Raw genomic sequence first — 243056 nt, forward strand, 5'->3', positions numbered from 1 at the left:
GCAAAGAATTCATTTGGCAAGACCAAAATCTGTTACTGAATAGGTTTTAGAATCTGTTGGCTTTAGGCTTTAAATCTGTTACTGATTTTGTCTTCAGAAAATATCAGTACCACCAAAATCTGAAATCCTGCAGATCTTTGCCAAAGAAAAAGAGTAGGGTGGTGGGGAAAGCGCAGACAGCTCCTTTGATCTACTCTTTCTTATCTGACAGGGCACGAGCCTAATCTTATAGGTGACTTGTGACTAAATCCTGCAATGAGATGTGTCCTTTAGGCAAGCTCACCTCAAGGGACGAGGGACATGACTTCAGTTTACAGCAGAAGTGGGCGAAGAACTGTGCCCAGCTGGTACTTCCACAATCTGTAATTACCAGGTATGTAAAGACACGAGTTCCTGAAAGCCATAGATCACTACCAGAGTGTAGCTGGTCCTAGCTAGTTAGGCTTATCTGCAAGGCTAATTAGCTCATAAGTAATGCCAAACAATCGAGGCTACAATGTTTTCAGCTCTGAGGCAGGCTCAGCTGACAGCAGGCTGGAGCTGCCTTTGCTATGCAGGTGTGCAAATACATGCTAAGCTGCCTACTCCCTGAAGGAAGGAGGACCTCGATTCTTACACAAGAGTGTTAAATAAAGCCATCAGCCATAGGTTCACCTTCTTTCTCTGGCCTAGTACTTCTTTGTCTAAGCAACAGGGAGCAACTTCAATGCAACTGCTTGAGAGACACCCAGGGGACCAAATGTCCCCTTGCAGCTGTGGTTGGAATGTTTATAGCAGGTAAAGGCAGCCTCAGCCTCCTCGGGCATTCAGTGAGGGCTTCCGGCTGCTCGTGACTAGCAGTGTATGCTGCATTTTTACATATTTATTTCTCAGGTTTCTATGAGTGCTCCAGTTAGTTCTCTAAAGCTAGAAAAAGTTCAAAGTATTCTGGACTTGCTAAGTTCAGCAAGGACTAGGCCATGTGAACTGTGTTTCAGATACATCTGTCTCTGGAGAACTGTGTGATTAAGAAGAGAGGAAAAACTAGCTAGACTGGGATTGAAGACCCGAATTTGAATATGGGAGGGGAAGTTAAAAAGGAATCCTAAAATAGTTGAGATAAGCTTTAGTATCCTTATATCTGTATTTGAACTAGACTCTTGAACATTCATAGCCTATCTCATATCTGTGCCCCTTGAGATATGCCTTGTATAATTCATCTCTTAGGGAGTAATATATTTGTAAGAGATCATGTTGATGTTGATGCAGGTCTATCCTTCCTGGGCTAGCTAATATCAAACAGTGACTCTCCTCCTGTATATGGGAAAGAGTCTTTGCAGGAGTGCACTTAACACATTCCATTTTGTCTCAAGACTCTCAAAAAACTGCTAGTATGATTCTCTTTCTGTGGTAGTCTAGCAGTTCCTGCTTGCTAGGTAGTGGTGTGTGGAGTTTATTATACTACCAGATCTATCAGACTAACACAACAGTTTTTTTATTCCTTCTGTTATCTCTGCCTCTTTACCCATTCCCCTAGGGAAAATTTTCATTGAGTTACTGCAACAATTATGGAAGGGTTGGTTATAGAGGACAAACTGAGGGGAGTATGAACCTCAGCTAAATCTTTATGAGTATAAACCTCTTTAACTTAATGTATCTTGCAAAAGACAGGAAGAGGGACTTCTTACTGATGAGACTTCAGATACAATGGACAGCAGAGAAACTACAGATTCTCTTGCTAGTTCTCATATCTATTTGTAAATCACTGAATTTGCTCTCATATCATGTATCTTTGAAATCTCAGATGACTCAGACATAGATAATTTCTTGTAAATTCAGTGCAAGTTGGCTGAAACTTTAACATCTGAAGGAGCCTTAATAGCTTTCCAGATCTGACTTGTTCAATAAGCTGTTCAGGCACGACCTGCTTAATTCTTCCAACACTTCAGTAAAATATCTAGACAATATAAGTAATGTTTTAGAGGTGAATAACTCATAATGTATTTATTGCCAGTTGTAGTTCTGCGAACGAAATGTTTGTGAACACATTGCAAATATTTTAGACATGCACTACTCTGAAGAATCTGATAAATTCATGGACAAATGTTTTCTTTATCAATGAAGCACAAATTATTGAAAAAGGAGTATTCAGGAACCAAAAGATGATATGGAGTTGCTTAGCAATGGTGATCATGTCATACTGTGTAATTTGATGATTATTGTTTTTATATATTACCAGCATAGTGCAAATTTTGTAATGTACAATTGCATAAAACATTGAATTTCTTTTCTGTATAGAATTTCTGTCTGGCTAATATCTCTTGCTGATAGATCCTGTCAAACATCCCTCAAAAGGTAACCCAAAAGGACTGCAACTGAATGCAAGCACATTTTCAAAATCATATTGAAAGTAATAGTTTTTATTGAATTGTTAGCTATTGTCACTCAATATTACTAAAGAAAAGACAAAGCAAATAAGCCAAATTTTGGCCAGTAAGAAAGGCACATTTTCAAACACAGCTGTGTTGTTTTAGGTAATTTCTCTCTAATGAAAGAAATTTAATCCATAATTGAACTTTTACCAACTATGTAATAATATCCCAAATGAGTGTTTATTTTTAGTTTCTAAAATGTTGGCTTTCATTGCTACTTAAGCCAAGTTGTTAAGTAGGCAATGGATGTGCAGTCTAGTGTGACAATTCCCAGTTCCAAGAAAAACTCATTGTCTTGTAATAGCACTCAGCTCCTCCCTTACCTATTTCTATAGCAGAAATTCAGGCACAAGGAGATGTGCAAAACCAGAGCTTCTGTCTCACTAATTTTGTGAATTCTATTTTCTGTGCCTCTGTCCCGGCCTCACACAAAACTCCAGCCTTCAGTCACCCAGAATTACCTTCTTTTGCTTGTTTACACTACAGAGAAGGGAACTTGCCTCAGAAGTGGTAGGTTTTTCTACTTGGCAATTCCAACATACATTATGTAGAGCTCAGAAATAAGGCTCCAAGGGGAAAAACTGGGAGGGTTTTCCTGCCTTATGCATTCTCCATCCATGGAGGGGCACTTAGTGCCACCAGGATGTGAGACACCTCCTCAGGCTCCGTGTTTTCCAGCTGAGCTCAGGGTTGAGCACAGCAGTTCTGGCTTTGTCTGGGTATACCCAGATGGAAAAGATCAAACCTTAGGAAACAAGCTGCTGCTGTTGCACCAATTCATTGATTCCTGGCTATGTTTAACCTCCAGAACGTACAGGGTTTGAGGGGAATGCTGTTTGCTGCAGATGTCTGCGCATCCAGCAAGGCAAAAGGATTGCCCATTTGAGGAAGAAGATGCTACTGCTGTAGCAATGCTTTCCTTAAAAACATATAAGAGTGGTGGTCTGCTCTGTATGTATTTTACCCACTGAGTTCAGCATTTCAAAACCTAGCACTGCTGTGCCTGTCAGCCTCCTCATCCTGTTCGTTGCATGATGTGTGCACACCTGCACCTTCCCTCCTAGAGCCCTGCTGGAAACAGCTGGAACCCTTGCCTCTGAAAACAAACATGCTTATTATGGTCTAAAATTAGGATGCTTTTCCTTCCCTTCCACCTTTCAAAGGGATCATAAGACTGACTAACAGGGAGACTACTGAAATTTAGTAAGTTTCTGTTTATATACAGACAGGGTCTGTTTTTAGTGCTCTTTGTAACTGAAAAAGATAGGCTTAGCTGCTCATTCCCACACTGCTATGTTTAAGACACAGTCTAAATGTGGATATGTTGGATGTGGCTATGGCAAGACTGGCACCAATGAATCTGGTGTGAACAGAAATTGTTCCAGCTAAAATTCGGGGTTTACTTTTGTTAGATAGGAAAATATTTTATCAGTGGCTATAAATCTGATGTAACCCCTGTATCCTCTTAGATTTTATAGATAGAAAGATAGATATATACATATACAGGGGAAACACATAATGCAGTAAGCAGAATTATCATAATACCCATACTGGGACTGAACTAAACACTGTTTGCAGCTGCCTTGATTCAAAATTCCTCCAAATAAGTGGAAAACCTCCCTTGACTTTGAATGGCTCTGGTCAGGTCTGTATTAGGCACAAGGGCCTCTAAGTATTTATCTATATGTAACAGTTAACAGTTTGGTTATGCAAATATGAAGTGTTTCCAGAGTTTCCTGAATGTTTGCCTTTTGTAAATCTCACCTGCTCTTCTGGGGCTTTAAATATTTGATTTAATAATTCCAATATGCTGCATGGAAGAGAGAACGTGTGAGAAAGAATGGGGGCTAAGAAAAAGGAGAGATTAGTGGAGATGACAGGGAGAAGTCAAGGTAAAAGTCATGAAGCAAAATCAAAAGGAAGAAAATTGAAAGACAGTGGGGAGGAAAGAGTACATCCAGGAAATGACTTAGTATGAGCTTGGTTCACCTATTGTATACTGCCAACAAAAGAAATGAAAGTGGGAATACAGAATGCTGAGCACAAAGAGAGCAGCTCATGCTCAGCATTCTGTATACCTACTTTCTTTTGCTGTAGCAGCTCCAGGGACTTCTTTCATGGTCTGTGTGTTGGGAAGGCCAGCCAGGGGAAGGAGGGGCAGAGACAGACAGAAATCACCTACAGAGAAGGTTCTCCCCTCAGGTTCCCTTGTATTCCCCCACCCCCAGCCCTGCACAGCTGCTGGTGACTCAGTCACTAATGCATTCTGTGTCTCTGCTGCGGGCTGGGACAGCTGGTGGCCCTGCTGATGGGCAGGTTTCCAGCTCCATCTCCAACAACAACTTAGTTACTGAGGGGGGAATAGTGGTGTTAGAGCTGTCCGTGGGGACTGGGAGCATGATTTGCTGCCTGGGCACTGCTGGCACATGAGGGTCAGCCAGGGACTACGTGCACGGCGGTGGTGCTGGGAACAAGAAAAACGCTGGGGCCACATGGTGTGACATAGAATTCCTTAAAGCCAGCTTGAGCCATTCCGGCTGTGAAGGTTTCTGCCAGTGTTGGATTAGTGAGTTGTTTAGGGATCTGGGGCAAACCAGTAAAACAGGCTGATGAATCCACACGTAGGTGCCAATCTGGGTTGCTGCCTTTTTCAGGAGTAAACAACTAGGAGCCATTGTTCATCTCCCTAGCTCTCTGCAGGACACAGGCTGTAAATTACATCTAGGAACAAAAGCTTGATGGGAGTAGAACCGGGCGCTCAACTTCCCAAGGGAGTGCTTTGCCCTCCAGCCAAAAGAGCAGCTTTTCTTGCTTAAACCAGCACAGGCTCTTCTTGTGCCTTCCCATCAGCACTCTGAGCCCAAGAAAAGTGTGCAGTTCAAGATGCCACACTGGAGCGCTTACAACCGTTGCCATTACAAAACCTGTTTTCGGGATTGATAATGAAAATTAAATCTACTCTGAAATTGAATCCAGTCTGAAACGCAGGAAACTAGATTGCAGTCTAGGGACATGGAGGAAATCTTATTAAAAATAGCATATTTTATTGATGTTACAGATAAGTGGGTATGAAATCCTCCCTGCTCCCCCAAATCTGATTTTCAGCCAGTCTCACAGATCACCCGTAGTCTACGGAAAATATACACAGCCATGACCAGAATTACCTAATGACATTTGTGCTTTTTATATTCACTAAGACCAGTTGCTGTTCAACTCCCTATAACAAGCTTGAAGTATTCACCAAATTATGCTCAGAAAATGATTTTTTTAATTTTTAAAAAATAGTATTCTGCTGATAAAAGAAAAAAATTAAAATTAGGAGCTTTAGTTTTTAGAAATTTCAGCATTTCGAAGACAAATGCCAGCTATTTTCACTGAAACAAAATTCCATTCTACCCTTCTTTCAATTTCTCCCATAGTGAAATCAATCTCCACTGATACCTTTTTTTCCATCATAAGTACAGGTTCATTCAGGTACATCCATTTTCTTGTCTGTCCACAATATAAAATCTAAATATTCATTCTCAGGAGAGACTGCCCCACTGAGTTTAGTGGAATTTTGGTCTTTCAATTAAGCTAGACCAGAATTTTGTCCTCTATGTGAATTCTTGCCAGAAAACTATCATCTTTTTATATCACTGGTAAGCCATGCTTGTTCCTTTTCTATGGCTCCAACATATGAATTCCCTGTTAGGATTTTATAAAAATTAATTAGTGCTGGCTGCAGTTCACATGTGTGATAAAATCACAAATGAGTTATTTTGCTGTTCCTGTACTATATTTTACCATCACAGAATTCACTGCGTTAAAGGCATCAAAGAAAAACACTCTTTTAAATGCTGGGGCTTTATCCTTTTTCAGTCTTATTGCTTCATTCTCTTTTGAAAACTTAATTCATTAATCATTTTACAAATTTTTGGTGCCGGTAATTTAGCTGCTTGTGGCCAAGAAAGTAAGCAAATTCCAAATCTCAAATATTTAACTGTACTGACAGGCTCAAAAGGGATGCTCTGCTGCATTTCTTCAGCTGAAGATTTGCTTCAGGATTTTTCTGTTCCTATGTACTAAGATTTTCCCAAACTAAAGGAGAAGCTATGTATTTCTCACAAAGAAATCCCCAAAACAAAACCAAAAACAAACCCCATACCCAACTGTTTTTTCCAGAGTTGTACATCTGCTTTGACTAAGTTCTCTGGGCAGCTTTATGCCCTGCAGCCAGGGTAAATTTGGACTGCTGTGTACCTGAGACCAACATATGCTGACCATGTTTGTGTGGGAAGGAAGGAAACATTTTTGTGTCATTTTTTCGTTGGAATGCACCTGTGTGTCGTGGGCTGACAGGTAAGCAGGTGGATGGCAGGAGGAATGGCCAAACTCAATGTCACATACAAACAGCCCATTAACTATTTTTGTCATTTATCACGTGAAAAGACATGATAATGTGATCAATTCTTTTTCTTGCATAGATCTGCCTTTTTCTTTTGCATTAGGCACCAGCACCTCCATGTACCTGGTCTATATGTGTCTAATCTTAGCCCAATTTTTTAGGGCAACAAGCAAGAGAGAGTCTTTCCGAAGTGGAATACCACCCACCCCTGCCAAACATACGCAGAAGTGCTGAAAACACTGAGATGAATAACAAGTAACATTTTGGTATCTAGAAAACAACCTACTCATAATCAGGTGTCAGAAGGGCTAGAATTAGAAATTTCAGACCATGAAGAGACTAGGAATTTCCACTCCTGGTAAAATAAGACTCTGCCTCTGTCCCTAAAATGGACATTTTTCTCCCTTTACCTGTGCCAAAGAAAACTTATGTTTGTTTTTTTTTTTTTAATTCTGTATAACTATGTATAAAGGATATTAATGGAAAGGCAATTTATGTTCTTCAAAAATAAGACTCAAAATTTCCTGAGTTTTAATTAAATGTTTAATTATTCTGTTTCATCCGTAGGATGTGAATTTTAAAAGTAATTTAGCAATTGAAGAAAAATATACACTTAGTAAATTTAAAACATTCATTAATTGTGCACCGGCATTTTGAAATAAACTTTATTAATGTATTTTGATACCAAAACATTTATAGAGATAAATGTACAGGATTTTACAGAACTATTTCTCTTTCCACTTTAGACAATAAGGTATATAGGAGATTGCTTTTTAATTGCTTTTAAAGCGGTTTCTTTAAAAAAAAAAAAAAGCATATTCACTAAAGAAAATGTCTTTTATCTGTAATTTCAAAGTTTCTAGCTTCTTAATAAAAAGATTCCCTGTGTTTAAAGGAAAGATTTTCACTTTAACTTTGTCCCATCAGATATTTTAGACCTGTAGGAAAAGCCTGTTGGAACCTGTTGCTAAAAATTTGGCTGGTTGAGGAAAGGATAGCCAGCCATCTCTAAGCCAAAAGGCAAACAAAAGGCAAAGTCCTGAAAACCTCTGTGTGACCTTCTTGTGCCTGTGACTGGAGAGACCTATCTGTATTTTTCCATTGTTTTGTGTTAACAGAGATTAAATGAATGAGAAAATTCTTTGAAGTGGGGAAATCGACAAAATGGTAACCTGATATAGGACTATTCATTCCAGATTTGGCAAGGGAAACTGAAATCAGGGCATTTCTGGCTGTCAGTCATTGCCACATGCTGGTTGTTAAAGGTGAGATGTACTGGCTTGGGTGACCCCTCATCCCATGGCACATGTGACCCCTCATCACATGGCACATCTCCAGCTCTAAAGAGAAGCCAGTGCATGGAGACACCACAGGCAAGCGCTAAGGCACACAAGAGACAAGGCTTTTGCTTATCTTCAGAGGCCTTGAGGTTTTCACCAGGGGTTTCATGAAGAGCCAAACAAAACCACACACTGCAGTGAACATATGTCCCTCAGGAACTGAGTGAGACCTTGTCTGAACCTCAGCGATCTCATGCCTTTTCCTCCAGTTTCTCTGCTTTCTGAATCGGGACTAGGAGGAAAAATTCCTTCCGTACCTCATGCCATTAATACAATAAAATATCAGCCTTAGTCCTCAGTATCACTGGCATTGTGCTGGCACTGGCATTATTCACTGCTCTTGCTGGAGCAGCCTGTGCTGAGAACGGACTGTGGGAAACTGAACCACCTTGACTTACCTTCTGCATGATGTTATCCTCCAGCAATGAACAAAAACATTGCAGAAAGCTTCATTGCAGAGCAGGCATTTTAGTTGCTCTTAATTGAACTGCAAAAAGAGAAAATGATGAGATAGGAATAAATAAGCAAAATATATTTTGGGAAACATCCAGGCTGTTATAGATGCTTTACCAGGGTTCAGAAACTCTAGTGCTTTATGTTCACTTGGTTTGCAATAATGAAGAGATTTTAAATGCAGGAGGGAAAGCTTATAACAAACAGTGCATTTCTGAGCTGAATCAGGAGAGATTACACAAATTTTCCTACAAGCACAGTAAGTATAACTTTTGACTGGACTTGTGTAAGAAGAGAAGATTTAGTGGCTCTTTAAAACTCAATTGTGCCTGCTTAGTCAGTACTAGCTCTCCTTCCACTCCCCCTTCTTCTGCTTCTGGGTAACTTTAGTTGCAATATGGGTGTGACTTTTGATGGAGCTTCCCCCTCCCAGTTATGTCATTACTTAGTTCCTTTGAATCAGAATAAAAAGTGCAGCAAACTTCAGACTCATTGACTGCAGGCTTAACAAGCGTCGGGGCTTTTCTTCTTTCTGCAGCTTGCAAGGATCTTTGGATTTTGCAAAACAGTTCCAAGAAAAAAATGGCCAACTTCTCCTTATGGGCAACTTTTGGATTATGTTTGCTGAAGCTCTGTCTAACAGAAACAGGTAAGATTTTTATGAATGAAAACACTTCTGATTGTTAAGTTAATGCTTCAGACAGCAAGTGCTCTTCTGCTAGATAGCTAACAGCTTTCTTGCACCTACATACTTTTTTATTTTAAGTGTTATCAGAGATGTTTTAGAAATGTAATCTCAGTTGTGCTGGTCTGTACAATCACAGAAAGCTGTATATTGCTTGTAAAGGGTAATTCCAGATCTATAAAACCTGAATTGCAGAAGATTAAAGAATGAAGTTTAAACTCAGACCAGGACTCCATTAGGGAATTCAGAACGGCTCTGGTGAAGCTCAGTTCCACAATGTGACTGCTGTTACAAACGCAGTTTGCTCTCCCAGCTCCGTTTCGGACTGCAGCGAAAGGGGGGGCGGGGGAAGGGGCTGAGCCCCCCCCAGCTTACAGCTGCATTCTGGAGTTCACACGAGCTGAACCAACAGCTGGAACATACTGCATTTGGGCACAGCCCTGCTGAACGGGAGAAAAACTCGGGGGCTCTCCTGTGATTTGGAGAGCTTTTATGCCAAGCACACTTGCTTCTGACTTTCTAAGGTCTCTTTGGGGCTGACTGATGAGCTTTTGGAACAAAGGGGGTTAGAAGTGACAAAATTCAGTTGTTTACCAATTGCCTTCCTGCAGTGTGGTTATCTGCTTCAAATATTGGTATTTAAAAATGTAGGGTAAATACAGAGAGAGAGAAAAAAAAAAATTATGTCCAAAGTGACAAAAAGCTTTTGAAATTTCATATGGTGCAGGCTCAACCATGTTTTAGGGAAATGACCATACTTTCAACAGACTCTCACTGTGACTGCAACTGCCTCGAGGCATTTTGTGGTTTGGGATAACAGTTGTGCTTCTATATTGTTTTTGTGCTCGTCAGTTCCAGGAGTCTAACAAAATGCATTTTTCATGGCCCTTGTCACCCAAGGGCTGTGTCTGTGTGTATAGTGAATATATATCTCGCTTGCTTGAGCAGCAGGGGATACTTCTGTAATGGTTGCAGCGCTGCCAGGCTGTGAATGGGTGTGTCAGAGGGAACAAGTTCCTCGTGCATCTGTGGTAGCTGAAGCAGCCTCATTGCTTTTCTTTCTAAAATTGTGTGTCCATCGTACCTAAATGCTCTTGCTAAGATCAGGTAAACAGACAAAGCCTTAAGAGAAAGGACAGGGCTACTGTAGGCAAATAAGGTATGTGTTTAAAGATGTGTTTAAAGATGTGTTTAAATATTTGGCTTGGTCCAAATCTGTGCACTATATAAATATTATAACTCCTCGACTGATTTTTAGTTCTATGAGCTGCCTGGAGTGTCCTAGAGAGCAGGGTCTGAACTGACTCCGGGATTTTTACAATGCTTTACAGTGAGACAGAAAGTCCCATAATCGAACCTTCAGCATAGCTACAAAAAGTATGTCAAACTTCACATATGCCCCCCAGGGAAGTTTCTTTACTGGCTTAGTAAGGTATTGCACTATAGCTACAGTATATTTGAGTTGGTGTAAAATACATTCCAGCGTGACTTTGTAGTCAGTAATCATTTCAAAACAGCAGTTGATGCTGGTGTTTTCTTTTTTTAGCCAGTGATTTTGCTGTGCATCACAGACTAATAGCTATTGCTGTTGGGAAACTCCTGAACTGGAATTTTGATTCCTTTAGTACAGAGTTTTACAGAATTAAAGAGGACTTGGAATTACTCTTAATTGATTTCAAAAGGAAAAATGAGATACAGAGAAAGCTGAAAAACTTATTTCTGTGGTGTTGTGGCTATACTGTCATTGATATGTGAACATGGTTTACTCATGGTGTTGACATGACTTGTCTAAGCAGTCTGGATCCTGGAGAATATAGATGCTGACATCTTGGTTAACAATGTTTTTGTAGCAGATTATCTCCTGTGAGCATTATGTATTTGTAGAAATATTTTTCTCAAAGTTTTCCTTAATTAACACAAAGCAAATCCTAGAATTTTGACCCCCAAACTGGAAGAAACTGGAACAGAAGTAGTAGTGGTACAGATGAAATGGAAGGAGGGAGAGTGAGTCTGCCCGTGGGAGGAGAGAGCTTGGCTGTTAGCACAAGGTAAGGCTCTGAGACAGGGCTACTGCAGCTGCTTATCAGTCACAAAGGAAGAGACCTGCCTGCCCCTTGGTTTACATATCTATCATGTAAATTTGTAAATAAAGCAGTTTGAAGAAGCTCTTTGTGCTAGTTTATTTTCACTCTAGTCCTTACAGTGTGTATCTTGGCTGTTTTCCCAAAGCTACAAAGTAACTAGGCTTTATTAAGCATTCACTTGAACTTTCCATCATTGTTTAGTGGAAGGGTTACGTAGCTGCCCTTGAAAGATGCGCACACAGAGCCAACAAACCATGGCAGGGGATTGTCTTACAGTCTTTGGAGAAATGTTTGAAGATTCTTTAGGTACTGGTGTTCACCGCAATGAAGAGCCATTACCTTGAAAACGGGAAGTAAGAGAAAGGCTTAATGAGGACAGATAGCATCATACAATTGAGGATGAACTTTTTTAAGTAAATGCTTTTAAAACCACTGGTGGCTCTAGCCAAGGTTAAACAAAATCTTCATCCATGTGTGGTATATCTTTCTTTCCAGAAGAGTTCCCCAGACTTTTATAGACCTGACTTTAAGATACTGTGAATATTGCAGTTATTCATCTTTCACCTAAACGTGCGTGAGGTTCGACACTGTCAAGAATGTGCCAGCAGTAGGAGATATCATGACACGCTGATAGACAAATAAACACCGGAGAGAGAATCCTGACGTCATTACTGCTAAAATACTTGTTGAAAAGATGTGATAATATTTGATACTATTGAGTTCTGAATGTAGTTGACTGGTAGAAAAATACATTTTAGAGAAGCAGAGAAAGAACAGTGTAGAGTTCTTTTATAAGGAGAGGGTAAATCAGTCAAAGAACTTATAAGTTTTTGACATTCCAAATGCTGTAAAAAGGCTTCTCCATCTGCTGTCTAGTCTTCTTGCATCACATTTTTGTTCCAGAACTAAGGCATAAGTGTTTGAAAATACAGTCAATATGGAAGATGATAATTCTCCTCTTCACATGATATGTATTCTGTTATTTATATATCACTGTTTGGTTTTGGTCTCTTTTTTTTCAAGAGAATGCTGTGTGAGAGAGCAAAGGAAGGAGTTCTGCAAAACTCTCCTCTAAAATTGTTTTTTCCAGGACCAAGAATAAATGTACGTGGTTGCCTGTGAAATACAACTTCACAAATGATAATTGTGAAACAAACATGACCCACCACAATAATCTTACCTACTTTGAGAACAATGCAACATTGCACAGGAACAACTAATGCTGTTCAAAACACATCGTGTTTTAGTGTCAGCTGGCATCTGGGAGCATGCTGATTCAATCTGTCAGCATTAAACTGAATTCTTAGAATAGAGAAATGCAGCCTTCCAAGTTGGTACAAAGTAAAACACATGCACAATCTATTTTGTTGTTTGCCTTTTCCTGTCAGGGTTTCTCTGTGACAAACCTCGTGGTTTGGACCGTTCCCTGTGTGTTATCCACGACTGTAGGCGTGAAGCCGGTTTGGTGTAGCTGCTGGTCATTTTCCAGGAGTCCATCATCTCTTAACATACAGTCATCTCTCCCTCCCAGAGAGGCAATAATGATTTCAAAGCTATCAGACACTGTAATTATCAGTGACCATTATGGGTGCTAATAGTTGTGGCAGGGAGGATTGAGTCAGTGCTGTGAGTTTATCAGCTTCCTCCCCGCTCAATCACAAGGCTCCCCAAAGTGCCTCAGCAGTAATATCAGTAGCAGCTGGCTGTGATTTCCCTCCCTTGCCGCGGCTGCCGGAGCTGCCCCCGCCCAAGGGACGGCACAGCAGCTCATCACATGAATGAGTTTGCATGCAGCAATGCGAAGTGGCAGGTGAGAAAAAGAGGGGTTTTCCTTGGAGAATCTTTCCAGTCAGACAGAAAGTTCAGCTAATTGCAATTTAAAGTTCAAACCTCCATGACTGTTTCCTGCCTAACGAATCCTACAGTCATTTTTTGAGTCTGTGCTTTCAATTAAGAACATAATTGAACTTTCTTTTGTAAGCAATGGCTTTGGGACTTTCCAGTTCCTCTATACGACAGCACTGGCAGCTTTATGTAATGCAGCAGTCTTATTTTGGCACAATAACCTTCGATTCTCAGATTGTGAAACATTAAAAAAACCCACCCAAAACAATACAAAAGGCCAGAAGAAGCAAAAGGAGTTGAAGAATAATCTACAGCTTTAGCAGTTAAAAACATGAAAGCACAGGCAGGGTATGCTAATTCAAAGTAAAAATCACACAGAAGACCTGAATTCTACTTATATTTGGAGTTTGAAAAATACATTGCTTCCCTTTGTTTTCTCTTTTCTCTTGATGATTGATGCAGCTTAATAGCTGGAAGCTCTAAGAGACTGTGTTGTGTCTTAAAAGAAAAAAACCAGAAAAAAAAAGCCAGACATGCAGCAGCTGTGTTAAAACTTCCGTCTCTCTTTCTGCTAATGATACTGTTCCAAAAGCATGTGAGAGGGTTATAGAAGAGATTGCCAGGGTGCAAACTGACAGCTGCCTAGGAAAAGGGCATTAGCCTGCAATCCTCGACTTCACAGTTAATGTCTGTTTTACAAAATACCTGCTTTCGTAAATAAGATGCTGCCTCTGACAGAATATATAATAGTAAAAAAAAAACTGCCATGGCATAGCTTTTGTTAATTATGTATGTCTCACAGTGACAGCATGTTAGCAAAACAGGTTCTCAGAAGTACATTTCCCTAGGGGGCTTTTTTATTGTTATTTTTGTTAATGGATAGGTGTCTGTAAAGAAGCAGGGTGTGGTGTGTGTGGGTAGCTGTAATGAATAGTTTCTTGCAGGTTTCCCATACAGAAGTGAGAGGTTAACTGAAGCTCGGTGGTTGTTCTGTGGGCACCCAGACCCCTGGGAGCAGATGTAAACAAGTGCCCAGAAAGCAAGCAAGCTGCTGGCCAAACTGGGGTCTAAAAGTCGAGCACCAGCCTTAAGCTGGCAGCCTCTCAGAGAGAGCACAGCTTGCCACCAGGGAGGCATATCAGCAAGGGGTTGGTATCATGCGTGCCAGGGCAGCACGGCTGCGGCTGTTTGCAGGGAGCGCTCTGAGCCCTCATGCCCACTCAAAACAGACTGAACAGGCTGGAATACGCTCTTCCTGCAGCATGTAAATGCAATAGTTCAGCAGTGCTGTAGGGGTGGTTGTGATGGGAATGATTTACCTACCCTTTGCCATCGGCCAACAAGGTGGAGTGTCCATATCACAGAATGAGGAGACGAGGGAGTGACACAATATGTCACTGCTGAGGATAGCCAGGTGTTCCCAGCTCCATCCTGGTGCTCTGGATAAAGCTTCTGCACAAGGAATATGGAATAGTTAACCAGTCATGTTCAAGGGAAAGTAGTATTTGCCAATTCTAAAGAAACATGATTCATTAATAATGAAGACACTGAGGGTGCGGCCTGAACGCATCTTTCACTCACTTCCTTATTTTCCCTCCTCCTGCTTGATTAGGTGTCCTTCATTATTTACATGTCCTTTCCCTTTCCATCATTTACACAGGTGTGTAAGTGCAGAAAAAAGAGCTTCTTTCGCTAATGAGTCTTCATTTTTATAAATGTAGTGTTTTGTTCTCTGTTCCTGTATATTGTTTATGCATATATTTGACATATTGGAATACTTATGTAAAATTTATTCCATTTCACTTGGAAGTGAAATAACACATATTTTGTTTAAATCAATTTGGCCAGTAGCAGTGCTATAAAAATCAGATAAGACTTCATTGCTCTGACAGTTTTATCCTGTTTACTTGTGGGTTTGCTATCTCTATACACACTGAGGACCAGCAGCTATTTTCAGTTCAATAGCAATTGTTTCCTGTTAGACAACAGCAAATGCAAAGTAGAACTTCCTTAAAGAGTTCTTATTCCATGCTTATATTTTATGATTGGGGATGTTTAAAGCAGTTTGCCAAGTGAGAACTGACTTACATCTTTTGCTCTACTGTCAGACAATGCTTCTTCAGGTTCAAGAACTTTAAAATTTATTTAATCATTAACTGAAGAAGGGTGTCTTAAATTTAGTCAAGTTGCACTCCTGTTTGCACCAATACTTCCTAGTTATAAATATCAACTGTCTTCTTGAAGTTTTGGAGGTATTTGTTCATAAAGGCTTGATCCTCTGGGAAAGGCTGTAGGGCTGGAGTGTCTGGTGACTTCGTAAAATTGTATTAACAAAATACCGCTCTTCCATTGCACTAGTCAGAGTAACTTTGTCTTCTCGTGAGGAGCAAAATGTCTCCTAGCACGGAAAATAAGTGTCCTTCTTGAGGTTGCATATTGAACTCTAAATTTTTAAACTCCTCTTTTCCAGAATGTAGCAAAATCATTTTATAGCCTACTGAGAAGAGATAACTTGGTGGTTCCAGTTCATCACTGAGTGGGCACAGCTAAGGCTTTAGACAAGCACTTATCCCATTAACAATTCTTGTATTAAAAGTAGTAACTGCCAGACATTTTGAGCATGTGAGACACATTCCCATGGTGACTGCCTAGAGAGAAGTTTCTTTCCTGCTTTTGTGGCTTGCTTCAGTAAAACCCTGGACCCATTTGCTCCCTATTGTGGTATAAACTGCTGCAGAGCTCTTCTAAGAGTGTCTGATGATTTTTGTGTCTTGTGACATTTCTACAAGATCAGTTCTATTAATTCCTTTTTTTTTTTTTTTTCTTCTCCTTTTATTCTTATGGCTTAATTTCCTGGCTGCTTTTTGGGTGGGAAAAGATTTAGAGTAGTTTTGCTTTATTTTCTCAACATATTCTTGTCCTGCCAAGTCTCACACGTTATCTAGTAGTGATATTGTTTGTGTTCACACTGAACAGAGCACAGCATTAACTGTTTTTTTAAAACAGTGAAGCAGGGGCAATCTTAGAGCATCATGGAAGGGTAAGATCAGCACAGTTTTTCAGGTGATTTTTCAGGGCATCTCTAGGCATACACACTAGATAGTGTTTTCTGACTCTGTGGGTTCATGTGGACTAGAGAAAAGCCCAGTTGTCCAGCTTTCCAGAAGGAGACATATCCTATGAGTAGGAGATTGTTAAGACCAGTGACTAAATTTGAATTTTCTTTCTGATAATGCTTTGATGACAGTTTATTTTAATGCAGGTAGTACATATAACAAATAGTCTGGGTTTCTTTCTGGTGCTGGAGATAATTTTTCTTCTTTTATATTTCTTAACAACTCCTATTACTTATATGTATGCCAGTGGGGACCAGACCTATCATAAATTAGTGCAGCATAAACAATATATTGCATAAAGAACAGTGCAAGACTGGTAAGATGTTGCAGTAGTGACCTTACAGATCAGTAGAATTTCTATCCAAAATTTTGCATTCGCAAATGAATAAACTCGTTAATTAATTTCTTCTGCTGAGCAAAGGAGGAAAAATTAAAAAATCTCTCTCTGCCTGACTAGTCTACTCTTCAAAATAAAATACAGACAATGTTATTTTCTTCAATTGCTTCTGTGTTGTCACAAACCCATTTAAAAAATATAGCGTAACCACAGCTTCGAAAGTCTTGGGCCCAGCAAGGCTTGGGCCCATTAATAACCTAATAAAGTATTTATTGATAACATTTACTTGATACACATCCACTTCTTCAAAGCTCAGTGTGGGCATTCATAACAAAAACAAGTGATCTTTCCTCAATATATCCTCCAGTACCTTAAACATTCAAACATTTCAACACCAGCATGTCTGAGATGTATTCCTTCTGTTTGTCAGCTTCTGGATTCTTCTGACTTTTGTAGAAGAGCTTGAATTCTTGAAACAGATTTGACATCTTAGGCTTTCTCAATGTATCACTTCAGAAATAGTTGGTGTCTCTGTTGAAATTTTGTTGTTTTTTTCTTTCCTTGCATTGCATGGAGTTCATGTAAATATTACAACATTTAGTTAAGAGGGAGTTACTTTATCTGATAGGTTTCACCAACACATCTAGCAGACCTTGAGTCTGAATGTATTTAAATTACCCTAGAACTTAAAATTTCAAGTCTAGATATAGTAGTGTTTAAGAGAGAAAGAATATTCCCAACTAGTGAGAAAGAAGTGAACTGACAACCATGCTGCCAGCAGAAAATAATGATTAGTGATTTTTATATAGCCCATGGGAAGTCAGTGTTTTTATCCCCACCTCACAGGTAGGACAACAGAGAGAAAGCAGTGTAGCTGTAAATAGAACATCTTCTCCAAAGTTCTAGCCTCTTGTCCCATCAACAAGATTAGTGCCTCTTTTTCTTCAGTTTCAGAAAGCAGGTATGAGTTCACATACAGGGCTGTTTCAGCTGAAAGAAGCATTATGATTAATTGTAAGAAAAATGTTCTTGTGCAAATATTATTCTACTGGATGGGAAGTGAACAAGAGCACAGAGGACCAGAGCATTCTCTGAAAACTGTAACCGTAAAAACAGGAAACTCTCTTCAGTTGCTGTTTGGCAATCCATCACTGTGTCTGCCTGTGCAATCCTTCCTTCAGCTGAACAATCCATGTGAGAAAATACTCCTTATGAGTAAGAGTAGGGATTTTCGTAATTTATGAAACCCACAAAACCAATTTTTGCAGACCTAGACTGAATTTCTTAACAGTATCAGTCTTCTGTCTGACTTTATTACTCATGGTGCTCAGGTCATGCCATTTTGTCAACACAGTCACAATCATATTACTGTTGACCCACAGCAATTGCAAGGCAATGTATTAACACCTTTTTTCCACCCCTGATGTGATACAAATATATCCACAGTGATAGTCATGACAGCATAACTAATTGAAACCTCTCTTTTTCTTTTTAATTTACTGGTTTGGTATCTTGAATTGATTTCTCTATTGGGAAGTAGCCCAATACTTCCCACCCTCCCAGAGAAAGTAGTTTTATGAGTCAGATGAATTAGCAGTGTGTTATAGCAAGGTGTGTCTAAGACATGTTTTTAGACTGTTCAAGGAAGATAGTAGGATCTATGCACAATGATTGGTAGCAAATCACCTGGAAAAGTGGTTTCTCACTGTATCAGCTACTTCTGCTGTTTCTAAGAGACATCACAGAATCGCAGGATGGCTTGGGCTGGGAGGGGCTTCAAAGACCATTTTGTTCCAACCCCCTGCCATGGGCAGAGATGCCACCCTCTAAATGAGGTTGCTCAGGGTTCCAACTAAACTGGTCTTGAACACGCACAGGGGTGAAGCTTCTCTGGGCAGCCTGTTCCAGTGTCTCCTACCCTCACAGTAAAGAACTTGTTGCTAACATCTTAATCTAAATCTTTTCTCTTTTAGTTTAAAACTGTCTCGCCTTGTCCTATCACTATCTGCCTGTGTAAAAAAGTCTTCCTCTTTAAAAAAAACTCTTTTAAGTCCTGCAAGGCTGCAGAGGGGCCTCCTTGGTGCCTTCTCTTCTCCAGGCTGAAGAACCCCAGCTCTCTCAGCCTCTCTTTGTAGGAGAGGTGCTCCAGCCCTCTAGTCATTTTCATGGCCCCCATCTGTACTTGCTCCAACAGGTCCATGTCCTTATGTTGGGGACCCCAGAGCCGGATGCAGCACTTCAGGTTGGGTCTTACGAGGGCAGAGTAGAGGGAAAGGATCATGTCCTTGCTCTGCTGGCCATGTTCCTTTGGATGTTAAGGATGCTGTTGGCTTTGTGGGCTGGGAGCACACACAGGTGCCTCATGGCCAGCTTTTCATCCATGACAAACCCCAAGTCCTTCTCATCGGGGCTGCTCTGAATGAGTTCTTCTCCCGGCCTGTACTCCTATCTCCTGGATGGATGCTTTGTCTAGTGCACTTGATAAACAACCTGATGAGTTTTGCTTCCAGTAATATCCTTGGTGAGGGAAAAAAATATTCTGGTGCTTTATTAATTAGTAACTGTCTCAAATTTTGTATTTATTAAGATAGCATATTCTCAAACTGCTATTTGAATTGACTCTTGCTCAGAATGAATCCAGTGTCGTCAAGCTCACTGTACCTGAACTGAGGTCTGCCACTGTATCATTTACCATTCAAGCATGGGTTTAGCTCTGGATCTTTTTGTAAAATCCAGCTTTATCTCATTAAAACAGATTACTAGAATATATGAACATCACAACAAAATCACTGGCTTCACAATGGTTCCAACACATGATGCTTTGCTATTTAAGAATGATTGCTTGCAAGCAATAGTGCATTGTCTTTACATATCTCCACTGCCTAAATATATGTAGGATTTAATGTAGTATTTGAAATCACAGAATATCAAGGCCACACTGCCACTTCCTCCTTCCCATTCTTCCCTTAAGCAAGAGAATATTCACTGCCTGTCATAAATTTTAAAGTTTAAATACACCTATTTTTTAATAGGAAAAATATCTTTATTCCCACCATATTAGTGATAGCAACAGCATTGTGTACCATACTAATGTTTATTGTAAAATCTAGTTATTAAATGTGCCTTTTACTAAACCAGTACCAGAAGATTCATAACTCAGATTGTACGAATTACTAAAGAAATTCAACAGCACATGTAGCTTAGTGTATGAATAACCTGTATACATCTTAGGAAAGTTACTTGCTAGTCAGCGTTTTCAGTATAAATCTCAAGATTCTTGAAACCATTTTATGGATGGATAGAGTCACACAGGGTCCAGAAAATGGAAATACTTTGCCACCAAAAATTGCAGGAGAGGTTGCCTGCTGGCCTAGCCAATCTGGTTATAGGCTGTGCGATCCCTGCCCTTCTTGTACTGGGGAAAAACCTAAGGGAGTGGTGGATGTGACAATATTCTCTTCCGTCATCAGAGGCTTGCATAAGAACTTTCCCTTTGATTTCTATAGATCATATCCTACATTGTGAGGCATATTCTGAGCAGCCTGCCTCTTTCAGTATGTCTACCAGAGTAATGTTATCTTTGTTTTAACTGCCTGGCTGTCAGAGCTTTTGAAAAGATTCCTGAGGTTTCTTTCTTTCATTGGCTAAGTGACAGAGCAGGGAATAGGAATAAGGCCCTTTAGGCTCCAGGCTGGGGATCTGTCTTCTGAGCAACTCCATGCGTCAACTGCTTTTATCCCAAATAACTAAATCGATCAAACAGTGAAAATCAGGCCCCAACTCTTATTCTCCAGCTTTGTTTCGAGTGTTTCTTCACCTGGATTGCATGGAACTGATCCCAACTGATTCTCCTCACAGCCCTTGTTACTCAGCCTTTGGGGTTAGACTGCTCACTGTACAGCCTGGAGCTCTCCTCGTATCGGCAATGATGATTATGTTTTCATCATTTCGAGGGGGACATATCAGATAACTAATTGCAGACTATGATATCACTGCCTGCAGTTTTTCCCCCGAGGTGCTGTGCAGCTGTACCACATTCTACTGTAGTCTGAAAACTTTCAGCTCCCTATTGGGTGAGACTATTACAAAAGGACTAATATTAATTTCAGCAGCAAGGAGGTTTATCATTAGTGATGACACAGTATGGGCTCACTCAGGATGTTTACCAGAGCAACAGTTGCCAGGCAGATAAAGATTGGAAGATGCATTAGCCGATTCTTTTCTTCCTACAGCAGCTGCTGAGGACTGAAGCATATTTCTTGTACTTACTTGCATTTTGAGTGACTCTGTGAATTCTTGATTTATTAATAGCACTACCCCCACACCCATTGTTTTAAAGCAGTAGCCAGGAGAGCTGTCAGTTAAGAGACTGGAAATTTTTGTTCATCAGTAAACAGATACTTTGATGATCAGTCGGCAGATTCATTAGGAACAACAATTCAGAAGAAAGTTAGCGGCTTGAGCTTTGTCCTGCATCCCATTTCCAGTGTGCATTTCCTGGAGTAATACAGAAATTCAAGGAATACTTGGTAATTTTTGTTGGAGAAAGGAGAACCTCCTAGTGCAGTGTACCCTCTCTGGCCTCTGTGCATACCTCCAGCCGCATCTCTTGTTCCCTGCAGAGATCCACGTCAGCCCACTTGGACCTCAAGGTTAGCATGGCTGTCTCATGACTTTTCAGGCAGTTAGCAGCACACAGGAAAGTGAGAAAGCTACACTCTTGTTTGCTTTTTCAGACTGAATTACTAGGTACCCAAATACAACTGGGTAGTAGGCACAACTTCAAAGAAAGTTCTGACTTTACACCTTTGGATCTGTGGAGAGTCATCTTCACTTTCTTGTCACCACACCCAAGTACTAAGAATAAGTTGTCTTTATTTGTAGCAGGAACTCCTTGCAAACATGCAGGTAAATCCCTTTTAAAGTTTTTTCCTGGACGTTGCTGTCTTTAAAAAGCCAGGTGTGCGGAGAATTTTTTTCCCACTGAATATCAGCTATCTATTAGGGATATAATTGTGTGGGCTTTTTCTCTCCCATTAAAATTTTCAAGACTTAGAATATTTTCTATTCCAAACTGAAATGAAAATATGACGTTTAAAAAAATTCTTGAGGGAAACTTTGGTCTGGGTTCCTCAAACCATTTGCGTGTATCCCAGCCATGTAAACATTTAAACCTAGCTTTCTTAAGTGATTTTATTTTATGCTATTTTATTTTATTTTGTGCAAACTAATTATTTTAATTTCAGAATTAAAGGCAGTTTCAAATTGAAAGACAAACCCCTTATTCTTCTTCATTTAAGTATCCACAAGGGATACTTTGAAAACCAAAACTATGGCTTATTGCCACTAAATCTGGAAATGTATTTCCTATAAATCATTGTAGGTTTCACAACCTGGCAATACTCCAAGGAAAGTATTTCATCGGACAGCTCCCAAGAATCTGTAAAGACTTACTTTCACTGTTACTATGTGGAAAAGCCTTGCTTATGGTGTAGGTGGTCTGCTTCTAGATTTGTTTCTCTACTTTCTTTGGAGAATGGTGGTTAGCAGAACAAGAATATCATAACAGGGAGAACACAAAACCAGGCACACTTAATGATTATACATGTGGCTTGACCCTTTGCGCTTTTGTGTTGGGATGGTAAAGGACTGCTTGCTTCATTCACATGGATCTTGCAAATTTGGCTTCTGAATTTTGATCAGTATGTAGTCATCCCAGTTTTGAGTCCTATTTTCCCAGCACAGTTTTCCTTTCCTCATCAAGCCCCGAGGGATTTGAGTATAGGTGTGTTTTAATGATGTTGACACGTGTCTATTAGTGACTGTGGCTGGGATTAATGAATCATTTTTCATGACCTAGCAAACAGCTATCCAGTGGTTTTCATCACTGAATTGGGCTTTAGTCCAACTTCTGACATAAAGGTAAAAGCCTATGTATCCTGTTACAGTTGCCTGTACTGTGAGCTGCTTGGGTGAAGTTTTTTACTAATAGACTCTAAAAAAAAAGGTGGAATACTCAGCAAATAATGCCTTCCAGGCCCATATGTGTTGTAGTGTATTAGGTAATCACTGAATTGTATTTTTTTGTACACTTAAGTTCTCGCAGATGTCAAAATGGCAGTAATCGGGCTAACTTAATATATACACTGACAAAATGTTTTGGATCCTGAAATGTTTCATTAATCCATTCCATATGAAATTTTTTATTCAGAGGCCGTTTTCTCAAGTCAGAAGTAAAATATGCATTCTTATTTAGCCGTGAAGTAGTTTTCTTGAGAACCAAGTAAAAAACTAGGCATAACTAGTGATAGGTCTGAACTGAGAGACAAGATCTGGACTGTCCAGACTTCCTCAGATTTTAGGACTCATATGGCCTAATTTATAGATTTGCCTGAAGAGGAATCGTAGTTGCTAGGATTTTCTTTTAAACATATTTTAATCTGTTTCCAATATGTTACTTTTTGCTACTTCATTACTAGCATGCACTTGAAGCAGGTGATAATATTCAAAATGTAGGTAGCAGTGCTAAGCTGGTGGTTGTTCCTGTTCAGAAGTGTCAGTACAAGATTCAATAGTCTGTGATTATAAGGAAACATTTACCCATGTGTATCTGCCTAGAGCTAGTTTAATAAATTTGAACTAAGTTCTTACAGTAAATGTAAATCCTATATTCCATTAAAACAAAGAGAATGAAAACTATACGCACTGTGAAACCTCTAGTTCTGTCCCTGTTGTCAGCCCCAGTTTAGCACATCCTGGTGACCTATCAATCATCTTGAACCGCAAACTGAAAGGGAAAATCCCCACGAAAACATCCCCGTAACGTTTCCTGGTTGCTATGCAATTCAGCGTGTGGTTTTACCAAGAACTCTGTTAACAACGTACAAGTTTTACACATGCTCCCGTTCAAGTGGGCAGGGTGTTTGCAAATCTTCCGCTTTGATGTATCTCTGCAGTTGCTGAAAGAACTGCTATTTTTTTTTTTCCTCTCAAAGACAAGACAGCATCCACCTTGAGAATGAAACCCCCAGGTGGTGTCTTGAAAACAATGAAAAGCAGGGAGTAGTGCATGAGACATCCGTATGTTGCACCAAAAATCTTAATGGAAAATCAATTCCAGTGGGAAGAGTTAGCGTGAGTCAGAGTTACTCATTATACATAAAGGTTGCAGAATCAGGGTGGAAATGGAAATTGCACCTGGTTTCTTACAGTGACAGTTTCTAACAAGCCTCGTATTAATTATCAGGGTGTAACTCAACTTCTCTGACAGGACAATGCTCTTTAGCCTGTGTGAGGCGATTCTATCCCACCAGTGGGCTCTTAACTAGCATATTGTCTGGGGAACTGAAGTTAGTGATTTTGGTTGACAAGTATTAATTGAACCTGGTTTAGATTTGTGAATGGTGATAGCAGAGAAAGGTTTGCATGGAGCTGTTTGAGAGAGAGCACCAGAAATCCTGGGAAAGATGGGGAGAAATGGCCTGTGTGGAAGTTTACATTTTCCGTGCTCATAAAATTCTGCACAGACTTAGGAACATTCCATGTCTTTGGTTTGTGTCACCCAATCTCATAGTCTGGCTGAGATTAATGATTATGACAATTCAGACATATTTCGTACTGTTTGCCTTCTTAAAGGCAATTAAACAGCTGTAGCAGATCATGTGGATGAAAGAAGAAAGGAAAGATTGTGTCCTGTCAGGCCCCAAAGCCAGACAGCTCTAAGAGGGGGAAGGAGGGAAGATTTGCGTGCTGTTGGTGATTTCACTGTGAGTCCACTCTGAGTCAGCCCCTTCGATACTTCAGAAATGTTAAAAGGATCAGTTTAGAGTGCAATAGTTTGTTACACAGTATGAGTTTTGCATTGCCTTGTCTCTTGGAAGAGAGCAAAAATCCATCTTTTGCATAACTGTGTTAAAGCCAGCTAAGTAACATCAACATAAAATTAATGGATTTGACCTTCCTGCCCTATGGGAAAAGGTGAAATATGTCTTTTGATTTAAATTTGACAGTCATGTTTCGTCCTTAACTCAAAATTACTCTATACTCTTAACTCAAAATTACTCTACTCAGCATGGAAAAAAAAATTAAGGTATTAATTGAGTTTCGATCCCATCATTTATTTTTGATATGGTATTTATTGGTGTGATCAGAAATTTTTCCATTAATTCAGTTAAGGGTCCCCATTGTGTAGGCATTAAAATACAAGACTATAAAGTAAAAATGCTCTGTTCCCTGACAGCTCTGGGTTTGTATGTTGTCATTTTTAAAATGTGGTAATTACTATCTTCAAAGAGTAGATGCTGAATTTACACAGTTTGCTTAGACTGTGAAATACCATGTGAGTTTTGGGTACTGCTTTGGTCCTTTTCCCATACTCAGTTCTTCATGAACAGAGTGTCTCTGCTACAGCAGTGGTACACTTGGAATAGTAGGCGTAGAAGATACCATCAAAGTAAAAACAAAGGTGCTGTCTCAGCATTACTTTAGGGCACAGTGCCAACGAATTGGATGGCCTCAAACCCAGTTTTGACAACTGGATTGCCACATTTGCCTGGGGTTTCCTGGACACCCACATGATCTCTCTCGCTGCACGAGCAAGGCTTCCTGGGAGCTTTGCTTTGCTCCTGTGTGTGTATGCAGTGCAGTTGGGCAGCACACGTGCAGTAAGCCTGGTACCTCTCAGCAGTGTCCTGGTGGGCAGGGTATACTCAGGCTGAGCGTTTCCATGGAAAATGTACACATGTGTAGGCATGTGTTCCACATAGTTCCATTAAGCCTATTTCTGTTAGGAAGCCTACTTTTTAAACAGCAGAAGTCTAAGTAATTTACTCTCTACATAGAATTCTGTGACTGAGTCTCAGAGTGGTAATGGAGCATAAATTGTGGTGTTTAAAACCAGGAATGGGCTGAGGTTTAATGGCGGCTATATCAACTCACTCTAAACAAAAGTGAACTTCTTTATAATTCAGTGAATCTAGGATTAACTGCGATCAAATGGAACCCAAAACAAGTGTATGTGGTACGTCCTTTCACAGCAAAAGCTTTTCAGAAATCAGCCTAAAGTTATCAGAAAAGATTTTGATGCTCCAAGAAAATTTAGCTCCGAAATCACTAAGCTTGTTACTTTAAAGTAATCAAATAGAATTTCATGGTCTGATCCCCATATTTAACATTAAGTCTTGGGCTTCATAGAGTATGTTTTAGGAAGACAGGATCAAGAAGGGAAAACTAAAGAGAAGCCTTTTTCGTGTCCAGGTCATTTCAGCTTAATACAGCTACTGACTGGACAACTTCCAAGGCAATGTCAGGCTTTGAATATGAAATATTTGGAGCCAAAGTAGAAGTCACTTGCATGGCAGCTGTGAGAGCAGCTCCATCCCATAGCAGTAGTCAAGGAGTGGCAGAAGGGCCATGTGTTTTTTTAATAATGTATGATAATAAAAATTTTAAAAATATTAGGAACTGTAGTCAGCAAGACTGTTAAACAGGTCTGCAATACAAATTGATTTTTTTGTCAGCCAAAATACTGGGGGAGGGGAAATGGTGGGACAAGAGGTATTTTTTCTGTTCTTTTTGTGGAAGGGCTATCCCAAGTAACAATATGATTAATTCTGTTGCCTGTGGTACAAGTATTCAAGATTGGCTACACAGCTTTTGAGCTCCTTTGGACAAGCAAGAATCAATGCTATTGGACTCCTACCTATGCTGTGAATAGTGGTCATCCTCTCATGCATCATACAGGCTGGGTCTAATCTGGTATTTTATCTCCTTGAGTGTTTCCTGTGAACTATGGAAAGGAATGTTCCTTGCAGTTTACGCTGAGTAGATACCCTGTACACAGAATAACATCAGTTTATCAATGGACAAAAGTAACTGAAGAAAGAGTGGATGCCTTGATTCCTATCATTTGCTTTCACATCTGTGAAACAGACTGTCAAGCAAAATAGACTGTCAAGCAAAAAATTACATTAGGAGCATTGGTTATTATTTATATGGAATGTGTCAATGCAAATATGCATGAATTACATTTTGTGTCTTTTAGTAAAACAGTTATAATATGTAATTTTTTTTCAAATAGACAGTACAGACACGCCCTTTTAATATTGGAGAAGACTGGTCTATTTTTCCCTTTCTTCCATATGGAACTTCCATTAAAATTAAGATAAAAATGAGTCATGCTCCTCTCTGCACTGGAAATAATAGCTACTCCTATGAAGTGAGCTTTGCAGTTGTCATTCTAGTCTGGAGTTGCAACTGCTTTTTTTCTCTTGAGGGAGAGGTGGGACAGAAGCAAACTTAATTCACATTGCTTTGAAGTGTCCTGATGTTTCCCCATTTTCCTCTACGCACGTGATTATTCTTATTTGTATTGACATTATTATTGTTAACTCCTTCTTCTGCACATTAGTGTTAATGGTATGTTAAAAGTCCTAGATACCTCACAAAAGCATGTATGGCTATTTTTGGGGAGGCTGGAGATTTGGCTCATGCCTCAGCCCAAAGGGGAAGTATGAGGAAAGTGATTGAAAGTGGCAGTGCTTTTTTGTTCTGAATGAATTGGTAGCTGTTACTTGTTGCTGGTTTGCTTTGAAAGCATTATACTTGAAAATAAATGATTTCCAGGTCTTTACTGAAGGTCTAAATTCTTAGGTCTAAATTTTTAACATTTTTTTTTCTTTTGCTTTGATAACAGAATTCAGTGTAAGTTGCAGATACAGAGGAGTTTTTCATGTTGAAAAAAATGGTCGCTACAGTCTCACACGATCTGAGGCAGTCAAACTCTGCAGAGCTCTCAACAGCACCTTGGCAACACTAGAGCAGCTGAAGGAAGCTCACGAGTCTGGATTTGAAACTTGCAGGTAAAGAAATTCTTGAAAACATAGGATATCATGACACTACTGGTGTAATAATTACATTAATTACTTACTGTAGTCATTAAGATTAGTTAAATATGTTATATTCTGTAATGAACAAAACATCTCTGTGCATGTGTATGTTTGCTCTGGGTCCAGTAATAAGTAAGTCCTTCATGCATATAGTTTTTTACCATTTATCTTTTAGAAAAAAATCGTAACCCCTCACAGATAAAATCTAAAGATAACAAAAGATGACAGGATAATAAACTAATTAGGAAGATGTTCAGATCATACTGTGTCACTAAATGAGTGGTAAGATAAGTATGTGAAAAGTAAGGACCTAATGTGAGCACAGGCTGAGGATAGTGTATGCCATGTATGGAACTCGGTCTTGCCAAGGAACAGTAAAAAGCAGCAGGTGGTACTGTGAGGGATGAACTCTTGACATCCCAGTGAAAAATGGCCACAGTATTCGTGCATTCCTGTAATCTGTAAATGGAGATTTTTCAGAGGACAGTTACAGTAGTTATTAAAAAACTCAAAACCATGTTGTCAATTGACCTAATTACATGCTGTAATTAATGATGTATAGGACAACAAATGTGGATAATACAGACTCTAGTTTCTCAAAAAATAACTAGCCCAAGAGCCTAGAAGTTACGGAAAACATTTAATTCAAAAAAATTGAGTGAATACTAATATAACAATCCCAATTCTCTCCGTGTTTCCTGAGCAGAGGTGCTTTGTCCCTTTCATCATCTTCATGACCCTCCTCTGGACTTGCTCCAACATGTCCATGTCCTTCTTGCGCTGGGGACCCCAGAGCTGAACACAGTGGAGTCTCAGCCGAGCAGGGCAGAGAGGGAACATCTCCGCTCTTGACCTGCTGCCCACGCTGCTTTGGATGCAGCCCAGAATGCGTTTGGCTCTCTGGGCTGCAAGCAGGCACTGCAGGCTCGTGTCCAGCCTCTCATCCAGCAGTACCCCCAGGTTTTTCTGGGCAGGCTGCTCTCAGTGTGTTTATACCCCAGCAGGTATTGATACCCTGCTTCCACTGCCTGTGCATTTCCTTCCTGTCCTTTAATCCCAACAAAGCCATGCAGGTCTCTTGGCTTGCTTTCCTCATTTCTTAAACTGGTATCGAGCTCTTGCGCTCTATGGAAGGAGTCCTTCAATACCTGCCACCTCTGTTCTGCACCCTTGTTCCTCAGGGCAGTTTCTCAGGAGGGCCTGTTGAAAACCTCCTTGAAGTGCTGGCAGGTTACTTCCCTAAAATTCAGGGTCTTGACTTTACTCTTCTCCTCACCCATTTCCCCCAGGACTGCAAACTCCACCAGTGCATGATCACTGCAGCCCAGGAGATGCATGTTGGCAAACCATTATGGAGTTTAAATAAATGATAGCAGATTTTCAACTTCATTGCAGTCTAACTTAGACAGGAAATAGGCAGAAATGGAATTCATCTTCTAACTGGCATAGAAAAACTAAGTGGACATTTCTTCAAAATTTTAAGGCTTTCACTCTGGTACCATGAGAAATAGTACTGACATCAATACTGCTTGCAAATATTTCCTGTTCTGGCATGCTCATTTTCACAAGTATTGTGGTGGTGAAATATGTGAACAGAATTCTTTGAGGATTCTTCTCTAAGAAGTGGGAATGCAATTTAAAATTGTACCACATAAAAACTAGAAACAGTTCTTTACTCTGAGGGGAAAGTCCTTTATAACAAAGTAGGCATGTTCTTTTTCTGACATTAGCATGTTCTTTTTCTGACATTAACATGTTCTTTTTCTGGCATTAGCACATGAATATACACAGCATTCTGAATTGCCCAGCACTACATAACATTTAGAGATCAAATCCTAAATAATGCCCATGGGCAGAGATTTCTATGCCACCAATAATGAGTACTCTAAAATATGGAAAGTATTTTCTAAAGCTAAATATAAAGGTAATTGAAAGAAGAAGAGGGATTTTTTTTTCCCCCCAGTGGTAAGCTGTAATTTTTCATTAATTTTACATTTTTCCCTAATTCACAATTGACCAGAGGACAGATTTGGACATGAAAGCCATGTAGATAGGATTTCTTCCTCCCTTCCTTCTGGCCAACTCTCCCACCCTATTACTTTCATTTGTTGATCCTGTGCTAGAAGTAATCCTAGTCAGTAAAACTTAGCTCTTATTAAAGTAGAGTAGGAGAGGGAAAATACGCTGCATATAACCATGAAAATGCATGTGAATAAGATGAATCAACAGAACATAACACAAGTAGGTCATAATGGCTTGTAAAGTGTCAGCATTGTAAGCTCAGTTGGGAGTGTGGTTAAAGTACTTTATAATTCCACCTACAAGAGAATTTCAGAATTGCAAGTATCTGCACATTAGACATGAAACTGGAATGATGTTCATAGATAAAAAACTGCAAAGCTGTGACATTTACTCCTCCCTGATAAATCATTCCTCTCGAGAAGTAAAGCAAAACCCAAACCAAACCCGTTCTTGTTTCCATTCTATCACGTCTCCAGTTAAATACATTGGAATCAATCAGGTGTTACAGGATTGCAAAATGGTAATAATGTATTGTACATTATGTAATCACAGTCTTCACTGAATTATGTGAGCTCTGTGCACAATAATCACATTGTTCAACTGAAAGATACAGTAAGGATTTGTGGATGAATGAGTCTTGTATTTGAATATTTTAGTAGGCTGTCAGTTTTTGCAGAAAATGTTGCAAGCATTCTTTAAACTTGCTCAGGTACCATTAATTGAGCCCTCAACTCTTCTGAGTGAAGTGTCACTGAGCAGTGTGTTATGTCAAAGCAATGAAAATGTGAATCCCTAAAGAAAGGGAGTTTAGTGTCAGGTAATACAAGCTCAGACTGAACAAAAAATGCACTCTCCTCCCTCACTTTGACTCCCTTGCTCTGATCACCCTGGGGAACTGATCAACCTAGCTTAGTAACAACCTTGGTAAGATGCTTATTTAGTTTAAATGGGTTTAGCTCTAGAAATTAAACATAAAATGATGTTGAGTGACAGGAGACTGATGTGAGAAGGGAGCAACCAAATGAACGAGGAACAGAAAGGTAACAAAACTGTATGAATAAATTTCATGCACTTTTAAAAAATAATGGCTTCTTTGTAGCTTCTTGATGTTTGAGGTGACATCTGCTATAGTAAGTAATATGCTTTGTTTACCTCTGTTCTTCACAGGTATGGTTTTGTGGTGGGGCATATTGTTATCCCACGGATCAACCCCTATCCTCTTTGTGCAGCAAATACCACTGGCATTTACAAACTTTCGGCAAATACAACTGATCGGTACGATGCATACTGTTACAATGCATCAGGTGAGGAGATGATTTTATGGTGTATTTTAGAAACAGATTAACTAAAAATCACATATGTAATCTCCTATTTAAGGTACTGGAATGAGGGCTTATATAATAAACATAACCTGGTTTTTAGCTGAGGAGAAATACATTTTGCCAGTCTCTAGAAGTGTATCTGTCATGTCAGCAATGACCATTTTGTTATCAGTGTGTTTTGAATTAAATCATATTTCTGGCCTTGGGACGAACTTAGCAGCTTCAAAACAGTTCATTATAGTGGCTTAGTGAAGTGAAACACTGCAGCAGTGAATCTGAAAGACTTGACTGTTGTCAGCCATGGCACTCAGCTCTTCTGTTCATGCACACATGAGCTTTGCAGCCAAGAGCAGTGTTTTGTGTTATGAGGAATACCAGGAGTGGCTGCCACCTGCAGCAGCTCCAAAGCCTGTAGTGGCCATCCCAGGCCCACAGACATGGCTGCTGCTCTCCTATTTGCAGCTCATTCAGTATTTGCTCAGGCAAATCTCTATTTAGACATGATGCAGCTGGACAGCAATCAATGCCAGTGGGTCAGAAGCAGACTGCTTTCATCTAAAGTTTTGAACTTCCTAATAATTGAAAATATTTTAGCGAATTATTAGGAAAGTGTATATAGTCCATGACAGATGCTGAGCATAATATTTGAAAATAAAATCTAAACTAGCTTTGAGTATCTTAAATTTCAGTAGATTGTGACATTTATAGTGGAAGCAGAAAGTTCTTACAGAAAGCTATAGGGAAAGTTTATTGATGATTTGAATGGCAGTGATATTTTTTTGATTTTGTTCTTGGTGGTGATATAATTAAAAATCTTTGCATTGGTGTGGTATCATGTGAGTTGCCATCATCTGTCATTCACAGATGACTACTGCAGTGATGTCCATCCCCTCCAGAGCTTTATAACTCCTCCCAAGTGTTAATCCCTTCCAGCAGTATGAGCAGGTAGCTCGTACACCAGCCCCAAGTGGGGCACTTCAGCCCACAGGAGCCAGCAGTGCTCACTGGAGCAGGGCACACGCTGCCTGTGCAGAGCCCTCCATGGAGAGGACGGAGTCTTGCCAGCTAAAAAGGATTAGAGTTGCCTCTGCCACTCTGACAGTGGGTCTGCCTGCATTGAAACTGGGTCATAAGGCTGTTTTAACTGGCATTGATTGCAAGCATTTTCTGGAATGGTTATGGAAATGGAGAATCTCATTGTTAGCTGACAGAACAATCTCGAGGTGCCCCACCTGGGAAGGTGGTACATCAGTGAATAACGTTTGTTTGGAAATTTGTTTTCAAATGTCCTCATCTGAAGCTGATGTTTTGTGATTATGTACAGTTGTTGCGTGTATACATGTGATTTTTTGTCCATTTTTTCAAATTAATATTTTCTATTTTCCTTTCTTCACAGAAACAGAGGAAAAATCATGTGAGCCAATTAAAACAATAGATACTTCTTTACTCAGTAATCAGGATGAAACAGGTATTGTACTGATTAGAAAGACATGGACTTGCTTAGTTTTTAGTAACTGGTTACCTTATTTCTACATAAACAATCACTAATATTAAAAAAGCCAGCCAAACATAAGAAAAGCAAGTTAAGAGATGTTCAATAGAAATTAAAGAAACTAGTCACTTGTCTTCCCCTAAATCCTGTGGAGCTTGGATTGTCTCAGGGTACCAAACATTTTTTATATAGGTATTTGACCTTTTTTAGCACTTCAGAGCTGTAATATCTCTGACATATAGGAATTTGCTTAAGACAGCAACCTTCCTCCATTTGATTTGAGCTGTTTGTTAGAAAAGTGGCGGGAAGTGGAAAAAACGCTCATAATAAATTATTGCTTCCAATTCTAAAATTCTCATTGACTTTCCAAATGCCAAGATTTTATGTTAAAATGGAGCAGTTTAATCAAAATAAGTGATGCCATGTAGGCCCTACAAATGTGACAAATATATAAATGAGCGTGTATGCATTAGACATATTCTAGTGGTGTATTACCTAGGTTACCCAGGAGGGCAAAAATGGCTGAACAGGTATTAATCTGCAAGTGTTACTGTTTATTACAGCTGTGTAGCTCCTTGACATGAACTGTTTAATTCCCTGTTTCCACAGTCATTGACAACGCAGATGGCTCCCATTTCAATGCAGATGGCTCACGTCATACCAGTGGGGAGTCCTCAACCTCAGGGGTGGATGATGAAAATGCAGGTAGTGGATCCACTCATGAGACAACTCCCATGGATACCTCCATCAGGAGATCCAGCCCCTCATACTATGGAAGTCCTACTCCAGTCTCACAGCTGCCAGATCATACTTTTGGAGGAGGTGAAAAAGGAATTCCTGGAAAAGCTTATGGTAAGGACAGTAGGTTGCCATTAATTTCATGGGGCCCTGCCAAATACAAATGCCATATTCTTTTCTACATATTTTATTTAATCTTATATGTTGCTTGTGTGGCTGAAATTATCAGAAGTCTGAAAGACTTACTCCACTGAACATTAGGGATACAGGTGCAAGTCATCTTCTAAGTACAGTAAAGTTAACTGTGTGACTACAGGCTTTTTGTCAAATCACCAGTAACTTACCAGTGAAGGATACCAGTATTTTACATCACTATCCTTAATATATACTGAAATTAAAAAAAAAAAAAAAAAGCACAAGCATTAGGATTATAAAATTACTTTTTGCTGTTGATAAACTCATGGCATATTATGCTTGTTTTGACATGTAGCTAGCACCACGAAAGGTAAATCCTACCATTCTCTTGCTAAGGAACTAGGATCAGAAACATTCCCCACATTCCCCAAGGTGTGTGCTGTGTATTTCTGTTGATTGCCATTACAACTGTTACCAGCTGTGCTTGCATGCATAATCTAGATGTTTTGACTAAATCTCAGAGTATATCTCAGTAGAGGGGAATACAAACAGCTTGACTCATTGCTCTAGGATCCCTGTCCTCATGGCATACATGTACAATGAGGTCTTGTATCACATGAACAGATCATTGCCAGAATGTTCATTATCACTGTAATACATTCTCCTCTTCAAATAATCTGTTTGGGTGATAGCTTTACTATGTCAGTAAGGTAAGCTTATGTAGGGTCTGTGTCTTTCTCCTCTCTTGGACCAGTACATGAAGGAATGAAGCTTGCAGGGTAGGAAAGTATTGCAGCTGAGCTAATGAAATAGTAATGATTTATCCATCACCACACAGGTGATGAATTTACATCTATATCACCTCACATCTCTTTGGGAACGGTGGCTGGTGATTTCCCTGAAGAAGATGACAGACAGCATCCTGCGAGTACCAGTAAGATTTATGTTTCATAATAACTACATTACAAATAGATCATATTAACACTGTTTTCTTCTTCCAGAAGGGCATTCTGGTAAGTGATGAAGTATACAACAGCTGAAAAATTGGAAAGACATTGAAAGGCTGGTTAAGACAGAAATGAACTTGACTCTCTGAGACAAGGGGAGAAAAATAATTTACAGTATGTTTCCTTCAACGCTTGTACCTGAGCTCAGAAAGATTGCTGTTTTGGGTTTCCCACGACTGTTTTATCACACCTATTTACTCTATGAGGCAGCACAAATTAGTACAGTCAATTATCACTTGAAGTCAATTTATTTCTGAAGTAGAAAAGGGTATTTTTGTAGATTCATGATGAAAGTGTCTGTTATTCTAATATATTTATGGTTGTGAATGTAGGTAATCCATGTCAAAACCATGGCCTTGCTAACCAAGGCAGTGCTTTATATGGCAGTTCCAATGGCCAAGCCATTTGTACACTGTAAAAACTAATTTCATCCTTGCTGTTGGCAATATGCGTGTGAAAAAAATTGGGGACTGTGGTGGCTCCACGGTCTTTGAGGACCCAAAAGAACAGTATCCATTTTCTCTTCTTTGTCCTTAAGTAGCTTTACTGAGTTGGAAAAACTGCTTGTGATGTTTTTATCAAATATGTAGTGCACAGCAGCTACAATAAATAAAAGCTTTTGAAGTTCTCTTCCATGTTTTAAAGTGGAAATAATGTACATATGTTCACACTAGTTCTTATGGTTAGAGTGATAAAGATCTTTGCCTCAGAAAATAAAGTGAACCTAAAGGGAGAACATTTTAATTATGCAGAGGAAATCTACAGAGGCATGTTGTAGTAAAGATCAAACTGATAGAACTGAAAGTTCATTTCCCCTGGCTCTTTTCTTTTTTTTCCCCACCATGGGAATCCATGAGGAATTTGCTTGATTGTTGGTTGCTGATAGCTGGTCAGATGGTCTGTGTGACTTGGAGAGGTGGTGCCCTCATCACTGTATTTAGAAATCACAGGATAGAGGAAGAATGATTGTATGCATTACACAGTTAGCAAAAGTTTTGCTGAAAGACATAAATTATTAAACCCAAGCATCTTGGTTAGTAGCACCTTATAAGTATGTAGATGGAAAAAGAAATAGGTTGATTTTACCCCAAACCTTGAAAAAAGAGTAGAGAATTTTCTGGTGCTTGTTTCCAGTGAAAGCCTTTGTTACAAAATAATGCCTGTAAGGAGGTCGAGGGTGGAGAAAATCCCACCTGGTAATAGTGGGGAGTTTGTTTGACTCTGATGATGATTTTTCCTTCATATATATTTGCTTTTGCGTGCATGTGTGTCTTAGTGTTTCCTTGTACAGGTGTTTCTGTACCCACTGCAAAAACCTGTGCATTGTTTCCCTATGGGAAAGCTCCCTGTTTTCCTTTTAACACTTGATTATCAAATGTGTTGATACTAAATATGTATGTGCCTTCCTGTTGCTAGCAATTCTCTCATGGGCACGACTGTTTTACAGAGGGACAACTAGAGGTATTTAAGATTTGCAAAGATAAAAACCCGTAGCGCGATGTGATAAAATGCGTCAATACTGATAAATGGGTATCGCAGAAGTGATAGCGTTGGCATGTTTGTTTACGGGGTTAGGATTGATAAACTGGTTCTCTTGCGAAAAAAAAAAAAAAAAAAAAAAAGATTATGAAAGTAAGGCTCCTGGGTTTTTCTGATAGCTTTGGCTATTACCCAGCAGCATCACTCTAACACCGGGGAGTTTAACTCATTTAGTTTAATTTTACTGGATTACAAATGAATCAGTAACCTAGCACTTGTTTTAGAAAGAAGTAAAGTATAAGCTGTGCATCTCTCTGAGAAGTCATCAAATATTCAGTAGCACCAGAGAAAGTGACATGGGTAACAGTCAAAAAAAGAAGATAAAGCCACGCCCCAGTATCTGTTAGTTAGCTTGCCTAGCAGTGCAGGCTCATTGGAATATGCTGGCCAGAATTCATTTTCCCAGAGAAAAATGCCACATCAAGAAAATTAAGTAAAGAAAAGTATTTGTCATATATCTTCAGATGAATGGCTGAAAATCCCTCTCTCTAATTCTATAATGTGTTAAAGTGAGGAACAAAATGAGTGGCTCTCCATCCATCTGTAATACAATTCATTTGTAAAGTTAAATTTTTTTGAAAACATACCTAGCTTAATCTAAAGATTTCTTTGCTATGGGTTTGAAATGAGCAATTGGCACAGGTGCTGGTTGTTCAGATGATACCCATTCATTATTTCTCTGGATTTGGACATTATTGGTGGTGTTCTCCATCAAGTTAATCGTCCAGATTAATACACCGTCAGCACTTTACCATTGACTTTCTCGCCTTGCCAAAAGAAGTTTTACTCTTTCTTATTAAGAAATTATGATTCATCTCTAGGTGTACCATGAATCAGATGTAGGAATCTTATTGATGAATGAGCTACCTACTTGAAAAGTAACTCTGACTGGATGTTTTCATCCATATGTGATAGACACATTTATTTCTATTTGCATGCCAATACATATTTGGATCCACAGTGGATGAAAAGGCTGTAGATTCCTGTAATTTTTCTAAGCAGAAACCTCTTTCCTTTCATAAATGTATATCACAAACCTGTAGAACTTACTATTTGATATGCTGTGTTCTGAGAAAATGTTGTGGATTGGTAATGTGATAGTAAAGCTGGGCTTCTCTCCCATGCTATACTGATGCCTACTCTGAAAGGTGTTTCGGGTGTGCATTTAGCTGGCAGCATCAGCTCAAGGCGAGTGCATGTGTCTTCTGAGTGGAATGGCCTCAGTTCTGAGCTCACGTTCTTAGCAGCATTGGCTTCGTGGATACTTCTTACATCTTTTGTACATGATTTTATGTCATCTTGGTGGATGTTCCTCATTCTGAACTCTGTTTCAAAGACTATCAACTCTCTGCTGCTGACAAAGCCTGTGAGGAGCTCATTAACCTTATGGAATGTGGAGGGTTGAAAAGTCCCACAGGGCTTTTTGGGGGCTGCTCTCAAGGGAGCATGTTCTTTCCTGGGACTGCATCTGGCTACATGTTAGAGGAATGTAATGACACCTTGGGTTCATACATTCGCCCTGCTCTCACATGCATCTCTGGGGCATGCGTGTGCTCAAGGTGCTGTTGCTGGTGGACTTGACTTTGCTGGAGGAAAAGCTGCTTCTCAAGAAATAATCACAAGATCTTGGTTAAATGAGCCATGTCCTAACAGCTCCAGGGCCTCATCATGACAACCTGGAGAAAACCACCACCCAGACTTGGTGGAACCCGTTCCCAGACCACTGGTGGTGGTCAAATCCTGGAGAGAAGACGCAAGAGCCCACGCCAGCAACCAAGGGTAAAGAATGCCATGCTAAGAGGGTGCTTTGATTAGGTGCTGAATTACCAGAGACCAGGGCAGCAAGGTCCACAAACTTTAAGTGGAACAGGGGGTGAATGTGTGGCATTTGTCACTGCTGTTCATTGCCACATGCTCCAAGTGGGGAAAGCAAAGTCCTGGGCTCTCTCTCACGGACTGTGCATGTGGTAGCAATAGAGCAGTTGTCCACACTGTCCGTGTTCCATGGAGGCATTCTGCCTGCCTGAAAGGGATGAGCATGGGAGTCATTATGCAAAGCATGTATTTGGGTCTTTCTTTTTCCTGTTTGGAAGCAGTTTAGGAGCAGACTGTTCCAATGAGAAGGACTTGTAGCAGAGAGGAAGGAAACGTTTTCAAGCCAGTACGCTCTGCTCTCCCTGCTAGAAGAGGACAGGGCATGGTTAGTGCTGTGAGCATGCAAAGGGTCCTGAAATGTATCTAAGAGTTGCAGTGGGGCAGCTTCAGTAGGGCCATGGCAGAGTGGTGAACCCCTTGTGAGTGAAAAGGCCAGAAGGAGATACAGCTCCTGGGAAGCACGGGGCTGTAAATTCTCCTCTGTGATTGTAAGGCTGAGTAGAGGAGATAGGAGAGCTGAACTGGTGCCAGCAGAAGGCCTTGTTGCTTAGGGCTTCATGGCAGATTTAACATCATCACAGCAGATGTGACCTCCAGTGGCAGTGATTCAGATGATGAAGACTCTTCCGAGGAGGTGATGTACTCCACAGTGTTTCCAGTCTGGGGCAGGAGTGTTGGCAAGGACGAGACTGCTCTGAGTACGAGTAAGGAACTTCCACTGTCTTTGGATGGTTTCTTTCTGCTTTTTCCTGTCCTACCTGATGTTCCTCCTCCTTTGCTGCACATATATTGTTTGAAAATTGGATGATCTCATCAACTTTTTTTCAAACACATCTCCCATGCCACAAAAAATCGCCATTTAGATCATGTGGGCTCCCTATTGCTAAATGCACCACCTTTTATTGCTTCTTGAATTGTTGTCTTCATTTTCATTTGATTCGTGAACTTTCCTTGTGACTTGCTGGGTCTCAAGGACTGATTTCTCTTTGGAGGGAATTTCCAGCCTCCTACAAGTGGCGCAATTATTTCCCTTTGCCTGCCAAGTTGGCTTGCCTGTCACGGTGGATGAAAAGGCTGTAGATTCCTGTAATTTTTCTAAGCAGAAATCTCTTTCCATCTGTAAATGCCTGGCATCAATCTATGGATCCTGCTATTTGATACACTGTGTTCTGAGAAAAGACTGTGCATTGGTAATGTGATATAAGTTAAGCTGTACCTCTCTCTCCATGCTGTGATGATGCCTGCTCTGAAAGGTGCTCGGGTGTGCATTTAGCTGGCAGCATCAGCTCAAGGCGAGTGCATGTGTCTTCTGAGTGGAATGGCGTCAGTTCTGAGCTCATGTTCATGGCAGCATTGGCTTCGTGGGGTTGTCAGTAGAAGACCAGTTTGTTTCTCTGGGTGTGCTTATTTCTGGGTGTCCTTTTTGCCTATCATGGATACTTCTTACATCTTTTGTACATGATTTTATGTCATCTTGGTGGATGTTCCTCATTCTGAACTCTGTTTCAAAGACTATCAACTCTCTGCTGCTGACAAAGCCTGTGAGGAGCTCATTAACCTTATGGAATGTGGAGGGTTGAAAAGTCCCACAGGGCTTTTTGGGGGCTGCTCTCAAGGGAGCATGTTCTTTCCTGGGACTGCATCTGGCTACATGTTAGAGGAATGTAATGACACCTTGGGTTCATACATTCGCCCTGCTCTCACATGCATCTCTGGGGCATGCGTGTGCTCAAGGTGCTGTTGCTGGTGGACTTGACTTTGCTGGAGGAAAAGCTGCTTCTCAAGAAATAATCACAAGATCTTGGTTAAATGAGCCATGTCCTAACAGCTCCAGGGCCTCATCATGACAACCTGGAGAAAACCACCACCCAGACTTGGTGGAATCCGTTCCCAGACCACTGGTGGTGGTCAAATCCTGGAGAGAAGACGCAAGAGCCCACGCCAGCAACCAAGGGTAAAGAATGCCATGCTAAGAGGGTGCTTTGATTAGGTGCTGAATTACCAGAGACCAGGGCAGCAAGGTCCACAAACTTTAAGTGGAACAGGGGGTGAATGTGTGGCATTTGTCACTGCTGTTCATTGCCACATGCTCCAAGTGGGGAAAGCAAAGTCCTGGGCTCTCTCTCACGGACTGTGCATGTGGTAGCAATAGAGCAGTTGTCCACACTGTCCGTGTTCCATGGAGGCATTCTGCCTGCCTGAAAGGGATGAGCATGGGAGTCATTATGCAAAGCATGTATTTGGGTCTTTCTTTTTCCTGTTTGGAAGCAGTTTAGGAGCAGACTGTTCCAATGAGAAGGACTTGTAGCAGAGAGGAAGGAAACGTTTTCAAGCCAGTACGCTCTGCTCTCCCTGCTAGAAGAGGACAGGGCATGGTTAGTGCTGTGAGCATGCAAAGGGTCCTGAAATGTATCTAAGAGTTGCAGTGGGGCAGCTTCAGTAGGGCCATGGCAGAGTGGTGAACCCCTTGTGAGTGAAAAGGCCAGAAGGAGATACGGCTCCTGGGAAGCACGGGGCTGTAAATTCTCCTCTGTGATTGTAAGGCTGTGAGTAGAGGAGATAGGAGAGCTGAACTGGTGCCAGCAGAAGGCCTTGTTGCTTAGGGCTTCATGGCAGATTTAACATCATCACAGCAGATGTGACCTCCAGTGGCAGTGATTCAGATGATGAAGACTCTTCCGAGGAGGTGATGTACTCCACAGTGTTTCCAGTCTGGGGCAGGAGTGTTGGCAAGGATGAGACTGCTCTGAGTACGAGTAAGGAACTTCCACTGTCTTTGGATGGTTTCTTTCTGCTTTTTCCTGTCCTACCTGATGTTCCTCCTCCTTTGCTGCACATATATTGTTTGAAAATTGGATGGCCTTCTCATCTGCTGTTCCCTTCAGAAATACGTCTTTTGTGACTGGAAAATTGTCTGAGGTCCATATGATTAAAAATAATGTCTCTTCTTTTACTACTTAAAATTAGTGTCTCAGTTTTATGCTTATTCAAATATTTGCATTTACTCATGATTTTCCAAGAATAAAAAGTTTATCTTTCATCATATCAATTTTTTTAAAGTGTTAAAATAATTGCAGTTCATGTTATATATAACCTACAGCTATTCACTAGCAAACTTCCTGTCTGTGGAAGATGTTCAGGTACTATTTGGGAACACCAAAGCCCAAGTACCTTTTTCATAGGGAAGTGTCCACAAAACAGTCTCATATTTGCTACCTTCTACACTCTTCCCATGCAGTCTTTTAACATCATCTCATTTGCTTTGTGACCTCAGGTGTCTAGGCATGATCCAGTTATTACATAGCCTTATTTTCCTGATATGAATAATCCCACAGTGATCATCTGATAACTCTTTTTTAATTCAAAAGCCATCCATACCTGAAATAATTTTGTCTGGAAACCAAAAAAAGGCCACATATGAAGGTCAAAACTAAATGCTGTGTGTCACTGAAGTACACAGTCTGCTCCTTGGCTTTATGACCAGGGAATGGCCCCAGCCCTGGGGTTTTTTTAGCATAGATGTTGCTATTAATGACTATATTCTAATGCTCTTATTTGTACAGAGATATTAATCTGATCTATTTCTGTGATTTTATTTAACTTAAGTACATCTTAATATGTCTGTTGTCTGTGCTCTTATTTACTCAGCAGTCACTCTTCATGAGCGTTTTATTTTTCTGAAGATAGTGCAGTATTTACATTTTTTCAGCAGTGTTTTCCATTTTTAGTAGAAAATGCAAAATCAGCAATTCATCTTGCTTTGGCACATTTGTGACTTTTTATTTTTCTTCCTCTGCTTTGGATAGTTCTGGTGTTTATTTATCTTTAAGACTCTGCATTTGTAACTTGTCCCACAGGTGTACTGCATTCCATACCTTTGATGGCCTAGTGGTGTCTGCATGTTCCATGGGTGAAAGTGTATTCAGTCTCTGGTCGTAGACTCTTGTGGAAGTTCTGTTTTATCTTTTTAATCGTGTTATAACTTTCTTGACTAATATTGGCTACTTGGTGGTTGTCAAGGTGCTCTCATTTTTTTGCTGACCATCGCTTTTTTGCTCAGTTGTGGGTATTCTAACACGGTACTTCGTGGGTACTTCTCGAGTACTTAGCAAACATGTTTAACATGTATTGGGACATCTGCCATATTCCTTAGGCTCAGCATATTCTTAAAATGTGAGTTTAAATGTCTTCAGCTGCTCTAATGGTTTTGCATTACTTCTACGATACATTATTCTTCTGATGCTTGTTTTCCCCATTTTTCTTGGGAAACTTTGCATCTGTCCAATGCAAAGAAAAGAACTGGTTTGATCTGAAGGGATTTGATAAGAAGAGAGACTATATCTAGGCTATGCAAGAACTCCCATTTCCCATCATCTTTATGGCACACACGGACAGTAGATTTAGAGCATAGTCAGCATTGAATCCTCCATTGTCCCAACAGCTGTGGACTCACAACACGAAACACTTCTGGAAATCACCACACAAGATCGTTGGAACCCCACCTTTGCAGACGAAGAGGAGCAGTATCCTAGCTCTGCTAGCAGGGGTAAAGCAATCAAGCATTTCAGATAATACTCAGATTTCTGATATAATTCGGTGAAGCATGACACTCATGGTGCAGCTGGTTGTAATTCCCATACCTTAGTTCAGTGTAATACCTTTATATTATTTGTACTAGAGCCCTCAAAGGTGGCATCTGTAACATTCACCTGTCGCTCCAAGTCTATCTTATGCATCCAAAGTTAATTTCTGGCCACTTTTCCCCACATCTCTAGTATTTTTAAGTTTGCCCTGCCAGTAGTGTGCAATAAAACTGAGCAGACTTGGGCTTTCGGTGACCCACCTTGGTGAGAAAAAAAAATCCCTTTTTCCACTTCAAAATTTCTATTGTAAAATCTGAAGACAAAAGACAAAAAAGGGAGCTAATTTTCAAATACATAGACTGTCCTAAAAGGATAATATACTACCTCCCTATGAATGTGATCATTCTGCTACCAGTGTTAGTGCCAGTAGCCAACTGAGATACCAAAATGTTCAATTCTAAAATCCTCTGTAGGCAAAGGCTTACAGAGTGCATTCTCAAGCTATTTTTGCCATGTCCTTCTGATTCTGAGATTGCTTTGAACAGCAGAAGTTTATATAATTGACATTAGAACAAGTTCTGTAATCACACAGTAGTAGTTTTTGTAATAACTTTCTTTTGGTAGTGAAGTATTGGTAGATCAGTTGTATTCATACATTGATTAATATTAACTCTTTTTTTGTAAGATAGTATGTAAGTATTACATTTAATTTAAAAATAATGAATTACATTTGCATGAGTGCTCTCTTTACGAATATTTCCTAGCCTGAATGTGAAGATAAATATTTCTCCAGTTTTTCTCTTCTTGGGAAATAGCAAGTTTCTCTGTCTGATGATTTATGACATATATAACAGGTCCAGCTCATTCTTTGCATGTTCTGATTAAGGATCTCAGCTTTACTTTTAATATACCACTCTTCGGAATGTTTGATATGTAAGGCAGATGTGTTTCCAGCTGAGTTCTAATGCTCATCTTAGGGTTATTGATGTGTCTTTTCCAAGCCTTCGTTAGAACATCTCTTATGGTGGTGGTACTTCAGGTGATTTCTGACTGCATCTTCTGCTGTATAAACAACAGCAAGTTAGAGCGAGCAATGAATTAATTTTATTGGTAAGATCTTTGATTAATACAGAGTTCAAAATAAGTATGCTTATCTACTTATGTGAACCTACTTATTTCATTCATCCAATCTCAGAAGAAATTACGATTTCCTTAGAGCTTTGTAATTGTGCTATTGAGATACTAACTCGAAAGAGAAAAGTTCATCAGCTTTTTCAGTTTAAAAACCCAGAATTCACAAACTCATCAGTTAAGTTAGTAGTAATAAATATGAAATAGAGATGCAAGCTGTTGTTTCTATGAGCTCTTCTGCTTCTTGGATGTCTTTTATCTTCCACTGGTCACTGGGATCCTTTCTAGTGCACTTAAATCTTCTGCTGCTCCTGGTGATGCTTTTGTGTGATAAGGTTTCCAAAGGACTTTTGTGTTCTTTCATCTTTCATTTCACATCAAATGCAACAATGACAAGAAAAAGCCAAAACACAAAAGCCAAACACCCTTGTTATGTGGACCATGATGATAAGGATAATGTGACTGATGTTGGGTATTTTGGTCATTATTGATTCAATCATCATCTTACCAGCACTAGTTACAAGTGAAAATGAAAAACGTCACGGAGCAACCCAACATCCGCTATTTCACAGCGTTCATTCTGGAGGGATCAGTCAAGAACAAAATCCTGCAAATACCACTGGCAGTATTGAACAACATGAATTTACTACTGCAGGTGAAAGTTATTTTGGAAAGGAAGCTTCTACAGGTAATATTACAGGTCACGTTTTAGTAAATTTTCAGGGTTTTCTAAAGATTTAGTTTTAGGATTTTTTACTAATGTTTTTGCATTCTGAGGCCGTAACATGGATTCTGTGATTAAACCTGAGCAATTCTGATATTAATTTATTTTTTTTTTAGTTAGTCTATTCTTCAGACTTGTTCCTGGATGTTTCTCTTCTACTTGTCTTGTAGGTCAAGACTATTAGTAGGTTAATTCTGTAACTGTCTCCTGCATTTTCTGTTGTGTGTCATGCAAGCTTTCAACAAGATATCTACCAGGGTTTTGTCTGTAGGAAACAGAGAAGGTCTAAGTGGAAAAATAGTAATATGTGCTGCATTTTTCACTCCTTTGGGAACTCCCTTGTTGCAAGTCATTATTGGACATGGGATTTTTTTTTTCCGGTTTTTGTTAATGGCAGCTACATCTAAAAAAAAATTATCTAAAATGTCTACTCATCCTACTTTTGAACTATGGCAGGATGATACTAGTGATGAAGGAAAGAAAACAAAGCATAATGTTGAATAAGAGAGAGGCTTCTCTCTCTCATTGGTTGAAACAATTGAAGCATAAAAGATCAAATTATACTGTAAATCTGGTAACTGAAAATTGACATATTTTAATTTCTGATCCTATGAGTGTACCAAACTTACAAGTAAACAGCAGTTGTGCTGTATTAAGCACTGCCAGCAGTGAATGCACCACAGTCATCATCTGCTCTTGAGGATTATCAAGTACAGGTCTCTGGCAACTTGTTATACTACACTACTGTAGCAATACATATTGGCCTAATTGCAGTTAAAATTGTAACTCGCACTCAGTTGTGGCAAGTTTATTGCCTTTTTCTTTTTCCCCCTTACTGGGTTTAAGGGGTTAAAAAGGGTTATGCTTCTTGCAAGATTTGGGTACTGTTTTGCTGTGACTGATAAAAACTACAGGTTTGTTTAATCGATAGTGTTTTTCTAAGTAACTGCAATATCAAATATGCTCCAGTTGAATGCTGTCTCATTTATTGTGTGCACCATTCACAAATCTGTAGCATGAGCTAACATTCCCCTTCGTCATACTTCCTTGTTTATTTTCTTGGAGATTCTGCCACTAATAAAGCAGTGAAATTTTGAGGGGAAAAAATTGGATATAGTCAACACAGTCAAATTCTGCAATTAAAATATTACTGATGGGTCATATCCCTGCAGTTACTGATGCATTTGAGGTTTTCAATCCTGCATCAGTGAATATTGGTTTGATACTCAACAATACGAAGTCAACAGCAAGATTCAGAGAAATACTTTTGAAAAACAGTAAGGCACCTTGATTCTGAAAAGCATATGCTCAGTTTGAGGAAGGAGTTGGCCCTACTGATGACAGTAGGTAGTTTTTCTAAATATAAACCAGGATGAGAAGCAAATCTACTTTACTTCTCTTTGCCATTAAATGTAGTAGACATTGTGAGCGAGGCCTGTCATAGAGACAAGAACCGAAGAGGAGAATAATATGAGAAATGGATCTTTGTATACTGAGTTCATAATTGCTTCACCATCATCATAACAGCTATGGTCCCCAGCCATGGGGCCAAACAGAACGACTCAGAGCAAGACCCGTTGGTGTATCCAGGCTGGGACAAGGGAAAGGATTATGCCACACAGCCTGCTATAACGGATAGAGTTATCCCTTCCACAGAGAACAATCATGAAAGAGAGTCTTCCACTACAGGTACTAGTAATGATGTCTGTTATGTGTGTTGCATCACTTCTATCTCTCAGATGGCCTCTCCTGGAAAGATATTGCATGAACTTGTAGAGAGGAGTAATTACTGATCTCTTAAAATAATGACATAAACTGTAGAGTGATTCATTTTCTCTGTGCTCTGTCTGGATGGTGGTGAGACAGAAGATTTCAATTTTAGCTCCATATAAAACATTTGTTCTTTACTTGCCAACACCACTTCTAGGGCTTTCCATTCCTTAATGAAGCATGGCTGTGAAACTGCATCCAGCTTGTTACATAAGTTATATTATTTGCTGCTGCCAGACTGTCTTTATCATAAAGTTGAATTCATATTTATGTGTATTTGTACATCAAGAAGTTAAACCATTTAATTTGTGAATATTCACCTGGCGAAAGAGTGTTCTTTTCATAGACTTTACCAAAATATTTATCCCTCTGGTTCATTCATAGAATAATGCGATAGTAATCTATATAACTGGCATGACACAGCATCATAATGCAGTTTCATATAACACAGTATTCATAACATCAAAATAATGTTCTAAAAACATGGTATGATCTCTTCTTCTGGAGGTCTCCTCTCTCCATCTGTCACTGGGATCTGTGTATGTTGCCAACATCTTGCTCCATCATGCTGAGCATAGATGTGGAGCTGAAGGGTCTCTCAGAAGCCAGTGACAGTGTGGAGGAAGAAGCAGAGGCCTTCATGTGTTCTTTACTCTCTGTATTGATACCTGTAATGTAAAACACACTGTAACAGCAAGTGACAGTGTCTAGGAAGCTGAGACTCTCTGTAGCTAGCCTGGGATGCAGGTCAGGGAATCCTTCTGCCTGCTGCCTCTGTGTCTTTCCCTGTGTCTACCGTCCTCGGGAATCTTCTGAATTAAGTAAAAAAGCAAAAAGGTTATGTCTTACTAGAACTGTGAGGGAGCAGTGATGATGTACAGGACACAAGGTCTCACTTCTCTGCCCTTTTTGTGAAGAGAATAGGGTAACAGTGCTTTAAGGGGAACAGGAGGCTTGGATGGGATGGTAATGGGAAGGCCATAGCAGCACACACACGGAATTCACAGCTATTAAATAATCTGTGTTTAAATCATCTGTTATTAAACCATCATAACAGCTGTTGCCTCTCCTGATGGTGCCCACCACAAAGACCCCACTCAACCACCTCTGCCTTCGGATAATGAATCGGAAAAGAGCACTGAAGGCATCACGAATCCCACAGATGCCCCCTGGGATGAAGTCCTCCACAGGACCACAGCCAGTATGACCGAAACTGGTAATGACTCTCCTCCAACGGGTACCAGTAAAAATAATGGATCATACTCATTTCTCATGTTTGGTGTGAAATGAGACATTATTTCTTCTGAAACGGACTTCTTTCCCTGTCTTTGTCTTCAAAGTGTGCATTCTTGTTGTGAAATTGCAGTGCAAAGGTTTTTATGATTTTGTTGCATGTGAATATCCCAACAAGAATTCCTGTCTGTTTATGTTTTTTCCTGTGTGCCCTGTTTCTTATGTCCCCTGACTTTTCTCAGGTTTATTAACTGAGAAAGCAGTTGCTTTTTGGAAGTGGCTGGTAGTGTAAATGTTTGGTTTTCATATCTGGTCGTTCCTGGTCTTAATATTTTAATATATTCTCTTAATATTGTAAAATTTGAAATAATTTACTGGAGTTTGTTCATGTAGTTCTGCAAGGTTCTTACTTAAATTTCTAAACTCTGCATGTTATCCATTTAAAATTATCCTCATTCAAAATACTGCTTTTTTATTTAGCAAAATAAGATGTATTTTTATGACACGGTAGTTATTTGGAAATTCTTGCATCTTTTCTTCCTGCATTTTCTAAAGAAGAAATTCTAAGGAAAAATTAGCAGTTATCCTTTTGCTTTTTTTCTTCAAAATCCATTTTCATCTGGATTATTTAATCCTCAACATTTAGGATTCACCAGAGAGCTGTGAAAACTATAGATTGTGTGGATTATAAATACAGTTTTTGGATTAAAATATAGTTGTGTTCTCTATCACCTACTCATGTTTTCTAAATATGAATGAGATTCTGTAAAGTTTCCCAGTTCACTGATTTCAAACTTTATGAGGTTTGACAGATCAGCTGCAAATATGAAAACCCAAGTATGATTTAGCAATTTGTTCAAATGTTTTAAATTAAGTCATTCTAATCTAATTCCTGTGTAACAACAGGATTTCTTATACTCATTCTGAAAATAATATTGCTGTTTTCTCCCTTCTAAACAGTGTTTACTAGGTATTTTCAAAACTAATATTTTAGGCTGCATTGTGAGTATTAGTGAAGGAACAGACAACCCAAAAAGAGTCTGTCATATACGGAGGATATTCTTTGCTTGTGGCTTTGTTTTGGTTTTTTTTCTTCTCACTGCATACTCTACATGGGCTATTAAATAAAAAGGTAGAGATTACTAAAATAAAGAAGGAGTAATATGTAAGGTGCATTTAAAAAATATTTTTGAAGTTAACTTAGCCATCATCACAACAGTCACAGCCTCCACTGATGTTCTGGCACCAGAAGACATAACTCAGGAAGCATGGGCACCTCACCTTGTGGTAACAGTTGCTTCCTCTCCTGATGGTGCCCACCACAAAGAGCCAACTCAAACACCTCTGCCTTCGGATGATGAGCCAGGACAGGGCACTGAAGGCATCACGAATCCCACGGACACACCCAGAGATGAAGTCCTCCACAGGACCACAGCCAGTATGACCAAAACTGGTAATGACTCTCCTCTGATGGGTACCAGTAAGAATAATGGATCATACTCATTTCTCATGTCTGGTGTGAAATGAGACATTATTTCTTCTGAAAACTACTTCTTTCACTATCTTTCTCATCCTGGGGATCTTTATTCTTAGTGTGGACTTGCAGTGAAAAATCTGCCATAGAATCTGTGGACAAGGCTAAAGGGACTCCTTGCTGGTACGCTTGGTGGTTTCTGTCCTTTGCTGAAGCATGTTTTCACATGATCTCCTAAGTGTTCTGCGAGACACGCACTTTGGTGATTCTGAACCTCCAGCCTCATCTTCCTTTCGTGTGCATCAGTGGGATCAGGCTGGATATGCTTTGGTACCATGACTGGTGTGGTGGAGGTACTCTGGTAGTTGATCAGATGACTTGCTCCTGTGACTCAGCAGCAGCGCCATCGCTGGGGAGTGGTGTCCCAGTGGTGAGGGCAGGGCATTCATAGAAGAATTACATCCCTTAAATTCTGCCATCAGTTTCTTAGTTCTTCTTCCCTGTGTATTGCCAGACAAGACTGACACAGGTGAGGCTGCTCACTCCTGAGTTACAGGGTCAGGTTGTTGCTGCTACAGTCTCTTCTTCTAAAGGTCTCCCCTTTCCATCTGTCAGTGGAATCTGTATATGTTGCCAACATCTTGCTCCAACATGCTGAGCATAGATGTGGAGCTGAAGGGTCTCTCAGAAGCCAGTGACAGTGTGGAAGAAGGAGAGGCTTTCATGTCTTCTCTCCTCCTTCTCTGCTTTGCCTGAGGAAGGTGGAGGTGCTTTCTGGCTTGCTGTGGCCCAGGAAATTATGTGGGTGGTGGTTTTGTGAGTGCTCCCTCATCATGCCACCATCATGACAGTCATAGAGTCCGTGGATGATGTTGACCAAGAGAAAGCAACCAAGGAGCCACTGGCACCTGGCACTGCACCTGGAAGGGAAGGTGAAGAAGCAAACACCACAGATGGTTCCCACATCCATGGGATACCTGGAGTTTTTTCAGACATTGAAGACCGTTTTATTCCCTTGCAGACTCCTCTTACTACCAGTAAGAACAATGAATTATAACCATTTTTATTGGTTATAATTTAATATGTTATTGTGGACAATGGCTATTGTCCAAAAATGGGTACTAAGCATAATTGCAAATAGTTGTCATATTATGATTTTCTTTTTGGGTTTTGTTATTGGTTTTAACCTCCTGGTAAGATGTCATGAAGGGTTATCTCTTTCTGGTAAAAGCTTTAGCTAAAAGGCCAAAAAGAGTGTTTTGCAAATAAGCTTTTCTTATATTCTGTTATCAGCACGTGGTAACACAACTATTGAGGTGAAGAAGTGTAAACTTCCTGCTCATGTCCATACATTTGTGATATCATTTTGTCTTTTTTTGCTGGGCACATATGACAGCCATGTAGCCCTTAACTATCTGTCACTTTTTCCCCATCTGTAACCCCTCTACTTTAGCTGAATACGTACAAAAGAAAGGTTATTCTCTGTGACACCATTTTTTCCCCAGGTGTATCTCCTGTTGGTGTCTTGCCAGTGATTAATTGTAGCTGTTACAGGGCTGTAACTGGCATTTCATTTGTGAACAGCTTTGTTTTTCAAAAGGTTGTTCTTCTGATGAAGTTAGTGCAGTTAACAGTGTTTGCTTATTATCCTACATAAAGCCTTTGGTATTTTTTTTATGTGCGGTCACATGCTAATAATACAGGAAATGAAGGGACTTTTCCTTATTCCCAAATGTAGTTTACATACAAATAAGCATCCTAACAGTAAGGGTTTTTTTTCCAAATTCAGCTAATCCAAACACTGTTTTCATGCACTTTCTTGGAAGTTAGTGGAACTACCCCATAGTAGAATTTGGCCAGTGCTCTGTGGACATTCTTTGTACATAAACAAGATTTTGTACCTATATTTTTACAGCATTATACAGAAAACACTTGAAAGCTAATTCCCTTAATAATTCATTCATATTAATTCATATATTGTGAGGTAGAACTTGGGCTAATTGTTTTTTCAAGAATTTTGTATAAACCAGTAAATTCAACTCTTAACAAAATTGCCTGGTTATAGTATTTTGACATAGGCATAGCACTATAAATGAAGAATATCTATTTGACAGAATTTTATTGGAAAGCTAAATCTGTTTTTAATAATGTCTTCCTACCAAAACTCATTTCTTGCATTTCACAGGCCCTATTCACTTAATTAATCTAAGCTGCCTTCTTAATTTTATGTGCAGACATTACACACTATGAAAAAATGTTTTCTACCTTTCTGTTTTGAGCACGTAAAACCTGTAAGAACTGGTTTCAGTCTTTTTCAGTGTGAATATCTGCATTGAATCTTTGCATTGTCAGTGTCCTGGCAAAAGGCTCAGAAGGCCATTTTCTCAAAACTCTTCCTTTTTTCATTTACCTTCTCTTGTGCTTTTTAAGAACACAGTATATGGGAATCACTAAGACACTGCCACTGTCGTCAAATAGTTTATTTATTGAAGGGTTCATTCATTTGTAATGTTGCCCCATATATGTGAAATGGAATGGAAAAGATTCATTAATGTATTGTTAAGGGCCTTCTCTGATCAAATGAATAGTTTGATGTACTGTACCATTTTGTTTCACTTGCTTTTTGTCTACAGCAATGTTTAAGCTGTGGTCAGACATCACACTAAGGGTCCAAGTCTCCATAGAATAACAAGTCAGGCCACTGAAGGAACACAAAAAATAACTGTCCATAAAGAGAAAAAAATCTAGTATGTTACCAAAATGAAATGTAGAGAGCTTTTGAAGATCCCTCCCTGCCACTTGAAAGCACCTCCCCAGAGCCAGAACAGCAGGGAATGTGGCTGAACCTTGCTTTTTCTTCTCAGTGCTCAGGGGAAGAGCAAATGTAGCAGGTTTCCAAGCACACAAATTTTAATAACTGTCTGAATGCCTTTCTAAGGGGTTTTGTGGAGGAGAAGCTCTGGCATTTTTCGAAGATGATATAAAGCACTTAAAAAAAAAATAATCTGCTGAGATGTAGTGTAGACAAGTTAGTAGGTCTCTCTTGGTCAGCTTTCTTTGGCTCTAGATTCAGACTCTTCATTGCTGAATTTGTGCTCTGTCCTTTGTTGTGAGATAGCACCAAACAACACTCCAGTCAGTAAGTTTCTTGTTAATAAAAAAAATAAAAACATCTGGAAAATTCATTAACTGCTTGCTGGCTATGCTTCACAGAGGGGATAAAACATACTTCTCAGTTATGCATCTGCCAGCTGTTACTAGGAAATGAGATCAGAAATGCTGGACAGAAATGAGTTGTAATGTGTGTTAAAGAAAAAGAACTTTACAGCTGATTAGAGTTAGTGTTTAATTTCTTAGAGTCTGGAAGAACTCAGAGAGGTGGAGATCTGTAATATATTTTTTAATAGCAATAATGAAGCAGTAGTCCCAAATGAAATTACTGTATCTATAGTCTGCTGATAATTTTAGACTCGGGATACCCTTATGGTAATAGTGTGGGCCACGAATGTGATTGCATAGAAGTTTAAGCAGCATGGCCATCGTAGAAAATACAAGAGACTGAATTAAGGTCTAATACCATCTTAGAACCAAATTACACAACTTATTAAAAAGGACAAGAGGATCCACGTCTAAGTTTGCAGAGAACTGCTAGGAAAAAAAAATATTTTGAGTTTTTAGAGTCCCACTCTCTAGGCTGTCAAAGTCACAACCATTCAGAGAACTATTGTTCTATTTTATGACAGCATTAGAGTTTTAGGTGTTCAGTTTTGTCCTGTGTCAAACAGAATTGAAACACACGAGGGAGACAAGAGGGGAAAGCCACGGGTTTTGCTTCTCAAAATACTAAAGCTAGCCATAGTTCAGATAAATATGCTTTCAGCCTATGTATAGTTTTCAGTATTAACACTCATTAGTTGCTTCAGCATGAACTTTCTAGAGTACAATTTTTAAATGATGAAAGTCACAGCCTTTGTACCTTGCTGTTAAATATTCATCAAGCATATTTGGCCTAATGCATGGGGTTTTTGTTCTTTAGGCTCTACCTCTAGTGTATATGGGAGCCAAGGACCACACAAGGGACCTTATGAATCCACTACTTCCGTTGAAGAGACTGCCACAACAAAAATAGCTTCACAGCCAAGGTCAGCCCCTGTACCAGGTAGGTTTTTGAAGTCAAATGTTTTAAAAATCTAAGTACAGAATTGTATTCCTATAAACTGAAGTAAGAGATGAAAATGAAGGTGAAATACAGTTGTTCAGGCGTTGTTCTGAATCAGATAATATTCAGCATTTCACTAGTAGTCTGAAAAATGGAGCATATCGTAACTCATATAATTTTTTGCCAATATTGAGGGAAGCCATGCATTTGGAGAATGGGATTAAGATTCAATTAACTTTTATGAATTGAAATGAAATCAGGCAAAACTCAGTAAAGTTATATGCATAGTATCATATCCATGAGAATGTTCAGTGAAAATAATAGGTGAGAGAAGCTCCCCAGAATAGAGCTTGCGGATTAAAACAGAAAAAAAAGAAGCCAACACCATGATACAGCTGCAAAAGAATGCAAATATATTCTGGGACTTATTAGTGGTACAGTCATTTTTAAAACAGAGAAAGTAATTATCCCATTCTACTTAGGCCTAGCAAGTCCAGAGCTGAAGCTTTGTGTTCAGTTCAAGGCATTGCATTGGTCACATGGGAAAAAATGGAGAAGAGCACACAGAAAATTTTGGGAAGGTGACCTTTGGAGCACCTTTTGAAAAACTCATGATTTTCAGGGAAAACTGAAGGGAGATATAAGAAGAGCATGCTATGAAAAGAATGCCTGTCAGTTTTTCCCCATGGAGTACTAATAATTAACTAATCAGAAGAAATAATTTGTTTCAAATGAAAGGCACAAGTCTAGTTAAACAAGGAAGAGTTGTTTCAAACGAACAAGATACAGGACATAGCTCCTGGGAGAGGACCCCCAGCTCTAATGGTAGTAGAGCTATAATGGTAGTAGAGAGTAGGCTGCTGAGAAGGTTGCGAAACCTTCTTTACTAAAAATGTGCTAAAAGTCATCCTGTTTCTGTGCCGGGGATTGTAGGTGTGTCGTGCTAAGCCTTTTCTTTTGCTGTTGGAGTAAATCAGTGATACAGCTCCTCTCCACCTATGCCCTCTGAAGTGCAGTGTTTACAGGTGACAGCAGGGATGGGGTATTTTAATCTGAGCTGGCCTGTGTGTAGCTGAATGAAGAACATGCGTTTGATTTGCACAGAAAGACTTTGTAAACCGACCAAACATTCATGGAAGCTAGGAAAAGAGTGTGACAGCTGAAAGAAAGTAGAAGAGATTGTGTTCTAGCAGTTCTGTGAAATGGCAAAACCACATGAGATACATTCACACGCTCTCTTCCCCTCCCTCATCTCTCCCTACAGAGTGGCTGATCATAGTTGTAGCTCTCGTGGTGCTTGCGTTGGTCCTTGCAGTGTGCATTGCTGTTAACAGTCGCAGGAGGTAAGGCCACACCTTTACATTTCCAAAGCACTCTGCCTTACTCGTTTCTTCCTTGAGAGGCTCCACAGCTTTGTCAAAGAGTGGAGTAGCAAAACACAGGGAAGAGCATCCTCTGCAAAGCTTGGAGTGGCTTGGGGTGTGGGGACACAGGTCACTGACACTGAACCGTGCCATAAATCAAGTCCCTCCTGATGGGAGAGAATTTGCCGAAAGTCCTTGCAAGGAGTTTCAAAGATAAACCAAGACTTTTCCTTGAGTTTCAATGCTTCCAGATAGTTGTTTATTAAGTCTTATCAGAGGAACAGAGCCACCAGCGTGGCCCAGGTACAGCATAGAGCACAGAAAACAGGAGTGAGGCCTCTCTATCAACATTTACACAGCCTTTTAAAGATATTTTAACCAATAGTTACTAAAAACGTACATTATTTTCATTTTCCTACCAATTATTCAGTAACATGGCTAGGAACTGCAGAATTCTCTATCCAGTCATTCCAAACTACTTTTACTGCAGAACATGGAGTAGTAGAAGAAGGAGAAGAAGGTTTGGGGAACAACAACAGTCCTCCATTTTGATATTTTTTACTCTTATCTATTTACTACAAAGAGAAGCCCAAAGCCTCTAAATTTTTCACCCTGTGACAATCTTACATAGTAGTCTATCACCTAATTCACACCACTGTATTTTCTAGTTCTTGTCTGAGGGTTGGTAATTTTTTCCAAGGTTTGAGGCTAAAGCAGTGTTGTTCAGAGGGGCAAGACCCCTTAAAAACAGGCAGAGAAATATTCTCGGCACTCTGGGTTCCTACAGGTCACCATGTCCTGTACAGGTCACACATCAGCCTTCACACTCACCTGGAACCACTCACATGAAGTCAGCAGCTATATGAACCATTTGGTCTTGTAAATGGAAGCTAGCTGTATCTAGATCACAGAAAAGCAATTATTCTCTATCTATTAGTTATTAATGGGAAAATCCTGTTCACAGAGAGTGAAAGTTGTGAGATGAACGTAGACAGTAACAACCCCAGGATGAGCCAGGAATAATCCTCCACCATCAACAGTGTTCTCTGTGTGCAGTGTGAAGTGTCTTAGACAACCCCAGCGATTCTGTGATAATCTGTTAATCTGTTCCTTCCAAACAAGAGGCTCTGTGGCAGCTGGCAGTCACAAGCATGTATGCTAACACTGCTCTCAGAGCTCTCAGTAGCGTTAGGTACTCCATTTTACAGATGAAGAAGCTGAGGAATGAAAAGTAATGCAGTGAGCTGTGCAAAGTTAGCCAGGAAATTTGAAGAAACCCTAGCCTAGGGTTTAGGCTATAATGTTCTTACCTCTTTCTGTTCTCTGGGGGCTGTTCTCCCAATTGTCTTCAACAGCTTTTTTCTACTTGAATGTTAAAATTGAGCTTTTTTTAACAGAGTAACTATTTGCTCCTTGAATTTTAACTCTTTTTTATTGGAATGACCATATAATATGTGGAGATTTTTGTTCAGGAAGCAGTGAGCACGTTTTTTCCTAGTGTCTTGGTTGCAGAGCACTCTGAGCTGCTCTTTTAGGAGGCTGTGGAGCTCCACAGCTCCTTGCTGGCGTCTTTAGGCATTTTATGGCTGCAGAGCAGGAAATCATTCCCAAGGGTGTATGTAACATTAGCACAGTGAGCTGAGCTACTTCAGATAAAATAACCCTCATCCATGAGTCAGTAGGCATGAAAAAATAGTATTTCAGAAGCATAATAGTATAATTGAACAGCCAAATTAGTCATTCAGGCAAAATATGCTTCATTTAAGAAGAAAGCCCTTAAAAGTCCAACTCCACAGACATGCTGTCCCTCTTAGGCATGCTGGGCTCTGCATATTCAGTTTACACAAGGCTGTTTGAGGACAAGTAGGATGTCCAGCACTGTGTAGCCAGGGAGCCATCTTAGCAGCAAATCTGACAGCTGTGTAAGTAGTACTTTTTTACTACGCTGAAAGATACCCAGCCCATGATAAACAGTGTGCATCAGCTTTGGGCTGGTGACTCTTTAAAGAGTGTGTGTGTGTGTGTGTTTTAATTCAGAGTTACATATAAAGTTTATTGGGCAGCCCTGCAGCGAGTGTAACTCTAAAAGCACAGTACCTTTTCCTGCCTGAACATGCCAAGGAGCTGTGTTGCAGACAGCAGCAAGAGTAGTTCTCCATATTTCCTTACTGCTGGTTGGCTTCTCGGCTTGACATGCTAATACAAAGGAAAAAACAGTTGCCTGGTTTAATAAGGTGAGAGCTCGATCCAGAATTTTTTGCACTTTCAAAGCTGTGATCCCAAGCCTGGATTTAGAAGGTGTCCTCATAGTGGGATATTTACAAAGTTCATAAATGTGAATATATTCAAATGACAGAAAAAAAATTCTAGCATTCAGTAATGAATGTTATTGCTATATGTAGTAACAGTAGATATAAATTGGGTAAGTGAGCTCCTGACAAATTTTTATTCATTTAATGGTGGAGGATGCTTTCAAAAATAAAATAGGCAATTTGGAGAGCTTTACAATTTACAATTTGTATGGTGTAACTCTGTGCTGGCAGACACAAGTTTAATTTCCAATCACCTTTTCCTAAATACTAACCTTCAATTTTTAAATTATTTTTGTTAGCCTCCACTTACACTATTTTATTTTTATTTCTTTCTAGATGTGGGCAGAAGAAAAAGCTAGTGATTAACAATGGCAAAGGGGCAGTGGAAGACAGGAAGACAAGTGAATTAAATGGAGATGTCAGCAAATCACAAGAAATGGTGCACTTGGTTCATAAAGAGCAGTCAAATGACCGAACACAAGCATGTGACAAATTCCTGACTGTTAATGAAACACAAAACCATCACGAGTTTGACATGAAGACTGGAGTGTAATGGTACCGTGCTGCCAAGCAGATCAGGGCTGGGGAAACCAAAATCACGTGGAACTTGAACAGGAATTCACAGATGCACTGTGCTACTGATGTCTTTTGAACATAAACATAAGTTCTATTTCTTCTTAATCACTTTGCAAAAAAATTGACATGTGCTTTCTGAAATAACACCCCCAAGAGCTGCATAATGCTTTCAGTTCCCAGTCCCTACACAGAGGACTCTCACTGTGTCCTGGATGTTAGGAGGCATAATACAAGTGTACATCATTATTCCCCAGATGGAAGATCTTCACTGTGGGGGGCTAAAGAAGTATCCAGTCACTCCATCTTACAGATACTTAAGGTATTAAACATGCCATGGTACAGAAGTAAGTGAGGAAAAATGTCAAGAGTAAATAAATCAAGTTTAAACCCAAAAGGCATCTTCTACAATGTCTGCGACATCAGAATCCCTCAGAAATGCCTTCCAGCCAGGAAGAGCAGTGGGTACATTCAGAATCTGCCAGTATAAACAAAAAGTGACATTTTATAATTATGTATGGCTTGGTCTGCAACAGGGGAAACCCAGAAGGACAAAATTTATTTATCTCGATTTTTAAATATCTATGGGCATACAGGAAGTCTTCTTGGGAGGGGTAATAAAGGCATGAAAACATGAGCTGATGCATAATAAACTTCTATACTTTATTATCTTAGCAACCTGTACAATTATGCTTGAGTTTTTGAGATGTTCATTGCTCTCCTCCCCCCCTCATTCTTTGGTCCAAGTTTGTGCATGTTTTTAATGAGTCTGTTAGTTAAGATGACAAATGAAACAAAATGACCCCAGCTCTATCACATATGCACAAATCAAGCAATTGAAATCACTAGGGAAGCTGACAGTATTTTGTTCCTGAAAGCAGGTCTCTATATTCTGCTCCATTTTACTTAGGAGATGCTGAGCCTATTAATTTTTTTTCCCCTATAACTATGATATTATACCAGATTGCTGGTATTTTAAAAGTTGATTTTCTGTGATCTCACTCATTTCCTCTATTTCATCTACATTTTTTTCCATCTGCTTTTTAAAAACACCAAAAGAAACACTGCTTGCTTATTGGTACCAGAAGTTTAAGTCTTTTCTACGGAAAAGATCAAAACAAACAAAAGGAAACTCTCCCAGCCATGTAACATAGTAGAGTAGCTGATCTGCATTGTTACATGCTTTTGTTATGTCCTTTTGTGTCTGTTGTGTAAAGTATTTGTATTAAGCTATGATGCTGTGCATTATATGGATATGAATTGTCAGGAAGAGAACTATTTACCACCAGTGGTCTGTGCTGTTTTTAAGAAAGCTTATTGGAATGGAGGGAGAATGATGACTTCTAATTGGAGTGCCCCCAGGAAATGCAAGTAAAAACATTGGTCTGTGTCAGCTGTGGGATGGGGATGGTCTGTAGCAGGGCTGTTCAAAGGTTCTGTTCACTGACCATAGCCCCTGTTCTGCTGAAGTATGTTACTTTATGCTCTCCATCTGAACCAGTTTGGAGGATGAATATTCAGCTGGCTAAATATTGACTTTAGCTAGCACTGATCTTTACTGGAACATAAAGCACAAGACTGTTGATTATATTTCTGAGTCACAGCCCTCCAGCAGCTTCCCATGTGCTTTATGGGAATGCTCAAGTGCCCTGGTATCTGCTGGCAGATCTCCTTAGGGCAATTTACACCTGGGCAAAAAGTCCCAAGACAAGGTGATGTTTTAAAATACACATAGGATGTTTTCTGACTATATGTAGGTCAGATATTTCATCTGTGAACAGTGCATTGATTTTTTTTTTAATGTTTTTAAGCAAGCTTTTCTATTTGTCATTAGAAATCAAAATGATCTGTTGAAGGCTGTGTTTAAACTGGTGTTAGGTACTCATTCCACTAAGCATGGAGATCCAGAGTACTCCTGTCTTTAAATCCTAGCTGAATATAGGTCTCAGTGAAAAGGACGTATTTCAGTGTCTTGGAGGCTAAATTTCTTTTTTTGAAAAACCAAAAAATCTGTGGCATGTTATTTATCTCCCTATTCAGATGTTGAATGAAGAAATCCACAAACTCCTTCCTAATTTATCTTACATTCAGTAGCTATAGAAGCACAGACAACACTGGTTGGGTTCTTTATATATTTTTAAATGGGATATGCTCAAGAGGCAATGCCATTATTTTATATATGCTGATTCTTTTTAGATTATGTCCTGTGACTTATGTGTAATTGTTTCATTATAGTTTCAAAACTAGATGGCCATTTCATATGTGTAATATAGTACATGTTTTTATTAATCTTGCTTTTATTATGAGGGGTCGTTTGTTGTGTGTATGTATTTTTATATAGAGCACTTGATATATTTGCATATTTATTTAACAGATTAATTAGAATGAAAGAAAATATCATCTCTAAATTGTAACTAGAAATAGTATTGCTAAAAACACATAGGACTTTAAAATAAGCTTTCAAAATAAACCTGATTCCATACTGAGGATAAAGTGTAAGTCCAGCTATTGGTGGCAGAGAAGTATTCAGCAGGATTGTCGTGTTGAGTACTGTGGCCATTTTTTCTGCTTGCAAATGCCAAGCCAGGCTGAGGTGAATGCTGTGTGACCTTGTCTGCTCTGCTGGCCTCCCATAGGCTCTGGGAGTCAGTGACAAACTCAGCTTTCCACCAGAAGTGGACAACAGCTACAACAACTTGGTTCAATTTAAGGTCAACGCAGTAAGGTCTTGATGACCATTCCTGGCTCGCTGAACCACCAGCATTTGGAGAGTGTAGTACCCATCAAGGTCCTGCCCTTCCTTCAGGGTGCTGATAGTCTATCCTTGGTGCCTAGGAAGAATGAGGATTTCTCCTAAAAATGCTAAGGAGGTCAGGCCCTGCAATCAGCTTGTGTTATTCCTTTGTCTTGAAAAGTTCCAAATAAATGTGATCCAGACCAGTGGATATACTGTCTAAAGCAGGAAGAATATTTAAGAGAGAGACTGTATGTTTTATGGGAATACAATACTTTCATGAAGAAATGCAGGCTGGTTGTTTCATCTGTATTTTCTTGAAGATCTGAAAAGGAATGTTTGATTAAAGCAGAAAAAGGATGTGCAGCTCTCATGTCTACCTTTGCGGATGTTAAATGCTTTCCACAACACCAGTTCCAAAATTGTACTTTTGCAGGTTTTCACACAATAGGGATGTTTTTTGTGTGTCCCATGTCAACAACAACAGCCTCTGTGCTAATTAGTTTGAAGCATGTTGCCTGGAATATTTTTAGGAGACAATTACCAAGTGTCTCTTTAGCACATACCATTCTGGTTAGGGCTGGTCCTAATTATTCTTTCTGTAGATGAAGGAAATAAATCCTCTGACAAGTGTGTTCTGCCTCAGCATACACAGACACCAGGATATTTTGTAAGTCAGCAGTTAATGGGTTTATTTTAAGCTATATTATTACTTCTTAGTCTTTATTAAACAATTCAAGCGTCTGACTCCTCTGAGTCTCTGCAAGAGCTCTGATTAGTCAAACACCAGCCCTTTTGGTAACCACAGGTTCTGACTAGCTCTTCTCTGTGGAGCAGAAGGGGACAAAAGGTGACAGGAAAAGAGCTGCTCCTTGGGGTGCAGTTCCAGCTGTGTGGGAGTGGGTGACACAATTCCTGCTCCTTAAGGATGGAAAGAATTGTGCAAAGGTGCTTTGGGGGTGGAGCTCTGGGGGATCAGGGATGGAGGGAGAACACAATTTCTGGGAAAGGATGTAAAGGGAGAGTGAAATTTCTGTACTATTAATGGGAAAGTACCTTCAACACCCCCAGGACTCTGGCACTCGAATGTTTCACAACTCTGAGAAGGAAAAAGAGAGCCTTTTCCTGTGAACCTCCCCCGCCTCCAAGTCATCCTCTACATCCACCACCTCATTTGCAAACTGATTTTGAATTTTCCCCTGGTAGCTCATTTCTCATTATTGCTATGCCTTGCTGCATGTGGCATCCGCCAACACCATGCTGCAGGTAAGCAGCTGTGGCAACGAGGAGTGAGAAGCAAATTTAGCCAAAATGAGTAACAGTGTCTGTTGTACAGCACAGAGATTGCACTTTTTGTCTTCTCTTTCTCACCCATTTGGAGTAAGGTTAGTAAAGGTAAGATTTTGAAAACATTTCTGAGAGGGACCAATTTGATTTTTATTTGTGCCTCAACATATGTTATACATGAGGTGAAAAATTACTACAGGGGCTGTAGTACAGGGGCTGTACGTGTGCTGGAAGCCCTGATATGTGCAGGTGTTAAGGATGCCCGGGAAAAAATGCCCAGGAAATCAGGCTGTGGGAGGAGCCTTAGCACATAAAAGCAGTTACTCCATCTCTCTTTCCCCCTCTCTGCTCTCTTTTCCATCCCACTCCGGTCGGAGCCACATCCTCTCTTTATCAATAGACACTTCTCAGGTATAATATTCGCTGGTTTTGTGCATTATTTTCATCTGAGAAATCCATCGAAATGAATCCACCCCGACTCCTCTTACAGAGGGACGGGACGACTTCGCTTCTTGCTTGTCTTCCTGTTTTGAAAGTGCAGGACTGATCCAGATCTTCACATCGGTCAAATGAGCTGCTGCATAGGGGTTTTTTGAAAGTTAAAAAGTGTAGAAGCGAATCCACCATCAAAGCAGCTCTTCTGACCTCAAGACAGTTGATGATTGTTAAAGTGCAAGTGAAGCAGAGGCAGTGAAAGCTTTACATATGCTTTAAACCCAGCCTGCTTTCAATTTTGTCTGGATGGTTCCAGCAAACAATAGAAAGGTTTTGTCTGAGTGACACCTTCAAGGAGCCTCAGACTTTTATTAAAACTTCTTACTCTACAGGCAAACGGGTTTTGGATGAGCAAGTTTTGGGATGAAACCTATCTTTATACATTCTCTGCCACAAAAAGCTGTGCATTGAACACTGATGTGAATGTCTTCAGTTTTTCTTTTAAAAAAAAATTAAAATTATGAAATTTTGGATCAAAACAAGTCCACAAAGACTGTCAAAAAAGAAGATGACTTTTTTCTCAGAAACAGACATAGTTTCAGCTAGTTTTAATACTCCAGATAGCTGTATAAAATTACTTATTTTTTGGGAGGGGGGGATTCTCCATGTCTAATACGTAGCATAGCTTTCCCTTTGTACTAAAATGAAATTCTTACAAGTAATTTATTTCCCACTGGGGGGAAAAAAAGTATGTGCAAATTTACAACAAAATAGGATTGTTCAAATCTAAGGTGTCACAAATTTAAGTGCACTAATCAGCAAAATCTGCAGCATTTTTTAGAAAAGTAAGGAAAAGTCTCAAACACCCACTTAACCTAGAATTTAGGTCAACAGCAGCTTTCTGCGGTGCTGAAGCTGAGGCCCAGCTGAGATTAGGGGTACACAGGCTGGCAGTGGTAAATCAGCATATGGCTCATAGTCAGGGGAGGCTCTGTACATCCAGAAACTTTTAGGTCTGCTGAGTTTGTCCTGAAGTCCTTATAACTCCCAGAGCAACCCAGGGCAGAGGAGGATGCAATAAGGCATCTTCCACTTCCCTGGAGGCTCTAAGTTTTGTACCTGGCATCTGAAAGCCTTGCCTTGGGCACTTAGGATGGAGTCAGTTTTAACATCATATTGCCAGTCCCATGTGGAAGTGTATAAATTTGGTACCAAATGGCTTTGGTACAGGTGAGTTTTAGCTTTAATTGTAAATTTACTTGTAGTCATTGGTGTACATAATCTAGCTTCTGTCATGACAGAAGGCTTTTTTTTTCCCTGGGTTAATCTAAAAAAAACCCCCTTATATCACTTTCAGTGACCACATTTTGCTTTGCATGAATTGAGACCCCATGCTTCCATTTTCTGTGTAACAAACAGTAATAAACTGTTCTGCCCCGTGATGGGAGTTAAAGCCTGAGTTTATATTCACCACTTTTTATCAACCTATTTATTTTAAAAGCAAGCATCCTGTTCAGGGCTGCTGCTGCACCTTACTGGAGCCAGCTCAGGGAGAGAGTTTTCTGCACCTTATCTAAGGTGAGTCCATCACAGCTGAGCCCCATCCACAAGACACAGTGATCTCAGCTGACAACACACCAAGGGAGAGAAGAGTATTCCTGCACATACTGTGGACTACAGCCATCACTGATACAAAACTCAGCAAAAATGTTGGGCTCTTTTTATTTTTCAGATTCACAAATTATCCTGTGTTTTGGCTTTGTTCAAGCATTACCTGTCTATCTGTATCCTAGTGTGCAAGTACATGGGGTTTGTCTTCCTGTAAAACTGTTTCACAATCATCCACTCAATTCAGCATGTTTTGTTTTGCAGCACTGGGTCTTCAGATTCACCAGCTTTATGGTTCTTGGGCAATTCCCTGCAGTTCTGTGTGGTTCATTTTCTAGTTAATATTTCTTCCATTAATCAAGTGAAAGTCTGAAATAAACTCAAGGTAGGGATGCTTGTTTGTTGAGCCAGTGACTTAAAAATTAACAAACTTACCCTTTGTTCACAAAGGTTGATTTCCCCCCCGCCAATGAAGAGGACAGGTATAAAGCCTGCCTATTGTTTACAGGCCGGTCAAAAATGAGAGAAGCCAGGTTCAGAAACAAAGCTGATATGATCCAGTCAATTTAGATAACACCTGGATGAAACAATTGAATGATTTTTGAGTGCATTTCCTAGCTTGGTCCCTCTTCTTGTCCCTTCACTGCACTGGGAGTCAGCTGCCTTTTCTCGCTTGCACATCTCCACGGCAGCATGTCTCAAGTAGTGTCCAGGGATCACAGAAGAGTGATCCATGGAGCATCTTCAGGCACCCCAGTAAGAGAACAGCCAAATGGAGATAGATCAGTCTTACAAATGACTACAGGAAAAGCAAACATTTTTAGTTCAGTCACGAGTGAGAATGCAGAGCACAGCACTGTGTAAAACAGACCCTATGTTGCTTTTCTACATACTCATCCCTGTAGGACAGAAGCCCCACCAAGAGTGTGAGGCCTTGCTTCTCCAGACCTTGTCCCTGTAGTTTTGGTGGGAAGCAGTCAGTTTTGTCATTTATCTGTCTACACAGACACATCTTGTTTATGGCCACATGGTTCTGCCTGCCAGAACCACCATGACCACAAGACCTTATCTTGCATGCAATATTTTCCTTCCTGCCCTCACTGTGTGCTGTACAAGTGAGACAGCAGCAGACACCTGCCCAGCCTGGGAAGCTGCCTCAGCTCTGGATGCCTGCACAGGGCTCTGCACAGCTTTGGAAGCAAAATGGCACCAAGCCTTGCTAGGGTATCTGAACATTCTTGCAGTGCAAGTGCTTGCTGCAAGTAACTCCTTCCTGCCCAACTGAGTGTAATTTTTAATGCTGTTTTCCTCCTAAAGCACTGTACATTGGGGCCACCTGTTTCTTTCACAACCTTGTCCTGTTTATATGTACTAATACAAAGGAGAAGATTATTTCAGATCTAACAACCCTGAAGTATTATCTCAGTTTTTCTTTCATGCCTGAGAGGAGATACAGAAATATCTCTTAATATGGGTCCATGATTTATGACTCACCAGCTTTTATAGCCTCTTTAGCAGATTCTTTCCTGTAGAGAGGGACGCATTCCAGACACAAACACACTCCTGAAATTATCTTTTTCTCTAAGGCTACAGACATGGAGAAAAGGGGTACAAGTGGCTTTCAAGGGCTTAGAGAATCAACCTTTGGGGTGTGTATTTTCAGAAGGGTCAGCTTCATATAATCGCAATTCTGGTTCCTGCATGGGTTGGTTATTTTAGGTGATTTTGCAGAAACATGGCTTTGAAAAAGCAACAAACATAGGTCAGTGTCAAGTCTTTAATTTTAAACTTTTATCATGCTGTGTAACAGAAGAACAGACACCTTTTACGGAAGGAATTCAAACGTACACAGTGCACATGAAGTATGCGAGTGACGGGCATCCTGGCCAAACCCCAGCCAGGAATTTTATGATTAGCAGAATGCATTTATTAATGACACTTGTTGATGAGACCAGATCAGGACATTTTTTGCCCTGGTATCAAAATGGCAGCAGATAGCTGGGGCCTCACATTTACTTTTTGCCCAAAGATCCTCCTAGCACCACATCAGGACTTAGTTCGTTACTGACTCAGAGGGCAGACTGCCAGCTGAGGCACTGCCAAAGCCACTTCCTGCCATGCCTGGATTTCTTTGGAAATCTATCAAGTGGATGATTAAGAAGAAATAAGGCCAGGGTTGTGCACACTGTGAGTCCTTACAGCCGAGGTTTCGGTTGTGCCTTTATCACACACCGGTAGCTCTGCTATTTCCGTAGCGCCTGCTATTCCGAGCATGCAGAAACGTTGGAGCTTTCTCTCCATACTTGGCAGCTGCCACTCCCCTGGGCCATGGTTCACTCCATGAGATCTCTTAATTTATGTGTTAAATACTGTTTATTTCTTTACAAAGAACTCCAGAAGTTCTGCTACAGGCTTTGTTTATTATTTTTTTTAGAAAGGCTATGAATAAAAGATTTATTTTTTAGCAGCCAGGGGAGGGAAGTAGGTTTCTAAAGCAACTGCAACCATTGATCTGTATCCTCCTACTCTTCTAACATCTCTTTTCACTTCTCTAGGCTTCATTGCCAAGAACTGGAGTTAGTGAATCCTGGCCTTTGTGGGAAATGAGCTCATTTGCAGCCGGCATCCTGGAATATTTGGAGGATAAAGTGAGGGGTGAGATTTCTGACTCTTTGGCAAAGTCAGGTCCATCTTCCACCCTGCATGTAGTTTTCAGAACAGGCAGCCTCTCACATCAGACTGCTTTATCTAAACTCCTACACAAAGCATTCCCATATTGAGCCCAGGCTGAAATTAAAACTCAGAGTTGTAAGCCATGAAAATTATGAATCAACATTTATTGATGATATGTACATAAGAGGTACAACACTTAGTGAAATATTATATTCATGACTATTTCCAGCATAGAAAGAATGTCTAGTTTGTTTTATACATTAAAGTTACAGAAATCAGTTCACTCTGTAAGAAAGCATTAAAAGCAAATGACTAACAACCCTTGTAAAGAGGAAGGATCTGAACTACAAAAATAGAATCAGTCTACAAGGCATTCCAACTACAATATACAAGAACAGAGCCCAGAGTTGGGAGAAATTTTATCATCTGCATTTATTAATTTCTAAACAAACTGTGCTATAGATACTGTACAGTATGTCATTTCAAAATCTGCAGAACTTTCTGAGTGTGAAGACCAACCTTATCCCTCTTCCTTTTTATCCTTTTTACAACAGAACATCGCAAAGCATTCAGCTCATGCCTGGTCACCTTAAAGAAGGGGCAAGGGATGACGAGCAGGCAGCACACAATACTCCAGTGTGCAATTCATCCTGAAGCATCATATGGGACTCTTCAAGCAGGATAGTTTCTGTGCATTGGGGCCTGATTTTTATTTCTTTCTGCCTAGAGGAGATGATTATATTTATAAGATCCAGGTCCAGAGTATCTAGGAATGAGTCTGCTTCTTCTTGCTGCAAGGTTTTATTTTCTCACAGATCTGAACTGTAGCTCTGATTTCAGAAGATTTTTGCCACTATGTAGTTCACATGTGTTTTTCATGATCAGACATACTTTTGTAAGTAACAGGCCTGTACAGCAACCACAGTAGCTTTAGAAGCATTGCTTGGCATTTCTTTTCCAATAAATGATCGTATCCCTTTTTAACAATGAAATAAACACTGCCCCTTTGCCCATCTTTCTCCGAGACTGTTCCTGCTAAGGGGATGAAGCAGAGGTTCCTACTCGGACTCCTCAGGCACTCTGGAGAGATCTGGCAGCCCCTTGCTGCCTGCAGGCTTGCCCAGTCACAGCCACAGGACTGCACTGCTTTCCTGGCATCTGTGGTCAAGGAGTAACTGGAAGTGACTCAGAGGGATCCTGTGATACAGTGGCATGTGACTAAGGGCTGAATGATGCACAGAGCCAAGAGCAGCCAGGGCATCCAACAGGAATGCATGTAGATGGATTTCCCCTCGTTCATTGTGCCAATTTAAACGGTGACTTACTAAGCTTCTGGTGATAAAGAGTCCAAACATTTCAAGCAAACAAGAAGAAAATAAAACAGAAACTTATCACTCCAGGTGAACATTAATTCTTTATGTCATAACAAGTGTACTCACCAGGCAGCAAATCTATGCTGGGATCACTTCCACTCACTGCCAGGGAACTACACACATGCAGCTTCTAACACACAACATACTGGTTAGATAGTTGAAAACTAAAATTAACATATTTACAATGAGCTGGATGCATACCGGACTCTGAATGTTATTAAAACTGGGTACTCCATAAGAGACAGATAAAGTAGTTACTAAGCTGTGGAACCTAATCAGTTGAACAGTCAAAAGAAAGAAACCCAGATACAAATGAAAAACAGAAAGTAGAACAAAATTTTAAAACACAGTCTAATTTTCGGCTATGGCTCAACACACAGAAACCAATTAAATTAATTTAAAGCACAGCTACACATACTGTATACACCATTTCACTGAAATTACGTGTTGATAGCTACGTTATCTACACTAAGTGCAGAGAGGCACTGGACATCATGCTTCAACAAAATGTCAAAACTGGTATCAATAAGGTTTTACAGCTATTAGTAACTCAGCACTATTCTACCTGTGATTCCTATTAAGTTAATACCTGTTACATCTGATTTAAAATACAATATAGATTAAAATACAAGGGTATGTCAACACACTTCCTACATATATATCTACTAGAAACTTAGGCTCCAAAACCTCAGCAGAATAACATAGCCCCACAGATTTCTGAATAGTTGAAGAGATACCCAGTATCAGTCACACTGGGACAGCAGTCCTTCCTATTCAATGTTTTCTTTGTTTTGAATTACAGTCAAAGAGCTAGTAGGCCACAGAAGATTTTTTTGTTTGTTATACGGTTGTTAGGAATATTTCTATTAGTTTACTTTTATTCGTCTAAAAACAGTTCCTTATTAATTAAGCTGAAATTATTATAGCCACGGCCTTAATTCCAACAGGTATTTGCCTAATGGGAAGAGATGACCAAAATGAGAAGTAACTGTCATTTGGGTCCAAAAATATAGTGTTATTCTCTTTAAAACACATAAGATCTTAACAGGAGGTATTTGTATGGATGCTACCCAATTACATTGGTCCCATGGTGGTTCTGTTGGTCCTTTTTCAAGAAGGCAAAATTAGGTGGCAAAATCCTGAACTTTTTCCACAGGCTGAACTCACACACACTGTATTGTAGCAAGATGGATGGGGTACCTGACTACATGTTTTTTGCCTACCCAGATATGTTTTCTATAAACTGCATTCTGAGCCAGTCTATTATACATTAACAGGTCCTAAGGAAGAACTGCAGGATTTGGCAAAGGTAACATCAGGAAAAATTATAAAAGTGAGGGACAATTGCCCAAGACAGTCAATCTAGAAGATTGCTCAGATTATTATAGTATTGTTCCATGATGAACTGCAGCATTTAAGGACATCTTGAAATTCCTATTTGCTTCTTGCATTTTGTGCTTTGTCTATAATTGATTACCAAACATAACACAAAAATATTTCATTGAAGAAAACTGGTTTTGTTCTAAGGTATAGGTCACCTTTAAAGGATTATTTCCCTACCTTATATGATCACATAGAAAACATTCTAAGAAAATATTTGTGTGTCTGTAAATTACAGATACTAGGTAATTTAATTCAGTCTACACTGTAGTTTCTAGAGAACAAGTACAAACCCCTAAAACCTGTATTATTCTTAACTAAATCAGTGTTGAGCACACAATATTTAACACTATAAATACATGTTCAGCTTTTTCTGATGTATTCTACAAGCAAGAGTTCATACCAGATCATAGGAAATAAGATATATTTAAGAAAGGAGCAGGATATATTGGATGGAAGTGTATGCAATTGTCTTTAAGTAGGAAGGACAACCTGTAGTACACAAGAACTCACAAGTCCATACAAAACACCAAAATGGAAATGATATAATCTACAATACTGACTGCAAAATCAATATGCAAGCACACTTTGCATACAGTCTTTAAAAAACTGTAGAAAACAGAATGGAAAAGAATGATACAAAAATTCCAGCAGACAACACTATTTATGTACAAAGCAATATACAGGAACGAGACAATCCAGGTTGTGTGATGCTGCCTATGACAGCTTCCCTTCGTGCAATGGTGTGTGCCACAGAGCATCATTAAAAACAGTTGCAGGGCTCCTGAATGTTGTGTAGAAGAGCAGAAGGATTGAATGCTCTAGCATTGATCAGCACTGGCTCTGCAGCAGGATGGAGTTAGAAATGAGAGGGGATCAAAGGTTGGGTGAAGTGAGAAACCTCACAAGTCTTCTTGTCTCCCCAAACCTTGCATTAGCCTGTTGGCTATTTCCATCCTGGACTAGTAGAGACCTACTCAGTGGCTCAGCCATGTGCTCTAGGCTTTTCCAATGTTTGAAGCCTGGCTTTTTTATAAGACTCATTGTTGCAACTGCACAACCACCTTATCTGTTAGATTTGTATCAACCCGTTAGTGGGGAGTCACTGGGTTTCCCCTAAACAGGAGAAGATGTCTCTGGGATGGTGGGCACCTGTGAGGGACAGTTCCTCGGAGCCTTGTGCCAGGGAGGCCACTCAAAAGAGAAGTAAAAGAATTACCAGCACCTGGGCATCAGCAGCGGTTTGACTCATTCATAGCAGCAGATTTCCATTGAACATAAAGTATGACCAGGAAGAAAAAATGAGGGAGGCACCCATTGTAGAGCCTGTACCCAGGCACTGCTCCTGGGGGCTTTACCAGGAGTCCTGCCTCAAGTCTGTGCGTTGTCTGGGGGGAGATACAGCCTTGGTGCCCATGAGGGAAGAAAGATTGATGACTTTGGAAGGAATATGCACCGAATACATTGTTTCAGGAAAATCATGAGCAAGAACACAACATTTTCAAAAACACCTTGGCAAAGCTGAACAGTTCATTAACAGCTTGACTGCCTTCTTTGACACTTCACAATTTTAAATCCTTTGTTCTTTTTAGTGCTTGAAACTACACTCTCTGAATCATTCTTTAGACAAAGGAAACTGGGTAAATATTTTCCCTTCAAAGTCACCAATATTGCTGGAGTGAAGAAAATAACTAATCTTTCCAAGAATGCTTTCTGCTGGGAACAGGAGCTTCTACATAGTGTTGTATGGTGAGGTGAACTGTCCCAATGGACTATACACCTATCATAATGGCTAATATGAAAAATATCTTCATTGTGGCCTTAAAAGTCACAGTAATAAAATCATAATAGTCTTCAGGCTCATAACAGAATAGTATTACAGTACATTTTTATAAAGTGCCCTTATTTATCCTTCTGTAAATTAATTCAAATACAGCAATAAAAAGAGCTGAATGGAAATTAAAGAGATGAGAAACAGTTATTCCTTTACACCTCCACAAAAGGATTCTTCTGAGCCTGGTGCTAAAGCTCAGAGTCCTTTTAAAGATAAAAAGAGAAGTGAATGTTAGAGGGGAGGTTTAACATTACCTATAGTTACGGGGATTTGTGCGACTGCTGCTGTGTTGCTACAACAAGGCTGAAATAACACGAGTGAAGGCAAGGAAGCAAAGGAAATCCAGGCAGTCACCAGAGAAAATTTGTTCACATGCTGATGCTTCAGTTTCTCACATGAACGGTCTACTCATCTGTGTGTCTACCACTGAAAAACTAATTACCCTAGGAGTGATGGAAAACAGATTAGAAATCTATATTACTCCTGCTTTTAAAAGTGGCATGAGGTCTGGAATTCCATGTGCTTTGAGAAGGAAATGAAGCTCAGCTGTATCTCAGAGAAAACATGAGAAAAATCTGTAATGAGAGCAATCCTTATTTTTGTGCTGAGTTTTAAATTCAGTGCTGCACTTGCAGCACTGAAACAATTAGGTGTAAGAGAAGTATCTTGGCAGAAATCTTTTGGATGTATCAACTTCATTATAAATAGCAAAGACTATTCCCTAGGATGAGATTGTGAAATGTCTTATAACTTAACAGAGACAGGAAGGGACTTGACTTTTCCTGGAAGATTGTGACTCTCACAGATTTCAGTGGGACTTTCATGTCACAAAGCATTGCAGGCACAGTTTTTACTATTGCAAACTTTTTCAAAGACATGCTGAGTTTCTCATCAATTCAAATGGAAAGAGCACATCTTGTAATAATGATCAAGTGGCTTCTGCCCTACCTATTTGAAGAATCTTTGTGTGTAAGACCCACACACATTTCTTAAAAGGCTGGTGCAGCCGTTGTCTTCCAAGAGAAGCAAGGAAGAAACAATTTAAGTGGCAAAGTGCTCCATCTCTCCTGCAGTTCTAACATAGAGTGTCCTTTACTTTCAGTGAACAGATACTACGAAAATGCTGACCCAGCTTCAGCAGCAAATGCATAAAGCAAATGTGTAAGCATGTATGTCATTTAGTATGCAATGAACCGAGTCTTTGCCTGGTCTAGACTTCTCCATGTGCCAGTGTGCTGCCAGCAACCCAAATGCCAAAGGGTATCACAGTTGCACAGACAAAGGTTGGGGGAACTGACAGAGCAGCAAATGAGATGATACAGAAAACAATGTCAATATGGACTACACAGAAACCAATGACTTTTCACTGAGCTATTCCTTTACCACCCCAGCACTGTGAGCAGATACAAAAAATTTGCCAGATGCATATTAATGCATTGACACTCCTAGTAAAAGTAAAAGTAAAAGGAGGCTGGCCAGTAACCAGCACTGCCTGCTGAAACGTGAACCTTGGATAAGCTGAAGTGGATGGTCCCTGGGTTATTTTCTGTTTATTTAGTTAAGTAGCAACACGGCCTCATGTGGAATGAGCAAATAGAGAAATGAAAGCCAAGAGTGAGTTATATTTTCCCACAGAAATGGAAAGCTTTTTTGATGATTTAATACAGTGCTGCTCTGGAGTAACACTATATTAAATATTCAGTCAGGCTACAAGCAGAGGAATACACGAAATCCAACATTTCTCCCTCTCCCACATCCACATTTAAATAGAGAAATACCATCATAATTATATTTTGAAAAATCCCTGAGTTACTGTATCTACAGAATTACCACTTTAAAATCACAGTCTGCTATTCTAATCCTATCAAAAGATCCAAATTTATTCTCCCATATGTGGGTGGGGTTTCTCTAGCACTGCATTCCTTCCTTCCCTAGTCTCCATCCAAAGAAGCACTCTTCAAAGGACATTACATCCCAAGTGGATAACTGTAAGCATATTCTGAGTATTTCTCAATATGTAATTTTGTGGAGCTGCCTAGTCACGTTGCTGACATTCCTGTTTGTTTCCAACTGTTAAACAGTTTCAAATGACAGTTAAGAGTATATGGACCAGTTTTCTAAAGCTACTTTCAACACAAGCAATCAGTGTGCCTGCTCTCAAGAAACTGCTATGGTGAAGAGGATGAAAAATCATCTATTATTGGATGAGTTGTGCCACGAAACAGCTCAAGAACGCTGGATATAAATCGGGGTAAATGCTGTGTATTATTCTTGGATATAACTACCACTCGAGTGAGAGTGAATTTCACTTGATGAGAGTCAGCACCCTCAGAGTAGGGAACATTTTACAGTACCTACACATCATCCCAGGCACATTTCTGGCACATAACCCAGTGAATGCTACTTGGGAAGCAATAGCTAGATAGAGGTTAACTCTGGATATGCTAATAGCAATGACTGAAGAAAAGAGAATACAACCTGTCTGCCACTTCTCTGAATAACCTACAATTCCATCCTTCACAAAAAAAGTAAAATAAAATCCTGAAGATACTTCAGGAGGCCTTTGGAAGAGGCCTCCCCCTCTAATGTTACAGGCCTACAGAATTCACAGTGGTTCAATATTTATTAAATTATATATGCCATTTTGCTTAGGATTTGCTTGGCCATAGCATTCAAGTGATGACAAAAATACTGTGGTAAGAAAAATATTCCATAATAAATGCTTAAATGAGGGATACTCTGATAATGGACTTGATCTTGCACATCATTGATCATGCAAGTAGCCTTGGCTGGCTCAGGTCCGTGTGCAGTTTCAGAGATATTTATATAAATGCAGATGAACAAAATGCAGATTATATTTTTACTTTAACAGCTTCTACAGAGCCAAATAACACTCTACGGTTAAACACATTATTCCTGTGTAAACCCATGACAGGTCTGAGCACAGACACTGAATGGCCTATTTCCATAAATGTTCGAACTCTGTTTCTTGCCATTTTTAACTTCAACATATGCTCATATTCTGATTAATTCTGAAAACTTCTGAGAATTCCCCTCAAAATTGCACAAAGCTTGTTCTGTGAGTAGAACCTTCCAAGGCCATGTGGCTCAGCTTTGCTATGGAACGTGGTAACAGTATAATGGGATTCACCAGTATCTTAAAAATTGCTAAGTATTAACAAGAACCTTTAAAAAATTTCACAAGGTGATTATTCTCACTGCAATTTCTTCCGACAGGTTTAGTCAGATATAGCATGTTGACAAAACACCATCTCATTAATTCAGATGCCATGTGCTCAAAGATACATTTCTTTGACATTAGGGAGTTATATACTTATTACTCTGCAAAAGAGAGAGAGAGATGTAAATTCAATGTACTGGCCTAAATCCTGAAATTCTGGTTTCATTTTCATTCAGTCCTAACCCTGGACAAATTCTCTTAACCTTATATGGAATTTGGTTTAGCAATGAATTCAGGATTTAGCCACTCTCTGAAACGTGACATACTTGAAAGATGGCTTTCACTTCATAGCAAATGCTACTGATGATCACGTTCAAAAATTCTGTAAGAATAATGGATTCAGAATTTGTTTGCAGTTCATTATCAAATACCCAATCAGGACATCCATAATCAATCTCAGTAGTACCTTACTTGAGTATCCCATCCACGTGAGAAATCCCTCTGACATCAGTGGAGAAGGGTAAAAAGTAAGGTACTACCTACTTTGATTAAAAACGGCACAACTGAGTCCATGGTTTTCTGTATTTTGCACATCAGACATAGATTTAGTGAAGCAACTACCACCCCTGTAGTTATACTGCCTTGCATTGTATGGTGCATTGTGGTCACAAAGCAGCACAGCCCCAGCATAAAACAGAGGCTGCACCTGCCCTGGGACATCTGATAAAAACACACCCCATGCACCTACAAATCTAAGGTCTTCTCTTGATGCTAAGCTTTAGTTGTACTGATCTAACAAAATGTCTGGGATAATTTATTGACTTCTATGCATTAATCTTGCCCCTGGATCTAAGGTCAGTTTAAAGTACAACTAGGCACAAAAGTACAGTGCTTGTTATTATCAAAACAAATAGAAATCTTTACGGATGTTTTCAAAAGGTATTTTAGCCATACAGTGAGAAACAGATCGGGTATGCCACAAGAGTCACCAAAACACTTGAAGGCTTACGTGGTGTTATGTTCTCTTGTATCTGTGACCCTGAGTCCCTGTAGTGAACTGTACTGGCACTTTGATCTTCCCATTTTGCAGCATTTACATTCTCTGTGTCTTGAATGAAAGGGGAAGTGGGTGAGAGCACATTGCACTGCATGGAGCATTCTCCAGGTGCATCATCCAAACTGTAACACAGGGGAGACAGATGGCTATGGATCATTGCTTGGCAAAGACACTACAATGACTTGATGAGATCTTTGCTAAGTTTCAGTTACAAAATTAAGCAGAAATGGTAGATGTTAAATAGAAAAAAAAAAAAAAAAGGAGAAATCTTCTTTAATCGTGGTATCTTCTGCCAGAAGATAGCTTCAGGACTTATTAAGGATGCAGCTAGGAATCTCTTCACTTATTTTTCACGTTTCCAAGGCTCTTCTTCAACAACACTGAAGTCTGCAGATTTGCCATTGGTTGCCAGTGTTACCTGCAAGTAATTATCATCAACAAACGACTTAAAGGCCAAGGCACTTTGAGAAGAAAAGTAGTGAGTTTTATATGAAAGGTTATGGTATTTGCAGGAATTACATACACTGTCACTTATTATATAAGTAAAATATATTTATTCAGAATTCACAACACTCTCAAATAGTGACACTCTTGTTCATTTATTTATTAAAATGACTAGAAAACATCAGTAGTAGAAAAATGTTCCACATTTTCTTAACCTTCACTGCAGGTTTTTTTTAAATAAATATGTCAGATTCTACTCCTTTCTATCCCTTGTAGATTTCTCTGGATTATTTCAAAAACAGACTATTTATTTTTTTAGTGTAGAAAATCATATTTTTTTCAGTGGAATTCCTTAGCAAAGCTGCGTAACTGATGCAACAACATGAAAAATATGCAAGGCCAGAATAATCAGAGGTGTGTCTCTACACAAACTCACCTACAATTACACCACCTTTAAAGAAATGGGAGAAAAGACATGTTGTGAAAGCTTTGTTCATCATACCACTGTAACAATGTAGTGAAATATTTTGACTGTAGTCCAATTAAAAATTCACAGTAATGCTAAACTGGTCGCACACAATGTACAGCAAAACCTCACTCTTTTCTGTAAAGATACATGCTGGAATTTTTAGGTTTTAAGTATGGTAGAAGACCTGTAGAGATCTACCAACTCACAGTGAACAGTGTGTCATATGTTCCATTCCAGAGATCAGTATAAATGAACCCGAGTTTCAAGAAAGGTATCTCCAGCCAAATGACTTTAAATAATCAAAAATCAAAAAAGGTAAAATGTCAATTTAACTTTACAAAAGTGTTGCAGATCTTGATAATGTGAGAATATCTTTCATTTAATTCTAAATGGATGGCTTACTTTTTCCTAACTTACCTTATAAGTTAACATCTTCAGCTTCAATTGAAAACTTAAAGACAGAGCTGAAATTCCCCATGCTGGATAAACAGGATGCATGGAAGCATTGGGACATGGAAACATGACAAAATGCACTGATTTTTGAAACAAAGTCAAGCTTTTTCTTAGATAATTGGAAGGGGAAAACATGCAAATACAGGAATGAACAGCTTATTCAGAAATGAAAATCACACAGAGTCATGTGAAATATGATAATAAAAAAATACAAAAATATCATGCAATAACAACCACTCTAACCCCATATAAAGGTAAACTACTTATTAATTATGTACAATGACCATGCAAAATTATAAACTACTAGTGTTATACACGGAATATATTACAGAAAGTAAATAGAAAGGGCATTCTAGTAGATCAGCTTTTCCATATCCTGACCAGAGTTGCAGTAAGCTTTTCAACCCACCAGTGCATTGGACAGGATGAAGAGATGTTTTTTTAAATTTAGCAGCTGTTTTGAAGTCCCAGATCCTACACTCTGTTGCCTTTGCAAGTCTAACACTTGGGAGTTGTAGACCACTTCAACATGATCCAAATGCTTTGCAAGTGTCAGCATATATTCATAGCTCATCAGTTAGGTCCCAACAACACATCCTTTTGGCAGCTTGCAGACAGAAAAGAGAAGTGGGCTGCTCAAAGTCAGTCTTGTGCTCAATCCAGTAAAGCCTGGCTCTTTTCATGAGTTTCAAAGTGCAAGCTGAGACTGTGAGCAGACCAAACCTAAAACAATTTAAAAGGACAAACATTTCTAGCTCATACATCACTGGTCCCAAACTTGAATTAAAGGGTGTGCTTAGGATGACATACAGCACCATTAATCCATGTTTTTGAGGCAAGCTATTGCCTCAGCTGAGGGAAATGATATGAGAAACAGAAGAGAAAAGGAAGTGCAGCAAGTATTGATTGCACCAACAGGCTACTACTTTCTAACTTGACTTGGATCTCTGTGCAAATCTCAGAGACTGGGAGCAGATAAAATCATCAGTATTCAGTTCCACAAACAGAATCTTAAACCTACTGAAATCAGCACTGTCTATTTAACTTAAAAACGGTGTTCAAAAAATTCCAAAAGAAGTTATCCAAAAACTGTGTGTGCACATGCTTTCTATCTTTATTTCCAGACAGTTTCTTTTTTTCTTCAAATTTTAATGTCTTGTGTCCTTCCCTTTTTTGAGAAGTATAAATTAATGACAATTTTCAATTTTATGTAAGCATATATTCTCTTTCCATTTCAGATCTTAGTTTTTAAATTTTTCTCATGGAAAAAGAGTGGGTCTGAAGAGAAATGAGAGAGCCATGTCAGAAAAAATGCATGATTAAAAAAAAAAAAAAATCACTTTACTGAAACCTTGGAACATTCAGGGAAAAACTGAAGATAGGATGAAAGCTGTTTGTTTGGTTTTTTTCTGAATTCAGTATTACATTTTCCCCTGAAAATCCAGGTTTGGCTTGCATTCTCAAGAAGCAAACATTAGGAAAAAAAAATAATTCTAAAGAATATTTCCAGCCAGGCTAGAGACAAGTGAAAATTGTAATATAGGACTTATATTTCCAATATAAATGGTGATCTGCTATTGGACTTAGTGCAGTCATTCACAGCTAGATACTGGCTCAGTTGTGGCAGCTGGAAGAAACAAGAGAATCTGTCTGGATAAATGGCTAAGGTAAGCTGATTGGCAAACCCCACTGTCTCAAAGACAGTGTGCAGCATCAGACTGGAGCATTTATAAATACAAAAAAAGGACCATGAAATTAGAAGTTCTACCTTGTTTCACTCTCTTTTCTCCTCCTTTTCAAAATCTCTCTCTGGATTTTAAACTGCCCCATCCCATTGGTGGGTTCTTAATGAACTTTTAACCACTAACCTCCTGAACTGTCTTCTCATTCAACTGGTGGGGTTGCTCAAGCTCACTTCACTCTGATCTAGACATTATTATTCATATTAATATTGCATGTTAGTTACAGCAAGGGTTACAGAGGGAATACAGTGACTGTGCCTTAGTGCCTGGGGAAGGAACGCTGATGGAAGCGAAGCAGAAGCATGCTGTGTGAGTGCAGGAGCATTCTCATGCTAAAGCGCATTCAACACGTCGACCTCTGAACAGCATATCATGAAGGCAGTCAGCAAGTGACAACACCTGCATCAGAACTGCAGCCATCCTTCACTTGGGTTGGCAATTAAGTTCTCTGTTGCCACAGAAAATTAAGTAAATGTCCATAGAAGGTGATGCCATATTCTCTGTGTCTTGGCATATTCCATAATACGCTGCATCTTGCCTTTTGATATGTAAACAAAGTACATGATTTTTTCCCATCAAATGACAAGTTTTAAGAAGAGTGCAAAAAAACATCTTTTGAACTGCTCAAACACATTCAAAATGTCTGGGGTTCATGGACCTTGTTGTCACATTGTTATTTGCAGAATGATTTGAAAAATACATGCAAGTTATAAAATAAGATAAAATAAAGCATGCAGTGCTATATACATGTCTCAATATCCATAAATGTGAAAGGTACCTTGCACTCATCTACCATGACTGAGTTGTGAGCTGCAAAAACACATTGGTTTGAGTTGTTTTCCCTATGATTTTTCATGTCGTCATAGATTGACTGAGTCTTGGTCATTTCAATGTCTTCATGCCCTTTGTGATGGGAATCAATGGTGTCAAGTTCTGCCTTGGAAAGGTGGTAGACAATGCCAGCACCAAAAGAATCCCCCACTACATTGACTGATGTTCTCATCCGGTCCCTACAAAAGAAGGAAAAGGCAGAGGCTGAATGGTATGAGAGGAAGAAAAAGTAGGGCATGGCAGCCCTGTTTCTGGTACAGTTACTGCACTCATTTCAGGAAGCTTAAGGTATCTTTTGAATAGAGAGATGGGAGCTTTCAAGGGAAATGGGAGAAGCTGGCTTTCCCAAGGGACTTGTTCAGACAGGGAGGATGTTCAAACTGCCATGTCCCAGCTGCTTATTCTCATGGAGTTTGGCAAAGAATGTGTGCTATATCCCAGCCAAACTGCAGAGCCGTGCTTGACTGACATCCCCCAGTGCCGGCTTCTGGAGCTGGAGGTTTCAGTATCAGGGTGCCCAGCTCACACCACTGCCCTTTGTTTAATCTGAATTTATTGGAGCACTGAACTTAATGCAGCCAGAGAAAAGGATTTTGGATCTAATGAGCTGTTCTCATTTCTAGTATGAATTAACAGAAGGCCTCTCCCTTTACTCTTAGTGAGCAAACTATGGGGAACAAAAATGCCTGAAATATCTCCATAATGCTTAGGCTATTGAAGCTCTTCTTCTGGCACCATCTTTACAGATGGCCATCTGTTGGTGTGGCAGCATGCCCACTCACACTACGTATGCCAGAGCTTGGCATATGAGCAATCCAAATATAGGTCATGGCCTACAAAATTATGAGCCTGTGACAGCATTTCACTGACGAGTGCCCCTCATTGTAGGAGGGTGCCAAGAGAGGCTAAGATGCTTCATTGCAAAAAAATATGTTTGTTGGCACTTTCTGGACAGGATGCCATTAAACAGACATGCCACCTTTCTCCTGTCTTGTCTTTAGTGTGGCTCTATCTGTCAACAGTGAAGTCACAGTTGTGGATTTTCCCTGAATTCAGAATTCTGCCCCACACCTGACCAAAATTCTGCAAAAATGGGAGCTGGGTCCTGCTATCTTTCCTGCTGCAGTACACATGTTGAAATCATTTACAGTCTCATTTGCCTCTTCATATCTGCAGTAAGTATAAAACTCCTAAAAACCTTCTGACCAAGGGTTGCAAATTAAACCGACTTAAAGCAATTGAGTCTTGCTTTGCCAAATAGGTCAGAGAAGTGATTACACTGATTAATTCTCAGAAGTATATTCATGAAGATTCATTTACACAAAATGGCCAGGTTTAATAGTGTAGACATTTGCCAAGTGACAAAAGCTAGCATGTAAGACCTCATTTCCCAAGACAGTGATTAATTTCAAAACAACCGTTCTAGTATTTCTAGTACTAGATTTGCATGACATCTCCTTTTCCTATAGAACACCAAGAAGAAAACATCTAAATATATAAAATGTCAACTGATAAACATTCATTATTCATGCTTATTCATGACCACATAAATTTTTGAGCCCTTTTTAACATCTTTGCTCTACACATCGGTAAATCTGCCTTTCTCAGCTGTGGAATTATAGTCCCATTCAAGTTTCTCCTCTCCCTCAGCATTATCAGGCTTACATATTTAAAGACTTTGTGGTGTAGTATCTTTGCTGAAGCAGTTAATTTTCTCTTTTTGGCTTCAAAGGAATACCCAGAAGGGAAAAAACCTCTACAGTAATTCCCCCGAGAAACAAACCAACAACCTATAGGAAAGAAACATCCTTCCAGTTCTGCTTCACACAAATTAAATGCTTTATACAGTTCTCATCCAATGCCTGTGAAGAGTATTTTAAACCTGGTCAGAGTGGTAGAATAGGAAAATAAGACTTTCTGGAGTGATTTTTAATTAAGGCCATTAGATACACTGAACCTGGCAATACAACTCTACAAAAAGAACACCTACTTAATTTTTTTGCATGACTGGTAGTAAATTTTGAAAGGATTCACTGATGCCAGATGACAGAGGGATAGTATAGGATGCCAAAAAAACAAGGTAGAGAGAATACATAAATATAATTGAGGCAGAATTCAAAATCTAAAAGGGTCATTTGAGGAGATGCTCCAGCTCATGCACACGTACTGAGAGATTCAGCAGTACAAACTGCACACTGATGCACAACATGGTACACTGTGCAAACCAAAGGAAGCCAGGAAGTTCCTCACAACAGAAAGGGCAAAGTCTCAGCTGTCAGGAATCAACAGCAAAGTGCCACTGACCTCTTTTGGGGCAAAAAAACCCTATGAAAAACATCCTATGAAAAACAAAGACAGTTGTACTTACTCTTTTGTTCCAATCAACCAACCAATTAATTCCAGGCAAGTGGGACAACGTAAACAACATAAATGTAGGAAAGTTGCAGTCTAGAGCCTGTTCATAACATCCAGACTTCAACTGGGTGTGAATATTCTGAATCTAGATCTGAGCCAAGGCACAGAGTCAGAACCAAAGTAATCTATTTCTGAGTTACTGAATGAAGGTTTAAGTACCGGCTCAGCTGTCCAAGCTCATTTTCCCTAATTCCTCTCTCTTTGCTGCAAAATGCCACTAATCTCGTACCACTGATATTTGCTAAGCTTGCCAGCTCACATCTGGAGAGTACCCAGTTTGTGGCTCAAGCAAAATAAGCTCATTTTATTCCATCTGTTGGCATATAATTACTGTCCCATTAAATGTCACTGCTGTGTTGTCTTTGGTTTTAAACTGAGAAACTGTAAGAGTTGTGAAATCCTGGGAAACTTTGCCTGGTAAAGGAGCTTACACTGGGTATGTATGCATGGGAGATAGAAAGATTTAACAACCCAACAGATACTGGAGAGGCTTGAGAAAAAATTGATACGGAAACCTTTCAGCTCCAGTCTGAAGAAGAGAGTGCCAAGTTTAAGGATTTGACATAAAGTCATCTCTGTGTTACACAATGACCAAATCATGAAAAAGTGATTTTGGTAAGACCACAGTCTCAGGTGGTGGTAGTAGTGTAAAATCAACTGATGTTCTGATACTTGCTTTCATCAAAAATATTGAAAAACTCATAGAGTAAGACATTTTTTAAAACCTTTTTTAATCTCAAATTTAAATGTTATTGAAGGGCTGTTCCAAGTATTTCTACATGGCTGGTTGCATTTACCCATGGGTTCCAGAAAAGTGGCTGGAATTGGGTCTTAGATATTTTATTAACCTTCTCTTCTACATTCTGTTAGAAACATTGCTTTAACATTATTTAATGATCTGAAGAATTGGGAGAAGGCAGTGTTTGTAAGTAAAGAAAATATGTTTTTATGACATTTCATTTCAGAAATTCTTCAGGTCTGGTTTATGTGTGCAAAAGCTTGCTCGAAAGTTGGCTTGTGTGCCTTTTCTTAACATAGTAATGTCAGCAGCATCATTTTTCATAGCTGATTAGATCATTGTGGCTACCATAACACAGCCACCAGAAGATGGAAAATGAAGCTATTAGTTGTTGAACACAGATTAATAAGTACAACACTTTCACCAACAGACAGTGTCTTGACTTTGCAGCACCAGTGGCACGACACAGAGCTTTTCACCTCTTTTCTCATCTTTTTCCCTTTTTCAGTTCTGAATCACAGTTGCAGTTGCACTGCTAATTGTAGGCCAGGAGGATCCAAACCCAGCCGTTTGGGCTGCAAGTTCTCTTGCCCTCCATTTATTTTGGAAAGACACCTTGAAATACTTCTTCCAGAATTGCTATCCTTCCTCTACATACATTCATCACTGCTACAGCTCCACAGTACAGAAGTTTTCATTTCCTAAGCAAGGTTGGGTTAGCCAGTGGGAACAATGCTGCTGAAGCTGAGAATGAAATGCAACATCCACTAGTGCATCAGAACTGCTGGTAAACTTACAGCTCTGAGGCTTGCTGGTGTGGGAAGAGCTGCTCAGTCCACAGGAATATTTTAAAAATACATTTCCCTAAAAAAACTAAACAAACCACAGGCTCCTTTTGCACATCCTCCTACCAGCTGCAGAAACCTACCTATTTGCCTTACTTTGAGAGCCAAGAGAAACAGATATTTGAAATACATTTTTGTATTTTTTCCCCTCTCCTTCTTCCAGCTGCAGATTCCTATATCACTTTCCTGCTTTCAACTCTGACATTGTAAATATAATAAACCCACTGAATATCACATCATTCCCTATGCCAGCTGTACTATGCCTGCCGTACCCTCTCATTTAACCATTCTGCATCATATCATGAAATTCAGTTATATATAACATTATATAAGTCAAGTTTTCCCTTTGCCTCCTCAAGCTGTAAATTCCTCTTTCATTTTTCCCTGAAGCAGAAATCAGAGCTGCATGTTAGCCTTTAAAATTCTTAGTGACAGATAGAGCATGCCAGTAGACCCAAAATATATGTCAGGATTGATTAAGTTCTTGACTTCTTCTCAATAAGCCAAAAGATAATGACAGAAAATTAAACTTCTATTTTATCTGCACATGTACATTCTCAACTCTGCTATTTCTTCTTGCATAATTTTAGTTGTGTATCTGGGACTGAAAGGTACCAGAAGCAGGCAGCCGAGGCTGCTAGAAAACACATAAATAGTACAGTTATATTTATGTCTCCCTTTCTGGGCACCACAGCTGGAACAACAAAAACAAACATCTTTACTACTTAAAAGAATAGTAGGGGAAAGAGAGCTGGCTGTTGACCAGAATATATCAGAATGTACTGTGCTGCAGCAGTACAGGACAATGTGAAAGTCTCTCTAGGGGCCAGTACAACTTAAGGGCTACTGAGTCTCTTTCAGCTGTGCACAGATGACAGAAAGATATCCAAGCTGCCAAATGACAGCAAAAGAAAGGATGTGGCTTGGCATACCCTCTATCTGTATTTACAGCTTCTGTATTCAAGTGCTGAAGACCAAATGCCTCAGAAAACAATCTGTGGGTTAGCTGTTTCTTGCTGGAGGACCTGCAGTGGCCTGGAGGTCATTGATCACAATGGAGGACTTTGATCACAAGTCCTTGGAAATGAAAGCCATTCTTTCCAGTTTGAGTGAGCTGTCAGTAAAATGAAACTAGGGAATTACCATCTTTATTTCAGTTTTCATTCTTATTTCTTTGGTCTTTGTCCTGCCCTAGAACAGGCTCTTCTTAAAGGTATTTTACTTTCTTATGTACGAAAAGAAACTGACTTCCCCCCCCTACAGTATAAAACATTCAATGCTACAAATGCCCAAATCACCCTATAACTTGCTGGCAACATCCTGATGGAACTTGCATTTTCAGCGTTCATCCTTCATTTTAGACCAGAACTATAATAAACAGGAATATGAAAGCAAAGATTAGAAAACTGCTCTTGAGTGATGGAAAGGCATCATTATCATTAAGAAGATAATACAAAAGTGTGAGCTCACAAGTGTGCCAAGAAGACCCTTTGCTCGTAGAAACTGACTTCAGTAGCTCTGTAACAGTTAGTAACAGCTGAGAAGCTGCTTTCAGTGTCTCCTACTTCACTATGGGGGGAACAGCCCATTTCCTCCTTTGATTTATCTGTAGAGAGACTCACAGTTCTTTAAGACCAATGACTGGAAAGCACTGTGGATAAACATTACTTCACTACTTTTCCTGCACCGAGCAGCAAAGTCAGCTCAACTTACAAAAGCCAGTCAACAGCAACAAGCAAACTGATGTCCTGGGTAGGGAGACCCACTGCAGTCAGGATCAGCAGCATAGTGACAAGTCCCGCGCTGGGAATGCTGGCAGCTCCAACACTTGCAAGGGTGGCGGTCAAACTGCAAAAACAAAAATCAAATGGCAGTAGCAAGAAGAGGAACATACACTTTCCTTGCATAGTCATGTGATCATTAGGAAGGTCACATTTTTAGTGTGTTCTTCCCATAAAACTAACAACCATAGGACAAATCAAGGTAAGCTCAGGTTATATTTTTCACTCATGTGTTTCTCTAAAAATATTTACTGGGGGAGGCCAGATCTATGGGTTGGTTCCAGGAGTTGGAAGAGGGCTCTCTGTAAGCTAGTTATGACATTCAAATCTGTGTCGTGGTGTTCTCTGAACTCTACAGATACATCCAGGGTTTTGAATCCTGAGTTTTAACCATCCAGACATGCTTAAGTTTGGTGACTACAGGTTGAATTTTCAGGGCGATTCATTTCTGTTTATTTATGTTACCTAAAGACTGAACTGTAAATTAAAGGCTGAGAGAAAGCAGTTATTATTAAATATAGAAGAATAAAAGTCTTGGTATCCAAAACTCGCAAAATACAAGCCAGTGGTGTACCAAGCCTGGATACAAATCACCCTAGATGAAAAAGTAAAATTGATCTGATTGTTTAATAAATCCAAACCTGTGTTTGTTTTTGCCTCTTATTTTTGATAAAGATCAGTAGAGTGAATGTCTGAGCTTCAAAGGTTTGTAAAAATAAAACACAGACCATAACAAATACCAACATCACTGGGCAGTCCTATAAAGAATGGAAAATAAATTTGTCAGAGAGCAAGTCAAGGGGAGAAAAAGAGGGAAGAGAAGGAGGAGAGGGAGAAGCGGAAGAAGAGGGAGAGGAGGAGGGTAAATAAAAAGGAAAGCGGGTGAGAGGGACCAATTTGACTTTTATTTATGCCTCAATATATGTTATACATGAAGTGAAAAACTACTGTAGGGGTTGTACACATGCTGAAAGCCCTAACATATGCCACATGTTAGGGAGGCAAAAAATGGAGGGAGGTTCTGTCTCTGGGGAGACTTCGCCTGACATAGAGAAAACTTGACTGGGCTGTCTGGAAAAAAATGCCCAGGAAATCGGGCTGTGGGAGGAGCCTTAGCAGATAAAAGCAGTGAACTGTGCCACAGCGGGTGCCATTTTCTTTGGGTTTCTTGGAGGGAGCAGGGGCTTACCCCACAGCTCGTACCCAACAAACCTGAGAGTGCTTCCAATACAGAAGTAGGGAGAAACAAACTGTGCAGGAAATACTTGCCCATTAGTCCCAGAAGTCATCTGTGAGGATGTTAGCCCGATTTAGAGCTGCCAGATGCTGGCTGGCTGGGTCTGACCCAGGCTGCAGTGTGCTTGTCAGGTGTCTGGGTTACAGTGCAACCTGGCTTACTAAACACCCAGATAGTTCCAGCAGGTGTGCAGGCAGGATGCTCTGCTCTGCTGTCAGGCTTTGCATGTGATGCCAGATCCTCAGGCACTTCCAGCCTAAACTGGTAAGGCATTCCTTCCAAGCTCTGTGAGGAAATGCTCCTGCCCACCTTCCCGCAGCAGAACTTACAGACCTGGAGGGGAATGAAGCTAGCACTGTTCAGAACTAAACAGAACCTGGCTCCGCTACCATTTCCAAGATCATCCTTTCCCAAAGAATACAGGAAATCAGAGGAACTACATGACCAGTATGAAGTAACTAAGACTGGTCAAAAGCTAATTAAGTCTTTATGATGTTATGTCTGGGTCATTTGAATATTCTCAGTATCACAAAGTGCATGTACCAGACAAAACCTAATAATCTTTCCTTCATTTGTATTGTCACCTCATGGGATAGTTCTTGTCCTATTGCTGTAGCACAAATGCATGAAGAGGAAAACCAGTGGTTTTACAAACAGACCGAAGTTGCTCCCTGCTTTGTAAATGTCAGTCACAAAGCTGCATACACCAGCCTTGAAATGGTGAGATCAGGAAGAGCCAATTGGTCAATCCCTCAGAGGAAGAGAAGATTAATAACTCAGGTTCAAGCCTACCAAATCTCCTGGACAACAGCAGATTCCTGATTTGAATTTCCCTGGTCTCAATTTAGTTTAATATGTGGCATGTCTGAAATGACTGTTTTCAGTTTTGGGAACAAATATGCATCATGCAGGTCTAGCATCTGCCTTCATTAGAAGCAGCCCTGAACCATTTACAAACTTGGCTTTACTATTTCAGGAGTCAGGACAGGAAGTAAATGAACGGAAAATGTGGAACTAGTATAGCTGGGCAAGAAACATAGAATTAGACATCCCTTTGCAGGAGTTTCTTTAGTGTTAAAAAGGTTTAATAAAAGAAAACTGTGTGGGTGAAAACTACAGGAAGAAGACAAACTTGGCAGCCTTCACGTGTGGTTTCCATTTTAACTATTCAAAACGTTAGACCTGCTGTCTACATCAAGTTAAAGCTCCCTTACAGTAAACAGTCTTCAATCCCTTATCCTTTTTTAATGGGTACTTTCTTTTGTCCTTACAGATGCTCAGCTTTGTTCTGGGTAAGGACAATTTGATATTAAAAGACTACAGTTAATATTTGCTGGGTTAGAGATAAAATGCTACAGACAATCTCACCCTCAGTTCATTATACTTTTCCTGTTCACCAAAGTCACAGAAGAAGTACAGGCAAACATGTTTTTTAGGTATACTTTTTTCTTCTAGTGTATATAAACAGATATATTCTAGAAAGTTAATGCCCCCTTATATGACTTGTAGCATACCCCTAAACTAAAAAAAAAAAAAAAATTCACTGGACAGAGAATGCTTTATATTACAATTGACATTGTTTTCTGTGCTGGTTTTGGCTGGAGTAGAGTTCATTTCCTTCACCATGACTGGTATGGGGCTGTGTTTTGGATCTGTGCTGAACACAGGGTTGATAATACAGAGATGTTTTGTTATTGCTGAGCAGGGCTCACACAGAGCCAAAGCCTTTTCTGCTTCTTGTACAGCCCCAGTGGTGAGGGGGCTGGGGGTGCACGGGAGGTTGGGAGAGATGCAGCTGGGAGAGGTGACCCCAACTGACCAAAGGGATATGCCAGAGCACATGACATCGTATGCCATCAGTGTATAAAGTGGGAGGAAGAAGGAGAAAAGGGGAGTTTGGAGCGATGTCGTTTGTCTTCCCAAGTGACCGTCACACATGGCGGGGCCCTGCTCTCCTGGGGATGGCTGCGCACCCCATGGGAGGCAGTGAATTAACTCCTTGTTTTGCTTTCCTTGTGTGCACTGCTTCTGCTTTCCCTGTTGAACTACTGCTATCTCAACCTGTGAGTTTTCTTTTATTCTTGTGATTCTCTCCCTGATCCTGCTGGTGGGGAGTGAGCGAGTGGCTGTTTGGGTCTGGGGTTTGGTGTCTGCATGAGGTTAAACCATGACAGTTGTCAACTGCAGAAGTGTAAAACACCACCAGCATGCACTAAGGCTGCAAATGATAGAAAACACGTCACCAGAGAACCAGGACCTATATATAAAACGTTCATTTGTATATCATTATTAGAAATCCACGGATTTCATAGTGAATCCAACTGAGACAACTCAGCTACTGAGAAGACATCCAACCCGAAGCATTCACATTTTACAGTCTGTAGAAACAAAGGAGTCTTTTGAACTGACCTCACAGTAACTATCTGGCCTCCATCCAGGTCAATTCCATTCATCTGTGCTATGAAGATGGCAGCCACAGCTTCATAAAGGGCAGTTCCATCCATGTTAATAGTTGCTCCAACAGGAAGAACAAACCTTGTTACACGCTTATCAATGCCAAGATTTTCTTCAAGACACCGGAATGTGACAGGCAATGTTCCAGCACTAGGGAGAGAAAGCAAAAAACATAAAGAAGACATAATTAAAATCAATACAACATATACATATAAGGGAGCAAAATCAGAAATTCTAATACCATTGTTTCCATTTTCTACTTTTTAGTAGAAAATCGTTTTTAGACGATTTTTAAATTAGGCCTACATTTAGCTGGAAGTGAGACTGAGGCCAAGACACGAACATGACCTGATGTAGGATGAGAGCTTGAGAGTGCCTGGATGAATTTTTCAGACTCATTGCTGAGGCCTTGCACCACAGCATCGCACATGATGCAAGAGACCCAGAGTCTGCTGCAAGAGACTGTCAAACTGCCTCCCTCCCCAGGGGAAGTACCTGGGCATTCCCACCTGGCCTGAACGTATAGTAATCCATTGGATTTTATGTTTTTGGGGGGAACCTCACCACCAAGGTGACCTGATGGACAGCATCAATGGGATGCTGGTGGGATCCAGAAAGTGATGATATTTTCTTTAATCTGTCACTCTCATCTCTTTCTGTCCCCTCACCTCTTTTCTATTTCTCTCCCTTCCCTTGCCTCTCTCTCTCTCTCTCATATTTACTGTTAAGTAAAATCCGTACTATTGACTTTGGCATATAGTCTTGTTTACACCTTAATTTGGGCAGAGGCATTTCTAATAATTTTACGAACCAGACCGTAACACTGATACACAGACCTGTGAGCCTAGAGACAAATTTTAAATTTCTTTGATTGTGAATTTGCTCTAAATGGTGCTAAGGACTGAAAAAGCCAGACAAAAAAATACAACCCATGTTGTTCCTAGACACTGGAGAACAGGAAGAAAGGATGTGAAATAGAGTAGGAGGATAGGAAAAGATGTAAAAGATGTCTGGATGATAACAGCTCTTTGCACAGACACACAATGCCTTGCTTTTGTGGGAATATTTGAGGTCATTGCATTCACTTGCTCAAAATAAAACACCTTCATCCAAAAATACTGCTGAAGTGGAAACTCAAACACTTCAATGAACAAAAGCCTTAGGTAAATGGTCAGTTATTAAAATTCTTGGGAGACCAGATCTCCTATAATCCAACATTGTTTACCACAGAGCCACAAAACTACTGAGGTTGGAATGCATCACTGGAGGTCACCCATCCTGACCACCTTGCTCAAGGCATGGGCAGCTAGGGCAGGTTTCCCACATTTCCCGGGACAGTGCCCAGACAGGTTTAGTGGATCTCCAGGGATGGAGACTCCACAACTCCTCTGGGTGACCTGTGCCAGCATTCATGCACTGTCACAGTAAATCACAGCAAAAAGAGTTTTATTGTGTTGAGATGGTACTTCCTGTGTTTCAGTTTGTGCCCACTCCCTCTCTTCCTGTCACTGGGCACCACTGAAGATGGGCATTGCTTCATCTTCTTGGCACTGTCCCATCAGATATTTGTGCATATCAGTAAGGTCCCCCAGAGACTCTCGTTCCTCAGGGGAGAAGCTGTTCAGCAGAGTGGTTTGGGTTGACCCACAGAGACAGCTGAATTACAGTTCTTTCAAGGCATTCTTCAAATCAAGAATGCTCACTTTCCTGGTGGTCAGTTTTGAACTAGGCTTTTTTGTTTTCCCCTTTTTAATTAAAATGGAAGATTAAATTTTCTTCAGAAATAAAACAAATATTGAAGGAAAACACTTTAAAATATGGTATTTAACTGAAAAACACTTTCAACACAAGATCTACTGACTGCCCCACTGCAAAACACTGATTTCTGATTTTACTGAATTTTTTGCTGAGAGCTGTGTTACTTACTGTTACTGTTACTGTCAGACTTTGCTGAGTCTGTTCTGTGCACTAGCAACAAATCTAAAATGCTCAGCTTTTCACTGAAGTCCCATTATTTTGCCGAAATGGATTAAAGTACAAATTGAGAGGTTTTTTCCTTTCTTTTGTGAAACCTAGCAATGTTTGTTTGGTTTTTTTTTCCTTGAATGCAATGGGACTGATCTTAACATGCTTTCAAAATAAATAATTATCACTTTTTCCTAGTTGAGGAAATGAACACAGAATTAACACACTTTCCACGAGTGATTTGGCAAACAGCAAATCCCAAATCTCTGCAGGTGGCTATACAACCTCTCTAGAAAATCCTGAAGGAACGTGGTATTTTGATTTATCTAAACATGGCTGTATTAAAAATAGTTTTAATTCAGTGGTATAAAATGATTTTGCAGTGAAGGTCAGAACAGCAGATGTACTATGCCTAAACAGCAGCTAATAACCTGCTACAAAATAAAGTACAGTGGTATTTCTCGGGTGTACCTGGAAGCTGTGCCTAGTGCTGTGATCCATGCCTGGAAAATCCCAGCAAGGAATGAAAATGGGCTTTTCCTTGTTATCACAAAGTAGAGCAGAGGCAGGAAGATCCCTCCATGGATGACAAGACCCACAATCACAGTGACCATGTACATGCCAAGTTGTCTAGCAACTACTTCTAAGTCCTTGATGGCAATGATTTTTCCACAGATGAGGCAAGCAATACCCAACGGGGAATACCTGGAGAAAGAAAACAAGCATAGGCAGAACTCGTCTTGGCAGTGTACTCATAAAAACTGTGCTGAACAAAATATAGACTGGAGATGAGTAGGGAGCTCTCAGGCTCAACACTGAGGGGCACATCAAGAAGTGATGGACATTCAAGGGATAGTTTTCACATCTATTTAAAAAATAATGGCCATCTCCAGCAAATTCCCCATCTACTTCATTTTCCATCCTATCAAATGGAATATGCTTTCCCTGAATAGTTTTTGATCCTGAAACAACATTGTACAAGGATATGATAATGTCACACAGGCTTGCATCATTATAAAGAGTCGTGTAGATTTGTTTGTAATACATAACTTTGACAACCCATTGTTTATCTGGGTTTCAAGGGATTGCGTTATTTAATTCAGTTAAACTATTTGTTGAAATGAACTATTTATATCTTGAAGGCTGAAAATGTTTCCACAATGTTCTTTCAGTAATTCAGACAAATATTTTTTAATTTATGGATTCCTCATTAATTATAAGCTTTCGTTACTTAGAGTAGGGTTTTTGTCTCCTCAATCATTAAAACAATACAAAGGAAACTGACTTTAAGGATAAAAGTGCTTCCTGGTTTTTGTTTGAATATCTCATGGTTTCTCAAGCAATGTGCCCAAGGCCTGGAAAGACTTCAATCACTTCAAATGCAAGGCCAGCTGTTACACCAGTTATCATAAAATGCCACGTTTCAATGAACTTGACAAAATACAGTTCTTATAGAGAGTTACATGGTGTCAGAGCCAGATGTCTGATTTGTTTTATGCTTGTGTAGCAGTGCCATGCTCCTGAGAGTCTGTAGCTGCCACGGGAGTTACAGCTGTCTGTGCTGAGAAATCATAAACCAAGCAAAACAAAACAAAAACTCTGCATAAGGATGTGCATTTTTCTTAATAAACACACACTAAAACCCCCTTGCTTCTGGCCTCAACAAGTCTTTAAAAATTCTAAACAGAGATGAACAAAAAGAATTCCCAACATCAGTTTCCTTTTTTTTCATGAGAAGAAAAAGAAAAGGCACATCAATAAAAATAAATATTTACAGTGAATTTCTTGAAACTTGAATGATTTCCTGCCATTGCAACACTGACTATTAGAGAGTGTTTATATTGTAGGCAGGATATTATGTCTTGGGTCTACCAAATGGTGCTAAGTGAAGTAAGAGTAAATTCTAGCTCCTGGAGGGTTCTGGGAGTATAGTCACCATCTCTCTATAGAGTGGAGATTGAGTAAATATTGAAAGTTTTGTGAATAAAAACAACTGTGGTTTTATGCAGCAAGATCATCTACAGAAAAGCAGAAGCGTAACAGGAATGCAAAGTCATCGCTTCAAGTTCCTTCTGTTATTCTGCACATTTTCACACTCTTGTTACTGTCTGCATCACTCTTGCCTAACAACGTCCCTCTTAAACACTGGTGGTGCTGACAACCTGCACCTCAGACACCCTGCTCCCTTTCCTATACACTGTGTCCATTGAGCTCTAGAGAAGAGGGCAGCCTTGTAGCTCAAGAAGTCACTTCCAGGGACACCATGCAATCCCAGGCAGCAGTGAGCCGTGATATGTGTGTTGTGTTGGAGTGGCTATTTCTGCTCTCAAAGACCTAGGAAACACAGCAGTACTATGCCAAACATAGCAATGCATTTTTATGTTCTGAAAAACTGGTTCTATGTGAGATGGCCATGCTTGGCACTGCATACAAATAGCTCTGGGGAAGCACTCAGAAGAAACACTTAAAAAAAAAACCAACCCAACCAAAAAGAACCAGAATGATAATCCCCTCTCTGAAGTGTAAACAAGGGCTCAGACTTAACTGGGTAAAGTGACTTCCTTGAAGGCACGTCAGGCCCCATTATTACAAATGGGTATACTTCAAAAACAGGGCAGGTATCTTCCAGTGACCCCATTGCAGCAAGGTTGTAAGACACCTTCAGCAGAAACTACAGGTGAAGGGATTACACATCACTGAAAACTACTGTAATTTTACTTGATGGTTAAGTATTTTTACTAAAGAAGACAGTGAATAAAGTGTTTCTCGAGGCTTTTTTTGTAATTATACCTCCTAGGTAATATCCTGGGATTATGCTAACCTCCCAGGAAGACTGGGATGTTCTTATGCGGGGCATTCTTGCTTGCTTAGGTGTCCTCCTATGAACTTCCATATCCAAATGTGGCTTTTGAAGGCCTTTGCTGGTACACGCATGTGTTGTATTTCAGTACACAAAGAACAGAATCTTCAGAAATGTTTCAAACTGGGTCCTAAGTAATCCTGACCAAATAGAAATAATGCTGCTGTGGTTCTAATATACCTTTCAAGGCTTTAAACAGTCAACTATTTAATTACACTCTTTAACAACAAACTGGCATCATTATATTAAGGTTTTAAGAGGGCTTTTTAAAAATAATTTTTTTGTGCTGTAAGTCAGAACTACAAACTTACCACATGATCATAGTTACTAACTTCATTACAATCTCATTCAGGATGTTGAAGAAATCCACCATCATCTTGGCCTGTTCTCCCATTTTCCCCATAGCAATGCCAAAAGCAATAAAGAATCCTATCAAACCTATTGGGAAAAATTGCAAGACAAAAAGAAGGCTTTTAGGAAGTTTTTGCACCTAGTCAATGTCTTGATACTACCTGCTAATCCAGATTTCACAGAAGCACAGAATCACAGTTTAGGTAAATTTGGAAGGGACCACAGTGGGTCATCTTGTCCAACCTCCCTGCTCAAGCAGGGCCATCCTAGAGCACATGGCACAGGATTTCAGAACTATAGGGTATTACAAATGTCTTGGGACTTTTTAATTTGTACTCATGCTGAACTACCATGATCAAATTCAGAACAACTTTGATTCTTCAATGTTTTACTAAATTCCAATTTCACAGCCCAACTACGGTTTTGTTGGGTTTTTTCCCTGAATTTATCTGATAATCAAAAAATACATGGACAATAATCTTCTCAGTGCCATGCAGCTATTAGAAACCTCATGAGCTCTGGTAAATGGGAAAGGTAACACAGTGCTGCACCATAACTCTCTTGTTAAAACAGTTGCTAGAAACCAAGAGGAATTTTCTCAGGCTTTACAAAAGTGCCTTGACAGATTCAACCTACAGACCAATCAGTCCTGGAGTGCCAGGAAAGGCAAAAGTAGCCTAGAACTTTTGCAGGCGAGGAGTATTCCTCTTAAATGCAGAAGGTAGAAGTAAATGAAGAAGGTGGGAGGAGAAGGTGGGTATTGCACTTTGATCACAGAACTGCCAATAAGCAGATTAACCTCACTGAAAAGGCTATCAGTGGATACAAAATCGTAGCATTCAATCTGGGTAACATTTGGCTCCTAAATGTAAATGCTGAGGTGTGATTATCTGTAGTATTGGACTATCAGTGTGAAAAAACAACTGATGCATCTGTCATGGATTACTTTGGAGCTGTTTCTTCAATGCTAACCTTTTCCATCCAGCAATTTTCAGTGTCCAGAGTTGGATTATTAAGTGATACTGACAGATGGTTTGAATCTTCAGTGATCCTTTGAGGCTAAATTTTCAGTCATGATATGAGTCCAGTATTTAACAAATGTGTAAACTCATCTGGGAAATTCCTATGGAAAAACTTACTGGGACACAAAAGCATTCAAAGATAAGGGAATCTGAGCTGCCAGTACCCTGGGAAAAGACAGGCTGTCCCGTATCTTCACACTGGGTTTAGCAACCAGATTTTTTTTTCTTCTTTTTTTTAATCTAATTTCCTGGATACAAAGTCATTCTTTAGCACCAAGCTATCTTTGTTGAGTCAGTTGAATAGGGAAGTGAAGCATATGTTTGTGTGCTGCAGAGCGTAGAGAAATGATGAAAAGCTTTTCAAAGACCAAGTTACTTCCTGGAATTCAGAATCTGCATTAGAAAATGTTAATAGGTAGTTTTGTTCATTAATTCCAAATGAGCTGTTATGTTAGTCATGAGAGTCAGATTGGTTCCTATTTGCAGGAATTTGCCTGGCTTGTACAGCTTTTTCAAACTGGATGGCAATTCCCACAATATTTTTACTTCTTCATTCCAAATCAAACCATACCAAACCAACCCAAAAGACTCTACATTTGAGAATCATTTGTCAAAACACCACACCAAATTTCCCAGCTTAACTGTGTATTTTTTTTCTGCAGGAATTGTACTCAGCCTCCTAGATCTTTTCTTATCCATGATAGAGCCTGCACAAAATAAGCCCAGCACTAAATGTAATGCATCTCTCACATCAGAACAATAGTTTCATTTTAATGTATAAGCAGAATTCCAGGAGAGAAAAAAGCAGGTGAGGGTAACAGCACTGGCACTGAGCTGCTGCCTCATTCATGGTGCAAAATGCCAACTTGCAACTCTGAAAGTGCCTTCTCTGCCCACAGATGCTGAATGGAATGAGAGCCATGAAGGCAGCCAGGATACAGGGCTCTTGTAGAGCAGGCTGCTTCACAGAAAAACAAGATCACCTTATAGACGCTATCATCTCTGCTATATCTAAGCAAAGCAGCTGCCCAACTCGCCAACACCTCAGGAAGGTCTGCAGACACAGCAGCCACTGTGTCAGCAGGAGCTGTTCAGCAGCTGTAAGAGGCCATTTGCCCTTCAAAGGTTATGGCCTAGTGGTGAGAGAAAGCAGGGGATTAGGCAGCCCAACATACTGTCCCTCTGAGGACAACACCTATAGACAGAGAGGTGTCAGCCTCAGCCTTGTGGACATGCTGTCACAGAGCATCTTTGAGCGTAGGTGTGAGGCTACAAATTGAGAGCTGATCTGTGACTGACTTCACCCACACGCAGAAAGCAAGGAGTTGAAGAAGGAGCACTCCTCTCTGGGCTGACAAAACAGGGATTCTAGACACAGAAGAGAAAATAGAAGTCGTGTGTAAGCTGTTTGTTTCTCATGTGCCCCCACCCCAGACTGAATAGTTGCTTCAGGAAAGGGTGGGAGATAGGCAAAGTTTTCCTACCACCTCCACTTGCTGGCTTGCCCAGACAAGATGGCATGATGGCATTTGCAGCTGGTAAAGGTCAGCAGCCAAGATGAAAGGAGGAGGGAGCTGTGACTCAGAAATGTGTCAAGTCTTTCTGGGATTTTTCTTGGGTGGTGTGGTTCACACTCCACCTCTCACTTCAAGCTCTGCCTCAAGCCAAATTAGTTCAGCACACCCGAGACACCTACTGGAAACAACTTAGCTCAGATCCATCAGGGGGTGTGTGAAACACTGGCTCTTGAAGCTCTCCCCCATACTGTTTTGCCAATACGCATTAGTATTAGCCTAGGTCAGCTTCTTCTAGGATGAAAGGGTATTTTTGGTACCTCCTGCATGTTTTGCCACTGTACTCCAATTCATAACCACAAAGCTGCCAATCCAGAGCAATTCACTTGCTGGTTTCTGTGGTATCTCAGAGACCAATGGACACCCAGTAGGTGATAACATTTGGCGATTATCTGGAGAGACTAAACGTGCACTGAAGAGCAGATTGGACAACACTGACTACCTAGCCACAGCAAAAAGCTGTGACATACATATGAGGTACGTGTTTGACAGGCAGAAAATTCTCTTACCCAGGACATTCATGCCATCCTTAAATTCAAGTCCTTTCTTAATGACCATCTGGGCTTCAGGTGGTGCCGTCTCATTCACCATAGCAATAGCAGAATCAGTGACATTAGGTGGCTCTTCAACAGGTAGTGGCACCAGCACTTTCTTGGTGACAGTTTGTATCTGAAGGCAATAAAAAGGGAGGATGAGAATGGAAACAAGACTGAATGCAATCCATATGGTAGATAAGGAAATAATAATAAAAACAGTCTTCACTTGAAATTCCAGGGAGCTATATTTTTGAAGGATTAGATATGCATTCCACAGCCTCTTACCCTTCTTCCAAAACTAAGTTTATTTTTCAACAGTTCTAAGTGCTACAAAGTCCTGGGGGTCTTCCTCATTACTCTATTGTGAAAAGTATGGTAAATGCATGTTTTTATCACTACAATGAAACATTTTACAGATAGTTAGTTCTTTTGGCCAGGCAGTTCACCAAGGGTGCTTCCCAGACTGTGTGTTACAGGTTAATACCATTTGTTTAGCACCAAAAGGCAAGTGCCTTTAAGATCAGTCATGGCAGCAACTCTGCAGTAAGGCTTGTAATTCAGGACAGTCTGTCCAACTCAAGTCATCCCAGTTTGATGGTTAACTTGAATCAAAAATTTAGGACATTTCCAACACTTCTCTTACACCTTTTGAGCTCTTGACTGCAATAGCTCAAAATGGAATGTACACAGTCCTCTGAGGTCTCTAATTAAAAGATTGTGAGTGATAGGTAACAGAAAAATTACCAATGCTGCCAGATACAAATCTGACCACCTCAAAAAAAAAAAAAAAAAAGAAGGTATCAGCTTTTGAATGCATTTGGACCCCTCCTGGCACATGAAAGGCAGGGTAAAGGGAAAGCTGGGAAGGAGTGGTAGGAGGAGAAGTGAGCTTGAGTTTACAGCTAGGAAAAAAGGGAGGAAGGAGTGGAAAAGGAGAGATCTGTGATCTCCCTAAAAGCAACAGCTTTTAGAAGGGATGTTTTCCTCCCACTTCACACCTTGACCCTTTTTCCACCTCTTCATGGTCCTGGGACAGGGAAAACAGTTTGGAAGCTATGACTGGCCTGACATGTTTTCCCACCTGCTCCCTACTTCCCTTGCTCCTACAAACACCTTTTAGCAAGGTAACAGAAACTGTGCATTAGCTTTTCAAAGAACATTTGCAGCTCTTTCCTGTTGACGTGGACATTGTAGTACTATAGATGATGATCCATATTTGATTCATATGATTTAAAGCCTTATGGTTTTAAAATACCTTACATTTCTCTTTCTAAAACCTGCTGCCTAAATCTGGAGAGGAGGATATAGACAGAAAACCTACATAGCTTTGCATGAGAAACTCTTCAGTTGTCCTGAAACCATCTAACATTCTTGCATGCCTACTTTTTTTCAGAGTTAAATTTTATCTGAGGGATGCTGTCAACACAATTTTTTATGTGAGGTATTCAGAATGTAAGCACTGAGTAATGGAAATTAAACTTAAAACATGAGACTCTTCACACTCACAAATTCCACTACAGTCACTTAAGTCAAAGGTCCTCAGAAGTCCTTTGCACAAGGCCACAGTCTCTAAAAATGCTGAGTATGACATAAAGCTTAGATTCTGACACATCTGAGACTAGAAAACTGTTTAAATGATATAGTCATATTTACAGATAGTCCCATGGTTTTTCATGGCACATAAAATCTTCTGTCTGCGGGAATAGCAATTTTCATGATAAATTTAAACTTTCTTGTGGACCATGCTAAACTTCAGGAAAGACTGAAATCTCATGATGGCTTACAGTCTGGTTTGCAAATGAACAGTTCCAAAGCTGCTCATGAATCTCCTCATTGTGTTTTGCCTGGTGGCAATGGAAGGCACAGAGAACTCCCCTCACACTGTACAGCACCATTGCTGTGCACCTTTCAGAACCACTCTTTGCAGCATTACTGCAAAGCGTTTCTTCCTCCTAAGGCTACCTGGAAACTCTGAGTGTCTATGGAGAGAGACGGTATAAATGTAGGAAAGAAAATATATGCTGACACCATTAAAGAAGGTAATTTTCCTCCTAAAGAGAGAGAAAAGTAAAGCCCAGCTCCTTACAGAGGAGTTAAGGGCTAACAGAAGCACAAGTTCCATCTAGTCACACTTCACAAATGAAATGTGGCTTTGTGGCAAAGGTTTTCACTAGAAATTAGTCTGGAATCTGCTAAAGTCAAACACTGAATCCAAAAAGCTCAGATTTTTTTTTCTTTAACTACACTTCAAAACAATCGGTGAAATTTGTGATCCATAACTAGTGAAGAAACCTGAACAATTCAGTAACATTGAAAAAATAAGATTAATGTTATAAAAAATCCTATCTGACCCAGGTAGCTTAATTATTATTTTTTCTGGTTTTTGCCCCTTCGTCAAAATAATTGACCATTTTCAATTGACCAGAAACTGAATTTTCCTCTCTTCCACAGTTCAAATGAGGGAGAGGATGGAAAAACATAAGCACCCTGCTTTCCTTCACTCAGTTTTGCAAAAATACATTTTACATTACATGTGATATTTAGCCACCAACAGTTTGACCACATGACTGACATTCCCATAATGATTTGGAAATATCGAGACTGTTCTCTTTCTAAATCCCAAAGGATTATGTGTTTTTATGTGGAAGTCCATGTAAGAAATGAAGCAATCCAAGGGCTTTTGGCAGTTTAGGTTACCCTCCATTCTTCCACTCTCCCATGGCCTCTACTCCCTTCCCCCTCTTCTCTTTACTTTATTCTTTGGCCATAACCACAGCACAAGCTATCATGCCATTTCACACAGGAACACTTAAGAACAAGTTTGGCAACAAATCCTGTTACATCAAAAAACAGCCCCAGAAAAAACTGTTTGCATTACTTTCAAACAATTCAGTTGGAGGAAAAAGCAGCTTAGAAATCTGCTTAAGTAGAAAATAGGAAACGTATGTTTTTCATTTATTTTACCTCTTAAAGTCAAGGTGTTTTGATTAAGCACTGGTGAAAAGCTTTCAGACAAAATGATCTCCCTACAGAGCAAGCAGCACATTGTGCAAGCATCCTTCCTTCCCAGCATGCTCCAAAACTGGTGAAATGGAGCCACCTGTAGGTGGGTCAGCCCTTTGGATCTATTTTCCCCACTGGAAATTTTCATCTATTTTCTATTTTCATCTGGACTATAACACAGCAATAGAGGTTATGAGAGGTTGGGATTTGGGGTACATTTTTGGCAACGAGCTGGAATGAAGGTCATCCATATATTCCAAACAGGGCATTGCAGAACCATCATCTCTGTAACTAACAGCCAAGTTAAAATTCAACCTGGGTGAAAGACCAAGCCAGCATTCATGACCATAGATAATGTATGAAAAGCATGGAGAAAATTAAAGTTTACTTCATAACAAAATAAACTTTTTAAAAAAAAATAATTTAAATAATAACTACAGGATAAACCAAGGCAGCTATAAATAATGTTCTTTCATTTACTTGCTCAAGACTTTAGACCTGTATTCCTCTTTATATCATTTCTCTGATTAACCTAAACAATGACATTAACTCTGCAGACAACCCTGGCAAGTAAAAGATGTAAAGAATATTACTAAGGAGTAGAAGGACTTACCTGCTGAAAGCATGCTTGAACCAGATTTTCAGGGAACAAGTTTCGGATCAAATCCAAGAAGGCATCCAGACTAGATACTTCGTCATTCTTCTTCCCTTGACCAAGCTGTTTCTTGAGTTTCGGATTCCCCGGATGGATGGCTAAAACCAGAATCACACCCAGCACAGCAGCAATAATAGTGGTGGACATGTAGTAGACCATGGCTCTTGTCCCCAGGCGGCCACTTGCTTTAGCATCTAATCCAGACAGTCCTGCAGGTGTTTAAGAAAAAGCTAACATTGACACTCAATACCCAATTCAATAATTATAAAATAAAATCCTTTGTAATTTTCAAAGTTTAATGACTTCCTGTGGGTGCCTACTTTCATCCCTTGGATGTTCTCACCATTGGACAGGTTACTGATGCTTCTCCCTCCAGTTGTGTGCAGTGTGTACTGCTAATAATTTAAAGAGAAGCATTTAAAACTCCATCTAATTGAAACACTGGAAAATAGAGAAGATCTCTACCATCTTTTGCCCTTGACTTCTGCAAACTGGTCATGGTCTGGCTGACACCACGCCTTCAAGAAGGCTAGGCTCACTAATGTCACGCCATTTTATTTGTAAGGTCCCATCCAGAAATTAAATCAAATAGCACATTAAGAAATTACTGACAGTAGCATGTGCACATATGTTTGCAAATAAATTCACTGGACAATATACATAATAAAGCCAACCAAGTCATTCAGGAATTAACTCTGAAATACACACTGCAACTGCAAAATGCTGACAGGATCACACCATTATTCCTCCTACATCACAAAATGCAAACCAGGTGATATCTGTAGAAAGCATCTTAAAGTATTTATGGCTAATGGATCTTACCTGTGATTAAACTGGAGATAATTAAAGGGAGGATCAGCATTTTTAGCATCCGCATAAGTATATCTCCCGGGAAGGCTATTAACATGATGATGTCAGGGTCAATAGGTGTTGCTAGCCGAAGAAGACCCCCACACACTGCACCCAGGATAACACCTGGAAGAAGAATAAAAAAGAGGAGCAGGTGGGTACTGGGAGGAACTGCCTGATGTGAAACACCCCACCTATCTTTGAAGAAAACTGGATTCTTATGGCTCATGTATTATTCCTTTTTTTGATGCTCTGCATTCTTCTCCTTGTGCTGATGTTCTCAAATCACAAACAAACCCTTCATCATTTATGTGGATTTCTAAAGTGATAAAACTTAAACCTCCCTCTCAGGATTGAGGCTGTTAAAGCACAGATTAGGGGAAAAAAGGCCATGTCTACTTTCATAACATGATCTTTTTGGACAGGTTATTTTATTTTACATCCAGGATGCCTTTTTTTTCCTGATGAGAAGCCCAAGATCTGCAGCATCTGTGACTATGAAGCATCTCTTTGATACAATGAAAAATGTATGTGTATTTAAAACTTTTTCCTTGGACAGCATCAGGTACACCATTAAAAGACGATTCAAGGCGAACACTGCAGCAGTATGGGGTTTTGCAGGCTGAAAATATGGACATGAAATTTGCAGCTCAAGACCAGTTGCAGCTGGTTTTTCAAACAGTAACAAGAGTATGTCTACAAATTTACTGCATATGGCTGTTGGGCTTTCAGTGAAAAAGAAACAGGCAAAGAGCCCGTGAACCACAATAAAATGTCAAACTGTTCCGTATTTGGAAGTTGCTAAAGCCAGAGGCAATATTCAGGATGAGATCATGGAGCGCTGGCTTACAGCTACAGAGAGGGAAGAGAAACCTTAAAACCAGTGAAGTGTAAACTGAGAGATAAAAGAAAAATTTGAGAAGTTTTTTTTCTGTTTTCAAATCAGTGAGAGAAAAAAGGTGTAGCACATTCAGTTCTACTGAATGACACCGACCTGACTGGCCTTGGGGTTTAAATCACACTCCCTTCCAAACCAGACACAGAATGTGCCTCAGTGGTATGGATTTGCTCTGCGTTGCATCAGGAGAACCTTTCTCACCTGAACTACACAAGCAGTGCCCATGGGCATCCTATTTACTCTCTGGCTGTTCAGCTGGAACAGCTGAAGACCACAGAGGCTGTGGTGCCACAGGAAACAAATGCAGATACACACAGAGTGTCCAGAGCAGCAGATGTAGCTTACCAAAGACAGTAAGAGTCAGGAGCAGATTCCTGTGGAGGGACTGGCAGAACTGCACACATATGTTCCTGGATCTGTGCTCCACTGGATTTAAATGACTTTCATGCATCCGGACTTCTACTTGCTTAGGCATATTGTTGGCACTAGAATAAAAAGTGAAAAATCAAGTAGAAGTTATAGCACAAGATGCCAAAAGGGAAAGTCTGGATTACTCCCATCATATATAACTGGGGAATCTGACGCATATTCCACCACCTCCCACATTTCATAAACACTGCATATTTACTGCTCCAAAGAAGTCTCTGAAATGGCAATGGTGTGTCCTTCTGAAGGTGTAGCCTACGCAGTATTTTTTGTGGTTATTTCTCAAATGGTAGATATACAATCAGAATTAATTCACTGGACTTAGCATCCCAAATGTTTCATGGACTAAGGTACTGGTGTGGAGATAGAAAACTCAGCTCCTCTAAAGACCATGGTTGTTTACTTAAGCAGGAGAGACAGCTGAAGAACAAAGTTTCTATTAGCAGGAAAATGTAGATTTTAATATCTTATTTAATTCCAACTGAGGATAATAGTTTAAAAATTAGGATTTATTTGCAAAACAAAGCATTCAAGAACATTTTGCTTAATCTTTTGAAAATGTTAATTTCAACATTAACATTTTATTGTAATATAATCAGAATGTTGAAGTCAAGAGAATACTTTTAACTTGGATGTAATGAGACTTGAACAACTGCCACTGAAAATTGGTCAGAAAACTATGCATTTCCCAAGAAAACCTTTGGTTTCATTGAATTGGCAGTGGTTAGAGGAAAAAGTTTTTTTACTAACTCTGGTTTATATTTGAGGAAGTATGTAGTGGGTTGATGCTGGCTGGATGCCAGGCACCCACCAAAGCTGCTCGCTCACTCCCCTCTGCAGCTGCACAAGGGAGAGAAAATTTAACAAGGGGCTCATGGGTTGAGATATGGACCAGGAAAGATCGTTCATCAAATACCATCATGGGCAAAACAAGCTCAGCTTGGGGATATGAACTGAATTTATTACTAATAAAATCAGAACAGGATAATAAGAAGTAAAAGTAAGTCCTTAGGAACACTTTCCTGCCACCCCTCCCTCCTACCCCAGTGGTGCAAGGAGACAGGAAATGAGGGTTATGGTCAGTTTGTCACCCTAAGTTTCTCCCTCTGCCCAGGGAGAAGAGTCCTTCCCCTGCTGCACCGTGGGGTCCCTCCCGTGGGAGACAGTTCTCTGCGAACTTGTCCAGTGTGGCTCCATGCCACGAGCTGCAGTCCAGCCAGAGCTGCTGCAGCGTGAGTCGCTCCCACAGGCAGACAGTCCTCCTCAAACTGCTGCAGTGTGGGTCACTCTTCCATGGTGTGCAGTCCTTCAAGGACAGGCTGCCTCAAAATGGGTACACGGCCCCTCTCTCCACAGGTCTCCCACGGGCTCACAGCCTCCTCTCAAGCATCCACCTGCTCTGGCATGGGGGTCCTCCATGGGCTGCAAGTGGATCTCTGCATCCCTGTGGATCCCCATGGCTGCAGGGCCACAGCAGCTTCACCATGGTCATCACCACTGGCTGCAGAGGAATCTCAGCTCCAGTGGCTGGAGCACCTCCTCCCCTCCTTTTCCACTGACCTTGGTGTCAGCAGAGCTGTTCTCACCCCACTCTTCTCTGGCCATAATTACATCTGAGCAGTAAGTTTTTTTCTTCTTTCTTAAATCTGTTATCACAGAGGCATCACCACCATTCCTGACTGTCCCAGCCTTGGCCAGTGGTACATCCATCTTTGGAGCTGCCAGGGATTGGCTCTGCTGGACATGAGGAAGCTTCTGGCAGCTTCTCACAGAAGCCACCCCTATGGCTCCCCTGCTACCAAAAGCAGGCCATGCAAACCCAAAACAAAGTGATACATACATGAGTGCAGGACTGCAAAAGTCATGCCTCTAACTTTCTCAACACCTGAGAAACTGGTAGCAATAGACTTCCTTTTTATATACAAAATATTAAAATGTATTGGAAAAAAATACTAAAAATACTACTATGAATCAGACATTTCCCCTAAAAGTTAAGGCTGTCTATTTAAATATGAAAAATAGGTAAAGAACAAAATTTCAATTATCAAGTAAACTAAACTTTTTGAGATCTGGTCTTATGCCAGATTGGGACAAGATTTTAGAAAATTTTCCTCTACAACAGAAGACTGAGGTTTACAGACCTCAAACAGGTCTGAAAAGATATATAAAGTTTCAGTGTTCTCAGTACTGAGCCATTTCCAACGAATCAAAACTTTTTTTTAATAATGTACAGCTTGTGTCTTTGCAAAGTTTCTCAACAAAAAGTTATTAGACTTGTAATAAGAATCCAGTCATTTTGATGCAAATATTTCTACAATTTTCCCTTTCAAATTAAAATTGCATTTCTTTCTAATACACTTGAAGGTTAAAAAAATAGCACCATTTGAAAATGCATTAGAGAATATTCTTTCTTCTTTTAAGGGGAAAACCCCTCCAAGTGTTGTAATTTTTATTCTGCAATTTAAAAAATATTTCGCAGCGGTGGTCACAACAAAATGTGCTGCTGGTGGTGAAATAACAAAGAATACCAGTGCACATTCTGACAGCTCAAATGTGAGGCTTGCCTACTTCTTGAAGACTTACCAATGCAAGTATCAGAGATGTATAAGGATTAGCCAGGAGAGAATGTGAGTGACTTGAGGAATTACAAGAAAGATGAGACAGTGTCTGCAGTTTTCATGCGCAGGGGCCCCAAAGCCATGAAATCACTGGCGGAAGTGCACCAAAAACCCAAGGAACTTGGGATCCAAACTCTGCAACTGGGGATTACAACTAGTTTCACTTGCATTCCAAACATGAATATAGAACTTTTTTTGACCTATTGCTCACTACACGTTAATTATATATTGCTTAGAAACTCTGAAATATGGACAGCTGAAACTAATTCAAAAGAGAACCTTGGAGTCTTGCTCACTAGTAAATAATTGGGTGGAACTGCAATGGATCAGTAAACAGAAGTACTTGATGATTTTACTTTGGGCTACTTTTAGTTTGGTTTCCTGGAACCTTTTCCACTTTTCAAAGTTTTACACTCTCCATCACTTCAAGATTGTAAGTGAACCTTCAGCATGGGCTGAAATTCTGATGAGTATGGGGTTTTTAAAGAAAAAGACACAGTAGGAAAATATACTAACTGTGCACCCATGTTACAAAAAGGGATGACAGATGAATATCAGAACACAAAAAATGGTACCATAAAGGAATTAGCACTGCTCTCAGCAACAAAAGATTTATCACTGGACCAGAGAGGAAGTATTATTCCGGGCTTTTGACTATATTGTGGGAGGAGAGGAGGAGGAGAAAAAATAGTGAAATATCAAGTTTCTGTGAAGGATAAGAGAAGCTTCTTGTGTAGCACATGACAAAATCCAAACTTTGCAACAGAAATTTTCTATCCAATTACTAGAAGAGGAAAATCTGTTTATCTCAGAGTCATGGAAATCAATTCTTGTCTTCCTTGCACTGGTTCTGTGCCTCTATTTGCATCTTGTAAATGATATTCAGCTCCAGGAGAATGCAGAATTTTTGCACCTGAAACGTGCAGTCACATAATGACACGACTGCAAGAAGTGCCTATTGAAGTCAATGGAGATGCACAGATGTAAGTCAGGGCAGAGTATGGGCCCTACAAACCAGATCCCCCTGAATCTGTCCTACTCCTCTGCCATCTCCCTCTGATACTGCATGCTCACATGCACAGCTTTCTTCATACCCTGAAGGCCACAGTGCCATATGAAAGCATGCAGGGAAGGGACTTAAACACTAATAAGGCTTTCTTCGGCTTCAGATTTTCATGCTGATGGAAAAAAATGAATGCATGACAGAGTGGAGCTTGACTACACCCCCGTTCACAGGCAGTGCTGTACTCAAGTACAAAGCCAGAAGAGTACCAACAACCAGGGGCCCTGCTGCACAACTGAACACCACTAATTTAATCTCAATGTTAATGGCACCTCTGTACACAAAGTAAGTATCACAAAACAGCGAAGAATGCCTTTTAGCAGCTGTGATCTCTCAAACATGCAAATTATTACCTTAGTTAAATAAATCATTGTTCCATTGTGCTGAGCTTCTATGGCTATTCAAACAAAGAACCCATTCTGAATGCTTATCTGAAACCCATCCAACCAAAACATATAGTCTAACTCCACTGAGGCCAGAACATAAAGACGTAAATTAATTCTGTTCATTATTTTCTTATGTCATTGTGACAAGCAGCCAAACAGCTAAGCTACAACACAGGTCCACAGAGAACTCATATGCACCGAGACCTTCAAAGATGACAATATTTACTGCTAACTACAGATGCTTAAAAACATTGACAGGATTTATGAAAAATGAACCAAATATTGGAAAATAAGTAGCCAAGTAGTCACATGAAACAGCAGATCATAACAAGCAGCACATACGAAGAGCTTTTGAATAATTTAGTAGAATGTTCTGCTTAGCTCGGTGTCATCTACCCTTCTCCCTTTTGAGGTGGCACTTTTCCCTAGAAAAGAGAGAAACTCCTTTGAGCCCAGGAGATTTGATTTGTATTCACCTTAGTAGAGTATAGAACTGCCCCAAAGTGAACCAAGTCTATATTTTCACCGATTTCAAATATGCCTTACCCTGGCAGGGTGATACATAGTGCATTAACAGAACTTAGTATCAGAATTAAACTTCAATTTTACTCCCTTTTAAGCAAAGAAACAATCTCTTGCCTGAATAACCAAGAGGTTAGCTACTGTCCCTCATCTTCACAGTATGCACAAGGTACAGGAGAAAAAAATCTGTCCATAAACATTTGAATTTACATTATCTAAATATTTACAGATAGTTTTGCATGTCAGATATACAGTGCTCTATGAGATAATCTATTTATCTGCACTTTTTAGGCTGTAGTCTGTTTCTCTTGCTGGTTACTACACATAATGTGTCAAAATGCAGGAAAATCGTTTATTAAAGCACCAAGGTCCCTGCTACTTTTTGTTCCTATTTCCTCCAAACATTTTCCTTAGGTTTTCGCTCAGCTCTCTCTGGGATAGTCTGCTCTCTATATCTCTTCATATATATATGCTTCTTTCTTGTATTCACACTGAAGCTTCTAGGACTAAAAGGCTGGGGGGAACTGCTTGCTTTTCCTTGGCTACCAAATATAACTCCTCTCCTCACAAAAATTAAGCATTAATGATTTACACAGTGCTTGAGTGACAATGCCCTTTTCTTTTCAGTCAGTTACAGGGAAAGAACTCTCCATCTCCCAAATACTCCCCCAGCTTGGCATAAACCTAGATTACAGACTAGAGGGGAAAAAAAAAATTCATTTCAATGAAAAATGTAGGCAAAGACCATAACAAGGTTAGTGAAAACAGATGCTGGGGACAAGGTAAATTAACAGAGACCATGCTTATTCTGTTCAAGGTATTTCAGCTCTGTCAATTAACCAAGCAGGTATTCTCAGTATAAAAGTCTGCTTTGTTTTGTAGCAATTACTTCAACCTAGCTAGCAAGAGCCATTCTTGAGAAAACAACCTTGGACAGACAGGCTTAAGATCAGGGTCTAAGAACATCTCTTGAGCTATATGTTTGTTGTCAAACCAAGCACTGGTCTCTTCTGAAGCAATGCGTAAACAGCAGCTATAGAACTCCAATTGTTCCTAGAAGGGCTGTTCTTAATGAAAGAAGAAAAAAAGAGGAGGGATAGAAAGCTGAATCAGCTTTTTTGACCTTAGAATAAAAAGTGAATGGGCTGCAAATCTTGTCTAGTACCAGTTTCCTAGTACTCAAGACAAGTGGTTCAAACGTAGTTGGAGCTGAAAAGCCATGGCAAAAATGGTATGAAGTTTGGTGGACAGTAACCTTCGTGATTCCTCACTGACAGAGCTCCTCCTAGCAATCAGTGGGATTACATGGGAGCAAATGAGAGCTTAATATGCCCTGAAGAATATTGGCTTGCAGCAAATCTTGGATCTGGGTTGTACCTCTTCTCCTTTCCCTGGAGAGACAGTACAACACTGATTATTAAGGATTACATGCTGTGTTCATGGCAGGGAGAGGGAGTATGGACCTGCTCCACCCCACACGATCAGCTTACTCCTGTTTCATGTGTGGGAAAGGGTGTGCTCTGGTTGCTAAATAAAACACTAGTGACTAGGAAAACTTATGGAACATCACCAGGACAAAAGGGATTTCACTGGCTGGATGTAAGGAGTCCAAACTGTTTGTCACAACTCTTGCAAAATTAGGGCTCAAGCATGAGCTCATCAAGAAACTTCTAGTTTGAATTCCAGTAGTGTTATGACAACAGATGCTAAACTTCTTTAGGAAGACAGTATAGTTCAGTTTAGGGGACTGTATCGTTCCTCTATGCCATGCCATGTGCTATAGTTTGGGGGTTTTGTTTCTTAGATTAGAATTATTTTTCAAACCCCACTGGAGCTGGTAAAGCTCATCATATACAGCCAAAACATGACAGGCCATGCAGGGGAAACAGATAAAATATTTTTATTGTTCAAAACATACACTAGCTTTGGCATCACTCCTGCTATGTGATGTTCAGTTGTTAAATGTTGCATTATACATCAGTAAAATAATCTGGTCAGGTCTCAGCTTCTGCACAAAAATAAAAAAAGTGCAAAACCAAACCCACAAAACTCCTACAAACAAGAGTAACATAAGCTTCAGTCTGCAAGAGAAACATAAGCCTCAGTCTGCATTAACAAGGGTTTTAAGCTGCTTGCTGCCACTAAGCCCTTCTACTGAATTTTAACTGCATTATGTAGGTTTTTTTCTTATTTGTAAGAAATTAATGAATTCTGAGTGGAGATTTACTATGGAGCCTGATTTGGCCTAGGGACTGGTATTACAAGCAACACCCTGAAGCATAACTGGCCTTTTCACAGCAGGAAAAAGAACTTTTCTCTCTGGCACAATTTACAGCCATGTTGTTTCCTCTGAGTTATCATTTACTGTGCCTTCTGTGAGTTTAACATAAACATATAAGTGAGTTTAATCACAAGCATATCGGAACAACCAGGGGGTCAGGCCCAGCCAGCATGGGCTTACGAAAGGCAGGTCCTGCTTGACCATCCTGATATCCTTCTATGACCAGGTGACCCACTTAGTGGATGCAGGAAAGGCTGAGGATGTCGTCTACATGCACTTCAGTAAAATCTTTGACACAGCAGCCTCCTGGAGAAGCTGGGTTCTCATAGCTTAAATGGGTGCACTGTTCACTGGGTTAAAAACTAGCTGGATGCCGGGCCCAGAGACGGTGGTGACTGGAGTTAAATCCAGCTGAGGGCCATCTTTATCAATGATGAGGATGAGTGTTCCCTCAGTCAGCTCACAAATGACACCAGGCTGGGTGGGAGTGTTGATCTGTGGAGGGCCAGAAGGCTCTGCAGAGGAATCTGGACAGGCCAGATCAATGGGCCAAGCCAATGGTATGAGGTTCAACAAGACAAAGTGCTGGCTCCTGCCCTTGGATCACAACCTCAGACATCACTACAAACTGGGGGGAAAGCACCTGGAAAGATGCTCAGCTGAAAAGGACCTCGGAGCGCTGGTGAACAGCAGCTGAACATGAGCCAACAGTGCCCAGGTGGCCAAGAAGGCCAGTGGCATCCTGCCCTGTATCAGGAACAGTGTGGCCAAAGGACTAGGGCAGTGATTGCCCCCCTGTACTTGGCACTGATGAGGCCATGCCTCGAATCCTGTGTTTAGTTTCAGGCCTCTCCCTACAAAAAAGACATTGAGGTGCTGGAATACGTTCAGGGAAGGGCAGTTGAGCTGGTTCAGGGTTTAGAGCACAAGTCCTTTGAGAAGAGGCTGAGGGAACTGGGAGTGTTTAGGCTGGAGAAAAGGAGGCTCAGGGGTGACCCTACCACCCCCCCCGAACTGCCTGAAAGGAGGCTGTAGCCAGGTGGGGGTTGGTCTCTTCTCTCAAGCAACTATGGATAAAACAAGAGAAATGGTCTCAAGTTGCACCAAGGCAGGTTTAGATTAGATATTTGGAAAAATTTCTTCACCAAAAAACACTGGCTGCCCAGGGAAGTGGTTGAGTTACCACCCCTGGAGTTAATTAGTGTAGATATGGTACTTAGGGACAAGGTTTGGCAGAGGATTTGGCAGAGATTAACAGTTGGACTCAATGATCTTAAAGGCCTTTTCCAACCAAAATAGTTCTATGATGCTACAGTTACATATTTAAATAGCTGATCAGCAGCATCCTTACTGAACCTGAGAAGAACAGTGTTCTGCATGACCTGACTTCTTACTCTGAATCAGTTACCAGTTACATCTGTCTCTTTCTTCTGTTTTTTTTTAAGTATTGTTCCATGAGATCATTTAAGTAAACAACTCTTCATGATCTACCTGAGTGTGCAATCTTTAAGTTTATGCTACATTTGTTTGCATTTTTAAAACCCTATTAGAATTGTCATGAGATTTCTACTCATTAAACGCTTCCTTAAACACTTTCTCCAGCTTTTAAATCTGGCTCAGGAAGCTTAATTGTCCTGTAGAGAGGATAGTGTATAGGCCATTTGATAGCAGGAGCAAAAGAAAATGAAGTATAACATGACACAATTTTTTAACAAGTGCACTATCCTTTTTTCCATATCTATCCAGGTCTTTTCACAAATCTATCATGTGGAAGAGAGACTTTTTTTCCCCTGGGTTTTTTTTTAATGTCTGACTGACTCATGTATTGACTTATTTATTAACTGGGCTGCAGCAATACATCTAAACAATAAGAAAGAGAGGTAAAGATGATGGATCTGCCAGGCAGGAATTCTTTTCTATTCATAATCACACATCCTGTGTATGGCCACATACATGGCTTTCAATAATCTCTTTAGACAGAGTGCAGTGCATGGATAATGCCTTTTCCTATGTTCAATTTTTTTTATTGACTTGCAGCTTAGATTTCATAGAGCATTTTATAGTGTGTTGTGTGGAAAAGAGAATTAGTCTCTATGGGGAGATCATGAACTAGAGTTCATTTTTCATGGAACCCTGCACTATAAACCACATGAAGACAACAGATCACGTTGAATCACAGAGATTTTGTTAGAAAGAAGATAATTGTATTTTATACAGACATGTATGTACCTCCATACCTAGAAACCCCTTGGAAATGTCAGGTAGATAGGGACACAGCAACCAGGATAACAGCCAGGTGTTTGAAACAATGAGAGAGTGAAATTTCTGCAGTAAGTTGCAAAAGAGGAGATGTGTAACACCCCCTCTTACTCACTGCATGGTGGGTCTGATGGAACGGAGCCATGGAAAGCTTTACAGATGTCCTTCCACCTGGAAGCCATGCGGCGCCTTTGGGGCCCTGCAGAGCATTGCCTTCAGGCATCTCCTACCTGATCTTATGAAAAGCTGACTTGAACATCTCAAAGAGACTGTGTATTGGAGTGTCTGACTTAACTGACTTTCTGATTTAAACGTCATGACAAAGCCTGACAACATGAGATTAAGCCACAGTTTCTAACAACAAAGCTAAGGTAGTTATTCAGACCTCACAGAAGACAAGTGTCCTTGTAGGCTTCCACGGTCCTTGGCAAGATTCAGATTTACTCTGTATTTCAGACTTAAGAGGGCTACCAGTTCTATATGCAAGAAGGGCCACCAGTTTGTTTCCTGTTTGGACTAAATGAGGTGCATTTCTATCTCCAGGGATTCTATTCTATGCATCATTCAGAGTCTAAAGCAAGAAAGTGTAGTTTAGACCATACAGTATAATACCTATCATAAAGATGACAATTTATTTCTGTAATAATGCACATGTGGAATATCTGTCAATTTGCTGATAGGGCTTCATAGTGGTGTAACAACCTGGGACCATGCATGCTTCATTACCCCAGAATTATGTACTGAGGCTGAGATGAAGAATTAAGGATGAATCATATTATTATTATTATCATGGCAAATTATACAATAAGAGTGTACTTTGTGAAAAAAATTATTTTTTTACATCCTCAGAAACTCTGAGACAAGTAAAATCATGACCTTGCGTTTGCTTTTACTTGGGGTGTGCCAGGCAGCACAAAGAAAAAGGCTACGAAATTACTGGGTATTAGCATAGTTTTCAAGGGCACTGAGCAAAGATTAAGCCAGTGAGAATGTGAGAAGACCAGAAACATAGCAGCTCCTAGACATGCTGGCTAGGGACAAAAAGGGGTAGAAGAGTGGGGGAATTTTGTATAATACAGAATAGTCCAGAGAGAGACTGATCAACAAGCTCTGATTGAGATAGACAGTAAGAATTGATTTTTCATGACAAGGGGAAACAAAATGCAGTTTCTCCTATGCATTTATTTCTTGAGTAATGGCTCTCAAAACACTTCTTTTCCTGCAGTAAATTGTCACGGGTCTGTGACTGCAGGTGGCTACACCTGTGATTTGTGACCACATCACTCACACAGAACAAGTTTCTAGTGGCCAGGTAACTCCCCCCTGCCACGGCTGAATTAGTGCATCAGAAGTCTACTACTAAGCAAGTCTTAACTAAATCTGAACACAGTTATTAGCATTCATCTAGACACCCTTAGGAATAAAAAGATGCAATCTCAATTGCTTAGTTTTTCTCATCAAATATGGGTGGTAACTATTTATTTTTAAAGTATGATATGTATTAATGAGCAGAAAAAATACAAAAACTTAGGAAAACCCTCCTTGCCTATCCTATCCTGACTGTTGTTCTTGGTATCTACTTTGAAAATTCCCTAGAGTTTTCACAGCAGCATGGAAGTACCCATCTAATGCCTCAGGAGTCTGACTAATGCTGTGCTGTAAAATTCCAAGTGATTTCAAGACAGTTGCAAAGTATTTTCCAGCTAAGAACAGTGACCACAGATGTTACTTTGATGATGCTTTAACCTGCAAATGAAAGTTCCCTCTCATACCAGAACTTCGCATTTCTTTTCCAATATGCTTTAGAAGACACATATCCAACAAGTTGCTTCTCAAAGTACTAAAAGCCCTTTACTTTCTGATTTCTGAGAAGTGACTGAATAGTGCTAAGTTTGCTATGCACACTTAATCAGAAGACCAGAAAAATTAAGATAAAAAACCAACCATCCAAGCTACTCTCCAACATCCAGTGGCAAAGGTCTGAGATGGCTGACCTTTCACATTTTCAGTATTTTCCTCTAAACCCTGCAAAGCGCACATGTAGATATAAGTTTGACAAGGCTTCAGATAATAAAAAGCAACCAAAAATGAACTAAAAGAATGCATTCATCTCCATGAGATGCTTGTCAAGGAGCCAGCACATAACAGTGCATCCAGCACTAATTCTGTTTGAAAACATGCCTCAGTGTTTCCTGTGGGGAAAATCTCTCTTCCAGAAACTGTTGTGGATAGAGTCAGAAACTGCACAAAGAGCAACTACTAAGGAGCCTACATGAAAACAGCTGAACTTCTAAGCAGAAAATGTCAGAATTTGAATTAGTATATGAAAACACGAAGTCTCAATTTGCTCTATGTACCCTAACAGATATTAATTCTCCTCTGAGTACAGATAATGGTGTTTCTCAGCTGTTCTCCAAAATCTGACTTACAGCTATAAAACTAGAAATTTACTACTGCAATCTCTGAGTGCCAGAAACCTCTATGAAAGTACAGAAGTCTCATAGCATAACATTTTAAACAGATTGTATTTGTTAACCAGTACAATGTTATCTCACAGGGCAAAAAGTAAAAAAACAAAAGACATTTTAAGCTTTTTCTCTCACCTTATGGCATGTTTAGCTTAAAATGCATTCCATTCAAGAAACTCCTTGTCATTCTTTTCTCTTATTTCTTTTATTGGTTTGGGTTTTTTTACCTAGAATGCCTGCTTCTCTTTTAATGCCACTACACAGACATTCAGATTGCTTTCATCACAACTACTACTCCAACAAAATTGCTTCAGCTACATTGCTCATGTTCCTTGAAAAACATCTCAACAAAAATTAGCTGGGCTGGGCCCTGAAAACGTGAAAAACCTTAGTTTTGAAGACATACTAACTTCCTGTAGTATGTTAAAGAGATTATAGAGATCACGTGTAGCGTAACAGAATCACTTGGGATACAGTTTAAAAAGAGAGCTCAGAGGGCTCCTTGGAGCTCCTTGCACACAGCAAGTTTTGAAGAGTGCATGCCATCTACTGGAATCAAAAAGACTTCTTACAGAGGAAGTCCTAAAAAGCAGCAGTAACTTTCAGCCAGTGTAAAGCATCTTCTTCTTTGTCTCATGTGCCTTTGTAATTAGGGTTTGGAGCCTTTTTTTCATACTGTGTCTTTAAAATAAATGAAAAACAGTAGTAAACACACTTTGACCACAATCTGGTAAAAGGAAGAAGAAGTTTCCTATTCACATGGACTAGTAATTTATTCTAGTAGCTGCATGAAATGGAATGGACATTCAGATAAATAGGTTGCTCAGGTGATCTGCTTCTACTGTTCCCTCCTTACCAACATATCAGAGATGTCTGTTAGGAAATTACACCCAGAAAACCAATAGTATTAAGGTGGGAGCTCATAAATACAAAATAGCTTTCAGAAAGCAGAGTATATTTAGGATTATGGGCCTGAAGATGGGTGATTAGGTTGCTTTCTACCTTATACATGTGATGCCTTCACGGCATGCACCACTCCATCGAAAGATCTGCCTGTCACCCCCAGGTCTGCTTACACTCATTTTATAGATGCAGAAGAGTTGAGAGAATTTCATCAACAGCAGGAACAAGATTATTTTTGGAATTCCATACGTCTCTATCCTAACAAGGCATTTTCTTGAACACTCTATTTTTCCTGCTTATTTAATATTGTCTACTGGACTGTAGCACCACTTGGAGTAGCCTCAGCTGAAATACTGCAGTTGAGTCTGGTGGTGTCTTCTTAGAGAGGTGCTTCACTTCAACACAGAGCAGCATGGTTACTGTGTAAGTGTTGAAGACAAAGCTCTATACCCAAGCTTGTGAGGCTCAACAGCAGGTTGCATTACTCTGAGCTACAGAAGTTGGTTTTCTGATGATACAACTACTGTCACTGCATCAGGATCCAAGAGCTTCTGTGAAAACTAGGACAGATTTTCTAACCCTGGCCAAATTCAACCATGGAAACTTGAATTTTTCAGTTAGTGGAAACCTAACCTAATTGGTTCATTTACCAATTATTCCATTGTGTTTTAATATGAAGCAGGTAAAACCAGAGAGGTCATTTATCTAGGTTTGAAATCTCTGACAGTGAGCAGCTGTAGCTATCCAGGACATGACTATAAGACAAGCAGGTAGCACAGTATTTCCTGGCATTTATTGGTCTGTGGGTTGAGGATTTCAAGTGTTATCCAGATGTAAGACTCCTTCAATACAAAGTTAGAAAAAAGAAGCAGAAGGACACACCACAAGCAATTATTCCCATTCTTCCTTGTGGGATTTATAATCCAGATTTCTTAAGAAGACACCAAGCCTAAAATGGCTTTCGGAACCTCTGTAGAACACGTGGTACAAGTAGAAAGCTTGCAAAATTTTAGCTTAAATTATCCTCATCTACATCTCCAATCATAAATTACAGAATGATCTTAATCCAAACCACATGCACTATGTCTATGTTTTCCATGGTGAATTCCAAAGCATATTATGTAAACATGTCCAGCAAAATGGTGATGTTTGGCAGGGTGCTTTAGTCCAAGGAATAGAAAGCCTATGCCCTATAATGAACTCTCATAAGGTAAATCCTAAGGCTTTTACTGTGTTTTTACTGACATTTCTACTAAAGTCACTTGAATGTTTACCTAAGTTGGAGCTATGGAAAATCTCATTCACTTTTGGAGGAAATTATTGCCAAGAAATAAAAAAAGCCCACACCACTGAAGGTCTAAGCAATGGATGTCTCCCCATGAGTTTGAAATGGGATAGTAAAACTGTGTGAAGCAAAACACTCCTCAGCTGTCGACTGGCGTGCCCCTGGGCCAACATTAGAGGAAATGCACACAACTGGAGGCTCACTTTACAACACGTCACACCCAAACACGATCTTCTGGTCTTTTAATCTAATGAACAGGGATCTCCTGGGACACAGCTGTGTGTTAACTTGGCAGCTCTTACACATGTCCTTAAAGTTAAGTACATGTTTATCTGGTTGATTGAACTGGTCCCTAACCACTGAACCACAGGAAGATACAGCCATAGAATTTACTAGGTAACTTCTCATAAAAAAACCCCAATTTAAAACAGAATTTTAAACTGAAAACAACTGATGCTTAAATATCAAATTATAACTAATGGCTGTACATATCCTAGCTTATCTTTTTAATGATGACCAAATACTAGGTTTCTAAGTACTTATGGATGTTGAAGCTATACAACTTTGAAAGGCCTAATGGTTATTTTTATTACATACAGATCATCTAGAAAATTCTAACTATGGGAGGCTTTTGTTTATGTTGCTTTTATTTACTGCATTTGTATTTAGTTGCTTGAAAACTTTAATAGCAAAGGACACTTGAAACAATGATTCATTGCCATTGTCTTGCTCTCTGTAGCCAGCAGTGAGCTGGCATCCCAGCTGGACATACTGTTTCTCATTCCTGGCACTCTCACTCAAGCTCTGGTTGTCAGTACAGTGACCACAGGAGTCCTCAGTACAAGCCAGTGCGTGTCTTGATTATTTACATTAACAGCTTCTTCTTCATCAGCAGACTATTCCCTCAAAGAGAACAAGGGGAAGAAGCAGCCACAATGAACACATTAAAAATATGACAGACCAGTAATGCAGTGGTTGTGTTCATTTGATCCTGTGCTGAAGTTATGATGCAAAATTTTATAGCAGTTGTCTGTTGCTTTCAGGTTAGTGAAGAAAACAATTAAAAATCCACAGGGCACATGACCTAGCTTGGCATCCCTGCAAACAATACAGTATGTACTACTTTAATTGCTTGTCTTTGGCTACATATTTAGTATACAGATTTTTAAGTGGCAAATTTTAAACTTTGTTTTGTGCAACAAACCTAATTGAAGAAGTATTCTCTTCAAATGCTCTTTAAAACTCTGCTGCCCTGCCCACATATCCTACAGTAACACATCTGTTTAATCTCTGGTACTTTTCTGCCAGATTAGTTAACAGGTGACACCAGTCAAAGCACAAAGTTTGTACCACTGAAATAGCTGAAAAGCTCTGGGAATGAAAAATCTGTGACCATGCATTCATGTTTCTTTCCTGAGGCATCCCGGAGTCACTGACTTGAACTTACCTCATATTTTTGTTCAGTTCTCTTTCCCTCTCTCTCACTGCCCAGCTGAAGTCTCATACATAACCTTGCTACTTTCTAATTACTTAAGAATACAGGTTTTCACAGTTGCATTTGCAGTAACACAATTAAACAGGGCAGTCTTGCAGTTCTTGAATCATTTAACTCAGTTTCCTCTGCTGCTATGCTTCTGTAAGCTGTTGGTGCAGCCCAAATATCACCCCATTGCTCAGTGAGTGGCCAAAGCAAACATCTCCTGTGACCTCTCAGCCACTGCATCCTTGGAATGGCACTGGTAAGAGGATGTTTCAAAATACACAAGTGTCCCTGAGGACATTTACACAAGCACTGTGACCATTCTCAAAAATGATGAGCAAGCCCCTTCAGCTGATGGAAACCAGAAGATTCATCAAAATCAAAGTATTTTCTCTAGAGAAAATATCAAAGGATTAACTTCTTGAAGAGGAGCCCTCAGCATTTTCTCTGACCAATTTCTTTCCCTGTCTCATCTCCTTCATCTGTCCCTACTCCTCTCCTCCACAGCAGGAGGTGGCCATTCCCATTCCTTGCTGTCCCCCACCACCTGCCTGCAGAGAAACTCCAGCTGTGCCATGCTGCACACACAGGCAGGCTTCCCAGAACTCAGGTAAAAGTCACCTTCTAGAAGTGTATGAGAGTGACATTTTGAAAAATTTCAAGCAGAACCAATGCATCACTCCTCTTGCCATAATTACTATATTTATTATATTTTTGACAGGTTCACTTGAACCTTCAGGGGCCAAAAGCAGAGTTTGTTTCAATTGCTTGCAGCAAACTCTCCCTACCAGCTGCAGTAAGGAAAAATTCCATTGGAACCAATACTGTCTTCAGCTTTCCTAACACATTATGAAGTTTTACTTCTAGCAGATTTCAGAAGGGTTTTGCCTGGCACCACCTACAAAGAGAAAGATCTCTTCTCCCTCTTGCTACATAGCAGAAGTCTACTGGAGGTGAATGGGCACAACTTTACTGGCAACAAATGGTGCATTTTTTCTAAAACAAGCACTTTATGTATTGATATATAGTGTCAGAAGGAAAACTAGGCTAAAGCAAAATCCAGTTTCCTAAGAACTTCATGGCCCAGACTAATGTAAATTTGGGGACATTCATGACTTCCTCTATAGTTTTTTAATTCTGGCCTTTAATTGACAAGCAGCAATGACATAATTTTATAATACATTTAACTTTATTTTAACCTATTTAAACCTAGATTTAACCTATTTTAACCTAGATTTATTCCTATTCTGCCTCCTTCTTCATTATTCTGCTTTAAACTCTTCAGCAACTGAAGCTTAAAATACTTAATGGGAAAAAAAATTCTTCAACTGATACAGGAGGTCATGATTCTTTTTAGCAACCTGAATAGCACAAGGGCTCCACTTCAGAAGGAAGAGACTCGTCTGAAATGACCCAGGTAATCTGACATACCCACTTTTAGAGTGACAGGAGCTAGAAAATATAACTTATGCTGGAGGTACCCTCTTTACAGCTTTGTTGACTCCCCACAGAGGTTTGAGAGCTGGCAAAGACTTGCAGAAGGCAAGAGAGGCTTGGGCAGAGCAGCAGTTCGCACCACCACACTCACTGGTGCCACATGAGTCCAAGTTACCTAACAGGCCATGCCTTCACAAGCCAGGCAGCTGGTGAGAACCACAATTAATGACCTCTGCATGTTTGCCCCTGGCTCTCAGTTCCAGTAATTTGATCACTACAATGGCAAAGACTAACGCAAAAGATTTTTACACACTTAACTTTTGCCGTGCATTTCAATACTGCCTTGCTTGCTAATTCATTAGTAGCACCAATAATTGCTCACAGGTGTTTTGCAAGGGACTATTTATAACAGGAAGCATAGATGTTGGATGAGAAAATACATTCTTCACCTATGGTTAAAAATAAACATGAAACATGAACATTAAGGGTGAACAAATATGGTATAGGCAGGTAAGTGTGAAAATATACAGGAGAGCAAAGCTAGAAAACAGGGCCTTAACCTGTTGTATTCACATATGAAATCCCTCCTTTGAATGAAAATATAGAACCTGTGCATTTTGACCATATACTTTTATCAAAGAAAAATCTTTTCAGCAACTCCTTCTTTTAGTTATTCATCTCTGGAAACATGGAACTTGACTATCCACTCTACTAGCATTGCTTAGCACTAATAGTATCAGGCCACAGGATGCCAGAACCTGTTACAGTTTCCTGTGTTGTTCATATGAAGAAGAAACTCATTATTCTGATTGCTCTCCTTCCTCTCTCACATGACTTGGGTTAAAAACAACTTGGCCTGTTATTGCACGTGCAGAAGTGTGTTACAGATTGCCTGGTATGATGAAATGCACACCTGCATTAGCAGTAAATCTAATTTTAAAGTCATTAAATGGAAAGTTGATTTGCTTTGTTACCACAGTATTTTTATAGTATGGGCACATTTTTTTGAAACATGTTAAATCCAGTATTGTTTTTACCTTCAAATAGGGTCTATCTGCATGTAGCATAAAAGAAGGTGAGGGTTGGAAAATTCAACAGAATGTTACTACAGTTTTTAACAGTAAAACAACACACTTGGTATCCATTTGTGAGGAGCCAATTCAGCTTTGTTATGCCTCAACAATGGTTGTCAGAGGCATGTGGAAGAGGGGTGCACATGTGCCACGTGCAGGAGGCAGCTCGAAGAAGCCTTGTCTCAGGGAGGACTTCAGCAGGCAACACCTCCCATGAGGCAGGCAGTGGGAGACACTGTGGAAGGGCTTCTCCCATCAGGTCTCCACCAATGGACGGCAAAGAAAGGTTGGACTGGACCAATGGTCTCCTGTCAGCGGGCGGACTTTGGGAGAGGCCGGGGGGTATCAAAACCGACTGCGTTGCTGCTTGCTGGGGTTTGTTCCCTCCTCTGCCATGGCATCAGTGTGTTCTCTGGCTCGCCGGCTCGCCCTTGCACCTGTCCTGCCTTCCTGTGTTGTGTCCCTGACCGCCGCTTTGCCACTTTGCCGCGCGTCCTTGCCTGGGCTGCCTGCATCCAACCCTTGCCGCCCCGATCCAGCCGGTCGCCACGACCTGTCCAGGGTCCTGCTCGTCCCGTCCGAGCGCCCTCTCCCCGCGTGTCCGGGGCCGTCGCCGCGGCAGCCGCGCCCGTGGAGCCGCGCGGGCTCGGTCAGAGCCGGCCCGGCCGCGGGCAGGCAGCGGCACAGCCCTGCCTGGGCACCGACAGCGCTGCCCTGCCTCGCTGGGGGCAACGCCCTCCTCTCTGCCCTCTCTCTCTCTCTCTCTCTCTCTCCTCTCTCCCATTCCTTTTCCACTTTCATTTCTTCTTTTCTGTCTCTTCTAGCCCTCTTCCGTTTGGGCAACTCCTTTTCCTTCTCGTTTTCGTTACCAATAAACGGTTCTCAGATAAAAAGTTGGCCTCATTTGACTTAATTTCGCTCCTGCCCATCCATTTTTAAAAGAACCCTCCGCAGTTCCCCGCAGTGGAATGCGACACCATTACTCTCTAAGTAAGTCTTCTGCCACTCATTTCAATATCCCTGGTAACATCTACTTGTTTTGTATCTCTTCTCATTTCCAGTTTTATATGAAAGAAGTGCTATTGTCATTACAACTGTGTAAGATGGACACCATCTAATTGAAAGGGAATGTCCCTATTTTATTCATGTGCCAATGATCACATTTTAACTCCCTTTACTCTGACCTTGGACATAAAAGGTTGGTCCTCCACACCTCCCAATGAGAAGCTTTTCTGCTTAAAAGAGTCTAAGAAAAAAATAATTCACAGGTTTTCTATAAAGTTACTAAACTAGCATGTTACAGTCTAGACTCACGTCTTCTAGAAATAATAGCTCTTCAGACAATTATTCTGTATAATAATGTACCAGATTGTTAATAAGCATCACCTAAAAGAAAGCTCACCTTCATGCTGAATCCTGAACCGTGTTTTTCCTCTTTATTAATTAGCTTTTCTAAGTTAAGCAAGGTCAGCACATCTCTTTTTTTGTCTCTCACTTGCCTGCCCCTTTAATCTCCTTATGTTTCATTTATTTTCTGAGCTGCTACCTCTCACACATTGGCAGATACAGACTTATACAATGTTTTTTAAGGCTTCAGCCCACCTAGGAATTGTCTTGGGGTCTTTCCTTTTTTTTTCTGTCACTTCTAGAAAGGAAGAAAGATTTCTTTCTCTTGGTTGTACAGGTGCATGTGGGAAAAAAAGACCTGGCTCTATGAGTGACCAAAATCAAGAGTACATAAAGCTCAGCAATATCTTTCACCAGGTACAAAGGAATTTGTCATATGGAACATTTCCATGTCTCTCAATTGAGTGTCTATTTCCTCCTAATTCAGGGCTTAGTCAAAATTCAGGGCTTGAGAGAAATTCAGCAAAAGTTTGGAACATATTCCCATTTTAGATATGCTAAAATTAAGATCTGTGGTTACCTAAGGTCCACACATATTTCATCTGCATAAGGGACATTAGCATGATTCACTTCTCCCATCACCAGACATAATGTGACCTTTAGGCCAGGCTATTAAGAAGAACGGGAAACCATCGGGGTACCCAGATTACAACTACTTCAGCAAGACAGAGGCAATACCACATTGTGACAGTTTGATAATCCAGCCAGGGGAGCTCTGATCTGAGTTTAGCTTGAAGTGATTGATTTCTGTACAAGGAAAAGAAAGCATGCCCCAAGATGTCTGTCTACACATTCCTTTCTCACACAAGTTCTCCAGGGAGTTTAAATATCTGCAGTAAAATCACATTCACAAAATTATCTCAATCTTCTTAAACTTCCTTCATCCCTGGGCCATATTTGTATGACAAATAAATGAAATATCACAGAATTCTGGAAACCCTATGTTTTTAGCTTGTGACAGCATCATTAATGCAATTTAACGCTTTTCTTTTTGAATAATAAACCCCAACACAAATAAAGCAATATATATGTGGTCTTCATGTGTTCTTTGAATAAAATATAAGCAAGAAAAATCCCAGGACATCAATCAGATGCAAACATGCAATACCAAAACAAACAGGTCATCACTGCTTGCCAAGATACATACACATAACACCACTCCTCAGTGTATACCCTCAGAGGAGTTAAACTAGCAGTAGATTTACAATTTCTACTCTCAGATTCTTGACTAGGGCTCCCATGAATTATTACAAAGGTTGAAGTGTGAATCTTTGTACTAAAGCAAAAAAAGAAAATTACAGCTGCTGATTTTGTTTATTCTTGCTAATACATATATATATTATAGATACATATTATGAACAACCATACATATGATTGCACATAAAACCTAATAATTTTTTCCCCTCAAAAGCAAAACTTACTAGAAAACAAAAGTAAAGTAACAGTGGAAGAGTTTTATCAGCCTTCGGTTATGTAAAAAAAGACAGTATTAGAAGTTGTTAAACTGGATTAACTCAGGAAGAGACAGAAAAATAAATTTTAATATGTCAAAAGTGTCCTAATAAGTATGTTTGTCATCTGTAACAGACAAATAGAAGAACTCAAATTATATGTAATACAATAAACAATGTCACATGTCCACATCTTGGAACTTTTTTTCCCTAACCAAATCTTTAATTGTGGAGAAATATTAAAGGCATACAGGTTAGAAAAGATTCTTTAATATAGAAATGCATTTTCAATTTCTCCAAGAGCTTTTGTAACTCTGCATTTGCAGAGTAAAGTGTCATAGGAATTTTCAGAGAAGCATGAGCTAGAAAGCACCATGTAATAGAGCTGTATTCAAGTAGCATTGGGCTGTGGACAGGAAAGGTGAAAACTCATTTGCAAGAAAATTATTGAATACAAAACTATGATCAGATGGTCAAACTTCCCCACCTCTCCTACAATTTGTACTTGACCCTGACTTTTTGCAGGCAGTTCCTTTCCCACATATCTCTTACACAAAGGTGAAGCAAAATAAATATTCCATATGTAAATGAAGGAAAGAACACTGAAAGCATGCTACTGGGTTACATAATGGTAACCTGGGTCCTTCAAGTCTTTCTCCAGGCGGCAGTGGTGGAGAAAAGAGCAAATGGGATTCAACAAAAACCAGAACTTTGCTTTCTCCTGGCCCACCACTACTTGCCAGAAAGGCAACAGAAGAACCCAATTTACCCATTCTATTTCATGGTCACTATTCTGGATTATATGTTTTCTTCTATTAAATGCTTCATCCATCCTGTGTTTACTAGATTTAACCCATAGACTAGTTAGGAATTTAAAACCAAATAAAAAATGCCAATAGCAATTAGGATTTAAAAATTAAATACATATTTATAAATCTACCATGTTAAACCTCATGTAAGTCCAGCAACTTGAAATTCATATAGAAGATTGTGTCAGATGTAAACAAACAGAGTTTAAAAAAACAGTATTCAATATTTCTAATCACTGTTTGCTTTTGTCCACCTTCATAGGTCCAGCAGCCCAACCTATAGGCTGTGGTTTGGCTCTTTTGAATATGAAATGCTTCTTACTTCCCTTCAATGTAGAATGGGAAAAAAACTTCTAAATAGGAATCTTGACAATAGAAACATTCACACTTCTCATCATAGTGTGAATGGTGTTGTGAAAGTAAACCTTAGCATAAAGCTTGAAATGGAATTTGGCCAGAACATCAACTGTCCCCGTTTCTGTCTTTTGCCAGTTGCTGATGAATTCAGCATGGCTCCAGCCACTGGTATGAAGAAAACATGTATGTGAAGGAAGGAGAATTAATAACCAGACATTTCTTGTTTGCTGCTATTTTCAACGAGCAAATATTCAGCCTTTTCACATTAGCCTGCGGTTGGTGCTATTGGGGCAGGAGAGCTTATTCCTAAAATCCTTTGCCAGAGGAGGCTGCAGGGCACTGCAGTGATGAGAAAGGTCTTACAGAAGCACTCCAACCGTATTGCCGTGGAGTCATGAAAAGTCTGTTTCCTCCGCAGCCCGTTTTCCTCCCTTTCGTCTTTTCTGGGATGGGTTGTGAGACACCCTTTGTGCTAGACAAGAGAGCAGCGGCACGAGGAGCAGCAGCAGCTCAATTGTGCCTTCTCTTCCCTTTCCACTCACCTAGAAGCAGGCACAAAGGGGCTTTTAAAACTAAACTTTTTACTGAGGTATGATCCTGAAATTATGCCTAATGATAAGTGAGACACATTCACCTGAGGAGGTTTAGCATATTAGGTGGTATTTGAGCCACTTTTCCAAGCAGGAAAAGTAACGTCTGGCTAGCAAGGGCTTCAGTATTTGTATAGATCTGAAAGAAGTTTGGGAGTCTGGTCTGATCCTACATTGCCTGTAAGTCTCACAGTGCTCATGTATTTAATTCTTCCTGCTCCTTCTTTGGGATTTTCCACCTTAATGTGGCTAAGGTCTGAATTAACACTCTTATTTTACTGCTATCAGTCATAAAAAGGTGGTGGTGGTGGCAAATTATTTTTTTAAACAGCTGAATCTGCTATACCCATGCCAAGCAACCTGTAACCGAAGTGAAGTATGAAATATGGAATAAGGACTCAAAATGAGGGACTATTAATAAAGAAATATAGAAGAAAGAAAGCAAACACCACAAACAACTTGAATGAATACCACCTTTGTTCTTTGTAAAATGGATGTGAATGTCCTAACTCCAATTTCATAACTTTGCATTCTGACATAAAAGGAGTGTACACAAGGAAAACAGAAAGAGGGAAATATTTAATGAGAGCTGTTAACTTCTAAAGATAAGGACAGGACCTCATAAAGAAAGACACCATCTCTTACATAACTTTAATATACAAGGGGGAAAAAAAAACTTCCCCAAAGCAAACTTCCCTGGGTACACTCAAACCTCAAATCTTTGAGGGGCACAAAGCATGCACTATTGTGCAATTAAAAGTGCTGGAGAACACAAAATGTTCTCTCTGATGGAGTAGCTTTGGTTTAGCTCCCATTTTAATAATGTTTCAGGAGGTGCATCTGTGACTGGCACTCAGGATAAAGGTTAGCAGACAGTAAACAACAACATGCCTTCACTGTGGTCACTCTCTGTGCCTAGCTGCTGTTTTTTGCAGATTCTTCTCCTGTTTGGTTACTCATGGAGAAATAGGTACAACCTTGATTCACTCTTCAAAACTAACAACAGAAAAAAACAAACATGAGGGGAAAAACAACTGCTGTCTCAAAATAATTTGCTAGAGCTTCTGAACCCTCTGAGTTGATGCAAACTATTTCAAGTCTGAGTCTGCCCTAGTCCTGATGGGGTGAGCTCTAGCACTGTCATATTTTGCTCTTACAGACTTCTGTAGATTCATTCAAAGGATGAAGAGATTACAAGATAGATGGTTTTTACAAGGATGCTTTTGCTCTGTAATCTATTTTAAACACTTTCTGCTCATGCCCATAGCACAGTTTCACCTCTGGTTTCAAAGGAAAAGAACCTGAAAGATCTTCCTTCCATTCAACCATTACAGACTGAACTGGAGACTCAAGTTCTTGGGGTGTGGGCTATGTGCAGCTTCCTACTGCATAAGACACAGTTTCATGATCTCGTGTGCTTGTCTGAGATGATAATATTAAAGGTTTTAGAAAAGGAGCCTGTCTGGTTACTCAGCCTGACCCAAACTGCCTTAAAGGTCATTCAACTATCAATGGATGCATCCCTTTCTAGCAGATGCCTCAGGAGCCCTTTCCCACAGCCAATAAAAAGGGTACAGACAGGAAAAATAACTGAATCCCACAATATTCAGAATTGATGATTGTCATGAAAACTGTTTGAGATTTAGAGCATTTGATATATTTTAAAATATTACAGGACTGTAAGAGATTCAGATTATGCCATCCTTGGCTAGGATGGGCTAGGCCCCTTCAAGGCCCATCATGGCACTGCATTACCCAGACGGGTTGATCTGCCTTCTGAGCCAGCTGCATGACAATCATCATATTATATTTTAATGAAAAATCTAAAGCTCTAGTTACACAAGGTCTCTTTTTTTCAAGCAGTAGCTTCTTCAAAGGAAGCAGAAAGGAACTTGAATGAAGGCCCCCATTATTCTGCCAGCCAAATGAGATGACCAGGTACAGAAGGCAGCTCAGCGTGCACCCTCCTACAGGTGCGAACAGAGCATGTTTCCCTTGGATACAGATTTCCAGAACTGCACAATCACCTAGAGCTGCAGGGCTCTAACATGAGAGGTTTGCTCAAGGTTAGGCAAGTTGAGACAGAACCCAGATCTCCACTGTTCTCCTAAGACTCCATACTTTTGAACCTGAGCCAAACCATACTAAAGTTAGTGGGGCATTCCTATTTCTTTTAGCAATTTTCAGAGAAAGCACTCAAACCTCAGGGCTGCCTGATACGAGGATGTGGGCTCCTGGCTCTGAAAATACTGAGCCACAAGCCAGGAAAGATTTACCTGAGTAGGAAGAAGGAGCTATCCCATTCCTGCTTTTGTAGATGTAAATCTCATTCACTCATTGCTGGATTTATGCACAGTGTCTCCTCAGTTGTTCAAGCAGAACAGTTGTTCAAGCTGGCAATAGATTTTGGGTTTTATCTTGTAGGAAAAAAAAAACAACAAAAGAAAACAGATACAAGCATATCTGGAGAGCATACCATTGTCTCTGCCAGTGATGATGTGAAGACTGCTCAGAGCTTTGGCTGTACCCCACAGCACATTTTGTCACAGACAGCAACTGGGTTCTTTCTCAGTAAGGGACACAGGGCAGCAACTACAGTATCCTGACATTTGTAATGAAAACCACAACACTGAAAACTGAGGGTGCACGGAACAGAAAAGCCTCCACCTCATTTCTTGCACTCATCTTAAATATTGTATAATGATTGCATCCAATGTGCATCTGTGCCTTACATACAAGAAAGAATGTATAAAAAAATCCATTTTCTTCATCCCCTTCACATGTTCTTAGCTTCATTACATGTCTGTCCAAAAAGGTAAACTAACTAAACTGGCAGGAGCAGCAATTCTATTTCTGTCTAGTATAGAAGTTATTCCCTACAATCTCGCAGATACTAATCCATACTTTTCCTCCCTGTGACATATCTTCCAAAGACTGACACTGCACTCCCCATCTCAGTTTTCTCTAGCTCAGGTATGAAGATTTTAAGAAATAATAAAAGAGAATAATTTTGTATTGATATACTATACAGGGGAGCTTTAAACCTTTTATTTTACCCCAGCAATTAGGGTCTACAATGCTATCAAAGAATATTTCCATCTCCAAAGTTTTGTTACTGGAGCATGGAAATAATTGGCTATACAAATCCCTTTTGGGGATACTGAAAATAGTGTTCAATGTCTTAGGGAAAAAAGGTTCAATACAATACTGTCAAAAAAATAACTAATTATTTCCTTAAGTTAAATACTTTCTGGCTTTTTGGGAACGTATAGCTTAACATCAAATGAAGAAGCAGATTTAATTTCAAAGCATGCAATATTAACATGAGCTGAAGTAAACTCAGAAGAACCATCAGTCCCCTCGTTTCAGGGAGCATTCTTGCAAACAGAACAAGAGGAGGCCACAAACACTGAAAAGATCCTATTTAGCTGTTACACATGTAGTGTGCAAGTTATTCAAAACATTTGCCTTTAGAAATATTTTCCACCATATCTTTTTGCTGCTGTGTTCTTTCTTTCTGGATTTCCCAGTCTGTGTTTGAAAAACAAACAGTATTTCTGCACTTTTTTGTTTCTTTTTCATTAAAAAATACAAAATCCACAAGAATCTGAAAAAGACTTATTGAAATATATATATAGTTGTAAGTTTGAAAAACACATAAAAACAACCAGTCCATTAAAAAAGCTAAGTTCCATGTTCTACACAGACATGCTTTAAAGGCACAACTACAACGGCTATAGGAAAAAAGCAGAGGATTTGCATTCCTGATCTTATCCTTTTCCCTTTAAAGTTAGTGGCAGCTCTGCCCACCAGCCCAGTGTCTTTAAATCTAGCCAAAGGAAAAACAAACCACAGAAAAGCTCACAACTGATGAACTCTGTGAAAAAATGTCAATTATCCAGAAAGAGATTGTGTGGCAGACTTGATAGGAAGGCTGATCTTGGACTAGAAACATAGGCAGGAATTTTATGATACCTGGCAACTCTTTCAAAGGCCTAACTGAAGCCAGTTGATTGTAGGCATGACCAACTGCTTTACAGGAGACAAGACAGCTGCTAATAGATACAGATATACACTACAGTTCTCCTATCAGTGTTTTTCCTCTACTGTGAATTTAAATCAGGATATAAATGCTATTGGCAACTATTAGGACAATTTGGCATTTCTACAGAAAAAGTTAAATGGAATAAGCCATCTCAGCTTTCTTGGCAATAGTGGAGATAAGCCAGTTAATGATTAATTAGTTCACTATCGTTTTAAAGAATAGTAACTCCTTTAGACTTGTCCTTGACTCTATCATGGGTCCATTGTTACTCTGGTGATTTGCCAAACTTCCCGGAGTCTTCATTCACCTGCCAGCACAGTAAATGAAAGGAATGCTTCCCACAACAGCACTGTTAAGATGCTAGAACATGTTTGAGGCCACTACAGAATTACAGCGGTTCCACTGCTGTTTTACTTCAGCTTCAATGTGGAAAGCTGATTGAAAGGGTGCAGGAGAAGTCACTGCCTTGCAGAGGCCAGCAGCACACGCTGGGGAACAATGCCAGACCCCAACAGTGCAATGACTCAGACTGGCCAGTGCCACACCAAATGCTGAGAAGACTCACAGCAGAGCCTCAAGGCTTCTGCCACTTTCTTCTCATAGACAAGCTCCTGAGCCTGAAAATGACACAAATAACAGCCTCAGAACAGAAACCCAGGAGAAAGCACAGCAGCACAGTCTTTATCTTGGGTTAGGCTGGTGGTCGTAGACAAGTTACCTATTTCAGTAGTCCTCACCTAGCCCAGAGCTCTCCCAAGACTCTTTTCCAATTACTGATCACTACAACATTCAAGATCCTTGCATAGCATCTGTTCATGATTCTAGCTGTACAAACTAAAAGCCAGTGTGTTTTTTTCTTTTACCCTCCTCTTCCTCCCAGCAGTCTTCTAGAAGGCAAATCAGCTTGTAGTACATCTCACTCATTTCAAGCAAAAATATGATCTCCACAGATGTGTATCCAAATTCTTTAATGCTACCACATTTTGCCTTGAGAAGGAAAACTGGTAATTTAGATACAGATATTACAGGCTTCTACGGAAAATGCTTTATCAATATATGCTGGTGAGAATTTCTGATGTTTCTTAGGGATAATTTTCCGTTTTTCACCTTCTTCTATCTCAACCTGCTGTGTTAGAATTGACAAAGGCATCAGTTCTAGGTAACATTAATTTTACAAAGTTAGTATTAGGACTCACATTCCTTGTATCTCAAAGATCATCAACATGGGAAGGTTGCACAAGGTAAGCGAGTGTGTGAGTGTCAAAAGACCCTTACTTTGCACAATTGTGTAGATATGGCCTACTCTAGGTGCTCTCTTCCAAAGCACAGTCCCAGACACAATACTGAGAAGCTAGTGCAAACCTTGATGTACTTACTTAACTTTATTCCATAACTACCCATCCAGCATCTTCTGTTTCAAGCTGCTTGATCCAAGCCACCCCAACAAAAATCAGAAATTATTTGCAGGAACTATGTTACAAGGATAATAATACATAGGCATTTGCCATAGAAAGACATCTAAATTTCTCTCATACATTTTAAAATGTTTAAAAATATTGAGCTTAGATAAATTACCTGACCCTCAGGTTTCTTATACCAGTGTTAGAGAAGTCTTATTTTGCTAAACCTAATTCTCCTTAGGCTGGCATCAGAGATTCATACTGAAGTCAAATGAGATCAGTAGTGAGAACATGGACCATCAGTTCACTGGATTCACTCCCAGGATGTAACAATGCACATTAAATGAAAATTAAAGCACTCTTAGGCCAGAGTTACCACAGGCTTTATTCCTCCTATTTAAATTCCGTTACACCTCTCTGCTTAAAAGAGTTAAAACCGTATAAAACTAAAGTGATCAACAATGCAGCATTTTTCCATTTGCTCAATTAGACCACTTAGCTGCCAAGGATAATCACCTAACATTCTCCTCTCATGCTTTACCACAAACTTAATAAACCACTGTCCTTCTATTGTAGGATTCTAGACAATTTTCATCAAAAACCAGGGTGCTTTAATCCAGACAATGTACTAAACTCTTATTTAATTCTAATTACACTTCCCAGATGGTGTCTTCACAGAGGGAAAACAAAGAGGAAACTACAATAGTCTAGCAAATTAAATCCCATTTGTGGTTAAGCAGAATAGCAAAAATGAAACATCTCAGAAAATCAGAACATGCCACCTAAATTTGCAAAAGCTTAAATGAAGTAAGACTCTGCCACCCCCATTCACAATGAAAATAATTGTGTTTCAACTGAAGACTCTTCTCAAATGCAGCCATATTATTATAACGCAGAAAGACAAATAAAGTAAGATTTTTCTAGAAAGACAACATCATTTGCCTTACTGTCCTAATGACAACACTCCCTTAGGTGAGCATGCAGAATGCTTCCTGACCCACTGAACAGTGTGATTGATCCCATCTGGCAAAGTTCTTCACTTTTCATTTTTCTCTCTCCAGAGACCAGTCAGTGATTTTGAAAGCATACAGTGAAGAGCAAAATACTGACTGTAACCTCATTTGGTCCAAAGCACCAGACCCATAAACACTGTAACAGAGCTCAATGAGGCCAGTCACCAAAGACATCTTGACATCTTTCAGTAAGAAGCAAAATAACTTCCAGTTGGGAGCTGGGAGTTAAAGTAGGCTCTCTGAGAGATGTTAAAAGGTAGAGTTCTCACCAAACAAGTGCTCTTTTTGAAATGTCCCACAAGAGAGGCCCTAAGTCTAACGTGCTGGTGAAATGGAAAGAGGTTATGCTGAATATAGCAAACCATCATGAAAATACCATATTATAAACCCAAGTGTCTAATAGCTTTATTATGATTGGAACAAAAATCAGTTTTATTCTGTGGTTGTACCGCATCTCTTGTAAGCTTTAATATAACAAACATAGCTCTTCCCTTAAAAAGTTATTTAAATTAAGATATAACACCAACTGGGGATCAGAAAAGCATTCCATTATGAAATAGGTTGCTCTATGGGACAGAAACTGTTTTTTATCTGTGCCTGTAGTAGATTGAAGGAAAAAACCTTAATGTTTAGTGAGGAGGCTAAGGTTAGGTGTTATGAAAACTCTTCTACTCAGAAGTAAACTGTGGAGGCTGGGGTTGCGCTTTGCTAACCCTCTAGTTAAACAAAAAACAGTCAGAGATGGAGAGGGACTTACTACACAGCCAGATAGTGACAGGAAAAGGGGGTTTTTAAGGTTTTAAACTAGCAGAAGAGCGATTTAGATTAGATGTTAGGAAGAAACTTCTTACTGTGAGGGTGGGGAGGTACTGGAATAGGTTGCCCAGAGAAGTTGTGGATTCCCTATCCCGGGAAGTGCTCAAGGCCAAGTTGGGTGGAGCCTTGAGCAACCTGGTCTAGCAAATGGCTTCCTTGTCCATGTTGGGGGGATTGGAACAAGATGATTTTTAAGGTCCCTTCCAACCCAAACCACTCTGCTTCTGTGATCAAAGGGCCTTGACTTCTTGATTGCATTTAATCTCTTACTAATTATCAAGCTGCCTCAGGCAGTGAAGTTTTACAGTTGGTGCTGGGAAGAGGAGTCATGCTGCTCTCTGTGAATCAGGTTTGATGTGCTAAGTCCCTAACAGTGGTGTCTGGGTTGTTTGGGATCTAAAGCACCCTGTCACTTTTCAAATAACAAGGCATTTTTAAGCACCAAGAGTTTCAGTGATGTTCATTAGCAGGAAGATTCCAACTGACAAGTCTGTACACGTGCTCCTTTAATAACATGATGCCATTTAGTAATTTAAAATAATGCAGGATTTCTGATTTCTTCAAAAACCCAGGATACCACACCCCATCTAGTGCAGAGGTATTAAAATTCCTCTTTATCATATCTCAAAACAACACAGTTGTTTCTTCACTCTGTGATTGTGATTCCATGTTGTTTCAAGCACTGGTGTCTATTTCTGGTCCTTGTACCTATTCATGGATAAAAGCACAACGGTTTATTTTTAGTGAACTTTTTTCACAAATAGTTTTATTTTAAAGCCTGACTAATCTTTGCTGCATCACAGACTGGGCTGATCTCTTGATAAATCTTATCTTAGATTGGTGGCTGAGCAAGACAACACCAAGTGCTTTTTCAGTTAATCCTCTTTTATATCTACCTTTAGAAGAGGGTGAGGAAGACACAGAAGGAACCACATGGCATGCAACGCCTTCCTGGGATCCTAGTGCAACCTGGAAGAGATGGGGGAGCCACATGCATTTAGTCACCTTCTCTTTCTTACCACAGTCTTTTCAGCAGCTCTACAATGCATGATTTTGTTAGCTCTGTCTGCAGTTACTCACTGCATCTCAAAGAGAGAGAGGAAAACGTGAATCAGATTTACTTGCTCAGATTTTCTTACTTTTATCTTTGCCCCTCTAAATAGGACGTTGGAAAAAACCAGCTGAGGGAGAAACAAGTTCAATTAACAGAATGGTGCATTTTTAGATACATACCATTGTTGAGTTTTATTATATAATAAAAACAGTACCAAAGCCACCAACAGTCTTAGGAATCTTTCTCCTGGAGTCTGTGACTGGCAATGATGCAGCCTGAACCTGTGAGACAGAGATGGACAGACACACAGAGAGACCTCTTTGGTGTTCACAGCCTTGTAGCTGCTAATTCTGAGTGCCCCCTTCCCCTGTACTGGGAAACCTGATGGTATGATTACTGCAGGTGGCATAAAGGTAAGGGTCACTTGGACATCATGCAATAAAACTTAGGAGGGATTTCTCTGGTGTGAGGGAGGTCCCAGAAATACACATGCATGCACAGCAGACAAGGGTACAAGAAAAACTATTTCACACACTAAAGAGTTATGAGAAGGACAAATAGTTGACTCCATCTGTCCTGGAAGTGACAACCTAGACCTGGGATTACTCCCAGCTGGGTAAAGAACCAAATATGTTTTCCTAACCTGTGCTGGAGTAATGGTCATGTGGAAAACAGGGGAGCTCTGGCAGGCACCTCCCCATTTCACCATGTCTCAGGGCACAGACCATAGTCTGATTTTCTTCAGTAAGAAAAAATCCTTGGCTTTAGCTTCCTGATGTGCTCTGCAGACAGGAAGAATGCAGCCTTTATTCTTCCAAGTAATCTCACAGGGACTGCTTGTAAGAGGAGGCATTGCAAAACCAGGCTTGAACTCTTCTGCCCCACGCTTAAGTAATTTCCTTTCCATTTCACAGAGGGAACTAAGATACAAGAAAACATTGGATAATTCAGTTTTTGGTGAAATGACACCTAGAGGTACTATTCAGTTTGAGATGTTTATTGAACTCCGGGCAGTGAAATGCCTTGAAGGTGCAAGTAAACATCTCTATAAATATTTGACTAAACCTTATAAACCAGACTCTAGCAGTAGCATTTTGCCTTTCTTGGGGCATGAATTTTGGCTCTTAAATCCCCTGGCCAATCCCCCTAATGCTTCTGCAGGGAAATCAGCTGAGTGGGGTAGGGCTTAACACACGGTAACCTTCAGAGAGCCTGGTGGCCATCAGCTGTCTGCAAGGGATGGCTAAACTGGCTGCAGGATAGAGGAAAATACACAAGTGTTAGGGATGGGTGGAGACTAGCAAAGAGCAGCATTGCTCTCGTTACAATCAGAACTTCTGGGGTTTCTTGTAATTTTCTATTTTTAACTCAGTCATGAAGCAATGACTATGTCCAGACCAGTACGTGTTTATTACAGCAAGCCCCTGTGGGCTGAGTGGTAATCAACACAGAGCAAGCAAAAAATACATATCGTCCCCAAACCTTGTGGATTTTCATGAAGGTTTACTGATTTTTATTTTTATTTCTTCTGTTTATCCTTTTCTTTCCTTTTTTTTCTTTTTTTTTCTTCTTTTCTTTGCTTTTTTCAACCTGATTTATAATGTTTCCATTTCAAGTCACAAGCAAGAGGGAGTTGCCTTGAATATTCCTGAATCGCGATTTTATCTGGGTGTACTGAAAAGCTAAAATATCTGCTAAGGACAACCCCACTGCTAATGTTATGGCCCCACACATTCCCCACAGGCCACCTCCTTCCCTCCCCGCTATCCAGTTTTCAGTGGATTGCATTTCAGGATCACTCCTCGGCCTTAGGAAAGAGATCATTTCCAGCCATGGACTGCACCCCACATGGGGAAGGAATAGTTTCTCTCCTACTAAGAGATGGCTTTTGGGCAGTGGTGCAGTTGATGCAGTGATGAAGAAACTGAAGATAAGCAAGTGCTCCCCTCTCTATTGTGTGCACTGAATGTGTCAAGTGTGGTCGAAGGTCTCAAAACCCTAGGGACAACAGGATCCCACTGTGGAAGGAAAGGAGGGTTGGATATTTTTTAATTTGACATTTCTTCTCTCAAATACAGCTCTAAACCAGATATCTAGCAGGTTATCTGGACACCTCCTGAGCAATTCAGGTGTTATGCCTTGTGATGTCAGAGTCACTTGTCCAGCCTGCTCATGAAAGTTTTAAGGAATTTATCTTCCACTGCTTCTGAGAATGTCCAGAACTGTCTAATAAATCTTGTCATTAATACATAAATACATGCAAACATTTGGATTTTTTTCAGTAAATTCAAGTTCATTTTTCCCTTGTTTTTCTCCATCTGAATATTCCGAGTTATATCTCACAAAGACCAAGCAAATTAATTTCTTTCCTTTCTTCACAGTACAAATACTTGTCTCAACCTGCAGCATTGTTGCATCATCAGCTCAGAGCCCAGCAAAAGAATGTTCTGAAATAAGCACAGGCAACTTACTTAAAACATTAATGTAGCCATTTCTGCTTCCCATGGCAGCAACAGTAAAGACTAGCTCTTCTCCCTCTAATTCTGTAGCCTAGCACAGAAAACTGACTTCTAACAAAAACCTGACAAAGAGCAGGAATCTGTGCTTTGAACTACAGGTTTTCCTGAGAAGCCTGCTGTGCTGCCACTTATTTGAGGTCAGCTGGTCGGCCTGATCTGCTCGCAGCTTTGCTGAACAGCTGAGGTCGCCCATTCCCTCTGAAACGGGATCCCACATTTACCTCTACAAAGTTGCAGTGAAGCATGATCTGACTTGAACAGTTGGCAAGAAAATTGCCTACTCTTCAGTTTATTGCTTTTCCTAGAAATAAAAGAATGTCCTCAGATAAGCACAAGCAACTTACTAAAACATTAATATCACTATTTCTCCTTCCCATGGCAGTAACGGCAAAGGCTAGCTCTGCTACTCCCTCTGATTTTGCAGCCTAGGATAGAAAATTTACTTCTAACAAAAACCTGACAAAGAGCAAGAGTCTGTGCTTTGAACTACAGGTTTTCCCAAGAAGCCTGCTGTGCTGCCACTCATTTGAGGTCAGCTGATTGGCCTGATCTGCTCGCAGCTTTGCTGAACAGATGAGTTCCCCTATTCCCTCTGAAATGGGATTACACATTTACCTCTATAAAGCTGCAGTGAAGCATGATCTGACTTGAACAGTTGGCAAGAAAATTGCCTACTCTTCAGTTTATTGCTTTTCCTAGAAATGATCAATGCCATCTGCCAGGTGTCTCAGCAAAGTGAGGCATCCCACACCACTGATTCTTTGGTTTTATCTTTTTTCCAAAGGACTCACTAAGGGCTCATGATGGACAGACAAGCAGATACAGCTCTTCTCTGTTTGGCTGATGAGGTTATAGTATCTGTTCCAGACCATCAGCTTTGGATTTCAAACCCTGCATGTAAAATCTGTCTTGGGTCTCATTCCTGCATATCAAAGCCTAGATGGGGAGTCAAGAAAGGACAAGAAGAGCTGTGGAAAAATCTGCACTAATAAAGATCACAACAATGATTATCAGCCTACAGTGATGTCTGAGTATACCAGACATCACAATGTGAAAACTGGGGTTGGAGTAAGACTTGGATTAAGTTTCATAGCCCTCCCTACAGCAAGCTCTGAATTTGACCCAAAGACACAAGTTCCTGTTCACAAGGCGTAAGGGTGACGAACAGCACCCTACTTCAGCTACACGTGGGAAAGAAAGGTCTCTTATCTAGAGTCACCAATCAAACCCCTCAGTGAGTAAAGACTAAAGACAAATCTGAATAGCCAAATAAACCTGATTGTACATACATGAGAAAAATTGATTAAGTAGGATCACACCAATAAATGGTTTTAAAGAAGTAAAGACCCATAACAGCAGTTATTCAGAGCCTTTTGAAAAAGTAAGCATTTTATCAACAAATCCTGTAAGCTTAAAGTAGTTGTCTGGCCCTGTGGAGAACAGCTGCTGTCTGTGCCAATCCCAGAATACAGAAGTACACCTTGATCTTGCTATTAAAGATGGAAAAAACTGTCCTCAAATCACTGCACTGGCATGTTTCATTTCCAAGTGAACTGTCCTCTTACCTTCATGATGATTTTCATACTAAGCCCTAAAATCAATTTCCAGGAAATTATATAAAAGGAAATGTTTGAAGTATGTTTGGCAGAGGGCAGATCTGTGAAAGTAAAATCCACTATGAAAACTCTTAAAAAATAGCACAAACACAGAATTTCAGAGCTCAACAATATAGTTTTCGTTTTCTTATAAAATTAGAACACTACAATCTTTCCTTACATATGTATTGGTCAAAAAATAGTTTGTGGATTACTGAATGTACAAAAAACCCCTTAAAATCTTCTGCAATTCTTCTGCAACCATGAGAATTCTGCATAGAAAAGCTGTATCAAAAACTAGCAGGCATCTAAATATTCCCCTAAATTTTGTTTTTCATAGTTACCACCTAATTTTAATTTAAAATAGTAATTTTTTAAATGTCAGGAGGTATCTTGTATTAAAAAATTAAAACAAATGCATTTTGCATTGGAATTTTGACGTTCAGAGGAAGAAATTCCCTTTTAAACATAACCCATTCTGTCTCTTAACTTAATGGTTAGAAAAACGGTTAGAGCTGCTTAAAGCTTGAGAGTAGGAGACAAAGCTCCAGGATAAAATATATAAAGAAAATATATCTTATAGCTTACATAATGTACTATGAAATCTCAGTGCTACCAAACTCTTGCACTTTTTTCTCATTAAAACACGTGACACCACAGTGATCAGGAACAGAATTTTGCACTTTGTGCTGCTGAAAAGCACTAATAATTTGAAGAGTGTATGTCTTGACAAAGGGCAGGTAGGTGTGTGTACACTGAAGCTGAGATTGCCCCATAAAACACACTGCCTGCAACTACCTGAACGATGTATTGCCCTTATAAATTGCAGGCAAGCAGAAGGTCACATCTCTGCTGACACAAGCTGACAGAACTGTACTGAAGTCAGTAGAGTGATGATCAGTGGACACAAGCAGAAAAATATATCTCACTGTCTGCAAAGTCATCTGGCAGAGAGAAAGTAACAAGAAATACTCTTTGCTTCCATTTTCTGTCTCACTGTACTTCCTGGAAAAGCGTTGTTTGGTTTCATGTTCACATTAGGATCTGTTTCTCCTAGTGAAGCACCAGTTGTATATGGACACAAATGCACGCACACAGGCACCCCCAGCGTTGAGTTAGAACAGCTTCAGTCTGTGTCCTTTGGCCAGAAAAGTCTGTGTCACATTTTTGCACAGCTCCTTCAGTTCCCTGGAGCATAAAAGCAAGTCAGAAGGAATGGTGATGGATACATGGTTTCTTTTGTGGTGCTGACCATGATTTTAGGAGTGTCTTGTATCTTAGGCTGTTTTTGCCAGCTTGAAGTAATTATTATTTATAACTACACATAACTCAGTACTGCATGAGCTGCCACATGTCGTCAGCCTCGCTTCTCTAACAGGACCACTCCTCTATGACGGATGGAGCAACAGCATGGAATACTATCACAAGGCCTTTTATTTTGGGAGAGGCAGAGTTAATTTTACATAGTGGAGGGAGTTGGTGTTGCAACTGACTGGAACTGGATGCCTAAGGGAGGGGAACTGGGATCATTCTTGGACTCAGTCCAGCCTGACTCGGCTGTGACCAAAATGCACAACCACGAATGGCAGTTTTGTGATATATGTAAAAGGAGTGATTTCAGTTCCTAGGAAGCAGTCCCACAAACCACGAAAACATTACTTGTGGCAGACACAGCAGAGAGAAGCCAAAGGATAAAGGTCTACTGGGACTGGATTCAATCCCTCCAAGAGCAGGATGAGATTTTTCAAGCATACGTAAATCAGATGCTTGTACATTTGGAGGCCTCTTTAAAAGACTGTACTGAAGTAGCACTGAGACCTTCCTACTCATGTAGAAATACCAACCCAAATCTATTCTTCTGGGTTGCTCATTTAGCATCCTTCATGAGCACTGAAATTCACACTGACCTAGAGGAGACAAGCATGCTAACACAAAGTAAAGCCATCAGGTAACTATGGTTCAGTTTAAAATCTAAGGCTAGGAGAGACACAAAACTTAGAGAAACCACATATGACTAAGTTCTAAAAGGCAAATGAAGAGCAAGGAGAAGCTCGGCTTGCACATCTTTCTGATGAGCTGTGAATAAGGTAGTAGGAAGAAGAGAGTAACAGGTAGGAGAAGTTAATTCATAATCTCTTACGTTGCACTAGAATATGACTATCCACATTAAAATTATTAAGTGCACTATTGATGGTATCTAATTATCTAGACAGGATTTGAGTTTGGCAGGTTGGCCTTTGGATTCAGGTTCTAGTCTGAAGAGCTGACAGAGATCAGATCTCAGGTCAGCACAACCACGTCCTTCCTGCCCCACCAGACAAGGTGCTCTGGGGTCAGCCTACAGAAGGGCTGCTGCACCACGATGCTGACTTTCAGGGCTCAACACAGTAAGACAAGCAGAAACAGACTGCCCCTGTCAGGCTGACCAGAATGGTTACCATGACACCACACACAGGCTAATTTGACAGAAAAGACACTGGGCTAATGCAACAGCACAACTCTCCTGACTGGATTTGCCCTACATCCCTGCAGCCCAGAGCAGAGGCAGAGCAATCTCAGCACAGCAAGAGATTGAAAGATCTGCATCTTGAGACTAATTGTATGAAGATGAAATAGCTACGTTTCAGCTCTCTAAATCCATTTCTGACCAAGCCCACCTCTTTCAGTACCTCAAACATCCACCTACACATCCCAATCTGCATTTTACCAGCATTTTACCCTAAAAACAGCAGCATTAAGCAAACAGGGAGGAACAGAGACTGGTCTTTCTCCACTTCTTAAAAAAATGTGATTAGCTGAGTCTGATGATATGAACCACCTTTCCATTCTGCTCTGGGTAGCAAACAAAAAAACTCATAGATATAAAGTCCAAACTATGTCATATTTTCTATTATAAAGCAGATCTGAGTATTATGAATTCTGTCTTTTTAATACAGTGCATCTTTGCTTTCCATCTGCTAGCAGAATTGAATTCCAGGTTTGTATTTTCATAAGACAAGAAAAGATGTCACTCCACAGCTGCGACTTGGAAGTCGTATTGTCAGTGTACTCCTAAATGGAGTTTCATTAGCCTGTTTACGGTATTTCATTACAAAAAAAGTCCACTTATCATATGTGAGCACTTTCCTCACAGCCTCACTAAGGAAGCATCTATTTGTCTTGTTTTGGTTTTCTCAAGTCATTTTTTTTTAGCGTTAATTACACCCTCCCTTTGAGTCCTTGTGGTTATGTATTACTGTATGGCAGCATTTACTGTTAACAAAATGCCCTGTGAAGGGAAAACTGGGAAATAGCACATAAATGTTACTGAGCTTTACCTGTTGGTTTTTGTTTGGTTGGTTTTTTTACCTGGGTTTTTTTCTCCAGTGAATCACAAGCAATCATGAACTATTTTTTTCGTAAGGGTCCTGCTCCTTTTACACCCACAGCATGAGGGAACTGCGCCACAGAGGGAACGAGGCAAAATCTGAAACATGCAAAGGCCTGTGGCTCTGACACTGTATTTCTAGGACAAGTATGAGTCAAATTCATTTTGTGCACAACATCCAGCGGTTTTATTAGCTGCCAGGCTCAAACTTGCAGAGTGTCTCATGTACTGCTAGCTGGTAGTCAGAAACAAGCAGAGTGAAAATCAATTCTTCAACCCCATCTCCTGGCCTCATCTGGGCAGTCCTGTTTAGGATGAAGCCGAGGAAAACAAAGCTGCTGAAACTCACAGTACACTGAAAGACGATGTGATTTTTTGAGGGAGGCAGCAAAGCCTTTCCAATTCTAAAAGCCTGCCTGCACTGGTAATCCATTGTGGTGCAGGCAAAGGCAGCATGCTGGGTCTCCTACACTTTCAAGGTATAGTCAGTTACTTTCCCCTTGCTTTGGGGTAATCGTATCGGTGTGAGGAGTTACTGCAGAGTAGCTCATGCACAGTCCATTGGCAAATAACTTGCTTCACAGTAGACAACCCCGTATGTTTTCAGATAGAGTGAAGGACTTCTAAAGAAAGACTTTCAGATAGTAGGTAATCCAGCAAAGCATTAGAATTTACATGTGACACATATCATGTATTCTATGAAAGCCTGGGCTTGGGCAAAACAACCAGCATGTTCCACTGAAACTACTTTTTTGCTGCCAGCCATGCTGGCAATAGTCTCACTGAAAGAAGAGTAAGCCTGAAATGAAATTTTCCACTATTGCAACTGATGAGAAATGATTGCAAGAACATGGGCAAATAGCCAAAGCAATCTGTACTGGCAAACCCAAAGAAACGATGCAAAGCTGGCCAAGAGAGCTGCAATTAAATGTGCACCACCTTTGTCACATTCCTTTGTAATTAATTTTTATTTGCTCTTGCAAAGAGTAAAGATCTAAAAAGTAACCAACAGGCAGAACACCTACTTTGCACCTATTAAAAGCAGTATTTGTTTAGCACTGTGAAAATCCTAAAATGCACCTTTTTCCTCACTTCCTTTTCAATTAAAACCTGACATAGTATAATGAATTACTTCTAGCAACTATGAAGTCTGCTTCTAGTTCAGGTGACCAACTATTGCCAATAGTCTGAAGGAAAAATATGGCATAGAGCCTTAAAGTGTAAACAGAAGAGAGCAGGTAGCCAGCACTGTTAAATCCTACTGTAGTTTTTGTCAGGGGCCACTACCTGATCAGTTCAAAAAATTGAGACCAAAAAATGTTCAGGTCTGAGGCATGCTAAAATGTCAGGGCAAACTTGTGGGACACTGCATGTGCAGAGTGATGTCCGTGTGAGCGTGGATATTTGCACTCACAGTCACTGAGAACACACACTCACACGAGAGAGTCTGTTTATGAGTCTGCCAAGAACCATCAAGGAGGGCAGTGCAGGGAAGGTCTTTGAAAGAAGCTCTGTCCATACAGGAACTAAACAAGCTGTAGGAAACTCCCACTTAATATGTGAATGAGTGATTTCGTAAGAGTACTGGATTTAAGGCTAAAATCTGGAGTCTTTTCTGTTCCACATACATAATTTGAGTATTTCAAAAGGAATTACGAGTGTAATTCTTCAACACAAGGATACTCATCTGAGAAGGCACAGAAAGATAAAGATACAACTCAGCCACTCCTACACCTCCTTCTCCAAACTCTGCACAAAGGAAATACTGAGGAGGAAATACAAGGTAAGGATGTCTAACACACTCACTAACCGTTATGAATGATCTCAAAGTTTTGAAAATTAAAGCACTTGCTAGAATATTTTAATTTATACTGGGATGGGACTATGAAGATTACTTCCACAGTGCCCAAATACTTTTTTTTACACTGAACTTGGGACATGGTGAAGAGAATTTCACAATAAAACTTTAAGAAAGGTGTTTTGAGGTCATAATACCCAGACACACAACCCAAATGATAGCTATGCCCTCCTCACTTTAATGTAAATTTTGCAGTATATCAAACGGGACAATTTACAACCTGACATTTTAGAGGCAGATTACCACTTGGGACATAATAGTGACTGCATGTTTGAATGTGTTTCTTTCAATATGTGTCTGTCTGTAAAACATCCTCCATGTCTCAGCAGAAGTGAGGGCATCTTCTTTGAACAATAAAGACTATTCACAATAATTTTTTATGGCCAATTTCAAGAAAACACACTACTCTGTTCTTTTACACTTTGTCATGTAAAAATATTTTCTAGGGTGTGATCTTGCTTACTCAACTGATATAATAACTTTTCTGTCTCCTGCTACTCTGTCCTGCTAGACAAAATCTTAAGTTATATCACGGGCATAAGTTATTAAGAAGAAACTGTATGTTGAAACATGACACATTATTACAGGAAACTGTTAAAGGAACAACCAGCTTCAGATAGGTTTTGACTTTCCTGTTCCTGAGTACTCTTTTGTAATAGTCTGCAAAACAAACAGCTATGGAAGATTAGCAAAATGCAATAACCTGATCCCCTGCCAATAGAGACCTTTCCATTCCAGCTTTTGATGTACATTTGGCACTAGTGTTCCCATCACTGGGAAATGTCCTAGCTATCTTTCAGGTATGTGATCTTGATGTATAAAAGCCTACATTTAGAAATCAGCCACTGTTAATAAACCCATCAGTTCACAACAGTACTTAAAAACAGCAGTTCTGAGAAAGGCCTCTAAAAATGAATCATGATTGTCAGGTTAACAGATAATTTAAGCTTCAGCTTGGCAAAAAAAAAACTGAGAGAAAGCAAAAGAAGAATCTAAGCTTTCCCAAACAATTCAAAAAATGTGAAGACAACATGGTATTTTCATAAGAGGAGGCAAACCACTTAAGGTCCACACAAAGAAGTAGGCTGAGCCCCTCATCTGGTCTCCTGCTGCTCTAGTCATGCAGCAAAGGTACAACCAGCATCACCTGGGATGAAAAATAGGGGAAAAAGATAGTTTTGCATTGCCTGACAGGCCATGGAAACAGGACAATTTTCCTATCCACAGCTGCAGATTCTGGTGTGACAGGGAGCAAACTTCACACCTTAACTCTCAATCTATAAAGACGAGAGTACATCTCCTAAGCTGTCTCTGACTTCTTTGTTAACATAGGAAGATAAATTAGGAGATATTATTCTTTCTGTACATGTCATTTTAGCCACAGAGAGACACATCTTAGGCACAATGGTATCACAGCATTACTAATAAACAGACTGGAGAAATAACACCTCTATGTTACCACACTTGATGTAACCACACAGATGAGAAGGGAGGCTGACAAAAACTATCATCTTTCTTGATGGCAGAGTATAAATAGAGGGTAACTGGCTAGAAGTTAAAATCCTCCTTCTCTTTCCTTTCTCTCCTCCTTGGAAATACTGAAGAAACAGTGTATGGCAGTTATTGTGATGTCCTTATGGTGTCCAAAAGTATGAAAACACTTACAGGCTGATGTATGGTCAGTGAGTAACCCAGGGCAATTATGAGGCATTAACACACAGGTACAAGATGGTAATTAATTTGTGCCCCTCTTTTCAGTTCTCAGCCTTGCAGCCACATCTGACCTCCAGGTACCAAGTGCTGTTTCTGCAGCTTCAGTTTGACGTTAGTTGTGCCTGTCCAACCCGTGCCCCTTTCTGCCAGGGTCCTTTCATCAGCACTGACCAGCTTCCAAATGATGGTGTTTAGTTTCCCCTTTGCAGAAGTAAAGCCAGTGGCTTTGATGTGAGAGCTCTAGCTGTTTCTTCTCATCATCTCCAGCGCTTGGCAGGCTATGGCTGTCAGGAGCAGCCTAGCAATCTCAGACATGTGCTGACTGCTTAAATCCTCCTGTATTTGCAGGAGGAGGAGGGATATGACGGCTCTTACACTGATTCAGACATCACAGTGATTTTGTACTTTCAATGCAGAACCTGAATAGAAAATATTATGAACTGTTACCACCCAGTGGAATTAAACTGTCACTTAACACTTTTTCAAGTTAATTGTATCAATCCTACACTTTCATTCCATCAATTTGTCAAGGAGTCTAAGCCATGAACAAGTGTCATATGCAGGTTGAATAGCATGACATACAGCAGAAAATCATTTGTACTTATCAAAACAAAGGGCAAATCCAGACTGAGTGATCCAGACGCATAGGAAAACTTCACAAATTAAGTATTATTCATCTTTGTGGTTTTATTGTTAGGGGCCACATATGCTGGCTTCACAGGATATTTTGGGAGCAAGTTTAAAATGAACAGAAATAAAGACATAGGCATTCGAGCTTTTCTAAGATTACATCTTTACTACTCTCTCAAGACATAAAAATGCATTTTTTTCTCCTGATTTGGACAATACATACAGATTAACTAACCACTGATATTTTGAATTAGAAACATTTATCTGTCAGTTAGTGAATAAATAACACCTACAAATTGAGTTGGTTTTGGATTCCACCTTACTCATGCCATCACCATGGCCCCTACATCAAAGAACCATAACAACTGAAGGTGTCCTTTTTTAGCCACAAGAATGCATCACACAAAGAGGTTCTGGCAATAAACACTGCCATACCTTCACTGCAGCCATTTGCTAGAGCTCTGTAAGAGAGTGGAAGTTGCCCAGAGCAGATAGATACCTGTGTTTCTACTGTAAATGTACATAACACAACACACAGCTGGGCTCTGACCCCCAGCCCTGGCTTTTGGACACTGTCAGCACAAAGACAAAAGGGAAGATCTCAAGTGGATTGATCTCCTAAGATGCAGAGGACAACTGCAAAACTGAAATACCTAGAATCAACAGTGTACATCCTTTGTGAAAAAGCAAAATAACATAAGTGTTTAAGAGCACTTGGTAACACAATACCTCCATCAAAGCCAGAACGCTGTTAAGAATCCAGGTGGCCAGAACGGGATCCCTTCAGTGTGAATTTAGCTACATATATTCTTCTTTTATGTTTCACAAAATCCTTAATTGCAACTGATAGTAACATTATCATTCTTAAATATTATTGAGGAAAAAAAGAAGTGTCTTGACAAAAATAATCATGACAATTACCAACCAACGTATTGGGATTTTCCCCTTTGTAAAATGATCTTGTGTCTACTGCCAGACTACCAAAAAAAAATGGAGCTTACACAACCACAGTCCCTGAGGGTTTTATCTGTTTTCTGCTGTGCAGTCCTTCCACCTATTCACTGATTTCAAGCCAGACACAATTAGGGGATCAACACCCAAAAGACACTGAAGCCTCAGTTACCAAGTGAGAGTGAAGACCCCCTAGGCCTCCCTGAGAGAGGCTGCAGTGGGAGTTCAAGCTTTATTTGGTTTGCAAGGGTGCCACCGTGTGACACAAACCCGTTACCAGAAAAGGTGACATGAATGTCCTCCTCAAGGCACTCCAGCAACTCACTTGAAGAGATGGTGACTGCTGTGAGGCCCTTCTGCCCTTAACTTTAAGCCCATTACAGTATCTTTCAGAAGATCCTCCCCAGGTTCCCCCAGGAAAGGGTTATTGGGAATCCCCTTCAGCAGACCACCAGGGAACATAAGCCTGCAAATGGGACTGGAACGAAAGCAAGAACAAAAGCAACAGCTAATCCTGGAAGCAGCAGAAGGCTTCCTACTAAGGTGCTCTGGTATTACAGAGAGGTTTTTGTGTGTTTTTGCCTTATGTAGCTGTGAAGGTTCCTCTGGCACTTTTTATGTCAATAGAAATAGTATTTCCTGGCAGTTTCCAGCATGGGACACTGCAATATGCCTGTTCTAAGTCCTCCTAAAATGTCGGATGAGGGATTCTGATCTGTTTTTCACTACCTGACCTAAATTCTGTGATATAAATAGCAACCAGGTGTTAATGGATTCCCATATGCATGCATGTATGTGGATGACGTGTTTATATACACGTGCGTTTTTTTGGGACAAATCTTTTCTCAGTTACCACAGCAAAAGTAGGTCTTACACAGATAAAGACCAGATGCTTAATTAATGAGAGAGCTTTCTGCCTCAAAGGAAGTGTACTAAACCATATATACTTGAGATGCTGCCTGTGCCATTGTATGGAGCCCAGAACCCTCTGAACATTTGGCATGAATTTGCAACAGAAGCTCCACATTCTGTATGATTGGAGACCACGGTTTACCTCCAGCCATGTTTGCCCCTCAGGAGTCTGTGCTGCTTGTGGCGAGCATGCCAAGTACTGCTCATTAGTGACTTAAACAGCCAAGTGACTCGAAGGCCATGGCAGCACCTCAGCTCATGGCCACAGAGGGAGCAGTGCTGCCAGCAGGCACATCAGCAGCCAGAAGATGATGAGAGCCTGCCAGGAACCTGCCCAGCGGGGAACACTTACCTGAGGCATATCAGTGATCAACTGAGTGTAAACTTGTATTAGCAATTTAGTCCAAAGTGAGCTTCTGGAGTGAACTTCCTGAAGATGCCCACCTGCTGTACTCTGGTTCATGCTGCAAAGCTGAATTACATTTGGATTAAGCCACACCAGGAAATGCACTGTAGAAGCACACTTAAGGCTCTTCAGATAGTGACCAACACAGTGTGGACTTAGCAGGTCTGGCTACCTCTATTGGGCTGGATTATTATTCATGTATACATAGCGTGAAGCTAATCTCATGAAACATCAGTAATGTGGATGAGTACATTACAGGATGGTGTGCCAGCAGTACAGGGCATCACAGCCACATCCAAGAACTGGGATATGAAGATACTACATGGAGATGGCTGTATACTGTGTACTTGTCATCCACCAAATCTCAGAACATTTAAAGTTGGAAGGGACTCCTGAAGAGCCTCTAGTTCACTCTTGTATCCCCAGCTACATGTTATGTATGTGTAGCCTTTTTTTCAACTAAGGAAACCGTGGTCCCAGACAGCTGGTGGTTTGTAAAATCCACAAATGCTGGCCCTAATTTTTGTACTCATAAATAACTTATAAATGATCTTTTTTTTCCTTGCATTGAAAAACAGGCTTTGAGACTCTGTATGGGCTGAACCTGGGATACAAAGGGTACCTGTGTCTCTGCCTGTGTGCTCTCCTGCACTCAAGATAATTAGCTGGACTAAGAGGCTGTCATTAGCTTGGACACAATACTGGACTAATACAGTTGCACCACCTTCAGGATCTAAACTGGTCTCTGATCACGTTGCTCTCCAGATTGGAAACATGGACCAGAAGTGTCTGTCAACCCCACTAAGAGGGTGCTGCATCAGACACACTTGTCCAAAGGAGTAGTAACAAGCAGGCTTGTTCTCTGCACCTGCCAGACAGCCTTTGTGAATGATGTGCAGTGTCAGAAGCTCAGTAGTGCACGTGACTTGTTTAGCAGTGATCTCTGTCATTGTCCCTTCGAGAAAGCAAATCTCCAAGATCCAAACTTAATTCATCAACTGGGTAAATGACAGTACAGAAAGTAAAATGAACAGTTGGAAAGGAAAACACCAGGGGTTCCTGCCTCAAGGGAGATGAAGTCCACCATCTGGAAACCACATGGTATGGCTTGAGGAGCCCACAAGTCAATCAGAAGTGCAGTCGTTCCCAGATGTGAAGCACAAATTTGGCAGTAGGCTGAGACTAACTTGATTCACCCAGAAATGTGAACTAGCAGGTGATGTAAGTCCCCTTAGACCCATGTACCTGTCTTCCCTGGGATAAATTAATGCATTTACTCCTTTGACAAGTATCAGTTTGAATGCGCATTTTACTTTTAATCTTCATAAGTGTTCTAGTACCAAACTGTCCACCTTCTCACGCATGCAGATTTTACACTTGGATACATCTCTGATTATTCTCAATATGCCAAAGAGGTGGAGCCTAAATTTAAGCTTGCCCCAAAATACCTGCTTTAGAGGTGCTGTCCATTATCCTCTTATAAGGGATGCAGTTGATAGTGAGCTATCAGAGAATAAGAAAAAGCTCAATTCATGGATGGGGCTCAACGACCTTGACTTTGGTAGTGGCAGAGGTATCCTGCTCACTGAGCAATCAGGCAGGCAGCCCCTATGCCTCACTATGGTTACCAGTATTAAAGACCAACACTGCAAAACTGGAGTTATGAAAATCAACACTGCAAAATATACTAGAAGGATGTGAGATTGACAATAAAAAAGGCTCCAAACTTCCTGGAAATTTTGGAAGCAACACCACTGAACCAGCTGAAGACAGAATCAGATATGCCTTTTTATGCAGCCTGAAGAAAAGGAGGCTGAGGGGGGACTTTATTGCTCTCTACAACTCTCTAACAGCAGATTCCTGGCACCTTGCAAAACACGAGAAAAGACAAATATTGTCTTAGTCTACTCAAAATGTTTCCCTAAAACAGAGTGAAATCTTTTCCTTTGTATTGGAGGTCCCACCATATTAGTGTTCTAAATCGAAGCCAAAACTAAGAATTTATTTTTGAAAAGTAAAAATGAAATGTTTTTTGTTTTTAAAATTTCATTCTATCTTCTTTTCTTTAAAATGCTTCAATTAATCTGATTTCTCAGAAACAGCAGTGAACCTGAAATACTGCATTTTCTTGAATTCCACACTGCCTTCCTAAAGATGCCTGTAATTAGCAGGCGTATTCCTTCATTCTTTTATGCTTTGGTTCTCTTTTTGTTCTTCCTTGTAAGGATTCCCAATTTGGAATTGCTTATGCAGGATCAAATATGTTGAAGATAAAAGTTAGAAAATATGATGAGCTTTGAACTTAGTCTGTTTTCTTTCCTAAGCACCGAAACATGTATTGTAGTTAATTGTCTTAAAACTTTAGGCACACTGAGAGCCTTTAAATGAATACAGAAGTAGGATTAAATCTATAAAAGCACACTTATTTTTATTGCTTGTATGCCTCTGGTAATAGCATTTTAAAGTAACAAGCTGGAGGCTAAAATTGGGTGAAACATTGTACTGAGTTGGCAAGAGAGGAGTTTCATTAGTGGATGGACGATTACAGAGATGATGGATTTGACAGATCCAGCCAGTGTTTTCAAGAAACCATACAATTAATTGCTCAAAATAGCAGGCATTGTAACACATTCTGCTGGAGAAGGGAATTGAATCACACAGAAAATGGAAAGGTATTACATGAGAAAGCACTGAAGATGAAGGGCCACTTGTCAGCACTGCGCCTTCGCCCCACACCCCTCACATGCACAGACTGCTTCGGTATGGAGACAACTCTGCACAGACAGCCCAGTGCTGCAGGCTCAAGTTAGTGTGGGATCCGTGTCCTTCCACACAGAGTCCCAGCATTCCCACTGTTACCTACACCAAGAAGGAACCCACATGCCAATCGTACTGCTACACAGGTGAAAGAGGACAGAGTTTTAATGTAAATCTTTTTAAGCTGAAAAACTGTGACCCACTGCTCACAAATTTACAGTTATTAGCAGTCTTCATTGGGACAGCCTGTAGATCAAGGGGAAACAGGAAAATGAAGAGAAAATTAAATGCAATAATTTGCTAGTACAGCAATACAGTACTGCTTTGTCTGCTGACTTCTTAGTGCATTGTACACAAACATCTACATGTATGTCAACAGAGAAGGCTGTACATATGTATTTATCTCACAGAAACCTATGGTAAGACATGGTTTTTGAAGACTTAAGTCATTTTTTAAGGAAGCACAATCTCCCTTTAGGCTTCATATATCTAACCCAATACTCTAATCTGCTATTCCAAAATGTTCAGAATAAATAAGTACCGGTAGACTTTATAGGAAACATATTAATCCCTGTCTGTCTATAAAATGATCTGAATATGGCTAAAAATTGAGTTACTGTCTAGGCAACAACTTCTTTTTGAAAGCGTATCTCAAGGCCGGACTGAAGGCTGGGGCCATGAGAACTATCGTGTCATTTCAGGATCATGAGTTATCTTCTGCAAAGCCCGAGTGTCTTTTACTGAAATTGATGAGAGATTTGCAATTGACAACAGTGAAATGAGGTCAGAGCCACAGCTGATATGACTAATTACCAAGCTACATTCATTCCATCTGTCCCACAAAATGTCTAAGAAAGAGCATAGGGTAAAACATCTCCATCCTATGCTGGTGCTCATCAAATCCTGCATAAAAATAACAGTGAAAGTGCTTGGGAGATTTCATCCTCTGAAGTATCTAAATATTTGTGCCAGAATAATTCCTCAAGTTTCTATGTAGAGAATTTTGTGGGTAAATTACAGAATAAGAACTCAGATGACAAGAAACGTGTGGGTGTGCTTGTTGTACATATTGTGGCAGATCCTGAAAACCCACTCGCCTGTGTAGGTGCCTGAACCCTACGATGAAATGCCAAGTTAGTTTTCCTGACTCACCCAGGTGTGTCATGTTGTCTCCAGGCTAGGTGAATAATACATGCTGGCAATCTCCCTTTCAGGCTTTGTCTTGACAATGCAGCAAATGGCTTATGACTCCTGCTTCAAGATCCAAAACCATCACGGCTGCATGACTTAAAAAAATAATCCTGTGTAGTAAATTAATTTTTAATGTTCAAATTTGTTAAAAAAATGTTGACAGGTTAACTTGTATTCACAGAGCTTTATGTCAGTAAGGTATTTATTATTTGTGTCTCTTGTGTCAACTTATGTTGACTAATAAGCATCTGTCTACAGCTAGTATAAAACCTATGGAAGTTCCACAGCTATGGCTAATTTTGGAGAAATCAAATCATATGCTCTCTAGTTGGGACCAAACTTTTATTGTTTGGTGATCTCCTAGCACAGACAAACAGTACTCCTGATGATGGAACTGCCGTTCCAGAAACAGTGCAACTTGAGATGAACATTAGAGTATCTATAGAAGAATGTAAAAACAACCAAGTTTGGAGGGGAGGAATGGACCTTGGATGAAGTTTTTTTTGTTTGTTTCTTTCCTTCTAAGTGAGATATTGGTAAAGTCAAATGCCAAGGCAGGGATCTCCGTACTGGCCATGCAGTTTATCTGCTACGCTGAACAGAACATGAGCACTGCATTTGTGCCATTTCATATTACACAAACACCATTTATATTAAGTGTACACAGAACTGAGAAGCACTATTTACTAATCAAACCACGACGCTAAGTAATCACCCAGACTTCTGTCTATTCAAACACAGTAATGTTTCATGCTCTTCCACTTCACTGATTTATTTTGTAGCAGGGTGCATACACACACACAGAGAAATGCCTGTTAACTGTTCACCACAAATCTGAACGGGTGACATCTCTGTGCTTTTCATAAACCTTCCCTGGAATGACTCTTCAGAACTGAGACCAACAGAAGTGGAAGAGCCCACATCAGTATTAAGAACCTCTGCAAAATATGGTGATCACAACAAACTGCCCACTGAGAATGGCCACTGGCCCATGCTGACTCCCTAACCATGCACTGGTCTGAGAGAGGGCTGCCCGGCCAAAGGCACGGGGCTGCTCTGAGGCTGACCTGCCAGAGGGCTGAGCTCCCAGCTCACACACCTGCTCTGCCTCTGGTTGTTTCTATAGATGCAGTGTTAGTGTCTCCTAGTGGCTATATTCCTGAAGGAGCAGACCCTAATCCAAACTTCACACCTGAAACTCCCACTCTTTAGAGGCATACGAAATACTAACACATCTCCAGATTTTTAGAGTATCTAAACCAGCACTCTGGAAGGTTTGGTTTGTTTTTTTTTAAATACAAGAACAACAAAACAGAACAGTATCAAGGTACTCTATTCTTTCCCTTTAGTAAGACTAAAGAGAAAGATAAGAGCAATAATAACACCATGTGAAGCAAGGACTTTGTGGTCAAAGGTCTGAAGGCAAGCATGGGCATCAACTGATCAGTCAATCTTATGTAACCTTTAGGTCCTATCAAGACCCTGTAAAAGCAAAGGAAATGCTGAAATGCTCTGCCTTGGTTAATCTCCATAGATCAACCCACCACGTACTGAGCCCTACACCGAACACCACAGTCTGTGGGTATGAACTCATGTCCTGGGATCTCTGAACCACACTAAGGACTCATGAAAGGCGATGCCAGCACAGATGAGAAGGCCAGGTCTCCCAGGAGCATCCCACCTGCAGTCATGGTCAGCCAAGGACGTTTAAACAGAACATGAAAACAAGAAACCTTGCACTGTATCCATACTTGGTGCTAGCCCTTCCTCCTTGAACTGTTTTCCATTTTCAGCACCAGCTAAACACCAAAAATGCATCTTAGTAATGAGACGTATCAGGGGATTTTGTGAAAGAAAGACTAAACCTTCAAGATACAGACAGTGTAAACCAAAATCCCCCTAAATGGAACTACAGTAAGGTAGACCCAGAGGAAACATGGGTCTGATTTTGCCATGTTGTTAAACATTTCCTTTCTCATTTTCTTCCAACTGAAGTTCCCCATTGCTGACCATCCTCTTGGAACAGAAAGATTTGTTCAGCAAATTTCCATACGTGGATAAGCTTAACCAAATAAGACACTGAAAGAAAAAGAAAACGATGACTGGAAAGGCACAGGCAAGGAAATCTGCCATAGCAAATCCTGGCTGTAAGCGACCACTACTTCTTAACAATGGAACACAGATTTACCTTCCTCTGTGTATATATCTCAGGGCTTTTTGTTCATTAAATACCTTGTCACACACCTGACATTCTCACTTTGGAGATTTTACATAAGCTTCCCTGTTAGAAGAGTGATATGTCACTACAAAAATGACTGTAGTTGGAGCGGTTTTGTCACCACAAAATAAAATCTTTTTATACTCCTGGTCTCAACTAACATATTTAGCTGAACATCCCACGAGTGACTAGATACTGACCTGGAGTGTATCCCTCTGTTCCCACCTCCAGTAGGTCCTTCTCCATGTACCTGTGTGTGCCTGAGATAGTGCCCATTGCTGCGAGCAGAGCAGTGCTTCTGCTACCATTCTCACATTGTGTCAGTGCTAGGGGAACGCATTTCTTGAACAAGGTCCAGTCAATATTCACTTTCCACGATGATCCCTGTGGTGCCTCAGTTTGCTGACCTTTATGCCAGAGTGAAAGCTAATCTCTACCCTCAGCTTTTCACTTGAGCGGAGAGAAAGATGAGAATTCAGTTTTGGAAGAGGCTCTTACTGGTAAATACGGATTGACAATTGAAATCCTTCCCACTCAACTTCTTTTTCCACACCTCCTTCAGCTGTCACAGACCACTAACTGAATCATATCAAACAACTGTTTCAGTTTGTCTTAGTCTAGGTAAATTTCCTACAAGGTTTGAAAACAAGGCCTAAACTCTTCGTTTCTTTTCTCACCCTGACAATTTAGCTCTGTTCCATAAGGAAAACAAAAGCATGCATCTACTGAAGCCTTTCTGGTTTTGGCAATCTGATCTTTCATAGCCTGCCTATTCAGTCAAATTCTTCTAAAAGCACCTCTCGTTATACGCACATTTAAAACCTCCTTTCTTCCAAAGTTGACAGATCCCTCTAACACAGCCACCCCTTATTAAACTCTTGTACAACTGATCCCACCTTCCACCACTTGTCCAAAACAAGCTCAGCCACCTCAGGTGGGAATACAAACAGTAGATGACCGCACCATCCAGAGGAGAGTGATAGTTGAGGTAATCCAAGGATACAGAAGGGACAGAGCTGCAACCCTAGGCTGGTTCTTCCATCTCTGAGCTTCTTCCTCATGGCTCTGATCATTTGTTGACAGTATCTAGTTAAGTGATTTCATTGTCAGAGGAAATGCTACATAGGGCAGATTAAACTGTTGGGCTGCCACCAAAACAAAAATGTACAAATTCAGTGCAGAAAGCCCCTGAAAAGGCAAGGCAATACCAAATGATAAATTAATGACTTCTGTCACAGTCTTGAGAAAAGCTAGAAGAGCCTCACAGATTTGTCCTCTGATCAACTGGGGGATTGTCCTTTTTCCAAAGCAACCCAAACCAATACTTTCTAACCTTCCATTCCTCCCAAGCCAACTGCTGGGGGCCACTGCACAGCCAGCCACTTTCTTTTTCTGACCAGGTAATGGGACACTTGTGTGCACATCCTCCCAGACATGTCTTGGGTTATTTAAACCAGCTCAGCAAGTCTTTTAGCCTGAGAGACACAAAGGCAATATAAACAGAGCTTCCTTTTGCACTCTGTCCTTAGAGAGTCCTATCCTGAGCAGATCATGCTGATACAACATGACAACATCCAGGGATAAAGGGGAGGCTCACACTAAATGCAGTCTAATACTAGGTAGTGTTATAAGAGGGCAAGCAGAGATCAAGGAATTCTTTTCTTTCCTACTACCTGCAAGTCTGTAAACTGAACAAGCCCTCTGCCCCTTCAGAGCGATGAAGCGGGCGACTCCTGCAATCCTGGCAGGAGTTGTAGGGACAACCGTTGTAGGGACAATGGTTTTCTTCCAAGGGACGCTACGAGAGCTGTACTGTGTTTGCTTTTCTTTAAAGCCTCCTGTAGAACCCTGTGCCCTTCCCGGCATTTCTCTTGCTAGAACTTTAACGCATTTGGCACAGAACTGCAAAATTGCACAACTCCTCAAGAAGTTGGATTTGTTTGTTGCCTTTTGAAGGGATGGCTGGGGGGGACAGGTTTTTGATTCTTTTTGAAATTATAATATTAATAATAATAATAATTATTATTATTACTACTACTATATTTAGGAAGAAGCTTCACCCTCCTTTTTCAGTGAACCATTCACTTGTACTCCTCTTTCAGGCAGGTGGTTTAAGCTTGATCTGCCCCCCAGGGGTTAAATAAAGAAGTGATGGGAGGAAAACCAAGACCTTTTCAGTGGCTCATATTTGAAATTTTTTCCCTCGCTCTTTTCTATATGTGGATCGTCTGCTTCTCGTTTCCTCTCGCTCCCTAATTATTCTGTTAGGGAATGGCGAGGGGCAAGGATCAACAATGAAGCAGATGACAGGAAACTCTGTTACCAAAAGAACAATGCCGGGCATCTCCCCCATCCTCCCGTTCCTCCCACCCAAGAGATGGTCCCCCTCACCCTTCTGTCGATGCCATGGTTCCGAAAAACCCCCTGTCTTCTCAAGGGTCCAAGGGATTAATTTGGACAGCAGGGCGCGAAGGAGGTTGGCTCTTTGGTATAACCCTCGCTCACGTCTGGGAAGGAGCACGCAATTCCTTGTAATCCTGGGGGCTCCGCAGGGCGAGGATCCGGCAGCTCCGCTCCGCGGCTCTCCCCCACCCCGCCGTCCCAGAGCAGGCTCTCGGTGCCCCGGGGACCGGCGCTGCTGCGCCGCGGCCGCCCAGCAGTGGCCGGCGGGGCGAGGAGGCGCTGGCACCTGGGCTGCGATCCCCGGCGCCCTCCCCTCGCCGCGGGGAGCGTGTGCGTGTCTGCGCGGCTGTGTGCGAGAGCTGGGGGGCGACTTCACATCGGCGCGGCGCTGGCTGAGGCTGGATTGGAAGGTTTAGCCCTCGAGCCGTGGATTTGCAGTCAATCCCTCTCTATTTTAGGCACGGGCTGACATCACGAGCCGTTGTTACTCCTATAAATCCCCCCCAACAGCTCCTTGGCAGCAGCGGGGGGGCGGCGAGCCCCTCGCAGGGGGAGGGCCGGGCGCCGCCGACCGCGACCTGCCCCGTTCGCCGCGGCCGCCACCGCCTCCCGGGGCAGGCTCCGGACTCGGGGGAGCCGGCCGGGAGCCGCGGGAAGGCGCGATCCCCCAGACACACGCACACACACACAGCCCCGCTCGTGTCCGGCTGCCGCCTCACCCCCGCACGTGCCCCGGCGAGCGGGCCGGCGCTCCGGCGGCAGCGGAGCCCCGCAGCCCGGCCGAGGGGCTGTGCCGCCGCAGCCGCGGCACCTGCCTCGCCGCGCCGAGGCGGCAGCGGGCTCCCGGGAGGCCCGGCCCGCTCAGCCCTTGTCCGCGCCGTGCCGTCCCACCGGGACGGCCGGGGCTCGCTGACGGCCGCGGCGGGACCGAGGGGCCGCGGCGAGCGGGGCCCCCGCCCGCAGGGACGCGCAGGGTGCGGCGCGGGGCGGTGCTGCCCCCTGCCGGGAGGTGCGCGCGGCGCCGCGCCCGGGCCCCACCTGCCGCCGGCGGCCCCGCAGGCTCGGCCCGGCCCGGCCCGGCCCCGCCGCGGCCCCGGGAAGCCGCCGCCGTCCCGCCCGTGGCCGCAGCCTCTCCCCACGCCTCGCCCGCGCCCGCCCCGCGCCCCTACCTGCGCCGCCCGCCGCCGCCTCGCCCCGCAGCGCCGCCCCGCCCCACCACGGCGTGGGCGCCGTGCGTGGCCGCGGCCCGGCGGACCCGGGCCCGGGGGCTGCCCAGGGCATTTTTGCAGCGTAGGGCAGGAAGTTTTTGTCCTGTTAAGGACGCGCACTCAGGTGCGGGGGCACAGAACACGCGTGTCACGCCCAGACACTGCCACACACCTTCGCTCCCGTTTCCCTCGGCTGAGGCTCTGCCCGCCAGCCTCAGTGCTGTCTTTCCATCCAAGTCTGACCAACCTGATGTCCCGTTTCACAGGGAACAAACATTTCTGCCACAGCTCGTTCCCTCTGCACCGAGGAGGTGGCACAGAAAGCCAGTGGCCATGCGGAAGCCCCCTGACACGATAAGGAGCTAGGAGGCTGCAGGGGTTGCACAGCTGAGCAAGCCTGTCTGACCCTCCGCACCACTCCCACTCCCCCAGGATGCTTTTCCTGCGACCGAGCCAATTCCAGTTACTTGCACTTAAAAAATGGCAGGATGCAGCCTATCACGCAATCCCCAGTCCTAATCAAATACACATTTTTTTTTTTTCGTACTCTTACCATGGACGTAGATTTTCAATGGAAACCATTTACAAGGGCAATTCTGTGAGAGTCACTGAGGGTGCCTGAAAAGAGCTTGTACTTCAATATGTCAATTTCCTTTCAGTGCTATTTTTCAGCTAAGCACCCTGGCTTTTGGAAGTAATTTAATGCAGCCCCAAAGACATACAAAGGAAAAACATACACTCATTGGAGTGAATAAGAGTGCAGAGTGTTTTGCTCTCCTCTTTCCATAGCAATATCCTTATGGCCTTTCCAAAATGCACAGCTCTTTTTCCTTGGAGGGAAAATGAGCTGCTATCCATCTTGTGCTATTTCACACCCTTTCTCCAACAGATGGCACAGATCCTCACCTGTTTAGAAAGACATGTTTGAAATAGTTCTACATCTTAAAAATAGAGCCAAGCTATCTAAGGGATTAGCAATTCCAGGTCACAGGTTGCTTTTTTTCAAACATTTATCCCTATTTTTTCCTTGTTATTGGCATTAGATGCTAACCCCTGTATAGTTCTGCTCCATCTGTAAACATGAAACTGCTGTGGATAAGCCTGACAGAAAGGATGGACAAGCTGGCTTTTAATTCCTGGGAATACTAGATGTGGTACAGGTGCTTGAATACATTGATAGGACTGCTCACTTATACGTGTGAATAGGTATGTCATACAACCTGAGAAATAAAACATTATGTCGGCATTTAGAGATAGCCAGATTTGAATCAAGGATTCAAACATGATTGAGGTCCAGAAATAGAAGTAAATGCTGCAACCTCATCCTCCTTCTGTAAAGGAATGTGCTAAAATCTGGATCCTGGGGTTGAGAGGTGTCTGGCTATTTTCTTGCTTCTGCTTTCTTTGAAGAGCGTCATGACTGTAGAATGAAGGAGTTGAATAGTGCTGTGCATACACAGCTATAGCAACCTCCTGAGATTTTAATTCCATGAATTCCTTCAAGTTTCTGTTCAAGAATGTACTTTTGTGTGATATACAGCCAGTGAACAGCTATATTGTTGCTGTCCAAGCTCAGAAACTTTCAGCTATTCATTGCCAGGTCTGTGAGTGATTTGAAGCCAAATGGGGATGGGAATCAACACTGAGGAGCAGTTAGAGGATCAGTAAATACTAAAATATGGTTGATCTTTAGTAAAAGGAGAAGAGTGAAGTCTAAAGCTGGAATTAAAACAGACTTTTGCAGATCTGTTTGGACTGGGCAAATCCTAAAGGGAGAAAAGCTTTTAGGACCTTGTCTCTCTCAGTTGTAACAGTGGAGAGCAATAATGCTATGGAAAGCAATGCAGTCATGGTGTCATAACTGAGAAGACAACCAGCTCACAGGTCTTTATGATTTCTGTTTACCATCAAATAATACAATAATTATTTAGAGTGTAGAAACTCCCATTTAATGTAATTATGAAAGAGCTTTCTCAGTTCGTTCTTTGTCATTAGTGTTAGGAAGAAACACATGCTGACTTTCTGCAAGTTTGTGCTTCTCCAAAATTGACACCTAATTTCCTCTAACCCATTCTGTCAGCAGGGGAGTACCACACATTCATTGGCATGTGTTCCTGCCGGCAGAGGAATGAAACACATAATGTTTTTCACATTTAATTCAGGATTTTTGTTGCTGTTGTTGCCATGCAGTTTGTCGGCCAAGCATAATCTCCTGGCAGGAGAAGACAGACAAAAAAGATAAAGAGAAGCAATATACTTTGATTGTAGCCCTTAAACTTTTTGATTTAAGCAACATCATGTGGTCCAATTGCCAGTGAAAACAAGAAAAGTGCAAAAGCAAAATACAATAAGTATTTCTGCCAAGGAAATAAAAAATAAATTACATGGAAGGATGTCCAATACTAATTGTCCTTTTAGCAGCAGTTTTCAGATTCAAGAGTGGGTAGAAACTCTTAATGAGATTTTACAGCATCAGAGAATCAGAGCTGAAATCAGACTTGCTAACTTAAGAGTTGCCATAGCTGTGCAATAGGAGAAACACAACTTCAGGTTCTGAGTGCTTCTTTGTAAGAGCACTAAATCTTTTCATCAGATTCCCAGCCTTCACATCTAACTACTGCTGTAAGCTTGTTTGGGCACTGTAGTAATTTGAAGGTCCTAAAAATTCCAGGGTGTCATATATGACTTATCAAGAAATCATTTTTGATGGAAGACAGTCATTACTGTCTCTCCTCCCCAACTTTTATAGGATTAATCCCTAATTTTTAGCCATGACTGAATAGAGAAGAGAATGGTTTCGTGAAAGAGCAGTGACTAAGGACCATGACGACACCCCGGTGTCTCCCTGGACAACATGCCCAGTGTGAGAATCTCACCCTTTGATGTCAAACAGTTCAGCCTCAGTTCAAAAAATGTACCTGCTAAGTGTGAGACCTGGACATTATTCTTCACCCTGAAGAGCTACAGAGGAGTAGTTTTACCACAAATGTATGGGAACTAATGGAAACCGAAAGTTTTCCTGAGATTTTAGTAGTTCTTTGAAATAACCCACTTGGAAAAAGTGTACTTAAAATATGTTTTGTGTTTTCATCTATTTAGAATACAAGGTGAAAGACTGTAGATACAAAAATGCTGCTAGCAAGGATTTTCTTGCTATTTTCTAAGTCTGTGAGAGACTTTTCTCTCTCACAGAAGAGGTAGCGGGAATGTAAACAACCAAGCCACCTGCAACCTTGAAAAGTCTTGTTTATGGTATAGTGGAAAAATATTTTGACAATGGATGTTTTAGGATTTTAGCCAATCACCCCCAAGGGGTGGCTGGCCCTTTGTCCAATTAGACTATGAAGAAAAAAGTCTATAAAAGAGTTTGTAAAATAATTAAATAAATCAATCTTGCTGCACAATTCCTGCCTGCTGGATCTTCTCTCCTCCTTCTCCCTATGGCTGCAGGACACGGTGATATACCGTAGGAACCAGGCCGGCGGTAATAAAAGAGAACACCTCTGTACATTTCATTGTAGTGGTTCATGTACAATAGCAGCACTGGGTGTATTAAGAAAAAAAACCCTTGTTATTTATATAGTCCTTGAATTTTGTGCTGATTCTGCCTTTTAGTGTTCCTGAAGAGTCCCAAGTGAGAGTGATATGCAAAGAGACAAGGGCAATAGAGAGTTCCTAGAGTGTGACACAGATAAAGCAACAATGGACCTGAATAATGTCAGATGATGAGTATGTTGGTTAAAAAAACAAACCATCGTTTATTTAAATGTGTAAAGTACTTGGGAGGGAAGAAGATTACATTGTACTATGGCAATACAGACAGCACATACCGTAACAAGCTCATCCGTCATAATGAATGCAGGCTACTCTTTCCAGACTCTTAATCCACTCAGTCACACAGATCTTTGGGAGAGGCTCACCATCAATTTCTCCAGGGAACTCCACACTACAGGATAATTTCAGACAGAATTTACTGTCCTGTTTCTGCATGTCAGACTCAGGAGCAGAGCATCATCCTCCCACCAGGGGAGACAGACAAAATACGGCAAAACTTCTCATGCACCAAGACCCTCTGTCATGGGTTAAGTAAAAGTAGCCTGATGAAATATCTGATCCTAGGACACATTACCAGGCTGTCTGCCTTAACCTTATCCCAGATGTGTCTCATCACTGGGATGAGAAGCCTAAAGTAGCAGAGACTGAGAGAGATATTATATTATAAAATGACATTTTCAGACTCAGATTTTTATTTCATGTTCTTCTCAATCCAGTCTTTGAAGGGAAGAGCCTTGGTGTAGCCACTGTAGAGTTCTAGGCTGCAAGTTTTATCATAACCCCAGCTCACTAATCCCATCAGGTGCCACCTTAGCTCAGGAGATGCTTTTCCTGGCAAAGTTATGGCTGCAATCCCACCAGTCTCAGCAGGGCAGATATTAGAAAAGGCTGTGTGGTCTTGTTTGGCACAGAACATACTGTCAGTGATGCTGACTTGTATCCCATTATCTTCATACTGTTGCTCACACAACAGTGAATCCACCATCTGAACAACTCCCATGCGGATTGTGTCATTCTTGTATCCGGGATCTTTAATGTCAGCCAATACCTTCCAGCCAGTAACCATTATCTTTAAATCCTCTGTGGATGAAGTCAAGTCATGAGAAGATGACAAGCAAATGGGTTGAACACGACTGCTGATCCTGGCTTTGTCCAAGAGTTTTATGACAGCTATATCAGAATCAAGTAATATGGGGTCATAATTGGGATGCACTATGATGGCAGAAATCTGGAGAGGAAACAGAGTAGGAAGAATTGCAGGGTTAACAGCAACGGCAAGTCAGCAGCCCTCTTTCCATACTAATAAAATACAATAAGTTTATTTTGCATACTTCTCCTCTGTCCCCACCTATGGTGTTCTTTCACTGAAATGAGAAACATGCACGGATCAAGCATCTTCTGACATTTTTTTTCTCTTGGATTTCAGGACAGTTTTTATTGCATTAAACACTTCTTACTCAAAAGCAGTCAAGGACATTTTTTAGCAAAATGGGGAGTTAATATGCAGTTTAGGTTTTTCTACTGTGTACTGAAAAGGTTTTACCTGCCATGATACCTTCAGCCTGTGGAATTTGGATGGGAGTAGGGCTTTGAACTAAAATGTTACCTTCTTATTGAACTGCAACTGACTTCCCACCAAAAAAGAGTACTAGCAATGCATTACATAGTATTGGGGCCAAACCTTTACTGCTTGTTTCCTTAATGAAATGCTACAAGAACAGATAGGATTCCTATAAGGAAATACTGTAAAAAAAAGTAATATATATTATTACAGGAAAATTATGAAAAAGATGGGATTAGAGAAAGAAATTAAAAAGGGGTCAGGAGGGAAAGAACCAAGTTATTTATGGTATTTTGGATAAAATGCATTCATTAACCCAGATAGAGACCCCACAGTTCCCCCCAAAAAGTGACGTGCATACCCAAATTTGCTGTATTTCTCCTCAGTTTGACTTCAGTCTTTCTAGTTCTACTTGAAAAAAAGCAAATCACTCTGGTGAGCCCAAGGTGCTATTTTTGGAGCTGGAGTCAGACATAAACTTCTTTTCAGTTTAGAGCTGTACAGCCTTGGGGCTGAGAAGTGAAATGTGCTCATGGCATCACCAGGATTTAGAGCACAAGTGTTTCCCTCATAAATTATGCTAATCAATTTTGACAGTAGCTGGCATCTCTTCTACTTTTTTCTGGCAATATCGCTCAAGACATTATGGCCCACAGAACCTGAGCTATTTTCTTAATGTTTTGTGTTAGGGGTGAATGTATTAGTTGGACAGCTTCGAGAAATTCAATGAACTGCAGCATGTGCCCTTCTTGTGCCATGGCACTGAAGTATCTACACATGCATTTCAAAGAACAGCAGATAGAAGAGTGTATTGCCCAAAGGCTGAACTTTTTCTCCCCATACAAGACAGATGTGATCAGCCTCTACCTGTGCTCATCATTTTTCACTCCTGTTGGACTTACTCACCCGCAGGTTCTGGATAGTCTTCTCGTCCCTGTCATCATCTCTGTAGAATTTGCCCAGAACCACCTTGAGCTCTGCTGTCTTGAGAACAGTAGTCTTGCCCAGGTCAGTGACACAGTGAGCTGCCACCACCACGGTGCGCTCGTTCACCAGGGCCCCGCTGCAGATAAGGATCCAGGCCCCTTTCCGAAGGCTGTTCTCCTTCACCCCACTGGCTGTGCGATAGATGGCTGCTTGCCATGGCCACCTCGTAGAGCTCACTGCCTTCTGAAGGGTGATGTTTTCTGCTTTTCCACAGACTGAGGAAACATGAAGCAAAAAGTACATAACACCTTCTCCCTGAAAGAATCTGAGTATTATTCTTGATTCCTTCCTAGGATGTGCCAAAAGAAACTAAACTGCAATGATGAGTATGAAGGACGGTTGTCTAATTAGCCTCTGTCTCTGACTTGCAAAATTATAGGAGTATTTTATATAACTTTAAAAAAATAGTCAAGTTTTCCATTATTATCTGAATTCCTGGGTAAAGTAGGAATGTGGATTTAGCACTTGACTGGGTGAATTTTCACAACAACCTTATTGAGCTGCACTATAATGAGATGACCGCACAAAGAAATGGAAAGAACACCCCTGATTCTTGTCTATCATAAAATGCCATAAAGCCATCAGTGCACTAAAATTCATCCTAGGCAGTCACGGTGTAATTGTGAGGCCTCCCCTGGCACGAATCTTTGCACAGGCCAGTTCATGCCTATAAGAACAGACTTGTCTTGCAACAAGAATGTTGAAGCAAATGCATTTAAATCAACAGTCATCCTGGGGAAAATATAAAGCTCTGCCTTGTTGTAGGAATATGTTATCCAAGCTTGGACCTGGGGTAAAATCCCTTATATTATGAAAGGTTTACTTCAGTTGAAAGAGTTACCTTGCATGGTTGCATTTTTTAGTCTCCCTTAGGAAACTTTTTCTGGGATAGAGTGTGTGCATGTCCATAGTGAGAGAGATTGAATATGATACTTTACAAAGTATATTATATGATCTCAAAGTAAAACCACAAACAAGAACAATAAAAATTTGTCTATTGTTAAGATCTACTTTTCACAGTTTGCTTGATGTCAGTAGTGGCGTTTACCAAATCTTTTGACATTCTTACCCTAACTTGCTTTGTGCACTAGCTCTGCATAAGATTTTATGTGGACTTACAGTTTGCAATATGAACCCTTCCTTAGCAGGGTTTATTAAAGGACAAGCCTCTTTAAAATTGCAGTCTCTCCCTTCTATTGCTTAAACTTTGATGGTTTTGTCTGCTGTGTGCCAAAGTATACAAATAAAAGAAAAATCCCATTTGTAGTAAATAATACAGAAAAGCATGAAGTGGTAGTAGGAAAGCTATTTCAAATCAGGAGAAAGACTCACTACACCTTTTGCTCATAAAAGAGTAGAAAAATTAATGGCAAATTACAGTGCTGAAAGCCTGATCACTTTACCATCAACTGCTCAAATTCGACTGGTGGATAAAAAGACACATATATCCTTCAAGCTTTATTGCTCCTTTCTCCCAGCTGGAAGTATAGGCAGCCTACACTGCTGTGACTCCCTAAATATCTAAGATGAACACACATCCTGTTCCCTCATTTACCCAAGAGATGTGCACATTTCTTTCCCTTTGAGACTCACTTGGAATACACACAGGGGCTCTCCCACTCCATTTTCCTGTCTTCAGGCAAGTCCTCCTGCTGCTGCCCAGGCGGCGGTAGAAAGGAGAAACGCACTCATACTGGAGCTGAGTGTGCAAGTGCTGGTACCCTGGGGGCAGATCTCCAAATGGCAGTGCTGGCTTCTTGGTTGGATAGATTTGAAGCTTTTGCTTGCTGAATGCAGAAGAGTAAAGTTGATGCAAAGGTGTTTCTCTGTTTCAAGGCACAAAGAACACAATTATTATAATATTATAAAAGGAATCATTACCATAACTGTATCACCAGTTGTGTTAAGTATCATTTAAAATCATATGACGTTTCTTGTGAAAGAATAGGGAAAAATTATCATTCCAGCATAGTTTAGCAATACTCCCATTACATCCCAGCTATTTTATTTACATATATATGCACACATATATAATTACACATATGTTTGTACATATCCTATTTGTGTCTCTTTTTTCATTTTACAGTTTCTGAATTGCAATCGGTTGCCTCTGAATGTGGAAGTTTTTCCACTCACAAAAGGACTGAGATACCATTTTTTAAATAAAGAAATTACACCTGAATTTGGCATTGTGGTAATTAATTCTCAGTAGAGGGGAGCTAGGCACATCTTTTCTCTAGTGAGTATTTTAATAGACAATATTAGGAATTGATTCAGATTAATGATGTTGCTAAAGTTGTTTGAGTTAGCAATTAACAGAGATAATTGTCTCACCACAGAGATTTCATAATTTCATAATCGCTAAGCTTCCACTTAGAAATTGTACTGATTAGCTGAAACAGGGCACACAATTAAGAAGTAAATATATGCACCAGCTTAGATATGGACCATAAGCTTGACTCCAGTCATTCTTCAATTTTTATAATTTAGAATGAGTCCCTTGCTCTAATGCTTAAAAGCTCATATCTACAAAAAAAAACCCTTTTCATGTCTGAAAAATTCAGCAGGAAATTAGTTTCCCTTGAGATTTCTGGTACTGCCTACATCCAGAAAAGACATTATTTTTTTTCTCATGGTGATTTCATTTTTTATCACAGCAAGACACAGGCACCTCCATCATATCCAATCTGTGAGGCAATACAGGAAAGTAAAATTACTAAGAACAAGAGCAATGGCAAGTCTCTTGGAAGAAGGATGAGAGCTGCTGTGGTCATACTTAGTCTGCCAGGGTCCCATTCCAAACTCACAGGTGACTTGCAATATTGCATAATCCAGATTTTGCCTCACTATTGACCTATCAAATGGAGATTCTACTTCAAGGGATTAAAAGCAGTCAAAAAACCATGAGATGCCAGTAGCTCATGGCATCTTATGGATGGGAGGCATGTATATGCTCTCAATACAGCTGGTATTCATATCTGAAACATTTAGCCTAACAAGACCTGTATCCAAAAGTTAAGAAAGAAATTTAAGGAAGAAAAATCTGCTAATGGCTACTAAAGCCGTATGTTGGCTTCTCGGGGCCATCTCTACAATCATACATCACAGACCTGGAGAGTGGCAGAGTGATTGGGAAGTATATGCTTGCCTTGTTCCTCAAATCTTCTCTAGGCACCTGCTACTGGCTATTGCCAGAGACAGGCTATGGCTTGAGCTGGACCTTTATTCTGACCTGATATGACTGTTCTTAAGACCAAAGATGAGGACAGTTCTTGCACTGCAACTAAAATTAAATGAGTCATGTACTTCAAAAATAACCCTGAAATGAGAAATTACTACTTGGACGAAAATGAACCTGAACATTGCAACATAACTAATTCAGACTGGGTTTATTTCAAGAAATCATCAGAAGGGTAAGCCCAGGAAGGGTCTAATCTTTCATTCCTTCCTCTCCTCCTACTCTACTTCCTCCTCTCCCTCATGCCCAGCCTATATAAATTGTGCTATATTGCTTTGGATAGTGAAACTTACTGGGAGCAGATTGCACTGCTATACTCTCTTCTCTCCTTGTGCTCTCCCTGTGCACTAAGATGGCACATGTTCATATTTTAACACACATCACTAGCCCCAAGGAACTGTTCTTAGACTGTTCTCATAGTCCATCACAAGCTTGCGAGCAGAATTCCTGCATCATCCTGTAGTTTGCCCGTCTCTATCTGTGCAGTTCTTCCTGGCTGCCTCCAGCAGCTGGCAACCTGTGCTTAATCAGACCTCCCCTCCCAGCATTGCTCAATTATCAGTGGATTTGTAGGAATCGCTGCTCAGGCAGGCTAAACACATGGAGTGAAAAGGAGAGGAGGGGAAAAGCAATCACATTTTTTCTTTAAACTGTAGTTGAGATATTGCATTCTCACCTTGACTGAACCTGCATTGGAAGCACTTTCTGTCTCACCAGGTCAGAGATCTTTGGCTCTCTGCAGGCTAGAAAAAATATAATGTTGCACAGTACTTTTTCACATTCACAGCTCAAGTGCTATGGTTCATACACATTTCCAACCTTTCCTCTCACTAACTATAGTGGACTGGATTAAGAAAAGAGGCAGTTAAGTTATGTGCATTAAAATAAAGATAGATCTAAAACCTAAAGCCTTCGAAAAATATTTCTCCACAGTTCACAAGGTCTATCCCATTTACAACAGTGTAAGCTACTGAACGTCCTCTGTACTGGGACTTCCAGACAGTGGAAGAGGAAGATTTTTACACCATTCAGGGTGTCTGAATGCCAGACTTGCACCACTATGGCTGATGGTTTTGTATCAGAGCAAACTTTTCCAGTAATGGAATTATATATTAAAATACCTAATTTCCGTCTGTGTAGCCCCACACAGCTAATCCCAGTGAGTAGGCATACAGAGAAAGGCTGCAGGATGTTATGGACTTCTAAGAGTCTGCTTGTGTGCTCATGGAAGGAATTGGAAGCTCTGATTCAAAGGAACACCTCGAAGTTACTTGAATATGCATAAAATAACAGAAAGGAGATCTAAGATTTCTAGTTTTGCATATTCCGTTTACCTTCTTTAAGAATAAGATAAAATATTCAGGTTTATCAGTTCAAATAACTCTGCCAGGATCTCTTTCCTGCTGCCCTGAGTGGAAGAAAAGGAACCTTCCAGGATGGATTTTATCTGTATGCCTGAGCACTTGTGCTCTGTGTAATCTAACAATATCTAGTTCTTTGTGATTGATTTATATGTTAACCATTATATCAGTATCACAGTAAGCATCAATAAAGATGCTTTCCACAGAAGATATATGCTTCAGGGAGAGATTATTTTCATCTAAAACAACAGAATAAAGCAAATTCCCCAGGGGACACATATTTCCTTATATTAGCATCATTTCAGTTTAAACAAAAATCCATATGTCAAGAAATTGCTTTCATAAAATGAATTTAGCAGTTCCCCAGCCCAAATTCATTCATTCATTCATTCATTCACTCACTCACTCACTCACTCACTCACTCACTCACTCACTCACTCACTCACTCAGGGGTTCATACACACTTAGTAGAAAAGCTCCAGGTCAAGAGCATAATTCCCTTTTCAGCAAATGATTTTAAGGTGTGATTCAGTGTTTTGATGAATACAGATAATTTAATCACGTCTTCAAGGCTGTAATGTACAGGCCCTGCCTTCTGCACGCATGACTGGTCCCATTGTTTTAAAAGGATTGTGAGAGGACAGCTATTCCCTATGACAGCAACTGATTGTTAATGGTCTCATGAAACAATTATTTCATTCTATTTCAATTCCCACCTGATCTTCTTTGATTTTGATATTATGTGGGTTCAATCCTAGAATGAGGACAATAAGAGTCTTAGGGAACATTCCTTTCCCTGTTTAAAGATGGAATCTTCTGGAATCATTGGCATCTTCTCTGTCTGAGTATAGCAGCCAGTAGAGCTGGCAAACTACCAAGCTCAGTATCAGGTATCAGTCAGACAGCTTATTCTTAGCAAAAATGATTGTTTGTCTAGTGCAAATGATATTAAACACAATCCAGTAAAACCATAGCAGCTTGTGTGAGTTGTGGTAAAAAAGTTTATAAACTACCTTTTATGCAGATTGGTTGCTTCCCTGACCATTCTCCATCGTCTTGGCAGGTCCTCTGTTCATTGCCACTAAGAACATACGAGTTGTTACAAAAGAAAGCAATGACTGTGCCAATTTTTGCATAGCGTCCATTCAAGAGCCCAGTGTCTTCTACTACTCTTCTGTAGCCATTGAGTGGGCCACCAGGATCTGAGCAGTTTTTTTCTTCTAGAACTAATGATAGGGGAAAAAGATAGTAATCATTTTATCAGGTTCACTACATTATTTTCACCCATCAAATTGCTTGGCATTTCATTCAGATGTTACTAAACAATCCACACTTTATTAAAGATGCCTTTTCAAGACCCATCTGAGATTCCTGTCTTTGAAAATGTCAAATATTAAAGAAGAAATTATAATATAGAGATGTCTGTTTATAACACATACTTTAGTCTCACTGAAAGCGTAAGATTCTCAAATTGCTAAAAATTCTCAAATTGTTAAAACCTTAAGAAATAGCTGACAATCCTGAAAAAGAACCTTGACTTTAGATGATATTAATGTGCTATTAATATTAACAAGGCTTCTTCAATAGCATAAAAGGCTGCACTTAAACTATTTGCAGGAAACAGGCCCTTGGCATTCTTTTCCCTTTTCTGTATTTTCAATACTTCACTGCACTTGGATAATAAAACTAGACTACTTAATTTTGCTTTTATGTTTGGTTGCATTTTGTTTTCTTTGCACTGAGAGAGATATCTCAATAATCCAGGGAAATACAGGAATTGAAAGAGAACATATGTATGTATTTACTGACAATAAAAATTTAATATGAAAAGCTTACTCATGCTATATTCTGCCTATAAAACCTCTTTTAGTTCCCCCTTCCCAGTATTTTCCACTTCTTTTTAATTTTTGTTGGGTTTTTTTGTTTTGTTTTTCTTTTCTCAATAAACTTAGATTTTTGGCCTAAATCTAGAGGACAGTATTCACTATGTGATGCTAGAAGATGATTTTTCCTTTATTTTTAACTCCTCTGCACTTTCTGTTTAGCAGCTGAAAAGGTACTTTTTTTCTCCTTGGATTTCACCTCAGTTTTCTTGTCAGCACAACAGTAACATGCAACTGTGTTTAATTTCTCTGCCTGGCATCTCAGTGCATGATAACCAGTGAACATCTAGTTTAGACAGCTGGTGTTGGTGCTGCTCACAGAGGGCCCAGAGGACTGGGACATACTAATTGCCCCAAAATTACCTCTTCATATCATTGCTTCAGACTCGGCTGCCTGCTGAGCCTCAGTTCACAAAAGCACCAACATATAACAAAGCACTGGACATTTATTTAAATTGCTGTGAAATCAGCGCAGTTACAGTGCAAAGGTATGGCCCTGTCATGTCACAAAGTCCTACCTTGTGCCACCAGACAAAGCCCAGCTCAGCAAAGTGTGTAAACACACAGCCAGCCATAGCAATGCCACTTCAAAGAGCATGTGCTTTTAACAGTGAGTTTATCATTCAAGCTAAGTCTATATTGCAGTGTTTTCTTTGCAAGCATTGGATTTTAGCATATGCTGAAGGCTCTACATGTACTTAAATACTTTTCCACAAGTCATATCCGGTAAACAAGGAGGTCTGAACTTCCTTTTTCCCAGGAGAAAGGGAAAAACAGAGAGCCCTATCTCCTTTTTATTTCGCTTCATTTTCCTTCTTTGTACCAGACAGGCTCTCTCACTTGTGAGCCATAAGTGACTGATAACTTGATAGCAGCTAAAGACTACAGAGAATCCCCCACAGAATAATGCTTTATTTGCAAGTTGCCTTCTGCACTGATGGCTGGCCTGGAGGCATCATCTGATCAGCAGAGTGCGTGTTTCCAAATGTACCAAAAGCTTGACCACGTAAGTCACTTAAGGCCTTCTCTTATTTCAGTACTTTGACAGTAATTGTCTTTTTCCTTAGGCTCAGGGTTATGACCTTTTTGATTTATTAAAAACAAAGAGAAAACATCTGGGAAGGAGAGACCTAGCACTTCAGTGACTGCCAAGTCTAGAGACAGCTCTTTCTATAGATCTTTAGCCAGGGCCATGATGCAGCAGGGACTTGGCATGATCCTGACATTACATTTACTGCAGTTGGAGACTTCTCTCTAGATAGAAGAATACCTATTGCTTGCTCTTTCAAATGAATTTATATACAGTTGTTTTACAACACTCCCCCCAAAATGTACATTGTTTGACATAACACAGTTGTAAAAACACTTTATCCTTTGAAACAAATTATTCTGGAATATGGAAATTAAATTGTGCAATGCAAGTCAACTAAAGAAAATTTAAAGTCTCTTTGGATGACAAGAAGGAATTTTACAGCTGAACCAATGTGAATGGTAGGCATGCCATCCTGCACAGTCAGAATGAATGGAAGTTTCTTTTTAATCAATTTTTGTCTAGGATGGGAATTCTGTTGAAATAAGAGTCTAGTGTTCACACAGTAAGCCCCTATTCACCTCCACAGAGTGCACCAGACTTCTGCAGAGAAGGTGTCAGACGTACAGAGTAATGGGAGTAACTATTCATTGTCGCACTATGTTCCTCACTTGGCTTTGGTCCTGGGCATTTTCAATCTGTGTGTAAGAAGGATTTATGCCTAAAGACTTTGAGGTTATTAATTTTCAGTGAATTTATGTTTCAGTCAGACCTTTATACAAAAAAGTCTTGCAGGCTGGGGTTCCAGCAAAATAAAATAAGAATTCCTACTGGAAGACAAGGAAGACAAAAGGATGTGTTATGTCACAGACCTTCCAAATTTCAAGTGAGATTTAGATAGTCTAGTTTCATGGGAATAAACTGGCCAAAATATTTGATAAGATTTAAAACTTAAAGTGACCTTACCACATTCAGGATGACGTGTTGACCAAATCCCATCAAGCTGACAGTAGGCAACACGGCTGCCTTTTAAGCTGTAACCTGCGTTGCACTTGAAGTAAACCCGGGCCCCGTATTTAAAGTCATCTCCTTCCACAATACCATGAGCGGGAGCACCTGGAGTCCTACACATCACCACTGACAGTTCAGATATTTCAAAAAAATCCACTTTATTACAAAAAACAGGACTGTGTTAGGATGATTCTTTACTTAGAACATTGAAAAACCAATTACAATGGACAAAGGAGTCAAAATTTTAAGACCAGTATATGCTGATCTTTTGAAAGTTGTTTAGATGTCAACTCTACACACACTTACATCCCACTTTTCAAAATCTATCTAGATCCATTAGGTTCAATGGGATTACTCTGAAGTGTCACATGATCATGTTGTATAAGTGTTTGAATCTCATTTGCTCAGAATATTAGTACTTGAAGTACTTTCCATTTTAGCAGGAGTTTTGAATGAACTACCATCCTTGGTCAAGAAAAAATTTAGATCCTTAAAAGCCTTATACTGAAATTCTTTTAAATTCCTCTTTGCATTTTATATAATTTTCAGATAACGTCTCAGAAATATTAACACATCATTATTTGTGTAAATCAAACATTAACATAATTACATTAAAAAGGAACCTTGATATTAACTAAACTGGGATATTCACCCTTTCCACAGGATTTGCTCTATTGGGAAAATACAGATCATGGTCTATATAAGTACTGCAAGTAGTAAATAAGAAATTAAGCATCAAAAGCAAGATTTCTTTGACAGCATCAAGCCAACCATGCTATGATCCACCCGGCACAGAAACCTGTCCAATTGTGGTGAACAGCAGATTTGAAGGAAGGACTATAAAAACAGAACAAGCATATAGAATACTTTCCTGGCGTATTCTGTCAGCATTCAGAAATCTGAAGCTCAAGGACTACCTGAACTACCGTGGTATTTTTGGTATAACATACCCTGCTGATATTTTTTTAACAATTATTTGTCTTAGTATTTTCTAAACTCAACCACACACTCACTGTCCACAATATCCTGTGGCAATGAATTCTACAGGCAAAGTGCAAAAAATGCACTGCCTTCTTAAGTTTTTTTTCTAGCCTGCCACCTGATAATTTTGATACTGTACTTTCTTTGTTATGAGAGGCAGAGAATATCCACACCCTGTTAAGCTTCTCCAAGTCACTTTTTACACTTTTTAAGGCCAGTTTCCTGTATGTAGAAATGACATGTGTGTTTCTGTAGGCAATGTAGGAAATGCATGGTTTATTATCGACACAGTTACCCATCTCTTTGTCTCTGGCTTGGCCTGGGCCATTCATTGTGAAAAACTGCATGGGAGAGGATTCAGTGCAAGACATAGATACACATATGGGTTTTTTACCTGTCACCTGTGGTGCTCTGCTGACCATAGACAGATCAATGCTAAAGAGATCATCCCTACTTTATGCTTTAAGAATTTGGCTTTTCTGTTTGGCCTCATAGCCAGCTGCTTGCTAACCTGTAACCAAATTTTGATACTTAAAACTTTGAGAGGAAAAACTTTCCAAAGGCTTCTGCCCTGTAATCCTTACACAGAGCACACATCAGTGCATGTATTTATATGGATTGTGGACCATCCAATGATTCATATAAAGAAGACATCAAACAAGTTAAAAGAATAATTTTTGCACTAGTGAGCAAAGGTCTTGGCAAGAAAAACTGTCTAAAAATTAAGCATTAGAGAGGGGCTTGGACTATTTATGCTCCTAATCAAAACACATCCAGTTAAGGGAAGCTCTACATTTCCTCTTGGGTCCAAGTATTCTGCATCAATGTCATCATTAGCAAACGAATAATGATAAAACTTCTAAAAAATTCATTCCTAGCCCTTGATGTTTCTCATGTGAAGTATAAACACATAGATATGTATACATATATAGGTGGGTATGTGTATACACAAGCACATAGATAAATGAAACATAAATAATGGGAACATAGAATTTCTAGGTGTTTTTAATTCTCGGAACAGTTATGTTCCCACTCATGATCTGTGTCTTCCCAGCCACTCCCTCCATATCTTTCTCTCAGCAACAATCCATTTCCCTACACTTCTCTCTTTCAATGTAAAGTCACACTCAGCTTGTCAAATGAGAAAATTAGATGAACCATCTCTGCACCACTCAGACTTCTACTTTTTGCCCTAAATACACATTTTCTGTTTTGTTTATGGTCCAGTTCAGCTCTGCAGAACAAATATTTTGGTGCTTTTGTGTTCTAGGTCCATCCTGGAAAAAATGTCACCGAGCTACGCTTGCTTACTAAGTGTAAGTATCTGCTCTTGTTCAGTCCCTAAGTGCTTAAGATATTGAGTTTCTAGGCCTTTTGATTTGTTTGCTGCCAGACTTTCTTTAGATTTGCTGTGCCCCTGTGAGCCAGCCGGAACAACTCTGGTTTTATTTATGATGTAAATTCAGTATTTCATACACAGATTCATTTAGTACTGAACTATGGCCTAGAGCAGAGGACATGGAGGCAGAAGGTCATGAGATCTAATCATAGCTAAAAAATTGTGGTCATAGGTAGGTTGCTTCATCTGCTGTATGTGACAAATAAGAGCACCCCTTTCATCCTAGGGATGTTACCAGCATTAGCTCATACCCACTTTTGTCACAGAGCCACTGCAGGGTTTCTCTGATGGCAAAACACCTTAGTATTATTAATAGATGTGTCCTATTGTTACCCATGACTTTAGCAACTGGTTGTCTATTCTCTCATAACACAGGGTCTTCATCATTTCTCCTATACTTTAAAATTTGCCACTGGAGGCACAGCCACTCCATTTGGTTGTTTGTTTTTTTTTTCTGTGGATCATTTTGTAAGCTCATTCTTTCTCTCTACAAATTAAATGTGGTTTTGAATCTTGAGATGTTCCCTGCATCTCAGTCCCACAGCTGAGCTCTCTGTTTTCAGTGATATTATCTAGTCTGAAAGTCTCATATAGTTACCCCAGTAACTGCTTCTACTGCTTTGGTTTGAGCTCTGTAGGTTTTTTCTTCTTCAGTTTGACTTGCCTTTTATCCCTTTCACCTAATATGTTTTAGGGAGATCTTTTCCACCTTTTCCCTTTACTTGTGAACACCTCAGGCAATGGAGTTTTGAAGAGTTATTATGAAGGGAATCCTAGCCCCCATGTGTTTCATCCAAGTCTATCTTATTTTTTTGTGGATAGCTTCCCATCAAGAGTGAATTTGTCTGGTTCTTATATCTTTCAGAATGTTCAGTGTATTCCATTGAATTTTCAGACAGCCTTCTTTGTTTGAGATATTTTACTGAAGTCTTTCAACATTCTCTTCTAGTGTACAACTAAATCCAACTCTCCAACAGACATTTCTCAGAAGTCAAAAAGAAAGGAAAAGAACATTTTGTAAATGTCATTCATACCTAGCTCTGCCCTCTGGATACATATTAGCCATAAAATTCAACCACATGATCTGACCCACTTCTCTTCAGTTTCTAAGCTTTCTAAGGTATTTGGTATTATTTCAGATTCCCTTGCTTAGGCAGGATGCACCTTTCCCTGCCATCTATTGAGTATTTCTGAATATCAGTCCTCCTTCTGTGCATGGTCCAGCAGAGAGGGCTGGATGCCCCTCACAGCTCTCACTCACCTGCAGCCATCCCCATCCCAGCTTGTATCTACCCCCAGCTGTACCTGTGCCTGGTCTAGCCTGACTGTTGCAGCCCAGACAGGGCTATGAGCTATGAGGGAAGCAGGTGGTGGGCTGGCCAGGAGTACTCCATGATCTTCAACTGTTCTTAGGCCACCAGTTAGACTGCTCTGCTCCACATGAAAAAAAAACCCAAACCAAACAACATTCCCATTCCCTGTGACTCGGGCTTCCTACCTTTGGGGCAAGTTGGACGTGTGTCAAGTGTTCTACCTCTGCACCTTCCTCTTGGACCAAACCCACCAGGAACCCAGAAAATGGAGTAGGTGTCTACAGAATTCTACTATGAGGTGGTAATGGACAGCCAAATATGAAAGACATTCATTCAAGTTCTGTCAAAAAACATCTGAGCAACCCAGAGACTCCATGAGGGTCAGGCTGATCCCATTCTTCCTGCCAGGATGTCATCAGATCTATAAAGTTCCTGGTGAATTTATATTGAGAAAGGTGAAACTAATGTTAGGGAAAAATAATATTGAGAGTAATTAAGAGCTAAGAATGACCACCCTGCTCACACAAAAGTTAAAAACTATAATAATTGAAAAGATAAAAGATAAAGAAAAAGAAAATATATACAGAAAGGATATATTAAAATGTTTAAAGGAGGACAAAAAGGTATATTCAAGCAGGATAAAATTAGGAACAGGATAATTCTTACTCAAAAAAAAATGTATGAAAGTCTCCTTGACAAATGTTGGAAAGGTAGTAGTAGGATGTAAGTAGAAATTATATGAGTCTCATCATTTGAAAACTGAAACTCCAGCTAAAAAAAATAGAACAGACTTTGTAGGGAACAGGGCAACACCAGAAAACACATCATGAGTGGAGAGATTTTTATTAGTTTGTTTTAATTTTTTCTATATTTTGCTACACAGTGCTGTTCCTGGGAAGTTCCACAGTTAATCTATACAGGCATGTAGGTAACCCTTGCCACTTTAGGGTTGGAGGTGAATTTTGGCTTGATACAGCTCTGTACAGCTCATAAGAGAGCAAAGTAGGAATGTATATGATAGGGTGGTTACAGGCTCCTCTGGCAGAAATGCTCAGTTGTGACAGCCCAGCTGTTAGATAATAAAAACCAGAGCTGCCTCAAGTGTTTGTATCACAAACTCACACATTCCTGATAAAAATTATTATACTTTTTGCCTCTTACTGTGGTGTCTTGGGAGAAGGAAAACAATTTCTGTCCCATATGAAACATTAAATTAGCTTCACATTTCACAGATAACTTCACTAAATCTGAGCAAAACTTGACTAGAGGAACAGTAAGTTCCTGAATTTTTAAGTAAAATATTCTATTATTAAAAGTAACAGTACAATTCCTTTCCCTTTTAAATTATATGTAAGAGACATTACTCAGATCAGAATTATCTGCCATTTAGAAATAGTCTTCGGGCTCATTTTATCACCAGTGAGATAAATTAGATGATCTCTTGAGCTACACTTTTCTCTCTCCAGTATCCTTCAAATCTTGCCTGATGGAATTATCATTTGCTTTTGTCCCAGAGTCTCTTCATTAAATGAACACTATTTTTTTCTGCTGCCTTCCTCTCACCCACTTTGTTAAATAATATATACCCCCTCCTACATATAATTTATTATGTCTAAATTCTGCACAACCTTTCAATAATATATTGCATGCCTGAAATAAATCTCATTTCTCATTGCTGGTACCAATAAGGGGTTTGTATTTCCCTTTTTGTCCCTGCCTGAAATTAGGTGCAAGAGCTTGCATGGAATTTTGTTCTTAATTTACTTACAACATTTTTTAATATTGCTACTGCTAAAGAAATTTATCTTGTTGCATATTCCCAAATCAGAGTTTGGCTTTCAGGCTGACCCGTGCTAATGTATATAGCTCATTTTGCCTATGTAGTATAGCTCTGAACATTTTTTTATAGAATCACAGTGTGGTTTGGGTTGAAAAGGATCTTAAAGATCACCTAGTTCCAACCTCCCTGGCATGGGCAGGGAACCTTCCAATAGGCCAGGCTGCTCAGAACCACATCCAGTCTGGCCTTGAAGACTTCCAAAGATGGGGCATCCACAGCTTCTCTGGTCAATCTGTTCCAGTGCCTCACCACCCTCATAGTAAAGAATTCCTTCTTGATATCTAACCTAAATCTACCTTCATTCTGCTTAAAGCCATTCTCCTTTGTCCTATCACTATCTGCCCCTGTGAAAAGTCTCTCTTCTAGATCTCTTGTAGCCACCTTCAGGTACTGGAAAGCTGCTCTAAGTTCTTCCCAGAGCCTTCTCTTCTCCAGGCTGAACAACCCCAGCTCTCTCAGCCTGTTCTCATAGGAGAGATGCTCCAGCTCTCTGATCATCTTCCTGGCCCTCCTCTGGACTTGTTCCAAGAGGTCCACATCCTTCTTGTGTTAGGGGCCACAGAGCTTTTCTAAGTGCTTGTAATGTTGCTTTTGCATAAGGTGTGCTGGTGTGCTCAGTGGAGGCCAAACACTGAAAATGGTCACAGAAACTGCACTGGGTAACCAGCTGGGGAATAGAGCAGCTTCTGCTGTTATGAATCCTAGCATCTTGCTGCAGAAAAAGAGAGAATTATGGACTTACATTGGAACCCCTGGGGCCACCATGCTACCTAAACCAGTCTAATGACTGTCAGAGAAAGCCTGATAGACTGAAACTGAAGAAATTTAAATAACTATCCTCAAAAAGAGGACATTTTGTCTGGAGGAAGCCTAAATTACATTCTCTTCCCCAGTGAACGCTGTCATTACTCTGCATGCTGCTAAAAGTCACAGCAACCTGTGAGCCAGAAAAACGCCTGCACAGGGATTCTGAGCATCAGGATTTTGGATCAGAGCTTTGGGGTTTCATGGTTTCACCGCAGTGGCCAACAAGTGCTCTGGAGCCAGAGAACCTAGAAGCCTGAGAAACATGGCTCCAAGATCCTGTTGCTGGAGGGAGCACAACATGCAGAGTATATGAAAGTGACTTTCTTTTCCTCTCTATGATTAAGAAAACAAAAATTAAAGGAAAAATCCAGCAGAAAATACAAATTTCTTTGAAATTTACTGCTATGAAACCATTCTAACAGAAAACTCCCAGCCAGCTCCACCTACATGAACTTCATACAGCTCACTGATATTTGCAAAGGCTGCCTACAGCCTAGCCTGCTGAAGTCAATAGTGATAAATCCCATCATGGCTGACGTTTTGACTAAGTCTAATTTGATCAAATTCTTTTCCTTGGTTTAAGTTTTGTTTGGAAGGCAAGCCTGATTATCTGAGTATCATTACATAACAGTTATCTCTGTTTTTCCAAAATTGTTTATAACATTAGAATATCTGCATTTTACTGCTGGGGATGCTACAGCAGGGAGTTACCAAGTCATTAACCTGAAGGCAAACAGTGAGTGACTGGCAGAGCTAGGAACAGTCCTGTCTTCTCCTGATATTCTTACTACATTTACATTTAAACTGACCTGACTTTGTGCAGAAATCAGCAGTAAATAATTATACCATTTTGTAATCTACATATTATTCTCAGCAGCAGGGTTTTGTCCAAAGGCAATGGAGCCATATGGGAGCAGATAGTTCAGTGTGTCTGAACACCAAGCACAAGAGTTAAGGAGGGACCCAGCCACAAGCCACTTAGCAGCTACTGCTGGGTATTGTGATTCCCTTTGCAAAGCCCCATGTGTAAAGAGCTCTTCTGAATTCAGACTTACAGAATCTGGAGTCTTCACTCAGTTTATTTCCTAATCTTGGCCCATGAGCTCTGTTGGTCCATGTAAATCTCTGATACCATTTATTCCTATGCTTATCCCTTCTCTGCCCAGCATACATCCACAAGGTGAGGATGCCCCAGGTTCTCAGAGGGTTTGCTGGCAGAGAACTGCCATGGGGGAGGGCTCAGATGGTTCTCCTGAGACATCCTCCTTTTGCAGCTTGGCATAGCAGCCAGAGATGGTTAATGCCTATCACATAAGCCCACAGAGACTAACTTTAGCCAAAAGCATAACGATATTGGCTGTCAAAATATTTTTAGAATGGCTGTATCCTCTAAGAGAATGAGGTAAGGGATTCCTGGAGGCCGTGGTTCAGAGTGCTCAAACCTGCTTTTCTATTGCTTCCCATAAGCAGTGCACAGGGCTTTCAAACTAGCATATGAGTTTGGCAAAGGATTTGATAAAATAGTCTGCACTGGGAGGTGTCAGGCCATCCTGCCATCCTGAGGCAGCGTGGCTCTGCACTCTTCTCTGCTCAGGCCTGAGAGACCTTTATGTATTAGGTCACACACACTATAAGGCAGGAACCCTGACTCTGGAATGATTCTTTAGGAGTCCCGGTGTTCTTGTCTGACTCCTTTCTGCCTTCAAGGTTCTCTGCACACTGGGATCATGGGCACATCAGAAGTCTGCTGATAGCAACACTGGCTTCGTGAGGCCCTGTAGTGCCTCGTAGAGCAAGCTGTGTAAACTGTGATGGGAATGTCCTCTCTGTGACACTGCTGACACTCTCCCTGAGTCTACAATTCTTTCAGCAAAGGCTTTGTTCCTACAAGGAGCTCAACTCACAGTGGTGGTGCTTACACTCAGGAAAGAGCCTGGCATCTTCTGATGCTCTTCTCAAGAACAACTCTCAGCTCAACATCTCCTGAATAAATGGAGCAAACACTGCAAGATCCAGCATAAGGAAACTAACATTCTTCCACCACCTCTCTGAACATCCCACCTCTCCTACACTGGAGAGCACTGATGACTAAGAAGCCACACTAAGGAGCCCAGCTGTTCTGCTCCAGATTCTGGCAAGAGCTGCATGTGAATGAGAGCCAGAGAGGCTCGATGGCATTAGCTTTGCAATGTGATCTTCATTCTTCCCCACAGCAGGAACAGACTGCTGGGAGCTGAACAGCTTTGGAGGACAGGTGGTCTCGGTCAGGACTCTGAAGAAAATGCTTTGTGGGGGTGGTGTGTGTTTACACGGGCTGTGTCTGAGGGGGCTGGTGATGACTAGAATGCTCGCTTGTCTTCTTTGATTCCTCTCAGAACTTTTACTTTTTGGACCTGACAGGCTCTGCACTTCAGATGAAAAAAGAATGTGACTGCAACTTTTAGAACAAGAAATTAGAAGAGGGTGAATGAGGAAAGCCTAGAGTGCTCAGGTTTGGATTGAAAATTAATTATTTTTAAAGCAAGACTCTCATAGCAGAGAATAAATGCTTGGAAACACTACAGTAGATCCTGTACAGGAAAGAGCATGGAAACTACTGTGATAAAAAAGGTGTTCACAGTGAGGGCAGTGTTTTCTGAACAGCTACAGGCACATATCAAAGGAGCTCTGCTCTACTTGGTCATGCCTGTCACCACACACTCAGCAATGAGTGGGTGAGGCTCTAGGCAGGGGCCTCAGAGGTACCTCAAACCTCTGTGTTATCACAGGCACTTAGCCAAGGCTAAGCGCCACAAAAGTGCTCATGTCATGGTGATCGCAATAGCTAAAAGAGCAAATGTCCCTCAGGAACTTGGCCTTCAGTATCAAATACAAGTCCTGAAGGAGTAACAATTATTCCCTGAAAGTGTGCCCATGCATTGCAGGAGCTTCCATTTAGGTTGTTGTCAAGGAAGGACTTTTGATAAACTATCTCTGTCACTTGTGTTCCAAAAGAGAGGAAACACTCTACCCTCCTTCATGCCTCTTGTGATATCCCAGGACACATCCTCCCAGCTCCATGCCCAGCTTCAGCCACAGCTCAACCAGAAGTGCTGGGGCAGACTATTCATTACAAAGGTCTTTGGCCTTAATCTGTCCCCCATGAAAGTCCTGGAAGTTCAAATCTCCTCTCGTTGCCTTTTGCCAGTCCTCACATTAATCCTGGAAATGTCAAAGGAAATCATAACAAGAGCAGCTGATCAACCAGCTCCAAGAACCAGAGAGTAGGTTTCCAGTCCTGCTCTCTGGGCCTCTTTGCTTTTGCAGTAGTTCCACCAGCTAGGAATAATTACACAAAATTATGACGTAACCCCTACTGAAAACCAAATCTTTTCATTCCCTTCCAGCCAATTGGAAGTCACCCCTGATGTTTTCTAGCTCCCTGCCTCTGTGAATGAGACCGTATCCATGAGAAAATATGCTTGGATCACTCACTGTGATTTATTCATCCGGAGGCAATTTGGAGGCTGTTGCTTACAATTAGCCACTTGATCTTTATCAGCATTGTTCCTAGCCCTTAGAAAGCTGTGTCTCTGGATACAACCTTTCCGGTACTTGGATGGCCTATTTAATTATACAACTGAACCTGTTTGTGCATGGGATACTGGAGTGGATGAAATCCTAACAATCCTCAACATTCATTTTCTCTATCAGTAGCAAGAAATAATATTTATCATAAGTTCCCTAACATGTCCCTTGGAAAACATCACAGTATCACGCTCGAGGGGAGAGGACTGTCTGCTCAGGGGGAAGATTGTAGGGCAAGAAAAAAGTGGATATGCTCATTATTACATCAAATTACAAATGAGAGAGTAAATAATCCTGAGGTGTTTCACTGTGGAGATGTCATCTTTCCAGATAAACAGGACAAGCCCAGGCAATACTGGATAAAAAAAGCACTTTAAACAAATGCATATTGCTGTGAAAAAATGTTTCTGAATGTGCATTAACTGAAACAAGAGAACAATATTTAATGATATAGATTCACCCTAACATAGCTGACAGAATACTTCATTCAGCCTTTTGCAGGGGTCTGAGCTGAATTTCGTATGGGAAGGAAGATCTGGCATTGCCCATTTTAGAAAAAGAGATGGAAATTACCAAGTGTTGAGATGAGAGTATAGGGAAAAGAAAATGATGGGAACTTAAAAGCAGAACAGTACAAAGGAAGTATCAGGGCAATTTGATTGGCTGTGAAATGGAGTTTCTGAGCTGTTGAAGAAACCAAAGTGGAGAGTGGGAGTCATAAGAAAGACCAAGTGGGATTCTGCCTGGTCAATTTTGTCGTCATTCCTGCCTCTTGGGGCCATTCTGCCTTGGCAGTGTTTTGCATCACCAGCAAACAGCATGGAAGACAATGAAATGATTCCCATGAAGGGAAGTGTGTAAGGTAGCTGCCTCAGAGATGTATGAGTGTAAAATCCTCAAGGAGGAACAAAGCTTTTTAATGAACTTGGGGGGAGGAGGAAGGGAAAGAACAAAACAGTCAGCGCTGAAGAATGCTGATTATTTCAGCGAACTTTCAAAGCAATTTTAAGGTTATCCCAAAGCACTGCAAGAGCTGCAGTCTGTATGCTTGCACCCCAGAAGTACAAGCAGTGTATCAGCAGTCTTCAGAGAGGACTGAACAGAGGGGTAGGAGGGGGAGGAAAAAAAAAAAGCAGTATTTTGGGAGGGTTCCTGCAATTGAAGCTTACAACAACATGTTTTCAGGCCATAGACACTGGAGAAAGGCCAAGCAGGAACAATTCTGACCTATTTTGTACTTTTCTTAGGGTTGTGCTTTGTTTTGGGAGGGTTAGCAGTTGCATCTAATCCATCACTGTATTATGGAGAGGTAGGTTTGGTGTTGGCATCTACCGCAGGGTGTAGGTGGTTGCTGAGTTTGGGGGTCTCCTTTGTGTCATTGGTGCTGTTTATGGTTTATTTGGGTGGAATGTCAGTGGATTATGTTTATTCTTTGTCTTTTTGTCTTTGTCCTTTTCCAGAGACCTGGGGGGATTGGTTGTTATGGTATTGGTCTTGTTTTAGTTCTTGGAGGTAGTTACTGGGGGAGTTTACTGAATGCTGAAAGTTTGGGGTGGCTGCTGTTGATAGCGGGATATGTTTTCTGTTCAATCAGATTTCAGTGGTGTAGGGATGGTTTTGGTCGGGTCTGTTACTAGCTTTATTTGTTGTTTTGGAACTTAAGGTTATCTGACATGGTCATTCAGGCAGTTTAAGGCTAGAAATCAGAGAACAGTTTAATGTAAAATACCACCTTTGGGATTTGGAGATAGAGGTTTAAGTCCTTTTTTCCTGACGTGATTTGTGGAATTCTAAGAAGAGGTGTAGTCTTCACTCACTGGTTCAGAAGACCAATGCTTTTTTCTAAACTATTGGAGTATTTTTAGAAATTGACTATTATGTTTTTCTAGGGCTCCAGTAATGGGGAAGAGGATTAGGAGGGTGGCGAAGCAGGTGAGGGAGGCTAGCTGGCCAACAATGATGAATGGTTGATACAGACAGAGATCCTAAATCTAAAATCTACTCTGGGCCCTTCTCTCAGTTCTTCTAGCTCCAAAAAACCCAAAAGCTACATCTCCTCATGCTCAGCTTGGAGGCAGAAAGCATCTCCATCAGCAACTTAACAATTGCATGCCAGCCCCCCATACTCTGTGACCTTAGCAAAAGGTGGGGCTGAGCTTGAAGTGTGCCAGTGATGCAGACTGGTTTTTGGCCTGTATGTGGTTATTCTGTGCTGAAAAGCTGTTCCATGCCATGCTTTAGAGGAGGCTTGTCAGAGACACTCAGCCTCCTAAGTGATGCAGTGGTGAAATGACAGGCAAAAGTATCTTTGTTCCATCCAGTGTGGCAAAAATACCTGGGATGTAGCTTGGCCCAACCTGTCCTCCTGATACTGATTCATCTTTCCACATGGCAAGTCATACCAGGGAGAATCCTATGGAGAGTTTTATCTCTAAGATGTCTTAGCAGACTGAGGAAAAAGTTCAATATTGTTTTGGGGTGGGCAAGTAGAGATTCCCTATGAATATACTTAATGGAGTTAGGAAGTACACTTCTTTTCCCATGGCAGGCCTATCCTTGGATGGATTACATCAACAAAGAGACAATTTCTGGTTTATTTAGATGATAGCAATGCCTGGAGCTATGCTCTGGGCAGAATAGCATGGGGTTTTACCAGATATGTTATACTTTTTGAAAAACTAAAAAAATTGTCTAGTTAATTGACACTGAGGAAATAACAGAGGGACAAGAGGGGCTGACAGTAAAGCAGATGTTCTGTCTCTTTCAGTCTTGCTGTCAGTGATGCTTACGCACTGGAGTTTCAAAACACTATACAATTACTATGAGATCACACACTGTTAAATGGTATGAGCACCTTCCTCCCAGAGTGCATGACTTACCCAATCCAACAGTCTTACTGATGGAACCAAGGGAAAGACCAGTCCTAGGGAGCAGTTTTCTGCAAGTTGATTTACAAGCAGCTGTAGTTTAGTGGCTGATTCAGATGTTTGTGGCAACATCCATCCTCAGGCATCAACATAATTTTTCTCTTAGGTGTTTCTGTCCTCCTATGAGGTGTCTTGGTTGTTTGTGTAACAGGGGCTGCACAGCTTTAGTTTATTGCTCAGTGAATTAAGACAACCCGAAATGGATGTTAGGTTATCTTAAAGCACCAGACATAATGTTTGGTGGTTTGGCAGTTTCTGTGTGAACAGTTCCAACATCCTTCTAACCAAGGGAGAAATCTCCAGGAAATATACTGAACTGCAAACTGGGAGCAGAAATCTCTACCTCCATCTCAACCGAAGCCCTTCAAATTCCTGCACTAGGCACTAACCAATACAGATTGCCTTGTAAACACGATTCTCCTGGAAAGGAGTACGCTGTGGGGCAGTGAGTATGCTGTGAAGCAGGATGGGGAAGCAAGGATAACATCCTAGCAAACATCTAGGCAGCATCAAAATGTTCTTCTGATCAGCTCAGTAAAACAAAGGAGGGCATTATGCACCAGAACTGAACTCTGAAGTGACTTATTAAAAACCTCTCCATATTATGTTCCCTCTCAGAGGCAGTTCCAAGAAGGTTCTGGAGAACAGCCACCTCGTGTGGGCACACTACAGAGCTGCTGCATGACAAGCTAAAGGCTGGTGCTGTGTTAAGCTTGTAGCCCCTAATGGATCTTCAAAACTCGAGAACTGCCACATTAAGTGAAAGGTTTTTGTGTGGGTCTCAAGGCAGGTGAACCCTTGGATTGTAACAGTGATGAAGGCCACTAGCCTTTACTCCTTAGCAGCTCCAGGTATTTATGTCCTTCAACAGCAGGAGCAGGGTTTTTATTTCCCATCCCATACACATATGCCTATAGGAAGGACAGTGGAAATGAGGTGAAGAAGGAGTGGCATTAATGTCATCTCTTTGACATAGCCACCAAAAAAAAATGACCTTGACACAAGTGAGGAAGGACTCTGTCCCTTTAAAAAAAGCTGTTACAAATGTTTTTCCACTGGAAAAACCAGGCAAAGCCCAACAAACAATCAAAAAAAAACCCCAAAAAAAACAAAAAACAAAAACAAAAACAAACAAAAAAAAAAACCAAAAAAACAACAACAACAAAAAAACAAACCCAAACCTTCCCAATGGCAGCCCCAGAAGCAGGCAAATTAAGAGTCATATTTCTATTTGGAACACTTTCCCTAACTGGAACAGGACTGATTTCCAGGACAACGTGGCAAGAAAGGAGTCAGGGGCATTTATTTTGTAATACCTGAAGTTCTCCATTGTAATCATGCAGTGTAGGGTAACGTGAGCTGCAAATGGTGGCTCAGTACATACCAGTGATTATACACTGATATTTAACTGATAATTAAACACTTATGCAGTGATTATGGCACTCCTTGAAATCTATTACTGAGAATCGTTCTGACAAAATTTTTAAAAAAACCCCAAGTGTTCTATTAAAAGACTCTGTGTTACATGTCCATGGTTAGGTAAGAAAACTAGGTTTAATGCCCAGAACCTTTCCCCAGTGTCTCATCCTAAGCTCTGCTGGGTTTCAAACTCTTGTCTAGCTTATGCCAAGCACTGACAGCTGGGCTCCTTTCTCCCCCAGCAGAACAGGGGGTGGGGTGTGGTTGGTGGGATGTTAATGCTTCCTCCCTATCTTAGCTATCAGTCACTCTGATAAGATGAACGCCTCCCTAAGAACCAGCCCAAGTCACAGATGCATGGGGCCAAAAAAGATGGAAGTGGATTATATCAGCACTGAGGAAAGGCCTGAAAGCTATATTCAGAGGCCTGTTGGCACACAGTAAGGCCAGCCCTAGCAACATCAAAGGCTACAGCAAGGAGTTAGTTTATATAGTTTTGTCAGTTGGATTAGACTCTTCATTAGGATGCAGAACAAACCTCTTCTACTTGGCAGACAGGAGCGAGAAACAGAATAAAAATGGAAATCAGATCTCAGCCCTGAATTCCCCATTCAGCGACGCTCTTCTTATTTGCGTAGGAACTCCAGTTCGCCTGGCTTTGTTTGAAATAAAGGTAACAGGAAATTTCTGGGCAGGATGAGGTCAAGGTCTCTTGCTTTGGGGCCAGCAAGCCCTGGGAGGACTCTTGAGTCAGAACAGCCCGTCCTAGGAGGAGGACAAGCAGAGGGCAAGAGCATTTGCTATGGGGTACCAGTAATACCATTTCTACATCTGCATCCTCAGCAGGCAAACTCAACAGGGTGACTTTGGAAAAGACTTCTCTTAGTTTGAGTTGAACAAGTAGTTGTCATGCTGTACAGAGTCATGGACAGTCTGACAACAGAGTAGATGGCTTTCAGCATCCAGGCTGTGCACTAGTCAGCTTGCTACTATTGCCCTGCATCTTTGGATGAAGTTGCTGGTCTGTCTCAGTGTACTTGCAGGCTAGGAGAACAAGATTATCTGATTTTGTGGGTTCCTAATGCCTCTGACAGCATTAAAATCCACAAAGGTCAAAGAGAAAAGCCTGAGTTGGATCTCAATCATGTCAACATGGTTAAGGGGTCACTGGGAGGGCTATGTAGGCACACTGCAAATTCACTTTAAGATCAGAAAGAAGCCCAAGTATTTAAAACAGGAATTTGTTTTCTCTACCTACTGTATCGTGATAACAAAGCATGCTGATCTGTAAGAATGTATTTTTTGCTATGCTTAGGATTTGTCTTTATTGTGTTTGGGGTCAGAAGATAGAAGGTTAGCATTTGTTTTACAATTTCATAAATTATTTTTAACAGTCTCTGGAGTGAAATCAGACATATTTATATAAAATATTTCTTGCTCTGAAACAGGACTCACTGAAATATATTAGCAGCTGTCAGAAAGATACATGTCTACATTTCACTCCATGCTGTTGAAGCCTTTAAATCACTATATTAGCCCTTCAAATTGTAAACAAAATGTTAATTTCCTGGCTGCTATAGTAGAAGATAAAAAGAGACTGCTTGTTGTAAGTAACCTGTACCTTGAATTATTTTATTAATACTGCAAATTGTAAGTGACAGAGCAATTAGGGTTAAATATGACCCCAGGAAAGCAGCTTGACCAATGCTGATCATCCTGCTAAATAGATGGAATTTAATTTAATGGAGGAAACAATAGGTTCCCTGTGGTTTATCTCATTAAAGTGATTTCCATAATTCCAATAGTGATTCCCACATCTTTAAAATTAAACTTGGTAACAGACAAAAAGACAGAGCTGCATTGGGCTAGTAAGGGACTTAAAAATTGTCTGATTCTATCATGAAACACCCATTGCTAAATTTATTGAATTTGGCCTTAACTTATTCCTCAATGAGATAATCTCACAGTCTCCCTTCATCTGAACTATGTCCCTTGGATTTCTTTAAAACCCTCATATCTCTCTGGGTACCTTCTGTTGCACCACCTCAGAGCTTCTACATGCACTTAACATTAAGGGGCTCTAATTTTCTTCTCTCTTATACCTATTTTTCATCCATTAACTTTAATGGGATTGCACATTACTTACTCCAAAAAAACCAGACTGAAAAAAAGTCACTCTTATAGTGTCCAAAGTAATATTCCGTATTCCAAAAGTGATTATTTTATGACAGTTTTCTGCAGAAATAAATTTATTTCCCTTGGCTCCACCTCACAAGACAGCACTTTTGCTGAAAGACCTAACAGAAAGAAAGATTCTGAGGAAGACACAATCTCTCTAACATTTAAACTAAAAGGCTGGTCAGGAAACTACAACTAGTTTTCAAAGGATTATAGCTGTAGATATTTTTCCCAGTTCTTCCTTTTCTTCTTAAAAAAGCAAACCAAACTTTAATTTTCTGACTTTTCTCCCCATACATTGGAAAATACTTAGGATGCATTTTGGCAAAACTGAAGGAAATATCTTAAGAAAAAAAAAATTACTTGAAGCCAGAGAGAAAAAATATTTGCCATGATGTTTTCCAGCTGTGAGGTTTGCTATTCACATAGAAGGCAGCAATATAGGTGCTGGAAAACAATATTATGCCTAGCATAAGCAAAAGGCAAACATATAGCCACAAACATCATAAAGTAACAGAATTTTGTCTACTGAAATCATTCTTTCACAAATCAAACTACAGTATTCCCATCAAGTTAAAAATCTCACTGTATATATGTTTAAGTGTCTCCTCTATTTCATCCTGTTACTACCTGTACCTTTCATTGCTTACAATGATGGAAGTCTCATCCTATTGTTTTTCAACTATCTCCCCTGTTGTTTGCTGTGTGAAGTTTCTACACTGGAATTACAAAAGAAAGTCAGTAAAAGAATATGAGCTTCATTCCTCGCCATGCCGGTACTGTAGAGCCTGCCAAAACTAGGGCTGAGGTTTGCTGGAAATGTAATTACTTGAAATTTCAGTTGGTTCTGAATCAGACAGGAATCTTTCCTTTTTTTTAAACTCTGTTCTAAAGTAGCAGAACTAATCTTGCTGAGCAGTTGCAAAGAGCTCAGGAGGTTCCAGTCCCTAAATGACCTGCTAAACGACTACTCCCAGGAAAGAGGCTGTCAGCAGAAGAGACAGACACTCTTAGTCCTGAGGTTAGGAACCTTCAATTTTTAGCAACCTCTTCCCTACAGAAAATATACCAGGAATCTGTGCGAACTGGCAGAAGGTGGCATGCTGTTCAGAAACAAAATTTTTTCAGATTTACAGAAAATACAAAATGATTTCTCCTCATTTCTGAGCTACTTCTGGAAACGGAAAGGTCTTTTACCTCAAAATGATTCATCAAAGGAGGTATTACGCCACTATGATTTAACTCCCCTGATGAAATAAAAGAAATTCCAGGAGATAAATCTACTCCTAACACTGGCATATGTGGGGGAAAGATTTTGAAGTGAGGTTTGGTGTATCAGTTCCTCTGATGCAGAACTGAAAACTCTGCTAGTAGGCAAGGCATTGTGTGTTTTATGGGCAGAGGAATGCCACAGCAGGATACAGTAAGCCATGCTTTCTGTCTTGGGCCAAATATGATCCCAAGTGGATTTCACTACTGCCACTGAAATCCTCCATGGTCAGCTCTAGCTCAGTGACTTTAAATATTTCAGAAGGCTCCTTTCAACTAGTATAGATGGTATAGCCTTTACCATGACATATATTACAAAATTCTTACTTCCTCGTGCTCTTTTGAGCCCTGTTAGGTGAAGATTTTTTCATGCATGAAGAAGTAAATCACTGGAACAGACAATTGATTTGAATCCAGTTATTTTACAAATCACTTGTCAGGACAAAACCAGGTGTATGACTATAGGTACAGTGAGGACTACCAACACAGATATGGACAGAATCTACCCTTTTTCATTAGTTTTGATCTCAAGTCTCTCTCATTCATGGTGCCAAAATTCTACTTTTCAGATGGTTATGAGGGAAGATGAATTTCCTATGTCTGACTCAGTCTAGAGCATTAAGCACAGGGCTCAGCTGGGGTATGTGTTTTTAGTAGAGAACAGCTGATCCACATAGTGGAAAGCAGCAGGCAGGGATACCTCTGTCTGATAATGCTAATCCATTACAAAGATTTCTTGTGTGCAGCTTCCCAGCTCCAAGTCTGTTTTACCTTTTTACACATTGACATAAAGCTCCAGAATGATTCAGTGGAAATCTTCATGAACTGCAAGAAAACTGTCTTTAAAAATGCCACAAGAAGCTCAGTGCCTTCTCTGGCTCTGTGACTGACCAAACCTACACACCAATGGCACTCCTAACAATTAACACATTAGTGACAACCCTGGAGGCTGGTCATGTACACAGAGCCTGTACTCACAGTTTTCACAGCGATTCCCTGTATAGCCAGCCAGACAGGCACACTTGTAGGTACTGCTTTTGTCTAGAATGCACGTCCCATCATGAAGACATGGAGATGAAGAACAAGCTGTAAAAGAAAAGCAAGAATGTTCATGTTCTCTTGTAGGATGGGGAACTCTGTTTTTCCTCATGGTAGTTGTATCTTGGGGTAAATTACCTTTGGTTAGAAGTTAGGAAGACACAGTAAAGGGCCTGATGCACGTCAAAAATTCTTCTTCTCTTACTTAACTAGAGAAGGGATCTAGTAGGGATAAGCAATTATTTTCCCAGTATACATTACTTTTACCATTTCCCTTTAACTGCAGTCAAGTGGTGAGAAAGATTTATGGAAGGAAAATAATTTACATCAAGTTCAATTAATGTTTAAAGCTTAGCCTAAATTAAAGAATTTTAATAGCAACCTACAGTTTTCCTGCCATTCAACCCAGAGTTTAGGGATAAGTTCTGGGATCCATGGGTTTTGAGGTTTTTTTTGTGTCTCAGATCTTGTTGTTTTAGATTTTGGGAGTTGTTTTTTCCCTGGGAAACTCTTGCATACAATAATCTAACAGTGATACACATCAAACTGTACACACTAGCATAACTTAACATCAGAATGTGTAACTGTGCATTAAATATCAGCAAATTCCATTGTGTAATAACACGTTTTTTGGTGCCTGTTCTAAGGGGAGATGAGTGAATAGGTCTGTTGTGGTTTAACCCCAGCTCGCAGATAAGTACCACGCAGCCACACACCCACCCACCACCTCTGGTGGGGAGGAGAATTGAGAAAGAAAGAATAAACCTCATCAGTTGAGACATTAATAGTTTAATAATTGAAATAAAATATGATGATGATGGTGATAATAATAATAGGAATAATAATTACATTGAAAGGGGTAGAGTGAGAGAGAAATAACACTGGAGAGAAAAAACTATCCAGAACACAGTTGTTCACCCCGCCACTGACTGAAGCCCAGCCCCTCCCCAAGCAGCAAACCGTGCTCCCAAACAAATCCCCCCAGTTTATATGCTGAGCATGATATTCTGTGGTATGGAATATCCCTTTGGCCAGTTTGGGTCAGCTGTCCTGGCCATGCTCCCTCCCAGCTTCTTGTGCAACTCCTCACCAGCAAAGCAGGGGAAACTGAAAAGTCCTTGATTTAGAGTAAGCACTACTTAACAATCACTAAAATATTAGTGTGTTATCATACAAAATCCAAACCACAATATGGCCTCCTGAGGGACACCACTTGTCACTGATGTCCACTGGGGCATTGAGCTGTTGACCACTACCCTCTAGATCTAACCATCCAAACAATTGCTCATCCACTGAACAGTTCACCCATCAAATCCATCTCTCTCCAGTTTAGCCAGAAGGATGTTGTGGCCATGCCCAAAGGCCTTACGAAAGTCCACAGAGATGGCATCTGTAGCCCTTCCCTTGTGCACTGATGTAGTCCCTCCACTGTAGAAAGCCACTAAATTGGTCAGGTAGCACTTGCCCCTGGTGAAGCTGTTCTGGCTGTTCCAAGTCACCTCCCTGTCCTCCATGTGCCTTATCACAGCTTTTAGGAGGATCTGTTCCATGAACTTCCCAGGCATAGAGGTGAGGCTGACAGGTCAGTAGTTTCTGGGGTCCTTCTTTCTATCCCTTTCTGAAAATGGGTGCATTTTTATCTCTTTTCCAGTCACCAGGAACTTCATCTAACTGCCATGACTTTTCAAATATCATGAAAAGGGACTTGGAAACTACATCAGCAAATTCCCTCAGGACTCTGGGATGCATGTCATCAGGTCCCATAGACTTACAGATGTTCAGGTTCCTCAGGAGGTCACAACACTGATCTTCTCTTACGGTGGGAAGGACTTTGCTGCCCCAGTCCTTGCCTTGCAATCCATCTGCTTGAGAAGTGTGGGGAGAACATGCCAGCGATGACTGTGTCAAAAGAGACAGGCTCTGGCCCTCCCTGCAGCCAGACCTGGATGGCTCCATGTTTATGTGGGAGCCTTGCCTGGGTGGCCACCTCCTTCCTGGTGCATGCAGAGGACATAGCTCCTGCCAAGGGGACACCATGGCTGCGCTCCCTCCCAGGGGGTGCTGACCTCTGCCTGGGCTCAGCTCTGCAGCTGCAGCAGGACCTTGCCCTCCCTGCGCTCCCAAGGTGCCGTGAACGGCCGCACACCCCTGGCTGCTCCGGGGCTGCACTGAAAGGCATGGGCGTACAGAGGGGTGCTCCTTCTGGCAATGTGCAGATCTCCTCAGCACCTCCCACAAGCTGCTCGGGTGTCTCCCACCTCAGGAAAAGCCCCCATGTGCCAGGATCTGTCACTGCCACCATATGGACCGACCTCAGAGCAGCTTCTCTCGGAGAAGTTTCTTATATCCAGATGGCATGAGGTAAAAATATATATAGATGCCACATATGGATTTCTCTGCAGGTTTCATGTGGTGATGTAAGAGCAATTTATACATGGCCAGGCAATGAATATCTTCCACGTCTCATTGAAGATTAAGGCCTGACTAAATACAGTAATTAATTTGTTAAAATAAAAAATATATATGGCAATTATACTAATGTAAAATATCACTGAGAAAGGGAAGGAGAAGCAGAAGATTCCTTACAGACTGACATTTTGTAGTCACTGGTTGAAGCTAGTGAAACTTTGTCTTTTTCCCAGTTTTGTCTCATGATTCGGGAAAAGTAAGCATGTCTAGTGAAGAAGGGTAAGTGTCAGATACTCCTTGAAAATGTCTGAAACTAAAAACCACTAAATATTTTTTCTGTTTTAAGGAGTCTTGATTTCCTGGCTTAAGTCAAACAACAAGGGACAATACTACAAAGTTTAAAGCCACTATGTTTTATTGCTAGCTTGGGGGTACAGAAAGGAAGGCGTTATTGAAAGTGAGTAACAGGCTTCCATCTAACTGGATCCAGCATATGTCTAATCCTTAAGAGACTCTGATAGCTCCCCATCTGGCCTCCCATGCTTCTCATCTGAATTCTGTTGAGTGACTTCTAGTCACTCATGCCAATTACTGGTTCCCATTTCACACTTGGCATGGGATGGGACCTAGCACCTGCCGCCAGACTAGGCAGCACAGCAGGTTGTGTGGTTTCATCCTTTAATAACTACACACAGAGTGACCTTTCCTAAAGGGGATATAGGCTTTGCAGCTTATTTTGTATCAATCAAGACCTTTCTGGCATTTGAACCAGTGATCTCTGTCCAGTCAGTGCCCCTGCTTCAGCAAACTATGACTTCTAAGCCAGTACAGAGCTCATAGGAAGAGGCATAGGAAGAGGAGGCAGAAAAGGAAGGAATTAACTTTTGACATGTTTCTTCAGTGCTTTCCACTACACCACAAAGCTGCTGGGGACACCAGATCATGTCCTAGTTCACATCCTGTAAGCACCTCTGGTGCTGCTGCTCTCACCTGCAGCATAGGGAATTGCTTTAATAAGCCCCATGAAATCTGTTCTGGGGACCTTGGCTCTTCCACAGTGCTGTGCACAGAGGGAAATTTCAGGGCAAATGCTTCAGTTTTCAATGTGCTGCCAGAGCTTTCGATCCTGTGCTGTCCCCGCTTTCAATTCTACGCTGCCCGATGCACACTGTATTCTTCCCTTAAATGGTCCTGCTGGCCAGGTTAGTGCTCCACATAAAAAGACACTGGGAGTGTTTGAAAAGCCTTTCACTGCACTACACATTAGACCAGAACAGCCTCTTAATAAAGTGCACAAATAGAGCTCCTCACAAACTCTGAGAAGCCCTTTACAATGTGCTCTGTGTGGATTACCACACTTGCAGCCTCACAGCCTCAGAATAATTACCATTCAAAATGGGGCGGAAATAAAGTACTCAACAATATTCGAATACCGAGTGTTCCCTGCTGGGCAGAGAAAACAGAACCAATTCAGCTTGCACCATATGGAAAATGTTAGTTCCCTGAGTGTAGGCAGCCCTTATGCAACATAGCCCACGCCACATTCATTTGTTCTATATCACCTCTCCTGCTGTAAGCCCAGGCAAACTATCAATAGCTAACTGCTTCTGCCAACAGATACTAAAGGTGGCATTTGAAGAACAGGGCAGGCTGAGAAATGGCATAGGTGCTGCATCCAGAAGTATGAACATTTCAGATTGCTAGTTGCACCTCGGATCACTGTTAAGAGCTGATGCACTCCAGGTTTGTATATTTATATAAGGGTTATATAAACTATCTAAATTTCCTGAGCCAGATATACCCTGGATGACCTCATGAAATGTGGGTCACCAGGGTGTACAAAAGGCAAGTTATGGTGAGTCATAGATCCTGCGGGGTTTAGCTATGGCAAAGCAGCACAGTCTGATTAACCTTCTGTGCCAGGAGAACTGTAGATAGATTTGACCACAATTCCTTACACAGCTAAACAAGGAAGATCCAGGAAGAGTGCAGAGGCTGCCGCAAATACGATGGCGAAATCGTATCGAGGAGCCAGCTGCACTCTCAGTACTATTTTGTAGCCAGAAAGAGACTATGGAAAGCAATGTAGGGGAGTCAAGCACTGAGTAGTAACAAAACCAGTAATTCTGGAGCCCTCCTTCTGTCATTCATAACACTGAGATCATCACAGAAGGGGAAACGCCTCTTCATTTTTTTTTTTTTCTTTAAGAAAATAATCCGTTCTATGTACACACTTGGGGGGTTTTTTTTTGTTTGTTTTGGTCTTGGTTGTTGGGTAGTTTTTTTAATTCCTAATGGTACATGAGCCAACACAAGAGTTCTGTCAGGGCATTTTCACTGAGCTATCTATGAGACTTTGCATAAGGCTTTTGCTACTTGAGACAGTGGCTCTGCTCCTGCATACAGCATTGAGCAATTCTGCCATTGCAGATACACATGCCCCTTCCTCTACTTCCTTCTGTGCTCTTAATTCTTCGATTCAAACGGAAAAGTCACACAAAACAGCAGCTTTTCTCTGCTGGCTGATGTGCTTGTTCTTCACACAAGTAGAAGGAATTTAGTCTTCTTTAGAAGAGCCTCACATTCACATGCCATCTGACAGCTTTTGAATCTTCCCCACACTGACTTTATGTAAGTTGCTGCTGGCAACACAGCATGAAAGTTTTTAATGAAGCAAAACAGGGAAAGAGATTAGTGAAATTGAATTAATGAGAATGAGTGGCATGTTCCACTTTCATATTATTTTACCTGTAATTTCTTCAAAGACAGCATGAAATCCGTCAAAGTTCTTGGACCCATCAGACTGGAAGAGGACATGGAGTGAAGACCCAGTGCTTCGGATAGGAGGCGGCCTCTCATTTCCACAGAATTTCTTTATTATTCGACTGTCCAAATTGTCCCCATCACGGATCTCCACATAGTCATACTGGCACATATAGTCAAACTCCAGGCTCAGCATGGAAAATCTTGGGGAACAAGGACAAACAGTCAGACTGCTTACCTGTGCACCCTGAATACTACTTTTTTGGATATTTAGGTATTTAGGGCCTACCCCCTCAGTGAATCAACAACTCCCTAACCACATGAAGACCCCTTACTCATCTCAATTTTTGCATCATGATCCCTGGAATCTGGCTCCACTCTATAGAGTTGCTCCATGAGACCATTCAAGTGTCAGAAGAGTGAAGTCTAAATTGAAGTCATACAGTCTGTCCAAATGCATCAGGTCCCTAACCATAATACAATGTCAGAACTTTCATCCAGGGCCAGGCACTGCAGGGGGCATATTTCTATTGTGGCTGTTTGCTAAAGATTGTTCTGTTTGCCCTAAATAAAGTTCTAAGTCCTGAAAGTTATGGTATCAAATAACAAGGTTCAAAAGCTATTTACATTGTGATGTTCAGAAGTCGGCAATTAGGGATACAAGGAAAGCCTGGGGATGCAACAGAAGCAGAAACAGCCAGAGAAACAGAATCAAAATACCACAGCACGTTTTGCATTAGAAAGAAAAATGGTAGTAAATCCCCAATGGGTGGCACTTGCCTGTCTTTTGAGTGCAGAAATAAGGCACAGGAATTAGTGCAGAAGGGAAATACTTAAAGCCTTTTCCCACAATGTCTGTCCTTTCCTAGCTTCGATCCAGCCACTGTGCAAGGCTTTTGTTCATTAAGAGCCATGCTATATGCTGCTATTGGAATTCAGGTGGGCACAGAGCCAAAGCACCCCACCAGAATATGAATGAGAAACAGAGCGAACAACACCAAGTGCTTCTGGAGAATGTGCAATGGTCAGGGGGCTGGGCTCAGCTCTGCTACAGCAGGAAAAGGAGAAGAAATGGGCCTGGGAGAGGCCATGCTGCTAATTGTTCAGCAGGATATTTTATAAATGAAACTCGTTATGTACTTGATCTTCCTGAGGACTCCTAACACTGCAGACGTGTATCTAGGATTAGGCTGTATCTCCCTCATTGCCTATTCCAGTGTGGGCCTAGTGGTTTGCAAAGACTGCATTTTCACACCAAAGAGGTGAGAAGAATTTTGGATCTGCTCCTGGACCTCACAGTCTGAAGGGAAGAGAGTTCTGGAATCTATTTCCTACTCTTCTCATCTTGAGACTCAGGCCCCCCTATTAAGGAGGCCCCCATGTTATGTGAAATTACCTTTCTTTGACAACTCATAAGCTGACTTAAGAAGCCTCTTCACTCAGTCACCTTTGTTCTGTTCACATGGTTGGTTTTTGAGCATCAGGACTACGCTACCTACAGAGAAACAACTGAGCAGTTGTAGGAAGCTACACCAGTGGAGCAGACCCCTTCATTTTTTAAATCATCTGATGGAATGTAGAATAAAAAAAAAAATGACATCTGCTTTAAATATGAATTAGAGAGAGATAATTCAACTTAGCTTTGCATAAAATGCATGAGTTGAATTCTAGTTCTGTCAGGTTTGTCAGAGATGTCCTCACAGGTTATACACCACATTTTCAAAACATTCTTTCGCTGGTGAAACATACCCCAGGGATCTACCCTTATGGAAGTTACAGAGCAATACAAATTAACCCATTCATCTTCGTCATACTTATCAGGCTATAGTTTATCCTGACCCAATCCTATAAATATTTTCTGATTTTCTGAACTGGTACATTTCTGATTAAAATTAAGTATGTGTGCAAGTATAGAAGAAAAATTTCTGGAATGCCCACCATGTATTGGGAGCAGTATTATTTATAGACGTAAAGGTAAACTGTGTCTTGATGTGTGTCCCTGAACAAAGAATATCAAGACATATGCACAGAGAATGAAAGAACCATACACAGAATATTGGTTTTAATTGTTTGCTTTCTCTATTTTAAAAAATGAAGAAAACAGAGTGGAAAATGTGAAAGGCATAGGCATTCTGACTTGCATTTTATTTAACTTGGCATAGAAGCAGATACACTGTACTGACGACATGGGATCCCGTGATTAAGACTCAGAATTGGCAGGTCAGGAAACTTGCCAAAGCTTTTAAAAACCTCCTGGCTACAGCCCAGCTGACAGGACCCTTTACAGACCATGAGGTCTATTGCTGCTTAAGCCACAGGTACACATAATGCAATGAATCTCAGTTTCCTCACCAGTGGAAGTGTAACTATATCATAATTCTCTTGGATATTATAAAACTAAGCATGCTAATTTTGTGCTACAGGTCATCAGACACAAAATGGAATGCAAAGTATTGTCTTGATTTCATCAGTGTCTGCAGTGTGCATACACTGGACAGCCCCTCTGAGGAAAGCTTCTAGCCAAAGCATATATTTAAAACTGCATCTCTGCTGAGGCACTAAAGAATAGAATTGAAAATTGTGAGCTACTTCTACTGTGATATGACATCCCTGACATGGCTCAGGCTGAGGGAGCCTATACATCACAACCCAAAAAAACTCCCAGGCTGGCAAAAAAAGCAGATAAAACAAACTACCACCATAACATGGACACTATTTATCAAAACAGCTCTACTAAGCCAACCCCCAAAGGACTGCATGGCACAGCTTAAAGCAAAGGAAGATTTATCTGTGCTCCCTGGAGTTTTACTCTTCCTGCCCTATGTAAGCAAAGACAACCACTTTGTTGGCTGTCTGTATTATGTTGTCCCCATCCCTGCCCTTGCAAGCCAGGGTGGCAGCAAACAGGATTTGTGCCCAGAGAGAATGAAAATAGGAGTTCTTTTGTTGGCAGTTGTGCTGATTCAGCACAGTGTTGGCTGTGCATTACAGCTCTAAGCAGTTACCACCCACAGAGGGGATCAGCACGTTTGTATGAAAATACAGTGAAGGAAATGTGGATGGCAGACCCAGGAGGCAGGCTCTGGTGGTTTGCTTAGGTGAGCCTGCCCTTGTCTGTAGGAGCAGACAAAAGGTGAAGTTTCAGGTTAAATGTACATGCTTTCCACAATATCTAACTGCTGAAGTACCTCGATGGACAGCTCTGAGGTGGTGCACCTTGAAGATGTCAGCTGACTCAGAACACACTACAGGTTACCTTGTGAGGACCTCCTGTTCCATCTTTGCCATGAAGGTTTCCTCTATGCCTCCTGCAGGACTTGCAGGGTGGCAGGGTTAACTGTGGACATTCAGGAGAGTTCCTAGGAGTGCTGTGTCATCTACTGAGATTTTTAGGTATTCAGACATTAGGCTCATCATCAGGCTAGGCAAAGGGCTTTAGGCTTCTCCAACATTACCCAGCTCAGATAAATTAGATGCTAACAACAGAAGTTTGGTAGTTCAGGCTTCCCTCTTGGAAATTTCACAGTTGGAATGTAACATTATGTCACATCAAGGTGATATCTAGTATTATGTTTGTTTGATTGCAGAAAGGATGGACATGGGGAGGAAGAGAAAGGCACTCTTGTGTTAAAGTTTTGCATCTTCTGCAACAGCAAAGTTGGACAGTGAACTGTGAACCATACCGTGAACTGTACAGATCTAATGTGACATTTACATCCTCCTAGGCTGCGTGTGGGTGGCCCTCAGGGTTTAGAATGGAAGTTTGATTTCTCTAAAGAGTTAGTACATCTGTTAATTTTACAGCACTCCCCATTCTACTGCTTTGAAAAGAGATTAGTTTCCTTAATGCAGCTACAGCAAGTTCTGCCCTTTGATATAGTGTCCTGTTTTAAAACATTTTGTCCCTTTCTTGCACCTTGTGTCTGATGCCATCTGGCTGTTAACACTTTACCTAGAGATGGGTGCATTCAACAGTTACGTGCATGCACAGGATCCATTTCCACTCTCACGCCCATCCCCACAACAGTGAAGCCAGAGTGACACCTGTAGCTCCTGAAGCACTTTTTAAAGCTCACAAATGACAAAGCCCTGTTCAGAAATGCAAAAAAAAATCACCTCCCTAAGCTTGTGCTGTGCAAATCATACACCTCACCAAAAATATCTCTTAAAAACAAGGCAAGTACAACCTATGCATGCTGAGACTGATGCAAACTTATGTCATGAGAACACAAAACTCCTCCTCACAGCATTGCTCCTGTGCCTTCTACACAATGCTATCCAGGCAATAATTGCTCATAACTACACAATAGGCTTGCATTTGCAGGTCTGAAAAAAGCGCATTAGTGTGGAAAAACCCCAGGCTCTTCTATTCAATGGATTTGTTGTTCTTCCTCTCATTTAGTTTGTCTTCAAACATATAGGAACATATTTATACTGTTTAAACATATTTTAACTGTTTGTGTATCTAGCATAGTTCTGCCTGGGCTCCAAAGTCGGTGAAATATTGATGTGAAGGGTTTAGCTACTCTTTTTATTATATTAGCTAGTGTGTTTCGAATATATCCCCTGCCATACTTCCTGCTGCATGTGTGAGCACCCTGCTGCACACATGTGAAAAGATTATTAATTACCCCAACAAAAGGCTCTCTTGCACTAGGCAGCAACTGGGAGTTTGAGTCATTAGGGGTGGGTTGACAGGTTTAAGCATACACAGGTCAGAAGAGCGATGACAGGACAATAGGACACAAGCTGTGTGAGTGAAAGTTTAGGCTAGATATTAGGAAAAAAATAATCACAGAAAGAGTGATGGGGCATTGGAATGGGCTGCTCAGGAAGGTGATGGAGTCACTGTCCCTGGAGGTGTTTAAAAAAAGACTGGATGTGGCACTGAGTGCCATGGTTGAGTTGGTAAGGTGGTGTTAGGTCATAGGTTGGACTTGATGTTCTCAAAGGTGTTTTCCAACCTAGTTAATTGTATGATTCTGTGATTCTGACTTGCAGGAGAACCAATCACATCCTCCAGCCATAGGAATGGTGAGAGGAATAACTGAGGCTGATAGAAGACAGGGCTGGTGAAATGAGTGAAAAAAAAATAACAGAGGGAAAATGTAGGCTAAATGCAAGGCAGGACCCATGGGCAACTCTCTCCTTGCATGAGACATCATATTAAAATGTTCCTAGTTCATCCTGGTACAGTCTTCAGAAAATATTGGGTACTCTGCTGTCAAGGTCTTGAAAAGACCTCTAAAGAGACACATTTTACCCAATGCCTTAGAAATTCTCCTTAGCATCCAGCTGTCCTAAATGGGAATTGAAAGCACAGCACTGATTTGTCCAGTGCCTGTCCATCACAAGCCAGACCATAGGAAAGAGGCGTGGTGTCAAACGCAAAGTGGTTGTTATACCTTCACTGCCCCAGGGCTCACAGCTGCTGACCCTCATTGACTCTTGGTTATCCACATGCCCCAATGTCCACCTGAAGTCAGTGCTGGCTGAAAGTCAGTAGGACCCACCTTAATTCAATGTTAAATCCAGCTTGAACATGGATAGTCCATTCACATCGTGCATTCAGTGGGTAACCCTCCAGCAAAATCTGACCTCTAGAAGCCCGAAGAACCTGCCCGCACCCTGGGGAGCAAAAAACCAAAAAAAATTGTGTGAAGGACCTGCAAGAGACATTTGAACAAAATATATGTAGAAACAACACTTGAATGAGAAGACAAGATGGCTTGGGAAGATACACTCCTTCTTACAAGGCAGTGTATAAAATATTGGGACAGCCACACAATAGTTGTAAAGAGTTATGACTATATTGAAGTATTGTCTATGCTAAGAGTACCACTGGGAAAGCTGTAGTTGATTGCTTCTCCCTGGTTTGCAATGTAGCCCCATGAAACCATTTCTTGCAGCTTTTGCCTCTCTGTTAATTAGCCCACCCACTCACCTGGCTGATGCCCTAGCTCAGAACAGTTTTGATGGAGCCCATGTTGACATTTGCAACCCCTGAAGCTGAGGGAGCTGGTGGGAAAGTGACAAAACTACAATGAACACTTGAATTAGCTCAAGTGAGCAAAAGAATGAGAGAAAAATCTGTGGCACCCAACATCATGGTTTCTAGTCCTTCATAAGGAGACTCTAGGAGGAAAAAGAGCTGATGTATTCCCAGAAGACACATTTGTCCTCAGGATTCACTACATCATCCTTTCATGTTAATGCCACCATGCCAGTGAAGATATATAAACATCACAGCTCCTCTGTCATCACTGTGACACTGATGACTCAGTGTGACACATACAGAATATACAGCCCTTATCCCTTCTTTCAGGTTCATTCTTATCCTTCCTCTAGTCTTGTTCCACTCTGCCTGTGCTGCTCTCAGTTTTTCACGATACTATGGAATGTACTTCAGTGCCCAGCACCAACAGGATAAGATGAAGTGTTTCAGTCATTTGTGCCCAGTCTAAGAAAACCATCAGAGGACAATGAGCTGTACAAACAGCAGACAAGGTCACACCGGGGAAGCAATATCTTTTCATGACTATCCTGCAGCTGTCCCTAGGCATCTGTCCAGGGATAGTTATCCTAATTCCTCATCTTGAATGCTGAACATTTTTAGCCCAGAGAGTTCTCTCACCTTCAGTAACCTCTCCCTTTTTCCCAGCTATAAAATATGGCTAATGATATTTTCCTCTGTGGAAGATGAAAAGTTGCTTAGTGATTTTTGCAGAACTTACTGTGATCTGTACATGCAAGTCCTAGCAAAATGCACAGTTAAATCACTATGTACCAGACAGAGCTAATTTCTCAGTTTCTATTTTCCTGACTACATCTTTCCGAGTGGATTCTTGCACATGGCTACATCCCCTGGTAAGCCTTCTGTTGGTTTCTGGAGTATGAGGCTGTATCTGTAAGCCAAAAATTGCAATTCAGTCTAACAGCGTCACCTAATCAGGAGAGCCTACACACCACAGATGAGGATAAGTAAAAAGTCAAATCACCCAAAAGACCTCCACAGCAATTCTCTCACTTCTTTTTACCTCTTTAGTCCAACAGAACTGCTGCTTCCGTCTGTCTCCCTAGAGAAACCCACAGCTTTTAACCAGTAACCCCAGATGAATGTTTCCTACTGAAACAGCGGGTTTGAACACTCGCCTCCGGGCCCTTCCTTCCCTAGGGAGAAAGGGTGACAGTGACCTGATTTGGTGAAGTACAGAGCATCTGTGGTTCCCATTGATCATAGTGTCTGGAAATCAATCCTGCTGCATCTGGTCTATGGGGAAACATGAAGACTGCAGGTCAATTCCTCCTCTTTCTTCTTAAGAAAGTGTTGCTCAAATAAAATACCCTTTGTTCATTTACCCTCAGTTACCCTTAATTAAGCAGGACCCAAGGAAACAGAAAACCTGCTCAGAAGAGTTCCTCAAAAGTGTTTCATCCTCTTCTGTGGCTCGCTCAGTTCCCTCTGTAAAAGGCAAGGATTAATGAGTGTGCCCAGCAACCACATTAGGATTCAACGAGTACAGCAGGATCTGCTGTGGTGAAAATGATAATGCTCCTTCCCACAGCAAGAAACAGGCCCTTGTGCTGCCATTGGCTCCTGCCTCAAAAACAGCCTGAGACAAAGCTGCTAGAAATCTTCAGAGGGTTTGACAGGGGGCTTGGACCACCTCAAAGAAAGTTTCCCTTTCGTCCTGAAGGGCTTTTGAGTTTTCGATGCCTTTAACAAAGGAAAGCCAAAGAACTGGTGCAAAGAGATACTTGTATGCATGGCATACTAAACACACTTCTCTGTTTGCCGTGGTACAGCCTGAACTCTCTGAACGCTGGCGCCGAGGAAGTAGGTTTGGCCAGCAAAGCAGGTGGTCCAGAGACTAAAGAGGAGCCATTCAGTGACCCTCTCCAAAAGAACGTTCTCAGGTTTGCTCCCACCCATCTCTGCACGAAGCACCTTTGCGGTCACATCGAATCTGTGCTCTTAAATCTCCAGCCCTTCTAGCAGAAGTTAGGCTGACTCCCCAGACCAATAGTTCAATCATATGTTGATCAAAAAGAGTCTTTTCTCTTCCTATTCTAAATCTGCGGGAGACCTGGAAAGCTCTCAAAAATAATTTACATCATAAACACAAATGCTGGCAAATTCTGCCTCATTTACAAAAAAATAAACCACTTTGGCAGAGTATCAGCATCCTTGTTCCGTTCCTGTTCCTGAAAAAAAGGCAGCTTTCAGGGCCACAGTAAGATTTCCTCCAAGGCTTGTTACTAACAGAGAATAAAAAAATTCAGGAGACCTCTGAGTTGTAGCCCACAGAGACCCATGGGTCGATGGAGGGAGAGGTCCTGAGATGACCTCTGGTAAGAACTCATTATCTTCTGTTTGAGTGCTGCATCTTAGATGTGAGGCTCCTTCAAAGGTCAAGATGACTGAACAGAGGAGAAAGACAGTAGGAAAGTTACTGCTATTCAGAAACAGGCTGATATGGGAAGGCAGCTGTCACTTGTCACAACTTGCTGCTTCCTGTTGGTTGTTGGTCACCAGTATTATGTGAAACACTGATGTTCACAAAGTTTCAGAAACCACAAATACTGTTGTCTTGCAGAAGGTCCACATTTGGACAGCAGAGCTGAGGACAGCTGTTAGAAAACACCACTTTCTCCCCTGCTTTGATGGAGCATGTGCCTTAAAGTGACATTACAACTGGGGGTTGACAAAAGCTGTTGGAGTGCACGGTACAGGGGAAAGGGTTCTGCAGGGTTGGTTTTCTTCTGATGACACCTGATGTGCCTTTTAGGTCATGATAATTCAAGCCAACAAAAGTCCCATTAGGAAATGCCCTAGCACCCAATTAAATCTAGTCAGCGTGTTTATCTCCTAATAACACTCCTTTGGCCTAACCTATATAATTTATTGTTTTACCAAATGATCTGGTGTCCTTTGGTGGGTTTTCAGCCATGCCCACACTTCCAGCTATGCCAGTGGATGCTACAAACCGGACAGACCCATGAGCCATCCCATGGTACTTCTTCCTTGCCACGGCCCTCCATCATCACTACTTTTGCTGGCAGTTCCCACAAATCTCTCCCGGGGGCTCACCCTGCGCTGGTGAACGCACTCAGCCCCTCGAGCGCTGCCCCGGGGCCAGGCCTTACTGCTCTCCCGGGGGTACCCAGACCGTGCCATTCAGTTCCCCCGCCGCGCACAGTGTTAAACAGGCACTGATCCTGCCCGCTGGATCCTCCGCATGCCCCGCACTCCCCTCCTCGCGCCTTTCCCCCGGGATGACGGGGCCTCACGGCACGGCCTCCTGCGGGGCCCCCGGCCGCCACCTACCGCCCGTGAGGCGCCGGTGCCGGCGGGGCCCGCGGCCGGCCGGGGCGGTGGCCGCAGGATGCGGTGCCCGCACCTCAGCACGGCCCGGCAGCGCAGGGACGCGGCCGGAGCGGTGCTCGCCCTCCCGGTCGGGCCCGGCGCCGGAGCCGCAGCACCGCGCAGCGCCCGCCGGCCCCACGAGAGGGAGACAGAGCCCGGCGCTCCCTCCGCGGGCCGCCCCGCCGGGAGCCGGGAGCTGCCGCCCGCCCGCGCCTCCCGCTCTGCCCGAGGGGCCGGGCCGCGCCCCGGCAGCTCTGGCATTGGCAGTGGAGGACGAAGTAGGCAGATTACATCCCTCCATTACCGTGGTGGCGCTTGTTTGTAATTCTGGGATTTACTTGCCCTCTGCCGCTGGCGAGGTACCCAGGGCTGGCTGCAAAGTTTCAGCTGCGATGCCGTGCGCAGGTACCAAAGAGCGATGTCTCTTCCTGTGCTCTCCCAGCTGTGATGTGTTAGTACATCCACGGCTCCAGCAGCCAGTGCCTGCTGGCATTCAAAGGCTACTTACTGGCCACCCTCCAGACCCAAAGCCACACCGCTGTGAGCCCGCAGTCCAGCACCCATCATGGTTATAGGCTGCTTTCCAGACATGCAGTCTCTGCATGCCTGAGCCTACCATCAAGACCAAAATTGAGATAGCCATGAGAGCCACAAAAGGGGAGCTCAGGATGTGCTGGAGTCACACCTATCCTCGGTGTCCCCACTTTAAGAGTGGAAGGGACAACAACAGCACTATCTGACCTTCCTACCCTGCCTCTCAAGTACCACAGAATCACATTAAAGAGTCCTCATCTGAGTGTCACACTGCTTCTCTTAAAAGAGCAAATAGTAAGAAAACCACTATAAGACAAAGCTGTCCAAAATTTCAGTACTGCAAAAAAGTCCAAATAGACCTCTGTATGAAGGTGTATTTTTCTTCAATATAAGTATAAATAATAGACTGAAATATACAGTAGGCAACCAATATACTCAGGCAGATGGAGGAAAAATTAGATGAGTTAATGACTCTTTCTTGGCTCTGCTTTTAAAGACAATTCCAGAGAAGCTCTAACATTGACCTAGAGCAAATGGGACTTTAAAGTGCTCTCAGAAATCACACCATAAACAGCAAGGGAAGAAGTTTATCAACTTCCAAAGCTTTAAGGTTGAGTTAGCTCTGTTGCTGACTCTGTTAGCTCTTTTGCTGAGACAAAGCTCATTCTGCTGTTTGAAGCAATGATTTTATTTCATATGCTTTCACCTCCTGAATGGTCATGGGCAATGTTGTGAAAGCAAGTTAAATTGTTGCTTTAAAATGAATGACTAACAGGACACAAGCCTAAGGTATGTAGTGCAATGGACAGAACAGAGTGGGGAAAGCAGACTCTGCTTTCATCCCTTCCAGATAAATATGAACAAAGAGACTGTCCCACCTTCACTGGTGGGAAATTGGTAAAGGAAATACCAGTCTTAAACACTATACTATTAGCTGATGGAATTCATTATTGAAAGACAGAGTTGGGATTAACAACTTAAAAAAACTAAAAAGCAGGAGCTTTTGCACACCATCAGGAACAAAACCTTTAGATATCCCTACGAGGCCCTGAAACACTCATGGTCATGATGGAGTCAGAAGTTGCAAGACAGTGCTTTCTAGAGGTGCCTTGGAGTGTGTTGAAGATGTGTGACAAAGGGAGGAAACACTGGGACTTCCTTGGGGCTAGCAGGGGTTGAAGGAGGATAGAGAGTAAGCTCTTTGCTAAAGCTGTTGGCCTTGTAAATGTTTATTCTTATGCTCTGGGGCTGTGATGAATTGCGTCCAAGAAATGCAGATTACAGAACATTTCCGGAGTCACGGTAGTTAAAGTTTTAAAATAAACCAAACCAAAACAGACATTTAGGAGGGTTCTAACACACCACGACATGGGGCCCAGTCCAATTCCTCTCAGAGAAGCACTGGGAGAGAAGCTTTCCTAATTGTAGATCTGCTGACTGCCTGGTTGTGTTTGCCTTCTCCTGCTTGAGCCCTTTGCAAGAGTACAGGAATAGCTGCAAAGGCACAGCATGGCCCTGGCTCTGTCCCACCACTCCCTGCCCCTAGCATCCCTCCCTGCCCCTGTAGGACACTTACTCATGCAGTCCCCTCCATACCAGCCGGCTCTGCACTCTGCACAGTAGATACCCTTGATGTAGAAGTCGTCAAGTGTCCCTCCCCAGGAGCCATTGCGACAGGACTTGCAGTTCTCAAAGATGGTGCAGCCTAAAAAGAGAGCCACTGTGTTAGATGAAAGCCAAGGTGGATTGTCCTGCAGGAAGAGGAGCAGCTTCTCTGTCTTTTCCACAGAAAATGCCAATGACATTAGTGACTGCTGTGGCGCTGACAGCTTCCCCACTGGAACCATACCCAACCGCCATGCCCTAGGCAGCTCAGACTCTGAGATTTGGAACCAAAGTCCTGCTCTGACTTGCCCAAACCTCTAAATCTCATTGCTCCAACTGTAAACGCCTCTCTCAGGAGTCTGAATGCGTGTGCTGGTGCCACTTGGGCCCAGCCCAAATGATTCTGATGACTTCTAAACTGGTCCTAGCTCCTCCTGCTCTCTCCTCTTCTCACCTTTCACTTTTCTTTTTCCTCTTTACTAGTGGGACTTCCAAGTTGTCTCTTCTTTCTTGCTTTGGGGATGCAAATCATCCCAGAGCACCACCAAAACACTCTTGGTGTGAAGCCAGCAATTGTGTCACCCTTTGGCAGCTCCCAAGCCTGCCCAAGACATCCTGAGGACAACACGGCTGGTAGAAAGTGTGTTATTTCTTTTTGGGCAGTGATGTTACCTGCTTTGGGGGAACGTTACCAAGTGTCTTGCTGCTGTCAGCAGAGTGGCAGATGAAGTTCCTGAGGAAATGCAAGACAATCCCATGCCTCAGTGAGATGTGCCTGCTCACCACTGCCCTGCTCAGCATCTGCCATGATGCCATGGCCGAAGATTTGGTGTGAATGCAGGGCAGCCATAAACATACCTGGGTGGATTAAACAGGAGTCACACTCGTTCTCCTCATTCCTGCAGCAGGGAATGGTGTAGCCCACTCTTTGTTTCTGTCCTGGGCAGATGCACTCGATTTGGTCATATTCGCAGCATTCCCGACACATGATATTCCACTCGGCTCCTGGGCAGTTTTCATTGATCACTGTGTACTCTGCAGAGAACAGAGAGGAGGACACACGGAAGTAATCCATTATCTGGTGAGGACTGGCAGGATCTATTATCCAGTGATTAGTCAGATCATGGATGGCATGAGGCTGGCCAAGGTCTTCCGCCCAGAAGAACCCAAACTATGTGGTAACATGAGCCTGAAATGTCAGCATGGTTTGGGTGTCTAAAGAACATGCAGGAGTTTTGCAAACAGACCAGAGGGAAGGAATATGTTCACTTTCTCTGCAAGGCCTTCCCACTTCTGTGGGAAAACAGCTTTAAAACTCCACAGAGGATGACATCACATGAGAAAATTTCTTCAGATTGCAGGACTGCTTTACAGCATCATATATAGTTTAGATTATTTAAACTATGATAGCATGTTCTGGTTGTATTTCTGCTTGTGAATTTGCTATTCTTAAAAACTAGGGGGCCCACCAGGAAAGGCCACTTTTAAAGTTGGATTTTAGCTGGTTTCACTCCCTATTTTCACTCAGAAGCACATGTTGTTACATTTGACTTCACTGCCAGAGGAAACAAGATTTTTCGTTATTTTTAAAGGTTCATTTTGCCTGGCATTTCTAATATGGTAACATCTTTCTATTATTTAGCATAACCTCATATGATATTTAAGCTATTCTGGAAGTACCCTTTTAAGAAACAACCTCAGACTGTGACTCAGGACTGCCACAATAAGTGCAGATCCTGTCTTTCCCCACCAGCGTGCTGTCTAAATCCTACAAAGAGAGATCTAAGGAGTGCACAGAGCTGTCAGCGTGCCTTCTAACCAGCTGACAGCCCTGATGACTGCTTTCATGGAGTTTGATAGTAAAAAGAGAGAGCAGACTAGAAAGATGAGACATGAAGGAAACATAATGAGACTAGATCTTTTTTCCCCTTCTATCCTCCTCTTTTTTCTTTCTTTCTTTTTTTTTTTTTTTTAAATTGTGGTTAGGTAACAACCTTTTTCCTTGTGTATTAAACTCTGAAACAGGGTTGCCTTGTCATGAAACAAGCCATGCATCTCTAAGGTGGAGCACTCCCATCCATGCCTGTACCTGGCTCTCTTCTCACACAACTGTTTTTTGTTTCATTGTCACTGATAATCTAATTACTGTGCCTGCTGCAGCTCCCTACCACTGAGCCTTGCTGCTCTGTCTCACTTGACTCTTCATGACCTCATGCCTGGTTCCCAGAAGCTTATCTTCTCCCCTAATGATTTTTACTGACTCTATATAAAAAGGACCACCAAATTGTTTCTTCTTTTTTTTCCCCCCCTTTGGCTGGGAAATAAAATGCAGCCCTTTGTGCTCCTCAGAACTGAGCCTTTCCCTTGTGCCTGGTGTACCAACCAGGGAGAGTCCACTGCTGCTCTAGCTTTAGGAATGAGGCTGCTGTTTTCACTGAAACCTTTCCATCCCCCATCTCTGCGCCTACAATCATTCCAAAAAGAAAAAGCTTCTTCTGTCAGCTGTCAATAAGGTTCTATAATTCTTTATTCCAGTAGTGGAATCTTGCATTGAAATAACCTTAGTGTTCAGCAGTTATAGACCCTTTTGTCTGTAGATCTTGACGTGCTTTACAAAGTCCTCTTTCCAGATGGGAAAATGAAGCACGAGGGAGGTGAAGTGACTTTGCTCAAGGTCCCAGAGAAAAACAATGGCAGAGTCAGGAATTAAATTCATGCCTTCTAATTCCCAGAACGGCAGTCAACCAACCTGGCCAAGCTGGGACTTCTTAACCTATGGCTATTATTCTCTTTTAATTAAGCCTTTTATCTATGAATTGTATCTGATTCATATTCCAGGTAAAATTAATTACACGCATCTAATTATCTCAGTAGAACTGACACTCGGTTTGGTACATCTTGCCATACAAGACAGACAATAGCTGTGTCTCTGGTGTATAAAGTGGGGGTCTCACTCCTTGCTGAAGCAGTACTCTCCAAAGTCTGACTAATAACTACCCAACACTCAAAGATTTTCTAAGGCTTCCTTCAAATTCTCATCTTTTCTAACTCAATCTAGAAATCTAATTTATCTCAAGATTGCTAAAGTCTATTAATAAAGCGGCTATATTATCCAAGAAGTTTCTGTCTGTAAAATGATACAAATATTCCCAGGCAAAGTTACATTGGGGTGATAAAGGAATGTCTCCATCCTTGCAGGAACTCAAACCCTGGCAAGATAAGGCTGTGAGCAACACAACTTAACTTGCAAGTTAGCACCAAGATGTGCTGGATCATGTGACTTACAGAAGTCCCTTTCAATCTAAATTCTCTATTCTTCCCTAAAATATTACACGTGTTTGCGTGTGTGTAGAGGGTGTGAATGGGGGCAATATGCATATTTATTTTTTTATGAAGATCTTGTGTACACAAAAGAGCCAAAAAGCAGAGGCCATACTTATTCTTGGTGGATCAAATGTGTGTATTTGTAAAATAAGTTGACCTTGAGGTAATATTTAGTGTTAAGAATGGAGCAGCAGATCTCTGCTTAAAGAATTGTGAAAATATACTTGCTGCCACCTAAAAATGCTGTTTGCTCACTTCTTGCCTTTGTCTCAACTTAGACAATGAAAATAAACTGTCTTTTGATTTACTGACAATTTAATTCCCTTTCAGGTTCTCAGTTTCTACAGTTTGGGCAATTCATATAGCCTCACCAAGGAAATATGTGGATTTGAGATTTTTTTAAAGTTGCCCTTCTAGGATTTTCTTCACAGAAATCATGGAATCTATTATTTTGAGGTTCTGTAGAAGATATTCTTTAAAGAAATTTGATTGAAGACTTTATGCACCCCTTTAATAATGGCAGGATTCCTTTTGTTTTGTCTCTGGGCTACCAAAAAAAAGGCAAATAAAACCTTTGCCTCAGAAGTTTAAGAGGGATATGCACAGAGCCACTTATGTGTGTAATCAATGTTTGTTTGTGTGGCTGAGCTCAGCCTATGCTCCAGGGAGGCAGAGGCATAACCCTGCTCCCACTTGTTTATTTGGGGATGGGTAACCATTGGCAGCTCCCCCCCACACACTTGGCCATTATCACCCCAAAACAGAAGAGAATGAGGCAGGGAAAAGTTGGGGAAGATTTATTGACTGAGTAAAATACTGAAAGCGAGGCCTCAGCCAGCTGTGGCAGAGATAATTGTGGGGTGTTTTGTGAGCTTTACTTTGATAATCTTCCAAGCAGGCAGTCTGGCTTGCAGGCAGTGACTGTGTCTTTGATTTTGGGACAAGCTGGGAGAAGCTGCTTGACAACCCATGCAAAATATTTAGCTGCAAAGAACAAATAAGACTCTGGACAGGCAAATAAACAGTGGATTAATTTATGAGATTTTAATGATGGAAGAAAAGCCCATTAAATCCAGACATAAACAGCTCACATGGAAGCAGGTCAAGACCATGGAAACCAAGCAAGAAATGCCTGTGTTGGGAAAGCACACAAATGTCCAGGGCGTGTGCTGGAGGGAAGACCTGCTTGGCTCAGGAGCTTGGCACAGCCCAACACAACACTTCACCAGATGCTTTGGGTCCAGCGGTGGGAGATCAACATTTTCAGATTCAGATGGCAATACTTTCATGCTTGCCATTGACATCTGCACCTAGCAAGTCTTCCTAATCCCTACAGCACATGTCAGATCCTAGAGGCTGTCAGTGATGGATTTTGTAGGACAGCAGTAGGAGGTGATGCTCCCAGGCAATGTCCACCTTGTTGGCAGTGTCAGTCCAACAACAATTCACCTTGGTGATGGTGCTGCCTCCCCTCATCCCCAGAGCTGAGATCAGGCTTAAAGCTTTGGTGATTCAGGAGCAGATTCAGAAGCACATGGCTGCCTCAGGGGTGGGTCAGGCAGCTCATCATGGTAAAATGTCAGCATGAGCTGACTAATCTTTTGCTATAGTGAATTTGTACATCATAGATACCTTTTAAGATACAAAGGGATTTCTGCTCCAAAGATCTGAGATCTGGGAAAATTGTATAGCTAAGAACTAAGGTGAATTGAAGCAAGCCCACTTATACCAATTATCTCTTGTGTCTGCCACTTCTTTGGAAGAATGAGAATTTTTTTAGAGTACAGTCACTTTAAGATGATATAAGCCTGTGCTGCTGCTGAGATGGGATATTTTTCTCTCTCCTCTCCCTGACTTCCCATTCCCACTCCCTGTATGTGTGCTGACAGTAGCTGCTATGTGGAGGGATGAGACAACTGATTGAGCAGAAAACCAGTTTGTCATCTCTGTCCTTGGGGAGAACTTCCTATCCCACAATTCCATTCTGTTATCCTGCAAAGGTTCTCCTTCCATGCCTCAATTTATCCATCAGTAAATTGGTAAACGCTACTTAAGCTCAAAGAAATATTATTTCAAGTTCCTTTGAAAAGTGCCATTTGCAGTAACTGTGCAGTGTCAGTAAGAGGAGATACAGATACATCTGTAGAATTTGAGTCCATAGAGGATGACTTTTTCAAAGTGATTGTTTAACCAGTTCATGTTCCACAGGTGAGAACATGTCCCTTTGTATTTGATTTCAACTTAAGTTTTCCGCATGCTGCTCAACAACAACTACTGTTTTCCGCCAAAGAAACAAGCAGTTGAATTTGAAGGAGCAGTTTCTTAAGGCTGTTAGTAGGGAATATTTGGCCATGTAATAGTTCTGAAAGGAAGCTTTGTCATTAAAGAAAAAACAGCTTCAACAGAGATGAACCCTGGTAGCAGCTTACACTTTCTTTAGGTCCATCTCATTTTTCTGCTCCTTTCTCACTTGGCTCTACTGTCATTGTGCAGCTGGGCCTCACCCCACAGGAATCAGGTGTGTGGACATTAACAACAGGAAATGCTCTGAGCACAACGCTGGCTGAAACTGTGGCTCCATTGTGATGAATAGTAAAATTCTCCACTTGATTTCAGTAAGGCCAAGAGGAAGAGACCTTGGAAGAGAAGAGGGATGTTCCCTTTAAGAGACTTTTACTGGGGCTCTTGGAACATGATGTACCCCAAACCCTCAATAATAAAGGAAAGCGCGGGTCTTTATTGTTAACCTTTTTGCCTCAGATAAACTACTGTGCAAATTATGTCTATTTGTCTATTTGATGTGTTAAGAGGATGAAAGGGATAATGCTGTCTCTAAAACCACTTGCTTCTCTTTAGAAATTATGTACCTATTACTCTTTTCAGCAGCTGGGCTAATTAAAAGAGGAGCTAAAATACATCCCTGTTTTAGTTTTACTCATTGTGCTTACTTTATGGTCAGAGACCTTTGTTGAATAATTAGACTGCTGCTTCTGCAGAGTCAGTTAGCATCCTTTTCTGCCAATAGTATGTGCTTTCACAAAGTGGCAAGTGGGGAGAGGCAGAAAGAAAGGATTTTTATTAAAAAAAAAAAATCAAACCCAGTGGGAGAACACACGAGGAAATCTACAATACTAAGTGGAATCTTAATAAATGCACACTAATTAGACTGTCCTTTTTAAATACCCCCTTCTTTAGTTTCTTCTCTGTATTTATGACCTGACATTTGTGATTTTATTATTGGCACTGTGGCCTTGTGGCTTCATCTGAGAAAAGCTGTGACAGGAAGAAATAGCCAGGTTAAGGCTAAAACTCAGAGCTTGCCACATTACCCTTTAGGCTTTGATTCTTTCTGGGATAAGATCTTATTCTGGACAGAAAAATTGTACTAGTATGACCATGAAGAGAATTTGTTTTCTCTGTGCTGCAAGACAAGGAACAGGAACAAGTAATGAATGTAGAACTTTTGAGTTAGTGACAGTGTTGATGAGGTTAGACTTCTGCAATAGAGGAGAATGTTTGGAAGTATGCAGAGAAGAAGCAGCTGCTGTATTGAAATTCATGACCACATAACATGAGAATGTCCTCGTGTCCTAAACGTAGAGGAATGGTGCTGGACCTGTCTTGAGGGTTTGTCTCTTGTAATGGAGTGAGACCTGCAACGTGTTGACAACTTGCTCACAGTTAATGTTGTCCAGATAGAAACAGTCCACACAGACAGCGGCAACTCTCCTCAAATTTTAGTCCTTACATCTCCCCTGGAGTGTGTAGTCCAGCCCTAACCAAGGACTGAAGATGCCCTCAGTCTGCCAGGCCTCTGTCCCTGCTGATCTCTTTCCTCCCTGCCCTGTGACTTTCCTTCCAGTTTGCCCCTCATCATGTCCCTGGTCTTGCAGGAGGAAGAGGGGCATCCACATGCCCAAGGCAGGTCCTGCTGCTGACAACTGCATCGTCCTATGGTGGTGAGCAGCCCTTCAGGGCCGGTGGAGAGAAAAATCCTGGGCACTGGCAGGCTTGCAGGGACACCTGGGAGCTACTTGAAGAGGCCTCAGGGTCAAAAGCGAGTAACCCCAGCTTTTTTTCCAAAATAAAAAGCAAGTCCCTTTCCCTTTGTCCATGCTAGAAGCCTAAACTTGTGAACTGAAGTAACCCATTTGGTAAGATTGAATGCATCTGGATGTGTCTGAGTGCATCTGGCCTTCACTTCTCTAGACAGAGGCTGGAGGGGGAGGGGAAGAGAGGTTGGGAAGGGTTTAGATAGGCAGAAACACACAAAACCACACATATATTTTTAAGGAAACATGAGTCACTTGCACTCCAAGTTTATTCCAAAAAATAAATTCCCAGACCGCCCTGACTCCTGCCCCCAACTCTCGAGGCAGGCCGTGTGCAACTGGGTGTGATAAATATGGATAAAAATTGGATACATCTGTGAGGAGGAGACAAAATGCTATTTTCCAACCTGCCCTGACATGTTAAGGCCACTGCACTTCTGAGTCGCTCCCCTGTCTCTGAGAGCCCCTCCTGCTGTGACTGCAGGGGAGCTCCTGGCCCCCTCATGCTGCCAGCTGTGTGCTGGGCAAGTGCCACCAGCTGCTCCACTACCAGCACCAGGGCAGGGGAGGCGTGGCAAGGAAGGGCAGGGGGAGAGGGGACGGCTCACATCCATGTGTCCCACAGGCTCTTCCCACATTGCCCCTGGTGCATGAGGAGTGGGTGTTGGGGCAACCAGCACCCTCCCTCCAAAGCTCACAGCCCCACAGACCTTGTGTCCCACTGCCCATCGTTGTCCTTCCTCCTGCCTCCCCTCATCGCTGCTGCTGGGGGGACTCGGTGCTGGATTACTCTGTGGAGCAGATTCTTGCCATGAGAAAGATGTGCTGCCCCTGCAGCAGGATGTGTTTATGCTGCCTGACAGCCATAGCCTGTGCCTGGGGATGCTCTGCCACTGATAGGGATAGTTCCGTGCCACTCCAGCACATGCCATGGAGCCACCTCGCTTGGCCAGAGTGCAAGGTGGCACATGTCTGAGGGACAGGCCACTGCAGGGACAAGTCCGTGCATGTGGCCCAGAGGTAGGAAGAAGCTCGCTGTGCTTGTGACCCAGGGGGAGCTTTGGCAGGAGGCCAGCCTCCCAGCATGGCTGCAGGTGCTGGTGGCCCGCCTGGTGGGCAGACATCCCTGATCATCACCTGTTCCCTGTGTCCTGCGGGGTCAGCAGGGGAGGGCTCTGCAGAGGCAGACCCTCTGCCGGGGCCCCTTGTGAGGGGGGCTCTGAAGCACCATCCTTGACACCAATTCTTTACAGTCACTGAGATCTGAGTGCCTGCCGATCTGACAGCTCCCCTGGGAAGAGGAGTCAGCAGTGCCGAAATATGCAGCAGCTTCAAGGGTGGGTGACTTGAGGGCACCTCACCTCCCAGTCCTTAGGGCTGCAGCTCCCAAGAAAGCAGCCCACGATGCTGACAGCTGGCTGCTGCAAGCAGGTCCAGACACCTCCAGGTGTAAACAGCCCGGGTTCGTGGCCATAACTACAGCAAATTTGCGCTCAACAGTAAATGCTTTTTGCTCAACCTTATCAAGATAATACATGCTGGTTCAGCAGAAACTGGGATGGGGCTTGAGTATAAAAAAGATCGTTCTGCTTTAACAAGGCTTCCCCTTCGAAAGAATAATATTGGCAGAACTAAATCCCAGATTGGAAACAATGTGTGGGTTTTGTTTTCTTTTTTTTCCTTCACTTTTTTTCTCCCTTGCCTTCATTCTTGGTGTTGGGGCTGGAGAGGAAAATCTCGTCTTGCCAAAGTAAACAAATTACGCTTTACAATTCAGAGACTTAAATGCCTCTTTTTATCATCATTTCCGTAGCACTGAGTGTTGAGAAAATAAAAGGAGTAATAAGCAAAGTGACTGCATACCTTTTTCTTAATGGCCATTGGCAAACAAATTCAGCCAGTTGTTTCTTTTTAAGGCTATTAAGTTTGCCTGAAAATCATTCCTGGGTAAACCTACACACACACACACACTCCATGCTGGCAAGAAAAAAAATACATAAAGCAGAGCCCCTTCTTTCTATTATTGCTGTCCCTGCAGATCTCTCTGCTTCCCATGACAGCGCATGAGATGAAACCCCTCTGACCACACTGAAGGAAAGGGACTCATTCGCCCATGCCGGGAACACACACGCTCTCTTACAGTACCTCTTGGCAAGCAGGAGATGAGCAGGAGCTGGAGAAGAGTGAGTCCTACAAGTGTCCAGGGTGCTCGCTCCATGCTGCCCAGGCCAGTGCAGCGGTGTGACTGCTCAGGAAGGGAAAGCAGGCAAACAGCTTTTACTGGGACCTCACCAGCTCCAGGCTGCGAGGGATCTCGGATTTCAGACCTCAGCACGCTCCCATCCTCACCAGAGGGGAACTACCTTCAAGAGACTTCTCAGGCGTCCAGAAGCACACGTCACCCCAAACCTCTCCAACTGCTGCCTTAACCCTTTCTGGACTCTGGCAACAGATGCCTTTTGTGATGGGTTTATTGGCTCAGTGCTCAGAAGGGAGAAAGCAGCTTTCCTTATGTAAAGAAAGATGTTTGAGAGGGGGAGAAAGAGAAATGCAGATAGATATCTCATTATATGAGCCATGCCGGCTGCTGCGGGTGAGCTGAAGTTACAGACATCTCCAGAAGGAGGCACTTTGCGCTTGCTCCCGTTGGGCTTGCGGGGTTGATGCATCCCGGGGGGTGGCAAGGCTGGGCGTGGGTGGGTGCAGAGAGGGATTCCCGTGCCACACTCCCACAACTGGGCAGCTTGGCCAAGTGACATGCTTCACTTTACAACGTGCTTAAAATAGCCGTGCATTTTTATGGTGGGGCAGATGAATGAATGAGGCTCAGTAAAAGTTCAATCCACGGTGGATGAAAACCACAACACACAAAAGGAATCACTTGGCATACATGTGCTAGTCAAAACCTTTTTACAGAGTCCATTTCTGCCAGAAAATGCAATTTTGGCAAAATTGAAATGTTTTGTCAGAACATGTTGATATTGAGGAAGTTTAATCCAAACAAAGGAGACCATTTAGTTTGGATTTTATCTTTGTGTCATATTTTGTTTTGCCTTTTCTATTAGCACATGCTACTGACTTTTTTCTGGTCTTCAACCCATATTTCATAGCAGTATACTTAATTTTCTCTAATATTTTTCTTGAAAAAAATTCTAATACTTTCCAAAGGACATATTTTTTACCTCTAAATCTGACTTTCTCAATTTTATTTCTGTAGCAAGACTTCAAAATTTACATATATTATGAGGGGGGAAATTTGAAAAATTGGCATTTGCTTTGGAGTAGGAAATCAAGTAACCCAAAAAACTTTAACAAATACCTCCAGCAGTTTGTAAAACTCAGGCACGTTGAGCAGCCTCAAAAACTTGAGAGCCATTACCAATGGAAACCTTGAGTAGTTTAGTGCAGTGCAAAATCCCTACGCCTTCAGGTGGTCTTTCATGGGGTGAATTCCTTTAACCAGACATCTCTCTAGTTTAGGCTTGTCTGTCTGCCAAACTCTTGACTTTATGCTGTGAATAGTCTTTTTAGGGTTTGTGCACCTTTCATATAAAACAATACCAAAGTATTCATATTAATCCTTTTTTCCAAATCTCCTAACACTGATACAAACCCACCACTGAGAATACGAATAGAGGAAGACCTGAGATTGGTGCCAAGACTTTAACCATTACAGCACATAATCCTTGTTGAGCCAGCCTGGCTGCTGCCCTGGGTGCTTTGCAGCTCAGGAACTAAAACTAAACTCTCCAAGTCCCACTGGGACTTATTATGGCTCATTTACTATGTTCTCCTGGAGCCCTTGATGGACATCTCTTGCCCCAGGGTCGTGAAACTCTGCCTTGGTGGTCCCCAGCTCATTTCTGATCATTCATATATATGCTCTAAACTCCTTCCTAATTCCAGCTTCAGGTTCCTCTAACAAGCCATTGCTGGTCAGTGGCAGGAGGAAAAAACTGAAATTAAAAATGAAGCTCCCAAAACCAGATGAAAACAGTGAAAACGGGAAGCTCTTACATCTTCACAAAGAAGCACTAAGCTATTTTAAAGCCTGTGGAATCACGATTCGTTTATTTCCTAGTCATTATTTCCAGTAAGTGATTAAATTATTTAACCTAGTAAGTCCATTTTGGACTGAAAGTTGACTTACAGATGTCTGAGGCTTAGATATCTCAGAGGGGAGGCTCATGAGGATGTAAGCCAAAATCTGGGTTTGGTGTGTAAAGCGAATGGAAATCCCAGAGCTGGACACAGGGAAACAGTGTTAAGGACAGATGTAGAGGACTTAACACTTGATTTCATAAAGGCCAGAACCACTGGGGAAAATACACTCACAAGGGCCACAACTATTTATTTGAGTCAGTTCCTGTGGTGAGACATTCAACATAATAGAAAAGGAGTAGCTGAAGTTATGTCTTTGTCCATTGCAGGGATCAGCTCCGCAGGGACACCTTCTATTCTAGGGTGGAAAAGTGGCTCTTCTGTTCTAAGGAGGTGTGAACTAAAGGGTTAGCTGGTAAATTTATGACATCTTTTTTTTCTTTCTTGTGTGTGAAGGAATGTAGTTATGAAACCAGAAGATATAACCATGCTCTGCATTACCCTATAGTGCTTAGCTTGGCACCTTGCAGATAGCTGGTGGATCCCCTGCCTCCTTAGAGAATGGCTCAGCAGCCAAACAAGAGAATTCATTCATGATCCCACAAGTTTGCACATGGCCTATTTACATGGGTTGTCTGTTGGGATGTAGCTTTAGTCCCAGGAATAACTCTGGGCAACTTACACAGTGCTCCTGATTGCACTTCTTGCATTCCTATTAAGAGGCAGGGACCAAACCAGGCACAGTGCACCAGCCAAATATTTCAGGTTGTATGTAATCCCTCATGAAGAAAGCTAAAAGCTCTTAACCATGTGTCTGTGCTGCTGAGGAATCTCACTGTAGCATTTGGCTTCAATGTTTGTATCTGCCTTACCGTTGAATGTAAAGGTTTGGAAAGTACATTCCACTGAAACTGAATTGCAAAACAGAGTGCTGCAAAAACTGATGGAGTTACAGTGTATTAATAATAATTTCCAAGTACCTAACAATCCATTTCAACCTAGAGTAAAACAAGACCTTTACTAATTAATAATTGACCACCGAGTGAATAATTAATGTACAATTAATACCATTAGCCCGTGTTTCTAATAATTTGCCATGAAATCTGAAAAACAGTGTGTGGTCCAGCCTACAAGAACAGAAAGAATGTCACCATTTTATACTGGGGAAAAGTGACATGCAGGGATATGAGCTGAGGCACATATCCTGAAACACTGTCAGGTCCAGTGTGGAACACAGAAACTTCATCCCATTTGGTACTTGTAGCTCTGGACTGTCCTGCTTGAGAGGACTCAGTGAAGGATAATTAAGGATGGATATATAGTTCTGAATAAATTCAGTTTGGACTTGAAATAAAAATGATTGCTTTACAGCCTTTAAAATTTTAGTGAACTTTTTACTTCCCCTCAAACTACGGAAATCTCTTGTTTCTGTTACTGGAATATTGCCAGAAAATTTTCTGCTTTTGTGACTTCTGCTCAGACGATTCTGTCCCAAATGGCCTTGACCATCTTCCAAAGCTCCAGAGGTTCTGCTAGAAGAAAATTTGTGATTTTCAATGTTATTCATTTCTGCTACTACAGATTAGATGCCTTCACAGGACATCCTTCTTACAAGAACATTTGGAGCCCATTTCTCTTTTACAGGCAAGATTCCCACTTAACTAGAGGAGTCTTTTGCCAAAGAAAGAGTTTGAATCATTTGGACTCAAACATGCTCCCAAGAGGGTTGTTGGAATTGATCTTGAACTTTAGTGGCTGCCCAATAATACCCATCCCACTGAAACAATATATGAGGAAACCACTGGAAAGACATCATAAAAGTAAATGGACCCATTTGAGAGGGTAGAAGGGGCTTGTATCTCAGGGGAAATGAAGTTAAAATGAAACTGAGATCTGGCACTTTAGAGTAACAGCAAGAGAACTTAATGGAAGATTAGCACTAGTATTTTGCTTCTCCCTTCAAAGCATTGTCATCCAGTGGGGAGGGTCCTTTTAGAGGAGAGATTATGAAGTGTTTGCCTTTAAAATAAAGCTTTTAAACTCAATTCCAGACATTACTGTAATATCTGAGGAACATTTATAAGTTCCTAGGATTATCAAGAGTATACTTTGCCCTTTGGGTTTCAAGTTCTGCCGAACTTGAATATGCAATGCAAATATCCAGCATTCATGAATTGCATTGGAACTGTGACAGCCTACCCACACAGGCACCTACAGATAAGGGCACTTTGTTTGGCTTTTTCTGGCCTGAGCTCCGCAAAATATTCCCATCTCTTTGTGGGATGTTAATCCTCAGTGACTGAAGCATCACAGCCCAGGAGAGCTAACGGGGTGTGAATGAAAGTAGCCAAAAGAGGTAGGAGCTGCAGTGCCAGCACACAATACAGCCCTTGACCTAATGAGATATGTAATGACAATTTTTTGTATTTGTTAGAAAGATTTTCTCAGGAAAATTGAAACAATTTAAAGTTTATGATTCCAAATATATTTCTGGATAGGTCAGCAGCAAAACATGGCCAGAAAAATATGAGTGCTTAATGGCACCTACCAAGCAGTATGCTTTTGTTCAGTTATTATTACATGTCTTTGTCTGGATGTTTTTTTCAGTGATCCTTCTGTGTTTCACTGTTGTATGCAGTCTATGATAATCTTCACCATAGCAACGTGCAAGAAAAGAAACAGGTGGAAGATTTGGCTTGAAATTAGAACTAGCCAGTAGTCAATCCTACTTAACAATCAGTCAGACACTGATATGACTGTCTAAGGGGATAATAAAAAAGGGCTGCAATTATTTATTTCCCTCTGTGGAAATTAACAGCTTGTAGATTCAGTCATTCTAGTGACGCATTCTTGGTTTGAAGGTTAACAAGTAAGGCTTTCTAGGTTAATGAATAAAACTTTTAATCTATATAGAAAACTCAAACTGATCACCAAAATATCAGAGACACAGAAGATTAGGAATTGTTTTGATTTTATTCAAGTTGGCCTCATGTTTTATGGTTCTTAGGTACACGTGAATCAGGATGGAAGCCAAGAAAAGAGTAAGGTTTTGGGACAGAAACATAACCATGCTCCATGGAGGCCAACTGCAGCATAAAGTCCAGTCAGATGAATGTATGCATGAAATCAAGTTCAGAAAAATGTATGTGAGAAATAATTGGTGGAAGGTCAGCTTTTCAGAGGTGCGCAATATCTGATTTTTCAAACTGTAAATTTAAAAGTATAGCAGTTCTGGAAATACGATTCACACAAGCCGTAACTGCATTGCAGCGAGATAGTGGACATAATGGAGTGGTGTAAGAATTGGGCAGTGCTGTCTAACAAATTAGGAACTTACTGTGAAGCACAGCTTTTTTGTCACCTCCTTTTCTCCTTTCATTGATCCCCACAAAAACTGAAATTAAGGCTCACTTTCTCTGTCCCTGTAGGTCAAATTTGCCAAAATGTCCTTAGGAAGGTTATGTGAAAACATCTATCTGGGAACAACAGTTCTGGGAACAAATTCTAATAATAAGGAGTAACAAAACCATTCACCTTTTATGCAGTTGTTTTACGTGTCATGTGAGTAAATAATCAGGAAATGTACAGTAACAGACCATTTATCTTCCTGATGCAAGTTTTAGGAGTTCTGCCGTTCATCATTTAACACCATCTTACACTAATCAGTTCTCAGGCTTTTTGTACTTCTCTCTTGGTTGACTTGACTGACCTTGACAAAAAGGGAGAGCCTGAAATAAGATGACAAAGATGATAAAAAGAAATATATATAATGATTCAGAAAGAGACAGCAAGATTACTCCAACTAAGATGAAGTGGCTGAGATCTTTCAGACCAATAGTCTGTTCTGAGAACAGTTGGACAAGGTCATCAGGGGATTGCAAAACTTGATCTTATGTTATAAAAATATATACTGCTCAAAATCCCAGATCAATGTCCAGTCATGTCATCAATTTTTATTAAAAAAAAAGTCATCACCATCTTCAGCTACTACAAAACCAAGTGCTGAGAAACAAGTTGCTGAAAAGTAGCATTTTATCCACTTTTTCTGCCCCTACCAACCACTGATGTGCCAAGTTGACAGTCCTGATGGTCCTGCTCCCATATATTTATTCTCTATGTCATCCTTGTCATTTTTGAACTCTGGTGTGCCAGACCACAACTGATGTTTCACTTAAAAACTTACAAAGAGTTTCCTAATAATTTTTCTGTTATTATTTTTTAGGCAGTGACATTGGCATATGAATTGGATCACATGTTGTTAAATACTGTCCCCCAGTATTTAAACTGTGCATAATTCTGAAGCACAAATCCCACCCACTGCCCTTCCATAATTCTTGGGGGGAAATTTGATTTGCATCTGTGAAATCACCAACTGTGGCACTTTTCAGGAATGCACACTCAGCTTGTAGTAGGAAATGTTTGTATCAGGAAATCCCCGTCTGTGTATTGAGTACCACAGAAAAATTCATCTTGGTATAATTCTGTTACTTACATAGCTATATAAACCGGGGAGGTTTAGAAGATTTATAAGCTGTCCCTCAAGTAAAAATACTCTGTATGCAAAAAGTGTCAACTAAAAAGTTTATTCAAATTAACAGAAGACTTTGTATAGCTCGTAAGGCGTCTGTTTAAAATATCCATGGAGATACTGCACAGTGCTGGTTGCAATGGTATTTTAAGCTCTGACCTAGTAAAGACTTAAGCATGTGCCTGACTTTGGTTACATCAGTAATCTCATTGAATTCAGTGGGTCTAAATGACTCTTTTAAGTTTTTGCAGCCTAAAAGTACCAGCGGATAGCTATAACTGAAACTGGGAGAAGTGACAGTGCAAGGCTGATGTGGAAAGCTTTCTGCCCAAGTCCTGGGGTGGCCAGGCTTCCCTCACCTGCAGACATGTGAAGGACTGCTATCAGTACTGCTATCAGTACTGCAGTTGCTGCCCTTGGCCCTCATTTTGCAGCATTCTGCCTGCTTTGTACAAGAAATAAAAAGACATAGATTCCATCAGAGCTGATTTCTCTCTGGGATTACCAGCAGACTAGCGCCAGAACACTGCTTCAGAGACACTGGAAGAGTGACAGGAATTTCTAATTTCTAAAACCTTCACCATACATTGGCAATAGGTGTACCAGAGCTTTTAGCAACTATTTATGTAGCAGCCTCCAGGATTAGAAGTCAACACTGCTGCTTTGCTTTAAAGATTGAAAAAACTCAGTTGAAACAAAGTAAAAGATTTTTCCACATTATTGTTGCTCCGCTTGGCTTTTAGCATTCAGTGGTGCTCAAGTTGACAGAGAGGGTATTGATTTTTACTACTTTGAACATTTCTTCCTAGAAAAGGAGCAATAAAAAGGAGTAGAAGAGAAATAATAGCAATTCTTGTTTTCTCCAGCAGGGCTTTGATCTTACAAGTTTGAGCAGTAAAAGAAAGGAATAGTCTGTTCCATTGCACTCTGTCCTGCTTGAAAATCCACCTTTCCGCATCTTCATTGTTATTATTTCTCTATCTTGAAGCCACAATGACAGCATGTGCCTCATGGCAGCACAGGCTTAAATTTCCTATGTGAGACCTTCACAAACTCCCATCACACTATAACTAGCAAAATCAGTCAAGAAAACAAAAGTCCACACAGAAAAATCTGCTTCAAGTAGTTTAAACTGCTTCAGGAAGGATCTTAGAAGGGCCAGTCTTGGATCCAGTAGAGAATTTTTAGTTTCTGTTACAGAGTGTTGACAATGGTAGGGGGATTATTCCCAAACATTTGGTTCTGTCCCTAATACCATTGTTTTCTGTTTGAAAATAGTCACTGTTTTCTGTGTGGAGAATCTCTTGGCCATTGACATTTGGTTTAGATTTCTTTTCATGTATTTTTAATCAAAAGTAAACTTGATCCAAAGCCAGGCGGATTGCGCTGGTTTGGGTTGCCGTTCATCATGAAGCAAAATATTGTCTGCTTCTGCAAAGTGCACATGCCAGAAGGGTGGCAGGATCTGGCCTTTGGTGCCAGCCTTGCTCTGCTCTTCTAGCAGAGTAAAGTCTTAGTGGCCAGCACAGATGTTTTGTGATTTTATCAACCAAAATAAGCCACATGGGCCTCACTGCAAGCAAAAAAATGGGAACAATGAGATGCATATGACAGAAGTCTGCATGTTCCCAGCTATCTGGAGTGTATTTGGTATTATATCATCATCTTCCTCCCGGTGATCACAACTAAGGTAGACCCAATGCTTTATTTTACACCTTTTCCCTTTGAAGTATGACCTATCAACTGCAAAAAAAAAGGAGAAAACATAAATCAAAACATCTTAATAAACAATATTCAAAAATAAGCTGGTGAGTATTTTTCCCTGTGTGTAGGCACAGAGTAAAGATTTTAATCAGTTTAAGGTTCTTTTATAAGGTCACAGTGCTCAGTGTGATTAACTAGATATGAAATTTGGCAGGCAATGCACTCATAATATGATCTAATCATGTTTGGTAGTGCGGGGAGGGAAAGAAAGAAATTGGCTGAGAGAAGATTGCTTAAAAGTTGGCAAGCTTGCAAATACTGTAACTTCTCTAAGGAAATCTCATCAGAATGATGAGCCAGCCATCTTTTCCAAGCTTGTGCAAAAATTTTCCTTTCAAACTATTTGTGACTGAGAGATAATGGATGACTTCTATTACTGGATGGCTCCTGCAGTGCACTTTCAGGACTAACCTGAAGTATCCCCTGCTATTTCATTATTGGACCACAAACTGCTTTGCCAAAAACACTCACTCCTCAATACTTCCCTTTTATTTCAGCCTAGGGCTCATAGATCTGCTGCAATATTGTCACATAAGTGTGGTCAGACCAGACAAGATTAAGTATGCTCTTTGTATAGCATTCTGCCTCCAGAAATGACCAGATAATTCCTTATTACTTCAACAGATAAAACCAATAAACTCGCTGGCATAACCTTTCTAGTTCACAGATCTATCTTGTTCTCTATTAATAAAGGCCAACTCAGCTCCTGAAGTGGTTTTGGTTTAGTAATTATACTGCTTACCTCTTGCTATCTCCATATATATGTTTAATACCTCGTTTAAACTTGGTAAGGTTTTGCTTCCAGAGATGTGTGATGGAATTGATCAACTGATCTAACTTACTGTGCGCCAAGAAAAATTTATCTAGTCAGGCTTGAGCTACCTACATTCTCTTTCATTAAATTACCCTTTTGTTCCTAAAAACCAAGACAAACAGTTAAACCATACCTCTCTAACATTTTCTTGACTCACCGAGTTGCTATTTCTCATTAATACAATGCTCACCAGCTTTTTCATTGCCACCAATAGGAAAGTTTAGTATTTTTTACCCTGCCTCTCCCTTTTTCCTCTCCATCCTTCAGTTCCAGAATATCCATTTGAAATGCAGTGATTGGGATGAGGTGAGTATCCCACAGGGGTCATTCCACTGATTAGATCAAAGCATTGCATCCCTCTCCTGATCATGCTCTCCGATTTCCATTCTTGCTGGCATGCTGGAATGCAGCTGCCACTGTAGCCACCACCTCTTTGGCCTGCCCAGAGCAGGATCCAGCTCATTTGCCCGTTCTTTCTTCCTCTCTCTCAGATGGTTTTGACCCATAGACTTTGTTTCTGAGCCATGCTTGTTTAAATTTATTTCTCTCCTTCTATAAGGCACCTCAGAAGAGGCTGAAGGGAAGTCTGAGCTATGGCAACCACCCATTCTCTACTCACTGCTTTACTCTCCTGAAAATTCACTGGATTTTTGTCTTGCAATGCCCCTTACTATTCTGAGCCCAGAGCTGCCACTGTCCTCATCTGCTGCTGTTACAGCGGGGATTACTGTAACACGCATATATCAAACCAGGAGTCCCGTGGAAAAAGAAATATCTATGGACAGATTCTTGATAGATGTTTCAGAGATGTTTATTTCTCCAGCCGCATGGCCGGGGCTCAGCTCAGGAACTCTGCAGTCACGGGACCCCGGGACCTTTTGCTCATCCCGGGGAACACAAACCAACCAATGGGGAAGGAGGCTGACAGGGGCAGGGAAACCCCGTGTCTCTCCCCCCCAGGGCCCCTCCCCCAGGGCCCCATGGCAGGGTGAGGGACCCCAACATCTCCCCCGTTTTATTTTAATAAAATGAGAATGAAAACAACTGGATAAACATAACAAGAACAGTTTCAAAACAAAACAAGCCACTCTCCTGAGTCTTTAAATGTCCAAACAGATTCTCTGGAACATTTTACGGCTGACAGAAGGGAGACAGAACTTTCTGAGCATGCTTTGTGGGGAAACTGAGGCAGGAGAGGGCTTGATTTCTTCCCTCCCCCTTTTCATCCCCCCATTGGCATTGAAGAGGAATTGTAAGGAAATGGAACTGTATAAGGAAGCCATGGGGTGAAAAACGGATTAGGAATAAACTGGGGATAGGGTAAACTTAGGAAAGGGTTCATATTGGGTATAGGGTAAAAGGGGAAATTAGGCTGCGGGTAGGGAAATTGCTGGGATGGATATTGTTTATAATTTTGTGCATAACGGCTGCCTTTGACAGGAATACCCCCAGGCCCAGTAACATTCGCTGCTTGTAAACCCTTCTTTCCTTGCACTATATCAAATTGTACAGCTTCTCCATCTCCTACACTTTGCAGGTAATTTTTAGGGTTATTCCTTTTAATGGCAGTTCTATGGATGAATAAGTCTTTCCCTGTATCATCTCGTGTTATAAATCCATAGTTGTTTTTGACATTGTACCATTTCACAGTTCCTGTGATTTTCGTTGCTAGAACGTCTCCTATCACTTGCTTGCGTGTTCGTCGTGGGTGCCGGTCCCGCGTGGCTGCTGCCTCGCCGACTCCGACGTCTCGGCCGGGCCCCCGCGTTGCGGCCGCTCTGCGCTCTCTGCACGGCCCCGCTCCAGCGCCTGTCTGGGCTCTGCGCGGCCCCGCTCCAGCGCCTGTCTGGGCTCTGCGCGGCCCCGCTCCGGTGCGTGTCTGGGCTCTGCGCGGCCCCGCGCTGCCATCGCCGCTGGCTCCGTGGCCTGTGAGTGGTTCCGCTCCGCAGACTCCACGCCGCTTTGAGAGCTGCCCCGTTCCGGCTCGGCGCTGCACTGCGCGGCTTCTCGTGTCGCTGTGGAAACCGCCGCTTCCCCCTCCACAGGGCTCTCCGAGCCGTGTGCTCAGAGCGGGCTTCCACGCCGAGCCCCGGTTCCTGGCTGCTCGTGGCCCACGGCACCCGCGGCGCCTGCGGCGTCGCTCCCTCACTCGCGGCCGGGTGGCCGGGGACCCCGAGACAGGGATTGGGTCTGCGATAAGGCGCGCGCTCCCGAGGGGGCCGGGCGCATCCAGCGCAGGCACTTCCGCTGGCACGGCTGCAGTCATGCGCTCCCGGGATGGCGGCCGCGCGGTCTCGGCCACGGGAAAAGTATGATCTTCTGCTTTAGGGGTAATGGGACCGTACAAATGCTCTTCAAGAGCGTCCCTGATTATAAGATATGCACGGAAAGCTTCGCTTTGATCCCATACCTTATCCCAGATCTCGTTCCAGAAACACCCCTCACAAGATTCAGGAGGTTCGATATCAAAAAGTAAGTCTCGGGAAATATAGGGGAACCTTTTGAAAAGCCACATAAAGAAGTGTTCTACATCTCCCGGTTGCATTACTTTTTTGTTTTGTTGTTCAAGGATTCCTTTTACTTCTAGATACATTTTTTTCTGTGGCTCAGAGAGCCCCATTTCCCACGATTCTTCCATAGTCCAGAGAGAATATCTAAACCAAGATGAGAAGAGAGAGGCCTAGAGTTGTTTTTTACTCACGAATTTCCTCAGGGATCGGTGTCTTGCCTGCATTCTCCACCAGTTGTTACAGCGGGGATTACTGTAACACGCATATATCAAACCAGGAGTCCCGTGGAAAAAGAAATATCTATGGACAGATTCTTGATAGATGTTTCAGAGATGTTTATTTCTCCAGCCGCATGGCCGGGGCTCAGCTCAGGAACTCTGCAGTCACGGGACCCCGGGACCTTTTGCTCATGCCGGGGAACACAAACCAACCAATGGGGAAGGAGGCTGACAGGGGCAGGGAAACCCCGTGTCTCTCCCCCCCAGGGCCCCTCCCCCAGGGCCCCATGGCAGGGTGAGGGACCCCAACATGCTGCAGCCTCAGATGGTTCCTGCTGAACTTCTGTGTTCACCTGTGCAGTTCTGTTATTTACAATGTGGATCTCACATGCAGCCCTATTGGTATGAGCAATCGTTGTGAACATCACCTACTTTTACCACAGGAATCTTTTTTTTTTTTTTTTTTAAACGTGTCTTCATGCCCTTCTTCCCCATAGGCTCAAATATGGAGGCACTAGGTCCCATTGCAACAGCAGTATCAAGTGTCTGAAATTCTTGCACCAAAAATATTGCTTACGTTACAAATGAGAAATAATAGCACTACTGTCAGTAAAGAATGATTCATCATTCTGTAAGGCTTTGGCAACATGACAAAGGGAAAATATTCAGGAAAAGAGAATATTTTCCCAGTGTTGGTAAAATGTTCAATAAAATAAATATGACCTCCCTAGAGATCATGGGCAATGGACATCTAATTTCAGCCTTCACAGGAAAGTGTCACTGTTTCTTTTACTCTTTGTAACTCCACAGAATAAGGGATGTATTTATAGAAGATTAATATCTAGATAGTGGGTTTCCCAGGAAAGATATTTACCATCACTGCGCTCTCTTTTGACTCTTCATAGCTTTATGCATGGGTGTTCTGAGTATTAATTGCCAGACAGTTTTTTGGCCCAGCTGTAACCAGACACTATTCATAGAATCATAGGATCATAGCATATCCTGAGTTGGAAGGGATCCACAAGGATCACCGAAGTCCAGCTCCTGGCCCTTGACTGAAAAAACACACTGTATGCCCAAGAGTGTTGTCCCAATGCTTCTTGAACTCTCTCAGGCTGATGCTGTGACCACTGCCCTGGGGAGCCTGTTCTGGGGCCCAGCCACCCTCTGGGGGAAGAACCTTTTCCTAATATCCAGCCTAAACCTCTCTTGATACAGCCTTGTGTCATTCCCTCGGGTTCTGTCACTGGTCACCAAAAAGAAGGTTCTCACTATTGGAGATATTCTTTAGCATAGCAAATTGCTATGCTTTTCTTTTTCTATGTTTGCTTTTATTTAAGTAATTAATTGTATTTTGCAAGGTTTTACCTCCAGAGTATTTCCTTTCTTTGTCATGGGAGTTACAATATTATCTCGAACACCCTCCAGGCAGAAATGCCAGAAAGAGAGGCTCCTACTCCTGTGTCCCCCAGGAGCAGCAGCCAAGATGCCCCAGCAACACTTCCATAGGGGCACTTTGGGCAGAGCAGGGGTCTGTAGAAGTTAACGTAGAGCCTCTACAAACAGTGCCCTCAGACAACCAAGAAGGGAGGGCACCTTACAGGGAGGCCCAGTCATGACCTGGGGGCTGACTGGTTTGGGCGGCTGCACCAGAAACAGGCAAACCCATCCTATGGTGGAGCAGACACAGTCAGAAAGCCTCCCAGAGAGATGCTTATCTTCATCAGGATAGTGTTTACCATCGAATGGGTCCTGAAATGCTTTCTTGAACGGAGATGGACTGGAATGTCATATCAAGATCATAATCTGGTTTAAATTGACCTATCAAATGTGACATTTAAAAAGTTTTCAGATATCTCCAGAAGTGTGGTTATTTCTGGTGTAAGGGATTAGCTGTTGGTTTTTTCCTTATCCTTTTCTTTTTCTTTCCTAACTCAGCCTCTTAAACATATTATTCTTGTGTAATAGAAAGAAAAAACCAAATTGCATGGCTAATGATATGGCACAGTTTACAGGAGGAGGAAAACTATTGACCAGGCCAAGTGATATAGCTCGAAAAAACAGACAAGCTTTCAAGCAAACTTGCTATAACAAGAGCTATCCCCTCTCTCTATGAACTGGTTTCTATGGATCCTCTGGGGGCACAGTATGCAGAATGTGCTGGGAGCAAGGGAGGCCAGTGAACTGTCCTAGCATCCCGCTTTACAACCTGGCACAGCCTTGGGTGAAAAGTGTCTTGTTGCCCTGAAATCACTCTTAATTCAATCCACAATAAGACCAGTTACAAATAAAAGCATTTTTTCATCAGATTCAAAATAAATAATATTGTCTCAAAATTTATGAAAGGCAAAGCTGAAGCTATGGAAGGAAAAAGTTATTTGATATTCATTAGGGAGGGACTTCCTCTTTGTATCTTTCTCTCTGCCTTTCCCCCAGCAGTTCATTTCAGCCTTTCCCTGTGCCCACCTGGCAGGGGTAGCCCTGTCCATTTGCCTTTCCCCTCAGATTTAGCCCACAGGAGGGTTCAGCTGGCCAGATCACCACAGGCATCAAGCCTGATTTCTCCTTGAAGCCTTCCAGAGAACACCGGCAGGTCTGATCCCTCTCTCTGAAATGCATTTATTTCTTTCCTATCCAGGCAAAATCCTGATTATTCTTCATTAAAATATGGGTTGTTTGACTTTCCCTGCAGTGGACCAGGTGTTATTTCCCATTCCTTTCTGACCCCTTGCCCATGTGCTGTGCTTCCTCCCACACCCTCCCACGGCCATACACGGGTAACTCCGTGTTCGTGACCTTACACACATCACAGTAATCTGGACCTTAGCAAGTGTGCTTGATATTAGCATCTCTGTGAGATAAATCCATACGTCTCCTCACTGGATTCTGACTGAAAGAAGACACAAAAGGAATTAAGCACTTTATGGCAATTGAAGATTTAGCATTGTTGACTGTGAATATCTTTCTTCTTAACACACTCAACTAATATACTGCTCTCACGCCTCATAGCAATTAATGAATGCTTTCTCACAGCTCTGAGCAAGGAGGTGATGACTGTATCTCATTTTTTACTTGAGGGGCTGAGACAGATGGGCTGACAGATTAAATTCATGAGTGTATTTGTCAACATGGTCCAAAATTAGATGCTTAGACATTTTTTTCTTGTTTTTTCTTTTGTTTGCTTTTGAATTCTGTTGTTTCTTCTAAGAGGACCAGAGCAGATTCCCATCGGCTTCCATTACTGCAGTCAGTGACCATCCTTCTGGTGGTCAAATCTTTGGATACCAAGTGAGGAACCTGGAAAAACCAAATGGGAACAGGTGAAAAGCTTGGCTTAAGAAACCTAGATGAAGTGTTTGGGTTTTCTGTGCCACTCCTTAGCAGAACTGTGGATAAAATCTGCTGGATTTCCCTGTTGGAGCAGAAGGCATCCTCTCTTTCTTGTACTTCCTGATTTAATTCTCCACAATACTTCAAATTTCTGCAGGATGTAAGGCACAGGTCTGACCACTTCCTACCCTTGGTTAAACACCATAAGGCAACATTTTACAAAGCTCTCCCTTTGTGTCATTTGGTAGGAATCGTTGTTTGGATGATATGTCTTTGTTCAGGACTTTCAGTACTCCCAGGAAACCCTGCTGTCTGAGCAATTGCTGTTTTGTTTTTGTTCCATTATTTTAAACATTCTGAGATGTTTCAAGCCCAGAATGAACTGCAAGGTCGGCTTCTCAAGGCTGAGGGTGAGACCCACAGCTGGGCTGCCTGTGACTCTCCAGCCAGAAACTTCTGCCTTGACTGTGGCTCCTTTCTGACATTTGCTGAGATGTAAGGAGAAGCAGAAAGGAGAAATGGCAAAAGGAAGTACAGGGTGAGTCTGTATTCTCCTTGTTCCTCTTGGAGACAAATAAAAAAAGCCTGAAAAGTGGGACATTTTCTCCCTCCTGGAAAACCTCCCTTCTCTTCTTGTTTTTAACCTTTCAAGCATCAGAAAGGTCAAGACTTATCTGAACTGCCTTTCCTTTTGGAAATGCAAGGATATCTGTGTTACTGACTGTATAGAGCAGACTGAGATGAATCTTCACCAAACTGATATTTTTTTCTCCACCTGTCTATAGCAGTGCTGCATTGAACATGTACTAACAAAAGCCAGAATTTTAAACATCCAAGATAAAATTTACTTTTTCTCTAAGTTATTTGTGCTATACCTTTATCATAGATATCATAATCCTATTAGTTCTTAAGCTGTCCAGAGGGTGTATCAAGAAAAAGAGTAGAGACAAAATCTGAATTTTTCATGTGCAAGGTATCTGCTGAAAAGTTCTCTGAGAATATCTGTAAAATGCAAACACTTTCAGGCTTTCTTTATAGGTATAAGAATGCAAAGCAAAGACATGGACTTATGTGTTCCTCCCTTGGAATCATCTCCAAAAGCTGGGAAAAGCTGTGTTTAAGTCACCATGGAGGTATTTAAAAGGTGTGTAGACGAGGTGCTTAGGGACATGGCTTAGTGGTGGAATTGTCGGTGGTAGGTTTATGGTTAGACTTGATCTTTTACAGCCTAAATAATCCTATAATTCTTAGAGCTTTCTGATTTCTCCTGCTCTGGGTCTGTAGGCTGTTTTCCCTACACAAGAGGCACACAGTTGATGTAGTGAAAACCAAAAGTCTTTCAGCCTTCAAAACATGTTCATCTGAACAGTAACACCTCTGATCCCACTGTTATTTCAAAAATGTTTGGTTCTGCCTCCATGCAAAGTGCACTAGAGCTGCCTCAGGACACAGTATCACAGGGATGCCCCATGCTCCTTGAGCAGCACTGAACCAGAGTTTATCACAGACAGAAGCTGTTCACCTGTGTACAAAACAGGCAGCAGTGAGGGTGGGGACACTGCTCTGTGCTGTCCTCTAAAAGCTGCTGTAACACAGGAGGTCCTGAACAAAGCTGTGTGAAATGTGCTCAGCTGAAACACAGCATTGAATAGAATGAGCGTTACATACTTGAGAACTTTGGTCAGAAAGGATCCCTTTGTTTGGAATGTACCTGGCCCCAGTTCTGAGGAAATTTGGATGTAATAATGAAAACCATAAACTGCTTTTTTTTTTCTTTTTTTACTTGGAAATTGCTGAAGCTCAGGGATCAGAAATCCACTGAGACGGAAGCCAAAGAAAAAGATTCTCATTATTCTCATTTACTCTTTTACCCTCTTCTCATGATGCCTTGCCAGGACTGATGTTGAAAAGTTTACCAAGTCCTTGAATGAAGGAACACAATTCTCTTTCTTTCTCTAAAATGAAACCAGGTATGTTTCAGTGTGACACCAGGGAGAGATACTCAACAATGACATCTTTTGTACAAATGAGAGGCTTTATTCAAGAGGAAGATGGCGATGATGCTAATAAAACTAATAATCTGTAAATTCTATATGATGTTTTTCCTCCTTGAATATCAAAGAACCTCACAAAGGAGGGCATTCTTATCCTATCATTATAGCAAAAGGGAACTTATACGAGTAATGAAGGAACTAGTCCAAGATCAAATGGTAGATTGTGGGAGGGAAATAACCACTGTCCTGTTCCTGTCCCACACGTTTAGCCTGCCCTGGGAAACACGCTGAAGGTGAGAGTTGCTTCCTCAGTCTGACCTTCAGAGGGAGGAATTAACATTCATGAAATTTCATCTTCTCCATCTGCTGCTGCTGCTACTCTTCATCCCCTCTTGCCAGCCTGGCACATTTTCTCCAAACCCTGAGCAGCCTGGACACAGAAACAGCATCACTGAAGAGGGCAGGTTTGCTGTGACTGTCATTGCTTTGCTGCAGTGCAGTCAGTGCTCTGAGCAGTGAGCTGCACAAACCTCACGTACACACACATGCAGGGACAGCTCACATCACACACGCTGTGGCTCCCAGCAGCCTTGGTGTGTGGGAGTAGACTGTCCTGTCCTCAGAGCTGCAGATGTCCAGGCCATATGTCTCCTCCTTATGAATCCTCACAGCCTGGGACAGTCTTACAGCAAGCACCTTGTGGTAAGGGCAAGGGCAGTGGGGAAATGAAATACCGCCTTACAGGAGGAGAAAATTCCAGTTTGGGAAAGAGATGCTCAGAGCAGCTGAATAAGAAACAGATATGTAGTCACTTGCCTGAGATTCAGGTGTCATTGCCAATGGATGCTGAGAAGCAGAGTCTAGTGATGTCATTTTTTAAATTAAAAAACATTTTTTATAAGGAAATAGTCTTATTATACATACATCATTAGGATGATGTATGTAGCCACAAAGATGGCTTCCAACTTATTATACATACATCATTAGGAGGTAGCAGCTACAGGAGCCTGGAAATCCAGGTGCTGAGCTTTGCAATGCAATGTGCTGCAAGGGAACAGCCTGGCAATACTTTACACAGCAAGTTCACCCAGTGATTATATGGAAGTAGCTTCACCAGGTGAAGCCTCATTATGGCAGATGCTGTGCATGCACAGGCAGAGAATCCTTACCCAGATGGGTTATGGTCTCTCTAACACAGACACTTCAGAGCTTGAAGGCGTAATGAAAGGGGATGTCTTGTCAAGGATCTCAAGGGAATTTTGTGGCAGAAGTGCAAACACAATAAATTCAGATCTGCTGAGCTAAAGCCTGTGTCCCGACTTCAAAAGCCCCTGCCTTTCACTGAGCAATTTCAGACTACTTTTTCTTGTCTCTCCTCTCCAGATGTTTACTGGAAACTACTGTGGCATGGTGGTTAGAGATTCAGATCCACAAAGGAAATAAAAGAAACAAGAGAAACCTCCTTTGGGCTACTCTGGATAGAACTCAGTAGGTTTATGTATGGAAAATAGCTGTTTGCCAGGGATTTAGGGGTTGAAGGGAGACGTGTGAAGTGTCGTCACTAGGGCCAGGATAAACTAGAATAAACCCCAGCACATCCTGAACAGATACATCATTTTCAACAGAGTTGTCAATTAGCACAGAGCAAGTCAGATGTCACTGGAGAAAAATCTCTGCTCTTCAGGGAAGGGAGGAATCTCTCCGTGACTTAAGAGCAGATGGTTTGGCAGCAGCAGCACAGCCAACTCCTATCACTGGATTAACAAATTACAGAGATATGCTCCCTCCTTTGTATTTACAGCACATGACTGGAAAGAAGGCTCAGGAAAAAAGGATAATGTGAGAAGAACTCACATGTAATGTCAGCTGAGTGGCCAGAAGGGATTCTGATGACAGCCAGCAGCCTGCTGCAGGATGCTGCCTGTCTCTGTCTAGCACGTATACCTTTCTGTTGGGCAGAGGATCTTACCTTCTCACTCGAGATAAAACACAGCATTATAAAATGCTGACATTTCCCTCTCTCTAATTCTCACTGCTTAAATTAATGCCGGGCCTGTGTCTTTAAGCCCCGTTTGTTGCTCTTCCTGTTGCCATAGTGTTTAGTGTTTCCATGTTCAAGATTTCCTTTTTTTTTCCTTCCAGACATTACCCCATCAGCACAATTCCAGACCTGGGATTCCAGCCACTTTTGGCTAAAGGGAAACTCATTTTTGTTGCTATAAAAATACCAAGCCATGTAAATGCCTGTGGCTCAGATTTAGGTCCTGTGTCTAGGAATAGCAGTGCAGCTGAGGGTGAATAAGAGAAGTGAGGAAGAAGCAAAGAGATCTCTGTGCATCTCATTTCTCTAGGTCTACCTGTCCTTTCAAGCACAGGGAGAGGAAGGGACCTTTGCCATCCTCTGGCAAAGTAGCAATCCTTATGCTTTCGTTGGAGTGATTTTTGGGGTGGGAGACGCTTGCCTCAGGTCTGGGCCTCTGGTTGTCTATCTGGAAAACAGAAGGAGTGAATAGATATTTAATTGTCTTAGTTAAGTGTCTGCTGGTACAGGGATGGAAGATATGAGCTAAGCACAAAGTACTGCTAATACTAAACTATTCCTTACAGCATTATTAACACTGTTTTCTGCAGAACGTTGCTGCTGACTCACCCTGGCACTCAAATTATTTAGGCTGCGCAGTGTGTCAGTCTGTTACAGTGCACGACAGATTGAAAGAATAAGATAAAGTACTCTGGGGAATATAGCATGAAGTTTTAACTAGCTCTAAGTAACAGCTACTGCTAATAATTACCATTATACATTTCATTAAATTACATTAAAATAAGAAAACATTCAAGCTACTGTATTGTGTCATATTGTAATATATCAGAAGCAGCTGTACATGCTAGCCATGTATTGAGAAATTACATTAAAAATGCAGATAATTTTAGAAATCAGGAAAATTTAACTAAATTTGAAGTAAATTCTTTTGCAAACAAAACATTTTCTAATTTTTTAATTTTTAACACTTATTTCATCCAAATTCTATTCTTGACCCTCATGAATTTCAAGGAGAAGAAAATCCAAGACCAGTCCTGGGACTTTTCATGAGATTAAAATAAGAAGTGTGGTGCCAAATGCAAACAATTTTCCTGGTTTCTACCCACTTGTGGCTTTTTGTGGTTTTAGATGAATACTTCCTGTCTAATACTCATGGGTTATGTTGCTCAGGGAAAACCCTTGAGAGAAAGGAATTTCCATAAAGAGCTTGTTGGCCATACTATGGTGATTTATTTTTATTACCACTTTGTGAAGTAGTATCTTTTTGTCTTTTTCCTTTTTTTTTTTTTTTTAACTTTGCACATGGAAGAATGTTTCTGGCAAAGGGGAAACTAGTAAAACCCTCAGGGTGAAAGTCTCTCATTTGGACTGCCTTGAGAGTCCAAAAGAAAAGAGGGCTAACAATAGAAGCAAGCCTGAAAAGTTGGGTAAGTCATGGTTAGGGAAGCAAAAAATGTTGATCAGCTGTGGGAATCCCCAAGCCTCACTACCAGAGCAGTGTGCAACAATGCAGGAACTTGTTGCAGCAGCAGTGAAGAGCCACAGCTCTGAAAAAGCACAGGCAAATGTTCTGGCTTCCCTATAGGGACTTTTCATAGAGGCTGGTAAGGCTGGCATAGCACAAAGCAGGTCTGCAGCAGAGCAGGAATAATAGGTTCATTTATTAGGCAGCCCAGAGAAAAGAACGGTGGCCAATACCTGACCTCTGCAATGGGTCTCTAGCTGGGATTTCTGTTATCTGAACAGTTCACACCACTATGTCTCTCTAGCTTTGCTAGGATCCATAATGAAGCCTATTAAGCTGCCAAGCAGAAGCACAAGTAACCAGTAAGGACTGACAGGTAAGGTGATGTGGATCTTCTCCTTTTCCAGGTTCCCTGGATATTAGTGAATGTGCACATTTCTGGGCAAGTCAAATTAGAGCCTGCAGTAAATACCAAGGGAGATGTAAAACCATTTATAAAATCAAGATGTACATTCAAGCAATGTTGTCTGAGGTTGCACAGCAGAACTACAATTGTGAAAATCAAGCCATGGCTTGAGAGGAAAAAAACCCAAGCTGCATCTAAAATCCTTGGAGGATTTTAAAAGACCCTAAAGAGGATCCTAAATAAAGATCCATATAGGCAGATTTTCACAAAGATTAGAGATGTACAACCACATATGGAAAGTGCACATTGGAGATCCTCATCTCAAGCTTCTTATTAGCACAGGGCTCCTGACTTACCCCTGGTAGGGGCAGGGCCAGCTGTGGATACATTTTCTCTTCCCTGAGCTCCCTTCTGTACATGACAGACTAAAAAGGATTTTTTTGTTGCTACCTCCTTGCCAGCCAGCCTAATTGCCCAGATAACTGCCCCTCACCAGCCAAGTTAATACACAAGCTAAATTCAATGTTTGAATTTCCACCAACAGAAATATTTTGGAAATTTAATAGCACAAGTGTTCTACTAAGGCTGCCTGAAGGGAACTCGTACCAACTTTTCTGGAGCAAGGACTGATTTCATCTTCTCCTGTTTTATTTTAAAGATCCAGATCCAGATGATGTCATCTTTTTGCCAATTACACTCCTTTCAGCACAGTCAGCTTCATCCAAGAATACAGAATGTCAAAGGCTCTGAGCTCCAAGAAATGTCTCAGCTGGCACTTGACTCCCCTTGGCTTCTGGACACTGTGCACATGTGCACAGAAGGCTTTTGCTATTTCATCTCAAATCTGACATCCCAATTTGTAGAGCTCTCATCACAAGGACTAATTTTGATTGTGTGGTTTTGACTTTCCCACTCACAGTGATAGCCCAAACACAAATGTCCAGAACACAGCTGGACAAACACATCATGTGATGGGTGAGCAGCTGGCTCACAGGATGGGCACAAAGGGTGACAGAAAATGGGGTGACATCGGACTGGTGACCTGTCACCGGTGGGGTTCCACAGGGCTCCATACTCAGCCCTGTGCTCTTCAATGTCTTCACAAATTACTTGGATGCAGGATTTCCTCATCCAAGGTGGGGAAAAAGTCTCACAGAGACAAGTTTTGAGAGAGCTGAGCTGTTTACTGCTATGGTGATATTCAGACTGTCGAGCCCTACCAAAAAACAATAAATCATGGAATAACTTGAATTTAAGTAGAGATTTCTTAGTGATACATTGTCAGTATCTAAATAAGTTTGGATATTTCAGAGCATTTGACCATGAGCAGATTTAACCTTGATGTTTGAAGATAATAAAGCAAGTAAATGGGTGTTGAACATTAAATATTATTTCGTTTCCTGAACAGAATTCATAACATGAGCTCATCTGAGCATGTCACAGCTGTAGTCTAAATCAGAGCCTGAACATCATCCTCACATTGCATATTTAACCTAGTAAATATTGTGTTTTCTTTGGTTTTGGCAGCAGGAGGCAGGAAGTTCTCAAAGTCCTTGTGTGGGCTCCTGAGTGCTTCAGCTCCTGATGAGAGGATATACAGAAGGAAGGTCCAGGGTCTTCATACAGGCTTTGTCCTCGTCCTTTGTCCTAGCAGGCAGAGAGAGCACCAAAAGTACTTTGAGATAATTGCTTCAGGTTGCCTGGCCATACACTGGCACAACACTGCAGCACAGAGTGCTGAGGAGGTTCCTGGTGATGCAACCCCTACAAAGCCAAATTGCTTCTTGTTTATGCTTAATTTGAGAAACCCTGTAAAAAGGTAATTAGAGAAATGCAATGTATTTCTTTACACTTAGCTCTGCCCCAGAATAACAGAGCATCTGGTATAGAGTTTGTAAAGAGACCTGTAATGCCTGTGTCTGCCTCAGTGGTTTCGAAGTCCTAATGCAAAACTTAATGACAATTTTAAGGTAAGGACTGGAAGCCCAGGTGGGTCCTGGTGGTCTGAACAGGGGAGCTGACACAGCACATGTGCCCATGAAGTTGCTTTTCCAGCCCAGAAACACCCAGTACCAGCTCAGCTCCTCCCTGACACCAGCTTGCCACTTCTTGTGGGGCAGAGTACATTAAGCCACATCTCTAATGCCACTCCATATCTGAGGAAGTTCAGATGTCTATTCAAATCTATCTCAAAGCTTAAAAAATATAAAATACACAAATATATATATATATATATATATATATATATACACTTTTTGTATGGTGCTTTTGTTTGTTTATGCTGTGTTCTCTCATCTCCCTGGTCTGTTTTCTTGTGACTCAGTTGAAAAACAGCTCTGTGATGCCTAACAAGGAGCAGGAGGAAGAGAGTTCACTCCAGTAACTCATGACTATGTTTATTTTTCTCATCTTTGAGGGATTTGTTTTATGACTCTCACTAAACTGTTTACAGAAAGTTCAACAGCTAGGCAGAAAGTCATTTGCAAGGAAACTGGGCTAAATTAAAACAAAAATGTTGGTCAGCTTCCCAGAGGAAAAAGGTTTTTCTCTGTTATGTCTTTGCCGCTCTTCCTCTCCACCCACATACTGGAGAAGTTCAAATGGGTTAAAATGGGGAACTGGGTAGGGATGAAATGTAGCTGGTCTGGAGGATAGTGAAACTCATTTACCCCTCAAAACTTCTGGTTTTTCCAGCCTTTAGTTTAAGATCAGTGAGAAGGACACAGACCTAAATAAATCAGAAGTTATGTGAAATGACAGCAACAACAAAAAAGATTCTACTGCCTTGATTTTCTTGAGTATCCACCAGCAATTTCTAGCTCTCAAAGAGAACTAAAAGACCTCTTTAGATATTACCAAATAACTTATTTTCACAGCATCCCATTCTGCAAGTGGAGAAACCAAGGCACTGGCTAACTAAATGTCTCACCCGCTGTCACAGAGGAGAAATGCACCGGGCCAACTGTAGAAACAAACACATTCCCTGTCTTGCCAAACTATTGGATGGAGGAAAGGCTAAGGGGGAGACTCGTGCTTTTGCATTTCATTGTTCCTGATGAAAGACACACTTTGTGCAGCACGTGGTATGCACTACACGGAGCTTTTTACACTGCCCGTAAATTGGCTGCCAGGACTCCTAAACCTGCCCCAGGGTTCTGGAGGAGGATGAACAGCATCTCTTTCCCCAGCAAGGTGGAGGAGGCTTATCCTACCAGAGCACATGGAAGACATATAGCCTAGCTACAGCAGAACTATAAATTATCCTTATCTTGCAGTTTTACAGCCCAAAGCTCCAGCCACTCAGCAGCGTTACTCTTCCTGCTGTGCTGTTTAGTGGCAGGCACAGACTTTGCAGCCTGAGGAACCAAGTATTGCTTTGGGCCAGTTAAGCTGTGCAGTAAATGAGAGGCTTTCCTGTTTGTAGATAAACTGGATTTCATTTAGTTAAAATGCCTTTTGATTCAAAAAAATGCTTTTTAAGTTCATTGAACGTAAAAGTGTTCATGGCACTTAGATATAGGGCAGATTTGGTTCCTGAGTGTAGTCCTTAAAATTAAAAGGGTACTTTCAGAGTTCCTTTTAAATCACATGCAATAACTATTGCTTGCTTCTGACCTTTTACTTATTCCCTGAGAGAATGCTACATAAATACCAGATAAGCAAATATGTAATCAATAAGATATTTATTTAATGTTAATTAGGCTTAGAATTTTAAATGGGTCACACTAAGATGTAGAGGGTGCAATGGGGAAAATTCTCAATGTCACTAACCCTAATCACAGGAAATCATGAGCTTGGACCTTCAAAACTAGGTCACCTTCATGATATGTGTGTGTGTGTCTTTCGATTTCTGCTTCACACTCTGTCAGACTTGAGAGTCCTGACAGGGAACATCTCCACTGCACGATGGGCAGTGGTGTATGCAGCACTGAAGCTGCAGAGACACAGACTCCTAAGTCCCCCTGAGCCTTAATTTAGGCTAATCCTGAAAGTGTGCTAATAACTGAACCTGGGCTCCTGAGCTCGACATTACTAATGCAGCTAGACCACATCCAACCTAGCCTTGAAAAATTCCAGGAATGGGCCAGCCACAGCTTCTTTGGGTGACCTCTTCCTGTGCCTCTCCACCCTCACAGTAGAGTATTTCTTTCTTGTATCCAATCTAAACTTACCTGCTTTCAGTTTAGAGCCATCTCCCTTTATCCCTTTATCCTATGTGGTGACATGCTCTTGTAAAAGTCCCTCTCCATCTTCCTCATAGGCCTCCTTCAGCTACTGAAGGGCCCCAATAAGGTCACCCCAGAGCCTTCTCTTCTCCAGGTTCAACAGTCCAATTGTCTTAGTCCACCTTCACAGGAGGAAATCTAATAATCTTCATGTCTCTCCTTAGGACTCGCTCCAACAGGTCCATGTCTTTCCTGTGATGAAGACCCCAGAGCTGGACACGGCACTCCAGGTGGGGTCTCACAAGAGTAAAGAGGCACAATTACCTCCCTTTACCTGCTGGCCACACTGCTTTTGATGCAGTCCTGGACATGATTGGCTTTCTGAGCTAAAAATGTCTTCTTACATCCAGGGTCTCATCCACCAGCATGCCCAAGTCCTTCCTTTTTTTGTCTGTGTCTTCCCCCTTCAGCACTCTTGGCAGCCAAAGAGGGTGCTCTGGCCTTGGAAAGAGCCCAGATGCCTCTCCAGGCAGCACATTGGACAGAAGGTATTAGGGGCCTGGAAACTAGGTTTGCTGTTTAAGCTGGTCTTTTTCTCTGCCTCACTTAGAGACAACTGAACATCTGGCTGTCCACTGGCACAGCTGGGGTTTTTACCTTAAGACTAATTAGAACAGTTTCACCAGCAGTGCAAAAGCTGCAGTTTTTTAGGACTTGCTGAAAAGTTTAGAAGTGTCCTGGGTGTGTTTTTGCAGTAGAAGCTGAATGTTATGACCTTTTTTTTCTTCCTTTCTGTGACAATAGTAACTCTATCTTTAGCCTGGCCTTATTTTTCTAGTCAAGTCTGGTCCACTTCAGTCTTTAATTGGGCCCATCACAGGGCTAAGTGCCTGGAGAACACATTAAAGGGATGATATTTTTAATAGTGACGGTATTTAACCCCTGGCACAGCTTACCAGAAGATGATGGACACCCTCTACCTAAAGACAGTACCTTTCCAAACCATACATACTTCTCCACATAAAATCTCAGGGGTTTGCAGGAGGCGTCAGGAAGAAAGAAGGTGTATGGGCTATTACCAGGGTGGTTTGACTTCCTCCGTTCTGGAAAGACACCAAATCTGGAGTTCTCTCTATTCTGTTCTGTTACACCAGGGCAGGTTCCTAGAATTACTGTATTGAATAACAGAGCTGTATTGACCAATATTCTTCACTGAACAATATTCTTCACTTATGTTTTGGCAGCCAGAGGAAGGAGAGAAGAAAAGTTATTGATATAGCTGACATGAATAGTGTAGGCCATAGGGTCTTAGCTTTCAGGACACCCTACTTGAAAGCAGAGGCTAATACCTAATCTGTTATTTATCCTTTCATGGGATAATTACCTTTTCTCTTCCTAAATCACCTCAGCAATTTCACTTCAAGAGGTCTTGAACCTTGAACTTCTTGATCTTTAAAAAAAAAAGTATATTTTGTAATGGACACAAATGACTACTGTGTTTCCCTCCAGAATGAGGTTGTATCCAGTATTTCAGGGTGAGTGGTGACCTCCAGAATTGTTTTAATGTGCATGCTGCAAGTTTCAGTGAGCAGCTCACCACTATGCAGCTTTGCCAGTTCAGATCAGCCAAGGATTTCCCCCCAAGCCATGAAAAGCAAGGCCATCATGCCTGATATCACACATGAGAAAAATCCTCCCAGCTTAATCATCAGCTGTCTGGAGAGGCTGGGTTGTATTTGTGTAATGGA

At 41.1% G+C, this 243056-nt stretch overlaps 3 protein-coding genes across 14 annotated transcripts; 1 reads left to right on the forward strand and 2 right to left on the reverse strand.

Moving 5' to 3' along the window:
- Positions 1-543: 543 nt before the first annotated feature.
- On the forward strand, positions 544-58421 carry CD44 (CD44 molecule (IN blood group)). Of its 5 annotated transcripts, XM_069017106.1 has the most exons (16): positions 544-777; positions 9130-9240; positions 27352-27517; positions 30734-30870; positions 32285-32356; positions 32990-33232; positions 34092-34187; positions 42116-42220; positions 43900-44076; positions 45640-45801; positions 46940-47098; positions 48335-48568; positions 49441-49626; positions 52626-52748; positions 54013-54091; positions 56761-58421. In XM_069017106.1, exons 1-16 carry the CDS (start codon positions 765-767, stop codon positions 56975-56977), a joined length of 2280 nt encoding a protein of 759 aa, XP_068873207.1. In that variant the 5' UTR covers positions 544-764; the 3' UTR covers positions 56978-58421. The 5 variants fall into 5 exon arrangements, with proteins under 5 accessions (XP_068873207.1, XP_068873209.1, XP_068873208.1 ...); XM_069017108.1 differs by lacking the exons at positions 48335-48568; positions 49441-49626 and having other exon boundaries at positions 545-777; XM_069017107.1 differs by lacking the exons at positions 42116-42220; positions 43900-44076 and having other exon boundaries at positions 546-777.
- A 16389-nt stretch (positions 58422-74810) lies between these two features.
- On the reverse strand, positions 74811-156865 carry SLC1A2 (solute carrier family 1 member 2). 7 transcript variants are annotated; one of them, XM_069017113.1, is made up of 12 exons: positions 155334-155695; positions 132668-132740; positions 102028-102167; positions 100758-100910; positions 99894-100144; positions 96251-96410; positions 93106-93232; positions 90406-90639; positions 87925-88119; positions 84211-84345; positions 78446-78677; positions 74811-74977 (listed from the first exon to the last, which is right to left on the reverse strand). In XM_069017113.1, the coding sequence occupies exons 3-12, from the start codon at positions 102155-102157 to the stop codon at positions 74903-74905; spliced, it is 1692 nt and encodes a 563-aa protein (XP_068873214.1). In that variant the 5' UTR covers positions 102158-102167; positions 132668-132740; positions 155334-155695; the 3' UTR covers positions 74811-74902. The 7 variants fall into 7 exon arrangements, 6 of the variants coding, with proteins under 6 accessions (XP_068873214.1, XP_068873218.1, XP_068873213.1 ...); XM_069017117.1 differs by lacking the exons at positions 132668-132740; positions 155334-155695 and adding an exon at positions 156726-156865; XM_069017112.1 differs by lacking the exon at positions 132668-132740.
- A 3449-nt stretch (positions 156866-160314) lies between these two features.
- On the reverse strand, positions 160315-216297 carry PAMR1 (peptidase domain containing associated with muscle regeneration 1). Of its 2 annotated transcripts, XM_069015941.1 has the most exons (12): positions 216117-216297; positions 207454-207630; positions 206567-206695; positions 200603-200717; positions 195075-195292; positions 189858-189965; positions 171135-171305; positions 168269-168481; positions 166571-166637; positions 164250-164482; positions 162576-162871; positions 160315-161336 (listed from the first exon to the last, which is right to left on the reverse strand). In XM_069015941.1, exons 1-12 carry the CDS (start codon positions 216187-216189, stop codon positions 160800-160802), a joined length of 2337 nt encoding a protein of 778 aa, XP_068872042.1. In that variant the 5' UTR covers positions 216190-216297; the 3' UTR covers positions 160315-160799. The 2 variants fall into 2 exon arrangements, with proteins under 2 accessions (XP_068872042.1, XP_068872044.1); XM_069015943.1 differs by lacking the exon at positions 171135-171305.
- Between the last annotated feature and the right edge of the window lie 26759 nt (positions 216298-243056).

This window comes from Aphelocoma coerulescens, chromosome 5 (assembly GCF_041296385.1).
Source record: "Aphelocoma coerulescens isolate FSJ_1873_10779 chromosome 5, UR_Acoe_1.0, whole genome shotgun sequence".
Taxonomy (NCBI): Eukaryota; Metazoa; Chordata; class Aves; order Passeriformes; family Corvidae; genus Aphelocoma; species Aphelocoma coerulescens.

Coding starts and splice junctions, on each gene's coding strand:
- PAMR1 (XM_069015941.1), bottom strand. CDS start 216,189: ATGGAGCGAGCACCCTGGACACTTGTAGGACTCACTCTTCTCCAGCTC. Junction 171,306..189,857: donor AGGGAATCGCTGTGAAAACT/GTGAGTACAGGC, acceptor CTGAACTGTCAG/TGGTGATGTGTAGGACTCCA. Junction 161,337..162,575: donor AGACTATCCAGAACCTGCGG/GTGAGTAAGTCC, acceptor TTTCCTCTCCAG/ATTTCTGCCATCATAGTGCA.
- SLC1A2 (XM_069017112.1), bottom strand. Junction 93,233..96,250: donor GGATGGCATGAATGTCCTGG/GTAAGAGAATTT, acceptor TTTTCCCAATAG/GTTTGATAGGATTCTTTATT. Junction 78,678..84,210: donor GTTGCTGTTGACTGGCTTTT/GTAAGTTGAGCT, acceptor CTTCTTTTGTAG/GGACCGGATGAGAACATCAG.
- CD44 (XM_069017106.1), top strand. Junction 9,241..27,351: donor GCTCTGTCTAACAGAAACAG/GTAAGATTTTTA, acceptor CTTTGATAACAG/AATTCAGTGTAAGTTGCAGA. Junction 47,099..48,334: donor AGCCAGTATGACCGAAACTG/GTAATGACTCTC, acceptor TCATCACAACAG/TCACAGCCTCCACTGATGTT.